This window comes from Erythrolamprus reginae, chromosome 4, assembly GCF_031021105.1.
Source record: "Erythrolamprus reginae isolate rEryReg1 chromosome 4, rEryReg1.hap1, whole genome shotgun sequence".
NCBI classification, from domain to species: domain Eukaryota; kingdom Metazoa; phylum Chordata; class Lepidosauria; order Squamata; family Dipsadidae; genus Erythrolamprus; species Erythrolamprus reginae.
In genome coordinates, this window is record NC_091953.1 from 94,592,439 (window position 1) to 94,880,796 (window position 288,358).

The 288,358-nt window shown below is 39.0% G+C and overlaps 1 protein-coding gene across 2 annotated transcripts; it reads right to left on the reverse strand.

Moving 5' to 3' along the window:
- Nucleotides 1-20,853: 20,853 nt before the first annotated feature.
- GABRG3 (gamma-aminobutyric acid type A receptor subunit gamma3) lies at nucleotides 20,854-216,767 on the reverse strand. 2 transcript variants are annotated; one of them, XM_070750943.1, is made up of 6 exons: nucleotides 216,640-216,767; nucleotides 214,612-214,694; nucleotides 61,587-61,724; nucleotides 33,442-33,594; nucleotides 25,250-25,442; nucleotides 20,854-21,157 (listed from the first exon to the last, which is right to left on the reverse strand). In XM_070750943.1, the coding sequence occupies exons 1-6, from the start codon at nucleotides 216,765-216,767 to the stop codon at nucleotides 20,854-20,856; spliced, it is 999 nt and encodes a 332-aa protein (XP_070607044.1). The 2 variants fall into 2 exon arrangements, with proteins under 2 accessions (XP_070607044.1, XP_070607045.1); XM_070750944.1 differs by having other exon boundaries at nucleotides 20,854-21,132; nucleotides 25,246-25,442.
- Between the last annotated feature and the right edge of the window lie 71,591 nt (nucleotides 216,768-288,358).

Genomic DNA, 288,358 nt, shown 5'->3' on the forward strand with positions numbered 1-288,358 from the left:
TTTGGGCCTATGGGGGTCCATCATGAAGGGGACTGGTCCCCAGACCGGCAGTTTTTGCCCATGCCTCAGGTCATGCCATCCCCCAGCACTTCCTGGGCCAGACCAAGGTCAGCGGGGCCTTCGGGGAGGAGCTCCCAGGGACCATCTGCCACTTTTACCCCCACAGCAGCTGGATGGAGATCGCAGCCTTGGGCGTGGCAGAATTTCCCCCCGGATTTGCAGGACATTATAGCCAATGCGTATTCGCAGAACATGGCTATGGGAGCACAGCAGTATGGCAGGCATCCCCAACAGACAAAGGAATCATGGTCGGCACCGCCCCCCCTCGGGTTTGGGGTCCTTGTTGGAAGAGCCGGATCAGTTAGAAGGCAGTGACCCGGAATATGGCTTCTCAGAGGATGAGACAGCACCAGAACAAACGCCTACGGTGGGTTTATTTAAACCAACGCTTTTTAGGCCCTTATTATGTAAGGCCAAGCATGTGATGAACCTTCCCGGCTCAGCCAAGACAACAGAGGCCACAGAGACTGGCAACACCTCGGCCACCCTTCTTCAGGAGCCTCAACCCGAGTCCGACCACTTCCCTGCCTCGGACATTTTTGTGAAAGGGCTCAAAAGACCCTGGCAGTATCCTGCAGCAGCCCAAGGGCCTACGAACATCGAGAGGAAGTTCTACACCTTCGATGAGGAGGTGGAGAAGCTTTTGGAATTCCCTCCAATCGATCAGCCTGCCGTGACGCTCGTATCAAGCGCCTTGGTGCCTTCAGAGACAGGTGACAGCCTGAGACCTGAAGAGAGGAGGACAGAAACATTACTGCGCAAAACACACCAGATGTCAGGCTGGAGTTTCAGAGCTGCGGCAGCAGCGTCATTCATTAACCGAGCATCACTGCTATGGATACAGGAGATGCAGTCCCGCCTCGGCCCGGAGGATGGACGTCTCCGCCAGGATCTGAGTAAGCTGCGAGCGGCGACGGAATTCTCTGCGGACGCCACCCTACACGCGGCCAAGTTCTCCGCCAGGAGCATGGCAGCCACACTGTCATCTCGCCGCCTCCTGTGGTTGAAGAACTGGCAAGCGGATCTTAAATCTAAATGGCGGCTGGCATCCGGTCCATTCCAAGGATCAACCCTGTTCGGAGACCTGCTAGAAAAAGTCCTCGTGGAGGACAAGGACAAGAGGAAGGTCCTCCTCAGGTCCAACCGACGGCAGGACCATAGATCCACGCCATACTCCAGACGGCAATCCTTTTGTTGGGACGCCTCGGCCAGCTCCACCCAGAACCAGCGACCCTTCTCCCAGGGTCAATACAATCCACAATCCTACAGGAGCGATCGCGGCTCCTTTCAGGACAGGCCACGGGGCTACCATCAGTCCAGGAGGCCATTTCGTGGCAACAACCAACGAGAGTTCAAACGTAACTCGAAGTGACTCAGCCACTTTACAGCCCTTAGGAGGCAGGCTCCAGGGATTCAGCACTGCCTGGCAAGCGACCTCCTCCGACAAATGGGCTGTGGCTACCGTGACACACGGACTCAAGTTGGAGTTTATTCAGTCACCTCCCAGTCGTTTCTTGAACTGCCCAAAGATAAAGGACTTTCAGAAGAAGCTGCAATTACGCAAGGAAATCACGCACCTGTTAGACATCCAAGCCATAGAACAGGTCCCCCGTCAGGAGGAAGGCCAGGGATTCTATTCAATGATATTCATCGTCCCCAAGGCCTCCGGGGGCTGCAGGTTGATACTAAACCTGAAGCAACTGAACCTCTTCATAAGATACCGGAGGTTCAGGATGCATTCCTTGCAGACTATTCTGGCTTCTATCCGAACACTAGATCTCTTAACATCCATCGATCTCAAGGAAGCATACCTGCACGTTCCCATTCATCCAGAACACCGCAGGTTTCTTCGCTTCTGCACGGAAGGAAGGCATTTCCAGTACAGGGCCATGCCATTCGGCCTTTCATCGGCCCCGCGGACCTTCACCAAGCTCCTCGACGTGCTAACAGCCAGCCTACAGGCGCGGTCCATCAAATTGATGGCCTACCTGGACAATATCATCATTTTGTCCAGGTCCCCGGCAGCGGCCAGGAGAGACCTTACCGAGACCATCCACACACTACAACGCCACGGCTTCACCATCAATGTGGAGAAAAGCCAGCTCACGGCCACCACCAGTTTGCTGCACCTTGGAGCGGTCATAGACACCCAGGCGAGCACGGTGGCGCTGTCGGCAGACCGACAGGACAACATACGGTGCTTGGTGTCCAGCACACGACAGGGACCAATCCCCTTATCTCTACTGTCAAAGATATTAGGCACCTTAGTGTCGGCCATTGGCATCGTCCCTTGGGCCAGATACCACATCAGGACATTACAATGGTTCCTGCTTCCAGCTCAGAGGACAAAGGTGAGCCACTCCCACCGGCTAGTACACTTGCCTCAGAAGGTCAAGGAATCCCTGAGATGGTGGACATCGGCCGCAATAGCCATTGGATCTCCATTCCAAATACAGGACCAGATCATCCTGACCACAGACGCCAGTCTTACAGGGTGGGGGGCCCACGTTGGGTCCCAGATGGCTCAAGGCCTGTGGAGGGCGGAGGATCTATCGCCCATCAACATAAACTTCTTGGAGCTAAGAGCAGTCTTCCTCGCTCTACAGACATTTACACCGTTGGTCCAGGGAAGGCACGTGTTAGTGCTCACAGACAATGTCGCGACCAGGGCCCACTTGAATCATCAAGGGGGCACACGGTCACAGCGCCTCACGGAGGAGACGAACAATTTCTTCAACTGGGCCGAACGTCATCTGCAGTCCCTGTCAGCGGAGCACATTGCGGGAGTCAGCAATACGCAGGCAGATTGGCTAAGTCGGTCTACTTTAGACCCGTCAGAATGGAGGCTGGAACCGAGCATCTTCCAACGGATGATCGCCAGATTTGGATCCCCATCAATAGATCTTTTTGCAAGCTCCATGAATGCCCAGTTACCAAGGTTCTACACACGATTTCCAGACCCAAGGGCGGAGAGGGTCAACGCCATGTTGACACCCTGGCCCCCGGGATTACTGTATGCATTTCCACCGACAAACCTGGTACAGAGGGTAGTGGAAAAGATCTTGAGGGAGAAAGCGGAGGTACTGTTGGTAGCTCCACACTGGCCCCGCCGACCGTGGTTCTCCGATTTGGTGGCACTGTCGGTGTCACCCCCATGGAGGATTCCGGATCAGATGATTGCCCTCAGCCAGGGGAACCTACAACATCCAGATCCCCAGTGGCTTCAACTAACCGTCTGGCACTTGAACGGCTCAGACTACGACAGCTGAATATACCTGACAAAGTCATTGATACTATACAGGCCGCGAGGCGCCCTTCCACGTCTCGCATTTACCAAGCAACATGGGCAGCCTTTTGTGTTTTTTGCGAAAAACATCATGCAAACCCTAGGACAGCGTCGGTGATCTCCGTCCTCGAATTTCTACAAGCGGGACTTGAGCGTGGGTTGGCGCCTAATACACTAAAACGACAGGTGGCAGCCCTTTCCACCATGATACAAGTGGAAGGCGTAAGGTCATTGGCTTATCACCCTTTGGTGAAAGACTTTCTACGGGGAGCATCGAACCAACATGCCCCGCCGATTAGGAGGTTTCCTTCGTGGGATCTCACGCTAGTTTTGAAGGCCTTGACAAAGCCACCATTTGAGCCTTTGAGATCCATACCAATTCGATTGCTGTCTATCAAAACAGCCTTTCTAGTCGCGATCACGTCGGCACGGAGGGTGTCAGAACTGGCCGCCTTATCAGTTCGGCCTGATCTCTGCATCTTCTACCCAGACAGGGTGGTACTGAGACTGGACCCTTCCTTTATTCCGAAGGTGAACTCAGAATTTCACAGGAAACAAGAACTGAGTCTTCCTGATTTTTGCACCCACGGTAGCCATCCATCAGAGTTAAGATGGCATAAGGTAGATGTCCTCCATGCGGTCAAGATTTATGTTAGACGGACGAAGTCGTTTCGGCGAACGGAGAGGCTGTTCATTGCATTCTCTCAAGGGAAGAAGGGACTTGGACTTTCATCTACTTCAGCCAGTCGTTGGATCAGAGACTGTATCGCAGAGGCATACAAGGCTCGAGAACAACCTGTACCAACGGGAGTGACTGCTCACTCTACTAGGAGTGCAGCCGCTTCAGCAGCCTGGTCCACACAGGCGTCCATAGATGACATCTGCAGGGCTGCCACGTGGGCAGCTCCTTCAACTTTCATATGGCATTACAAGTTGGACTCCTTCGCTTCGGCTGAGGCAGCATTTGGGAGACGTGTTTTACAACGAGTTTGTGTTTCTCCAACGTCCCTGACAAGACCTTCTCCCTCCCATGGGCCGTAAATCTCTGGTATATTCCATGTTGGACTCTCCTTCCAGATGCAATGGAGAAGAACCATTGTACCTACCTGACCGGTCTTCTCAGTGCACTGGAAGGAGAGTCCAAACCCACCCGGTATGATTAGGGGTGCAGGGACGCCGGAGTGGGCAGTTAAGTCAGTTTTTAGTTGTTGACAATAAAATTTGGTTATCCTCTTTCTATGGTTTCGTTTTTAAAACTGGCTCATGGGGAGAGCAGAGGGGGCGGTGCTCAATTAATATGTAAATTTTAACTCAGTCTCTACCAATAGGATTGGAGTAATACCCATGTTGGACTCTCCTTCCAGTGCACTGAGAAGACCGTTCAGGTAGGTACAACGGTTCTTCTCTTCTTCATTTACAGACACTATTGATTTAATCCTGTAGGCTGTCATGATATACTGAAAATTTTAATTTTATATTATTGTGTTACCATACCAAATGTACCATTGTGATGTTTTCCAATATCAATTCAGATTTGGCACAGGACTGGAAGAAAGGAAATGGAGGTTTCTAAAAGGAAAAATGACGAAGAGAAAAATCATACAAAGAGTATGTGACAATTCAAAGTGTTGGCAATGACCTTTAAAACCCTACATGGCATTGGACCAGAATACCTCCGGAACCGCCTTCTACCGCACAAATCCCAGCGGCCGATAAGGTCCCACAGAGTTGGCCTTCTCTGGGTCCCGTCGACCAAACAATGTCGCTTGGTGGGCCCCAGGGGAAGAGCCTTCTCTGTGGCGGCCCCGGCCCTCTGGAATCAACTCCCTCCGAAGATTAGAATGGCCCCCACCCTCCTTGTCTTTCACAAGTTACTCAAGACACACCTATATCGCCAGGCATGGGGGAACTAAGACATCTCCCCCAGGCTTATTATATTTCATGTTTGGTGTGTATGTGCTGTATGGTTTTTAATTGTTGGGGTTTTTATATATTTTATTATTAGATTTGTCCCATTGTTATACTGTTTTTTATTGCTGTTGTGAGCTGCCCCGAGTCTTCGGAGAGGGGCAGCATACAAATCTAATAAATAATAATAATAATAATAAAATGTCTATGAAGATTCTCAGTTATCCAGCTCATGGTTGTTATGCTCTTTTGGAATAGGAAGAGTATCGAATTGGAATAGGAAGAGTATCGAATTGAAACAGAGGTGTGTACCGTCAACGAAGCAGTGGAAGTGATGTGCCGGTGTCTGGAGGCTGTTGGGGCCTGGATGGGTGTCAACAGACTCAAACTCAACCCGGATAAGACAGAGTGGCTGTGGATTTTGCCTCCCAAGGACAATTCCATCTGTCTGTCCATTACCCTGGGGGGGGGGAATTATTGACCCCCTCGGAGAGGGTCCGCAACTTGGGCGTCCTCCTTGATCCACAGCTTACATTAGAGAACCATCTTTCAGCTGTGGCGAGGGGGGCGTTTGCCCAGGTTTGCCTGGTGCACCAATTGCGGCCCTATCTGGACCGGGACTCATTGCTCACAGTCACTCATGCCCTCATCACCTCGAGGTTCGACTACTGTAATGCTCTCTACATGGGGCTACCTTTGAAAAGTGTTCAGAAACTTCAGATCGTGCAGAATGCAGCTGCGAGAGCAGTCATGGGCTTACCTAGGTATGCCCATGTTTCGCCATCACTCCACAGTCTGCATTGGCTGCCGATAAATTTCCGGTCACAATTCAAAGTGTTGGTTATGACCTTTAAAGCCCTTCATGGCACTGGACCAGAATATCTCCGAGACCGCCTTCTGCCGCACGAATCCCAGTGACCGATTAGGTCCCACAGAGTGGGCCTTCTCCGGATCTCGTCAACTAAACAATGTCGGTTGGCGGGCCCCAGGGGAAGAGCCTTCTCTGTGGCGGCCCCGACTCTCTGGAACCAACTCCCCCCGGAGATTAGAACTGCCCCTACTCTCCCTGACTTCCGTAAACTCCTTAAAACCCACCTTTGCCGTCAGGCATGGGGGAACTGAAACACCTCCCCCGGGCATGTACAATTTATGCATGGTATGTTTGTGTGTGTGTTTGTTAATAAAAGGGATTCTTTTTAAATCTTTTTAAATATTTTAAATTTATTTGGATTTGTCATGATTGCTGTATCTTGTGAGCCGCCCCGAGTCTGCGGAGAGGGGCGGCATACAAATCTAAATAATAAATAAAATAAATAAATAAATTGCCTGAAGCAAATAGAAGACTCTTTTCAATATGAAAAAAAAGCATATTATTTTGGTTTAGGATTTCATTGGAAGAAACCAATAACACCCCTAAACTTGCTTCTGGAAATTACAAATGCTCCTTTATAGTTGAAATGAATTATAATATAATGAATGCTAGAGAAAATAATTAGTGTCTTTTTGTAATAAGTGACAATAAATATTCTGTATATTTTGATTAGTAAAATTGTTCCAATATAAACACCAGCTCTTTCCCCAACTTTATAATTTTTTTAGCAATGTGCCTTTGATAATTTTAGTTTTCAATAACAACATTTAAGCTTGTTTATATACATTGTTTTTAGCTTTGTTGTTTGCATCCAGTCACTTATCTGTGAGATGAGCAGCCATATAAATATGACAAATAAAAAGGAATAGAATATTTCTGTCTTTGGTCATTTCCCCTATAATTTTGACTTTTTGTCAGTTTTCCAGCTGATGTCATGAATGTCCCAAATGTTAAGGGAAAATTTTGCATTTGGAATTATTACAAATGTTGAATTTTTGGCATCTTTCATCGAACTGGAACAACAGCTGTTTACCAGGAACACATATAAGGCTGACAAAATTGGAAACAATTTCTGCAAATACAAAACACAGCAAATAATCAAACACCACAGTGATCACCTTCAAAGTAATTCAGTGGAATTGGTGACAAAATTGCATAAGGTATACAAAGCTTATTGAATAGGCTGAAATTCAAATGAAACCAAAGCTGCCGGGAAGGTGTTATTCTTTGCTAAAGCTTTTCAGCTGGATTTGTCTCCTTAATGATCATAAATAAATTATACATTGAGTGACTCCTCTAGAGAGTTACACATAAGAAAGGCTTTCTCCCTGTTTGTATTATTCTAAAGAGTTACACATAAGAAAGGCTTTCTCCCTGTTTGTATTATTCACAGAATAATAAAATAATATTAATGCATACGCAGATTTTAAAGTTTTTTAACTTTTTAGTGGCAAAGAATTGTAATGTTTGCTTCACTCTCTTATAGAAATCAATGTGCTAGAATGGAAATAGATTAACCATTAAACCAGTGAATTCAACTGCGCAGTAAATAGTTGAAAGTGAAACCAAAATCAATGTGAGTTAAATCATGAGAATTTATTCCAGTTACTTCAGTGAGAATATACTCTGACTTGATTTGATCTAATTAAAGTTAGTTCCAATTGTGTCCAACATTTTAAAATCTTCCTATTGCTGCTCTTTATTAATTATTTTTAATATGATCTTGATTTTATTCTGGACCTTTTTAATGATTTTAACAATTGTTTTTGTTTTTTCTCATTAGCTTATCATATTGTTTTTAACTTCTTTTACCTGCTTCCCCCATACATTACTGTTGACTGTACCCAAAGATCCCTCTTTGTCCTTACTGCTCAATTTAGAACAAAGCTTTATATTTTGCTCAAAGGATGCATGAGTGCCCATACCCATAATTCAATTCTGCCCCCCCAAACAACCAGAGGCCCTCTGGAGGTCTGAAACAGCCAATTTCCAAAAATCTGATGGAGCCGGTAAGCCCATTTTTCACCCTTCCCAGGCTCCAGAGGCAAAAATGCCCTCCCCCATCCTCCCGGAGACTCTCCGTATGCCCCGCCCAGAGCCTCTGGTCAAGCTGAAAATCAGCTGGCCTTCACATACATGCATGTTGGAGCTGAGCTATGGCAATGGCTCGCATGCCAGCAGGCATGGCTCTGTGTGCCACCTGTGGCACCCGTGCCATATGTTTGCCATCACTGGATTAGGAGATAGAGCCATGAATTGTTTTAAAATTATTCAACAATAGAATTTCAGCCTGCTCCAATGCCAATGCTGAAATGTCTTTGGAACTGGACTTTTTCTTTTTAGATTTTCCAACCTTATTTTTAAACAGTTCAATTTATATTGCTTCTACTTTATTTGTAATCTGCCTTGATTAGAAAGCTGGGGTATGAATGCTGAATATAAATAACAACTGGAAGAGCAGACTCTGAGCAGATAAATGTTATCACATGATCTCCTTTACTGAGCTGCTTCTGGGACCTGAATGTACAATTTGCTAGGTAGTGACAAGGGAGACAACATTAATGCCAAGCATTCACCCTGAGCCTTCTCATAAGACAACAGCATCCCTTGAGGTTATCCGATAACACCTAAGCAATATAAAGCAAATTGCATTGCAGTAGATAGAAAGAGATTTCAACTCTTTTTTGAAAATCAATTATGGCTTTATCATTTAACTTCTTGTAGCAAGTTCGGACAGAAATTTAATATGGCTATTTTAAAATGGGAAGGGCATGGTTGCAGCCAGATGAACAATACGGCTTAGAGAAGCTCAGAGAAAATAATGGCAGTTTATTTATTTAACAAATTGGTATAGCTGCTCCCCTCATGAAAGAAAATGGTGAAGTAACAATGATAACAATAACATTAGATCGTAACTACATCTGTCACTATATTTTAATATCCAACTTGATTGACATTGTGTATGTCTGAATTGTTTCTTTACAGTGCCATCTATACCAGATTTTTTTTTGCCAGTAGGAAGGAATAACATTTACTGCCGCAACATTCACACCCTATTCTGCTTCAACAAAAAAGCCATTTGGTGACTCTTTCTTAATCTTTTAATATAAGATGATTTAAGGACATCAATTAATGGATTCCCCTGGCTTCATTTCCTTCTCATCAAGCACCATCTGCTCATTATTAAAAGAAGCATAAATTACGTTCTAATGATGGTGTGATGGCTGGGGCTGATGGAGGAGGCAAGTTTTGATAGATGGTTAGGGTCACTGATTTAGCCATTTCTTAGAAACTAGTCATGAGACAGCTCACCTATATGGTGAATGGGAGTTGATAGGTATTGAGTACAAGTCCTTCATCCCATAAATGAGACTCTTTATCTGCAATTGATCCATGGACTAAAGTATGGCTCTTCTATAAACTAGATATAAGATAGAGGCAATATGAGGACATAGCATGCAAAAATTGTTATAGAGGAACACTGATGTTATACAATGGATAGTTGGATAAGTAGTAAGGATAGTTGTACTGTGGAAATCTGAAGTGAATATGGATTTGAAAAATTTCAATGATATAAAAAATTATTTATTTATTTGTCAAACAAGTATAGTATTATAGTACATATTAACATAACATAACATAAGTAGAACGTAGTAATAGAAAGGAGAATAAGACAATAGGACAGGGACATTAGGCACAAAAATGCACTTATGCACGCCCCTTACAGACCTCTTAGAAAAGGGGAGAAGTCAATTGTTGATAATGTAAGGTTTCTGTATAATTTCTTTTCTGAACTATTTGATTGTAGTATACCGTCCTGGCTTCATCATTAGTTTATATCATCCTATTGCAGTCTTATACTTCTCTGGATATACTGGGGGTACAAGTTCCTGAATTTTCAGCCAATATAGGCAGAGTATGAAATTTTAGATGACTTGGATGGATGTGATATCAAATTGGGAAAGGCCATGCCCATGAATTCCCACCACATAAGAGTTTCAGCATAGGGGATCTATTATTTTAATTTAGTTACAATTTACAAATCAAATTTTCAATCTTCCAGTATGTAATATCAGCTATATAACCCAATAAGACTTACCTTTAAACTCTAAGACGGCAATATCTGACCATAGTAACATTCATTCCATGGTGATTTTTACCTAGGTTAGTACTGCTGGTGTGTGATAAAGAGGTAGGACATGAGAAATAAGATACTAGAATGAATTAATGAGGGTAACATATCAACTCCGACAGCTAATTTTACAGATATAATTAAATGATTTATATGGTCTAAACAATAACCAGCCTACAATATGCCATGTTCTGATAATACGCACTTTTATTTATATTCAGAAATACAAATGTCAGAATCAAAATACAAATATAAATATTAGTCTAAGACGCACAGCCCCACCTTTTAACACAAAATTGGATGTGTATGCATCACCAAGGTGGAGCGTTCTGCTGGCAACGCTAGTGTAAGAAACAAAAGATGCTTGGTTGTGACTGGGAGTGGCTATGGAAAATCCTGTGGCTACTACTAAAATGACTACTTAAGCTAGAATGGCATATTGGCATACTAGTGCTACCTGTATTAATCAAGGCACATTGGGCACAGAATTTAGTTCTCATTTCACTAGAACATCACAAACAGCATTGTTAACAAAGATGAAAAACATAACTTTGAAAGACAATGGGGTAATTTCTCCCCACCCGGCTGTCTCACTGGCAGTCCAAATCAAAACAGTTATAAATAAATCATAAAATAAGCAGCATAATACCGGTCACTGAGATTTGCTTTCTGATTGGATTACTTAACTTAGCACTGTTGCTATACCTTTTGTATTAGGGTAAAGACTTTGCAATGAATATCAAATAAAAAAATGAGGAATTTGATTAATTAATATCAATATGTTCTTCACTCCCTTCATTCTGGTAAAAAATAAAACAGTATTTAAGAGAAAAGTAAGAGAAAAATTTCAATCTGGTTGTAGATGTATCAGATACCATATATTGTGATTCCTATTATCTCCAGTTACAAGGCTGGTTTGAAATGAGGGGAGTTTTAACCCTGCTGTTCTGTTCGAAAAAAGTTCCTAATGTTATGTTCCCGGGTCACCCTGACCCGGACCGAAAACTCTTCATTTGCAGTGCTTATGTTTGGTCTTTTTGAAAGCTTTTTTCACCTGGAAACATGTTTGAACATTTCTGCACACAATGGAATGAAAATTGAACTGAAAAAATTAATCCTTATTGGTTTATTTTGCACATAAATGTGCCTCCCCCCCCGTTTTTGTGAAAGTTTTTTTCAATTTATGGATAGTTTTGCTTGCAAAATGCATTCTATTTTACTAAAGTTGCTATGGGGATTGGTAGCTTGAACATTTCTGCACACAATGATATGAAAATTGAACTGAGAAAATTAATCCTTATTGGTTTATTTTGCTCATAAATGGGCCCCCATGCTTATACTCAAATAGGCTTATACTCGAGTAGGCTTATACTCGAGTATAAAATGATATGGTCTTATATTCAAAAATAAACCAATAAGAATCATTTTTTTTCAGTTCATTTCTATTTTTCTTATGTTTAGGATTGTTCAATTTAGTATATCAAAACTTTTGAGTTTATTGATAATTTTGCCTGCAAAATGCATTCTATTTTACTATTCTATTTTGGTGTGGGATTGGTAGCTTGAACCTTTCTGAACATAATGATATGAAAATTAAACTGAAAAAATGATCCTTATTGGTTTATTTTGCTCATAAATGGGCCCCCATGCTTATACTCAAATAGGCTTATACTCGAGTAGGCTTATACTCGAGTATAAAACAATAAACCAATAAGAGTCATTTTTTTCAGTTCATTTATATTTTTCTTATGTTCAGGATTGTTCAATTTAGTATATCAAACCTTTTAGGGGAAAATTCCTTAGGGATTTGTAGCCTTAAAAAATATAAATTGACACGAAATTCAAAAAGGATGGGGGGAGGGGCTTTTTGATCAAAATAAAAATATAAGTCTCAATTTTTCCAGTTCAATTTTCATATCATTATGTTCATAAATGTTCAAACTAGTTTTCCAGTTGAAAAAGTTTTCAAAAAGATTAAATTCAAGTACCTAAAAAAAATATTTTTGGTCCTGTCATATACGAACAGAAACAGATTTGAAGTTATGATTTTTTTTTGCCCAGAAAACAATTAGCCACCACCCCAAAAATATTTTTTGATGACCAGCATTGTTAAATTGAGTAAATGAATGCCTAAGATTTTAAAGAATATTTCGGATTTGGAGCATAAAAAAATAAAAAGTGAAAATGATTGCAAGCAGCCGAGGGGGGGGGAGGCCTTATTTCTGATGTTAAAAAACCAGTAAGAATCATTTTTTTCAGTTCCTTTATATTTTTCTTATATTCAGAAATGTTCAAGCTACCAATCCCACACCAACTCCAGTAAAATAGAATGCATTTTGCAAGCAAAACTATCCATAAATTGAAAAAAATCACAAAAACGGGGGGGGCGGCACATTTATGTGCAAAATAAACCAATAAGGATTAATTTTTTCATTTCAATTTTCATATCATTGTGTGCAGAAATGTTCAGACTACTTTCCAAGTGAAAAAAGTTTTCAAATTGACCAAACATAAGCACTTCAAATGAAGTGTTTTCGGTCCGGGTCGTATGTGACCCGAACATAACATTAGGAACTTTTTTTGCTCAGCAAAAACTAAGCCCCCCACCCCCCCAAAAAAATTCTCATAGAGAGAACCCCTGAAATGATGAAAAGTCATGAAATTTCAAGTTTCAGATATGCAGGGAAAATTTTTTACAGGGACTCAAACTTGGCTTCGGGTCACATACGACCCGAACAGAACAGCAGGGTTAAGCCAACATATTTGAAAAGTCCTACATTGGTGACATCGACCCATCTTTTTCAGTTAGCCATCTACAGAGAAATTGAACTGTATCACCATTCTACATGCTCAATGATCCAGACTGAAACGTAAAAAGGAGCTGTCTTTCTGGATTTAAGTGAGGTAATATTGAAATAGTTCAATATTTTGCTACAAACAGGTTCCAGTACAAGCTAAAGATTTATGTTTAGATGCACACGATGATAATGGTTATGCCATATTCTATGTTAACAATGCCTCTGAAATGTGGACCTCTCAGAATCCAATCTGGGTCAGTCATTGGGATCAGAAGTTTAGTTTTCTGTGCTTTGGGACTTGTGCTGGAGTCCATCTTCAGGGAACTTCTCTTACATACTTTTGAGAGAGTAGGTCCCTGAGGATGGGCTCTGGCATGAGTCTGAAAGCTTGGAAGACTAATCCTCTTGTCCCGGTGACTGACCCAGATTGGATCCTGCAACATTATCCTAGGACACTTATATTTGCTGTCATTCATGTGGATGTCTCGTTTAATTGTTAGATGTACATAGAAAGATCTTCAAGGATCCCTTGGCTGATTCATCTTTGGTATTATCAAGCTTAGTACTAAAGGTGATGAAGGAGAAAGATTAGTTACATATGGATGTAACTTTATTCATTTGAATATAGTCCTTAACAATTTTAAAAACCTTTCTTCATAGTATCTGGGAGAAGGTAGGTTGATCCAACTCAACTTTCCTAGTCTAGGTACATTCTATGCGTTGGGAATTCAGCTCCCAGATTTCTAGGTAATTGTCTTGACAACTAAAGACTCCGGAATATTGAAATCCACAGTTTCAGCTTGTGCCCTTTGTGAATAATCAGTAAAATCCTCCAGGACTTACAATAATTATTATTATATAGCATAAGATAAACCTTAAAAAATTATAGCTTGATTCTATTGGGCTCTATGGGAAGATAATTTTTGATATGATTAGGTAAAGAAGTCACAGCATGAAAAGTGACATCTTATTAGCACTGAAATCAAACACCAGCACTGTTGGTTGCCTTCAGCTCTTCCTTTGGCACAATGTGCCATGATAAGATCAATTAGGAGGTTACATCAATGCTAGAGTGAAGGCAGAAAGAAAAGCTCCTTCTTTAGTGATGGATGCACAATGCAGAGACTTTGAGACTGTCATAGAAAGGAACTGGGCTTCAGTTCTGCCAAAGAGCATGTTTTAGGTTATAATTTATTTGCATGTAATCTATTTAGTATACTTGTCCAGCCTCATATTTGTTTTAGCAATGAAATTCATTCCATAATAGTAAGTTATTTAATTCACTTTAAAAAATATTTGGAAATTCTTTGGAACTTTTTGCAAAACTTGTGAATTTAAAAGGATTTGGATTTGATAGTTTGCTTTTGGTTTTTTTATTTTGCGTCTCTAAATAGTCTGAAATAAGGACAAAACTCAACTCTTTAACTCAGAAGTAACATGAAGAAAGGCTATGTAAAGTAAGAGCAATGAATTTTAGCTTTCGAGACATGGTTTTAGCACCATTTAATTAGTGTAATTTCCTTGGTAGTTCATTGAAATTAAGGGGGCAGCTGTACTTTACCCTAGAAAGTTATTTCTAAGTTCCAGCCAGACTCCTAAATCTACAAGATATTGTGTAGTGCCATTAGATTTTAATAGTCTGTATGAATTAATCCATTTTTAAAAATTTACTGGGGGGGGGGAATTAGATTAAGACTAAGGTCAGAATAATTGAACAGGTGAATCCTGTGAAGATGTGAGTACTTCTGCAAGCCGGTAAGTGCTAAACAAATGCTTAATTTGTTGACTGTTGACTATAATTTGACTATAGACAGCTTATTTGAAAATTCACAGTGGATCAAACTTGTACATCTACTGGCTAAGTATTCTTTCCTTTTTGTGTTTAACTGTGGAGGACCAGCTTGTTGATTTGGAACATATGGTATATAAACAGAATAAATGAATAAACAAACATTAACAGACAAACAAACAGTGACTACCAATATTACTTGTAAAGCATTAATTGCATATAAAACCAATTTCCTTAATTTCAGTCCAAATGACAGACACAATGCTGGCTGGGGTGACAGGGAATATGCTTCAATTCATTTCAGAGTTATTAAATTGGAGAAGGATGAAGTAACTTAAGTTCATTTATTTACAAGATATTCAACAGCTGTGAATAAGAAAAGGAAAAAAAGAATCTGATAAAAAAAATTAATTGGATCCCTAACTTGCACCGATAATCAACAACTGTGCTATATGAATGCAATATTATGGATTATGTTAATTGGCAAAGAAAATATGAACCCTTCAATGTCAATTTTAATGTGCAGTATTTATTAAATTCATGAGAATAATTACACTAACTGGTTTTTGTTCTGAGGCCATCCACTTTTTCTGACCACCTTTTGGACCATGGTGTTTATTTATTTGGATTTATATGCCGCCCCTATCCAAGGACTCGGTATGCTTTGGTATACCACTCAATGGCAAGAAAGATTCTCTATGCCTTTTTAGTTAGAAAAAGGTATTCTAATCATGGCATCCTCTTCCTCTTTTGGGGAGGGGGAGCAACACCAAGCTTTGAAAGCTTTCAGACTAGCTGAGGATTTGTCAGTGTTACTTACTCTTGCCATGGGGTGTTTATTCCTGCTATCCTTTATTATTACAGTTTAAAACTGCTATCCTTTATTATTACAGCTTAAAACTGTAATAATAATGGATAGCAGGAATACATTTTTATCGATACAAGGTTGAGACTGGTTATTAATGATGAAAATTAGATAATGCATTTTCTAAATAATGATTATGTTTGATTATCTACCATCAACTCAGAATTGATTCCTAGTGACCACGTAGAAAAATTTCTAAATAAATAGCAATAATAATAAAAAGGGATTCTCCACATTATGTGGAGGAAAATGCGAAAATAATGAAATCTAAGGCCATTACAGTATAGGGAGAATTTATAAATTAATTGAAACATTTCGTAATTTGTTTCCATCTGCTCAATTGCGCCTGGTTGTATCCCTGAAGGAAAAGTGTTTTATAAGACAATAAAAATAAACAATACTGGCCTCAATTGCATTTTTGTGAAATAATAGCACTTTGCTCACAGATCACTCTCCTAAAACTTGCCTTGTAGATGCTATAAAAGAATAATTCATGTTGGCTATTGAAGACCACAAAAATGTTCATGGAATAGTGAGTTGTTTCTAAAAATAAATAAAGGGCAGGGAGATAGGTTGAGCATAGTCATTCAAAAGATAAGTAAACAAATCAGTAGCAAATTTATCTTAGAGTCAGTTAGAATATGAATAATTTTAGTTGGAAAGGAACTTTTTTGTAGCAATGATATTATAATTTCCCTACTTATTTTTTTTATTTTAAATGGGAAAACTGAAATAATGGAATGTGTTAATTATACAACAATATGGCTACTAGATCTGGATTGCAATCTCCTGGATGTCCACTGGATGATTGCAGAGTGTTGCAGAAAACCCAAGCTTTTTACTACCACCTGTTGTGGTTGGCTCTGGGCCAGCTCCTGCTTCGAGGACTGTGGGGGTTGGTTTGGGAGAATCCTCACGCTATCAGACAACAGACAACAGCGTGACAACAACAGACAACTACCAATAGTGTGAGGACTCTTGAAGGGGGGTGGCTGTGATGTCTTCACAGCTGCCTTTTGTCTGCTTTGCTTTTATTTTTGCTTTTCACAGCATTACAAGCTCGTGGTTTGTGGGAGAGCACTTTGACTGATTTAAAGTGCATATGTACCATATTTTTCTGTTGATAAACTGATTCTTTGTTTAGCAGTGGAAGTGATGTGCTGGTGCCTGGAGGCTGTTGGGGTCTGGATGGGTGTCAACAGACTCAAACTCAACCCGGATAAGACGGAGTGGCTGTGGGTCCTGCCTCCCAGAGACAATTCCATCTGTCCGTCCATAACCCTAGGGGGGGAATTATTGACCCCCTCAGAGAGGGTCCGCAACTTGGGCGTCCTCCTCGATCCACAGCTCACATTAGAGAAACATCTTTCAGCTGTGGCGAGGGGGGCGTTGCCCAGGTTTGCCTGGTGCACCAGTTGCGGCCCTATCTGGACTCACTGCTCATAGTCACTCATGCCCTCATCACCTCGAGGTTCGACTACTGTAATGCTCTCAATATGGGGCTACCTTTGAAAAGTGTTCGGAAACTTCAGATCGTGCAGAATGCAGCTGCGAGAGCAATCATGGGCTTCCCAAGGTATGCCCATGTTACACCAACACTCCGCAGTCTGCATTGGTTGCCGATCAATTTCCGGTCACAATTCAAAGTGTTGGTTATGACCTATAAAGCCCTTCATGGCATCGGACCAGAATACCTCCGGGACCGCCTTCTGCCGCACGAATCCCAGCGACCGGTTAGGTCCCACAGAGTTGGCCTTCTCCGGGTCCCATCGACTAAACAATGTTGTTTGGCGGGACCCAGGAGAAGAGCCTTCTCTGTGGCGGCCCCGATCCTCTGGAACCAGCTCCCCCCGGAGATTAGAACAGCTCCCACCCTCCTTGCCTTTCGTAAAGTTCTTAAGACTCATCTCTGCCGCCAGGCATGGGGGAACTGAGACATCTCCCCCGGGCCTATACAGTTTATACATGGTATGTTTATGTGTATGTTTGCTTTTAATAATGGGTTTTTTAGCATTTTTTAAATTATTACATTTGTTCTTACATTGTTCTTGTTATTGTTGTGAGCCGCCCCGAGTCTATGGAGAGGGGCAACATACAAATCTAATAAATAATAAAAATAATAACTTTACAACAGTGTGTGTTTGAATTTACACTTTGGACTTAATTGGGGCTTGTAATGTGAAGCCCAGCATAACACCACCTAGCGGTTCATTGGTTTTTTTGTCTCAGACCTCGCAATATTCTAGGAAAGTAAGGACAATAGAGCTTTGATTCTGCTGAAGAAAAAGAGTTGCTTGCTCTTCAAATATAAATCACTTGCAATGCAGCCAATGGGATTGAAATATGTCTGGATTCCATCCATGAGTTAATCAGAAAATGGAGAATGTCAAGTCTGAAAATGAGGAACATTACAGACTGCATACATTTTGATTAGTACTGCTCAACAAATGACAACTGCACTCATACTGCCCCTGAAAGATAATAAAGAGTGAATTTGCTACTCTTCAATACTTCTTGGGAAAAAAAACTATTTTCAAAGTATTTTGAATCCCAAAATGTCTAATTCTCTTTTGAATTATTTGCAACTTGTCTGGAACTGATTTTAGAGATCATGAAAGAAAAATTTTATATCATTCACACTAACCAAGACATATACAAAATAGTTTGGCTAAATTAATATGCCTGCTTTGATTCCAGAGGCTGGGAAGAGGGGTGCTAAGATTGTGAGCACAACTTTATTTTCTACTGGATTGTATCAAATGTCTTGTTTAGATGACATATAATAGAAAGCGAGACAAATATACAAATCCTATCCTATAAAATATGTGTTCTGGTGATAAATGTTATAAATTTACACCAAAAATATGCCGTTTTGTCTACAGTGTGACAATTCTCAGCAATTATTCTACCTCAGTGTCATCTTTCCAGTTAATTTAAACAAATTAGGTTTGCAGTATCCTAAAAAGAAAGTCCAATCTTGATACCAACAAGCAGTAAACTCAATCTAACTTCACTAGCTGAGAGTTTACAGGATCCTCTGCCAGAAAATTACTGTCATAGGCCATCAGTTTAATACTGTAGTTCTTTGTTTTTGTAACAGTGCCTTGTGTGAATTTTACTATATATTCTTTCAATTAAACACACATTTCTGGAAAAAAAAAACCTTTGGCACTTTGGTTCTTGAAGTTTTATAAAAATTGAGAAGAAATGAACTTGGTAAAAAAATCTGATAACCATATTTAAGTTGAAAGACTTCATGGTCTGCTAATAAATTATCTGTTATTTTTTCCCATCTGAAATAAACAAGTATCTATATTTTTAGAAAGCTTTTAGTACATTTTTAATCCAGTAGTCTTATTAAATTGGCACTTACAATTCTAAAGCATTACCTACTCAAACTGGATTTAGAATATATAGTAGACAGTAAAAGCATCTTTATTTTAGATCAAATCATTTGTCTAGCTAACTACCATGTTCGAATAAGAGCAGATCTCTGTGTGGTTTTTTTCAGCTGTATCTGAAAATGCCCAGAATTGAAACATATACTGTACTCTCTTTTTGTAGAAAACACACTTGACTACCAAACAATAATAGTATCCTTTTCCTTTGTTATTAAAATTCATTTCTTTGAACAAATAAGTTCTTAATACTGAGTTCCAAGAGAAAATGAGACAATATAGAACAAAATGAAGTGTGCACGGTTCTTAAATATTTCGAGCAAGTAAAGGGAGTCCTCAGGTTGAAGTGAAAAAAGGCATTTGATGGTATCAGAGTTAAACTTTTAAACATACCGCTGTGTTTAGAGTTTGAAAAGAGGCAGGGAGAGCCAACTTTTTTAACAGTAGATATACTGTTTGCAGTACAAGTACAAATAAATAAACAAACAAATAAATAACTATTGAAACATTTACATTAGCCTTCTAGAATTGGGCTTGTCTATAATGAATATTTTACAACAGAAGAATGTATTATTTTCAGGAATTTAATATCTGAAATGTGTTCCAAAAGTACAAAATACATTTCCAGTTTAAAATCCCCTGATTAAAAAAAAAGTCCTAGTGATTCTGCATCACTATTTTTTAACTGAGCTCCCAATATCTCATTTTCTTCCTAAGAAAATCTTGCCTGCATCCTTAAGGCTCTATAGATCTGGTAAAAACAAAAGCCATTATTGTGCCAATCCAAAGATCACTTACCATGTGAGGATACTGACAACAAACACTTCCGCAGTCATTTAAATGGGAGAATCCAGTTCACAAGTAAAATGGTACAACAATAGGATGTGCAATTTAACCTACACAGAACAGTGATTGAGGCACATGGATTTTAATTAGCGCAGATACAGTCGATCTTATTCAGGCTGGAACTAGAGGGCTTTTTCACCCTGAAAATATAAGTGAAAATGAATAGTAAAATAGGAAATAAATTAACTTATAGCCTGGAATGAATCAAACCTTTCCACTACTATTACAGAGAAAGTCATCTTATACAGTACCAAAAGCAAACTAAGCATTGCAAGAGTGTTATTTAAGAAATTAATTAGGTTCCTGAAGTATTTGCCCAATATGTGGAATATTAAACTCTGTGTTTAAAAAAAGAAAAACAATTCAACAACTTTGTGAAAAACAGATGTAAAGGTTTTTTGAACTCATGCCTTTTCATCTCAGAAGAAGACCAGAGACAACATTCAGAAACCTGTGAAGTGAAGTGAAGTAACATTCCATTGAACTCGAATTCTCTTCAAAGCAAAGTTGTGGAGAACTTGTACAAATACACATTTGCTTCCAGAACAATTTAAAAGACAGAAGTAATGTAAGAATGACTATTCGAAACATCCCCACCTTGCTTATCTGTATGCTACATAGTTAACTGTAACTAAAAGAAAATAGCAATTTCTCCATTATATGAGAACAATTAAGATAAACATTGTTACATGATTATGTCAGGTGTAATTAGCAACAAATCTCAGATATGAAGTGACATTTTTTCCCTTTTAGATAAAACAATAAATAAAAACGCCTTTTTCTTGAATGAGAAAAAGTAAGGTGATCTTTCAGGCTTTCCAATGAAAACATTCAGGATCTGTCTTTCCACATATTCCCTATCCATAAGAAGTAGGAAAAACAAAGTTTTCTTCACTGTTTCTAGAGATAGAGGTATCCAACCCAGTAGACAAGGTTAAAAAGCAGGAACGACGTGGGGAAAAAAACTCTAGAATAAGAGTCGAGTTCTAAGATGTCTATGTGTATCCTTCCTTTCCTCCAGGAACCCGATTTGCATTCTTCATAACAGCAGAAAAAACTCTGACAGTCTTTCCCATCGAGACACTCATAGATACAATTGTCTTCAAATTCTTGCCAGTACATGGCATTGTTCAGTGCGATGACTGTAGGGGGAGGTCTCATCTCTAACACAGAGTAATTCTGCAGGAAAAAAGAGACAAAGAGGCTATACCATGGCAACAGCAGAAGTCTTGAAGTTTCCTGGGTCTAATGCAGGCAAAGAAACCATGTTGTCCAGCTTTCCTTTGACACTTTATATGCCAAGATACTGTATATATAGTGATACCTCTACCTAAGAACGCCTCTACTTATAATCTTTCCCAGATAAGAACCGGGTATTCAAGATTTTTTTGCCTCTTCTCAAGAACCATTTTCCACTTACAAACTGGAGCCTCCGAAACTGTAACTGGAAAAGGCAGGGAGAAGCCTCCGTGGGGGCTCTCTAGGAATCTCCTGGCAGGAAACAGGGCTGGAAAAGGTGCGTAGAAGCCTCTGTGGGGCCTCTCTAGGAATCTCTTGGGAGGAAACAGGGCCGGAAAAGGTGGGGAGAAGCTTCCATGGGGCTTCTCTAGGAATCTCCTGGGAGGAAACAGGGCCTCAACCTTCCCTGTGATTTCCCCATTCGCACACATTATTTGCTTTTACATTTATTCCTATGGGAAAAATTGCTTCTTCTTACAAACCTTTCTACTTAAGAACCTGGTCACGGAACAAATTAAGTTCTTAAGTAGAGGTAGCACTGTACATTTGAATGTCACAAAGCAGTAGTGAGTGGAGGTAGGTGTTGGCATGATGGAGTATCCAACACAATTTTTTTCTGGATGGCACTCAGGTTTAAAGGGGCTTTCTCTATTTGCATACCACTATGAAAGAGACATAAAATTGCATATATTTTCTGCCATGTTCCCATGAGGATTTTTTTTAATGAATCAGGAATTTATAGGTAGCACTTGAACTCAAGAGTGGGGAAAAACCCAAATGTAACTTTGTTGATTTCCCCAATGTGAAATGGTAAGGGGAACATACAGATTTAAGATGCACTATGATGGCATGGTTCTCTAAGACTGAGTAATAATAATAGTCCTTTAATTAAAATTATAATGGGATTTAATATATATTTACAAATAAGATATCCAAGTTTTAAAATATTCATACTCACCATCATATGACCAAAGCTGACATCAGGCAGCTCAAATAAATGAAAAAGTAAAGTATAAGAACACAAGTTATAAAACAAAACAATTTTTTGATATTTTAATTATTAAGGAAATCATAAAAGATTCCATAACAGCACAAATTTATTTGTGTCTACTTTGAATAATTCCATTCATCCAGAAAGTTTACTATTGTGTAAACATGAATAAAGTTGGCTTATCTTATCCCATTTATTTCTGATAAGTGTCCACCTTATACCACAAGATCCAAGACAACATGTACACTTTTACCTTTTCATGGGTATCATAGGGAAATACTTAATTTAAATTGGTATCTTCAACTCAGTGGAACAAGCTATATGATTCACCTCAGGGGTGAAATTCTAAATTTTTCCCTACTGGTTCTGTGGGTGTGGCAGGAGAAGGATACTGCGAAATCTCCATTCTGGGGTCAGCCAGAGGTGGCATTTGCCAGTTCTCCAAACCAGTGTTTTCCAACCTTTTTTTGAGCCGCGGCACATTATTCACATTTACAAAATCCTGGGGAACATTGAGCGGGGGCGGGGGGGCAGGTGTGTGTGTGTAAAAAAAAGTTTGGACAAAAAATATCTCTCTTCCTCCCTTTCGCTCTATTTTTCTCTCTCCCTCTTTCTCTCTCTCTCTCCCTTCCCTCCTCTTTCTTTCCCCTCTCTCTCCATCTCTCTTTGTTTCTCCCTTCCTTCCTCTCTTTTTTGCCCTCCTTCCCTCTCTCTGTCTTTCCCTCACCCTCCTTCCCCCTCTTTCTCTCTCTCTCTTGCTTTCTCTCTCTTGCTGTCTTTCTCTCTTTTTCTCTTCCCCTCTCTCTTTCTCTCTCTTGCTATCTCTCTTTCTCTCTCTCTCTTTTGCTTTCTCTCTTTCTCTCCCCCCTCTCTCTCCCTCTCTCTTGCTATCTCTCTTTCTCTCTCTCTCTTTTGCTTTCTCTCTTTCTGTACCCCCTCTCTCTCCTTCTTTCTCTCCCCCCTCTCTCCCTCTCTCTTTATCTCTCTCCCTCTCTTGCTATCTTTCTCTCTCTCCCCCCTCTCTCCCTCTCTCTCTCTCCCTCTCTTGCTATCTCATTCTCTCTCCCTCTCTCCTTCTCTCTCTCCCTCTCTTGCTATCTCTTTCTCTCTCTTTCTATCCCCCCCTCTCTTCCTCTCTCTACCTCTCTTGCTATCTTTCTCTCTCTTTCTCTCTCCCTCTCTTTCTCTCTCTCCCTCTCTTGCTATATCTTTCTCTCTCTTTCTCTCCCCCCTCTCTTCCTCTCTTTCTCTCTCTCCCTCTCTTGCTTTCTCTTTCTCTCCCCCCTCTCTCCCTCTCTCTTTCTCCCAGTAGCCGTGGGGCGACGGCAGGGTGATCAGCTGTGAAGCGGAGCTCCAGAACGGAGGCACAGATGGCGGTGGCTAGATGCCATACATTTCTGGCGTTGCGCTGGGCATGGACGTGGGGCTGAGCCTCCGTCCTGGTCCAGCCAGCAGGCAAGTGCCAGCCACGCAATTCCAGCATTTCCAGCCGCCGCCGTCGGTGCCTCTGTTCCTCTGTTCCGTAGCTCCACCTCACAGCTGATCACCCTGACGTCGCCCCACGGCTACTGGGAGAAAGAGAGAGGGAGAGGGGGGGAGAGAAAGAGAAAGCAAGAGAGGGGGAGAGAGAGAGGGACCACCCTGCCACCGCCCCACGGCATGGCTCCTGCCCGCTGCCGCTGCCATCACCCTCCCACTGCGCGCAGCCCTCCCGCTGCCGCTGCCCTCCCACCAAGCCCCAAAGCTCACCTGCTGACAGGGAAGCTCCAGCCGGGCGGGGCGCCACAGCTGCTGGAAAACTTGGAAGGCGCAAAGAAGCAAGCTCAGCTTCCGGTCTCACAATTTTTTTCTCTTCGCAAAAAGTTGCGAGACCAGAAGCTGAGCTTATTTCTTCGCGGCACACCTGACCATGTCTCGCGGCACACCAGTGTGCCGCGGCACACCGGTTGGGAAACACTGCTCCAAACTACTCAAAATTTCCTCTACTGGTTCTCCAGAACCTGCCAGAACCTGCTGAATTTCACCTCTTATTCACCTGTAGCTGTAATTACCACAGGGGAAAAGGTGATTTCCACCAATCTTTCTGTAAACCTAACCCCAATATCAGTCCTAATCCTAACCCTTGTGTTGATTTTAAGTAGAAGTGAATTTTTAAATACTGATTTCTTGTCTACAGAACATAAATGAATATATTCTCTGGGATTTAAAACAAAGTAACTATTTTTTTCTTTTTCTTTTTGCAATAACAGGGAAGTGATCAATGGCAGTAAACTCTACTAATTCAAACAAAGAAACAAAAAAGTTTGTTTTATAGGTTCTAGTTAACTGAAAAAACATTACACTTTGCAGCATTGTATTATAGGCTTTAACAGCCTGGTCATTTCTATTTGTATGAACATCAATGCCAATTAACGATCTGCTAAACTTTATTTGGAGTCAGATGTGAGCAATCTCACAATAATGTTTTATAGAGGTGGAAAGGTTGCAGTGAGCAGACAAATAATAGAAATATACATTTATGAGCAAAGTCAGTAATTTGCTCTTTTTCTACTTTTAAAACCTTTTCTTTGTTGTAAAACTATATTAACATTGATTATGCGGCATCAAATCATTGTAGAATTTTAATGTAAGGTTGTCAGTGAACTGAAGAATTACTACCTGTAAGAACAAACCTTTGTCACTTTGATGATCCACTGTCATTATTCTAATTTATGAATTTGTGATAATTAATTCAATAATTTATTAGGCATGGTCATTTTACATTAGATATACAGATCCCTGAATCTGTAGAACATTAAAATAGTAGAGGTATTTTATACTTATACAGCTGCACATCTCATGAATATCATTTTCAGTTGGGATAAAATGAAATAGGATAAAATAAATGTAGTGAAAACATTTCAATGCACTAATTCCGTGCATTTCTATTAAAAATGACTCTTATTCCTTTTATTAGAAAGCATTAGCCAAAGTGTTTATTTAAGGTCTAAATCCAATTAATTACTAATCTCTGTGATAATACAGAAGAATTGTGCTCCATTCTCAATAGGGCTTTATCTTACCGACTTCTTCTTTTTTGTACAGTGGGGCTTCCTGCAACTTGAGTAGTAGTTCAGGGTTGCATACTCCATCAAAGCGGCAAAGACAAATAAGAAGCATACGGTCACAAAAAGGTCCATTGCCGTGACATAGGAAACACGTGGCAAGGAATTTCTTGCAATGGTGCTCAGCGTTGTCATGGTTAGTACTGTGGTGATACCTGGACAACAGAACATAATTTTCTTGTAATATTTCCAGAAATATATCTATCTTCAATTTTTAGAACAAACCCTTACTTATTTGTGGATCACATTCAATTAAAGTGGATCACATTCAATTTGAGAGTATGGATAAAAGGATGAATTTGGTTAATGAAACTGGTTTGCGACCACTGATGGGACAATGGTACAAGGTGAGATGATATATGGCGAGTAGGATCCGAGACCAAGCTACAAGAAACAAATTGGAATCACTTTATAATATGTAAATAGATACTTTGCTCTTGGGTTAAAATGGTTTATGCAAGAAACACCCCTGATTTGGTGGTGGGGTATGAATGTTTGTCTGGTGATGGGCACAATTCACAAACAACTTGTTTTATGTTGTATGTGTGTTTATATTGTAAAAAAATCAATAAATTTTTTTTTTAAAAAAAAGAACAAAACCTTACTTATGAGAACATAAGTTTTATAACCGGAATTCCTTAAGGAATTTGATCTCTTTGAATTTCTGTTCCTGATTGTATTTCCTGGATAAGGAATGTTTTGGCATTATACTGTTTTACATATTTTATATTTTTCAACTACTATGAAGATCTTTAAACGTATCAAATCCCATTACAGCATATTTCATAAGATCATGCTTGTTATAGAAAAATATTCGTAAATCACCATCCAAATTAATTTCTGATTTTCAAGGACATCATTTTAGTTTTAAATTGCTGTACAGCTACATTCAGAAAGGTAACAATATTATTGGGACACTCGCAAGAAGTGACATGCTTCAATAATATAGACAAAAATCAGCCACCTATTTGCATTCCCATCCATGCCAAAGTGTTGGTTGGTTTTATCATTGCAACTTAATCCAAATGGATGGATTCAACAAACCTGCCCCTTTCATTGAACTGATTTTGCAATTTTTAAAAAATGCAATGAATGAAATTAGAGGGAAAAAATCTGGAAAGAAAGAAGTAGACACATAGAATATAGCATGCAGGTAGTCTTCGACTTCTGACCACAAATGAGCCCAAATTTCCATGGCTAAGTGAACTGTGTCTCTTTTTATGATCTTTTTTGCCATACTTGTTAAGGGTTAGGTGAATTATGGAGCTGTTAAGTGAATCTGGCTTCAGCCACTGACTTTACTCATTAGAAGCTAGCTGTGAAAGTCACAAATTGTGACTCTGGGATTCTGTAACTGTTATAAATACATGCCAGTTACCAAGTGCCCAAATTTTATCATGTGACCATGGATATGCTGCAATGGTCATAAGTGTGAAAAACTAAAAGTTACAACTGTGTGTGAAAAACAGTCCTAAAAGTTACAACTGCACTTTTCCCAGTGTAGTTGTAACTTTGAATGATTACTACACAAACGGTTGTAAGCTGAGAACTATCTGTACTTTTCTGTGGCTGAACTCTAATATCTGAAAAACATACCAAGAAGCAAATGCAAGAAAATGTTGTTTTATTGAAAACTGCAGTATACACTTCAATAAATTATTTGACATCTCTGTTCTCTGCTCATTATTTTTTTCCCTGTGCATTCTTTATTACACCATATCCTGTATTGCAAATGAAAAGTTTGCTAAAGCAGATGAAATCTTTAATTCATATAGTTGGAGCACTTCCCCTAAGCCCCAAAGCATTTTTAAAATTAATATCATCAGATGCATTACATTTTACAGCAATGGATCATAACTGAATTAAGGGAGTGACATCCAGAACTTTTTTGGCCCAGTAAATTTCCCTATTCATTCTAATTAAATAACATTAATTAACTTTAACAAATAATTTACTAAGTAACATTAAGGATACATTCAGCAGCAAGCTAAATTGCAGGGAAATATCCCTTGAAATATATTTGGAATCAGGCATTATTTTACTATTTCTGTTGAAATTCCTTCCCCCCTGCAGTTAAGTTGAACAAACAAGGTGAATTCACAACTCTACACAGGAGAGTAAAGGATGGTGTTTTTACTACAAAACTCTTCAATCTATACTTCATTTCATATTGATTAATGCAGTTTGTTTATTTCCTGAAACCTGGACAAAACGTACAATCAGAATCATATTGTGATTTCTTTAAATCATAATATCCATAACCATAACCTATTTTTCCAACGGAATAGTAAAAGTTATGCACTAAAGTAGTTCAGTATGGTCATGTTGCTTCAAAAATCTTTTCTAGAGAAGCCATATCTGCTGGCACGCGAGCCGTTGCCCTAGCTCAGCTCCAACATACATGTGTTTTCTGGCCAGCTGATTTTTGGTTTGCACAGATGCTCTGCAAGGGCGTTTTTGGTTTCCAAAGAGCCTCCGTGTGTGTGTATGTGAGGACATTTTTACCCTCCCCCAGCTGCAGGGAAGCCTTTGGAACCTGGGGAAGGTGAAACATGAGCCTACTGCACCCACCATAAGTTGGGAAACAAGCTGTTTATGGCCTCAAGAGGGCCTCTGAGGGGGGGGGAAGCTGTTTTTGCCCTCTCCAGGCATTGAATTATGGATGTGGGTGCTTGCGCATGTACGACAATGTGCGCATGCACTCTTTCAGCACCTGAGGGAAAAAAGGTTCATCCTCACTGGTATAGACAATAAAAATTAGTGTATAAAGATGGAAGGTATTAATGTATTAACTAATTATGGTATATATTATTTAATAGCAATAACTTATTATTAAGGAGATAGAACTATAATACACTAAAAGTAAGAATGTAATTATGCTAAACGATATGAAAAACTACACAAAAACTGCACTCAGGCTCTCATCACCTCTCATCTTGATTATTGCGATGCGCTCTACATGGGGCTACTCTTGAAAAGTGTTCGGAGACTGTAAATAGTCCAGAATGTAGCCGCAAGAGCTGTTAAGGGTGTACCTCGGTACATCCATATAACACCTTTGCTTCATGAGCTGCACTGGCTTCCTATTAGTCTCCGGGCACAATTCAAGGTGTTGGTTATTAACTATAAAGTCCTAAATGGCTCAGGGCCAGACTATTTACGGGACTGTCTCCTGCCGCATACCTCCCAGAAACCAATAAGAGGTCACAGAGTTGGCCTCCTCCAGGTCCCGTCGACTAAACAATGCAGGTTGGTGAGACTCCAGGGGAGGGTCTTCTCTGTGGCTACCCTGGCTCTATGGAATCAACCCCCCCCCCCCGATGTCTGTACTGCTCCCACCCTACAGGCCTTTCGTAAGGCCACAAAGACCTGGCTTTGCAGGCAGGCCTAGGGGCCATGAATTGTCCATCTTTCATGGCCAAATTTTATTTTATTTATTTATTTATTTATTTATTATTTAGATTTGTATGCCGCCCCTCTCTGCATTTTATGAATGGTGTGCATGCATAAGATTTGATTGGTTTTTATATAAATGGGTTTTACTGGGATTAGTTTTTTATACTTTATATTCAACTTCTTTTTTATTGCTGTATCTTATTCTGTTGTTATTATGTTGTAAGCCACATTGAGTCCTTTGGGATTGGGCGTCATAGAAGTCAGATAAATAAATAAATAAAATATAGAAAGATATAAATAAGAATAAGATAGCTAGGAGAGAATGGGGATTTTTCTCTTGCTTTTAATCATGTTATTTTCTGTATTTTTCATTTTTCATGTTTCGTTTGTTTGTTTGTTTTGTTATGATGTTCATTTTGAATTTATACCCACATTTGTAAATACAATATTTATGTTTGATTTTGATCAAAAATATTTATATGTTTTTAAAAGAAGATTTTGCTCAGCTCTTGGGAACATTGCTTTCACAGAAACATATATCTTATGTTTGTAAGATATTTACCTGAAGTATATAAAATTGTAAGGAATAAATTGTTTTTCCGTAGTTGCATATTTGAAGACTTTTCCATTTCTCTGAGTAGCCAGAGGAGACCCATGTTTAGCTCATATAGAGGATTCTGAATCTGAAACAATGTTTTATTTTCTTATTGGGAATAAGTCAATGACCTCCAATTTAGTTGCAGTCAGTAAAAGCCTTTAAGATTGCAAACAGTAGGTGAGAGCTTTGAAGAGTATTACTGAGTAGGAAGTGCAGGAAGAAGATAGTTTTAAGTAAGTGTTCGGCTGTAAAGCAACATGTGCACATTTGCAGTACACATATCCTTTCTTCACTTTTCTTTTATAAAATGCTTTGCCTTGTGAGATTGTCAAAGGAAGCTTACATATGATGAAAATACATTGGCTCTGGTTCATATTAGTGGGTAAGAAGCTTTGCTTCAGTGGAGAAAAGCTATAAGTAGTAAAATTACAGAAAAGGAGCATTAGCTAGCAGGAAGCAAATATTTGGAACATCAGGTAGCCACTTACTCCAGCTATCACCATCTTGTCATGCAGTGCATGGAAGGTAATGATGCAGATTTGTTTAGCTGCTAATAAATTACAAAACGTCAAGTTCCAGTGAGTGCAACAAATGCATGAGTTAACCCATCCATACAACCCTATCCAACACTGTTACCAATCTGGGACTCGACCAACTAGTAATGAACAATACTAGACTCAACAACTTCCTCGACCTCATATTCTGCAACTGCAAAAGCATAATTTATGGACTACAAATAAAGTAACCCTTTCCCAACAGTGACCACAGCATGATTAACTTCAACCTCAATCTACACCATTGCAAGAATCACCTTAATAATGGGACACCCAAGTACAACTTTAAAAAAACCAACTATGAACTCATAGATGCTGACCTCTCAACGCTTTAATGGCAAACTCTATTTTCTGGGTGTAACACATCCAATGACCTCTATAATATCTTCTTGCTCGAAGTCCAAAGAACTGTCAGACTACACGTACCACTAATAACCACCATAACCAAGAAAAACAAACTACCCATATCAATAAGGAGGCAATAAGGAATATACCCCCCCCCATGTTAAAAAACAAATCTTCAAAAACTGCTACAAAAATATATGCCACCAAATAAAGATGGAATGCTTCAACTATCACAGCAAACAAGAAGAAAACCTTTTGCACACCAAATCCAATTGTGCCTTCTACAACTTTGTAAATAACAAACTCAAGGACTCGAGATGCATTCCACCACTAAAAGGACCCTACAACATAAAATGCTATGATGAAGTTGTCAAAGCTAACCTCTTTAACATATTATTTGACTCAGTCTTTGTAAACAGCAATGGCTCATGCCCAAAATTTCCTAGTCATACCACAAATACAAGTATTTACCACAAATAGACTTCACTGAAGATAATATAGAAAAAGCACTATGCGGCCTAAAACCTTTGGGCCTGATGGGCTATATGCATATTTCCTTTAAAAAACTCTCCACAACCATGGCTGAACCACTGAGTATAATCTTTGAAAAGTCTTTCAGGAATAATTCCCTACTAAACCTATGGTCACTAGCCACGGTCATCCCCATCTTCAAAAAAGGAGATCGCACTCTAGTAGAAAATTACAGACCAATCTCTCTATGCTGCAAATCAATCATAAACCAATCCATTACCCTCCATTACTGAAGCTTTCAACTCAGTAGTTCACAATAAACTACTTCTAAAATTGATATCTTACTGCATCTCTGGACCCCTACATGACTGGTTAACTGTGTTCCTATCAAACAGACAACAAGTGATCAAAATAGGGAGTGCCCTATCTAATTCTATTTCTGTTAACAGCGGTGTATCCCAGGGCAATGTACTAGAACCAACACTCTTCATTCTCTATAAAAATGACCTTTGCAATAACATTACAAGCAAACGAATTATCTTTGCTGATGATGTAAAACTCTTCAACACCAACAACAACACTGCTACCTTCCAAAAAGACCTTGATTTTGTGTCAGAATGACCAAACATCTGGTAACTCCAAATCTCAAACAACAAACTCTCTGTCCTACACATTGGCGAAAAGAATCAGAACACCAAGTACAAGCTGAATAGACAAGACTTTGCAGACAACCCTCACTCTGTAAAAGACCTTGGAATACTCATATCAAATGACCTAAGCATCAAAGCCCACTGCAACAACATCACCAAAAAGGCTTCAAGAGTTGTTAACCTAATCTTACATAGCTTCTTCTCTGGTAATATCACACTACTAACCAGAACATACAAAACTTTCACCAGACCAATCCTTGAATACAGCTCAACTGTCTAGAACTCACACTGCATTTTGGACATAAATACATTAGATAGTGTTCAGAGATACTTTTCTAGAAGATCCTTCCACTCGTCTACTCACAACAGAATATTTTATGTAACCAGACTTGAAATCCTAGGTTTAGAAAGCTTAGAACTATGTTGCCTTTGACAAGACCTAAGCATAGCTCATAAAATCATCTGCTACAATACTCTTCCTGTCAACGACTACTTAACAACAATACATGAGCATACAACAGATACAGCTCAAAGTAAACTGCTCTAAATTTGGCTGTAGAAAATATGACTTCAGCAACCAAGTGGTTAATGCCTGGAACTCACTATGTGACTCTGTAGTTTCGTCACCAAACCCCCAAAACCTTACCCTTAGACTATCCACTATTGACCTCACCGGGGTGGACAGCAGGCAGGACGGGGTGGAATGCAGTTCCACTGGCAGAAATGAAGCTGCATGCACAGCTCCAGCTGACCAGCAGCAGTAACTCCCTGGATTACCAGTCTCAGCTCGGCTCTCCTTTTTCCCCCTGCTACTGCTGCTATGTGCTCCTCGCTTTTTCTTCTTTCCTCCTTCCTAGCCTTGGACAAGCTTCCCTCTCTCCTGTCCAGCTTCCCTCCAGCCTCACGTGGCCACTTGCCAAGGCCAGGAGAGCCGCACTGTGCCGCAGAAGTCTAAGCTGTGGTCTTTTTCCCCTCGCGAAGCCCTCACTCTGCCCACAGCTGAGGTGAAAAGGCATTGTGTGTCAATAACAGTTCACTTGAACGATGATGATCATTCAAGCCACTCCCACCTGGTCACATAGCTGGCAAGCCACTCCTACCCAGTCACATGACCATCAAGCCACACCCACAAAGTAAGCCACACTGATAGTGTGGCAGTAAAAATTTTGGCTGCCCATTACTGGACCTCACCCAATTCCTAAGAAGTCAGTAAGGGGCGTGCATATGTTCACCAGCGTGCCTACCATCCCTGTCCTAAACTTCCCCTCTTATTAGTACCCATCTCATGAATATAAACAGCATTATATCTATGTATTTTACCAATATGTACTTGGCAAAATAAAATAAATAAATAAAAAATAAATAAGCTTGAAGAAGCTGAATTTGTTTCAGAAATACCAAAACTTTTAAAGTTGTATGGTCCCGGAAGAGTTGGGGAAAACACTATATAATGATCATGAAATACTGACTGCTAAAGAAAAGGATTGAGATCAAGATTAGGTTAGAATTCTTAAAAACAAGAAAACAGTAGAAAAGGCTCACTGATTGCCTACTTAAATTATTGATGAACATTGGTGTTCATACCCTTTATAAGAACTTACGTATTTTAACATAATATTATGATTGTACAAATAATATATACTGTATTTAAAAACACTGTTCTCTCCGGCCCCCATAATCTTCCATTCAACATTCAACCTAAAGTAAAGTGTTGATGAACTTTTCATGCCAATACCATGTCTTCAAGGAAAACACAAAGAAAGCCCAGCTTTCCAGACAACCATGGTATGGTTGATTCCATAGAAATTTCATGCCAAATTTGGGGACATGGGGCTAAGGAAGAATTTAGCACATATCACTTTGTACACTGTAGATAAACAACAGTGGAAGGAAAGCGAAGAAGATACAAAACTGAGAGATTAATAATAGAAGACCAGGGCAATGATATGAAAATTAATCTTTCAAATACTTCTTCAACCAGGGGCTGGAACCATTCATAGGGGAATTGTTGCAGAATATAAACATTTGTTAGCATGATTATTTATCAAGTGAAATAAAACAATTATTCATTGGGAATACATTAGAGGGATCCTCAGCAGATTGAGGAATTAATAAAAAATATTATCCCCAGTTATCTTACCTAGGGCTGTTCTTGCTGGTGTAGCATCTTTTTTAATCCAAAATGATACCCAGGATAGGACAACAGTTAATATACAGGGAATGTATGTTTGAATAGTGAAGTATCCCATTCTTCTACTTAACTCGAAGTATATAGTCATAACTATATAATCACCTGCAATAATAAAAAATAGATATAATTAGAAATATAGTTAAATGCAAATAAATAATATTTCCACAACCATCCATAGCATTAACACTGGCCTTAGCATTGCCTGATTACAGAACACCTTTATATCTTTGATGGCAAGATCAATAGGCTTGAGGATCAATTGTTCTTCAAGTTCATAGACATTTTGATATAGTTTTCTTGGGAACAAGGGAGAACTGGTTCATCACTCCCGAGATTTCCTAAACAACCGTTAAATAAGTCTGCCCTGCTTAGCTTTTTAAAGAATTTTCAAATCCATTCTCTTGGTAGAAATAGTTTACTTCTCTATACAGCTGAAAAATAAGAAAAACTTGGCAAGATTCCTCTGTGACATGGTGGTACTGGGAAAATAGCACAAATGGAGAACAGTGGTGTAATTGATATATAGCATTATCACACAACCACTGTTTTTGCATTAAATGTACCTGAGGATATGCTGTTTGTACAGATACTGGATGAATCAATCGGTCAATCAATTCAGGGCTATGAAACCTATAACAGTCTCGATGGGATGTACCACACGTCAACTAAAATGCAAGTTTTGGGTTCATAAAAATAAATATTGGCTCCTGCCCTCTGGAACATCTTATATCCAGAGGTGAGATTGGCTCTCATCCTCCTGATGTTTTGAAAGAGCCTCAAAACCTGACTCTGCCAAATGGCTAATTCCACCTCCTGACACCCTGTATGTCCAGCTTTCACTTTTCCCATCTGGTTTCGATGGTTTGTAATTGTCAATGACTTTATTACTGTTTGCCATTATTTTAATGTCTTTTCTCATTTAGCCCATGAAGAATAAATGAATATGAGATGGGAACCAAATAAAGTAAGTAAGTAAGTAAGTAAGTAAGTAAGTAAGTAAGTAAGTAAGTAAGTAAGTAAGTAAGTAAGTAAGTAAAAGCAAAACTTTAGGTAGAGGATGAGAAGATAGACTATGAGAATTTAAATAGTCTTTTAAATTAAAGATATAAATTTAATAGGTGTAGAAGAATGATCAAAAGGATGGAGTTGAGAATAAATATCAAGGACGAGAAATTTGATATTGCTTTTGACAATTGGTACAGTTACTCCATGTAGTAAATAGTCTCTTGCATTATGAATACAGTATGAATAAAAGTTATAGAGTTATCAATAAATTGCTGTAGAAAATTTGGGCAGAATGAATTTATGTCACACACTATTCCGAGTTGAAGCTCATTGTAGTTGTGCCAGAAAACATCCTACTTGAAAGATATATTAGCTGTGTAGAGAAGTCCATGCTTAGTGTGGTTGTTTGATCCTTGTACATCTTAGATGATATGAGAAAAATTCACTAAGTAATTCCACAGGAGTCCAAATGAACAGAAGTAGGCTTTCATTACTTTGATCAAAGGTCTTTCGTGGGTGAAAAAAACACTCTCCAACCGAAGAAAGCAAAATTACACATTCAAGCATCAAGCTTTTATATGACAAAAACATGTTTTTCTCCAAACACATACAAAGTTACATAAATGTATAAAACTTCATTTAATTATATAACAGAATAATGTATGTCTGCACTTATGTTCCTCTCTTTACAAGAATAAATCATCTATTCTTTACATTTTCTCACAGATGATATCAATGTTAGCAAAGCAGGAAATGTGAAAAAGAAAAAAATGTTTCGCTTATTAACTAGGTAGCTAATTATAAGTCAATTGATAATGGAAGCAGATTTAAATATCAATAATTAAATATCAACTTTCGTTGTGCACCTTTGGCAGGTCAATTTCAGGCATTTACTGGTTTATAAATTTGCTTATATCCTTTTAGTTTTGAATTTAGAACTTGCTGAGTGATAGATCTCTCTGGTGGAATAGTTCCTTCTGTGGTAGCATAAATGAATGTGATCATTCTTTCATCTTTCAAGATGATTTTCTTCAGAATTATCTCTCTGGAGTCTCTAAAAAGTTTTATATAGAAGTGTATAACAGTTAGCTCTTTATATGAAAAAAATCTTGCAACATTTCCTGATGGTGTCGTAGTAGCAGTAGTAGTATTAGTATTAGTAGTAGTAGCAGCAGTAGTAAACAGCAGCAGTAGTAACAGCAGCAGGAGATCTTTTAATATTTACATAAAATATTGAACTTAGTAGTGGATGTTGAGGTTTAAAACTTCAAGTCTTCTCCACTCATATAATTGAGTAAATCACTAATCTTTATGAGTCATCGTGCACATTAAAAATCCAATTAGCTACAGCAGCAGAGTCATAGATCCAATATGGATAGATTTCTGAGTATTGTTTCATCAGCATTAGTTGATTCACCAGTTGTGCTTGTTGGTGGAGGAAAAGTGACTATAGCAATTATCACTATATTTTATCTGGGTGTGTCTCATAAAACAGCCACAAAGCTTGAATTGGTTCTGTTGTGGTTAGTTCTGGCCCAGCTTCTGCCCCAAGGACTGTGGATGTGGGGGAGACATCCACATGCCACAGGCCTGTTTTGCTTCCGGTGGAATCTGCTGATGAAGGCTCCTCTGACCAAAAAGACATGAGTGACAGGGAGGAGGAGAGTGTGGCAGACAGCTCAGAAGGAGATCAATTATCTAGCTCCTCTTTGGATTCGGAACAAGAGTTAATGATACAGTCATGCATGCGGAGAGTGATGAATAGGCAGCAACAACTGAGAGATTATTATCAAAGAAAATGAGGCCACCTCTGGTTGGGTGGGGCTGTGGTAATTAGTGAGGCTGCTATAAATAGCAGCCTGTGGGTTTGGCCATTGTGGAGAATTATCTGATCGTTGTGTTTCGTGCCTGCCTTGCTGACCTCGACCTTTGTGTGCTGATTTTTCCCTGCTTTGAAACTAAACCAGAGCAAAGTGTGTTTCACTTTGTGAAAGAAGAAGGACTGTGAATTGCCTCACAGCTGCAAGCTAAGTATCTCAGAATAAGGGACTTGTACAAATTACCAGTTTGTTTGGAGATGAGTGCTCTTTGCTATACAAAAAGAGTGCTTAGTTTATTTGAATTTTCAGTATAAAGAACATTGTTTTGAATTTTCAAACGTGTGTGTGTCTGAAATTTGTATCTGTGAATTTTCGGGAGGATTCTACCAGAGAGCTCAACAGAACAGGTTCAAAAAAAATTTATCTGCTCATCCCTGCTGACAGTACTATTCTTAGTGAAAAGTATATTTGCTATGAAATATCTACAATTTAATAAGGTTTTTTTTAAAAATTACATTGCATACAGGATTCAAAACCCTAGAGAATATGACTTCTATTTCTGAATTTATGGACCAGAGCTGAGACTTGAATTGAACTCATGATACTACTTAGTTTGGGTAATGAAACATCTGCAAGAAAACAACCAAGCTCTGAGAGTACTAAGGACCAGGGGTGAAATCCAGCAGATTCTGACATATTCTGGAGAACCAGTAGCAGAAATTTTGAGTAGTTCAAAGACCTGGAAAATAGCACCTCTGGTTGCCCCCAGAGTGAGGTGGGAATGGAGATTTAGCAATATTCTTCCCTCAGGGGTGAGGAAGGAATGGGGATTTTGCAGTATCCTTCCCCTGCCATGCCCAAGCCATGCCCACCAAACCACACCACACCGACCAAGCCATGTCCACAGAACTGATAGTAAAAAAAAAATATCTTTCACCACTGCCAATGACCACTCATTTCAACCCTGAAACTTGAATTGTTTGAATTTTAAATTGTAATTATTAATCACGTGAACTGCTGTGAGAATTCTTATGGAGGAATAATGATTTATAACAATAGGAAAAGAAAATGGTAACTGCTATTGACTATTTTGGAATAGAAGCATAATAAAGAATCACACCTTAAGGATATAATTTCATTGCCAGTGAGTAGGTGGATTGATTTGAAGATTAAATCCTGAAGTAGCAATTGCATTCAAGGCTATATTCTTTATCCCTCTCACTTCATGTTACAAGTATATTCTGTTCAGTCTTTATCTACATAAGTGCTTTTTTCAATCTGTTCGTTCAAGGGAATGCAATTTTCATATCCATGTGTTATTGGGACTGTTTCCCATTTAGCTGCAATTCAAACTGACAAAAAACTTTGTTATGGCTCTAGCAACAACCAAGAAAGAAACTAATCAAAGGAAAAAGTCCAGTGGGGATGGGGAGAGGAACCCAACTTCTCTTGCTGAGCCAACATTGTCTCATCATGAACCAACATTGCTGAGAAATATTTCTAAATATAGTTTTACTACATTTGTTTCATTTCTAAAACTGCCAGGTAGTTAAACTTTCTTTTGTGACTGTCTATGTTGTGGAATTTACTCAACAGTATATCATTGAAATACATATTGAAATACAGTGATACCTCATCTTAAGAACCCCTTGTCATACAAACTTTTCGAGATACAAACCCGGGGTTTAAGATTTTTTTGTCTCTTCTTCCGAACTATTTTCACCTTACAAACCCACCACCGCTGTGGGATGCCCTGCCTCCGGACTTCCGTTGCCAGGCGAAGGCTCCCCTCATTGGGAAATCCAACCTCTGGACTTCTGTTGCAGTGAGGCGCTCGTTTTTGCACTGCTGGGATTCCCCTGAGGCTCCCCTCCATGGGAAACCCCACCTCTGGACTTCCGTGTTTTTGCGATGCTGCAGGGAAATCCCAGAAGGAAAATCCCAGCATCACAAAAATGGGCGCTTCACTGGCAACGGAAATCCAGAGGTGGGGTTTCCAGGACTTCAGTGTTTTTGTGATGCTGCAATTTCGCTGAGGCTCCTCTTGCTGGGAAACCCCATCTCTGGACTTCCGGGAGGGGAGCCTCAGGGGAATCCCAGCAGCACAAAAATGGGTACTTCAGCTGGCAAAAGGGGTGAATTTTGGGCTTGCAAGCATTAATCGCTTTTACATTGATTCCTATGGGAAACATTGTTTTGTCTTACAAACTTTTCACCTTACGAACCTCTTCCTGGAACCAATTAAGTTCGTAAGACAAGGTATCACAGTATATGAATTTTTTTAATGCAAAGATAAACAGAATGCAGAACACAATTTGGGAGCACATTTTTGAAATGAAGATCACAAATGAAGAACTTTGTGTTACCTCAATCAATTCAGGCACTTCAAGTAAAATGTCTAGGCTCAACATATTCTCAGAAGTCTTGTTGGTTGATTGTACTTGTTCATTTTATACCGTTGGTTTAAAAAGAAAAATAGAACTAAGTTCTATTTTTTGAAAATGTCTTCTTGTTTATTACATGCATTGTGTTGATTAGGATTCTTAAAGTACATTTACAACAGTTCATTTAGTGACTGTTCCAAGTTAAAATGGTACTGAAAAAAGTGACATGACAATTTTCCACCTTTACAACCAGTGAAGGATTATGAAATTTTTTACTACCACACTGTAGGCATGGCTTATGCAGGACAGCTTGCATTTTCTTTCATCATCTTTCATGAAAATTGGGTTCTCTGGGGTGGAGCTCCATTTTTGCTACCACACTGCATCCCCCCACTCCCGTCCAGGCAGCCCACCCCTGCTTACAACCATTGCAATATTTATTTATTTATTTATTTATTTATTATTTAGATTTGTATGCCGCCCCTCTCCGAGGACTCGGGGCGGCTCACAGCAGAGAAAAACAAATCATAAATAATCTGAATACATTTAAAACATTTAAGATTTAAAAAGAAAACCCCATATAGTACATACACACTCACAAGCATACCATACACAATTTAAACATGCCCCGGGGGAGATGTCTTAATTCCCCCATGCCTGACGGCAAAGGTGGGTTTTAAGGAGTTTACGGAAGGCAGGTAGAGTAGGGGAGTTCTAATCTCCGGAGGGAGTTGGTTCCAGAGAGCCGGTGCCGCCACAGAGAAGGTTCTTCCCCTGGGGCCCGCCAGCCGACACTGTTTAGTTGATGGGACCCGGAGAAGGCCCACTCTGTGGGACCTAATCGGTCGCTGGGATTCGTGCGGCAGGAGGCAGTCTCGGAGGTATTCTGGTCCGATGCCATGAAGGGCTTTAAAGGTCATAACCAACACTTTGAATTGTGACCGGAAATTGATCGGCAGCCAATGCAGACTGCGGAGTGATGGTGAAACATGGGCATACCTAGGTAAGCCCATGACTGCTCTCGCAGCTGCATTCTGCACGATCTGAAGTTTCCGAACACTTTTCAGAGGTAGCCCCATGTAGAGAGCATTACAGTAGTCGAACCTCGAGGTGATGAGGGCATGAGTGACTGTGAGCAATGAGTCCCGGTCCAGATAGGGCCGCAACTGGTGCACCAGGCGGACCTGGGCAAACGCCCCCCTCGCCACAGCTGAGAGATGGTTTTCTAATGTGAGCTGTGGATCGAGGAGGACGCCCAAGTTGCGGACCCTCTCTGAGGGGGGCAATGGACGGACAGATGGGATTGTCCTTGGGAGGCAGAACCCACAGCCACTCCGTCTTATCCTCATGATCATGTGATCAAAACTGGATACTTGGCAACTGGTTCATATTTATGATGATTGCAGTGTCCCAGGGACACAAGATCCTCTTTTGCAAACCTCTGACCAGCAAAGTCAATGGGCAAGTGTGAGATTCATTCATTCTTTAGAGGAGGGTTGGACTAAGCAGCCCTGTTAGGCACATGGAAGTCCCATTTTACCTTTCAATGTGCTTTAGAAAAACCTTACCTCCTTCTTTTTATTCTTACTGACAATCCCAGAATAGGGACCCCAGAGAATGAGTGTATATGTGTGGCAAATGATGAAGTATTCATTGAAGCATCAAAACAACAACTTTCTGTACTTCTGTTTAACATCAAGATGCAAGTAAATTAATGATTGTAAACTGAAGGAAGTATTTATAATGGCTATAAAAAGGCTTGCATTTCTTTACACTCAAAGGGCAGTATTAAGATGTAGACCATAGTTTACATCACAACACTATAGTATGATGTAAAATTTGTTAGTGTGACATCTAGCAAACAACCTGTCCCCCATCCAGTCTCCATTTTCTGTCTTTGACAGTCATTTCAGATTGAGAGTTTTCCCTTTGGTTCAGCAGTGAACTGTTGTCGATTTCCTTTGTAATTGTACAAAGGAACACAATTAGGAACTCTCTCCCCTTTTGAACTCCTTTGATAAAGTAATTCATATAGAAGAAAGCAAAGTTCAGAAAGATTTTGATAAGAAAAATGGGTTATATGTTTTTTTTGAATTTTTTAAATTAATTTTCAAATACAGTAGTACCTCTAGATACGAGCCACTCTACATGCGAGTATTTCAAGATACGAGCTAGGAGGGGAGAGACATTTCTGTTCTACTCCCAAGCTGAAATTCGGGATACGAGCTGAGCGTCCACTAGTTCCAAAATACGAGTTGCCTCGAGATACAAGCTCCCTTATGGAACCAATTATGCTCGTATCTAGGGGTACTACTGTATATTTTAAAACAGACAAATAAATAACAACAAAAGACAAAGGGAAAAAACAACAGCAAAACAGCAACAAAAATTGTGATATCAGCAAACATTCAGTATTTCTGCATTGCTACATCAGGTATGTCATTAAATCCTATTATAATAATATGCATATTAATTAATTACAGTAATATTCATATTATTTCATACAATCACAAAGTCCATATTTGAATCATTCATATTTACATATGTTAGTTATATGTGTTCATTAAAGTTGTTAGTTTAAAAAGGTTTGACCAGAGTCTTGATTTTTTCCGCTAACCATGGTTCTTCTCTTCCAATGGAAAGTCATGTGATCTTACCAAAGGAATCTGACCCACAGTCCTGTCTGATCTTCAAGAAGAATTTAATAGTTAGCCTTATCTACCTGGCTACCTTATCTACCTGACTATCTTCCCCTGTTTCTGACACTCAGCAAGAAAAGAAATACATTTTGCTTTAGCATGTAGCATGTGGTAAAAAGATGAAACTGCATTCTAAATGTGCAGTGAAGTGGCTGTGAGGATCTGACATTTTGCTCTGAACTGTTATCAAATGGTGAATGTTGAATGATGCCAGAAAATACCACCGTTCTTTTCAAACAGGTGGAATTGATCCCTTTTACTCTACTTCAGGTACTGTTTATTTCAATATCCTGAACATACAGGGACAATGAACCTTAAATGAACCTTCCTAATTACTTGTAGAAAGAACTGGTGGGAAGCCAGCAATAAACTGGATTTCTGCTTCTAGAAGAATGAATGAAGAAATGATGATGACCCCTTTTATTTTATTTTTTAAAAATATATTTATTGAGGGTTTTTTCTGTTTTAAAAACAATACATAATCATATTTACAGGTGAACCAGCATCTTATATATACATTTTTATTAACATTGTCTTTTAATTGTTTTTGAACTTCTTGATGTTTTATTTCAGTGTTTAATTTGAGGTTGGGTTTTTTTGTCCATAGATACCATTTTGTCCAGATTGCATAGTAGTCCGAATCTTTTTGATTATTTCATTCGATTGTCAATCTGTCCATCTCTGCACAATCATATATTTTCTTGATCTTGTTGTCTTCAGGCAGTTGTGGGTTTTTCCAATTCTGTGCGAATACCATCCCTTTTATATTTGTAATTGCAAGCTAAAGAAAATACTTGTGGTTTTCATAATAATAACTTCAATTTGTGATTACAGATTAATAAACCACTATAGTATCTCCTCCATAACCTTCATCATGTATTTTACTATGTGTGTATATATATATACCCACTAAAACTCTCATTGTGTATTGGACAAAATAAATAAATAAATAAAATAAATAAATAAAACTGAACTGGATTGACAACAATTTAGGTAAAAGCATTTATGATGATGACTGTAAATTGAAGGAAGTATTTATAATGTGTTGTGGTTGGCTCTGGCCCAGCTCCTGCCCCAAGGAATGTGGAGGTGGATGCAGGAGAAACATCAACATGTCATAGCCTGTTTTATTGCCGACAGAGTCAGGTAGTGCAGTTTCCTCGGACGAAGACAAAGGTGGGGGTGACTTGGAAGAGGGGGGCTTGGCACACAGCCCAGGAAGCCAATCTCCATTATCTTCGGTCGATTCGGATGAGAAAGTGTTAGACCCATGCAGGCGCAGAATTATGCATAGAAGAGACCAATTGAAGAAATATTACAGGAGATAAGAGAGGTCACCTGTGTTTGGTGGGGCTCCAGCAATTAGAGTTGCTGATATAAACAGCAGCGTGCTGGCTTGGCTGTTGTGGAAGATTATCTGATTGTTGTTTCTTCAGGACTGTGCCTTGCTGTTTCCGGACTTTGTTTGTTGATTTTTCAAGACTTTGAAACCAAAGCAGAGCAAAGTGTGTTTGTCTCACTTTGTGGAAGAAGGAGGGCTGTGATGTTTCTTCACAGCTGCTAGCTAAGTACTTAAGGACTGATTAAGGGGATTGTACAGCCTACAAGGTTGTTTTGGGAGTGCTCTTTGCAATATAAAAGGGGTGCTTTGTTTCTTTTGAATTTTGTGATAAAGAACATTGTTTTTGAACTTTCAAGTGTGTGTGTCTGAAATTTTTACACTTGAATTTTCAGGAGACTCATACCATAGAGCCCGGCAGAACATAATGGCTATAAAAAGGCTCGCACTTCTTTACACTCATAGGGCAGTATTAAGATGTTGTCAGTGTTAAAACATTTGAAGTTATTTTTAGAACCATCCCTTGGGTGATAGAGTAGAACAATCTCCCCCCTGACATTTAGAAATGTGGTTTTACTTTCAACTTAACGGTGTTTATATGACATGAGTCAGTATTGAGTAATTTGCATTAAGGCACTCACTCTTCCCGAGGCACTAATCTTTCATTTCTCTTCAGCAGATTGTAACATTTTCACCAGCTCAAGGAAAATGTCAATGTTTTCTTGAATGACATTGTCTAAAGTTTGAAAAGCTGCTGCCTGATATTTAGTACATAATCAATTTCATTTCATCTTTTAAGTTGAAAGGAAATGCTGGCTTAGGAATGTGCACTCTCAAATGTCTTTAAAGGTCCTCCTTGTTCTTTCTCTTTTGTATTTGGACTTCTTGAAATATTTATTCACTAGTAATGAAGACATAGTCTAAAACGAAAACCCCTTCAGATAGTAAAAGTACCATATTGTGAAGTACAGGTGAACAACCTGGCATAGAATTGAAACTTGCATTGAACGTCTATCACAGATCAGAGGTTTTCACTAAGACTTTTTAACCCAGTGACAGGCCCTGGCAATTTTAACTGATCCTAATATATGGGAAAAAGCATTGGACAGAAATGTTAAATGTGAAGTCTTAAAAAGATGGATTGGCCCTGATCTATACATTTTTATGATCAGATGCTACTTCTATGTCCTGGAGAGATCAAAGGACTGCTCACTACTAATAAAGGCCATGAGGAATTGGAGAAATGAAGGCCGTGAAATCTTCCTAGTGATGTAGCAATGATAGCTATTAGTCACTCATCCTAATTCTGCTTCCAATGACCTCTTTATTTCTTTATTAAACAAACTCATATGGTTGCCCAATTTACCTGTTTCATTTATCAGAAGGAACTCTAGATGGTGAACTGTTAAACTACTGAAGTTTGCAGATGATACAACAGTGATTGATCTCATTCAAGACAAAAATGAAACCAACCTCCCATACAGATGGGAGGTTGAATAACTACCCCGGTGATGCGACTGGAACAATCTGGAACTTAACAGACTCAAAACTGTAGAAACACCATCACTCTGCTAAACAAATAATTCCCTCACCTCTGTCAAACTATTAACTAAGACTGCATTACTATTACTATTAATCTTCTCATCATTCCTATCACCCATCTCCTCCCACTTATGACTGTAGGACTTTGTTGCTTTTATCCTTATGATTTATATTAATATTGATAGTTTCCTGATTGCTTATTTGTACCCTATGACAAGTGTTGTTGTACCTCATGATTCTTGACAAATGTATCTTTTATTTTATGTACACTAAGAGCTATGCACCAAAGGCAAATTCCTTGTGTGTCCAATCACACTTGGCCAATACAGAATTCTGTTCTGTTCTATTCTATCTCTAACAAAATTAAAATTATAATCTATGGTCATCTTATAAATAAATGCTTTTAAAGGTTATAATTTTTTAGAGAAGGATTGTCACAGTGAAATTTTATAAGCAACATACTGTATTTTAGGTATTATATCCTACACAACCTGAATTGCATCCTTTTTTATTTTTGCTGTTCAAGTATCCACTCCTAATATAGATTCTACTGAGTGTCAGTAAAGTAATATCAAAAACAAGTCAGGGCACTTACCTTCGTTCGATCACTCTAGAGTGAAAGGAATATAGTAGTACAGATTTATTTATTTATTTAGGGTATGGCAAATAGCATAGAAGTAAATGTAGACAAATAACTATGGACAGAAAATAAGTAATATGTGCAACAAACCGCAGTCAAGTGGTCTGACGCAAACATATAACTAATAGCATTTTCTGTGGTTGTCCATGCAATAAGCTATTGTATATTGGCAAACATTAAATAGCCATTAATCAATGTTCAGAAGAGTCCTATTACCCAAAGTGACATGTTTCAGTTGATTACGCTGGGAGCTATAATCTAACAGATATGGAAGGTCCAAGATTGGAGACATACTGTACAATCCCGTAAGTGTAAAGAGCTTTGGAAAGGCAGTATGGAAGAACTAAATGGATCACCAATAGCAATTTTGATCCATGCTAACTCCGAGACTTTTAGTTCATAGTTTGTGCAAAATCAATGCCCTGAACTCAGCCAAGATTAATATGTACAACATATTAATACATAGCTAAAACTGCTGTGTGTATTTGTGTGTAGTAATACAGATTCTATGATTAAAAACACTTTCAGATTAGATATCTGGTCAACTGGAAATATTGATAGCCAAGAGTGGAAAGATTAATGTATATAATGTACTTAAAGTAAGAGAAGCTGTATATATTACATACACTTCTCATTGAATTGATGTAGTTTTTGTGGTGGTCCCAACATAACAGATGGTCTTAGGGTAGCATCTGAGGACAGAGAACTATGAGCCAAGCTCTGAGAAAATAGATGCTTGTAGGGGAGGGCTTGTCAACCAGTAATGATTAGTTTGCTTACTTTCACTGGGAACTAGCAGTCTGATCTACCATAGATTATAATGTCTTACTATCTTTTGGGTAATAAGTGTTCTTTTATGGTTATAATTCTTTGGACAAGTATAACATAGAAACTCTATAAATAACATATTTTATGCTATATATCCCACAAGAATGAATTGTGCCTTGTTTCTTCTTTTTTGTTGCCTAAATTTATAATTCTAAATATATACTCTATTGAACATTAGCAAAATGTTATACCAGCAATGTCAGTTCTTGCGCACTCAATGGAATGTACTTCTGAGGAATTCCTGAAATATATATTCTAATAGAGATTGTCCTTTTAAATCCTGAAGCAAATACCTCTCTAAGTTTGGTCTTCCTTTATCTCTTAAATGATGGCCAGAGTTTGAAACTGATCTTTAGGAAATGTAGATACATACTGCAGAAACTCATGCAGTGTACACATTATGTACTCCATAGGTCTTTATTATCTAACAATTAATTAAGGAAAAGATAAGGGGAAAAAAGTTGACTAAAAGCTAATTCCTCCTATACAATTCTTTTTAAAAAAACAACCCGGTATTTGACTGGCATGAAAGAAAAATAACACCGTATGTTTGGAAAAAAAGAACCAAAGCTCATATTTTATCATAGGCACCCATTCCTAACTATGATGACCTTGAATTAATAAAATGACAATCCAATGCAAACTTTTTTGGGGGTACATGTATATGAGAAAGATGCAAGTTTGGACTTACATTGTATGATATGTTTTTTAACACACACACACACACACACACACACAGAGCCACCTTGTCCCTGCAGACATCTGTTATTTTACATTTCACTAGTGGACTTTTTGTTTATTTATCTACGGCAGTAACCTTAGAACTATTTTACAAAATTGGCATTTTAAAAGGGAATACACAACTGTTGTCATGCCCCCCAACTGCCCTAGTTAATTAGTTAATTTGCTTGTTTGAAAAAAAAATTAGGGTAAACGCCCAGATTGATTTGTAATACAAATATCCATTAAGCAATGGCTATCTAATGATTGCTATCCACCAATCATGGCCAATTATTTAGGCAAATTGCTTCACAGTTCTTAAACTTTTGTACAATCTTTACTGTTGCTGTTGCTTTTGAAATACAGTGGTACCTATACTTATGAACTTAATTCATTCCGTGACCAGGTTCTTAAGTAGAAAAGTGTGTAAGAAGAAGCAATTTTTACCATAAGAATCAATGTAAAAACAAATAATGCGTGCAATTGTGGAAATCACAGGGAGGGTGGAGGCCCAGTTTCCTCCCAGGAGATTCTTAGACAGGCCCCATGGAGGCTTCTCCCTGCCTTTTCCGGCCCTGTTTCCTCTCAGGAGATTCTTAGAGAAGACGCATGGAGGCTTCTCCCTGCTCTTTCTGGTTATAGTTTTGGAGGCTCGGGTTTGTAAGTGGAAAATGGTTCTTGAGAAGAGGCAAAAAAACCTTGAACACCCGGTTCTTATCTAGAATAGTTCGTAAGTAGAGGCGTTCTTAGGTAGAGGTACCACTGTAGTCTTGAATCTTGGTGACTGCCTGAACAAGCCCCTGAAGTGTGTGGGGTTTTTTGATAAGGTTTTTCAGAAGTGGCTTACTATTACCAGCTAAGTGTGCCTGGTTAGAGTTAGATAAGGGTCAACAACGGGTATTGGCCCTGTGGCTGCAGAGGGATTCTAGGCTGATCCTTCTTTTTACTCTGACCTCCAGTTTTGCCATGTAAGATCTTTATCTTACAGACATAAACACTACTCAGAGTAGAGCTGCTTAAAAGTTCTCTTATTTCAGAGAACTTCAATCCTGCTGAGAGAGAACTAGTTCAGGGGTGTGGCAGGCCTGGGTCACTGCCAGTTCTAGCAACCCAGGCCACCAAGTTACTATAAATTCCATAGAACTGGTCCAAACCAGGAGGAACCCACCTCTGTCTTGTTTATTGTTCTGCCGGGCTCTCTGGTAGGAGCCTCCCAAAAATTCAAGGGTACAAATTTCAGATACACACGTTTGAAAATTCAAAACAATGTTCTTTATCACAAAATTCAAAATAAACTAAGCACTCTTTTTGTATTGCAAAGAGCACTGGTCCCAAAACAACCGGGTTGTCTGTACAATTTCCCTTAAGCAGTCATTAAGTACTTAGTTAGCAGCTGTGAAGAAACTTCACACCCCTTCTTCTTCCAACGAAGTGAGACACAAACACACAAACGTTGCTCTGCTTTGGTTTCAAAGGTGTGAAAAATCAACAAACAAAGTCCAGAAAACAGCAACACACGATTCCTGAAGAACTGCGATCAGATACTCTTCCACAATGGCCAAACCCACATGCTGCTATTTATAGCAGCAGCCCTAATTACTGGAGCCCCACCCAAACACAGGTGGTCTCTCTTATCTCCTGAAATATGTCCTTACTTGGCCTCTTCTACGCATAATTCTGCGCTTGCGTGGGTCCAAGATGTCTTCATCCAAATCAATGAAAGATAATGGAGATTGACTACCTAGGCTGTGTGCCAAGCCCCTCTCTTCCAAGTCACTCCCACCTTCTTCTTCATCCGAGGAAACTAAACTCTGAACTGACTCTGTTGGCAATAACACAGGCCTATGACATGTTGAAGTTTCCCCTGCATCCACCTCCACATTCCCTGGGGCAGGAGCTGGGCCAGAGCCAACCACAAGATTTATATTATAGGGGCCAGAATCAATTTAAGCGGTTTGAGTTATTCTTGGGAGCAAAAAAAAAGCATTTCTCTCTTGTCTTAAATCCATCTGTAACATTAATCTAGAAGTGCAGGAGGAAGGAGTCCCCCTCCTAGAGATCAGGATTGTATTGGGGCCTCCAATTCCTTAAAACAGTCTACATCATGGAACCTACAGGGAATCCTTCAAGCGGAGTTCCTTTTAGCTTGTGTGCAAATTAATTTCATACTGTCTTGCTCTATATCAGCTGTTCCTCTCCCAATGATCCCAAATGAAATATTCTGTTATTGAGGAAAAGTGAGACTGATAAGGACCATGGTAGACAATATTGCTTTCCTCTCTGGTCTGCCTCCCTTGATTGATCTTTTCAATAAAGAGTGGGGAATGTCAAGAAAAAAACCTGTTCCATTAGTTCAACTAAATTGAAAGGGGAAATCAAATAGAACATTGCACAATTACCTTCCTTTTGCTCTTGATTTTACTCCATCAAGATTTCTATGGTATGGTTGATTAATTCACTACATTCTACAAGGAACACCAAGTTTCCAAATAACTTGTCACTAACTTCTGAAATTATTAGGTCACTACAGAATACCCCAAAGTACAATTGAATAGAAACTGCAGTGGCTCAGCTTTTGGAAAGCCTGGATTTATAGAATTCTATGACTGAAGAGTGACATATAATATAAATAACGGCATCAATATCTAGATGTACTCTTTGGTGGAGCAATTTGGGTGGTTGTTAGTTTTCTTCTTCTTTTTATACAAAAATGAGAACAACAATATCGATGCATACCAAATGTAAAAGGAATTATTTTGAACATGATTGTATTATATATTAAAGCATTCATACTTATTTTGATTTAAAATCTGTCATCTCTGTTTGTCAGGAGCAGGTATTTGGTTTTAAATATTCAGGAAGAGGAAATGATCTGGTAATAATCTTGTGGAACCTTTACTATCACTTCCAGCCACTGTTGATTAATACTTGTAAAATATAGAAACACACAAAGTATAAAAATCTTTAGAAAAGAATTTTTTTTAATTGTTTTAAACAGGAAATTCAGCAGTCAATGCAAATGATTAATTAACTGCATTTGTAAACCATACATAGTAATGGCTAATAAATTAATCAAATGTAAACATATAGTGACTAGTTTTACTATTGTTCCTGATACTTGGAATATCTCATTAATGTTTGGCTGTTTATCATGAAGTCGAGAGACTGTCATATTCATAGACATCATTGGAATCTATTTTGTATAACTGCTACATCATTGTGACCCCTGCTTTGATGTATCATTGATTTGCTATAAAGATTTGCACTTCAGCTGGATTCTTATTTCCCCTGCATAATTCTCTGACAGAAATCAGAATTCATGCTTACATCAGTGATAGTAAAGTGTCCAGGTCTCAAAACAACAAAGCTAAACAATAAAGTTTAGCTTGTGCCACCCTGCTGTATTGACAATTGTTTCAAAATTTTTGGAATCAGCAGAATCAAAGCTAAATAATGAAAACAGCATTAAAGGAATCAATACCTGGGCAGTCCGTTATTCAATATACAGTACAAATAGTTGACTGGATCCACATAAAACATGGTAACTTGGATCAGAAAAATAATGAGCATGCACCATTCATTGTATCCAGAAAGTGAACTCGATCAGTTGTATTGCCAAGAGCAAAAGGGAGTAGAGGACTTCAATAGGTAGAAGAAAAGCATGACTTTTGAATGACTACATCAAGAAAAACCAAGTATCCTTGCTGAAGGAAATTAGACAAGAGAAGAAAATGACAAAATCAGCCTAAATATCTGGTGATTCTGTGACCAACTGTAATAAATTTTTACTAAGGTTGGTCTAGCCTAGGGGTGTCAAACCCTATTTCATTGAGCGCTGCATCATGGTTGTGCTTGATCTTGGGGGGAAACGCATGAGACATGGTCAGCTTAATGTCACTCATGTCAGGGGCATCTGTGTTGGTCCAGGTGCTCTGCCACAGAAAACAAGTTTCCAATCTCTATTTTCGGCTGAGGTGGCCCCCTGCAACCCTCTGCCAGCAAAAACGAAACTTGGGAAGGCCTCTCGAACTCTGTTTTCATTGGCAGAGTGTTGCAGGAGGCCATTCGAGATGAAAACAGATATTGGGGGGGTGTTTTTGCTGGCAGATACACTGTGGGCTGGTCCTTTGCTCTTTCTAGAGGCCTCTGCGGGCCAGACTTAAGCACCCCATGGGCCAGAAGTGGCCCACGGTCCTTTAGTTGTCACCCCTGGTCTAGGCGAACATGTTAACCACCCTACAACAAACTAGCTCTCTTGTATTGTCTTGAAACAATTATAGAATTGCAGCATTAATTCAAACATGACTTGGCCTCCTCCCATGTCCTTGCCTCTATGGCTTGGATGACATTTCCTCTGCTTCTGCCTTCCCAGAATAGCCTTGTTGGCTTTCTAGTATAATGCCTATAATTGGATTCTGCACAATGCTATGCAGCCAATTAAATATGGCATGAAATGATCTCACTGATGGCAATTGGGGGATACCAACCACTGAAGGAAATGCAAAGGAAATAATTTCAGTGGCTATTTAGAAAAAGTACTGAAAGAGAAAAATGTTGGCACCATCAACAGTATTGTTCTTCATGGTCAACAATGTTCTTCAAAAGAATTGCTTTGGCTCAGCTTAAAGCAGGCATTCTCAATAGATATTGGCTATAAAAACATTTCACTATGGCCAGGACAAGCATAACAAAAATAATAGCATAAGCAGTTGAAAAGAATTCTGCTTCTCTTGAAAATATAGATGGTATACAAAACATAAATAGCTAGATTACATTAAAAAACAAAAGCAGAGTTCCATAGGACAACATTAGGAAGGGATTGTTCCTCACACAAGCCAAAAATCTTGTAAGGCTACAATTGAGGCTCAGAAACTACTTGACATCTTTACCCCTTTGTGATACTGTGCTCTAATACTATACTATACCTGAAATACCATTTACAGTTTCTCTTAACAGATCATTAGCTTTTAAGCTCACTTGCTAAACAATAGCTGTCTTTTAACCCCATTTCTTTGGATAATTGCATTGCCAAGGTGATATATTTTAAGAAACATTTCACAGAACATGAAAAAAATCACTGCCTTTAAATTCCCATTAAATGTGTGAGACTTAAACAGATACTTTCTGCTAATCAGGGAAGAAACTTTCTGTATTTGGATAAAAGAAATTCCTAAATTCCAATGGGAAGAAACTTTTAAATGATTTAGCAAATTTCTACACTGAAGTCATGTTTGGATTAAAATGCTTCCATTTTTTACATTTTGTAAAAATGATTGTGAACCATTTAAGAGGTCCGACTAGGAAGAGTAGGAAAAGGATCAAGGGACGGACAATGATAGGAATATTAACTGTCTAGCAGATAAACCTCAACAATGGACCACCTTAATTTGATAGCACTGCCTTTTTCATGTCAGAAAAGTGAATTAAATGGAAGATTTCACCAGTGGCTCCTTATTAATATTCATCTGATTCTTCAATATACTGGAATCATCTACTATAATGAATCAACAAATGGTATCACTGGATGATCCAACACATCTACAGAACCTGAAGTCGACGAATATTACAGTTGCATCTCATTTACACACTCAGGTACTCATGTATACTTGTAGAAGCTGCTGTAATCAAATGATTTAGCAAATTTCTACACTGAAGAATGACTTTGGGGGAGCATAGTCATGTTTGTAATGGATTAAAATGCTTCCATATTTACATTTTTATTACACATTCTTCTTACTTAGAACATAACAAGAACACTAGTACATTATATTAAAGATAGCTACATTTTTAATAAGAATGCAAATGAAGGAGAGATTCAGAGATCTGAAAATGTAGCCTACAAGTGCTACACTTAGTATAGCTGCAAACTGACAACATTAAAATTAACAGGGGTACTGAAGCTAATTTACATTTTAATAGCACACTCCTATGCTTATCTATGCAGAAGAGACTGTCACTGAATTCAAAGAGAGTTCAAATGATGCATAGAGCTGAACTGGGACAGGAAGCAATTCAGAGCGTTCAGTGGGTCCATTTTACCAACCATATATTTAAAAGCAGAGAAAGCAATGGAATATATCATTGGAAAAGAAAACAACTAGGCAAGTGAATGGAGAAGCAGGAACTAAGAATCATCTTATTGAGGACATCTCAGATTTGCAGAGACAATTTGTATTGTTTCAGTTAGAATAAAAAAAGACTCAGATCCTGGATCCTACCATATATATCCTGATACGGAATTGCCATTCAACTGTACTTGTTGATTTTCAGTAACAATTAATCAATAATTGCTGCTGTTCTATGTCTGCTGTTATAATTAATTCACTGGGAAGTGGGGTGAGAAAGACCAGGAATTCTTATGGCACTTGAATGTTCTAAAAAATTATACTGAATATAATCCCTGTCCAAATTTATTTTATAAAACCCATAGTAATAAATGAAACAAAAGAAAGAGGTTTTTTAAAAATTTGGATCTGTTATATGAAACACCTACACAATGGATTCCTCCAGATTGATGAGTCTGCAAAAAGCCAGAATTCTTAGCCAATGTGGGATTCTAATCCCAACATATCTGGATGATGCCAGGGGAAGAGGAGGACTCAGATGCATTTAACAAAAGAAGATCAGATGCTAGGGCTGTAATCTCCATGCTATGCCTAATGTAAAGAGTTAATGTAAACCATTAGCAAAGTGACAAGAAAACCCAAGAAAGTGAGAGAGGAACAATATCTTATTTTCAACTTAGTTCCCCAAAGAGAGAAAACCTATGAGTAAATGTCCTAAAGCAGTGATGGTGAACCTTTTTTGCTTCGCCCACACCCATTCCCTCCCCCCCCTCCCACACTGCCCCTGTGCATGCGCAAAATTCCCTGTGCACAGGCATAACTGAATCTGGGACAGTGAAAAAATCGCCAAACCAGAAGTTTGGAAAAACAGAGTTCTGGTTTGCCTGTTGTGCTGTATTTTGCACTCCTGGGCTTCAGGAAGCTTCCCTGAAGCCTCCAGAGTGCAAAAAACAGCACAACAAGGAAACTGGAAGTCTGTTTTCTGAACTTCTGGTTTGCCTGGTGGGAGGCTTTTTTTTCACTCAGGGGCTTCAGGGAAGCTTCCTTGCAATCTATGGAGGGCGAAACAGCCTTCCGCAAAGCCGAAAATTAGCTGGCTAGCGTGCACATGAGCACTGGAGCTAACATAACAATGCTAACATTGCCTACCCTCTGATATGGCTCCACGTGCCAGCTGTGGCACGCATGCCATAGGTTTGCCATCAGAGTTCTAAAGAACCTGGATGACTGAGAATCTCCATAGATACCTATAAGCAAAGGCTTTAATGAAGATAAATGTTTTTTTAAAATCAGATTAATTTCATAGCAAAGTTTTTTGCCACCATTCTATCCAGAATGTTGAAGCCTGAAACAAGATATTTATAGGAATAGAAAAAATATTAACCACAACAAGGCAAAACTGCAAGGTTTTAGAGCCAGACATCCATCTGGCCCTCGGTAATTGATCTTATGTGTTTCCAATAAAGTAGAAGTATGTTGTTTTCTATTGAAATGCCACAACATTCAAAATTTGGCTGCAGATGATGTTTTTTTTAAAAAATAGAATGCCATGCTTTAATATGTGTAAGTTGGAAGTGGGGAATATTACAAATCCCTTAGGAAGGCTAAAAGCTGTTGGCCATTCTAGCTTAATTCTCCACTTTGCATAAAACCAAGTGCAAATCTGGATCCTTTTCTCCACACCTACACCCATCAAATGGCACATGAGGGTTTATTGCAGAACTAAAAAATAAGACTGTGCTCTGGGCCTGGACATATGCTTACAGATCTACTGATGCTTAACAAAATAAAAGGAAGCATGGTATTTGATATGAACATGATGCTACCCTTCATTGCAGAAGGTATTCATCCATATGTATTAAATGTCACTTGTAGTCCTTGACATACAATTATTCTTTTAATGATTACTTAAATTTATGACACTGAAAAAAAGTGACAACTGATCTTTGCACTTATGACCATTGCAGCTTCCCTATTGTCATGTGATTAAAAAGGTGAGTATTTGGCAACCGGTATGTATTTTTTAATTGTTACAGCAGTCTGGGGTTATGTGATCACAAATTGCAACCTTTCCAGTCGGCTTCCAACAAGCAAGGTCAATGGGAGAAGCTGATTCAGTTAACAACCATGTGATTCACTTAACAACATAGAAACGTAGAAAGTACATCAACCCAGAGGAAGAGTGAGGAAATAAGAACAAAATACCTATAAAGAGGAACAAGGAGATATACCTTTTTGGAGTATAAGACGCACCTTAGCTTTTGGGAAGGAAAATAGGGAAAAGTATCTGCTTACCAGATAATCATCTAGCTAGCATCCTTAGTCTGGTCAGCTTTAGCACATTATTTTATCCCCGGGATAGGGCTTAAAAAAACTCCTTATTCAGAGAAAGTAACAATGAAAGAGATTGCAAGCCAGACACAGCTGGGAAAATCATTAGCACCTGGTTAGGACTAGAAAGAAACATTCTGAGCAAGTAGAGTAATGAAAAAAACCTACAAAGACTTAGGGCTTGGAAAACATTCTTTGCAGAGAGTAACAATGAAAGAGCCTGCAAGCTGGTAACAGCTGAGAACATTATTAGCAGCTGCTTAGGGCTGAAAAGAAACACTCGGAACAAGTAGAGCAATAAAAAGAATTACAAAGACAGAGTTTGTAAAACATTCTTGACAGAGAAAACAATGAAAGAGCTTGCAAGTGGGTAAGAGCTGGGAACATCATTAGCACCTGGTTAGGGCTGGAAAAAAACTTATTCGGGGCAAGTTAGAGCAATGAAAAATACCTTGCAAAGATTTCGGGCTTGGAAAACATTCTTCACAAAGAGTAACAATGAAAGAACTTGCAAAGTAAGAGCTGGGAACATCGTTAGCACCTAGATAGGGCTGGAAAAAAAAGCTTTGAAAAAAAGCTACATTCAGAGTATAAGACGCACCTGAATTTTCAGCCTCTTCTAGAGAGGAAAACAGTGTATCTCATACTCCAAAAATATCTCCACTCCTTCTATTTTACAGTTTTATGATATTATTCTATTTTTTTAAATTTTATATTGCAGATTTGGGCCTGACTTATTCTACATGCATAGTGTATGTTTCTGAAATTGTATTCTTGCCTAGAAGGTTAGTTTTGAATTAAAACATGGAAGATTCAAATCTCTGTTTTCCCTTTCTGTGTTGTCTTCTATTTTCAGTTAGCTCCTTAACCTCAATCTGCATCATAAATACATTTGTGCCTTCTTAATTATAAGACTAAAATTATGAAACTATGTAAATAAAAGATTTCAAATTCAATGCTTGTATTACTCAAAATATGTTAGTATTTCTACCATAGCTAACTTACATTTGTGCATGTTCCTGCAATTTACAACACAATTTCTAGGTGTGTTATTTAAAGATTAGTTTGCAAAGCTGAAATGAACGATTCATTATATATGCATGAAAAAATATTCAGGAATTCATTTATACGAGTAAATGTCATTCTTAAGTTAGTACAGTACTGGTAATAAAGATAATTTTCTTTATTTGTTTAATGTCTTACATTGCCATTTGGGTACCATGTGTTAAATAAATGAACAACCATTTTGGTACTTTAGTACTAGCACATTCTAGGATATGGTTCATTAAATGGTTTATCTACGTTTAATTATAACAAAAATATATGATAAATAAACAAATAAGAAAGGCTCTGGTGTAATTAATGCTAGCTATGAATTATTTCTTCCATTATTTTTAATTGTATTTGCATTGAAATTTACAATTCAATAAACTTTATAACCCTGAAGTTAGCTTTCTAAACAAATAAGGGAAGAATTAAGTTGAAGCAAAGTTTATACTGAAGAAAAAAATTCTAATTGCATCTGTGGATACATTCTATCCACAGAAATCAATTCCTGACATTTAAATGTAAGAGAATATACGTAGATCAATGACCAAAAACAGGAGTCATCTACAACATACAGTGTAAGGACTGTAAGACACACCTAGCCATTATGTAGGACAGACAGGCAGAAGACTACCAATTAGAAGTCAGAAGACACAATGAAAATTATTTAATCAATAAAGGAGAATATTTATAGCTCAGGGTTGAAGGATCCCTCAATTCTTTAACCTTGTGATACATAGACAAATTCAACCATTGTTTCAACTGGGAACTGTGAGCATCTTAAACTAAGCTAAATCCATAAAATGCTAGGAATTGCTGGAAATTTGGCATTTAGATAAACCAGCAATCAATAGACACACAGAGATAAATTAGACAATAGACATACAGAGACACACATTCACACAAGCTAAGAAAGAAACAAAAACAACAAAAAACCCAGAATAAATCCTCTTCAGCAGCCAACATTCAGATAAATAGGGATTAAACTCAGAAAAATACTCAACTTAAAAAAAAACCCAATAATCAAGGAACTACCAAGGAGAAAATCAGCCCCCAACATTGGCAAGGCAAGCTACTGTATATAAACAGGGAGCAAATCCCACACTCACTACCACTGATGGAATTTCTTAGTCAAGGAATAAAATATCTACAAACAAACAACCAAGCACAGAGAACTTCAATATTTGTAATATTATTCCCACTGGCATTTGGGGGGTGGATGAAAGGCAAACTTTGTTATGTTACATGTATTGGATTTAAAGGGATTTGAGAATTGGATCTAATAGCCATAATGGTCTGGAAGCAGTTATAAATGGCAGAAAATTTACTGTAAGAAATGAGTTCAAATGTTTCAATTACCATTTTATAGAAATATTAGACTTCAAAAACAGTATAAGGAGAATCCCACATTTCAGAAAACAATGCTGTTCTAATTTAGTAGTCCATAGGACTTGAGGGGAAGAATGAAAAGCCAGCTCTGTTGATCTGGAATCAAATGTTGATAATTATCCTCTTCTATTCCAAAGTTTCAGAAATCTTCTAATAGTCTTCTCCTACAATGTATTGCTCAGTTGACATACTGGTGAGGAGAGTGACCAAACGAAAAAAGTATGATTATTCTTTCCCCTAGGCTTTAACCCTTTGAATTCAAGCCTATATTAAAAGCCTATTTCATACATCTACTCTAATCTTTCTAAGTTAAAGTTGCTGAAAGGGTACATATTACAAGTTCTATTCATTATGGGGATGGATTAGTTACCAATAGGAATTATTCATTGTTGCAATTGCTAAAAAGTGAGTCACCCCTGAGCTATAGTTGTTTGTGGTCTATAACTAAGAGAGAAGGAGAAAGGGAAAGTTACCATTCCTTGTTCCCAAAGTGATAAAATTGGATATGGGCTAATAAAAGTACATAAATTCACATACTGAAAAGTGTTCAATTGATTCTTATTTAAGAATTGGAAACCATCCACAAAATGTTAGTGTTTTGTTTACGCATTTGTAAGTGATCACTGAACGGTATAATCAGAAGATTTAGTGATACATTTATTTCATTTTAGCAAGGTACTATGCTTTATCAATTGAGATGCATTATTGATGTGTTTATAGCACATGTCACTAAGTTGTATATCAGTGTTTTGTTTTAATAGTGTAATCTGTTCCAATATCAGCACGAAAGCACATACCTTGATCTGTATAATTTTAGTTTTCAAGAATTCATCACTTCATATTACAATATCAGACTTTACTGATAGGTCAGGGCTAAAGGACTTGCAATGACATATTGATCTTCTGCCAAATTTCTGAATTATTTATAATGTTTTGATTGTGGTTAGATTTTAAAACTTTATTACAAGTGGCATGCAGAGCCATATCGTTGGGCACTCAAGCTCAGCTGATTTGGGGACAGCTGGGTCCACTGGGAGTCAGGAAACAGCCTGTTTTCAGCCTCTGAAGGGGGTGGGAAAGGCCTGTATTTTTGCTCTGCCCAAGCTCCAGAGCCTTTCTAGGAACCTGGGGAGGGTGAAAAGGTAAACAGAAATTCCTTCCTCCCTGTTCTATCCTATCCTATCCTATCCTACCCTAGAGGAGATTTATTTATTTTTATTTTATTTATTTGTCCAACAATTACAGGGTGATAATTTGTACAAATTAAACATTAGATAAGTAATGATAAAAAGTAACAAAAGAAGACAATAGGACAGGGACGGTAGGCACAATGATGCACTTATGCATGCCCCTTGTAGATAGTCTAAGGTTAAAGGTTTTGGGGTTAGGAGTAGAAACCACAGAATCAGGTAGTGCATTCCAGGCATTGATTACTCTGTTGCTGAAGTCATATTTTTTGCAGTCAAGTTTGGAGCGGCTGACATTTAGTTTAAATCGATTTTGTGCTTGTGTGTTGTTGTGGTTGAAGGTGAAGTAGTTGTTAACAGGTAGGACATTTTGGTATATGATTTTATGAACTATAATTAAGTCGGAATGGAGACGATGGAGTTGTAAGTTGTCTAAACCAAGAATTTCAAGTCTGGTGGAGTAAGGTATTTGTAACTCTATGTAGCAATCAAAAGAAAAGAAAAGTTAAGATTTATGGAACAAGAGTACATCTGTTTTGAGCAGTCAATATGTGGCATTATCTTGTCTTAATGGCTTTCAGAACGGTTTATATAGTCCATCTATCTTTAAATTCTCAAAGCAGAGAAGTATGGATGTAGCATTAGAGCCTATTCCTGTGTTACAAGGTTTGTAGCTATGGGTTGTACAAGGATCCCTGCATAGCAATTTAGAAAAGTATGGCGTTTTCTTTTTTCTTTTTCCTTCTCAACCTGAGTTTATTTACAATATACAAATATTATGTTGGTGTGATAGCATTCACTTCACAAAGTTTAACCATTAGTTAGAATGAAACCCCTTTCCTGAGCAAAATTAAACAAATCCTAATTTCTAGAGTGGTTAATAATCCATAGATCCTCATGCAGACTTCTGCATTTACTATCATGCTGGACAATAGTTTGTGCTAAAGCTAAAATGAATTCCATTAAGTTTAAATTAAAGTCTGTTGATAAGGGCAATGGGGGGAAAAGCATTCATTACCTTGGCAATTTTCCAAGTCTTTAAAATGTTTTGGAGGAGAGGAAAAACACATCCTACCAAACTTGGAGAAAAGATTGAATAATAAGAGAAATATCTTATTTAACTGGTTCAGCTAATACACTCCAGGCTGTTCAACAATAATCAACTACCAGGGATCTTGCTACCTGCAATTCCCTTTGACTACATTTCAATTTTAAAAAATGACATATGAATGAAAAATGACAAAATGACAAAAATGTGAAAAATGACTACAATTAATATTTATTGGGGTATTCATTAAGCAATTAGCTTAAAGAATGGAAGACAAGAGAAAAGACAGATGAACAGAAATAAAAAATCCAATCAACTATTCTTTTCTTTTCTTTTCTAATCTAATCTAATCTAATCTATTCTATGAATATTTTAGCTTTAATCGCAACAATACACAAACACACACTAGATTCAAACTCAATGTAAACCGTTCAAAATTCAACTGCAGAAAATACAATTTCAGCAACAGTGATTAATACCTGAAATGCACAACCTGACTCTGTGGTTTCTTCCCCAAACCCCAAAAACTTTAACCTTACATTTCCTACAGTCAACCTCACCCCATTACTAAGAAGCCTGTAAAGAATGTGCATAAGTACACGGTTGTGCCAACCATTCCTGTCTTATTGTCCAAATTTAGCTGTACCTACTTTGCTTTTGCTTATGTATACCTGCTATCTTATACATGTTTTGACAAATAAAATAAAATAAATAAAAGGTCAGTTGTTTGTCAATTGCCCATTAGTTTATAAAACAGTGAGTTAAGAGTCACTGATAATGAATAATAGTTTGGAGAAATATTTCTACTTTTTATTTATTTAGGTGACACATGTATTCTAAACACATTATTATGAAGGAAATAATAGAGAACTCTCTATTCACTGGTTCACAATAGAGCTGGCAAAATACCTGTGAAAAAATAAAACTCTCTTCTGAACCTGGTGCTTGAAACAGAAGTTTCAGCTTGGGATCTTTCAATGGGCTTCTCTCATTGTCTCCAGATAGATGTACATTATAGGAGAGAGGTTTTCTGGAATTGGCATTTCAAACAGTGGATTCATTTGGGTACTAACATACATTTGCAACAGTAATATATAATGATTTTTATATTACAGTGATTTGGTCATTACCTGCTCAATGTACGAGGTGAGTATTATCTAAACTTGCTTTTCAGGCAATACTTTATTAGCTCTTTATTAGAATCAATAATAAGTATTTCATTTAAAAAAACATAAAAGTTAAGACATAATGAATAAAGTAAAGCAAAATATTATAGAATAAAAACATGTCCATGTCAATTATACAATTAATGGAAGTACGTTTTAGACAATAATACAAAATTTGACCACATTCAAATAATTAATGATACTCGTCAGCTAAAAGCCATTGCACATAAAATAAATGTATATGCTGCTCTATGATTGCAATAAAAATTCATTGGGTGATGTGGAATTTCAGTAAATAAAGAGGTTATAAAATGAACTGTGCATCTTTTAGAATAATAATCAAAGTAATAAAAGTATATAGTAAGTATTCCACCATATGTTCATCACAAATCTTGAAAGATAGGGGATTTTATTTAAGGGAGGGAGATAGATAGATAGATAGATAGATAGATAGATAGATAGATAGATAGATAGATGGATGGATGGATGGATGGATGGATGGATGGATGGATGGACGGACGGACAGACAGATAGATTGATTTCACTTCAACTACAATCTTCACAGTGCACTAAAACAAGATAAGGTTTGGGAACAGCTATCTAAGTTAGATAACTTGTTGGTATGAAATGATGAGAATACTACTCATAAACACATCTGTAGGCATTTCTGAAAAAATATACTTGCATATCTATACATGACACACATTGTTTTAAATTATCTAGCACCTTTTTGTAATCCATTTTCAGTAATTTATCCCATGAGAAGCTATAACTATAATTTTTATATTTCTATGTATACATACTGTAATCACAAGATATTCTAGACAGAAAAATGGGTGCAGTGAATCTTTCAAGTTCCAGGACAGGAAATTCTTATTTATTACCTGCTGATGTTTGCACAATATCAGAAGTATTTCTGAGTCCCATGAAGTCAAACTGATAAAGTCTCCAAGATTTCTGATCTGCAGCTTCTACTGAGTTTTTTCTCCATCTGTAAACCATTTCTTCTTGTGGATAGCCATCTGTAAATTAAAAGTCAGCATCAAATATCAGGTAAATATTTCACAATGTGAACACTATACATTCTTTAACTCCTCCTCTTCCTCCTCTCACATATGTGATAGTAGGCAGCTTACAGCAAAAATTTACACTCATTATAGATAAAGTTAAATGGTGAAAACTTATTAACCAAAAGACATAAAAAATGCAGGAGAGTGTCAACTAACAATTCACAAACAGTACAGCCACCTTGCAGTCTCCCCACTCCCCAGGCCTGATGGCATAGCCTTATATTCAGGAATTTCCTAAAGACCATCAGGATTAGGATCAATATAACCACTGGGAAGAGGATGTTCCAGAAGATGGGTGCCATGGCAGGTCCTGGTTCCTATCAGATAAAACTCTTGCTTGATGGGACCCACAACATATCCCATTTGCCAGGTCTAATGGAATGGATAACTATAACTGGAAAGAGATAATCCTTAAAATAATCCATCTCCACATATTGTAGATTTTTATAAGTCATAACTTTAAATTGATCCTGGAAACAAACTGATAACAAATCAAATTCACAGAACAGATTTAATATGTACTTATTTGGTATGCACATTACTCCTGCACTACTTTTTGCACCTGCTTTAGTTTCCAGGTGTTTTTCAAAGGCAGTTGCTAGAGGATTTCTGCAGGCTCTCTGAAGTCAGAGCTGTTTAAGAACATATGGATCACTTTGCTTATTGTTTTAATGGCCCTCAGTTCAATATATTTTGCATACATGGGTATCTTAATAAATAGATAATTTGCATTAAGCAGTAAATGATTCCCGTAGGTACAGACATTGGCTCTCAGCTAAAAATACCTTAAATTACAAAATTGGGAATGAATCCTGGCTAAGAGTACTGGGCTGCAACAACCCTTGTCTGATTAAGATAAATTTCTGTAGGATTGTTCTGAAGCCCAATCAAATATTACAAACTTTTCTATGAATTTAATGTCTTTGCTTCCTCAGTTTCAGCACGCAATTACATCTAAATAATAATAGTAAATTGTTACAATAATATATGTAGGCTGTAGAAATTCTTCTGGAATTCCCAAGTTTATAGATTATCTCTTATACTCTTTGCTTTAAGTAGCATTATCTTCTTATAGTATATTCCTAATAATTCACATACCATTTTATGAACTCTTGCTATTTTTAATTAATCCATTTTCTCAAGTTGCTCTATAGCATGAGAGATGCCCACAAGACATTAATCTGTTGTCTGTTAAAATAATTTATAAGTGTCTTTGGAGTATGGCATTCATTTATTTTCAATCAATGTTAAAGAGTCACAATTATACTGTAGAGGCTTTTCAATTATGAATCAAAACTACTTATAGTTCATGATGTTGACTGGTAAAAGGGCCAAGAAAACAATTTACTGTATTGCCAAACAGATTATATTAACATATTTAGGGCTAGGAAGTCAGCTTTAAGATTTGTGTTATAGCATTTGTATCTCCCTGAAGAATGAGTACTTTAGGATTCAAATTTGCTCTGTTTTCAATGTATAATCACTGCTGATTACCTGCATTAGCTTTTCTGCATTAATTGGGAGCCCTTAAACATGTTTGTGTATGTATGTGTACATATGTATGTATGTGTATATGCCAGTGTTTCCCAACCAGTGTGCCGCGGCACACTAGTGTGCCGCAGGACATGGTCAGGTGTGCCGCGAGCCCGGCCCAGCTGGAGCTTCCCTGGCGGTGATGGCAAGTGAGCTTTTGGGGCCCGGTGGGAGGGCGCCGGCCACTGTGTGCCCGCACAGCCATTAGGAACCCCCTCCCCCGGCAGAAATTTTTGAAGTGGCGCAAAGCCACGCAGTCCTGAATCGCTCCCTTCTCCGGCCAGCAAAGTCGGCTGCCCAGGAAAGCGCCGCATTTGAAAAGTGCGCATTTAAAAAGCGCGCCGCTTTCCCAGGCAGCCGGCTTGCTGGCCGGAGAAGCGAGCGATCTGTGACTGCCTGGCTTTGCGCCGTGATGACAACAATGGCACCATGGTGGCCTTCAAGCACCACCCTTCGTGGCGCCCAACCACCCGTTCCTCAGGTAGATGTCTGGCGCGCTACTGGGAGGCGAAGGCAGCGGGTGGCCAGGCGCTGAGCTCCATGGACACCTGGGAGAGCGAAGGGGTGAATGTGGCTGCTGCCTCTTAGGCAGAGGCGAAGGCGATGGCGGAGTCTGCGCTGGGGCCCTGCAGGGACACTGATCCAGGGGGCCGCGGACCGGAAAGCCGCCCTCCACTCTCTCTCCGCTCTCCCTCTCTCTTTCTCTCTCTGTTGCCAGCGTGGTGCATGAGAGAGAAAGAGAGAGAGAAAAAGGAGGAGAGAGAGTAAGAGAGAAAGAGAGAGAGAAGGAAAGCAAGAGAGAGAGAGAGAAAGCAAGGGGGGGAGAGAGAGAAAGAGTGTGTGTGTGTGAGAGAGGAAGAGAGAGAGAGAAAGAAAGAGAAAGAATGCAAGAGAGAGAGAGAGAAAGAGAGAAAGAGAGAAGGAAAGTAAGAGAGAGAAAGCAAGAGAGGAAGAAAGCAAGAAAGGAAGAGAGAGAGAGAAAGCAAGAGAGAGAGAAAAGAGAGAAAGAGAGAAGGAAAGTAAGAGAGAGAAAGCAAGAGAGAGAGAAAGAGAGAAAGCAAGAGAGAGAGAGAAAGCAAGGGAGAGATAAAGAAAACAAGAAATAGAGAAAGGGAGGAAGAGAGAGAAAGAGAAAGAAAGCAAGAGAAAAAGAGAGAAGGAAAGAAAGAGAGAGAGAAAGAGAGAGAAAGAAAGAAAGAAAGAAAGCAAGGAAGAGAGAAAGAGAGAGAAAGAAATAGAGAAAGAAAGCAAGAGAGAGAGAGAGAGAAAGAAAGCAAAAGAGAAAAAGAAGGAAAGCAAGAGAGAGAGAGAAAGCAAGAGTGAGAAAGAGAGAATAAAAGAGAGATAGCAAGAGAGACAGAGAAAGAGAGAGAGAGAAAGCAAGAAAGAGGAAAGGAGGGAGAAAGAGCAAAAAAGAGAGGAAGAAAGAAAGAAAGAGGGATGGAGAGAGAAGGGGAAAGAAAGAAAGAGGGAGAGAGAAATAGGGCGAAAGGGAGGAAAAGAGGGGTGTTTTGTCCAAACTTTTTTTAGCCCCCCCCCAACGTTTCCCAGGATTTTGTAAATGTGAATAATGTGCCGCGGCTCAAAAAAGGTTGGGAAACACTGGTATATGCATATGTGTGTGTGTGCGTGTATACACCAATTTGGCTCTTGGAGCACAGGCACCAGGCGGAGGGAGGGGAATTTTAGGCGCTGAAGCGCATAGCTTCTGTGGTATCCACACCAGTCACAGAATAGATCGTCTCTGTCAGTGAGTGACGTTTGTGACGGCAAGCACAGCTGCCTGATCCTGGTGCTGATGACAAGGGCCTGGCCTCACTGCCTCAACAGACAGTAATTGGCACTTCAGAGGGAAAGCAGGCCTTCAGCTGGAGGTACAATCAGGGATTGGGCAAAGGCCCGTCGCTCCCCTCCAACGAATACTATCACTTGGGGAGGCAAACTCATGCAATACGCTGACAGTACTGGATACTCAAAAAAGGTGTAATTCCTTCAAGGATGGGAGGACACTTGTCCTTTATCGCTAAGACTGAGTCGAAAGAGGGGATGCAACAGTAGAGGGGTGCTTTTATACTTCAGACTCGGTCCTGATTGGATAAAGGGCAGTGTCTTCCCATCCTTGGAACCTAGCTCCACACACTATGGAGAATGGGAAATCACCATTTTTTTAAAACAGCATAGGCCACATGCATTGAATCACCAGACCAACATTTCCATAAGATATATAACAAGTCATGAGCCTATACTAATGTGGGTTTTTGGATCAGAGGTTTTAAAACTATTATCTGAATTCGTAATTTAGATTAAATGTAATTGTCAGGTACTTTAGACTTCATCCAGTACAACTTGTTACCATTGCAGAATAACAGACTGTTACAGTGTTTATAATAAATTGCAATACAATGCCTTCTGAAGCTCTTCTGACTTTCTCTGACTGTCAAAACTAATTTTCCATATAGTAATTTCCCCAATGTTTTATTGTCATGTTCTTTCTTTTAGTTTGAAGTTATTATTTTCAATTTTGCTCTCTAAAGCAACAGAGAACTAATCTGTTTTATCACTTACACTTCAGTCTCCTAATATTTGAAAATGATTATAATTATTTTTCTCCTAAACCCTTTTGTAGGTGAAATATATCTGATTCCTTTAATCTTATGTTGTCCATATTTTATCTATATGCTTTATTATATATTGTAATATCATTTTGCAGCAAACAGAACTTTCTATTGTTCTATCAATCTAAACCAAGCCTTTATTTCTATTTTGCTTTTTATAAATTGTTTTACTACAATTTTAGTTATCTAAATGTCATGTTTGTTCCTCTATTGCAGAGATCTTCCAACTGGGCAACTTTAAGACTTGTGGACTTCAGCTCTCAGAATTCTCCAGCCAACTGCAGAATTCCAACTTGCTGGAGAATTCTGGGAGTTGAAGTCCAGAAGTCTGAAAGTTGCCAAATTTGAGGCGGTTGACATTTAGTTTAAATCGATTTCGTGCTCGTGTCTTGTTGCGGTTGAAGGTGAAGTAGTCGTTAACAGGTAGGACATTTTGGTATATGATTTTATGAACTATAATTAAGTCGGAACAGAGACGATGGAGTTGTAAGTTGTCTAAACCAAGAATTTCAAGTCTGGCGGAGTAAGGTATTTTGTTGTGAGAAGAGGAACAAAGGAAATATGTGAAATATTTCTGGACTCTCTCAATTGTGTTGATGTTGGCGCTAATAGAGAGGTGTAGGGACAGAATTAATCACTGATAGAGAACAATTAAGTGGTGGTTAAATCTATCTTCATTCTGTTCAGTATTTCACTTTCCCAATTGTTCTGTATATATAAATTGAGGTAAAGGGGAGATTTACATATAATTGTGTATATAATTATATAGAATAACTTTTCTGCTTTGTGCTATATGCACTTTTAGAACATGAACTTTTTGCAAATTTTGCCCAATATTATGCATTATTTGTGTTAAGGTGCATATTTCTATGCACATTTCTGACTCATAGATTGTCACAAAATTCTAAAAGTATCATTTTAGTGTTCACGTAGGCTTATGAAGTGTGAACGGGGTAAATAAACATAAAAATTAAATAGATTCACTGTTCCCGGAACAAAATGATTAATTATAGTGTTCTTCAATATTCCTGGGCTTTCATGCTTTCATGCATACTTTTCTCCCACAGCCACAGTTCATCTTTTAAGTGGAGTGGAACAATTGAAGAATAAAGATGTAGAAACAATCACTGTTTTCTCTACTGGGCCACCTATGTACACAGTTATTTTATTTGACCAGAAGTGGCCTAGGTACGTATCCCCCGGGTCTATATGGCAGATCAAATAGCTATTTTTTCACACATGTTGGATTCTATCACACTGATACAATAAAAATCTGAGAACGGATGTAGTTCTGAAATCTTGGCATTTTCTCTTTTCTCTTGCTTCATTGCAGCTAATTATTATCATGCATTATGAAAGCCAGCATCCTTCCATAGCCAGCCCTCCCCCCTAATTGGGCATTGTTTGAGCTGTTGGCATAATTAGCTTTGTTGTGCCCACAATGCAGCACCATCCCAGACTGGAATAATTATCACACGTAGGATTGCCAGGTTTAATGGGAATAAGGCTGCTTCCACCAAATTAAAAATGAAACATTCTGTTAAATATTGTTCACATGCTTTAAAGTGTGAAAGAGCTATGTATACATGCTGTGTAAACAGCTTACAGCTAACCAACATTCTTTCCTCAATCATAATCAAAGGCTGTGTGAGTTCCTGCCAACAAGTAAAACTTGCTGGGCCTCTACCTTACTTGTAGATTGTATATTTTCATTCACAATCATTTCTGATTTCCTGCTGACAAATTATAGGAATCTCAACTATTCTTCAGCCAAATTAGGTGGGTAGTCAGTCAAAATGCTACTAGCACAAAATCCTTCTATTATTCTGCTGGCAAGTTACTCTTTATATTTGTTCTGTCCATCAGGACTAATTCAACTATGAAAGCTGTTTAGAAATTTTTTCTTCATGGCAACAGATTGCATGGAGATTATAATGTCTAAGACATTTTGCACTGCAGTTTCTGGGCACAGTTCTCCCCTCCTTTAAACATTTTACTGAAATAGAAATTGTATTCTCCCTGTTCCTTTCTCATTCCTGATCTTTTCCTTTTGTAGCTGTTGTAACAAATTAATTTATAGACAAGATTTAGGCAGCTTTCAACCAGGTATATCATCAGCATAGACTTGCCAGCATACATAATTGCTGTGTCATGCTCAGATCACTTTCTAGTTGCCCTGGAGCTTGTTTATTTATTTGTTTATTTGTTTATTTGTTTATTTGTTTATTTGTTTATTTGTTTATTTGTTTATTTGTTTATTTGTTTATTTGCTTATTTGCTTATTTGCTTATTTGCTTATTTGCTTATTTGCTTATTTGCTTATTTGCTTATTTGCTTATTTGCTTATTTGCTTATTTGCTTATTTGTTTATTTGTTTATTTGTTTATTTGTTTATTTGTTTATTTGTTTATTTATATTGGATTTGTATGCCGCCCCTCTCCGTGGACTCGGGGCGGCTAGTTCCTTAGAACTGTCCTCTACTGCAGGGAAGCTGGACCCATTCAATGAATCCACCCAGATTCCTATTGGTTCCAGAGGGAGTGTGGTGATGATCTTGAAGGTCTGATGCACATGCCTATTAAAGACTTGATCATGACCAGAAATGATAGGGTTGCTTGGGCTTTGGATGAGAGCATGCCTAAGCAGCCTCTTCCTTTGCTAGGATTCTGGGTCTCTTTCCAATATACAGAGGAGCTAAGGGGATGAAATGTGAGAAGAGATATCTAGAGCACTGGTGGAGGACAATGAGGAATTAATTTTATGAAACACAAGCTACAGCCACAATTAGGATGTCAAGTTTCTCCTGCCTCATAGTTGCCATAAACATATTGTGTTAAAGACAGTGAAATACACTCAAAACTGTAGAAATGGTGGTAGACTTTAGGAGAAACCCTTCCATACTTCCACCTTTTACAATAGTAGACAACACAGTATCAGCAGTAGAGACCTTCAAATTTCTAGGTTCTACCATATATCAAGATCTAAAATGGACACCTAATATTAAAAATGTCATAAAAAAAGCACAACAAAGAATGTTTTTTCTGCGCCAACTCAGAAATCTCAAACTACCCAAGGAGCTGCTGATACAGTTCTGCTACAGGAATTATTGAGTCGCCATCTGCACCTCTATAAGTGCCTGATTTGGTTCTACAACCCAACAAGACAGACACAGACTTCAGAGGATAATTAGAATTGCAGAAAAAACAGTTACCACTAACCTGCCTTCCATTGAGGACCTGTATGCTGCATGAGTCAAAAAGAGGGATGTGAAAATATTTACAGATCCCTCACATCCTGGACATCAAATGTTTCAACTGTTATCCTCAAAATGATGCTATAGAATACTGCACACTGGAACCACTAGACGCAAGAAGAGTTTTTTCCCTGAACACCATCACTCTGCTAAATAAATAACACCTCAATACTGTCAAACTATTTATAAAATCTATTTATAAAATCTGCACTACTATTAATCTTCTCATCATTCCTATCTCCCATCTCCAGAGGTGGGTTCCTCCCAATGCGGTGCGGTATGCCCCTCACCTGAGCAACTGACTTGAGTACTTGCCACAGCATGGCACTCCATTGTTCCCATTCCACACCTCAGACAGCTCAGGTTCACCAATTCCCTCTCTTCCCTGCTGAGAGGTGAAGACAGAAAACAGCTACCTCTCCCTCTCTCCTCTCTTTCTCTCTCCGCATGCCTCTTGCAAACATGCATGCTCTTTGCAAAGAAAGGGAGGTGGGAAAGGACAGAAGGGAGAGGACGAAAGAGTTGAGTCCCTTCGTGTCTCATATCATATCGTCTTGAACAGATCGTAGGGTAGGTGAAGCATTTCCCCCTTTGAACTGGGATATTTCTGTTGATTCCTTTTAATAATGCCTTTTGCTGGGCTGGCCATCCCAGCTAGTCACAAGCCACACCCACAAAATAAACCACACCCACAGAATGTGAGTAAAAATTTAGGAAGCTGTCCCTGCCCATTTCCTCTCACTTATGATCAACTGTTTATATCAACTGTTTCCTAACATGATTTGATTGCTTATTTGTACCCTATGACTATCACTAAGTGTTGTATCTTATGATTCTTGACAAGTGTATTTTTCTTTTTATGTACATTGAGAGCATATTTATTTTATTTATTTTATTTATTTGTCAAACAAGTATAGTATTATAGTACATATTAACATAACATAAGTAGAACGTAGTAATAGAAAGGATAATAAGACAGTAGGACAAGGACATTAGGCACAAAAGCGCACTTATGCACGCCCCCCGAACTACAGATCAACCACAGATTTATTTATTTATTTGTTGTATTTAAGAACTGCTCATCTCTTTCATACTCTGGGTGGCATACAATAAAATATTAAAAGCACAAAAATAGTATGTAAAATTTAAAACAGGCAAGGAATGTTAAAATTGATTAAACGATATCTTAAACAATTATACTACTTTAATATCCTAAATTCTTAAGAATTTATCAAGAGATTTGCAATTGTGACATATGCTTATGCCAATCCTCTTTTGTAACTGAAGATGGAAATCATGTTACCATCCAGTGAATGTCACCTCAGAAATAAAGGCATATCACTTAATCCTTCATGGGATGATGAATGAAAAATATTTGGGTTTATTACATAGCAGCCTCTTCTTTCTCTGAGTCTTCACCTCCCTCTGTCACATTCACTTACCACAGCCATAGTCTGGCATGGATAGCAAGACTATCCAATTGAAGAATTAGTGGTATGCAAGTATTACAAGTTGAAAGAGGTAACTAGTCAGTTTTTTCAATGCATTTGCTTACTTTTTTTATACAAACTGATTCTCCCTTGTATAAATTTACTTTAATTTTTTTGTCAAAGAATGGGCAAAAATATACGTACAGGAAATGCTTAGACCGAGGTAGGGAGTTAATAATTTATCTTATATTTTTCTGATGATGCTACAAATCTATGTAATCTGAAGAAATACAATACGACATTAGTTATTGGTTATCTTGAAAATAGAGCAAACAATGATTGTTTGATGAAAATCCTACTTAAAAAGAGACATGGCCAGATCTGCAAATAGTCAAAAACAGTTTTCACCAATCCCAGGCACAGAGGACAGGAGGATAGAAAAAATTGTTGTTTTAAGACCACAAAGCCTGTCTTCATTATCATGTAGTACCACAACTCTGACTTGATGACATTATAAATTCTTAATAGCAATAGCACTTAAACTTCTATATTGCTTCGTGATGCTTTACAGCCCTCTCTAAGTGGTTCACAGAGCCAGCAGATTTTCCCCAATAATCTGGATCCACATTTTAACAACCTCAGAAGGATGGAAGACTGAGTCAACTTTGAGCGGGTCAGGATTGAACTCCTGGCGATCATCAGAATTAGCCTGAAATACTGGAATTTAACCACTGCGCCACCACAGCTCCTCAATATGGAAATGCTTGATATTTTTGGGGGTGGGGGAATGTAGAATCTACTTTTCACCCCTCAATATGAAAGGAAAGTTATGATGTAAAGATGTAACACTGTTGAGAAGAAGGAAATCATCATGGAGATTGGGAACTCTGTATAATCAAGATTCTCTATTACATTAAATATTATAACCCTATCAGTCAGTTGCATTACTCCTTTATTCCTTCCAAATTAACTTGTGGAAATTGGGGGTAGAAGTGAGATGGAAATATGTCACATAGTTTCTCCATACACTAAAGAAAGTCTTTTTTGGGGATATTATGGGGATTATTAATATACCCTTTGTGTAATACACCTCATCAAGTTAAAAAAAATGGTATGTTAATGTTGAATGTTATTTCAAGAGATAGATCAAAAGCTTTTATGAAAAGTTTTAGACAGAGTTTCCTTTCCAGAACTGCTATAGATTATGTGTCAACATAGTGAATTGTCCCCCATCCCAAATGCTGTAGTAATGGAATGTCTACACCATTGTTGATGGATCGTCTTACATTTAATGAGAACATCAAAATTTTCAGGCATTGCTTTCTAGGTTTGAAATATTTTCTCTGCATTTGAGCAAAAAAGAGACCAAAATAATGGGTTTCACTTTTACATGTATTTGTTTTAAACTAGAAGATACAACCGGATTTGATATCACATATAATAAATAACATACCCAGCTCTGGGGGGAAAATACCCCACACATCACAGGATAAAGGAGAATAATCCATGTTAGGAACTGAATTATACAAGCATTTTCGAAGTTGTAATATTTTTATTATGATTCCCATAAGTATTATAATAATTCATTAGGAAATGTCTTTGCCAGAACCTTCATAGAATAAGAAACAGTTCAACGTCTTTCACAAGCTATTTGTATTTGCTTAAGTCATTTTAATGGGGAGAGATAAATGCAAAAAAAAAAATATGTACATTAATCTATTGACCCAATTAACACATGTAAGCTATCAAGTTATTTCATTCTGTCTATTCATTCTTTATGAACTAGAAGAAAGCCCAGCCAAAATTAATATCAGTCCAACAATCAAGAAGCAAACCATACCCCAATCAAAAATTGCCAAATAAGCTAATAGTAGACTGAAGAACCACCAAGATCACTCTCACCAACACTGACAGAGGAAGCCACTTGAATATAAACTGAGGTCAAACTCCACTCTTTATGATGTTTTCTAGTTTGGGTAATGAAACATCTGTAAGTAAACAACCAAGCTCAGAGAACATCAAAAACCACTCAAAGTAGATTGAGCCTGAGGCTGAATGATGCTGGATGGTCCTAGAAGCATGGTCCTAGAACAGTTATGGCGAACCTATGGCTCGGGTGCCAGAGGTGGCACATGGAGCCATATCTGCTGGCATGCGAGCCATTGACCTAACTCAGCTCCAAAGTACATGTGTGTGCAGGCCAGCTGATTTTTGCTCTGGAAGGGCATTTTTGGCTTCCAGAGAGCCTCTGGGAGGATGGGGAATGGTATTTTTACCCTCCCCCGGCTCCAAGGAAGCATTTAGAGCCTGGGAAAAGCAAAACATGAGCCTATTGGGCCCAACAGAAGTTGGTAAACAGGCTGTTTCCCTCCAGAGGGCTTCCAAGACATGGGGGAAACTATTTTTGCCCTCCCCAGGCATTGAATTATGGGTGTAGGCACTCACCCATGCTCTTTTGGCACCTAAGGAAAAAAAGGTTTGCCATCACTGTCCTAGACCAAAGGTCTTCAGTTGCTTTCAAGTGAACAGTTTCAGACTTCCAGCTCTTTGAAGGACCCATCATCTCCCTTCTTGACTCTGTTCATCCGTTCAACAATTCAACTAAATGAGTCTAAAGACAGGATCAAGTGCTCTTCCACTGTTCTGATCTCCACTTTCCACAAAAGTGGAGGCAAACATAATGAGAAAGAATATAGAGCAGGGATGTCAAACTTGTGAGCCATATGTATCACGTACTGGCCACCGCCCACCCCTGGTATATCAAAGAGGAAAAAAGTTGTGATACAGCACATGATGACAACATGTCGGCATGAGATTAACACCTCTAGAAGATGTAGAAAATATACTATAGAATAACAGACAAGTTAGCACTTGCTGTGTTAAATTATATGTCACAGTAATATTGTCATATATCTGTCAGGTCCAATTCACTTATAAGAATATTTTTAGCAACTACTTAGGAAGTAGATGAGATGACTATGGATGCTTTCTTTACTTTCACATCAGAAGAGTCCATAATGCTTTGCTTTCAGGAAGTCTTCTCCAAATAGGGATTTTTGCATATACCACACAAAAGCTGTACCGTCAGAGCTTCTTATACCGAAGCTATGAAGTGGCTAAGCAACTCATGCAGAAGTGTAGGCATCAGGGCAGCTTTTGGATGTTTGCATCATTTTGGTGATTCTCAGTAGACTTCAGAAAGTGTGAGACAATTTCCAGAAATCTTCATCTGCCTAATATTTACAGTAAAAAATCCTTCTTCAGTGCAAGTATTGTTTCTAACCGCAATTACAGGGGTGGACAAGTCCTGGCAGGGAATGGGGCTGGTGCTCAGTTTAGGTAATCTATCAGAAAGAAAATGGTGCTAAATTCTGTCTTATTATTACCAGTAAACCCTTTAACTGTTTGTGTTCTGAAAATACTAAAGTCTTTTTTTCACACAGTTCCTGGTCCAAGATTAGTCAACCAGCTTTGTACCTAAGGTCAGATTAGAACTCACAAGTCTCCAAGTTTCTACCCTGATGCCTTACACCAAACTGGCGCTCAGCATTTGACAATAGCAGCAGTTAATTGTTTCACACAACATTTCTATTTTCCTTGAAATTCTATTCATTTCTATTGTAATTATAAGGTTGGTCCCAACCCTCCTGACTTTGTGCAAGAGCTTAGAGATCTGGCTCTGTTAAGAGGCTTGGGGCTTAAATGGGAGGGGAGGAGTTTCTCATCGAGGTGCTAATAGATTAATAACAAATCCCACCTTCCCTCACTCATCCTATTCCCTCTCTCCTCATCTTTAGTTACAGCCAATAAATTTAATGAATAAACTGTTATTGATTAATGGCAAATTGACTTGAACAAATAATTGTTTCAACACAGAAGACTAAAAATAACTTGGTGAATCAGAATATGCTTCAGTGAAATTGAAATAAAAGAGTATATTTAGCTAATGCTTAGAAAAATATTCCATATTAGGAATATCAATACATGATTCAACAGCACTGGTTTGCACACACACCATAAAGCAGTGATGGTGAACCTATGGCATGGGTGCCACAGGAGGCACGCGGAGTCATATCTGCTGGCACATGAGCTGTTGCCCTAGCTCAGCTCCAATGTACATGAGTGCACTGGCCAGCTGATTTTTGGCTCACACAGAGGCTCTGGGAGGACATTTTTGGCTTCCAGAAAGCCTCTGAGGGGAAGGACATTTTTACCCTCCCTTAGCTCCAGGGATCCCCTTGGAGCCTGGGGAGGGAAAAACGCACGCCTACTGGGCCCACCAGAAGTTAGGAAACAGTCTGTTTCCTGCCTCCAGAGGGTCTCCAGAGGGTGTGGGCAGCTGTTTTTGCCCTCCCTAGGCATTGAATTATGAATATGGGCACTTGCGCATGTGAAATAGCTTACGCCCATGCTCTTTCGGCACCCGAGGAAAAGAAAGGTTCGCCATCATTGCCATAAAGCAATAGGAAATACAAATATATAATGTGTGCTTCTATATCATATCATATTGTATTATGTTAAATTTTATGAATATGGTAGTTTTCAAGGTGGAAGAGAAAAAGAAAAAAAATCCAGGATCATGAGTTTCATTAGATAAAGAAAGTTGCAATATTTAATTCGTTCTTTACTGTTTTTTGATCCAAACTGTAATTTGTAAGAGGTTTTCTAGCTGCAAGGAAAAACATAAATATATCTTTTTTTGTATCTGAAACAGAGAACTGGGGATGAAATTCTGAGTGGAAGGCAATTGAAAGAGAAATAGTTAAGTTACCCTTCAGGCTGCTATATATATTACAAAAATAAAGCCTATAAAACATTTTATTTTCAAGCAGCACTTTATTTAACTGTAGTTTTTTCCTTCTATTACTCACTGGGAATTTTTCATTATTTTCCAACTCTTTATAGAGTTTTTTTCCCTTGATTCATTGATTACAAGCTTGTTTATCTGCTTATGGATTTCTCTAGTCTGCCTTCATGCCTATAGATTATAAAGTGCAGATCAGTGTTTGATGGCTCATGAACTAAATTTCATGCACAGATACTGTTGCTAGTCCTTGCCCTTGTTCAAGAGATGTACAAATCTAAACATTCCTCTTTCTGTGTGCTTTCCTTTAAAATTACTTCTCAATTGATTAAAGGATAAGCAAGTTCAGAGAAGAAGATAACAATAATAATAATTTTTCCTGATACTCAATCAAAATGGTATAGTAGAAAATAATCTGGTTTTGAAGCGGATAATTTTTTTGTCTTTTTATACCCCATACAATAATAAAGACTGGTCTTCCCCCCTCATCTTCCATGTGTTGGTTAGGATTGGGAAAAACAGCTCCCCTTGTCAGACATGGAAGTTTTAAAAATATAAAAAAATCCTAGCGAGCATATATATATTCCCAATAGTGAAATAAACTGGTCTACTGTATCAAAAACAGTGATTGGGTAAATTTGGTATGTTTTGCTGTGGATAAATTGGTGGGCTTAAAGATCCTTGGAAGCATTTCCATTACTTTCCAAGAGTTAACCTCAGGAAAGCAATTAATTCTCTTGGCAGGCTATCAAGACCACTGTTCTCTGCTTTTATCCATTTCAGTAGTGACTCTCAGATCATTACTACTGGTCACTTTTCTTCAGGGCAGAAATGGAAATCTTATCTTTAGTAGAACTTGGGAATTTATTTTCTATAGGCATTATCTGTTTTTTATTCTCTTTCCTCTCTTTCCTTTCCTTAATCAATCTTCCTTGTTAAATTGATGTTTTGCTCTTCCCGTTTGTTAGTTTAGTGAACTTCAGTTTTTTTTCCACCCATGTTCTAGCCTTAAGCTCTGTTTATTCAATACTTGTCTTAGATCGGCAATGGCAGTGCTGGTACAATCCTTCATCATGAAGCTAATGTGATTAGAGTATAATCCCTCACATGGCCATGTATTGACTGAAATAATTTTTCCCTCTCTAGCCATCGGGCCTTTGATTTGGGCTGATAACTTAGAATCAGCTTAATTTACCTGTAGTTGCAGAGTTATGTTTTTTTCCCCCAAGCCATATTAATGTTGAGTTATAAGCAAACTTTAAACATGTTATGGGCTTAAAAAGGCAATTAGATTCGTTGGCCTCTCTATAGATTAGATTTTCTTTGACAGCCAATTTCCTTTGTTTTGTAGAATACATGATATTTAACCCAAATATTCATTCCTAAATTTAGGATGGCACTAACACTAGAAGTTTCAATATCCATCTTAAAAGAAAATTAATAAAAATCTCGTATTTTTTAGAACTCTACCTTTGTGGCAAAAGAAGTATTTTTGCACTGCAGGGCTATGTTTTAAATTCCCCTTTATTAAGCAAATTTCTAGATGATTCAGATTTATTTTATAATCCAGTTTCTTTGTCTGTGGACAAGTTTTCTTTACTGTCTGTAAAATGCACTGTAACTAATTATATTATGTAGTTATTTTTTTTATTTTCTAAGATTTCATTTTTATTCTTTTTAAGTACAATTCTGATGATAATATGGGATGTATTGACTTCCAATTAATGCTGGTAGAAAGGTGGGAGAGATGGATTTGTGAAATAGAGATTACTTTGCGAATAGATGCCAGAAATTAACTTTTATATTAATAAGCTTTTGATGAGCATCCCTACACAATTACAGTGATCAAGGAAGTCTATTTTGAAACTGTACTTGCTGATAAACAGATACACCTCCAAGTGCTTCAACAACCCGCTGAAAGGATGAAGATTATCAGCTGTCCTTCCATCCCCCATTATCCTGTAGAGTTTCTTGAATGAAAAATGAAACATCTTCAAAAGAAAAAAAGAAAATCCAGTTGTCTCCTGAAAAAGCACCTTTGGGACTGTGGTTGCTGATCCTTTTTTTAATCTTAGAGTTTGTTAAAATAATACATGTAGTTAAGACTAAATGTAGGGATGTTAATAAGCATAATAATCCTATGGAGAAGGGTAAAAATGCTTGACGAGTCAAGCGTTTATTTGTTTAAAGCAATCTTGATGTTATTGCCATAAATCCATTTAGAGAGCAGAATTCATTAATGGAGAAGTGCTCTGCAACAAAATTGTATCCAATACACAACATTGTATATTCAAAATAAAGATCAATATCAGTACTTGTGGGGCAAAATATATTTCTAACAAGGATGGTACAAGTTTTAATTTCTTGATTTAGAACTTGGTTTGAACTGTTGAAGGATATGTTAGTAAGAAGTTATTAATTGAACATGGCTTTACTTTTGTAAAAGATCCCTTTTAGCAGTGATTAAACTATCAACATAATGACTCATGTACAATGACATCATTATGTAAATAACAAATTACATACTTGCATCATGGTGTCTGTAGAGAGATGAAAACAACTCATTGCATTCCAGTTTCAACTTTTTTCTACAATTGATAAACCTCGGTAATTAATTATGAAGTTCCTTACTTTTGCTTTAAGGAATGACCTTTTATAGAAGTTTTCAATCCACTTGTATAACTGAAGGGAAACAAAAAAAAAGGGTTGTTCCCAGGGAAATGATGTACAGCATATCTACTGTAAATTATATAATTCATATGTTCATCGAGATGTGTATTCTTTATTAGATTAATTGATAGAACTTTCTCTTCTCTTCTATTGTTTTGTGTAATACTATTCATCACCATCATCAGGATTAGTTTATAAACCTATACAGGGCAAACCTGAGAGGCACTGTATAATATTATTACAACTAATAATAGACTTCTTTTTATATTTCTTCAGGAGGCTTGGAATTGCAATAATGCAACTTATGGGTCCTCAAGGTAGATAAATATGCCCTTTTTCTTTACTATTTCCAGTATTAATTATATCTAATGGCAGGTTTAATTCTAACATAAAATGTTAAAGATTGGGATCTTCAAGTTAGCATAGAAAGGTATTTAGTAAATTTTAAAAGGCCTCCAGAGTTGTATTCTCAAAATAGAAATTTGAAATTTTGGTACTGTACAAAAGATAGCTGGTTTTGATTAGCAGATTTCCTAGACTTTAAAGTAATGATAAAAGGTAATGATAGAAGACAATAGAACAGGGACAGTAGGCACAATGGTGCATTTATGCATGTCCCTTACAGACTTCTTAGAAAGGGGGAGAGGTCAATTATAGATAGTCCAAAGTTAAAGGTTTTGGGGTTAGGAGTAGAAACCACAGAGTTAGGTAGTGCATTCCAGGTGTTGATTAATCTATTGTTGAAGTCATATTTTTTGCAGTCTAGTTTGGAGTGGTTAACATTTAGTTGAAATCTATTTCATGCTTGTGTGTTGTAGCAGTTGAAGGTTTCCAAATTTTCAGCATGAATAATAACTTATTATATTCCTTTACCAAGGCATGGTACAAATAAAGCAAAATCAATAGTTACAAAAGTCCAATAAAACGAGTTCACAATTTAATAACTAAACCAATAAAATAACTTTAACTAAAATAAATGAAATGAACAGATATTTTTTAAAAAATGTCTTGCAATGCTGTAGAGGGAACATTCACTCATAAACAAAATATATATCCACCTGAAAGTTAACAATCCTATTGAAAGTAAGGTGAAATAACTAGGTTATATATTAATTCACCAGTGAAATAAATATATTTCTGTACTCCCTTTAAAGTTACCCTTTGAGACTTTCATGAAAGATAAGGGAGGGACAGGAGGAAAGACTTCAAAATTGTGGGGATAGATCCTTAAAACCTAGAATCTGGAATTCTGACTCTGGAATGTGGACAAAAAGGCCTGAGCAGCCGAAGTGCAAGAATGACCAGGATGGTGGAGAGAAATAAGGGGAATGAAATCTTAGGAGGAATTGAGTGTAGAAGATTCAGAACACAAACAAGAGTAGTTTGAATGAGGTCTTCTTTAATAGGATCCAGAGTTCTTTGATATAATTGCAAGAAAGCAGGACACTTACAAAAATTGCAGATTCCTGCATTGTGAACTTCACCTCCCATCTGAGATTTTAGCCCATTATCAGCATGGCAGAGTTGCCAATAAAGTTGCAACCTTGAAACAGGTATGCGTGGAGAACAGAGGAGAGGTGCATTTTGGAAGCTCTACAGCAGTGATGGAGAATCTTTTTTTGCTTGGGTGCCAAAAGAGTGTGCATGCTCACGATAGTGCACACGTGCATGCCCACACACATAATGGAATGTCCTGCATGCATGCATGCCCACACCCACGTATGCATGTACCCCTCACTGAAGTCTTCAGAGGCTATGGATGGCGAAAAACACAATGGGCCTACTGGAAGTTCATTTCAAAACTTTTGATAGCCCTATTGTGCCATTTTTCACCTTCCCTAGGCTTCAGGAGGCTTTCCTGAAGCCTGGAGAAGTTGAAAATGGCCTCCCCCGCCCTCCACCAGGCTGAAAATCAGCTGACTAGTACAAACATGTGTGCTGGAGCTGACATGGGGCAACACCTCATGTGCAGTGAAGGGTTACCAAATTTTTTACTATTACACTGTGGGAGTGGCTTATGCAGGACGCCCTGCATTTTCTTTAATTTTCTTACTTTCTTTCAGTGCAAATTGGGTGCTCTGGGGTGGAGCTCCATTTTTGCTACCCCACTGCATCCCCCGACCGTCCGGGCATCAACACACCCCTGCTTGCGTGCCCACAGATATGGCTCTGTGTGCCACTTGTGGCATCCGTGCTATAGGTTTGCCCTCATGGCTCTATAGCCACAAGCAAACAGGAAAAGAGCCAAATAAAAGAAGTGTGTTGAATCCTTGCTGGAAGAAGGACTGCACTCTTATGGTGAGTAACGGTTCTTTTATTAACATTGAATAACGGTTACAGAACTTAGCGGATACAAGGCTTAACTGTCCTCTGGACACAACAAAGTGGGTTTTTTTCTCTTCAAAGAAAATGTTAATAATACTGTCTGGAGTATAGTAATAATGAAAAGGTAATAATATTATAACAATTAAAGTGCAGAGCACAGTATAGAGCAGAGATGTCAAAGTCGCATCGCCATCATGTTGTCACATGAAGCAGAGTGACTTTTTTCTCTTTCACTAAACTGAACGTGGGTGTGACCAGCACATCACATATCAGGTCTGCAGGCCACAAGTTTGACACCCCTGATATAGAGGAAATATTATTATGAATTAGTACAGTAGAGTATACTAATTATTATGATAATTGTAATTAGCATAGTTGTATAAAATAATAGTAACAGCAACAGAATACAGGACATAGAATTCACATATAGATTTGAAAGTTTCACATTTCACCTTTATATATTGTTTCTTCAAAATAAAACATCTCCCTGAGATTTATATATAAAAACTACCTGTCTAGGATCCAGTGTTTTTATATCTCTTTTGAGTCTGGGTCAATCTAGATTGACCCAGAAAAATAACCGGTGACATGTTCATCTGTAATGAAACATGAAAATGGTGTATAAGATCTAAAAAGCTTTTTTGGACTAGGGTTGGAGAAGTCAACAAGAAAATCTCCTACCAGTTACTTGAAGTAACCTCAGTGACAATCAACCAAAACCTGCACTAATCCAGAGTAACTTTGGTGGTATTAATAAATCAGATAACAAATAGCAGTTGTACATTATAAAAAGAAGTGGAGAATAGAGGATAAATTTGCTCACATACACACTTGGCAAAATATCACTAAAAGGAGAAAGCTTTTGAAAATGAAAAATCTAAATATACTGCACTGTACGTTTGATATGTAAAACAAAGACAATGATTCGGTTGCAATTGCTTTTTTCTTTGTCTGTCTTTTTTTGTTTTTCAAAAAATCTAATTTAAAAAAAGAAAATGAAAAATCTGTGTAGTTATAATACATGTTCGGTGGGTATTGTATTAGTGTCAAAGATAGAAAAAGAAAAGCAAAGCAAAGCAAGGAGTCCAAGGAACAGTCTAGTAACTTGGGTGAAACAAGTCCAGAGACAGTATAAACCATAGAAAGAAGTACTGTGTCTCCCTGATAGTGTGAATATTAAAGTGAATGACCATTTATTAAAAAACAGAACAAAAATCCTGAGCGTCTAGTGACAAATTTAGATGAATATATTTTCCCCACAAACCAATAATAATAGCATGGTAAAATAAATGTACAGAGCCATGTACAAAATATTTCTAGAAATCATCATGAAAAAAAGTCCAGTTAGGATGATAAATAGGGACTATTTGGAAAGTACTGTGATATTATAAAATTAAATAGTTACCATCTCAAAGGAATAAATGTTTCTCAACCACCTGCTGCTCTACTCATGAGAAAGCAATCATATTAGTTGAAAAAAGTCTGCAAGCCTTCACTTTGTACCTTACTGAGCAATGTAATATTGTTTCGTCTATTTGTTTCACCTACTTACCTACAGTAAAATGATATATATATTTCACACCCATTATGTATTTTTTTAACAATTTGAAACAGACAGTAAAGTTATTTCTTCATAAATAGATGAAATAGGTTCTTTGTGTGTCTCTTTGTGTGGGTTATAACCAGTGAAGGGCTACCACAATTTTTACTACCACACTGTGGGCATGGCTTATGCAGAACACTCTGCATTTTCTTTCAACATCTTTCAGTGCAAATTAGGTGCTCTGGGATAGAGTTCCATTTTTGCTACCTCATTGTGTTCCCCGCTGTCCAGAAAGTAGCCCACCCCTGGTTATAACAAAATGGCAGCGCCGGACTTACCCGGCGGCAGGCTTTGCTGGAGGGACCGGGAGACACGGTCCCTCATGGCGGCCGCCATTTTGGATCCCGGGCGAAGTCTCGCGATGCGAGACTTCGCTCGGGAGGTTTGGGCCTGATTGGCCAGGCTTCTGATTGGTCCGGGCGGGGCCTGCTTGCCCTATATAAGGGCGAGCAGGCCCGGGGCTCTCCCTTTTCGCCCGGACTGCAGAGGCCACGAGCAGACACTTGCGTTTGCTCGCGGCGGCCATTTTAAGTACGGCCTCGTGTGCGGCCGCCATTTTGTGGCCGAGTCGGGCGAGAAGGCTTCGTTTGGATGGCGAGGGGCTTCTTTGGGCTGCAGAGAAGCCCAGAGAGTAGCGGAGCCAGCATCGGCTGGTCTCCGCTCCGGTTTGGAGCCTTAGTCTTCCCGGTGGTCGGGGGTCTTGGGGGGCTTTCCCTTGGGCGGCAGGGGTACCTGGGAGGGTGCGGCCCTGCCTATAAAGGGCCTAGGAGCCAAGCGGTGGGCAGTGAGGCCTTGCTACCACCGCTGGTGGGGGGGGGAGGTTCGCCCCTTGTGGTTGCATTGGTGAGGCCTGCTGCATAGGACAGGCCTTGCCTTGGGGGTGCAGGCCTTGGGGGGTGCCCTCTTCCTGTTGTTTGCTATTTCTTCTAGTTGAAATAGAATATATTAAATAAGCACATGGCCCCTAAAAAGCGGCAAGCCCCGGCCCTCCCGGCCCAACCAGTGGTGCGGCCTAGGAGGGCTGCCAGGCCGTCTGCCCGGGCTCGGGCTGCGGCAGAGGGGCCCCCGGGGTGGTCCCGGTGGGGGGTGGGTGGGTTTTATGCCCACGGTCCCTCAACCCGAGGTTTCCCCTTCTCTTTCTTGGGCCAGGGTCCTGGAGCGGCTCGATGAACTGGAGCGGTGGCGGTCGGGTGCTGGCCCGGAGGGGCTTCCCATGACTGCTGCCGCAGCCTGGGGCGCCGACCCCGAAGAGGAGCCGGCCCAGGAGGGGCAGGTTGCCCACACCACGCAGCTGGCACACACTGTGCAGACGGCCCCGGCGAGGCAGATGGCCCAGTCGGGGCAGTGGTCATCGTTGCAGGGCCCAACAAGGATGGGTCCCCCGTGGATGGCTTCTACCCCTTACGGGGCAGGTGAGGTCGCACCACACGTAGGCACTTCACCGCTCCTTCCCGTGCAGGGTCCCGGGTTCATCCCGCCCGCATTGGGGAGTGGCAACAGCTTCATGGGGGCTGCTGCGGGCACCTGTGGACAGGTCTGGTCCCCACCGGCCCCACCAGTAGGGGCCCCAGGGGTATCTTTCCCACCTGGGGCGGGGGTGGGGGGTTGGATCCCTCCTCAGTCGGCCATTATGCCACCGCCCCCTTTTGTGTATCCACCGGGGCTTGGTGTGCTGGGATCGGGGGCCACCATGGTGTGGGACCCGTTCGCCAGCATCAAGCCTGGGGCCATCCCTTGTGGGTTGCCCGCGACGCCTTTAGGTTACCATCTTCATCCGTCGGTGAAGGAGGCAATATGGCGGGGGGAGTATGTCGACCTTTTCTCCATTTTAAACAGGGAGGTCCCTAAACAGGACAAGGAGGTGGTACCTGGGGAGAAGGTTAAGAAAACAAAGGTCACAAAGTGTTTCAGCTCTTGGCTGTACGCTTTTCTGACCTTTGCATCGGTTGTAATTCAGAGGCAGCCGGGTAGGGCCGCTGCCTTGCTGAAATATATCGACCTCATTGCGAGGGCCCACTTTGAATATGGGGGAACAATATGGAGGCATTACGATAAGGGGTTCAGGATGCGTATTGCCCATGACCCCTACTTGCCCTGGGATATGGTGGTTCCGGACCTTTGGTTCCAGGCCACGCATATGTCGGGGAAGGAGGGCTGCGATAGGACCGACAGCGGTCACTTTATGGAAGAGGAGCCCGTGACGCCCGCACCGGCCAAGGCCGTGGCGGGCGTCGTCGGGAAAGGGGCCTCTTTGGTGTGCCACGAGTTCGCTGCAAAGGGGGCGTGTTTTCGTCCCATTTGCAGGTTTCGTCACGCCTGCGGGAGTTGTGGGGGGAACCATTCCGCAGCAGTGTGCCCCCGCCCCAAGAAGGAGGCTGAAAAGAAGGGCGGGGGTCCCCCAAAGCCTCCCCCACCTGTTGGGGGAAAAGGGGCCCAGCCCAATTAATTTGCGAGTGCTTGAGGGTTGGTTGGGTGACTACCACCCTCGCCCGAGAGCGGACGCTCTCTGGCTAGGCTTCTCAGAGGGGTTTCGGATCCCTTACATGGGTGTTAGGAGGGCCTTCATGTCTGACAACCTTAGGTCGGTTGTGGGTCATGAAGACATTGTTAGGGAGAAGATTCGGAAGGAGGTGGCCGAGGGCAGGGTCCTTGGGCCCTTCCCGGAGCCGCCCTTCCCGAATCTTCGTGTGTCTCCTTTGGGTGTGGTCCCCAAAAAGGCGAGTGGTGAATTTAGGTTGATTCACCATTTGTCTTTTCCCAAGGGGGAATCAGTGAATGATTTCATTCCTGACGAGCTTTGTTCAGTCCGGTATGCATCCTTTGATGCTGCCGTGACTATGGTTAGGAAGTGTGGGGTGGGAGCCCTTATGGGTAAATGCGACATTAAGTCGGCATTCCGGCTCCTCCCCATTCACCCAGATGACTTTGCACTGTTGGGCTTCCATTTCGAGGGGGGCTATTACGTAGACAGGGCCTTGCCTATGGGTTGCTCTGTCTCGTGCTCTCTTTTTGAGAGTTTTAGCACCTTTTTGGAGTGGGCGCTCAGGAGGCAAAGTGGTCGGGGAACTGTCGTTCACTACCTTGATGATTTCTTGTTGGCGGGGCCTGCGCATTCGGAGCAATGCTTCGCTCTAATGCGGGACTTCGAAGCCCTTTGTGCTCAATTAGGGGTGCCTTTAGCCTCTGAGAAGACCGAAGGCCCCGCCACCAGGATTACCTTTCTGGGTATTGAATTGGACTCGATGGCGCAATCTTCTAGATTGCCCCTAGAAAAGTTGCTCAAGATTAAAAGGAAGCTTGATGAGGTGCTGGGCTGCCGGAAGGTTACCCTACGGCAGCTTCAGGAATTGGCAGGCATTCTTAATTTTGCTTGTCGGGTAGTTGTTCCTGGTAGGGCTTTTTCCAGGAGGTTGTATGATGCGATGAAGGGGCTCCGCTTGCCCCATCATCGTACCTGCCTCAGCGCAGGGGTCAGGGCTGACCTTGGCGTGTGGCGGGATTTCTTGGTTAGGTTTAATGGTTTGTCCTTTTGGAGGCACGAGCTTCTTTTGGAAGCTGAGTTGCAGCTCTGCTCTGATGCCGCAGGGACTTGTGGTTTCGGGGTAGTGTTAGGTGACCAGTGGTGCTGGTCGGCATGGCCTCCGGAATGGAGTGCCTCTTTGTTGGTTAAGGACCTGACGTTTTTGGAGCTCTTCCCCTTAATAGTGGCCTTAGAGCTTTGGGGGGAGCAGTTTAGGGACAAGACAGTGCACTTTTGGTGTGACAACCTAGCGGTTGTCCATGTGGTGAATGCCCTGTCCTCCAAGAGTGACAGGGTCATGCGGCTTGTCTGCCATTTTGTGCACAGGTCCTTGTCTCTAAACGCATTGTTTTTGGCTAGGCATGTCCCCGGGTTGGATAACGGGGTCGCTGATGCCTTGTCCCATGGTCAGTTGTCCAGGTTTCGGACCCTGGCCCCATGGGCCCGAGAGTTGCCAGAAGCGTTCCCCAGCCACCTCTGGAGTCTGGGGGGGATCCAGAGTGGTGGAGAGACGAGGCATCCCGGGCAATCTCCTTGTCTGTAGCGCCCGGCACCCTCAGGGCATACCAGCGTGCAGGTAAGGAGTTTGGGGAGTTCAGGCAGGGCAGGGGTTACCAGCTTAGTTGGCCTGTCCCTGTAGAGCATTTGGCCGAGTTTTGCGTCCAGCTTAGGCAGCGTGGCCTGTCAGTTAGGATGATTCGGTCCCAGTTAGCCGGCCTCGCCTTTCTGTCCAAGGCGGGGGGGTTTGCTGATTTTTCGGGTGACTTTCGCATCCGGAAGATGCTGGAAGGCTGGCTAAGGGAGCAAGCGGGGGCCCCTGGTGACACTCGTCAGGCTCTGACAGTGGAGCAGCTGTCTTTAATTAATGGGGTTTTTGGCAGTCTGTGTTCCTCATTGTACGAGGCCCGTCTTTTTAGGGCAGCGACTTGTGTCATGTTTTTTGGGGCCCTTAGGGTCAGCGAGGCCATGGCTTCGTCTCAGGCTGACAATTCGCTCCGAGCCTTCCAGTATGCTGATCTGGCCTTTAGACAAGGGGGGGTGTCCCTTGTAGTAAGGCAGTCTAAGACAGATCAGCTACGCAGAGGGGTTACCATCCAACTTAGTGCGGCCACCGACCAGTCGGTGTGTCCGGTGGCCGCCCTACAGCTTTATTGTGGTCTGCGGGGGTCAGGTCAGGGGTACCTGTTTAGGCATTGGGACGGTACCCCTCTGACCCGTTTCCAATTTTGGGCGTTAGTATCCAGGGCAATGGCCCAGGTGGGCATGGATCCCGACGGTTATGGAACGCATTCGTTCCGTATCGGCGCCGCCACTAGCGCGGCACTTTCTGGTTTCCCGGCCCATCGGATTCGGGAGATCGGCCGCTGGCGGTCAGCGGCATATTTGGGTTATGTTAGGCCCGCTGAGGATCCTAGGCAGGGCTTAGGCTAGGTAACCTCTCTCTGTGTGTGTCCTCTTGCAGGTCCCCAGGCTAACATGAAACCGACGGCGCTGCTGTGTGGCCACAGCATGATTTTTTGGGCCGGCCGCTCAGCAGCCAGGAGCGCCATCGGGACCCAGCTGTCCCTGGGGCAGTGGGTCAGGGTTGCCTGGATGGGCCGGAGAGGTATGCGGTGGGAGGGTCTCCTACCGGCGTTGCTGGGCGGTCAGCATTCTGTGGCTGCGCCCAGCAGCATGGGGGGCGGCTCCTGGAGTCTTGCCCAGGTGGGTTTGGGTGGGCAGCGTCCTGTGGCCGCACCCAGGTGGCTGGTATTGCACTTAGGTGGCAATGACCTGTGCATGCTGGGAGGCCTGGCGCTGATCATCCAGGCACGCGAAGACCTGCGAAGGCTTCGTGAGGTATGGCCCACCACGCAAGTGGTGTGGTCAGAAATATTACCTAGGATTGTGTGGAGGGACGCCTCTTCCCTTAGGGCCATTCACCGGGCTAGACGACGGGTGAATAGGGCTATGGGTAAAACAGTTAGGGAATTAGGGGGGGTTGTAGTGGCCCATCCCCTTATCACAATAGACCGGCCATGGCTTTACCGGGCCGACGGCGTTCACCTGTCAGAACGGGGGAACGCCATTTTCTTACAGGACCTGCAGCGGTCTCTGCGTGAGCTGGCGCAGCTAGAGGGGGGAGTTGGGGGGCCAAGATAGAGATCTGAACCCCGCTCCTGTGGCAGGTTAGGGGCGGAAAACTGGGGTGGTTTAGCAACCGCGCGTTCTCCCTTGGGCATCTTTGGGGATGATTGACAGGTTCTCCGCAAGCTCATGGAGGGAGTTTCTGCCTGAGCAGCTGGGGGGAACCTGTCTTTGGGTCCTGCACCTTTAATTCCCGGATTCGGGTTAGCTGGTGGGACCCCCCTCATGCACAGCATGGCAGGTTCGCAGGTGATGGTCTGGCCCCTCACCTGGACTTGCATCGAGATACGCCCATGAGTTGCCCAGGAATGTTTTTGGCATAACGTCATTTCCGCCCCGGAAGTATTTGTTTGACCCTGCAGGTCCATTTCCGGGTCATAGTTGATTATGCTAATTTATGCAAAGTATTGAATAAATTATGCAAATTTATGTTAATAAAAATGACCCAGTTTAAATCCAGCTCTTGTGTCCGTGTCGTTACTCCGTCTCTCCAGCAATGGCAGCGCCGGACTTACCCGGCGGCAGGCTTTGCTGGAGGGACCGGGAGACACGGTCCCTCATGGCGGCCGCCATTTTGGATCCCGGGCGAAGTCTCGCGATGCGAGACTTCGCTCGGGAGGTTTGGGCCTGATTGGCCAGGCTTCTGATTGGTCCGGGTGGGGCCTGCTTGCCCTATATAAGGGCGAGCAGGCCCGGGGCTCTCCCTTTTCGCCCGGACTGCAGAGGCCACGAGCAGACACCCGCCCGCCCTCCCTATTTTTCAGTGCGCTTAGGGGTCGCCCTTAGGGGGCCGAATGGGAATTTTTGGCAGTTCTGCCTCTTAGCCGAGCTGTTTTTTCGCCCATTCCACACTGATGAGATGGATGTGCGGTTAGGGGGTGTTTGCATTTATTAGGTTAATTGGCTTACCTTTGGTCATTTGGGTAGGCAGGTTAGGGGCGGAAAACTGGGGTGGTTTAGCAACCGCGCGTTCTCCCTTGGGCATCTTTGGGGATGATTGACAGGTTCTCCGCAAGCTCATGGAGGGAGTTTCTGCCTGAGCAGCTGGGGGGAACCTGTCTTTGGGTCCTGCACCTTTAATTCCCGGATTCGGGTTAGCCGGTGGGACCCCCCTCATGCACAGCATGGCAGGGTCGCAGGTGATGGTCTGGTCCCTCACCTGGACTTGCATCGAGATACGCCCATGAGTTGCCCAGGAATGTTTTTGGCATAACGTCATTTCCGCCCCGGAAGTATTTGTTTGACCCTGCAGGTCCATTTACGGGTCATAGTTGATTATGCTAATTTATGCAAAGTATTGAATAAATTATGCAAATTTATGTTAATAAAAATGACCCAGTTTAAATCCAGCTCTTGTGTCCGTGTCGTTACTCCGTCTCTCCAGCAATGATATTTCCACTGTTATAACAGAACCTGTTCATAGATTTTATCTTGCCACTTTCACTTCAAGAAATTCTCGAATACAGCTCATCTGTCTGGAACCCACATCACATCTCAGACATCAACACTCTCGAAAACGTCCAAAGGTATTTCACCAGAAGAGCCCTTCACTCCTCCACTCGAAACAGAATACCTTACGAAAATAGACTAACTATCCTGGACCTTGAAAGCTTAGAACTGCGGCGCCTAAAACACGATTTAAGTATTGCCCACATGATCATATGCTGCAACGTCCTTCCAGTCAACGACTACTTCAGCTTCAACAGCAACAATACAAGAGCACGCAACAGATTCAAACTTAATATTAACCGCTCCAAACTTGACTGTAAAAAATATGACTTTAACAATTGAGTTGTTGAAGCGTGGAACTCATTTCTGGACTCAGTGGTGTCAGCCCCCAGCCCCCAACATTTCTCCCTAAGACTCTCCACGATTGACCTCACCAGGTTCCTAAGAGGCCAGTAAGGGGCGTACATAAGTGCACTGATGTGCCTATCGTCCCCTGTCCAATTGTCTTTCCTTATCTCATATATCATGTATTTTCTCTCCTTTCCTTCTACTTCTCTTCTTTCTTACTTTCTATCTTTATATATATTACTTAATGTCTATTCTCTTTCATATGTATTGTATATTGGACAAAGAATAAATAAATAAAAAATAAAACAATATAATTAATTCTGTTAAATCAGAAAAGTCTTGTGGCCCTAGTGATTGCCTAGCTGATTGATACATGTAGTAAAATTATATTAATCTCCTCTGTTATTGGAAATATATGTCAAATTTTATAGATATTCCCAAACCAGTCCTGGAAATTTCTATGTGTTCTAGTTATAGACCTATTTATTTTATAAATCTATTTTATTTATAAATGTGAGTGGTAATACTTTAACAACTATTTTATTTGTTTTTTAAAATCATTATGGACCCAGTTAAGTCAGGATTTATATGGGTCCATCAAGTTTGATACAATTGTAGTGTTTAATTGATATTCCTGCTTTAATTACCATTTTTTCCAGCGTATAAGATGCACCTTTTTACTCCCTAAAAGAGGCTGAAAATTCAGGTGCATCTTATACTCTGAATGTAGCCTTTTTCTAGGCCCTGTTAATGATCTTCCTAGCTCTAAGTCTTTGCAGGGTTTTTTCATTGCTCTGTTTGCTCTGAATAAGTTTTTTTCTAGCCCTAACCAGGTGCTAACGATGTTCCCAGCTCTTAGCGGCTTGCAAGCTCTTTCATCGTTACTCTCTGCAAAGAATGCTTTCCAAGCCCTAAGCCTGTGCAGGTTTTTTCCCCTCATTGCTGTACTTACTCAGACTGTTTCTTTCTAGCCCTAACCAGTTGCTAATGATGTTCCCAGCTCTTAGCGGCTTGCAAGCTCTTTCATTGTTACTCTCTCTGAATAAGGTTTTTTTTAAAGCCCTAACCAGGGGATAAAATAATGTGCTGAATCTGACCAGACTAAGGATGCTAGCCACATAAATATCTGGTAGGCAGATTGCCCCCCCCCCCCATTTTCCTCCCCCAAAACTAAGGTGCATCTTATACTCTGAAAAATACGGTATATATAGTTTAGCTGCTATTTTTTGACATTAAGAAATATTTGGATATGGAAGCTTGCAGAGTAAGTTTTGACCTAGTTTTGGTTTCTCACACTTTTATACTTTAGATTGATATAGATTATTTAGTTAATAATTATTCATTATTAATTCTTGAATAAACCATTGTGTGTAATCTCTTTGCTCAAACGTATTTGAAATACACATCAAAGATGCCTTCTGTCTTCCTTTTTAATTTGTTCCTATACCTCCCAGCTGTGTAATCAGAAATTATAAAATTATCAAAGAGAACTCAGAATGGGGCAAGACATGAGATTATATTATTATTTCATAGTTACTTACTATAAGCCTGAAATTTCTATTCCTAATCTCATGTCAGTAAAACATTGATTTTAGTACTTAAAAAGTGGTAAGAAACTCAAATAAACTAGATTGGTTACATTAGCTCATAGCAATAATTCTGATATATCAAGATTAGGGTTTGGTCTGTTTCCTATGCCAAATTTATTTTAACGAACTTTAAAAATTGGGGAAAATATTCTATGGAAAGATTGAATGGAAGGGAAGATATTGACTTTGAATCAACTAGTAGGTGATGAACGTGAATTTTTAACATATTGTACACCATATTAAAAAATTGATATCTATCAGATGTAAATCAATGGCAATATTTACAATTACAATATCGGTGTAACAATATTTGGACTAGCAGACCAGCTTCAGAGGCACCTGAATATTGGAAAAATGTATTAAATCTTTTTAAATAAAAAAAGCCCATATCAACAGTTTTTATAATTTTTAATAAATCAATTTCATTTTCAAATATCAAAAAATGAGTGGAATAAAGAATTAGAGGTTCCTATATTGCCTAGACAATGGGACAGTATCTTAACTTCTATAGCAAGAATGTCAATGTCCCACAAACTATGACCTATAGAATAAAACTATAGAACTTATTGGAATTCATTACATTAGAACAGAAAAGGACTGCTCAAACTAGCACTTCGTTAGAGATAAACTTTGGGTAATCATAGGGTTGAGTATCATTATCATCTTTGTGTTTTGTTCTTTTTCTTTTTCTGTTTTTGTTATTAATTAAAAAGGAAAAATGCATTTTAAAAGGTCTGGGTTTTAGCTTATGTTTGAAATAAAGCTTTCTCAACTAGTCAAGTTGAAATCTCTGTTTTGGTACAAATGAAAGATCTAAAATGTTGGTCTAGACTGTAAAAGTTTGGAACATGATAAATATTATTCAGATGGATTAAACTGAAAGATGAAGAATTTTTCAGTCCATTGCATTAAACAGATTTATAGATACTGAATAAATATTTTGGCAGGGCTATACTGTGAGGTTTTCTTTATGCAAATTATAGTTAACTGTTGGGAAAGAAGGTTTTACATTTTTCAACACTTTCAAATTTATCATAAAGCATTTTCAAGCTTTTGTTTCTGACTTGAAATTTAAAAATTCAGAATTTAGCTATCTTTTCTGCTGAAATATTTTTACTCAACCAAAGGCCTAAAAATTTTGGGATCCTTATCTTTGTGTGGATCCTCCCTGAACTTAATGCTGCATGATGTAGAAGCTATTCTGCTGCAGTATCAATGAAAACCTATGTTAAGGGTAATCTTTAATTTTAAGATTAGTAGGTAAATTCATTTTTGGGGGTAAATGAAACCTCTCATTATATCTTGATGTGTTTTGGAGAAACTATTTGCTGTGTTTGCTTAGAAACAGCCGGCCGGTTAGAGCCGTGCGATTGGCGTCCCTATCCAAGGTTCTGATAGGGCGCGTTCCATAGTTACTTTGTAAGCGGGAAAGCTACTGTGTATATGATTGGTCCCTGCCTCAGCCAGGGCTTGCTATATAACTCTGTTTTGTATTGTTGGAACTCTCTAAGCCTGTACCTGCCTGCCTGGCATGCATTCCATATTAAAGTGATCTTTTAAACAGGGCCTCCTCTGTTTTACTGGCGACGAGGATTCTCGCCATTTCTTCAAGAATTCTATGCTTGGACTTTTGACGTAAGTGACAATGTCAGTGCAGCTTACTTTCGCCCCTTTCAATCCCCAAGGGGAGACATTGGACTCCTATGTTGCCCGTTTCGATTGCTTCTTAATCTCCAACGGGTACACGGAAATTTCCGGAGACAGGAAAAGATCTTATTTCCTGGGGTTTTGTGGCCCCGAGATGTTCGAAACGGCCCGAGCATTGTTTGCCCCTACTTCCATCCACGATGTGTCTTGGGATGACTTTTTAAAAACCTTGCAAGATCATTATGCCCCGGCTCCATCTCGGTGTGCGAGGCGCTATAAATTTTACCAGCGGAACCAAGCTGAGGGGGAGTCTATAAATGACTATGTGGCCGCCCTGCGCCGAGCGGCACTTTATTGCGAGTTTGCAGACCTGAATGACTATCTCCTAGACAGGCTTGTAATAGGGGTAAGAGACGGTCGGCTTAAGCGGCGTCTCCTGGCCATTAGGGATTTGACATTTCAAGCGGCGCTAGCGGAGGCTCGTGCGTTTGAGCTGTCAACGCAGTCGCTAGCAGCCATGGACAGCACTGTCAATGTTACCCGAAAGACTACAGTAACCACTGATAAGGCCACCGTTCTCCCAGAAGAGGATGGCAGTCATGAAGCAGAGGAGGTGGAGGTGTGTAAATTGGCAGTGAATAGGAACCGGGACGCTCCTGTTACCCGTCCCAGGCCACCCCAGGCACCTTGTCAGGGCTGTGGGGGCAACCATCTGAGGTCCTCCTGCCCTTCCCGTGATGCCGTGTGTTGGCATTCTGGTGCCAAAGGGTACCTTTCCAGGGTCTGCCGTTCCCGCAGAGTTTCCACAGCCACTGCCCGAGAGCAACGGGAGCCCCAGAGTTTTATTCCCCGATGGCAGAAAAAATTTCCCTCCAACCGGCGTGAGGATTGCAACGCTATCTATAGTCGGCCACGTTTGGCTACCACTTTCGTGAAGGAGATGTCCAGTTCAGCGGAAAAGATCTCGTTGGAGGTCCAGTTGGGCGCTTCGAGGTGCCCTATGCAAGTGGACACTGGATCTGCCCATTCCTTAATTTCGTGGGTGACATTGAAGCGCTGTTTTCCAGCTATCAGCAGAGGTCGCCTGTCTCCATGCTCTGTGCAACTGAAGGACTATCAAGGGTCACCAATACCTATTGTGGGGGAGGGCCGTTTTCCAGTCCGTTACAAAACTTTCGTGGGCAAATTGCCTCTTATTGTGATTAATGGGCCTTTCTCTAATCTTTTAGGTTTGGACTGGTTCAAGGCTTTGGGACTCTCTGTGACTGGGGTAAATGTTGTAAATGACATGGGGAGGTTTGAGATTTTGGTGCGGGAGTTTCCTACCGTATTTGATGGTCAGTTGGGCTGTTATAAGGGAACCCCGATATCATTCGGTTTAAACCCACAAGAACCGGCGGTTCGTTTGAAAGCCCGCCGGGTGCCCATTCCCCTCCGGCCGAAAGTTGATGAGGAACTGGACAGACTGATCGCCCAGGGGGTGCTAGAGCCGGTGGATCAGGCTAAATGGGAAACCCCGGTGGTCATTGCATTTAAGGGGGATGGGGGAATTAGGCTGTGTGGGGACTACAAATGTTCCATTAACAAAGCGTTGGCACACCATTCATATCCGTTGCCAGTGGTGCAACAGCTGCTGCACACTTTGGGAAAGGGTCGGGTGTTCGCGAAGCTGGATTTATCTCAGGCTTATCAGCAGCTTCCCGTTGACCCCCTGGCTGCAGAGGCGCAGTCAATCATCACCCATCGGGGGTTTTTCAAGTGTCACCGTTTACAATTTGGGGTCTCTATTGCCCCAGGACTATTCCAAGGCCTGATGGAGAGGTTGCTATATGGGCTCGATGGCACGGTGCCATACTTCGATGACGTCCTGGTGTCGGGGAGTTCCACTGACGAGTTGATGACACGAGTAAGGAAGGTTTTGTCCAAGTTCAGAGACGCGGGGCTTAAGCTAAAGGAAAAGAAATGTGTTTTCGGTGTCCCAAGGGTGGAATTCCTGGGCTTTATTGTTGATGGGGAGGGAATTCACCCCACCCCTGAAAAGACATGGGCGATTAGGGATGCCCCCAGGCCACGATCCAAGGCTGAGCTACAAGCCTTTTTAGGACTTTTAAATTTTTACGCGGCATTCATCCCTCATAAGGCGTCGGTGGCCGAACCTCTGCACCGGCTTTTGGACAAGCACTCGAACTGGCACTGGGGAGGAAGGGAGGAATCGGCATTTAATGGGGTCAAGGACATACTATTGTCCAACAATGTGCTGGCCCAATACTCTCCAGGTTTACCTTTAATCTTGACCTGTGACGCTTCACAACATGGGGTGGGCGCTGTCCTTAGTCACAGGCTGCCCAATGGAGCCGAAGCCCCTCTGGCATTTTTCTCTCGCACATTGGCACCAGCTGAAAGAAATTACGGTCATATAGACAAGGAGGCGCTGGCACTTATTGCGGGGGTCAAGCGGTTCCACGATTATTTATATGGGAGACAGTTCAAATTGGTCACAGACCACCAACCACTGCTGGGGCTTTTATCAGGAAGCCGGCAAAGTCCAGTAGTCCTATCACCCAGGATGTCACGCTGGATCGTCTTTCTAGCGAACTATAGTTATACGTTGACCTATAAGCCTGGACGCCACATAGCACACGCAGATGCCCTGAGCAGATGTCCGCTGCCTGATGTTCTCGTCGACCCAGCTCCGACGTGCTCCGTGTTTGCTCTATCTGCAAGTACAATTCCCATCTCTGCAACCGAAGTGGCTGGAGTAACTGGCCGAGATGCCATTCTGTCCCAAATAAGGCAATGGGTATTAAGAGGATGGCCAGCCTCAGCCCTTGCTGATGTTTTTGTTCCATTTTTTAGGTGTCAGTCAGAGTTCTCTGTAGAAAAAGGGGTGGTGCTGCGAGGAAGCAGGGTGGTAATTCCGGAAACCTTGCGGGGCCAGGTGCTGGCAATGTTGCACAGAAGTCACCCTGGCATCGTGCGCATGAAGAGCTTAGCTCGGGACTATGTGTGGTGGCCTGGGTTGGATAAGGCGGTGGAGCTAAGGGTCGCGGGATGTGCAGTTTGCCAGGAAAGTCACCCTTTCCCTCCTCGAGCCGAGCCGCTGGCATGGGAGCCGCCTGCTGGTCCCTGGGCTCGCATACACATTGACTTAGCCGGTCCCTTTATGGGACAGACCTTCCTGATCGTCGTGGATGCCCATTCGAAATGGGTAGAGGTTGTCCTGCTCAGATCTACCTGCGCTCAAGCTGTCATAGACGCCCTACTGACTTTATTTGCCACTCATGGGTTCCCCGACCTTCTCGTTTCGGACAACGGTCCCCAGTTCACAGCGGTGCACTTTGAGTCATTCTTGGCATCTGCTGGCATCAGACATGCGTTAAGCTCGCCTTGGCATCCGGCCAGTAATGGCCAGGCGGAACGGGCAGTTAGGTCTGTAAAAGACACCCTTAAAAGGATGCCACAAGGTTCTTGGCAGGAAAGGCTAGCAGATTTGTTGCTGGCGCAACATTCCACCCCCTGTGTGGCTACAGGTAAAACTCCAGCCGAACTTTTGATGGGTCGCAAGCTCCGCATCATTCTTGACAGACTGCACCCATGGTACTCGCAAACGGTGCAGTGGCCAGTAACCCCAACCCGGCAGGTGAAGGTTGGTAACACTGTGTTTGTCAGGGCTTACTCAGGAGGTCAGAATTGGGAAAGGGGAACAGTAAGGAGAGAGCTGGGGCCTCGATCTTTTGAAATTGAACTGGAAGACGGAAGGGTTTGGAAGAGGCATTTAGACCAGATCCGGATTGACAGGGCGAGCGATGTTCAAAGGGAAGGAGATGAGGAGCAGTCTGGATCGTTTCTTAGTCCGTTACAGCTGCCCGTAAGACTGTCAGGGGAAAACGCATCCTCTGAGTCTTTAAGGGGTGAGGATGTTCGGAATTCAGAAGAGGGAATGCAAGAATCAAATTTGGAAAGGATTTCCGAGCAGGCGGGCATACCCCGGCGCTCAGAGAGAGTGCGCTACAAACCGGCATATTTAAAGGACTATGTATGTGTCAATCAAGGGGTTAGGAGTGCTGTGTTTGCTTAGAAACAGCCGGCCGGTTAGAGCCGTGCGATTGGCGTCCCTATCCAAGGTTCTGATAGGGCGCGTTCCATAGTTACTTTGTAAGCGGGAAAGCTACTGTGTATATGATTGGTCCCTGCCTCAGCCAGGGCTTGCTATATAACTCTGTTTTGTATTGTTGGAACTCTCTAAGCCTGTACCTGCCTGCCTGGCATGCATTCCGTATTAAAGTGATCTTTTAAACAGGGCCTCCTCTGTTTTACTATTGATAAAGCATTTGTAGAAATAGGACCGGGGGTGCTAAGATAACAGTGTTTCACTGTCGCAGAGATTGCCATAAAGAAGAGGGAGTCAAGCTATACTCCAAAGCACCTGAAAGCAGGACAAGAAGCATTGAATTGAACCTAATCAAGGAGAAAAGCAACTTAGAACTAAGAAGAAATTTCCTGATAGCTAGAACAATTATCGGTGGAACAATTCTCCTGCAGAAGTTGTGAATGCTCTAACACCTTAAATTTTAAAGAAGAAATTGGACAATCATTTGTCTGAAATGGTGTAGGATAACCTACTTGAACAGTATGTTGGACTAGAAGACCTCCAAGTTCCCTTCCAACTATTCCATTCCATTCAAAAACAAATCTTAGACAATCCATCCGGTATTTCATTGCAGCTTATTGAAGCTGGTACTAATCTCTTCCCTGCTGCCTGAGCTGGGAGCCCCACCCTGATAGAAGGAGAACAGCATTTTGAAGTTAAAGACATTCTTGACTCCCATAAGCACAGAGGAAAAGTCCAATATCTAGCAGGCTGGAAACATTTTTCCCCTTCTTAAACCGAATGGGTGGATGCTCAACAACTGCGTGCTTCCAGACTACTCTCGAGATTCCATAAGCAATATCTGCAAAAACCACGAGGCAGCCTCTAATCATTTTCTCTCTCTCTTTGTCTTTCCAGGATTATAGTAGCATTGCCTATTACTATCATCCTTGCGTAATAGTCGGAGAGTCTATTGTGTTTTCAAGATGAAAATGTCTTTAATGAAATAACCTCACTATTTGGATTTTGTTAGCAAATTAAGAATGTGGATTTTGGGAGACTTCCGGGTGGGAGCCCGATCGCGCCGGAGGAGCGGAGGCTGAGCTCCGGCACCGCTGTCCTCCTTTCCAGTCTACAGGACGCGGTTTCACGTTGTGCCGACTCCGGAGGGGTCGGCACAGGACAGGGGGTCTCCTGGACACCCTGGGACGGATCGCCACGGTCCCGGGGGTAAGGGATAGCCCCGCAGCTGTGGATATGGAGAGCTGCGCCCAGGCGGCTGCCGGGTCGCAGCCATAGCGATCGCCGAAAGCGGAAGGTCAAAAATAAGAAGAAGAAGTCTACAAAAAATAGATCAGCAGATAAAGGAGTCTTACAGCACCACACGAGATTCTCTTGGTATCATCATAAGTTTGGGAAAAAGAAGATTTTTAACCCTAAGGCGAATACAGTAAAAGAAGAAAACTGTAAGTGATATCCATCCGCGGTGGAGAAGATCAGCTGGAACTACTTGCCTTTGTTACAACTGAGTATAACTTTCACCTTTTTTTTGCTACTTTAAGATTACAGTGTGGTGTGTCTACTTTCCCTTTTCTTCTTATATTTTTTTCTTGTTACAATTTTTTCTCTTCTAAAACTAAAGTTTGACTTGGAAATCATGGAGTGAATGAAGTAAAATATATTAATCAATTGAGCATTGTGGAACTAATGAATTGAACTAATTCAATTTACGTTTTTTTTCTTTTCAATGGAATTTTTCTGAAGCTATAAATATTTTAAACGAATTTTGGAGTATACATCTTATTTTTCTATTTTTAAAACTTTTGATATTATTTTTATTCTATTATAAATCTTTCCTTGGACTTGCTGGGACTATTTTTTGTCTGATTTTAGAGGCGTAAGGATATTTTTTGTATTTTTACTTTTTTTACTCTCGTTGTTCTCTCTCTTTTTAAATATATAGTATAGAAACTTGGACTATCTCATTGGTATTTGAATTTAGAAAATACTCTGGACATTAATTATGGACCTATTTTTCTCTTTTTTCCCTTTTTCTCTGGATAATTTTATTAGAGCATAAGTTAGGCCTACTGTTTCTTTTTGGGTTTTTTTTTCTTTTTTGGACTCATTAGAAATTTTTGAATCCTTTTTCCTCTAGAGTTTTTGATATCTCTCTCTTTTTTAACAAAAAGTCTGTTTATTAATTGGATTAATTTTCATTTTATTTTATTTTTGCATTGCTACACATATAAGTATATTTTTTAAATAATTTTAAATATATTTTTCTATATTTTTTTTATATATAGAATATTTATTTCTCCTCTCCCTTTTCTGTCTTCTTAAAAGAAATTCTATCTAGGTATTGATTTTACTTTCTATTTACTCCTCTTTGAAGAAACCCTCTCTATCCTTCTTTCCTTTTACTTTTCTCCTGTTTTCTTCTCCTTTTTTTCTCTTCCCCTTTTTTTCTCTTCTATATTTTTTTCTTTTTTTAATTATTATTAAATAGATATGTGCTAGAATATTGGCTTCTTCCTTTCCCCTACCTGACCCCCACTTAAGGAATCTAGGAACTCACCAAAATATTTTTTTCTTTCTTTACCTTTACCCCTTTATTTTCTTTTTCTTTTTTACTTTCCTCTTAATTAAACTCAACAATAAATTATAGCATTAATTGAATTAAATCAATATATTTAATCTTTCTTTTTTCCTTTTACTGCTTCATTTTTCTATTAAGATACATAAGATCCAGATTAAAATATTTTTTTAACATAAAATAATTAACAGTAAATTTTGGACTATGAAAGGTTCCCACAGGGCACAGAGTGTGACTTCAGTGACTACAATAACAACGCGAAAACAACCAACTACTCCTGCCCCAACTTCAACACCCAGGACTTCTCCAACTTCATCACCGTTACAACAAATGACCATACCCACAATGTTAGCTAAAGAGAAAGAAAAAGACAAGCCTACGATGGACCCTGGTCTTCAGATTATCCAAGAAGCATTAGCTGATATCAAGGCATTACAAACCGAGGCAAAAACTCAAAGCAACACAGACAAAGAGGAAATGAAAACCTACTTACAGGAACTGAGGCAAGAGATGAAGGAGATGAAAGACGAAATTAAAAAAGAAATTGCAGAACTTCGAACTGAATTAACTGAAGTAAAAGGAAATGTTGCCTAAATGGATGGAAATATAAAAGTTATTCAACAAAAATTACAAGACAGCGAAAAGAGAATACAAGTGACAGAAGGGAAAATTCAAGATGTGGGACAGAGAGTAGAAGAATATGAAGACCGTAACTACGCTGCCCGCAGAGACTTTGATATAGCAATAACCAATTTAGAACTTCACTCTGCTCAACATGGACTGAGGTTTCAAAACATCGAAGAAGAAAAAGACGAAGATCTTCCCGCAAAAATGGCAGAAGTTATGGGAGCCATTTTGCAGTTGGACCCAACAGACCTGGTAAAAGAGATCGACGAAGTCTACCGAGTTCAGACTGGATATGTTAGGCGCCACAATTTACCCAGAGAAGTCCACATCAAGTTCACAAGAAGAATTGTCAAAGATACGATATTGAGATACACAAAAAACGAGTCTTTCCAACGTAATGGAAAAGAAATTGCGATTCTGAAACAAGTTCCGAGGAGAGTCCGAGAGGCTAGAAGACAATATTATTTTCTTACAAGTATTTTAATCAGAAAGAGCATTCCTTTCAGATGGCTGATACCAGAAGGTTTGACCCTAACATGGCAATCAACGAGAGTGAAAATAGAAAGTGTAGAACAAGCACGATCTTTCCTTGCACGAAGTGGACTGGACAGTACTGCGCAAATTCAGATCCAATCAGAGCTTGGCGACGAAGTGATGGGGGCCACAGGTGGTGGAGGGGAAGAAGCATTGGTGGTAAGGCAGAAACAACTACAGATCTCACAAGACTTAATTTTAGATACCCGACTTCGAGAACCAAAAGAACCCAAAAGGTACTATAAATAAAGATGACACATGATCTGAAAATATTTTCACTCAATGTAAATGGATTAAATAACCCAAGGAAGAGAAACCAAGTATTAACTAAACTTATGAAACAAAAAGCCCAGATAAGCATCCTACAAGAAGTTCATATCAAAAAATCAAAAAGAAGTCTCCTTAAGAACCCCAAATTGGGAAAATTATACACAAGTTTGGCAAACCAAAAGAAAAGAGGTGTAGCAATGTATATTGATGATTTAATTGAATCTAAAGAAATATATAATGATGGTGATGGAAGGATCTTGATAGTACAATTAGATTTAGAAATAAAACCTTTAACAATTGTCTCAATTTATGCACCAAATGATAATCAAAAACAATTCTATAAAGACCTACATGAAAAAATCAATGAGTTATCAATTGAAAATATGATAATAATAGGAGACTTTAATGCAATATCAGATGACCAAATGGATTATAATGGGAAAAGAAAACAAAAGGAAAAAAAGGTAATATTACCGGCATCATTTTGGAAAATGAGAACAGAATTGGCATTAAAAGACGTATGGCGAGAACAGCATTTAAAAGATAAACAGTATACTTTTTATTCCAATCCACATAAGACTTGGTCTAGAATTGATATGGCATGGGCTCCTACTCAAATAATGGAACAAATAAGTGAAATAGAAATAGAAACAAATACTTGGGCTGATCATAACCCTCTATCCATATATTGGAAAGGTAAAAGGATAATAAAGAATTAGTCAATGAATAGAATTATAATAAAAGATCCTGAATATAAGAAATGGGTAGAGAAGGAGTTAAAGATTTTCTTAAAAATAAATAAAAACGCAGATACTACCCCTCAAAATGTATGGGACACAACCAAAGCATATATACGTGGATTAACAATAGCATTCACAGCAAAAAAGAATAAAGAAAAGAAAGAATACCAAGAAACATTAGTAGAAGAATTAAGAAAATTAGAAATTTTAATGCAAAAAGAGGTTAAGGACGACAAATTAAAAAATCAGAGAGAATTAATAAGACATAAATTGAGATTAATAGAACAAGAATCAATTGCAGAAAAGATAAAAAGAGCAAAACAAGATTATTTTGAATATGCAAATAAACCTGGAAGATGGCTGGCATACAAACTTAGAAAAGAGAGAGAAAATAAAATTATAAAAAATCTGATGGATTCAAAAGGTACTATAAAACATAGAATAGAAGACAAAAAGGAAATAGCTTCGGAATTCTATAAACAATTATATAAGAAAGAAGAGATAAGCGAGGATTTAATTTTTAAATATTTGGAACAAATAAAACTCCCAGTTTTAACGGAAGCCCAACAGCAAAGATTAAATAGACCCGTTACAGATATAGAATTAAAACAATCTATAAAGAATCAAAAAAATAATAAAGCGACCGGTCCAGACGCAATACCAGCTGAATTTTACAAATTAGATTTAGAAATATTCTTTTCCAACATGCTTGAGATATATAATCAAATATTGACAACAGGTAAATTACCAAAAACCTGGTCAGAAACTTTAATAACCTTAATACATAAGGCGGATACCAAGAAAGAAAAAATTGAAAATTATAGACCTATCTCATTGTTGAACGTAGACTATAAAATTTTTATATCAATATTTGCCAATAGACTTAAAAGTATTATAAACAACATGATACACAGTGACCAAAATGGATTTTTACCAGGAAGACAAATTAAAAATAATTTAAGAATAATTGTTAACACTTTGGAATACTACGAACAACACCCTGAAAAGCAAATGGCACTTGTATTTTTAGATGCTCAAAAAGCATTTGACAACGTGGACTGGAATTTTATGAAAATACAATTAAATAAGATGGAAGTAGGAACAAAGTTTTTTAACATAATAGACGCTATATATTCTGAACAAACTGCTAAAATTATAATAAATAGTGAACAAACAGAAAAAGTAGTTATACAAAGAGGAGTAAGACAAGGTTGCCCAATATCACCATTGTTGTTTATTTTGACTTTAGAAGTATTGCTGATAAAAATAAGAGCAGATCAGAAAATAAAAGGATTGAAAATCAGAAAAGAAGTTTATAAAACACAAGCATTTGCAGATGATGTAGTCTTTATTTTAGATGACCCAATAGAATCTATCCTAAATTTAATAAATGTGATTGAAGAATATGGGAAAGTCGCAGGATTGAAAATAAATAAGGAAAAGACACAGATACTAACAAAAAATATGACTGAAATACAGAGAAAACACTTAGGAGACTTATCAAACATGAAGATCACGAAAAAAGTGAAATACTTAGGGATATGGATGACCTCCAAAGCCCTATCTTTAAAAAACGACAATTACTTAAAATTATTAAGTCAGATTAAAAAAGATTTAGAAATATGGAGTAATTTACAATTATCATTCGTAGGAAGAATCTCCACAGTTAAAATGAATATCCTTCCAAAAATACTATTCCTTTTTCAAGTGATTCCGATAAATCCAGGAGCGAAATTCTTTGCCGAATTGAATAAGATAATAAGAAAATTTATTTGGCAAGGTAAAAAATCAAGAATAAAACAAAATTCGTTAGAAGACCCTAAGGAGAGAGGGGGCCTGGGGCTTCCAAATTGGAAACTATATTATCATGCCATGGCTCTGACATGGATAAAAGAATGGCTTACACTAGAAAATCAAAGATTGCTTAACCTAGAAGGCCACGACTTGATGGTCGGGTGGCATGCATTTGTTTGGTATGATAAGTTAAGAACCCACTCATATTTTAAAAATAATGTTATTAGAAAGGCATTGATAGAAGTGTGGAATGAAATAAAGAAAAATCATTTTTTAGTAATGCCAGAATGGGTTTCACCCCTTGAAGCCATAGTACACCCAAATCTTAAAGGAAAAGGTAAGATTTGGAAATATAGTGATTTGTTAAATAATCAATTAAAATTAAGAACAAAACAAGAGTTATACGAGTTAGGTATAGATTTAGATTGGTGGCATTATATGCAGATTAGTTCTAGATATCAAATAGACGTAAAGACTTACATTTTTAAAAAAGAAAATAATGTACTGGGCAAATTATTATTCCAAAATCAAACAAAGACAATTGGAAATGTTTATAAATATTTACTAAATCATAGAACGATAGGTTGGATATTGAAAGATAATATGATCAGTTGGTGCAAAAATTTTGGCAAAGAGATTGATTTAGATACTTGGGAAAAGATATGGACCTATAATTGGAAAATAACAAAATCAATCTCTTTCAAAGAAAATCAAATTAAGATGTTTTATAGATGGCACCTTCCACCATATAGAATCTCTAAAATGTTTCCTTCGGTATCGCCCATTTGTTGGAAATGCAAAAAAGAAGTTGGTACATATTACCATACATGGTGGACCTGTCCGGAGATAAAAATATTTTGGAATAAAGTAGAGAATTGGATAAATGAAATAACAAAGGAGAAGATTAAAAAATCTCCTGAATTTTTTTTATTGGGTATTTCAAATATAAAGTATAAAAAAGATATTTACTATTTAATAATACATATATTGACTGCGGCACGAATAACATTCGCGCAGAAATGGAAAGAAAAGACGATACCGAAAGACTCTGAGGTGTTTAAAAAAATCATAGAGTGTGCAGAACTAGATATGATGACTAAAAGGTTGAACAATCAAACTGAAACAGAATTTTATAAAATTTGGGATAAAGTATATGATTGGTGGAATGTTAAAAATAGTATTAAAAATTAAACATATAAGAATAAATGATTACTTAAAAATTATAAGATAGAATTATATAGTTTATATAGTTCATATTATAACTAACTCAGAAGTGTTTATATTATTATTATTATTATTATTATTTTGCATTACTAATAATTTGTTTATTGTTATTTGATATATATATACATATAAGTATATTATTATTATTTTTTGTTCAAAAAAAATATATATAGAGAGAAACTCAATCAATAATCTTAATTTTAAAAATCTATAATTAAATTTAATGATAAAGTAATTTTCAAGTGTGGTTTTTCTGCTTAGATCTTGTAACAGTTAGAGTTTTTTATATTTTGTATTAGTTAGACTTCTAAGATAAGCGGAGCAATAGTAGCTCCTTAAATGTTTAATGTTGTATGTCTTTGTTCGTTTTACTTTGAAAATAATAAAAAATATTTTATAAAAAAAAGAATGTGGATTTTGGGGCTATGCAGCTTTGCCAAAAGAACTGGACAGAGGTATATTCTTGATGTTCAGAAGTGAACTGAAATTACTGTATTCAACAAAGAGGAAAGAAGGAATTTTGAGCAATCTAACCAATGTTTAATAGAATTTTCCAGACTTTTCATCCATCCATCCATCCATTAGCTTTCATTAAAAACAATCATCCACATTCATCTCATATACTGTACATTCTAATCAGGTGTGGGCTACTGCCCGGACAGGGGGGGATGCAGTGGGGCAGTGAAAATGGAGCTCCACCCAGAACACCCAATTTGCACTGAAAGATGTTGAAAGAAAATGCAGGGTGTCCTGCATAAGCCATGTCCACAATGTGGTAGTAAACATTTTGGTAGCCCTTCACTGATTCTAATCATGTTATTTTATGTTTCATATCTAAGTCAGCCTGATGTTTATACTGGATTGAGCATTTTTAGCCACATTCTGAGTCATTCCCAAGGACTTGGAATAGGCAAATGTTCTTTGTTGGCATTAAAGATATTGTCATAGAACTTAGGCTGTTCCATGTAAAACTGCCTTTTGCAATTGACTGATGGTGATTTTGACAATGCTGATGATATTCAAATGATATTTCAGTTCTTTTGGGATTGTATCTGCTTAAGCAAGGGGTTGGGCTTTGAACTAAAAGAACTCAAAGCTCCCTTCAAACTCTGTTATTTTATTTTTGTATTTTTATTTTTCATCAGGCATGTATTAGACAACAGACATATGAATATATGAAATGGATACGTGTTCTGCCAGCGTGTTTCAACCGCCCATAATTACAGGGTAATTAGTCCAGGAAGACACACATCACACGATAAAAGGAAAACCCAAAAGTTTTTATAAACAGAAAAACAGAAACAGCTCCCTTTTTAAATGTCAAAGGGATTTTCTGGTACACACAAGGCACAGGTTAAATGCAATCCAATTGCTCACCCAATAACTGGGAAATTGAGTCCAATTCTAAAGTCCAGAGAGTCCACACACAATCTTGAACAGCACAAAAACCACGATCTTGACAAAACAATGAATCAGATAAGCTGCCATGAGGCTAAAACACCAGGTTGCACTTTTATCTGTAGCACTAATTACAGCAGCCCCACCCAACCACAGGTGGCCTCATTTTCTCTTGTAATAATCCTTCAGTTGTTGTCTCCTATGCATCACTCTACGCATGTGTGGATGTGTCATTAACACCCTGCTGTTCTGTTCGGGTCGTATGTGACCCGAAGCCAAGTTTGAGTCCCTGTAAAAAATTTTCCCTGCATATCTGAAACTTGAAATTTCATGTAGTTTCATCATTTCAGGGGTTCTCTCTATGAGAATTTTTTTTGGGGGGTGGGGGGCTTAGTTTTTGCTGGGCAAAAAAAGTTACAAATCTTATGTTCCTGGGTCACCCTGACCGAAAACTCTTCATTTGAAGTGCTTATGTTTGGTCTTTTTGAAAGCTTTTTTCACTTGGAAAGTAGTCTGAACATTTCTGCACACAATGATATGAAAATTGAAATGAAAAAAGTAAATCTTATTGGTTTATTTTGCGGATATAATGCAGGCCCCCCCCCGTTTTTGTGAAAAAATTTTCAATTTATGGATAGTTTTGCTTGCAAAATGCATTCTATTTTACTAAAGTTGGTGTGGGATTGGTAGCTTGAACATTTCTGAATATAAGAAAAATATAAAGGAACTGAAAAAAATGATTCTTATTGGTTTTTTAACATCAGAAATAAGGCCTCCCCCCCCTTGGCTGCTTGCAACCATTTTCACTTTTTATTTTTTTATGCTCCAAATCCGAAATATTCTTTAAAATCTTAGGCATTCATTTACTCAATTTAACAATGCTGATCATCAAAAAATATTTTTGGGGTGGTGGCTAATTGTTTTCTGGGCAAAAAAAAATCATAACTTTGAATCTGTTTCTGTTCGTATGTGACCGGACCAAAAATATTTTTTTTAGGTACTTGAATTTGATCTTTTTGAAAACTTTTTCAACTGGAAAACTAGTTTGAACATTTATGAACATAATGATATGAAAATTGAACTGGAAAAATTGAGACTTATATTTTTATTTTGATCAAAAAGCCCCTCCCCCCATCCTTTTTAAATTTCGTGTCAATTTCTATTTTTTAAGGCTACAAATCCCTAAGGAATTTTCCCCCAAAAGGTTTGATATACTAAATTGAACATTTCTGAATATAAGAAAAATATAAATGAACTGAAAAAAATGGTTCTTATTGGTTTATTTTTGCCACAAAAGGGCCACCCCCCCTCGGCCTTGCTGTGTGCCATTATTGTCACTGTTTATACATATTTGTCTAGAAATATTTGGAATATCCTTTTGAAAATCAACCACATTGTAGCCAGAGAACTAATTTTATGAAACAAATCCATTTTACTAAAAAAAAGTATGTAAGTTTGAAATTAACAGCATAATTTTTATATAAATTGAAATAATTGAGGCATACTTTATGTGCAAAATAAACCAATATGCATCAATTTTTCCAGTTCAATTTTCATATCATTATGTTCAGAAATGTTCAAGCTACCAATCCCACACCAACTTTAGTAAAATAGAATGTATTTTGCTAGCAAAACTATCCATAAAGTGAAGACTATTTTAAAAAAACGGGGGGGGGCGTGCATTTCATCAACAAAATAAACCAATATGCATCAATTTTTCCAGTTCAATTTTCATATCATTATGTTCAGAAATGTTCAAGCTACCAATCTCATACCAACTTTAGTAAAATAGAATGCATTTTGCAAGCAAAACTATCCATAAATTGAAAAAAATTTCACAAAAACAGGGGGGGCGGGCATTATATCCGCAAAATAAACCAATAAGATTTACTTTTTTCATTTCAATTTTCATATCATTGTGTGCAGAAATGTTCAGACTACTTTCCAAGTGAAAAAAGCTTTCAAAAAGACCAAACATAAGCACTGCAAATGAAGAGTTTTCGGTCCGGGTCAGGGTGACCCGGGAACATAAGATTTGTTACTTTTCTTAAACAGAACAGCAGGGTTAATTCTTGTTCAGAATCCAAGGAAGATACAGATGATTGATCTCCTCCTGGGCTGTCTGCCAAACTCCCCTCTTCCCTGTCACTCACACTTCCTTGGTCAGAGGAGGCTTTGTCAGCAGATTCCATCGGGAGCAAAACAAGCCTGCGGCATGTGGATGTTTCCCCCACATCCACCTGCACATTCCTTGGGGCAGGAGCTGGGCCAGAGCTAACCACAACACATATGAATAAAAGGGAACATTAGTACAAGGATGGTTGGCACACTGGTGCATTTCTGTATACCCCTTGAAGACCTGTTAGGAATGAGGTGAGGATGACAGTAGACAGTCTAAGGGCAAAGTTTTGGGGTTTTGGGAAGAAACCACAGAGTCAGGTAGTGCATTCCAGGCATTAACAATTCTGTTACTGAAGTCATATTCCCTGCAATCAAATTTAGCATAGTTTACCATAAGTTTGTATCTATTATGTGTTTACCATAAGTTTGTATCTATTATGTGTATCTATTGTGGTTGAAGCTGAAGTAGTCATTGACAGGCAGGAAATAGTAGCAGATAATTTTTTGTACTATGCTTAGGTCAGACCGAAGATGGCAAACTTCTAAGCTGTCTAATCCCAAAATTTCAAGTTTTGTGCATAAGGTATTCTGTTGCAAGCAGAGGAGTGGAAGAAATATCATGAAATATCCCTGGATTCATTCGATTGTATTAATGTCTGATATGCAGTGCGGGTTCCATACAGATGAACTGTATCGAAGGATTGATCCTACAAAGGTTTTGTATGCTCTAGTTTGTAGTTCAATATTACTGGAGAAGAAGCTACAAAGATAATGTTAATAAGTTTTAATGCCTTTGGGGCAATGCCGCTACAGTGAGCTCTATCACTTAGATAATTTGAGACGAGTACTCCAAGGTCCTTGATTTATTGTTTTAATTTAATTTCAAGTTTATTCTGTTAAGAATAAAGAAGGTGGTTCAGATTGACTTATTTATTTGATCCTATAAGTCAATGAAGAGATCTTTGAAAGCAAAGTTATGCTTTGGATTGGGATGTCCCAAGTAGTCTGACTCTTGATTCTTGTCTTGTAAAATATTGCCAGATGCAGTAGTTGCTTTTTATTTCTGATGTAGATATGCATTTCTGTGATATTTGAAATTTACATAAAACAAATGCTGCACTATAGATATGTAATTAAAAGTAACTGTTCTATTCTGATATTTTAGTTCTATTTATAGCTATAAACAAGCATCATCCGTTCTTTGATCTTATATTTCTTATTGCTGGAAAATCCCAGCTCTTCAAAAAGAAAAAGGCAAAGAACATTTGATCTTTCTTATTGAAATTCTGTATGCCAGCTCAAATGCAATCTATTTTCTACACAAATCTCTTTTTTAGGCAGAGGATTGAACCAGTGAATATTTACTACAAGTGTCCTAGATGCGTAAGGGGTTATTTATTTAGAGCGGAGAGGATCCCTCAAATATATATTCATAAGTTAAACCTGATTTTATTAGCCCAAATGAATTGGACGCAGTTATCTTAATTCCGAATCAGGAATGGTCTTGTGGTAATCTCACATACCACGAGAGGGTCAAATCCAGAAACAATGATAAATTTGTTTAGATTCTCAGTTACATTAAAAACACAGATCAAAGTAAACTTATTTATTTATTTATTAGATTTGTATGCCACCCCTCTCCGTTGACCCTGAAACTTTCCTCAACCGTTCTTCACATCAAATGCTATAATGATAAAATAATGTTATAACTTTGATGTGTCTTTTCTAAAGTTTTAGTAATGAACTGTAATTTTCCTGAGATTAATTTTTTTCCTTTTTTTAGTGGCAGAGGACATGGATTTATATATTTATTTATTTGTTGGATTTATATGCCGCCCCTCTCCGAGGACTCCTTGGTCCAATGGAAGGAACCATATTTTCCCTTCCAAGTTTGGCCAGATAAAAAGAAGTCCAGCTGAACTACAGCAGGTGAAATCTCCGTTCCACATTAAAGGGTAGAAGAGAAAGGGGGAAAAAAGAAGTAAAAAGAAATTTTAAAAGGGACAAAACAGTTCCAGAACTTATTATTTGATAATTAGCTATGGAAGGTCACATTATACTTTAATCAACCTACAGAAAAATATTTTTTTCTTCCGTGGGATGATTATATCATAATAATTGTTTATGTAACTTTCTTGGAATTATATTTCTGAACACTGCTTCAAAGAAAAGCCTTGACCTGCCACTTGCCCTATTGTTATATTGCATAAAACCTATTTTGCTGAAGTGGAAGACCCCACATTATTTTATGAAAATAGAACATTGCCTAGAAGGTATTTTTATGGATTAGGTTCTCTGTATTCACTTCCAGTGGATTAGTCATTCTTACAATTGTTCTGCAAAAGCATTATAACTAGGTATACTAGCTTTATCTTTTCATTCCCAATTCATCACCATGATTGAGAGAGAGAATGATGTTCAAAAACAATGAACATACTGATAATCTAATGAAGCATATTTAAATCCTACTGAATTCCACTGGATGAATTTAGTACTTATCATTTTAATCTCTAGGCAAACTGAAATGCAGTTGCACACTGAAATCAGCACTTTTCAGAGTTTTGTAAGATGGAATGGTTCTTTTCTGCACACATAAAAATTGAACTTAGGCGAAATTAACAAGCATATTAAGCAAGAAATGAATTTTTGCAATAATGGTTTTATTGGTTTTTGCTGAATTTTCAAACTGATGTGGAAACTTTGGAGTGAGGGTGAATGCAAAATTATGGCTGAAAAAATTAAAAATGTAAGTGGATAACATATATATGCAATTACAATTAAAAAATAATCACTTGGATAAATATCTTCTAAACTAAAAGGTGATTTGTTTTAGCTCAGTTTCCTATGATTAATACTAATGTAGTATGGGCTACTTGTCAAGATTCCAGGTAGCATCTAAACTAAATCAGAGTCTGAGTCATAGCACTCCTCAAAGTTCTGATTTGTTCCATCCTGGCACCTATACTGGGAAATCTGAATCTGAGTTTCCTACCCAGTTGAAAGCTCACATCCTCGTCACATTGCCCACTCAGATTGTGCCCGCATGGCAAGTCCTTCCTCCACTTCCACCCATGTGAGTGGGCATAAGATGGCCTTGTGGGACCTAACCGGCCTTAAATCCCTGCAGCTGGTTAGGTCTCACAGAGTTGGGCTTCTCCAGGTCCTGTCAACCATGTCATTTGGCAGGGCCTAGGGGAAGAACCTTCTCTGTAGGGGCCCTCTCTGAAGCAGCTCCCCCAAGAGATTTGCACTGCCCCCACCCTCCTCACCTTCCACAAGAGTCTCAAGACTCATCTATGTCGTCAGGCCTGGGACAATTAGACCTTGCCCCTCTGACCAATAAATATGATGTATGGTGTGATTGGATTGGATTGCCTGACTGAGTGTTATATAGGGTTTTTAGTTGTACTTTTTAATATATTAGATTTGCTCTACATGCTTTGTTTTATACTTATTCTGTGAGCCGCCCCAAGTTTTCAGAGAGGGGCGGCATACAAATCTAATAAATTGAATTGAATTGAATTGAACCACTCTAAAAAATACTTTGTGGCTGCATCAACCCCCTCGTGAAAATCACCCCTTCCAAGTTCCCATAAATACCAGGCTTTCTATAGATAATTTATTTATTTTATTTATTTTATTTATTTATTGGATTTGTATGCCACCCCTCTCTCTAAGCCATTAATTTATCATCAACTTCTCCGTAAGCCGTTAATTTATCATCAACTTCTGCACCGGTTTGACACTACTCCTCTGAGGAGCAGTAGGGAGAGCCCCAACCAAAACAACAGCTAGATAAAAGTGCCTCAAAGGTGCTTTTTTCAGGAGGCAACTGGACTTTTTGAAAGTCCAGTTGCCCCTTGAAAAAAGCACCCTTGTGACAACTATGACCTGGATGACTGAGAATCTCAGACAGTTAGATAAAAGACATTTGAAGTTGAGGCTGAAAAGGAATTTGAGAAAATATTGCAGGTTAACCCTCTCCACTTTTATTGAGGAAGGAAGGAGGCATAATCAGATTTCTAAGATTCTATTACTTTATATTAATTAGTATAATTAGCATTCATAATTTTGGTTTCTTCGAGTTCTCAGAGAGGGGCGGCATACAAATCTAATAAATTATTATTAAATTATTATTATTATTATTATTATTAGTCTGATCTCTTGCAAAGAGCTGACAGGTGGCAATGACAGATTAGAAAATAAGTTTTAAGAATTGTAGTGGACAACTCAAAAGGAATGGTTTTTTTTTTTACTTCATGAAACAGGGGGAAAGGAAAATTGAATATTCAGCATAAATCATAGAACTGAAAGAAAGAAGCTAAACACATGGTGAAAGCCTTGCATCGGTTCCTAGGCACTACTTCAATCCTTCCATGATGCCAGCTGTAAGCTGTAGACTGATGGAGCACAAAATAAAATCCTGCCAGCCAGTAAGAGAATTCAGATTTTATATGCAAGGAAGAAACAAATGGCTCTCCTGTGGGGACAATGAACCAGCTGCGACCAAAACAATTTGAGCAATCATTGCAAAATTATTTGTAGAGCAATGGAAAGGATAACCAGGGTGATCCTACTTCCAAAGCTGTTTCCTTTCCCCCTTTCTTTTCTCTCCTTAAAACAATGTGACTCTAAGTAGGAACTGACCAATGACAAGCACAGCTTGGATCTGTAGTGCTTTGGGTATCTTCTTCAAATCCAGTGTAGTTTGGCTAAATTCATGTTAGTAAGATCTTTGTGTTACATAAACCTATCAGGGAGCCATTTTTAGAATACTGTTTTTAGATCTGACTGCTAGATCTTCGAAATAAACAAATTTCTATAAATTTAATTCTTAAATTTCTACCTTGCTTTTGAAGACAAAGAGATTGAATTCTTACATAACACTGAATTGAATGAAATGTTCATCCCACCAAACTTCATACCTTTAGTTATTCTCTGCACAGAGAAGTAGTGGGTCTGCCTTTTGCGTTGTTCCATATGAGATATATGCTTTTTCTTTTTAAAGATAGTAACAATCCAAATGTACAAGATACTAAATCTGTAGTTTATTAAGCTCTGACCTATGAACTTGTGAGTTTCCTATGCCAAATGCCCGACCGGCGGCTTAAACTGCCGGCCGAAATTGCCCCCGGAGCAGGGGTATGTGGCTGGCGGCTCCACAGAGCCCCGAACTTCTGGTTTCCAGCAAAACCGGAAGTTTGGCTTTTGGCAGCGCACCAGGAGGGCGGGCTGCCTTATGGGTGCAAGGGGAGGTCCTTGATCGCACTTCTTAAGGGCGATCTGAACAGAACCTCCTCCTTGCGTTCCTGAAGCGAACACCCGCCCGCCCTCCGCTATTAACAGTGTGTCCTTAGGAGGTCGCTTCGGGGCCGAATAGGAATTTTTTGCAGCCTCCCCTTTAGTGGCGGCCGTTTTTTCACCTATTCCACACTGACGGTACAGACTGGATTGGTTAGGGGGTGCGGCGCACTTAGATGTCAGTATAGGCCTCCCTTTGGTCACTGGGGTTTGGCAGGTTAGGGGTGGAAATGGGCAATTAGAAGCGACTGCGCATGCTCCTTTGGGCATCCTTTTAAAGGGTGATGGACTGCCTCTCTCCAGGAACTAGAGGTTGGAATAACGTCGGGGATTGGAGAGAGGATGTCCATGGGACTCACCGGATCCAATTTCCCACAGGGATTGGAGGGTGAACTCCTCCCACACGACTAAGGGGCGTGGCTTGGATCCAGGTGAAGGTGGCTACCTTCACCTGGTTCAGCAAGGAGTTTTTGCCCAATATTGCCAAGGGAGTTTTGGTAGGAATTTACGCCCCGTTAGTTTTTGGCCTCTGCAGGTCCTTAGTTATGTTGAATTTAAATATTTAAATTTATGTATTTAAAGTTACGTTATTTAAATTTATGTTAATTTAATAAAATGACCCTTATTTAATCCACAATATGTCTCAGCGTCTTTATTCCGCTTCTGGGGCAAACTATATTATACCAAATTTTTAAGGAATCTATATACTAAAAGTCTTATGTCTGTAGCCTTTAACTGGACAAAATGGTGCACCATAAGGAAAACCCTTTACAACGAAAGTACTTCAAATGAGATAATTTACAGAATACATTCATAATCCAGAACCTATGACTCCCATGGACCTGAAAATTTTATAAAACATTTTAGGACAAAAATTATCATAAAGCATTTTATGGTGTAATACAAAATTTCCTATACTCAACATTTGTGCTATATAGTTCAACATGGACTGCTTTCAAGGTAGAACGTTTCCAGAATTGTTTTAAGGCATTGAGCAATCTAGTGAAATATCTCTAATTTGAAGACCAAACAGGTTATGGGGCTATCTAGTAAATAGGTTGTCTATTTATTCATAGTTGTTGTATGGTTTGTCTAAGATTAGTTACACATTTTCTCTGAATCAGTGATGTAAAACAACAGGAAGATAATGAAGCTGTTACAATCTTAAGGGAACTATGTATTGTAATCTCTAAAGACAAGCAATCATGAAATAAACTACACCCCTTGACACAGATATAATGGATTTAATTAGCTTGGTTATATACAAACCAAAATAGCAAAGGAAGTTTTATATACCATAAAACATAAAAGTGCAAAACTAAGATTATACAATAGTGTGAAAACAATTTCTACCCAGTTAAGATGAAATTATTCAGGCCTTTGGCATATTCCTGAATTAAAGTAAAAACTTCCAAACACAACATTATGTTCTCTGGATAGGATGTGGTTGAGGTACAATTTTTGAAGGGGAAGTGTGCCATATGCTGGGGGAACTTTTGGACAAAAAATGCCTCCATCCATCCATCCATCCATCCATCCATCCATCCATCCATCCATCCATCCATCCATCTATCTATCTTATCATATATTTGTGCATATTGCTTAGTGATGGCCTTTTTTTCTTCTCTCTCAAAGCATCTTTCTATGAAGACACATCAAGGATATCTGAACTATAGATATAAATCTATATCTATATCTATATATCTATATCTGCAGCTCCTATTTTCTTAAAGAAACTTTTTAGACTGTGGATTCAAGATGCAGAAAGCTCCCCTTTTGATATTGAACTGTCTGTCTATCAACATATCTATTTATCACCTATCTATTGTACTGTCACATCTTCATGGATGGTAGTAATAAAGTAAATTACGTGAAATATCGACAGTACAGGTAGTCCTTGACTTACAATTGAACCCAAAATTTCTGCTGCGAAATGAGACATTTAACTGAGTTTTGCCCCATTTTACAATCTTTCTTGCCAAAGTTGTTAAGTGAATCACTTTTTAAGCGAATATGGCTCCCCTACTGACATTGCCAGGAGTTCACAAAATGTGATCACATGAACCCGGGACACTGCAATATGAATCAGTTGCCAAGCATTTGAATTTTGATCTTGTGACCGTAGGGATGCTACAATGGTCATGTGAAAAATGATCATAAATTCTTTTTTATTTGTTGTTATAACTTTGAATGAACTAAACTATTGTAAATCAAGGACTACCTGTGCAATATAAGTAAAGCTGTCAAGTAATTAAATCAAATAACAGCACAGCTTTGTTAAAATTCTAAAAACCCCTAGAACATTTAAGGAAGCCAATCTCACACCCAGGTGAAGACCATTCCAGAAGGTTGGGACCATTATGGAAACAATAAACACTGACTGCCTAGAGAACATAAAATAACTAAACTGATTGCCAAATGAAATAATGTTCACCTGAGAATCAGAGAACTTGTGGACTGATTATTCACGGTTAACGATTTGTCCTGAGTCAAATAATCCCAGCATTCCTGCTGATGATACTAAATTGGCCTCTAAAAAGTGAATTTTAAAACTTCTGTAGTTTCTAGATTTGAGTATGTTTCGCCTTCCTCTTCATTGGCTTTCCATAAATGGTTGCCAGTTCCTCTGTCAGATTATGTTCGATTTATTACTTCGTTTCTAATACTTGGTTGGTATTGGCAGCAACATTTTGATCTGTTTTACATCTTGGTCAGTCATAAGACTTCATTATACAGTATTTGAATCATCAGAACCAATTTATAAATAATATGGTATCTATCAGGGACTCAAATTAAAATACACTATAGAACAGAACTTAATTAAGGCCAGTGATAGTGCAAAATTAAGGTAGAACAAAATAATTTCTAATATTTATCAAAGCTAGTGATAATTAGCCCTCTCTGCTACTTAGTGTAGAAATAAATTATATTACAAAATGATTCCAAGCCTTATTCTCATGGAAAGGAATTCAACAAATAAGATCATAATATAATCCATACTTCCACTTCATGGAAGGAGAAATAAATACTCTATAGCTCAATGACTAATCTTGGAAGGGGCATCTATGGAAAGAATTAGTTTTTAGAACCATGGTCCAAATTATCTGGATGGTGGTTTTGGGATGATCCGAGGCAAAAATGTGATTGACTGAAACTTGGTGAACTTGATCAGAAGAGCTTGAATCCTATGAATGTAACAGTTAAAATCCCTGAAGTATATTACAGAAAGATCTGGAAATTCTATAATGGGTTCAAGTGAACCATTTAATGAAAAATCAGAAAGAACATTGGCTTATAAAGGTCATGACCATTGTGCCTCAGAACATAGGAAATAAACAAGATGACTCTTATTACAAGAAGACAAATATAATTTAATGGATATAACTGAGACCTGGTGGATTGACCTCTATAACTTAAATAACTTAAATATAACATTGAAGGAAATAAAAGAAATAGAAACAGTAGAAGAGGGGGGAAAAAGAATTGATACCAAAAATAACCAGGTGAAATTATATTGCAATCAAACTGATTTAACTACTTGATATTGCAGAGAGCATTTGGGTTAAAAGAAGTGTGGGAACCAATGCAACTTCCTACTGTTGCCCAGGCAACTGGTTAGAAGGTTAAGGTGCATTTCTAGAAACAAGTTGCAAATCTTCCAAGGAAACATGAAGCAGCTGTGTGTGGGAGTTTAATTAGACTGAATCTATTGTAAACAAATTTGGTCAAGCAGACTACCACCAGGAAATTCCAATAGGAAATATTCAGCCAAGAAATTTAAAATTCTACAGGAAATGATGACATTTGGATATTGATATTGAAGAAAACTAGCACCGATCCTACTCAGATGTGTATCTGGAAGCGAAATGTATAGGAGAAAGGAGCTCATGTCAGATTTGAGTTTATAGAAAAAAGATACTAAATTACAAACAATTACATGAGAAGAAAAACTGAACTTTAGAAGTAGGATGTCAGGTATTGACTTTTGGAAACGATGTTATATGTTATGCCATAGCTGAACCACTAAGCATAATCTCTGAAAAATCCTACAGGACCGGTTCCCTACCAAACCTATGGTTACTAGCAGTAATGGGCAGCCAAAAATTTTACTGCCACACTATGGGTGTGGCTTATTTTGTGGATGTGGCTTGCTGGCCATGTGACCAGGTGGGAGTGGCTTGAACGATCATCATCGTTCAAGTGAAATGATAAGTCCTTGACTTACAACCTCACCAGTGTTGCTTGCTGGGATGACAATTTGCTTCGCGTTTCCCGTGCTTTCTTTCCTGGGTTGCACCCCCACCTCAGGCTGGATAGCTAGGTGAACGGGTGCTGTCAAAAGCATAAATGCTACCAGCATAAATGCTTCCATCCACAGCTTCTGCTTGCACCTCAGGTGGGAAGTGGTTGCAAGAGGCTGGAGGGGAGCTGGAGGGGAGCCGGGCAGGTGACAGGGAAGTTCGTCCAAGGCCAGGAAGGAGGAAAGAGAAAAAAAGCAAGGAGCGCAGATGGCAGCAATAGCAGCAACAGGGGAAAAAAGGAGAGCTGAGCTGAGACCAGTAATCCAGGATGTGACAGCTGCTGATCAGCTGGAGCTGCGCACGCATCTTCATTTCCGCCAGTGGAACTATGTTCCATCCCATCCTGCCTGCTGCCTTCCCCTGGTTACTAGCCACGATCATCTCCATCTTCAAAAGGGGAGATCCCATCCTAGTAGAAAACTACAGACCAATTTCTCTGTGCTGCATCATACACAAAGTCCTGGAATAAATTATAAACCAATCCATTGGTTTATACCTAGAAATTAACAACCTACTTTCCAACAAGCAATTCACTTTCAGGAAAAAATTATCCTGCAATCTAAAACTACTACACTGCAAAAACATGGACCTCAAAACTTGACCAGGGCAAAGCAATAGAAGCAAATTAATTAGACTTCTGTAAAGCCTTCGACTCAGTGGTTCATGGTAAACTACTTCTGAAACTGAAATCCTATGGTATCACTGGAACCCTACATGACTGGATAAACGTGTTCCTGTCAAAGAGACAACAAGTGATCAAAATAGGGAGTGCTCTATCTAATCCCATTTCTGTTAACAGCAATGTACCCCAAGGCAGCGTACTAGGACCAACACTCTTTATATTCGATATGCATGACCTTTGCAATCACATTAAAAATGATTTGTACAAGAGGCTTTCTTGAACACTTGGGAGAGTGAAAAACAACCCAACAGGTTTACTGGAAGGCTTTAGTGAGGTCTGTGTGCATGTGGTGGGGTGGGGGTGGGCAGCAGGGGGGTTGTGCACATGTGCAGGGCATTTCATTATGGGTGTGGGCACATGTGTGCATGCTATTGTGAATGCACGCACCCTTTTTGCACCCGAGCCAAAAAAGGTTTTCCATTACTGAATTAGGGAAACCAAATGACTCAGAACAATGACAGGGTCTCCCTTACTTGAGTAGTGGGTAGACAGCTATATTTATGGGATGCTTTAATTTGGATTCTAATGTAAGACTTTATTTTGTAACCTAAATGTCCCCTTTCAATTAATTAATTCCATAGATAATAGATTCTGGTGTTAGAGAACCAATGTCCTATTTTAATATATCTTTTAATAGTAGAAATTTCTTCTTTTCACAGGATTCAATCATACATCATCACTCCTTATTCAAAATCCAATTACTTAAATTTTCAGTGGATCAATGAAGTGGACAGCTGATAACGGATCAGTTTAGCTGACAACAAGTTAGTAAATACAACAATGTAAAACCATGCCCTATATTTTCCTACTTTATATGCTAACTTGTCATGGAGAAAGAAATTGTGGACTGAACACAGTTCTGCAAAAGATGGAACTGATGACCATGGTAAAGAACCTAGAGCTGGTGAGTATTAAGGGATGGGCCATTCTTCCTGGCACTACTGGAACAGGCTAGGAGCAGGTGTACATATGTGTGTGCGCCTGGTGCAGGATTTTCAGGTTTTTAAGCTTCTGCACATGTACAGAAGCAAAAAGGCCCATAAATAGGCAGGTGACCATCACCACTTGTCCTGCTGTCCTGCTGCTTGCCACTGTTTCCCCCCGCTGCCCCACTGCTCCCCTGCTGTCTTCACTTACTGTCGCTCCCCCCACTCACCGCTGCTCCCCCCGCTCGCCACTGCTCATCCCACTGCTCATGGCAAGTCTGCTGTGAGCAGCAGCTCCGCCACCCGTTCTGCCACCCTGCCTGAGCTTTACTATGCTCTGACACATGACCTCCTGCAGGAGCAAGGAGAAGATGGGCCATGGAATGGGGATCAGGCCGGGTGGCCCCAAGCTCCAGCTGCCTGGCCTCTCTGTGCTCTCCCGCACTACAGGCATCTCTCTCCTGTGGTGCAGGAGAGCAGAGAGCAGGCCACATGGCCGGAGCTCAGGCAGGCTACTTTTGCTGCTGATCACAGCTGCCGCTCTAGGTGCTGCAGCAAGATTCAGCTGCTGCAGATGTGCAGCGGCCAAAATCTCATACGTGGACATCCTTCAAGCAGCAAAAATTGACAGTTTCTTTGCTTTCACGCATGTGCGGAAGCAAAAAACCTGGTAATTTTTACTGGAATTGCGCTGGTTGGGCATGCACAGCAATGGATTGAACCTACATGCTCCATTGGTGCCACTGGAATGGCCTTCCCACCATTCCGGCGTATAGCCGATCCCTTTGAGTATTCCAGCTCTTTGAACCTCTCCAGAAAAGAGCAAAAGTGGAAGATTATTCTCAAGTGCTCCAGCAATTGATCCCTCTGGGAGATCACAAGACAGCAATTTCTGGAGAGTTTGATCCCTGGAAGATGAGGAAATAGTCATCTTGTTATAACTGCAGTCAGGACCTAAAAATAAATTAAGTTTGCATACTTCCTTTTCAAATCACATTCAGAAATTTCTTGTTAACTATTTTTCAGATATTAGAGACTTTTGGATCGACAAGTCTGGAAACACTGGGTGAGTCTGCTTCCAAACCTCAATAAAAAATTACTGGCTTAAGGGGAAAAAATGAAAAAATAGCAAAAAGCTAATTAAGACTTTGATTTTAGAAAGTTATAAATGGGCTGAGGGTCTAGATAAATTTCAAATAAGATTGTGGAATTAATTATAAAGAATCCTCCCTGTGGGACTTCCAAGGATTTGCCTTGAATTTTTTCTAAGTCATTATAGCAATTTTAAAAATTGTACACTAGAGGGAACTAAATATTTTAATTAAAGAAGAGGAATGAAAAAACTTGATTGAAACTATGGAATGATGCATATTATCATAACATTGGAAATACTGAAGTATCCTTTTGAAAAATGGAATCAGAGGTTAATATCGACAATGATAATAGTAATGTTTGCTTCAAAGGATATTGTTTCCAAAATATGTTATGGAAGAAATGGTTGTTTTATCTGGACACTGAAAGTAGGTCTAGAAGCAACAGGCTACAAGAATTATATGAAAAAAGATGTTTTATTGGACATAGAAAAAAATGGTTGATTAAAATCAAAATTACAAATAAAAATCAGAGTGTACAAATAATAAACCAAGAAACGAATCTGAATAATTCTTTTATGTTGAATTTAAATCATGGCTAAATCTTCTGAAAATGGGAAAAAAGAAAAACCCCAAGTTCTACAATATTACTTTAAGAGCATAATGGTTAAAATTGCTAAAAGTAAAAAGAAGGTATATAAAGTTAATTTATTTGATTAAGCTTCAAATATATATGTTGATATTTCTGGTAACTCTTAACAGACTTTTGATGACACAAGGACTAGAAAGATGATGTTTGATGGATTTGTTTTCTAGACAAAAAAGGAATACAGAACAAAGAAATCAAAACTTGTAAATTAAGAGGAAGTGAAAAGTTACCAGAATCATTTATATTTCTCATGATGAAGATTGGAAGCCACTTTAATATAGTCCCTTTAATTATATCATTACTTTTCTTTTTTCTACAGTTTTATCTTTGTATATTTTACCCTTTGTACTCTTTCTTTTAGTTTGTATTAATGTATACTATTGTATTTATATCATTAATATATTTTTTTAAAAAATGTGTTTATGTGTTACATTGTTACTTATCAGGTTTTAGGATTTACAAAAAGGTAGTTTCCTTAATAATTCATACAGGTGAATTCATATGGGTTCTTTATTGAACATGAAATGAATTCAAAAATGTATAATTATACATTTATGTGTTGGTAGATGGAATGTGATGTAAGTCTAAACTATTATTTTAAGCACATTTTTTAAAAAAACAAATGAATTATAAGTAATATATTAATAATAATATAATATTAATGGAGAAAATCTATCCTAACATTTTTGAGTGTGTGTGTGTGAACTAGATAAGAGACTTCAATTTATTTTTAAGAATGTTTTATGAAGCAACATTTCAAAACTACTTTTAAATAAACTGCCTTGCAATATTGTTAACTCTTTTTGTTAATTGATGAATTAGTAAAATAAGTCTTCAGAACATCTTATTTTGTGGTCTGCCAATGTTAAAATTAAGTCTCTATGAGGTTTTACAATCAACACATTTTCCTCTTCAATGGGCTATTATCACAGGCCACACTGTGGGTACTTAATAAAAGTAAACTACTTGATAAGAAAGTTAACATTCAAAACTATTTCATTTTACACAAAGTGATTATACTGTTGTCTGAAAGCTTTTAAGCACTTTCTGCGTTATCCACACAACCTCCTGTGAATAGTTAATTCATGTGCCTGATCTAAAGAATAATGAATCAAGAACAATGTTCCTTTCAGAAAATAAAATGTATTTATTATATGTGTTTAATAAAAGCTATTCAAATGTTTGCATATTCTTTATTATATTGAGAAAGTCTCCATCTCAGTAGAGGAAGCAGTGATCTATGCCTCCTATTCAGATCATTGCAATTTGGGTGGCATACACAACTGCTTTTAAAGTTCACATCAGAAAGTTATCTTGGGCAAAATATGCCAGCCATGCTGATTGGAATATGGATTATTAATTGCATTGAGCTAAATTTTCTCTGTTTGTTTCTAAGCTCACTTCAAAGTGCTGGTAAATTCAACATGGCTTAGGGACAGAGTAGAGGAAACAGAATCTCCTCCCATATGTTAGTAGAATAGAATAGAATAGAATAGAAGAGTTGGAAGGGACCTTGGAGGTCTTTTAGTCCAATCCCTTGATTAGGCAGGAAACGCTACACCACTTCAGACAAACAGTTATCCAACATTGTTGCCAAAAGCCATGCTAGCTGTAGGATGCTCCCTATTGCTAATATGTGAGTAGCCGGCAGGCAGGAGAATGGAGCCTCTCTATTGGTCTACCTGTCTGGCAACTCCTATATAAAGGAGCTGTCGCTGGCATATGTTGTTGTTGCCATTCTGAGTTGCCTTACATGCCTGTTAGGAGTAAAGGCTGTTTCCTTGGTATAACCTGCCTCAGCTCAGTTATTGTCCAATCTGATTCTCCATACAGAAGATTGGTGATGATGATGGGATATACTGAGGCCACGGCTAGCTGAGGTCACTGACTGAGCTGAGCGCTGCTAATGGTCACTAATCAGGAGACGAGATGTCGCATGGAGGAAATTTCCCTCAAACCTTGTCCTTATAACGATGGTTACCATACCACTGTTCGCACATTTTGAGGTAGTCATGGATACGCAGCATGATTATTTCTCATGGTTCGAGTGTATCCTGCAGGTGAATGATTTCAGCAAGCTGTCCAGTGTTCACAAGAGGGGTTATTTCCTCAGCTCCTGCAGCAGAGAAATGTTCACTGCTGCCCAAACCCTGACTGAACCTCAACCAGCTTCTCTCTCTGCAGCTATTGCCCCTAAACTGAGACAATCTGGACAGAGCCAATGTTGACTGGCGTATTTAGCAGACTATGCATGCTACATCTGGGAGATGAGGGGTGTGTCCTTGTACTTAAGATGACATCAAAAGGCATGCCAACTTCAGGAACTTCCTGATTGGCTAAGACACAAGCAGCTGGCAGGCATGAGAATGAAGCCTCGCTATTGGTCTACCCATCTGACAGCTACCCATCTGACAGCTCCTAGCTGGTACATGTTGTTGTTGCCATTCTGAGTTGCCTTATCTGTTAGTAATAAAGACTGTTTCCTTGGCATAACCTACCTCTCCTCAGTTATTGCCCACTCCGGTTCTCCATATAGAACAAACATCTTCTTAAAAACTTCCAGTGTTGGAGCATTCACAACTTCTTGCACTGATCGATTCTTCTGTTAGCACATTTCTTCTTAGTTCTAAACTCTAATCCTTCTTTCCTTGATTAGTTTCCACCCATTGTTTCTTGTTCTACCCTCAGGTGCTTTGAAGAAGACTCTCTCTTCTTTGTGGCAACCCCTGAGATCAGTGGCGGGCCACCATTCCTGGTGCTACTGGAATGGGATGGGAGCACGGGAGCATGGGAGTGCCTGGCGCGCTTGCATGCCCAGTGTAGGATTCAGCTTGTGTGCATGTGCAGAAACCAAATCTTATGCGAGGACATGCATGCGAGAGATTTCTGTGGTTTTTTGCTTCCATGCATGCATCTGCTTACTTGTCCCACTTCGCTCCGCTGCTCCGCTCATGGTGCCGCCTCCATGAGTGGCCTGCCCGCTCTGCCATGAGTGGCAGCTTCGTCACTCCTGTCTGCTCCTGTCTGCCCCCATCTGCTTGCCTGCCTCTTCTGGAGTATTGATTATTCCTGCCAGCTTGGTGTCATCTGCAATTTTGATGAGTTCCCCATCAATCCCCTCATCCAAGTCATTGATGAAGGTGTTGAAGAGTGTTCCTTTTCATGTTTTGAGATCTCCAAATCCTTGTTTAAATATAAAACCCTACACCAACAGATAGTTAGGTAATGACTTAAGTCCTTTCTACATAAAACTGAATTTTGCTTATATTGACTGCTATCATAAAGATGCAAGTTTTCCTCTCTCAAGACATGCTATGCTTTTCAAAATCCTGCATATCTGCACTTGATCTGTCTTTCTCTTTATCAGTCTGACAGTTCTCAAAGGGAGTTAAGTCCTATCTAAGAGCTATACCTATCTAAGAACCTGTGTGATTTCCAAAAGATAGCAACATCTAATTTCTGATTTCCCAATGAAGTAGCTCATTTTGTGCAGGACATTCCCCCCCCCCAAAACATCCTAATTCTTTATTGAATAGACACTCAAAATGCCAAGACCAAATATATTATTGTTACATGAGAAGAAAGGGAATAATTTTCTTCCAATTTAAAGACTGAGAAAAGAGGAAAAAGGATATTTCATAGCAATATTGGAATACATTTTCATAATATGCCAAATCTTAATGTTCAGATCTTTAGAAACATAGAAACATAGAAACATAGAAGTCTGACGGCAGAAAAAGACCTCATGGTCCATCTAGTCTGCCCTTATACTATTTTCTGTATTTTATCTTAGGATGGATATATGTTTGCTGGAGAGACGGAGTAACGACACGGACACCAGAGCTGGATTTAAAATTGGGTCATTTTTATTAACATAAATTTGCATAATTTATTCAAATACTTTGCATAAATTAGCATAAACAACTATGACCCGGAAATGGACCTGCAGGGTCAAACAAATACTTCCGGGGCGGAAATGACGTTATGCCAGCAAACATTCCTGGGCAACTCATGGGCGTATCTCGATGCAAGGTCCAGGTGAGGGCCAGGCCGTCACCTGTGACCTTTTTCTGCCATGCTGTGCATGAGGGGGGTCCCACCGGCTAACCCGAATCGGGGAATTAAAGGTGCAGGACCCAAAGACAGGTTCCCCCCAGCTGCTCAGGCAGAAACTCCCTCCATGAGCTTGCGGAGAACCTGTCAATCATCCCCAAAGATGCCCAAGGGAGAACGCGCGGTTGCTAAACCACCCAGTTTTCCGCCCCTAACCTGCCACAGGAGCGGGGGTCAGATCTCTATCTTGGCCCCCCGACTCCCCCCTCTAGCTGCGCCAGCTCACGCAGAGACCGCTGCAGGTCCTGTAAGAAAATGGCGTTCCCCTGCTCAGACAGGTGAACGCCATCATCCCTGTAAAGCCATGGCTGGTCTATTGATATAAGGGGATGAGGTACTACCACTCCACCCAATTCTCTAACCGTTTTACCCTTAGCCCTATTCACCCGTCGCCTAGCCCGGTGAATGGCCCTAAGGGAAGAGGCGTCCCTCCACACAAGCCTAGGTAATATTTCTGACCACACCACTTGCGTGGTGGGCCATACCTCACGAAGCCTTCGCAGGTCTTCGCGTGCCTGGATGATCAGCGCCAGGCCTCCCAGTATGCACAGGTCATTGCCGCCTAAGTGCAATACCAGCCACCTGGGTGCGGCCACAGGACGCTGCCCACCCAGACCCCCTTGGGCGCAACTCCAGGAGCCGCCCCCCATATTGCTGGGCGCAGCCACAGAATGCTGACCGCCCAGCAACGCCGGTAGGAGACCCTCCCACCGCATACCTCTCCGGCCCATCCAGGTAACCTTGACCCACTGCCCCAGGGACAGATGGGTCCCGATGGCGCTCCTGGCTGCCGCGCGGCCGGCCCAGAAAATCATGCTGTGGCCACACAGCAGCGCCGTCGGTTTCGTGTTAGCCTGGGGACCTGCAAGAGGACACAGACACAGAGAGGTTACCTAGCCTAAGCCCTGCCTAGGATCCTCAGCGGGCCTAACATAACCCAAATATGCCGCTGACCGCCAGCGGCCGATCTCCCGAATCCGATGGGCCGGGAAACCAGAAAGTGCCGCGCTAGTGGCGGCGCCGATACGGAACGAATGCGTTCCATAACCGGCGGGATCCATGCCCACCTGGGCCATCGCCCTAGATACTAAAGCCCAAAATTGGAAACGGGTCAGAGGGGTACCGTCACAATGCCTAAACAGGTACCCCTGACCTGACCCCCTCATACCACAATAAAGCCGTAGGGCGGCCACCGGACACACCGACTGGTCGGTGGCCGCACTAAGTTGTAAGGTAACCCCTCTGCGTAGCTGATCCGTTTTAGACCTCCTTACTACAAGGGACACCCCCCCTTGTCTAAAGGCCAGATCAGCGAACTGGAAGGCCCGGAGCGAAGTGTCAGCCTGAGACGAAGCCATGGCCTCGCTGACCCGAAGGGCCCCAAAGAACATGACACAAGCCGCTGCCCTAAAAAGACGGGCCTCGTACAATGAGGAACACAGACTGCCAAAAACCACGTTGATTAAGGACAGCTGCTCCACCGTCAGGGGCTGACGAGTGTCACCTGGGGCCCCCGCTTGCTCCCTAAGCCAGCCTTCCAGCATCTTACGGATGCGAAAGTCACCCGAAAGATCAGCAAACCCCCCCGCCTTGGACAGAAAGGCGAGGCCGGCTAACCGTGACCGGATCGTCCTAACTGACAGGCCACGCTGCCTAAGCTGGACGCAAAACTCGGCCAAATGCTCTACAGGGAAAGGCCAACTAAGCTGGTAACCCCTGCCCTGCCTGAACTCCCCAAACTCCTTACCTGCACGCTGGTATGCCCTGAGGGTGCCGGGCGCTACAGACAAGGAGATTGCCCGGGATGCCTCGCCTCTCCACCACTCTGGATCCCTCCCAGACTCCAGAGGTGGCTGGGGAACGCTTCTGGCAACTCTCGGGCCCACGGGGCCAGGGTCCGAAACCTGGACAACTGACCACGGGACAAGGCATCAGCAATCCCGTTCTCCAACCCGGGGACATGCTTAGCCAAAAACAATGTGTTTGGGGACAAGGACCTGTGCACAAAATGGCGGACAAGCCGCATCACCCTGTCGCTCTTAGAGGACAGGGCGTTCACCACATGGACAACCGCTAGGTTGTCACACCAAAAGTGCACGGTCTTGTCCCTAAACTGCTCCCCCCAAAGCTCCAAGGCCACTATTAAGGGGAAGAGCTCCAAGAACGTCAGGTCCTTAACCAACAAAGAGGCACTCCATTCCGGAGGCCATGCCGACCAGCACCACTGGTCACCTAACACCACCCCGAAACCACAAGTCCCCGCGGCGTCAGAGCAGAGCTGCAACTCAGCTTCCAAAAGAAGCTCGTGCCTCCAGAAAGACAACCCATTAAATCTATCCAAAAAATCCCGCCACACGCCGAGGTCAGCCCTGACCCCAGCGCAAAGGCGGGTACGATGATGGGGCAAACGGAGCCCCTTCATCGCATCATACAACCTCCTGGAAAAAGCCCTACCAGGAACAACTACCCGACAGGCAAAATTAAGAATGCCTGCCAATTCCTGAAGCTGCCGTAGGGTCACCTTCCGGCAGCTCAGCACCTCATCAAGCTTCCGCTTAATCTTTACCAACTTCTCTAGGGGCAATCTGGAAGATTGCTCCTCTGAGTCCAATTCAATACCCAGAAAGGTAATCCTGGTGGCGGGGCCTTCGGTCTTCTCTGAGGCTAAAGGCACCCCCAATTGAGCACAAAGGGCTTCGAAGCCCCGCCTCAAAGCAAAACATTGCTCCGAATGCGCAGGCCCCGCCAACAGGAAATCGTCAAGGTAGTGAACGACCGTCCCCAGACCACTTTGTCGCCTGAGCGCCCACTCCAAGAAGGTGCTAAAACTCTCGAACAGAGAGCACGAGACAGAGCACCCCATGGGCAAAGCTCTGTCTACGTAATAACCCCCCTCGAAATGGAAGCCCAACAGCTCAAAGTCGTCTGGGTGTATGGGGAGGAGCCGGAATGCCGACTTAATGTCGCATTTACCCATAAGGGCTCCCACCCCACACTTCCTAACCATAGTCACGGCTGCATCAAAGGACGCATACCGGACTGAACACAGCTCGTCAGGAATGAAATCATTCACTGACTCCCCTTTTGGAAAAGACAAATGGTGAATCAACCGAAATTCACCACTCGCCTTTTTGGGGACCACACCTAAGGGAGACACACGAAGATTCGGAAAGGGCGGCTCCGGGAAGGGCCCGAGGACCCTGCCCTCAGCCACCTCCTTCCGAATCTTCTCCCTAACAATGTCTTCATGCCCAACAACCGACCTAAGGTTGTCAGACATGAAGGCCTTCCTAACACCCTGGTAAGGGATCCGAAACCCCTCTGAGAAACCTAGCCAGAGAGCATCCGCTCTCGGGCGAGGGTGGTAGTCACCCAACCAACCCTCAAGCACACACAAATTAATTGGGCTGGGCCCCTTTTCCCCCAGCAGGAGGGGGAGGCTTTGGGAGACCCGAGCCTTTCTTTTCACTCCCCTTCTTGGGGCGGGGGCACACGGCTGCGGAATGGTTCCCCCCACAACTTCCGCAGGCGTGACGAAACCTGCAAATGGGACGAAAACACGCCCCCTTTGCAGCGAACTCGTGACAGACCAAAGAGGCCCCTTTTCCAACGGCACCCGCCACGGCCTTGGCCGTCGCGGGCGTCGCGGGCTCCTCTTCCATAAAGTGACCGCTATCGGTCCTATCACAGCCCTCCTTCCCTGACATATGTGTGGCCTGGAACCACAGGTCCGGAACCACCATATCCCAAGGCAAGTAGGGGTCATGGGCAATACGCATCCTGAACCCCTTGTCGTAATGCCTCCATATGGTGCCCCCATATTCAAAATGTGCCCTCGCTATAAGGTCGATGTACTTCAGCAAGGCAGCGGCCCTACCCGGCTGCCTCTGAATTACCACCGACGCAAAGGTCAGAAAGGCATACAGCCACGAGCTAAAGCACTTCGTGACCTTTGTTTTCTTAACCTTCTCCCCAGGGACCACCTCCTTGGTTTAGGGACCTCCCTGTTCAAAATGGAGAACAAATCAACATACTCCCCCCGCCAGATTGCTTCCTTAACTGACGGGTGAAGATGGTACCCCAAAGGCGTCGCGGGCAAACCACAAGGGATGGCCCCAGGTTTGATGCTGGCGAACGGGTCCCACACCGTGGTGGCCCCCGAGCCCAGCACCCCAAGCCCCGGCGGGTACATAAACGGGACCGGTGGCATAATGGCCGGTGGAGGAGGGATCCAACCCCCCACCCCCGCCCCGGGTGGGACAGGTACCCCTGACGCTCCTAACGGCGGAGCCGGTGGAGACCAGACCTGTCCACAGGTGCCTGCAGCAGTCCCCATAAAACTGTTGCCCCCCCCCCCCATTGCGGGCGGGATGAACCCAGGACCCTGTACGGGCAGGAGCGGTGATGTGCCGACATGTGGTGCAACCTCACCTGCCCCGTAAGGGGTAGAAGCCATCCACGGTGGGCCCATCCTGGCTGGGCCCTGGAACGATGACCACTGCCCCGACTGAACCGTCTGCCCGTTGTGGGCCGCCTGCCCGGTGTGAGCCGCCTGCCCGGTACCGGCCATCTGCACGCAGTGGGCAACTTGCCCCTCCGGGGTCGACTCCTCTTCGGGGTCTGCACCCCATGCTGCGGTGGCAGTCGAGGAAAGCCCCTCCGGGCCTGCCCCCGACCGCCACCTCTCCAATTCGTCAAGCCGCTCCAAGACCCTGGCCCAGGAGAGAGAAGGGGACATCTCGGGTTGAGGGACTGTGGGCATAAACCCAACCACCACCCCCGCTGGGATCCCCCCCGGGGGCCCCTCTGCCGCCGCCCGAGCCCGGGCAGACGGCCTGGCAGCCCTCCTAGGCCGCACCACTGGTTGGGCCGGGAGGGCCTTAGCTGGCCGCTTTTTAGGGGCCATACCACAAATCAAATCTAATCTTAAACAATAAGGGATAGGGCAGGACCAAGCCCCCCCCCCCAACGGACCCTGCACCGCTTGGGCAAGGCCTGCCTGAAGCAGCAGGCCTCAGCAGTGCAAAACCCTCACCAGGAAGCTAATCCCCCCCTTTCAATGGGCGACAAGGCCCAACCCAGGCCTTTATCCCAGGCCACCAGCCACCCAGCGACCCCCGCGGGCCCGCGAGGCCACCAGAAGGCAGCACCTCCCTCCCTCCACAAAAGGCAGTGAGGCTCCAAACCGGAGCGGAGCCCAGCCGATGCTGGCTCCGCAGATACTGAGGAAAGGCTTTTCGCACGCTACAGGCCACAAAATGGCGCCTCGCACGAGGTCGCCAAACAAAATGGCCGCCGGAGCAGAACGAACGAACATCTGCTCTTGAGCTGCAGTCCGGGCGAAAAGGGGGAGCCCCGGGCCTGCTCGCCCTTATATAGGGCAAGCAGGCCCCGCCCGGACCAATCAAGGACCTGACCAATCAGGTCCCGCTCCCCCGAGCGAAGTCTCGCATCGCGAGACTTCGCCCGGGATCCAAGATGGCGGCTGCCATGAGGGACCGTGTCTCCCGGTACCTCCAGCAAAGCCTGCCAGCCGGGTAAGTCCGGCGCTGCCCTTATCCCAGGCATGTTTAAATTCAGTTACTGTGGATTTATCTACCACGTCTGCTGGAAGTTTGTTCCAAGGGTCTACTACTCTTTCAGTAAAATAATATTTTCTCATGTTGCTTTTGATCTTTCCCCCAACTAACTTCAGATTGTGTCCCCTTGTTCTTGTGTTCACTTTCCTATTAAAAACACTTCCCTCCTGAACCTTATTTAACCCTTTAATATATTTAAATGTTTCGATCATGTCCCCCCTTTTCCTTCTGTCCTCCAGACTATACAGATTGAGTTCATGAAGTCTTTCCTGATACGTTTTATGCTTAAGACCTTCCACCATTCTTGTAGCCCGTCTTTGGACCCGTTCAATTTTGTCAATATCTTTTTGTAGGTGAGGTTCCCAGAACTGAACACAGTATTCCAAATGGGGTGTCACCAGCGCTCTATACAGCGGGATCACAATCTCCCTCTTCCTGCTTGTTATACCTCTAGCTATGCAGCCAAGCATCCTACTTGCTTTCCCTACCGCCTGACTGCACTGCTCACCCATTTTGAGACTGTCAGAAATCACTACCCCTAAATCCTTTTCTTCTGAAGTATTTGCTAACACAGAACTGCCAATACAATACTCAGATTGAGGATTCCTTTTCCCCAAGTGCATATAGCATATAGCAATTGCCACCTTAATCTGAAAAAAACCAAGAACAAAATGGTACTCATTTTAAACGTTAGTTTATTCAAATGCACACACTTTTTCCTTTGCTTAGAGTACTCTCCCATTCCAATTAAATGGTGAATGAGCTTGGAAGAATAGTTTACCCATATTTAAATCCCATATTTACCACAAATCATAGCAAAACACAAAAATAGAACATAGCATATAACAAATTGTTCCATATGTTCCAGTTCTCACTTATTCCAACACTGAGATGTTTTCACAATCTACTGTGGTAATTGTCATCGGTTTCCTGCCTATTCTAGTCACGAAGGAGATGGTTTCACAGCCCGTGATATTAGGAAATTCCTGGAGCTGTAGTGTTCCAATACAGGTATGTTCTTGCAAAGCTCTGTTTAAAACACTACAACTCCTAGAATATTCCATACTTTCATATCCTGCTTGTAGAGACTTTGTTTTTTAAGTTGATACCTGTTTCGGGGAAAAAATGTGGGCAATTATAAAGGGTTAGCAAAATTCTGGTAATACAGAAATGCTCTTTTGAAAATTACATCCCAGAATTCACACATAGAGGAAAAACAGAAAATTCATACAGAAAAGAGTCTTCCTGTCATGTTTTGTGAATTTATAAATACAGTATAGTACAGTATATCAGTATACATATTGATAAATAAGTTGTCAGTGATTGCTTGACACTTTTACTGAAATTAAATGACAGAAATCTGAGTTGCCTGGATGGCATAAGAAAGATATTGCACAGACAAACAGGTTGTGACTGCCTATTATATTCCAGACAAATGAATTGATTAGCAATGAAATCAGATTTTGTATGCAACTGAACATTGACTAATATTTCCAGATTAATCGATGGAAAAAAAATTCCTATTCTAAAAAAATAAAAAAAGAATAATGCTACTAAGCTTATAATTTCCTTTATCATATAAATGATAAAGTTCCAATTTTTATTTCTAAAAAGAGGCAAGTGAAACCAAATTGTTAAATTCAGAAAAAAATGAGATCAATATGTACAAGACCAAAAATTAGCCAAGATTCATCATACAAAAACACAGGAGCAATCACTGTTTTTCAAAACAAAAAACTTATTTCAGTCAGCATTATTTTGCCATTATTAATAAAAGAATTCTCAATAATTCTTAATAATGTGGTAAGAAGTATTATTTGCCAGATGCTAGTTTCATTAGCCAGATTCCAACTTAAAGCCCCCAAGAGGGATGTTTTCACTTTCTCAGGATCTACCAATAACTGTCTTTTGCTTATTATGATAAGAGTAAATGTAAAAGCTTCCTCTGTCCAACCAGATGCAATACTAGGGGGTGGCCCGGGCGGTGCTTATCCAAAGAAGCGAGAGTTGTCTAAAGACATTTCCTGGCCAGCATGACTATAACAAAACTTCATGGAATATTGTTACTTTCCTATTGGAGTGGTACCTATTTATCTGCTTGCATTTGCGTGCTTGCGAACGTCTAGTTTGGCAGAAGCTGGGGCAAGTAATGGGAGCTCACTGTCATGTGGTCCTTCATATCTCGACTGTGAGCTTTCCAGCTGTCAAGCTCAGTGGCTTTAACTGCTGGGTCATTGTGCCCCCATTGTTTCTGAAAAGAAAGGTAAAAATAGCCATTAAATCTGGTAATTTTATCCTTCATTCTTTTGTAGCTATTGAAATCAGTGGTCATCATATCAGCCAACTCTGCTTTTCAAAGAATTTTTTTTTTAACCTGTCATAAATTTTATAATTTTGGGCTGCTTTAAATGAGTTTAATTTCTAATATTTTCTAACATTTTGAGAATGGTATTATAAAAGTATTAAAACAGGAGCCTTGCAAATCCTGACTGTGTCATGAACAACATCCACAATGAGCAACATAGATATCTGTTTAATTTATTTTACTTATAAAAGGGAGATGAGGGGCCACAATCAGACTTGCAAGATTATGTTACTATAACCAATCTCACTAAAAAATCATATTTAGTCTTCCACAAAGTTTATAACAGAATAACAGAATTGGAAAGGAGCTTGGAGGGCTTCTGGTCCAATCCCTTGTTCAGACAGAAAACTTTGTTCTGTTTCAGTCAAACGATTGTCCAATTTTAAAAACCCTTTGGAATACCCACAACTTCTGGAAGAAAGTCACCCCACTGGTTAATTGTTCTGACTTCTTGGTTCTAGATTGCTTCTTACTTTGATTTATTTACAATAATGTTTCTTGTCATGTCTTTTGATGCTATAGAAAATAGGTTGACTCCCTCTACTTTGGGGCAACCCCTCAAGTATTGGAACGTTGCTATCTTATCACCCCAGTCTTTGTTTTCACTAGCCTAGACCAGTGATTTTCAACCTTTTTTGAGCCGCGGCACATTTTTTACATTTACAAAACCATGGGGCACATTGGGGGGGGGGGGCTAAAAAAAGTTTGGACAAAAAATTCTCTCTTCCTTTCACTCTATTTCTCCCTTCCTCTTTTTTTCTCTCTCTCTTCATCCCTCTGTCTTTCTCTCTTCCTTCTTTCCTCTTTTTGCTCTATTTCTCTCTCCCTCCCTCTGTCTTTCTCTCTCCCACCTTCCCTCCCTCTCTTTCTCTCTCTCTCTTGCTTTCTTTCTTGCTCTCTCTTGCTTTCTCTCTTATTCTCTTTCTCTCTCTCTTGCTTTCTCTCTCTCTTGCTTGCTTTCTCTGTCTTTCTTGTTTTCTTTCTCTCTCTCTTGCTTGCTTTCTCTCTCTCTTTCTCTCTCTATCTTTCTTTCTCTCTCTCTTGTTTTCTTTCTCTCTCTGAGCTTCGTGGCACACCTGACCATGTCTCGTGGCACACTAGTGTGCCACGGCACACTGGTTGAAAAACACTGGCCTAGACAAACCCAATTCCTACAGCTGGTCTTCATATGTTTAGCTTCCAGATTCCTAATCATCTTTATTGCTCTTTTCTTCACTCTTTTCAGAGTCTCTTCAACTTTTTTTATAGGATGGTGATCAAAATTGGCTGCAGTATTCCAAGCCTTACTAAGATTTTATAAATTTTGCTAATATTTTATAAAGCAGTACTCATACTTCACGTGATCTTGATTCTATTGATTTATTACTTGGTCTGGTCTGCCTCGTACCGACTGGTGTGTGTGTGTGTGTGTGTGTGTGTGTGTGTGTGTGTGAGAGAGAGAGAAGAGAGAGAGAGAGAGAGATAAAAGCCAGTGTAATATATGTAATCATTAACATAGTTAACAATGCATCTTTCTACTGTAATAAACAGGAAATGAGATGAGTCCATAGTTTTCCAAATGTGGTCAAATCCTTCACTAAAGGATTATATTGGCAATTTTGTTTTTCATTCTTTTCCTGATGATTTCTAGTACTGAATCTACTTATTTTACAGAGCTGTAAACTGCTGCTGTTAATGTATGATGGGGAGAAATTTGAAAAGGAGAAATGGGGGAAGTGTATGGGGAAGTAACAGAGCAACGTTAGGAAGTCATTTTTTAAAACAAAGTGGCTTCTACAATTTGTTATTAGAACACAGTCATCTTTGAAACTCAAAACAAATATACAGAATACAGAATAACAGAATTAGAAGGGAACTTGTAGAAGTTATCATCTTAGACATTTTATCTAAAAGCCTTATCAAGTTCAATGCATTTATAGAGTTTCATAGAATAGCTGCAGATAGAAGTGTTTCTCAACACATTAGTCTGAAATGCATTTAAATTGCAGAGTGTGGGGTGAGAAAGACTTAGCCTGATTTCATTCTGCTCTTGGATCACCATATTTTTTCTAGCTTTTATGTTAGAAAAAGAATTCCTACAATCTTTCTCCAAACCACCCTCTGAGTAGAAATTATTCAAGTTCACTCACAATTTCCACAATTTTGCCTTCTTTTCATATTCAATCCCACATTATGTTACTTTGGTTGGTAGTGATTTATTTATTTATTTATTTATTTTATTATTTAGATTTGTATGCCGCCCCTCTCCGCAGACTCGGATGCCCTAGTGGTATAACTCAAACTTTTAAACCACCAGTTCCTCCACTATTTTCCTGATGTATTTTACCTCATAATTAGTCCTATTCAGTGGAACACAAAGATAAGTGGGAGAGAATGTATGGTATGGAGGAATGATAGTTGAGTGGATAGAAAGATATTTTCTGATTCTGAATTGTGCAGAAAATAAGATACCTTTATCTGATATCTGAGAAAATACATCATAACTGAATTTAATTTAATATCTTTGTCTATTGATTTTCAGTGTGATTCATATATTTGCAGTAGATACAAGTGAAATGGTTCAAGGATCAAATTATTTCCTATTTAAGCCAAATAATGCCAATAAATAAGATGAATGATAAATTACCCATGTTCACATTAAAATCATAGAAGAAGAAGCAAAAGAAGGAATGCAGAAATTAAAACTGAATAATAAATCTCCAGGCTCAGATATTTTTTCTTTCCAATATACCCATCAGTCTTTGAAAGGAATTCTGAAGTAACTGGTAGCTTAAGTAATGTTGAGACTGAACAGCATCTGATACTTCTACCTTCATGGTGACAGACATTTATTTATTTGCGAAAAGGTTGATGATCCAACTTGTCTAAAGTTGTAGAGGCAAATCCGTTTATTACCTGTTGGTTTCTTTGTAGAGAACTAATGAAATGCCTTCAAGAAGATATTCAGTAGCTGCTGCCTAACGAGCAGCTTAGAGCTGAAAGGAAGAAGGCACTGAAAATAAATTTAAGTTTGACGTGTCTTGATTTTCTTTGGTATAGTACTTGATAGTGGGAGAAAGAATCTCTCAGACTTTCAAGCTTCTATTACATTCTGCAACAAATAATCCAGAATATAAGTAGTTCTTACAGTGTCTTTCTTGAGTTGGGCTATTTTAATACCTAATACTTGTAAATAAATTAAATAGACATTTTCATGATTTTCTTTATTCTGATCATAGTGGGGTTGTTGCAAAGATGTATATGAAAGATCATACAAGATATGTATGAAATGCCATTGATGATATGATTTGTTCTTGATGAAGAACAACAATAACAACAACATTTTTACTTTCAAAAAGCTTTTGACAAAGTCTCTCACCAAAGGTTCCTAAAAAAAGCTCTTCAGCCACAGAATTAGAGGACAGGTCTTGTCCTGGATTGGTAACTGGCTAAATTGTAGGGAGCAAAGGGTGGCAATAAATGGACAATTATCTGGATGGAAAAAAGTGAGAAGTGGTGTATCCCAAGGTTCAGTTTTGGGACCTTTACTTTTTAATTTATTCATTAGTGATCTGGATGTAGAAGTAATTAGTGAGGTAGCAAAATTTGCCAACGACACTAAATTGTTCCGGGTAGTGAAAAGTGAAACTGATTGTCGGGAGCTCCAGAAAGATCTCTCAAAATTGAGTGGGTGGGCAACAAAGTGGCAGATGAGATACCCCTGAGCACATATAGTTTATGTATGGTATGAGTGTGTTTTATGGTTTTTAATGATGGTTTTTAAAAATGTTTTGTTTCTTTTCAAATATTGGATTTATATATTGTTGTGTTTGCTGTGAGCCGCTCTGAATCTTCGGAGAGGGGCGGCATACAAATCTAATAAATTATTATTATTATTATTATTATTATTATTATTATTATTATTTATTAATTAATTATACCTGTTTAGATTAAAATACATTTAATTATTTATTTAATTAATTAATTAAATGCATTTTAATCTAAACAAGTACAAAGTTATGCATATCGAGGAAAGAACCCCAATTATACCTACCAACTGATGGGGACCAAGCTTTCTGAGGCAACCCAAGAAAGGGATCCTGGGGTTTTGGTGGACAGCTCAATGAAGATGTCAACCAGTGCTCAGCAGCAGTAAAAAAAGCAAATTCCATGCTTGGCATAATTAGGAAGAGAATAGAAAATAGGTCAGCAAGTGTTGTATTGCCTCTGTACAAATCGATGGTGAGACCACACTGCACCTCAAGAAGGATATAATGGAATTGGAAAAGGTGCAAAAAAAGGCAACAAGAATGATCAAGGAAATGGAGCACTTCCCTTATGAAACCAGGTTGCAATGCTTTGGTCTGTTCAGACTTGAAAGATGGTGTTTAAGGGCTGACTTGATTGAAGTGTATAAAATCATGCATGGGACAGAAAAGGTGGATAGAGAAAACTTCTTTTCTCTATCACACAAAACTAGGACGAGGGTGCACTCCCTAAATCGCATAGGTAAGAAAGTGAGGACAAATAACGGGGAAATATTTCTTCACCCAGAGGGTCGTTGGTTTATGGAATTCACTTCCAGAAGAGGTCATGACAGCTGTCAGCCTGGATAGCTTCAAGGAAGGATTAGACAGATTCATGGATGCCAAGTCTATCAGTGGTTATTGAAATGGATGTCCAAGTGGTGCCTCTATGTTGGTTGAGGCAGGCATGATTCACTTGGGCACCATTCAAGAGAAAAGGAGGGTTTTGCCTTCTCTTTCTGCTCAAGATTCCCATGTACAATTGGTGGGCCACTGTGTGACACACAATGCTGGACATGATGGGTTTGGGCCTGATTCAACAAGGCTCTTCTTATGTTCTTATGTTCTTAACAATAACAAACTGTTAAATCTCTCAGCCTCCATCTAACCAAGTGAATAGATTCCTTCTCAGTCTCTCCATCTACCCCTCTTTCTAATTGATCTGGTGTACTTATGAGGACCAGGAAACCTGGAGGCCTGTCTGGGAGAAGATGCTTTCAAGGGGAAGCTAAGAGTTTATGGCTAAGCAATGCTTTCTCATAGGCTAAACAACTATTTTAGTAAAAATCTAGACTCATTGAATATTGCAGCTTTCATTTTGAAGCCTTTGTTCATAAGTATACTGAAAGATCCTTTGCCTTTATTGAACCTTATATGTTAGATTTGGATAAACAGCACTCTCTGGGAAAGAGACCTCAGACTAATTAAATACTAATAGCAGTGTCAAAGCTGAAGCTTCTAGCACAATAGAGATAAGCACCATTAAAGTCTAAACCGTATTTGCTCCATGCAACTAAATTCACCTGTGTTACACATATTAATGAACAATCTAAATTCAGCTACTGATTCACAAGAATAGCAATTTTCATTTCAATTTTGTTTTACATATATACAAAGTATTTATGATGAACAAGAAGCCAAGACAATGGTAAATTGATTTTTACAAAAATATATTACAACAAAAGAGATAAACAAGGTTACATCTGTCTTTTGCATTGGAATTATTGACATAAACACCATTGGCATGGAAGTGGAGCCAAAATTTGAAGAATTAAACTGGTAAATGAAGAATATAAACTCAAATAACCACAGATAACCATCCAAAAACTTTTTGATTAACAATAGAACATATATAGCAATTTAGTTCAATTTCAGGATATTGGATGAATAAATTATATCAACAACAAATCAATATGTAAACATCCCAGTTCTCCTGCAGTTATCTATATGGTTCTCTTAGTGATACAATTTTATCCAGTTTGGTAGAGTATATATATATATATTCATCAGAGAACCTGTACTAAAAGCTCATATTTTTGGAGGAAATGACTAGATTTATCTTCCTGGAATAATGGCAACAAGCTAGGATAACAAATCATGATTCTAGAAAATACCAAATGGTAACCAGCTGAATAAGAAACAAATATTCTATCCCAATAACAAAGCTACTCTCATCCCCTCCTCCCACAAAAGATTGAATTCTGCCACTCTTAGATAAGAGCTGAAAATCAATGCATGAATGAAGTTCAGGCTATTTTCAATTTAATTTAACATTTAAATTTATTTCTTAACTCCCACTCCCAACTAATTTACTAATAATGGGAAATATTATTTTCATGGAAAAAAGTTGCAATTTCTCACAGTCATATAAACCAAACCTTTTTTTAATCCTGTATTTTTCCTTTCGCAAAATAAATATATATTTTGTTGGGATGAAAATACCAACTGTGTCCTTAACCTTATTTACAAAATTTTATTTTTCCAATTCGCCTGCTCCTGAGAAAAGGAATGCAAGGCTAAAATGGTGTTCTGCTTTTTGAGATGAATAATCAATTCATTTTGTGGACCAACAACTCTTCAATTTGTTGGCCCTGAATGTTGTTCTGCCTCAGACTGGATTGTGATCACATAGGACAGTAAAACAATTCATACCTGGAATTTTTTAAATTCCTCCTCCCAAGTCCCATCATATTTCAACATTAATTAAAATTAACCAAGCAGAATGTTTAATTCATGATTAAATATGTATTAAGTAACTTCTGCATTCTAAACAAATACTTAAATAAAAATTAATTTGAATTTTTAAATTTTTAAAGTATTCTGTTAAAAATTTACTAAGCTCATAATATAATCACAAAATATCATATACAATACAAATGTGTATGTAATGCCTACCATGTATATTTTAAGAGAAATGTACATGGAAATGCATACTAAGAATATACTGATATTAAGAGAGAAAGAAGCTAAGGGAAAAATAAGTGGAACAGGTTTAAGGTTGAAAAAAATGAGGAAATGGGATAATGAAGTAAAATTTAATTACATTTTTGTTCTTAAATGTCACATAACAGTGATTCACTAGTCATAAAAATGTACTGATATTGGGAATATTTTGCTTCACATATAGAACAGAAAGAAGAAAAAAAGAAAGGGATCTAAAAAATTCCAAATGAGATTACAATTAGATTTTTTTCTTCTTAACGAGTTACCTTGAAAATAAACATTTTTATTTTCTTTTAATAGATTTCCACAATTTATTTATTTATTATTTAGATTTGTATGCCGCCCCTCTCCACAGACTCACAGCAAGATACAACAATTCATAACAAATCCAAATATAATTTAAAATATTTAAAAAGAACCCCATTTTACTAAAAAACACACCCACAAACATACCATGCATAAATTGTACATGCCCGGGGGAGGTGTTTCAGTTCCCCCATGCCTAACGACAAAGGTGGGTTTTAAGGAGTTTACGAAAGGCAGGGATAGTAGGGGCAGTTCTAATCTCTGGGGGGAGTTGGTTCCAGAGAGTCGGGGCCGCCACAGAGAAGGCTCTTCCCCTGGGGCCCACCAACTGACATTGTTTAGTTGACGGGACCCAGAGAAGGCCCACTCTGTGGGACCTAATCGGTCGCTGGGATTCGTGCGGCAGAAGGCGGTCTCGGAGATATTCTGGTCCAGTGGCATGAAGGGCTTTAAAGGTCATAACCAACACTTTGAATTGTGACTGGAAATTGATCGGCAGCCAATGCAGACTGCGGAGTGATGGTGAAACATGGGCATACCCATGACCGCTCTCGCAGCTGCATTCTGCACGATCTGAAGTTTCCGAACACTTTTCAAAGGTAGCCCCATGTAGAGAGCATTACAGTAGTCGAACCTCGAGGTGATGAGGGCATGAGTGACTGTGAGCAATGAGTCCCGGTCCAGATAGGGCCGCAACTGGTGCACCAGGCGAACCTGGGCAATCGCCCCCCTCGCCACAGCTGAAAGATGGTTCTCTAATGTGAGCTGTGGATCGAGGAGGACGCCCAAGTTGCGGACCCTCTCCGAGGGGGTCAATGATTCCCCCCCTAGGCTAATGGATGGACAGATGGAATTGTCCTTGGGAGGCAAAACCCACAGCCACTCCGTCTTATCCGGGTACATGGGGTGGAGACGTAAAGCTGGGTATCATCAGCGTACTGATGATACCTCACCCCATGCCCTTGGATGATCTCACCCAGCGGTTTCATGTAGATATTAAATAGCAGGGGGGAGAGGACCGACCCCTGAGGCACCCCACAAGGGAGAGACCTCGGAGTCGACCTCTGACCCCCCACTAACACCGACTGCGACCGACCGGAGAGGTAGGAGCAGAACCACTGGAGAACAGTGCCTCCAGCCGGTGCAGAAGGATACCATGGTCGATGGTATCAAAAGCCGCTGAGAGGTCAAGAAGCACCAGGACAGAGGATAAACCCCTGTCCCGGGCCCGCCAGAGATCATCCATCAACGCGACCAAAGCAGTTTCCGTGCTGTAACTGGGCCTGAAACCCGACTGCTGGGGACCTAGATAATCGGCTTCTTCTAAGGACCGTTGGAGCTGGAGTGCCACCACCTTCTCAACAACCTTCCCCATAAAGGGAAGGTTGGTGACTGGATGATAGTTATTAAGTACGGCTGGGTCCAGAGAAGGCCTCTTGAGGAGGGGGTGCACGAGCGCCTCTTTATAGACTGTTGGAAAAACTCCCCTCCCCAAGGAAGCGTTGGTAATCTCCTGGACCCAGCTCCGTGTCACCTCCCTGCTGGCCAAGACCAGCCAGGAGGGACACAGATCCAGTAAACAGGTGGCAGAACTCACAGCTCCAATGGCCTTGTCCACTTCATCAGGTGTCACCAGATCAAACTCTTCCCAGACAGGTGGACAAGTACGTGCCCCAGTCACCTCGACTGACTCGTTGTCAGTTGACTCTGTTTTCCAATTGGAGTCGAGGTCGGCCCGGATCTGAGCGATTTTATCAGCGAAAAACGTGTTAAAATCCTCGGCACTGCTCTACAATACTACTTGCTTCATCTTCATTCACTCAACCTGTATCTTGTCCTTTTAAGTATAAACTAAAATAAGTGCTTTCTGTCTACTTGAAACATAAGTGTTTAACTTGCCATTTAAAAGTGCTTGTCAACAGTGATGTTAACCTTTTCAGTGTTGGATATCTTTGCATGTCTGGCATGGTTAGTGAAGATGCCAAAAAAGAGAGGATAGTATTTAAAAGCTGAAATTTCATGTTCATACTAACTTGCTGAAGGGAAATTACTTATGTAAACTGTGGTGATGGATTAATTAGACTGATAAACTCAAACCCAGATGAATTTAAGCATTGACGCAAAGCAATAAACAAATTGCCACAAGCTCATGACGCAAAACCCATAACTTATGTACATGATTTTAGAATCAAGTGCAAAAAGATGGGCATAATGTCACCATGTCACTCTAAATATATGCTGTCACACATGCTCATCATTATACAGAAGGTTACAAGGAAGCCCAAAGTTTCCATCACTAAGCAAGGCCGTTGTTAAGTTAGTTTTGTCCATTTCACAACATTTTTGTCACAGTTATTAAAGCAAATTTCTGCAGTTGTTAAGTGAATCATGTGGTTGTTAAGTGATTCTCGTTTTCCCCCTTGACTTTGTCCGAAGCCATCTGGGAAGGCTACCAAAAGTGTTCACATCAGCCTGAGACAATGAACTGTAATTAAATACATGTCACTTGTCAAACAAACAAATCTTGATCATATGACCGTGGGAACACTGCAACAGTTGCCATTGTAACTTTGAAGAGTCACTAAATGAATGATTGTAACTTCAGGACTATCTACGTATTAGATATCTGTTATAGAATCCAGCTATTCAGTTAATACAGCTGAGTGGCTTACAACAAAAGTGAAAATCCCCCAAAATTCAAAAAAATTCAAAAATAAAATAAAAAATAAAAAAGATGGCGGCACCCACAAAATGGCAAACTGCAAGTAAAGGCTCACAGGACTAAACACTACATGCTAAAATTATGTACATACATACATACATACATACATACATACATACATACATACAATGTTCATAGATAGAATATTTAGGATTAGAATAGGATCTAAATGAAGTACAAGGACTTTGTATATATTTTATTACTTGAGAAGAGAAATATAATTCTGCTGTCAAATTGTTATTTCTGAAAACATAAAACAAGTTCCACCAAGAAGAAGAAATGAAACACATAAGCTTATATTGGAATCACTGTACAGTATTTATCTTCTCAATACACATTGTGTTGCACAATTCTGCTATGATAATACTCTGCTAAGTGAAGTGAAGAATATAACATAAATTTCATAGAAAGCTAACAGAAATGAACTTCCAGTTGCGCCATTGGGCCATTTCTTTACCTTCCTCAAGCTTCAGGAAAGCCTAGGGAGGGAGAAAATGGCCTCCCCTGCTTCAGTGAAATCTGACACATTATGGGTGTGGGCACATGTGCACACGCTATTGTACCCACACAGGCCCTTTTTGACACCAGAGCAAAAAAAGGACTGCCATCACTGGGCTAGACTAACTGGGCTACCACTATCTGGCTTTTATGTTCTGTGTTCTTTATGAAACCAGAAATTCAGACATTGCCAAAAAATTGAATGAAACATAAGAAAATCTTGGTCCATAATGGACTAAGTTACTTCTAGCACATTTAGTAATAATAAATTAAATTCTTCCCGATACAAGCACATTTACAATGTGTTACTCTAACTACTTTGGTAATTCATATACACCATTGCAACAGTTGTTAGGTTAAATATTGATTAAGTGATTTTTGCTCTGTTTTAAGACCCTTCTTGCCACAGTTGTTAAGTGAATTACTATAGTTGTTAAGTTAGTGGCACAGTTTTGTTAAGTGAATCTGGCTTTCCCACTGACTTTGCTGTCAGAAGGTTGCAAAAGGTGATCACATGAATCTAGGACACTGCAACTATCATAAGTTCTAAGTGCCTGAATTTTGATCATATGATCTCAGGGATGTTAAATGGTCATAAGTGTGAAAAGCCGTCATAAGTCACTTTTTTCAATGCTATTGTAACTTTGAATGGTCATTAAATGAACTGTTGTAAGTCTAGGACTATCTGTACTTTTCCAGGCTTCTTCGAGCCATTTTGGTGTCTTTTAAGGATGGAGATGGCACTGGAAAATAAATTTCTTCTTGAATCTAAATGTTTTTTTTCAAAGGAGCCCCATATTACACTGCTGAAGGATGCTCATTTTACATCTTAATCCTGGTGGCTCTTGTTTCCAGACATCTTTGAAGGGTATTAAATAGGAGATATTTTATCTCCCAAGATCTCCCATTCTTATTTCCACGTTTATTTCTTATAAACAGAAAATGAACTTGCTCCAGACTGCAGTGTAGGGATGGTAGGAAACCTGCCCACCCAAATCTTAGGAAAAACGTATAAACACAGTAAATAATAGAGAAATAATTTTCTTATATCATGAAGAACCAGCTCGACTTGTATTTTGCTTCTGGAAAAATTAATTGCTGGCTATGACTTATTGACTTATGATCACCTGACTAATAGCAAATTTCAAAGATGACATTATTTGAAATCATTTTAATTTCATAGAGATCTTTGCTGCAGGCATAATAATGACAATTAAAAATATGAAGTGTTGGGAGAATTCCAATCTCTCCAGTCTGATCCCCAGAAACCTCATGTTACATTTTATGTAGGACACAGATAGCATTCCTTTCAAAATGAAAATGGAGTTGCTTCCTTCAATTGCCCTTAATCTTCAAGAAAATTATGGGTTATATTTATTGCTTATCTTCCCATAGCAATATATGCTTTGCTAGCTATATATTGCATTTCCCCCCTCATAAACAAGCAAAATCAGCAATGTAGAATAATATCCTTGACAGGCTGAACAATAGAATATTAGACCCCTGATCAGACCAGAATAGAGTTGCCTGGGGATAATTTTGCAATATATAAAATTAGATGAAGTTGCAGAACTGTCTGCCCTTGTATAGAAAGCATTACATTTCTCTAGTTACTCTATCTACTTACCAGGCTGTCCATATACAAACACACAGCTAATCATCTGTGTGTTTGTGTATGTGTTCAAATAAAGTTTGATACTAACTTTAATTGAACTTGAACACAATTTATGGTGTATAATTCTGCACATTGAGTTCTGCCAAATCAAAAAAATATTTTTCTCTGAACACAAAACCATAAAACATTATACTCTCTTTGGTCACAAAGTCATGTGATTTTAAATTAGCTAGATCAATAACTATTAGTTTGTCTGGTTATTTTTATGGTTATGGTTGATTCTGTTTGTATTGACTCTAAAATGGTTGTTAAAAGCCAAATTGATAAATGATTATATCATTATAATATATTAATAATTAGTAAAATAGAATAACATGTATTTTATTTTTCTTAATATTTTATAAATTCTTATCTTGTTTTTATGAAATTTTGAAATCTGTCTTTGTGGGGGTTTTTATGCCTCTAGTCTAATCCTTATATATATTTTTGTTGCAGTTGTTTTTTGTTTTCATTTTTGTTATTTTTATCTCAGATAATCCTGTACATTTAGCTACATGTTGTTAAAAAACTTTGCTGTTAATGACATTCACCTGAAATATATTTTGTTATACTTTCTATATTATTTTATGGTCTCTCAGGAAATCCACTATCTTCATTTACTATACTCAGTATTTCCTTTTCTCTAGGTTCCATTTTCCACATTTAGATCAATGTGTTGTTTTAAAGTTTGTTACAAAGCAAAAACATCTCTTTCTCATTACAATATATACTTTTTTGATCTGAGAAGTCATCAGGTTCCTTTCAATCACCCAGAGACAATAAGATGGTCTATAAAGTTATTTTAATATCCAAGACACAGAAATAAAAAGTGTTGAAAGAGGATTGGAGGAGATTAATTGCAGTAGCTAAATTTAAGACTCCTGCCTGGTATTGGCACCTGGTTAACTGCTTTCCTATGGTTGGTATTCAGGTTCCAATCTGTCAAATATCTTCAGATATTTGGAAGAACTTTCTGAGACTTTCTACTTAGAACTACCAAATAACCCAGTGGTGGTCCCCCATTGTACCTCCCAAATGGCTACCAGGTTAAGCACCTCATCATACAATTATGAGAATCCCAGCGACCGATTAAGTCCCACAGAGTTGGCCTTCTCCGGGTCCCATCGACTAAACAATGTTGTCTGGTGGGTCCCAGGGGAAGAGCCTTCTCTGTGGCAGCCCCGACTCTCTGGAACCAGCTCCCCCCTGAGATTAGAATTGCCCCCACCCTCCTTGCCTTTCGTAAACTCCTTAAAACCCACCTCTGCCGTCAGGCATGGGGGAACTGAGATAACTTCACCAGGCCTATATTGTTTATGTATGGTGTGTTGTGTGCATGTTTTTAAATTATGGGTTTTTAGTTTAAATTATTAGATTTGTATTACATTGTTTTGTCACTGTTGTTGTGAGCTGCCCCGAGTCTAAGGAGAGGGGCGGCACACAAAATAAATAAATAAATAAATAAATAAATAAATAAATAAATAAATAAATAAATAAATGAATGAATGAATGAATGAATGAATGAATGAATGAATAAATAAATAAATAAATAAATATCTAAGAAAATTGCTGGTATTGATTTCATCTCTCCAGAAATGCTAAGATAAAATAAAGATTGGTGGGTCCCTATTGCTGGCTTCTTTATTTACTTATAAGAGCACAGAGCACAACATGTTTCCCAACTTATTGTAAGTGGGCTATTGTCATCCTTTTCTATAAGACTAAAGGATGTAATCAAGGGTGGGCTACTGCCTGGATGGGGGGGACGGGAACACAGCGGTGTAGCGAAAATGGAGCTCCACCACAGAGCATCCAATTTGCACTGATAGATGTTGAAAGAAAATGTATAAACCACGCCCACAGAGTGGTAGTAAAAATTTTGGTAGACCTTCACTGGATGTAATCCTGTCAAATCTACCAACTTGCTCAATACAATAAGCAAAATATATCCCAAATACCTTTATTTAAAGTTGGATCCACTTGTTGGATAGTGTCCAACATGTTACTGGGGAGCAGGTGAAATTCAGAGGAGAATATTCAGCCTTGGATCATTGACTAGTTCTGCACATTTTAGCTAAACAAATATACCTCATCACCCAATGATTCCTTTTTTACAGCCTTTGTGGATCTCAAATCAGCTTTGAATTGCTTTCCAAGGGGATGCTAGGAAAACACTAAGGGGATCTTCAATAGGTAAAAGATTGTTCTCGCTTATTGAGGGTCCTTATTGTAACATCATATGTTCTCCTATGGGCATTTCTGAAACTGTTACTACAGAAAGAGATAAGGCAAGGCTGTGTAATAGCACTCATATTTTTTAACTTATAGGGTAATTCAATAATTCAAGCTCTTACATCTTCTGCTTATCGTGTTCCAGGATTATTAGATCACATCATTCCAGCTTTTGTTATAGATGATGTAGTAATTTTGTCTGTCTGAGGTGCGACTGAGAAGGGCATTGTTAGTATGGGCTTCTTTTTGCCTAGAAAAGCAGCTTTTGATAAATTATCAAAAAATGAACATGGTAGTTTTTACGCATTACTATAGGATGCACAAATGGCAAATTAACGGTATTCCGATAGAGCAGGTACATACTTATCAGTATCTTGGGGTGCAATTCCAGGCCTCCTTATCTTGAGACACACATTTCTCTTATCGGGATGGTGTTGTTCAACATAGCTATCTTGATATTTTTCCATTCAAAGGGAACACATTTATTCTTGTAGCTTGCAGTTTATTTATTTTTTTGGCTAAAGCTATTTCTCGGCTTCTTTACGGAGTTCAGATTTCTACTTTTACAAACTTAAATATCCTGGAACCTGTCCAGTCCAAGTTTATAAGAGAATCGTTGCAGTTTCAACATACCCCAAATGCTGCTTTTACAGTTAGAGACAGGTTTGATTTCCATGGGTCCCCAGAACGTGGTACTATGTCATTCATTTCCAGTTAAAATAATTATTTTTCCCCAACCATTCTCAGAAAACATTTAAAATCAATTTGGCTAAAAAGAACTAATAGCAGACTCAATTCTATAGGTCTCTATTGGAAAGCTCCCTGCCATTGAGGCTTGAAAACTCTGGGAATTTTGTAACATAGAGTGTTTTGAATATTGACTACAAACCAATCTAAAATCCTGATATCTAGTCTCACAGTCTTGGATTATTATTTTTTTTAAAAATGAGCATAAACTGTAATCTTCCTTTTCTTCACTTCAGACCTTGACCATGACTAGTTTGAATGCACTACCCACTGCAGTTCTTTAGGCACGATAGCCATATGTACATTGGTTATTTGTATAGAGAATCTTGAATGATATTTGTCTACCCCATTCTGAGGAAATACCCTGGCAGAGAGCAGGGAGCTTATTTGTTGTTTCTTTTGTCTAACCAAAACTTTCCTCATGTTGCTCATGTACGTATGTACTAAATCTTTTGCTTCTATAACCTTTAACTAGGCGAAACAGTACAATATAGGGCAGTGTATCCCAACCTTGGCAACTTGAAGATATTTGGACTTCAACTCCCAGAATTCCCCAGCCAGCGAATGCTGGCTGGGGAATTCTGGGAATTGAAGTCCAGATATCTCCAAGCTGCCAAGGTTGGGAAACACTGATATAGGGCAACAATTTCTGAATCAAGCTACCTCGAATGGGCAAATCTAATACCAGCATCTATTATGCAGCAACTTCCTTAGCCAAACTTGTAACAAATTTGTGATTTGTTAAATGGACTTTGCTATACACGCTCCATTACAGCAATCTCCTAGTGTTTTTCAAATTAGGCAGCTTTAAGATCTGTGGCCGTCAATTCCTGGAATTCTCTAGTCATCCTGCTAGTTGAGGATTACTGAGAGCTGAAATCCACAGGCCTTAAAATTGCCAAGATTGAGAAATACCATTATAGAAACACTTTCATAAGACATTGACCACTGGAAAAGCTGCAAACATCTTGACAAGGGCAGTTATTGTCAATGAGCCTTGGAAGGACAAAGGAACCTGCAATTTTTCACCTGAAAAGAACTCCAAAATGTTCTTCAATTAAGAACAGCAATAGGAAAAAGGTGGCATATGAGCCAATTCTAGTGTCCTTCCAGCATCCACTGCAATACTACTTATTTCAATTATGACAAACATCATTATTTGACAACTGCTGCCACTGATTGACACACAGGTTATCAACTCCTTCAGCCCATTTTTAGGACCTATGAGACAACAACTTCAAATGAATGGCTCACATGATTGAAGCAACTCGGACAAGAACAATAATTACCAGGTATAAAAAAGGCTGAAGAGGAAAGGAGTCCTCTGTGAATTAAGAACAAAAACTAATTATACTCTATATTCAGCTTGTCACCACTTTCAAACTTGCTTTATACCAAGGAAATAATATAAATAGCAAAGAAAGGTCAAATCACATTAGCTTATTAAATGTATATGCCATAGAGCTGACTAAGGTGACCCTCAATTTATCCAACTGCCACTATAATTTCAGGGAGAGGGGGGGGAGTAGAGAGAGAGCGCTTGCAAATGTTTATGTCTTTAAAAAACCCCTCAGGTTAAGGTCATGCACAAAAAGCCTGTAGCCTGATCCTTGGAGACCTTAGAAATCAACCTAAAAGAGAAAACCAGCAGATTTAAGAAGAAAATAGCTATACTAGTAGGTCACAGATAAGCATTTTTCAGAAGCAATTTTGCAGACCTTTGACTATTATATTAGATTTTATACTGTTTTAATACTTTCCAGCATTAAAAGTCATTTTACTAATGCTTTACTAATAAGTACTGTATCTTCTGGAAAAGTCTATTTGTAGGAATTTATAAGAAATATTTCCCATTTAATTTTTCATTTTGGTCTCTTTATTAATAAATATTTTAATTTCATTTTCTGTTCTTTTTAATCCCATTTTGTATTTTTCTTACAATATTCATTGTGATTTACTTTAAATTATAGTTAAGTAACAAAAAAATGGAGATGGGAACTAAATGGCTACAGAACCATATAGAAATTTATAACTCTGCTGCTGTCTGGTGTTAGTGCCAGGCTTTGCAGTTCAAATCAAATATTTTGGGGTACCTTAATACATAGGTAACCAAGCAATAGTCCATGGACCACTGGTGGTCCACAAGAAAATTTTGGTGGTCTGCAAAGAAATCTTGGCCCCTGGGCTGGATATGGCACAGAGCAATTAATCAAGCCCACAAAAGATAACACAAGGCTGCACTGGGCAACATCACCCCATCCACATGCCAGCCCCCACTCTAAAAGCTGAATGCAAACCTTGAGTACAGTGTTCCCTCGATTTTAGCGGGTTCAAACTTCACGAAAAGTCTATACCACGGTTTTTCAAAAATATTAATTAAAAAATACTTTTTCCCTATACCACGGTTTTTCCCGCCCGATGACGTCATATGTCATCGCCAAACTTTCATCTGCCTTTAATAAATATATTTTTAAATAAACTTTAATAAATATACCTGGTGAGTAATAATCTAAATGGTTGCTAAGGGAATGGGAAATTGTAATTTAGGGATTTAAAGTGGTAAGGGAAGGCTTGTGATACTGCTCATAGCCAAAAATAGTGTATTTACTTCCGCATCTCAACTTCGCAGAAATTCAACTTTCTTGGGCGGTCTCGGAATGCATCCCCCACGAAACTTGAGGGAACACTGTATAGCAGTATGAGCCACATGAGTTGCAACAGGAACATAAGACCAAGAACTCATCACATGCAGCCGAACCTCTACCTGGGGGAGGGGGGTTTCTGCTGCCTTTCAGATCTACATCTCTTCTTCTGCGAGGCCTTTGGATGAGAGGCCTGAGAGAAAGCACCTGCTAGTATCTCTCCTGCTGCTTCTCTCTGCTGTAGTGTGGCATCAGCATTTGTGCAGCATCAGCATTCCACCTTTTTCTTTTATGTACGCTGAGAGCATATGCACCAAGACAAATTCCTTGTGTGTCCAGTCACACCTGGCCAATAAAATTCTGTTCTGTTCTGTTCTGTTCTGTTCAGTTCCATTCCATTCCATTCCATTCCATTCTATTCTATTCTAAATTTGTGGCAGTTGGTGGTGCAAGGCAGCCCTAATCTCCTGTCGCTTGTGATTCAGGGCGGTAAACGGCATTCGGTTCAGTAAGTAGCCACAGTTTGCTCTCCATTGCGGACACTAGCTTGGTCCCCTGCAAACTCTTGCCTCTTGAGGAGTGCTCGCTGAAGTGGCACAGGAAACTTTGGGTGGGATCATCGAGAGATGAGTGTGAAACAATGTCCACACAGAAAGAAGCAGGAAGGACCTTGCTTGGGGGTGACCAACGATCTTTCTCTATTTAGAATGGTGAAAAAATATCCCATTCATATCACACTTTTCACTGTTTAAATCTACTTCAATTTTTTCCAATATTCTTGGAAGGACAGCATATTAGTCTCTTAGGCAACTTTTTTTCCTGACTCAGCAAGAGCTCTCTTAAACTAATAAATAATGCAATAAGGAAAAAAGACATCCTGAGCTGAAAAATAACTGCATCTAAAACACTATGTGAAGAAGCAATAGGAAATAAATGAGACAGCAAGATTCCTGGTTGAAATAAATTAGACCATAATTCTTATATTATAGGGGGAAATGATAGAAAACAGAAGAAAGGGAAAAGAAGAAAAATCTAAGCAATTTAAGAACCATCAATCTCATATGGCGCAAACATGTAGAAAAGGAAAACAAACCAATAATGTGTTTTAAAAGTTCAAATAGGTTAATGACAAAGGAATATTTTCACACAAAGTGAAATTCTGCAAATTCGTCATTTATAGAATCTAAAAATAGCCTTCCGACCTTATTTTCTTCCATTTTGTTTCTCAGAGTTACTTTCAAGTTGTTTATGGGATGCTCTAAAGCAGGAGATTGGAACAACTGTTTGCTCAACAGGTATTTGAAATAATATTGTCTCAGCCCAGATGGAACACAGAGTCTTCATGGTTGATAGCCCCTGATGAAGTTATTTTCCATGAATTTATCCAAACTTCTTTTAAAGCCATCCAGATCAGTAGGGATCACCAACTCTTGTAATAATGATTTACTCTTCTTATTTTTATTTATTTATTTATTTATTTATTTATTTATTTATCTATTTATTTTGTCAAGCATGTATATGATAACAGACAACGTATAAACATGATTATGAATATATAAGATGTAAAGCATGACTACATGATATTTTATGAAAACATGGAGATATTAGGACAGGGACGGTAGGCATGCTGTGTGTTTATGCACGCCCCTTACAGATCAATTAGGAATGGGGTGAGGTCAACAGTAGACAGTCTAAGGTTAAAGTTCTGGAGATTTGGGGATGAAACTACAGAGTCAGGTAATATATTCCAGGCATTGACTACTCTGTTGCTGAAGCTGAATTTTTTTGCAATCAAGTTTGGAGCGGTTTATGTTAAATTTGTATCTATTGTGAACTTGTGTATTGTTGCAGTTGAAGCTGAAGTAGTCAATGACAAATAAGACATTGTAGCAGATAATTTTGTATGTTACACTTAGGTCAGATCAAAGGCAGCATAGTTACAAATTTTCTAGGCCCACAATTTCAAGTCTGGTGGCATAAGGAATTCTGTTGTGAATATAGGAGTGGAGGACTCTTCTCGTGAAATATTTCTGGACATTCTCAATTGTATTCATGTCCGATATGTAGTGTGGATTCCAGACAGATGAGTATTTGAGAATAGATCTAGCAAATGTTTTATATGCTCTTGCTAAAAGTACAATATTACCAGAAAAGAAACTATACAATATTAGGTTAACCACTGTTAATGCCTTTTTAGCAATCTTATAAACATGGCTGACCAATTAACCTAAATATTCCCTGTTCTACTATTTTCATACAGGAGATATAAATGAAGTAATCAATTATATTTCAATAGCACATTTGGAAAAAAACTAGTTTGGAGTCTGAAAATGCAGATCAAAGTCTCCCTGTGATGTACAATATTACCTATCATTATCACATAATCCTTCTTTGATATGCTTTTTCTTAAGTTAAAAGTTCCCAAATATTCCCATTTTTTTATTTAAAAGGGGGTTTGAGTGCTTCCCCATCATTTTGGTTGTCCTCTAATCTTTTTTCCCCTTCCTGCAATCAAATACTTCTTTTTCAGTTATTGGGAATGAATGCTTTCAAATTTCAAGAGTTCAGATATGTTTACAATTGACCCTTTTCACTGTTATTAGTAGATACTGAATTATATTTCAATTTCATATTTAGAACAACTAGTTTGGAACCTGAAAATACAGACCAAATTCTATGTGTGTAATAAAGGGTTTTATATCCACTTGTTGTGACCTGTCAGCTCCTGGCCTCTCCAGCAGCCGAATCAGAGGAGAAGGCATCCTGGGAGTCAGGGTCAGCTCAAGGCAACCTGAGAGCTATGAGGGGGAAGAGGGAATGGAGCTGGCAGAGTGAATGACAGAGGCAGAGCCTGGGCCATCCATCAACTCTCAGATGGTGAGTGAACAGCCCCCAGGACTGGAGGTGGCTGACGAGGAAGAGGAGGAATAGTTGGGTCCAGTGCCTGATGTGCAGATTTATTTATTTATTTATTTATTTATTCGACTTCTATGCTTCTCTGTGGTGGCCCTGACCCTCTGGAACTAGCTCCCCCCGGAGATTAGGATTGACCCCACCCCAATTGTCTTTCGCAAACTCCTTAAAACCCACCTCTGCCATCAGGCATGGGGGAATTGAGACATCTCCCCCAGGACTATATAGTTTTATGTATGGTATGCTTGTGTTGTATGTTTTTTTAAAATAATGGGTTTTTAGATATTTTTTAAATATTAGATTTGATCTTTGTACATTGTTTTATTATTGTTGTGAGCCACCCCGAGTCTGTGGAGAGGGGCGGCATACAAATCTAATTAATAATAATAATAATAATAATAATAATAATAATAATAATAATAATAATAGTGTTCTGTCTGGGTGCCCCCAGACTTCAACACCAACTGGAAAAAACAGCCAGACACGCTGGTAAAAGCAAAGGCACTTTATAGTTTGAAAAATAAACACAGAGAAATACCTGTTCTTCCCAACAGGCAGGCTATGAGGCTTCACAGCAGAGTCCTGACAGCCAGACAATACAGCAGACTTCTTGCTGGCACACACACCACTGTAGAGAATAAGACCCACACCTTTCCCCCCAAGGTTTCAGCCTTCAAGGCCACAAGCCAGAATCAGAGACACCAAAGATCACAGCCAGGTCCCAGGACTCCCAAAGATAATACTCCACAATACAGGAAGGGTGGGTCTGCCTTTTCAGCCTTTCTGGGGAGAACCACACCCAAACCCAGCTGTTGCCTATTTAGGGCTGGAAATACCTGGCTAATTGTCCCCTTCGTTTTGCTGCTCTTCTCTGCCTGAGATCGATGATGGCTTGTGCATTTTCATCTAAGGACTCCAGGCTGCTTGCTGGGGAGAGCTCCACCCCGGGGGACTCAGGCTGTTCTCCCTCTCCCTCGGCCTGATATTCCTCCTCCCCGTCTGCCTGGGCCTCCTCCTCCTCCTCCTGTTCCTCATCCTCCCACTCTGAGCATGGAGCCGGCAGAGGTTCAGCCGTTCCCTGAGGAGCCTCAGACGGAATCACAACAAATAATAATAATAATAATAATAATAATAATAATAATAATAATAATAATCCCAAAGGACTCAAGGTGGCTTACAAAATAATATAATACAATACAAAAAGATACAAGCAATAAAAAGAAGTCGAACATAATATCGAAAAATTAAACTCTGTAATAAAATCCATTTATAGGAGAAAAAAACCAGTCATAACCATATGCATACACACCACTCATACAGTTTGGCCATAGAAGATGTACAATCCATGGCCCCCAGGCCTGCCAGCAAAGCCAGGTCTTTATGGCCTTGTGGAAGGCCAGTAGGGCGGGAGCAGTACAGGCAATGGGGGGGTAGTTGGTTCCATAGAGCCAGGGCACCCACAGAGAAGGCCCTCCCCCATGGTCCTGCCAACCTGCATTGTTTAGTCAACAAGACCTGAAGGAGGCCAACTCTGTGTGCTCTTATTGGTCTCTGGGAGGTATGCGGCAGGAGACAGTCCCATAGATAGTCTGGCCCTGAGCCATATAGAGTTTTATAGGTAATAACCAACACATTGAATTGTGCCCAGAGACTAATGGGAAGCCATTGCAGCTCGTGGAGCACAGGTGTTATATGGGTATACCGAGGTATACCCATGACATTCTGCATTCTGGACTGTTTGCAGTCTCTGAACACAGAGGACAGAAGACAGAGGAGAGGAGAGAGGTGGAAATTTGTGGGCAGATCCTTGGGAAGGAAAAGCCACTGCTGCTAGCAAAGCCCCGCCCTAGTTCTGGGCATAAAGATCAGGGCATCCAGAGGGGCCTGGCTCATCCTCCTCAGAATCTGACATTACCAGAGGTGGAAAAGGAGCATTCACAATAGTTTGGGGAGCTGGATCAGAACATCACTACCAGACAGGGGTGGGTTCTGGTTTTCTTCACTGCTGGTTCACTCCGTTACCCACCGTGGGGGCATGCTGCATGCATGCATGCGAAGTGTTAAAAAACCAGCTTCTGCACTAGCAGAAGCAAAAAAACAAGATGGCGGCACCTACAGTGCTGCTGAGAAAGCCAGTTCAGGGGTGTGGCAGACCTGGGTCGCTACCAGTTTAGCAACTCAGGCCACCAAGTTACTACCAGTTCCATAGAACTGGTCCAAATTGAGAGGAATGCACCTCTGCTACCAGACCATTGTACGCCCATTTGTGACGATCAAAGTATCCATTGAGACAATGTGAAATGTTATAAGGAAGCTGCACCTACATGTAGAGTGATACTGAAAAAGAAAGTGATAGAAATTAATGGTTGACAAGTGGAAGTACCCTTCCCTGGGTAAAGATGCTCTGGACTGTAACCACTGTTTGAAGCAGAAACTCTTGGTTACACTAGTATGTAACATCTGCAGTTTTTGGTGCATGGAAATATAAAATGAGATTTATGGCAATGCAATTTTACAGAACAAAGCTTTTTATGTTGTTGAGGATTAAGATAATCCTTACCACCTGCCAAGAATCACTGGATACTCTTCAGAAAAATACTTTCATTTATCAATAAAGAAAAAGTCTTATTTGCAAAAGGTCTTACAACTTCCCACTTCAAGTCCGTTCTGCTTGGAGGAACGCTAATCTTACCATTCTCAATTTTAATACTAAAATTTTCTGTGGGAGGAGTGACTTACATCTCTCATTAACTGTATGTAATGCATTATAAGAATATGCACAAGAATTTAAAATAGCAAGAGCTGGAAGATTTTCAACTGAAAAATGTTAGACTCTTAATGCATTTAGTATATTATGTTTAGTATTTTTGTATTGTGTTCCTCTTTGTTTTAATGTAACATTCTTTCTTAAGAAACAGGATTAAAATTTTAAGAATATTATAAAATTACACAGAACAAAATAATTAGGATGTTTTGTCCATAAATAAAAATATAATTATTGTTATAAATTATTAGGGACAATTATAAAGCACTTTCCATCTAATCTGTATACATAAAACCTATTTTCCAAATCTATTTCTATAACCGTTTTTGTTTTATATGCAAAACTATAACTTGCCTTATTTGATATTTAATTTATTTAAAAAAATGAACTTGCTAAGAAGTCACTGTGAAATTACAGATTCTAATTTTTTTTTAGAGAGATCTCACCCTAACTCCCACTGAATAAATATTTTGCTCAAATTGCAAATTGAATCCAGCTTATTCTTTTTATTAGTTGGACATATTTATCAATTACTCAGTAATTATTTCCTGACCTATTCATTTTGATAAAATAAAAATAGTTTAGATGTAATTGCTGTTGCCTAAATGAAAAAAGTAGTTGATCTAGAATGCAAACAAAGAGAAAACATTTACTGAGATATAATTTCACCAACAGTTTTATCAATTTTAGATGATATAAAAGCTAACAATTAAATTCTTAGAACTAAAAGGGATTAAACATCAGAATCTAGAATGTATGTTAATGAGTCATCCATTCAGATGTCTTTTGGTTGGAATATGGGCAGAAGTATGTTAGCTTTGGAGTCTTCGGAGAGAGGCGGCATACAAGTCTAATAAATAATAATAATAATAATAATAATAACAACAACAACAACAACAACAACTATTATTGTTATTATTATTGTTATTATTATTATTATTATTATTATTATTATTATTATTATTATTATTATTATTATTATTATTATCTTGCAAAATCACCTCTAGAATAGAGATCTTAGTTTATAGAGAATAGCATGAGTATACTGATAGTAAAAAGCCCTTATTTGTGACATACTTCCAGGGACAACTTCCGGGAGATGTGAAAAATGAAAAAGCCAGAGTTTATAGGAGTCTTTGAGTCTTAAATCTCACATGTTTCCTCTTTTGAAGCACAATCTTTACTTGGGACAAGCTGAGCAAAATAACCTATAAAGTGACCAATAGTAGTACCTATCATTAGCAGGAAATGCTATATCTGACACAGATGTGATTTTGACTATGATGCAAAGCATTGTGTGAAAGTCTAAATCTATAAAGGTCATCATAGGGTTAGTGATGGCGAACCATTTTCGGCTTTGGTGCCAAAAGGGCATGTGTGCACGATAGCACGCGCATGTGTGCCCACCTCCATAATGCAATGACAACCTTCCATGCTGCCTCCCCATGCATGCGCACAGGACTCACTGAATTTGTGGAGTAATCTCAACAAATGTCATAATAAGAAAACCCAGAAATGGAGAGGAAGGGAGTAGAAAATGGGAATAAAACGTTTATACATTGTACATTGTACATTGTTGTACATTGTTTTATTATTGCTGTGAGCCACCCTGAGTCTACGGAGAGGGGCGGCATACAAATCTAATAAATAATAATTATATGAAACTTGGGGCATATTAATGCCTTGTTCTGCCTTCTGAACTCATCTCTTTCACCTTGGATAGCATTCCTGAATCCTTTGGTTACTGTACCTCCTGAGGCATATCTGAAATAGACTGCCAAAAAACTATGCCTACATATAGACTATGAAGAGTGGGCACCTGTTGTGTCACAGGTTCTGTGGATGGGGACTGATGAGTGAGACCACCTGCTTTTGTAGCTTTCTCCAGATGCGACTGGGGAATTTCAGCCTGTTCATCCTATGTGTTTCTAGAGATTTCTGTTGTTCTCATCCAGATGCCTAGGGGGGCAATTGCGTAGAGCTACATAGCCTCTGGGTCAACAGTGAACTCTACTTACCTTTCCTACCAGTGTGGAAATGCACCACACTTTTACACTTGTGCTCGCGCAGGGGTGGACTGCTGCCCGGACAGACGGACGGGGGGGAACGCAGTGGGGTAGCGAAAATTGAGCTACACCCCCAAGCACCCAATTTGCACTGAAGGATGTTGAAAGAAAATGCTGGGCGACCTGCCTAAGTCACGCCCACAGTGTGGTAGTAAAAAATTTGGTAGCCGTTCATTGCCTATGTGCATGCACAGAACTCTTTGTGCATATGCAGAGGGTTAAAAAAGGAAAATGGAGGCATCCAGGCAGGTGGGCAGAGTCTCCAAACCAGTTCTCCAAACCACTGGTGGGTGCCACTACCGGTATGCCTGCAAACTGGTACCATTTTACCTCTGATCTGGGTGTCAACTTGGCTGGATGGAACCAGAAGATCTTTTCCTAGCCAAGGATTAGATACTTGTAGGGACTTAGATACCCTATGAAAAAAGTTGGCAGAATGTTGGCAGTAACCCATAAGTGGAAGCACAGAGACTGTAACTATTATGGGATAAAAGTATATTCTGAGTAGAATTTGGTAGCATTGAGAAAGTAACAGAGATATTTCGAGTCTACAGAGTCATTGCTGAATCTCTTTGCTGTTTGTTTCTCTTTGAGAATATGTGAAATAGTTCCAGCTGCTTAGCCTTCAGAGGTTTACTGAAAGTTACATACACACACATGCACATTTTATCTGTTTCCATTGCTGACTGTTACAGCTTGCAGGAAGTCTGGCCACAGATTTTCCTGCAACAAATAGAATTTGAGAGGCGGAGGGCTTTGTTTTGATATTAAGAACGACATGCAAGGTTTTATCAGCTCCCTCTCCCCAGTAACTTATAGCATCATATACACCTAGACAAGTGTTAAAAAGCTGTCCTTATCATTATTAGCCTGCCAGAGACATGCTTGGAGAATTCTAGAACAGGGGTGTCAAACTCACGTCATCATGGCAGCATCATGTGACATATAGAGATTTTTTTTCCCCCTTCACTAATCTTGGCATGGGCATGGCCAGTACATGACACATCCAATCAGTGTGCCAGGAGTTTGACAGCCTTATTCTAGAAGATGCTGTTAGTTGCATGGAAGTTATCTAAATATGCCAGCAGGGTCATCAAAACAAGTCTAGATATTTTAAAGGCATGAATAATTAGGTAATTAGTTTTATCCCATGCATAGCTGGATCTGTTTAGGTTAAATCTAACTGAATGGAAGATGTTGATTAGATCCATTAACCCCTTTTTAGCATTACTATAATATGATTAACCTCTCATTAACCTAAGTTTGCATGCTGTCAGAACAAGACTAGTAAGGCAGCTTCCCTTGTGGAATTTCATGTTCCCAAACATCCAGATTCTCCAGCACTTTGCTCAATTCTTGATCATTTTTAAGATGCCTTGTTAAGAAGTGGCATTTTCAAAAAGCTTTCTGTCAGGATATATTTTTTGTATATTAAAACATGTATTATTAATTTATGCACATCTTAAATTTTCTTTTGGAATTTTATATTAGATCATGGGGAGAGGAAATTGGAAATTTTCTTAGCACTTTATATTATTACAAAGAACAAACTAGCCATGTTTATTGTTGTTGTTTATTTAAGTAGCAATCTCTGGGAGACAGATGGAATGCAAAGAGTAGGTAAAAATGTTATAAGGAAATCCAAAGATCCAGCAACCCCAGAAGAAAAAAATAGGAGTCCTCTACAACAGTGTTTTTCAACCAGTGTGCCATGGCACACTAGTGTGCCGCGAGACATGGTCAGGTGTGCCGCGAAGCTCAGAGAGAGAAAGAAAACAAGAGAAAGAAAGAAAGAGCAAGAGAGAAGAAAGAGCAAGAGAGAAAGAACAAGAGAGAAAGAAAACAAGAGAAAGAAAGAAAGAGCAAGAGTGAAAGCAAACAAGAGAGAAAGCAAGCAAGAGAGAGAAAGAAAGCAAGAGAGAAAGAGAACAAGAGAGAAAGAGAACAAGAGAGAAAGAAAACAAAAGAAAGAAAGAGCAAGAGAGAAAGAAAGAGCAAGAGAGAAAGAAAACAAAAGAGAAAGCAAGCAAGAGAGAAAGAGAACAAGAGAGAAAGAAAGCAAGAGAGAGAGCAAGAAAGAAAGAAAGCAAGAGAGAGAGAGAGAAGGTGGGAGAAAGACAGAGGGAGGGAGGGAGAGAGGAAGAGAGCAAAAAAGAGGAAAGAAGGAAGAGAGGAAAAAAGAGGAAGGGAGAGAAAGAGGGAGAGAGAAATAGAGCGAAAGAGAGGAAGAGAGAGAATTTTTTTGTCCAAACTTTTTATAGCACTCCCCCTCCCTCAATGTGCCCCATGGTTTTGTAAATGTAAAAAATGTGCCGCGGCTCAAAAAAGGTTGAAAATCACTGCTCTACAACATACAATGTAAGAACTGTAACAACCACTATGTAGAACAAACAGGCAGAAGACTGGCAGGACACATAAATGAACACCAAGTGTCAGTCAGAAGACCTGATGAAAATTCTTTAATTTCACAACATATAGACAGATTTAACCATAGTTTCAATTGAGGGAAATGTAACAATCCTAGACCAGGCCAAATCTTAAAATGCCGTGTAATCTCTAGAAGCCTAGCAGTGTGACAAATCAGCCATCAATAGACACATAGACATCAGCAATATCTAGCAAAAAGACTCCATAATCTCTCCACCAGTATTCATCCACCACGTCAATACAAAATATCTCCAAGGTTAACTTCAACAAGGCCAACAATCCAATAAATATTATCCCAATCAAGGAACTTCCAAAGAGCCATCAGTAAACAACCCAATCAAAGAAACTGTAAGACCACCCACCCACACAGACAAACAAGTCACCAGAATATAAATTGACAACAAACAGCACTGCCTACTAACACTGATGATGTTATGAACATCGTAACATCATAACATGATGATATGGACTACCCACCTAGATCAAGGAAAATCCATTGATGCAATTTATATTGATTTTTGCAAAGCCCTCGACTCAGTGGTCCACAACAAACTACTCCTAAAACTCAAATCCTATGGCATCTCAAGATCCCTCCACAGCTGGATTACTCCATTGCTGTCAAACAGGCAACAGATACTTCACCAGAAGAGCCCTTCACTCCTCTACTCGAATCAGAATATCCTACGAAAATAGACTAACAATCCTGGGTCTAGAAAGCTTAGAACTACGACACCTAAAACACGATCTAAGTATTGCCCACAAGATCATATGCTGCAACATCCTGCCTGTCAATCACTACTTCAGCTTCAACCAGAACAACACAAGAGCACGCAACAGATTCAAACTTAATATTAATCGCTCCAAACTTGACTGTAAAAAATATGACTTTAGCAATCGAGTTGTTGAAACGTGGAACTCATTACCAGACTCATTAGTGTCAATCCCTAACCCCCAACATTTTTCCCTTAGACTATCCACGATTGACCTCCTAAGAGGTCAGTAAGGGGCGAACATAAGTGCACTAGTGTGCTTTTCTTCCCCTGTCCAGTTGTCTCTCCTTTATCGCTTTTCTTCTTTTCATATATCTTCTCCTCTATTTTTATATCTTTTCTTCTATCCTTTTCCTTATACAGTGGTACCGCAAGATACGAACCCCTCGTCTTACAAACAATTTGAGATACGAACCCGGGGTTCAGAAAAAAATTGCCTCTTCTTATGAACTTTTTTCGTGTTATGAACGGCAAACCCGAACTTCCAGGTTCGGCATTCGGGAGGCTGCTGGGAAGCCCCCCGGCTGTTTTAAAAGGTGACAGCCGGGCGGCGGGGCTTCCCAGCAGCCTCCAAACGCTGAACGCGGAAGTTCGGGTTTGGCGTTCGGCTTTTAAAACAGCCGGGCGGCTTCCCAGCAGCCTCCGAATGCCGAACGCAGAAGTTCGGTTTTGGCATTCGGCTTCGGGAGGCTGCTGGGAAGCCACCCGGCTGTTTTAAAAGGTGACAGCCAGGCTGGGGGGCTTCCCAGCAGCCTCCCGAACCCTGAACTTTTGCCAAACTTCTGGGTTTGGGGTTCGGGAGGCTGCTGGGAAGCTCCCCAGCCCGGCTGTCACCTTTTAAAACAGCCGGGTGGCTTCCCAGCAGCCTCCGAACGCCGAATGCGGAAGTTCTGGTTTGGCGTTCGGCTTCGGGAGGCTGCTGGGAAGCCCCCCGGCTGTTTTAAAAGGTGACAGCCGGGCGGCGGGGCTTCCCAGCAGCCTCCAAACGCTGAACGCGGAAGTTCAGGTTTGGCGTTCGGCTTTTAAAACAGCCGGGCGGCTTCCCAGCAGCCTCCGAACGCCGAACGCAGAAGTTCGGTTTTGGCATTCGGCTTCGGGAGGCTGCTGGGAAGCCACCCGGCTGTTTTAAAAGGTGACAGCCAGGCTGGGGGGCTTCCCAGCAGCCTCCCGAACCCTGAACTTTTGCCAAACTTCTGGGTTTGGGGTTCGGGAGGCTGCTGGGAAGCTCCCCAGCCCGGCTGTCACCTTTTAAAACAGCCGGGTGGCTTCCCAGCAGCCTCCGAACGCCGAATGCGGAAGTTCTGGTTTGGCGTTCGGCTTCGGGAGGCTGCTGGGAAGCCGCCCGGCTGTTTTAAGAGGTGACAGCCGGGCTGGGGGGCTTCCCAGCAGCCTCCCGAACCTCAAACTTTTGCCAAACTTCTGGGTTTGGGGTTCGGGAGACTGCTGGGAAGCCCCCCAGCCCGGCTGTCACCTTTTAAAACAGCCGGGTGGCTTCCCAGCAGCCTCCCGAAGCCGAACGCCAAACCCGAACTTCCGCATTTGGCGTTCGGAGGCTGCTGGGAAGCCCCGCCGCCCAGCTGTCACCTTTTAAAACAGCCTGGGGGCTTCTCGGTGGCCTCCCGAACGCCGAACCCGGAAGTTCGGGTTTGGCGTTCACCATTCGGGAGGTCGCTGAGAAGCCCCCAGGCTGTTTTAAAAGGTGACAGCCGGGCGGCAGCATTTTTTTGCAGGTTTTTTTTTGGTTGCACGGATTAATTGACTTTACATTGTTTCCTATGGGAAACAATGTTTCGTCTTACGAACCTTTCGTCTTACAAACCTCCCCTGGAACCAATTAGGTTCGTAAGACGAGGTATGATTGTATATATTACTACATGTCTATTCTCTTCAATATGTATTGTGTATTGGACAGACAAATAAATAACTAAGTAACTAAGTAACTAAGTAACTTAGTGACTAAGTGACTAAGTGACTAAGTAACTAAGTAACTAAGTAACTAAGTAAATAAGTAAATAAGTAAATAAGTAAATAAATAAAATAAATGTTATCTAGTTTGTATAATGAAACATCTACAAGAAAACAAGCTCAGAGAGCATCAAGGACCCCTAATTTCAACCCTGAGCTACAAATATTCTGCTTTATTGGAAATAGTAGGTAACTTTAACTTCTGTCCTATTATGCTTTTGTCCAAAATGACATCTTTTGAACTATTATAACATTTTAAAGGAAGTTATTATTAGTACTCACATATAAATATAAATACAGCAAACCTTTTTTGGTTCATGTGTCAAAAAGGGGGGATGTGTGTGTGTGGGTGTTGTGCACATGTGTGCCCACACCTATAATTCCATGTCCATCCCTGCACATGCGCTCATGACCCCCCACTCCTGGCACTTGATGGCAGACCAATTTTTTGGTGTCCCTAAGCTCCAGAGCCTTTCAAAGAGCCTGGGGAAAACAGCCTTCCCCACCCTCTCTGGAGGCTGAAAACAGATTGTTTCCCAATTCCTAGTGGGCCCAGAAGGCCTGCAAAATCATCTGGCTAGTGAGCACATGCACGTCAGACCTTAGGTCATGTGCCCACCAATATAGCTCCGCATGCCATAGATTCGCTACCATGGCTATACACCTTCACAGTTTTTAGAAAGTTAAAAAAATTACAGATAGCTTTTGATTTATGAGTATTCATTTAAACAATAGTTAAAAGTTACAACGGCCTCAGAAAAAAATGATTTATGATCTAATCTTAAAGTTACAACTGCTGTACCAGCTGTCAATCGTGTGATCACAATTTGGGTGCTTGGAAACTGGCTCACATTATGACAGTTGCAACATTTCACAGTAACAAGATCGCCGCTTGCAACCTTCCCAGCTGGATTCCAACCAACAAAGTCAATTGGGGAAAGCTGGATTTGCTTAACAATCATATGATACACTTGACCATCATGTGATTTGCTTAATTACTATGGTAAAAAGGATAAAATGAGATCCATTCATAGGATGGCTTGATTAATCACTGCATCACTTAGCAACCAAAATTCCAATCCCAATTATGGTTGTATATTAAAGACTAGCTATTCTTCTAGAAGGAAAACATGGGAAATTTGATTCTACACCCACTCATCATTCAATGACTATCTCAGTGGGTGATCATTTATACAGACAATTGTTTGAAATGGTAAGAAAAAAGTAATTTTGTAATCAATGTGCATATTTATGACCAGACTAGCTGATACCTGTGCTTCGCTACAAAACTATGTGATAGGGCTTGATAAATTGACAGTGAAAGCTTGAAAATTAATAAGTAGTTAAAAAAGGGACCGCATGATTTTGTTAGACATTGTAAACTAAGTTTCTGTTACAGATGAAGACATTTTTTTGCATAGCATAGACTTACAATTTGTCCCTCAGATGAATTGCTCAGGACCTTCCTGTAAACAACAGTCCTGGTTTTGATTTCTGACTGGAGGATGACCAGGCTGTCAGGTGAACTGACCGTGGAGCATGCCACATAGGATTGGCCATGGGAGAAATAGGCAGCTTCCCTTACTTGTGTTTTCCTAATTACATCTGTAAATCTTTTCCTGCATTTTTGGCAACTTTTCCCTTTAACTGGTGTTACAGTAGAAGGAACAGATTCATCTCAGCTGAGGAGGAAAATAAGGGGGGGGGGGGAAATCTGTCTATGCCTACCAGCATCCATTGGTATTCATTTTGACTCTGAAAGAATTAAATTAATTTCCAAAATTGAACACTCTAACAAAAGAATAATTATGGAAGCCATTGAAATAGAGAAACACTCCCACAACATGAATAAATGTGATACCTCCTGCCTACCAGACATCTGGAAACTAGCCCTAATCAACAAATGAATCCCAGTCACAAAAACTGACATTAAACCCAGAACAGCACAAGAAGCCACCATCAATCACCCTCACCAGACCCAAACCCATACCCACCCCACAGACAAATACAACCACCACCCAGAAGCCAAAACATAGCAGCACCTCCAACTGCTGCACCCCCCTCTGACACACACACAAAGCAAACTGACACATAAACTCAGAGTCAAACCAAAACTCAAGATATTATACCACAGACAAAACTACTGACTAGTCTGCAGGCAACAACTGCCACAACTACTCAGTATGTCACCCCTAATCTGCAAATGTCAACTAATCTGCATACATCAACTACATCAATTACTCAATATGTTACCCGACCAACTAATCAGGATGTTTATCAGCTAACCAACCCACTTGCAGCTGCTGAGGCAGCACTCCACACCCACCCAGCAGTATTTATAGAGGGAAGGCAGCTCAGACCATGCTTTATTTGCACGAGAACAAAGCCGAAGACAACAGCCTGAAGATGATGAGTACGACCTTGTCAAAATGTTGCCAGGAGTCTATCAACCTTTCCCCCCCCTTTCTTTCTCTTTTTTTCTTGTACCTTTGTTATGTCTTGTTTTTGTTGTGTTTTTAAAAGTATATACTTAATAAAGATTATTTTTTAAAAAGGAGTCTATCAATCTTACAAGGGAAAAGACCGTATATATATATATATATATATATATATATATATATATATATATATATATATATATATATACACACACACACACATTATTATTTTTTATTATTATTTATTGGATTTGTATGTATGTATGCGTGCATGCATGCATGTATGTATATGTATATATATATCAGGATGGCTTTATTTAGGTAAATATACAGCATATGTAACAATATATAATAACAGATAATCCTTGACCTACTACCAATGACTGTTCGAAGTTATGATGGTGCTGAAAAAAAAGGGAGTTACAACCAGCCCTGGCACTCAGAACAGCTGCCATAAAATTGGCCTCATGATCAGAATTTGACTGCTTTGCAGTTGGCATGTATTTATAAGCATTGCAGTATCCCCTGATCACTATCTGAGAAGTCTTATGGGGCTTCTGATCACCAAAGTCAATAGCGCTATTGAATTTGATTATGAGATTTATTTAATGACCATGAAAAAAAAGATTGTAAAGTCAGGCATGACTCTCTTAATGACTTTATTGCTTAGCAATGGAAGTTCCAATTCCAGTGGTAAATCAATGATAACCTGTAAATCCCAAAAATTGTTTTCCACTTTTTAAAGCACTGAACAGTTTGCAGGTTGAGCTGAAACAATTCAGTTGCAGGCTTTATATTTAACATCCTTAGAATAACTTTTTCCTTCCAACTCATCTCTACTAATTAATATTAATTAAGCAGCTACAATCATAAAAAGCAATTAAGGAGAAATGCTGGCACTTGGGAGTGTTTGTCTACAGTGTGTCATCCTGTTAAATTAGTACACTGTCAACTTTGGAACCAGATTGTGATTTTCAGAATTATGATGAGGTGGGGGGATTAGAAAAGCAATTCATACTCTAAAAAGATAAGGAGCCTCCAACAAAAAAGCAAATATATTTTAAAAGCTTTCAGTATGCAATATAATTAAAAATAGCTCAGTCTTATGCCTTGAGACACACACAAAAACCCAGATACAGTCAAACAATATTGTATCAGCTGCCAATATGATGCATGAATATGCATAATGTAAACAAGTAGAAATTCCAAAATATTCCATCATATTTCAATAAAGTTAATGAGCTTGCAGAATTATCGACTATTTTTAAAAACAATATAATAACATGAAAGCAACTTATTTACATTATTGTCACTGCATTCCTAGCACTGCATTCTCTCTTTCATATACTACAGGTAATTCTTAACTCACAACAGTTCATTTAGTCACTGTTCAAAGTTACAATGGCACTGAAAAAAGGGATTTATGGCCATTTTTCACACTTAAGATCTTTGCAGTGCCGCCATGGTCATGTGATGAAAATTAAGATGCTTGGCAACTGACTCGTATTTGTGACTGTTGCCGAAACCCAGGGTCATGTGATCACCTTGTGACTTTATAACAGCGTTAATACCAGATTCCCTTAAGAACAGTGTTACTAAAACTGCAGTGATTCACTTACAAACTATGGCAAGAAAGGTTGTAAAATTGGGCAAAATTCACTTAACCAATGTAACATAAATTTTAGGCTCCATTATGGTCGTAAGTCAAGGACTATTGTAGCCATCACCATCCAACTCCCTTGTCCTTGAGCACAGGTTCCCTACAGGGCTGTATCTTGAGTCATCTACTATTCGCCTTGATGGCCTACGACGGCTGTGCCAAATCTGCTACGAATCATATAGTGAAGTATGAAGTATAGTGAAGTAAGTATAGTGAAGGATGACACGGCAATGGTGAGTCTTCTCCAGGATGACAATAAAGATGTTTGTTTGTTTGTTTGTTTGTTTGTTTGTTTGTTTGTTTATTTATTTATTTATTTATTTATTTATTTATTTATTTATTTATCTAAGATGTTTATTTATCTAAGATGTTTATTTATTTATTTGTCTGTCTGTCTGTCTGTTTGTTTATTTATTTATTTCCTTCCTTCCTTCCTTCCTTCCTTCCTTCCTTACGTACTTACTTACTTACGTACTTATTTACTTATTTGACTTCTATGCCGCCCAATCTCGAAGGACTCAGGGCAGCTTACAACAATATAAAAATACAAATACAATAAAAAAGAAATCAAATAAGGAAAATCTAAAACTGTAAACCCCAATTTTAAAAACCCCATAACTCAATCAATCCAGGCAACACACATACATACGTACAATAAAATTGGCCATGACAGATGTCAGTTTCATGGCCCCCAGGCCTGTTGGCACTGCCAGGTGGGAAGTTGGTTCCATAGAGCCAGAGCGGCCACAGAGAAGGCCCTCCCTCGCAATCTAGCCAAACTGTATTGCTTAGTTGATGAAACCCGGGGGAGGCCAACTCTGTGTGATCTTATTGGTCTCTGGGAGGTATGCAACAGGAGACAGTCCCATAGATAGCCTGCCCCTAAGTCATGTAGGGCTTTATAGGTGATAACCAACACCTTGAATTATGACCAGAGACTATTTGGTAGCCAGTGCAGCTTGTGGAGTGTAGGTGTTATATGGGGAAGAGGTAAAGGCTTTGGCAGACTGGTGTAATAAAAGCAGCCTAGTTCTAAATGTTAATAAACCAAAGGACGTCATCGTAGATTTTAGAAAGTGCCGGCATGATCATACTTCACTCAGTGTCCCAAATGCAGCTGTAGAGTGGTCAACATTATTAAGTATTTGGGGGCGCAGATATCCAACAATCTGAACTGGTCTCTGCACACATCACCCACCACCCTTAATGAAGCATGCAAACCAACATCTTCATTTCCTGCATCAGCACATCTTTCTCCTTCTGTCCTGGCCAATTTTTACAGAGGCACAATTGACAGAGTTTTAACAAACTGCATCACTGTTTGGTTTGGTGGCAGCAGTGCCTCAAAGAGAAAGTTAGTCCAGAGGTAAGGTCTTTGACAGAGTGAGGGTCGTTTGCAAGGTCTTGTCTATTCAACTTGTATTTGGTGTTCTGATTCTTTTTGCCAATGTGTTGCAGAGTTGCAGTCTGCAAATTATATAAATTCTTTACCTGAATGAATGAATGAATGAATGAATGAAATGAATGAATGAATGAATCAATCAATCAATCAATCAATCAGTAAAGAAACATATCAATCAGGAATGGGCATATCAAGTGGCTTTCAAACAATTGCCTTTCTTAAGAACTATAATAATCAGCAACAACTGGAACTGACTTTAGTATTTTAAACTTTACCTTGATGTTGAGCTTTGATCACATCTGCTATTTCCTTCTGAACCACACATTTCTTATTCCCTAGATGGGTAGGCTATTTCAATTTAGTTTGCTTTTGAAATATTTTTGCCCATTCAAAATCATATTTTATTTGATCTCAGCTTCAATCCGGCCCTGTTATGTTCTGTTTCACTGCTTTTGCCTAGATGAATCTTTGGGTCTCCTATTCTGTTTTTTTTTTCCCTTGTATTTAATTTCCGCAGCATTAACTCACCCATCTGAGTTCTGCTTCAAAACTTTAAAAGATCCCAGCATACCTTCCCAGATTTCAAGCCCTGGTCTTGCTTTTTGTAGCAGGGCACCCATTGCTGTAGGGCATATTCTTAAGGGTCACAACTGAGCTTTAGAGTGGGGAGATCTGTGAAATGTAAGATGGCAGCTGTTCAAACTCCCCTCTTGTTCAAAAGACCTGCCAGAATGTAGCAGAAATGTTACTATAATTGGCAAGGAGAGACATTCCCATTAATCCATTCATTAAAGTCTGGATTCATCCCAATATCTGTATTAATTGAATTAATAGTCTAATTGAATTAGTCTAGCCGCATAAAAAATAAAAGAAAACTCTCAACCAGAGATTATATATTTTAGAGTGTTATTTTAAAAAGTGATTTTAATTAGTCATTTAATAATATGGCATGATGTTTTCGAACTTGGGACTTATTGTATCAATGGTTGGACAACAGGGGTAAAAATTAGGAACTTAAGAAGTATTAATATATAAATGAAAGAAAAACACTAAGCTGTTCATTAAGCACATATTGTATGTAAAGAGAAAACCAATTTTAAAATATGGCATAATTTTATACTAAAAATTGAAAAATGTTGCAATAAAAGTATAATTTTATTTTTAGTCAGGAAAAAACAAAAAGGTTAGTGGTAAAACAGACATTTTGCTGAAGTTCCCCCTAATTTAGTCAGAATAGACATTCTTGATAGGGCTAGCCTTACAGTTAGGCAAAGTGGAGTAGCAGTCAAAAAGAGTGGTCACTGCTTTATCATTATTGTCCATTTTACTGGTAAAAGAGGTTGATCCATACTTTTTCCACTTTAGGTGGCAATTTGACTTTAGTTGTTCTATTCTTGTTTATGTCTATGTGAATGCTGTTTGGTGCTCTGCCTCAGGGAACATAATGACATGGGCTGGTCTTGACTACAGAGGCTTTCCAAGGCAGTATTTTTTCTCCACATGATAGTAGTTCTAACAAATAATATGACTATGGCCCTTCAAAATTTTTAAACCAACTGGCAATTACATTGACTTCTGTGTAAGTGTGTATGTACAGTATTTTGCTGATGTGAAAAGGAAAGGAGACTAGTATAGATTTATTTTGAGCTTATTATGCTCTCACCTTATATATATTATAAGATAATATGCTCTATCTACCTACCTACCTACCTACCTACCTACCTATCTATCTATCTATTCTAGATGCACTTTAATGCTAACAATGAAGATATTTTCTTGAAGTAAAAAGTTGACATTGAAAAGTGGGAGTCATGACTTATATAAAAAGCATTCTGGAGAGAAAATCAACTTTTTGAAGCTGAAATGTTTCTGAAGAACTGGAATGTTCATACTATCCTACTAAAATGTAATACAGTGATCCCTTGATTTTCACGGGGGTTGCGTTCCCAGACTGCCCGCAAAAGTCGAATTTCCGCGAAGTAGAGATGCGCAAGTAAAAATACCATTTTTGGCTATGGACAGCCAAAAACTACCCACCCCCCCGCACACTTTTCAAAGGCCGCGCAAGGAGCCGGGCTTGAAGTTGGGGGTGGGGAGCGACAAAAGTGCGGAGGCCGACAAAGATTATTTTGAATGTCGGCTGCCCCTGCCCCCCCAGCACCTCCAGCCCCCTCGATGCTACCCCCTGCCCGCCCGATCTGCCCCTCTCACCGGCTTTCTTGGGGCACTGGTCCTCCTGCAGCAGCGCTGGCGGCTATGGCTTCTCGTCCTCTTCATTTGGGCGCTAGTCGCTCTGAGCGCTTTGAGAATGTCTGCCCCGCCCCTCTCGCAGTCCCTTAGCTGAGAGCGCTTTCATCCCAGCTGTCAGCGAGGGGGCGGCAGGAGAGGCGGGGCAGGCATTCTCACAGAGAGAGAGAAAGCAACAGACAGAGCGAGATAGAAAGGAGAGAGGGAGAGAGAAAGTGAGAAAGAGAAAGAAAGAGAGCAATAGGGGAGGAGAGTGGAAGGTATAGAGAGAGAGAGAAATGATAGTAAAAAGGGGAGAAAAAAGAGAAATGAGAAAATGATTGAAGCAGAGAATGACAGGAAAGAGAGAGAAAGAGAAAGAGAAGTGACTCTTGGTGATGACGTATGACATCATCGGGAGGGGAAAACCGTGGTATAAAAAAAACGTGGAGTATTTTTTAATTAATATTTTTTGAAAAACCGTGGTATAGCCATTTCGCAAAGTTTGAACCCGCGAAAATCGAGGGATCAATGTAATGCAGAAATGATTCTGTCAAATGTGTGGCAGAATATGGTTATGATCTCACTTGCTTGGCAAAGTTAACAAAGGAAGATATTTACTGATCTATTCTACTCTCAATCATGCTTGCATCAAATAATTACTAATATCAATTAATTTTGGGGGGACATTTTGAGAAATTTCTAATAACATTGTATTAGAAATTTAACATTGTAAATTTGAAGGCAGGGTTTTTTGGTGAAAAGTTGATAATTTTGGCCTGATATCTTCCTTGATAGAAGCAATTTTTTCTGTTGTTTCTGAGTATTGTTTCACATTTGTAGCTAAATAATGTCTCCAAATTTACACAATCTGTCCTCCTAATCACTTGTTATGTTGAATTTAGTGAAAGATGGGCAGAATGAGACAGCCAACATAAATCACCCAATAGCAGCATTCAGTCAATAGCAAACGACAGGTGTTCTCTTCCTTTTCCACCTGTTTATCGATTACTATTGACAATGGTATCCAATCCAACCTAGAATGTACTACATTGTATTATTTTACTATCTTTAGATGTATCCAAAACAGTGACAGTAAAAATATTAAAAGTAGCTTTCCTTAGTTTCATCAATGAGATACCTGGCTCTTGGTTTATTTATTTATTTATTCATTCATTCATTCATTCATTCATTCATTCATTCATTCATTCATTTATTTATTTGTTAATTCATTCATTCATTTATTCATTTATGTCAAGTACTGTATATATAACAGTGATGGCGAACCATTTTTGGGTTGTGTGCCAAAAGTGTGCGTGTGTGTGTCAGCACCCACAATGCAATGCGTGGACCACCTGCACATGCATACATGAACCCTAGTGTTGCCCACACATGCACCCTGCGCATGTATGCACCCCTGAACATGTGTGCATTCCTGCACATCTGCACATCCCTGTACACCTGTGCATCCCCATGTATGCAGTATCTCTATGCATGCACCACCTGCCCATCCCATGGCTCTTTTTGGGCCTGGAAAGTCTCCTGCACCAAACTTTGCCCGCGTGAACAGTCTGCCACTGTTCCTCCTCCTCTTCCTGCCAGCTTCATGTCCCGGGGTGTGTCCAGCATGACCATTGGCACCAGCAAGTGTTGGTGCAACCTTCTTTCACACAAGGGAGCATGACTCCTCCTCCTCCTCCTCCTCCTCCTCCTCCTCCTCTTCCTCCTCCTGTCAGCCTCGTACTCCGGGCAGAGTTCAGCATGGCTTTTCATGCCAGCAAGGATTGGTGCAACCCTCTTCTGCCACAAGGAATCATGACCACTTCCTGGCTGGTGCATCTCTTACTGCTTAGGGAGCTCTCCTCCAGTCCTCCTGGGAGGAGCTCCCCTCTCTACCAACGGCTTCTCCTTCTTGTGGCTGTGAGGGGCAAGAGGGCATGCTGGAAGCCACCAGAGGAAAAGGAGCAGAGCTGCCAGCCATTCTGGGGCTTCCCTGCCAGGCTTGGGACTGCAACAGATGCTTGCTTGGGCAGGGAGGGATAGAAGCCCCAGCCTGCTGTTCCCGCTCCCATCTTTCTAGTCATTTGAAGAGACAAAAAAATTGGAAAAATGGAGTAGGCTGGATTCAACACAGCTTGATTTTGTGCTGTCTCTGCTCAGCCGAATAACTATTCTCAACTGGGGAAAAACGTCTTTCCTTAGCCCTTTCCCAGAGATCAGGGCTTCACCAATGACCAATGACCCCCCCGCATTTCAATCTTGGGTGTTGCATAAGGATGTCTTGTGTAATCAGCAGGTCTTGAGGGCAGATATCCTTTCCATAGGTGGGTTCCTCCCAGTTTGGACTGGTTCGCCTAAACAGGTAACAAAATGCTAGTGATGTCACAGAGCCAGTTCAGTCAGTGCTGGTCTATGAATGCCACTATCTTTTTTTGGAACATTTTTTTGGGGGGGATTTTATTTTTTGGGAATTTTTTCCTTCTGCAGAACCCGGGTTTCTGACATTGTGCATGTACCACCATCTTGTTTTGGTTTTTTTTTGGGGGGGGGATTTTAAGCACTGCACATGCACATATCCATGAGGTGCAGTCATGCACCTTGGCAGTAGGTGAACTGGCAGTAAGGTAAATTAGAACCCACCCCGATCCTTTCTCTGGATCTTTACTTTCCTTCTTCCAGAGCAGAGACACTGTTGGCTCTATTTTCTCCCTTTCTTGGCAGGAAATAAAAATCTATACTTGCATAAATCCATTCTTCAACTTTTCTCTCCAGTCAGTTCCCCCCCCCCTTATCTCGTCTCCTTTTCTCTCTCTCCAATTTTACTTTGATTGGCATCATGCCCTCCCACCCCAGCAACTGAAGAGGTGATGTTTCCTCAAAGCTCTACACTGGTCCAATGGGATTCCTACTCTACATCTGCACACATAGCTCAATCAGTTCATCAAGCTTCATAATGCCATAGATGCCTTTTGAAGCCAGAAGTGAGTTTCTTCTCTGTCTGGCTCTCTCTCCTTATACCAACTCCTGCCAGCTGAACAACATCCATGCCAGGCCATTAAAACTTCATATGCCACAAATACCCTTAAATGCAATTCCCAAATTCACGTGCAGATTTATTTATTATCCTGCTAGCATCCTTTGTAGATCACAGCCAATGCAATTTATTTCTCAGCTCAAACATTATCTCATCATACATTTTAAAATATGTGTTAAGACTTGGGAAAGGAAAAAAGAATAAAAGTACTTAACACTGAGTGAACATTTGCTTAAATGGCATTTATAACTGATTTAAATTGGAACAGAAGTATCAGACTCATGGATGAACAGCTGGAGAAGTGACAAAGTCCATAAATGAGTGCATTTTCCTATGTCAATTCCAGATTCACCTACCCATTTGTGCCAACTACATACAGGGGAAGAGAAAAAAGGAGGGAGGGAGTTCCAATATTTCCTAGATAATTATTTCTCAATATTAAATATTGCTAAAGCATTTAGAAGAATAACTGAAGACCAGGAAACAAGTGGAAGGGTGAAGCAAGATTACTTTTCATAGAGAATTAAATCCCCAACTCATTCTGCAAGGCTTCACTTTTGCAAAAGAGAAAGGAGGTGATATTTATGGCCTGCTTTCCTTTTGTTTTTCTTTTTGCTTAATTCAGGTTACACCATAGATGATCCAAAATAAATTGGAATAGCTGCCAAACTCAGCTAACATAATGGGATCACAAAGGTCCAGAGCATCTTTTGAACTGGGATCATTTGGGGGCAGAAATGCCTTCAACATTCTTGCATTTCCTCTCTTAAGCACAGCTCCCACTCTGGACTTCTGACAGCTGAATGCACATGTCATTTTCACTTTCTCTGAGGTCTTTCCACTGATTCATGAATAAAATTGCATTCCCTCCTACACATACATCTCTTATACATACTATCTAAATAAATAAATACAAATATACTATCCACACAAAATCAATCCATTTTTGCCCATCCTTTTTCCTAGCATGAAAGAAATGAGTCTGCCTACAATGATCAAGCTGAAGGGCCTTTCAAAATGGAGGTGAAAACCCCCAATACAGCCCCAAAATAGCTGAATTTGGGGAAATCCAAATAATGACTTTTAAAAAGTTCCCTTCTTCAACCGCAACAACACAAGAGCACACAACAGATTCAAACTTAATATTAACCGCTCCAAACTTGCCTGTAAAAAATATGACTTTAACAATCGAGTTGTCGAAGCGTGGAACTCATTACCGGACTCAATAGTGTCAACCTCTAACCCCCAACATTTCTCCCTTAGAGTATCCACGATTGACCTCTCCAGGTTCCTAAGAGGTCAGTAAGGGGCGTACCTTTGGGGCTACCTTTGAAAAGTTTTCGGAAACTTCAGATCGTGCAGAACGCAGCCGCGAGGGGCTTCCAAGATTCGCCCACGTTTCTTCAACACTCCGTGGCTTGCATTGGCTGCCGATCAGTTTCTGGTCACAATTCAAAGTGTTGGTCATGACCTTTAAAGCCCTACATGGCATTGGACCAGATTACCTCCGGAACGACCTGCTACCGCACGAATCCCAGCAACCGATAAGGTCCCACAGAGTTGGCCTTCTCTGGGTCCTGTTGATTAAACAATGTTGTTTGGCGGGCCCCAGGGGAAGAGCCTTCTCTGTGGTGGCCCTAGCCCTCTGGAACCAACTCCCCCCAGAGATTAGAACTGCCCCCACCCTCCCTGTCTTTCATAAACTACTCAAGACTCACTTATACTGCCAGGCATGGGGGAGTTGAGATATTCCTTCCCCCTAGGCCATTACAAGTTATGCATGGTATGTTTGTGTGTATGTTTGGTTTTATAATAAGGGTTTTTAGTTGTTTTATTATTGGATTGTTACATGCTGTTTTTATCATTGTTGTTAGCCGCCCCGAGTCTACGGAGAGGGGTGGCATACAAATCTAATAAATAATTAAATAAATAAATAAATAAACAAACAAATAAACAAACAAACAAGTGCACTAGTGTGCCTTTCTTCCCCTGTCCAATTGTCTTTCCTTTATCTCATATATCATATATATTTTCTTCCTTTCATATATTTTCTCCTCTATTTTTACATATTATCTTTATATATATTACTTCATGTCTATTTTCTTCCGTATGTATTGTGTATTGGAGAAATGAATGAATGAATAAATAAATAAATAAAATAAATAGAGGAATGGAACCGCTTTGCTTTTTCCCTGGTAGCAATCTTTTACTTTACACCTTCTTTTAGTCCTTGTTTATAATGAAAGCAAAACGTATCAAATAAGCACATCACTCTTACTTGTTTCCACCAATGGATCTCTTTCAGCTCCTTTTCGCCAAACCTTCTTTGAGGCCATCCAGCCCCATGGATCAGCTATTTCTTTTTCCTTTCTCCAACCAGGAGTGTTCATTATACGTTTATGATGACATATCAGAAATGTTTTTCCATGTGCCACTTGGCTATAATGGTAAATAGGTTTTTATTCACTATAATACAGTATGTTAGAATGGGAAAGTGAAACTGTCCCTCCTGAATGGCCATATGAAGTTATACTGCCCCTCTTGGCAATGGCCATTTTCTTTTGCAACTACAATAAAGTCATGTTTGTAGTTGCAATAAAAGCTAATAAAAATAACTTTTCCTCCTGTCACCTGTTTTCCTTTTTGTAAAAACTATAACAACATTTTGGTATTGTTTGTATTTATTTATTTATTTTGTCAAGTATGTATTGGTAATATTCATAGATATAACATTGTTTGTATTTATAAGATGGGTACTGATAAGAGGGAATATTAGGGCAAGGATGGTAGGCACTCTGGTGCATTTATGCACACCCCTTACTGACCTCTTAGGAATTCGGTGAGGTCAACAGTCAACAGCCTAAGGGTAAAGTTTGGGGGGTTAGTAGTGAAACCACAGAGTCAGGTAGCGAGTTTCAGGCATTAACCACTCTGTTGCTAAAGTTGTATTTCTACAGTCAAGTTTGGAGCGGTTCACTTTGAGTTTGTATTTGTTGTGTTCATGTGTATTATTTTGATTGAAGCTGAAGTTGCTGTTGACAGGAAGGACGTTGTAGCAGATAATTTTATGAGCTATGCTTAGGTTAGCCGAACGCAATGTAGTTCTAATCTTTCTAAGTCCAGGATTTCAAGTCTGGTTGTGGGGGTATTCTGTTGTGAATAGAGGAGTGGAGAGCTCTTCTTGTAGAGTATCTCTGGACACTTTCTGATGTATTTATGTCCAATATGTGGTGTGGGTTCTAGACAGATAAGCTGTGTTCAAGGATTGGTCTGGCAAATGTTTTGTATGCTCTGGTTAGTAATGAGATGTTACCGGAGAAGAAGCTATGTAAGATTAGGTTAACAACTCTTGAAATCTTTTTGGCAATGTTGTTGCAGTGGACTTTGGCACTTAGGTCATTTGATATGAGTATTCCATGGTCTTTGACAGAGCGAGGGTTGTCTGCAAGATCTTGTCTATTCAGCTTGTACAGTAATACCTCATGATACGAACTTAATTGGTGCAAGGAGGAGGTTCGTAAGACGAAAGGTTCGTAAGACGAAACATTGTTTCCCATAGGAAACAATGTAAAGTCAATTAATCCGTGCAACCAACCCCCCCCCACAAAAAAACGGCTTTCGGCGACTGCTGGGAAGCCGCGCGGCTGTTTTAAAAGGTGACAGCTGGCCTGGGGGGCTTCCCAGCACCCCCCCGAACCCGGGTTCGGGGGGTGCTGGGAAGCCCCCCAGGCCGGCTGCGACCTTTTAAAACAGCCGCGCGGCTTCCCAGCTGTCTCCGAACGCCTAACGCGGAAGTTCGGCTTTGGCGTTCGGCTTCGGGAGACAGCTGGGAAGCGGCACGGCTGTTTTAAAAGGTGACAGCCGGGCTGGGGGGCTTCCCAGCAACCTCCCAAATTGAACCCAGGGTTCAGAAAATTTTTGCCTCTTCTTACGAACTTTGTTCGAGTTACAAACCGGCGTTCGGGAGGCTTCTGGGAAGCCCTGCCGCCCGGCTGTCACCTTTTAAAACAGCCGCGCGGCTTCCCAGCAGTCTCCGAACACCGGTTCGTAACTCGAAAAAAGTTCGTAAGAAGAGGCAAAATTTTTCTGAACCCCGGGTTCGTATCACGAGTTGTTCGTAAGACGAGGGGTTCGTATCTTGAGGTACCACTGTATTTGATGTTCTGATTCTTTTTGCCAATGTGTAGGACAAGCATTTGGTTGAGATTTGGAGTTGCCAGATGTTTGACCATTTTGACACAAAGTCAAGGTCTTTTTTGTGACTCAAATATTTGTTTCCCATTTTAAGAACTCCTTTAGGATCCACCCAGTTATGGATTACTCACAACAGTTGTCAGTCTCATTTTGATTTGGCTTTCCCTCTGTTGTGGTTCAGCCTGAGGCTGCTCAGGGACCGGCTGTGACTCTGCTGGCTCCATGCCCGGAGGAGGATGACAGCGAAGAGGAGGGGACTGAGCAGTCGGACGGGGGAGGGGAAAGTCAGGAATGGGATGAAGGAGAACAGCAGGAGAGCCCCGGGGGGGGCCTCTCCCCAGCCAGTAGCTTGCAGTCATTAGGTGATGAAGCACAAGCCGTCATTGACATGTGACAGAGACGTTCAGATCAAAGAAAGGAGCAATTAAAGAAGTATCAGCACTGAATTAGGAACAGCTGGGCTTTGGTATGGTCCTCCTTAGCAGGGTTTAAAAGGCAGGCAAGCCCTTGAAGCTATGTGGAGTGTTATCAGTTGGAGTTATGGTGACCTGCTTTGTTCTCGACGTCTCTGTTCCTGGCTTGTGGCCCAGCAGTTTGGAAGACCCGTGGGAGGTGTAGGTCTGCTATCTACAGCCTCATTTTGGCAGCAAGAATCCTGTATTGCTGCATGGACTTTTGCCTTCGTGGATATATTTGAAGATACAGCGTTTTCCTGTTTGTAAGGACATTTTCTGTTTCCTGTGTTTTTCTTGAATTTGCTTTTCAAACTGCCTTTGCTTTTTACCGGTGTGTCTGGCTTCTCTTTTTGGGTTGGTTTTGGCTTCCGGAGTGACCCAGACAGAACACCCTCCATTCTTATATTATTAAAGTTTATTTGCTTAGCTGTCAGGGAAACAAAATCCAGCACTTCATTAAATAAGAAAGCAGTAATCTAGCTGATCAGGCTCTTGAAGCCTCTGAAAAATGACTGAAAGCAGGAGAAGATGCCATTTGGGCAGACAGGGGAAATGCTCTCCTGTAGCCAGAAGGGTTTCCAAAGTTTATTTGCTGCTCCTGATGACCTCTATGAGCATTTGCCTGTTCCAGTGGGTGACCAGCTGCAGTTTTTTTTAAAAAAGCCTCCAGCTGCACAGGAGAGCCCCTTCCACCCACACAAAAACTGCCCAGAATTGCATCCCTCTCCAATAATTTATTAAGCAATGGCCTGGAAGACTTTTTACGGGTTCTTGTTTTTATTTTCACTAAAGGCACATCATAATGTGGCTACCAGAGTACTCATGCGAGGAAACAATTGTACTAAGCACTTTTTAACACTGTGATGAGCTTTTGCTTTATTATCTTAGCACAGGCAGTTTTTTAAAAAAAGATTAGTTCATTGTTGCTAATTTGAAATTAAAATTAGAGCTGCAAAATACAGCAACCCTGTCCTATCGGGCCCTCCTCCAGGGTGCTTCGCTCCATTCCCATATATTCTCTCTTGGACTTCTGTTTTTTTCATTTTGATAATACAGGCAGTCCTCACTTCATTACTGCCCTTTTAGCAGCTGTTATGACACCTTGGAAGAAGTAATTTTACAGCCAATCCTCATATTTACCGGGTATAATTTTTTAAATTCTCTCCACCATAAAATAAAACAAATATATAGTTACAAACACAACAACAATGCTTAGAATCAATCATATATAAACTTTTCTTTTGTTATTAGTCACTCAAGGGATGCTCTTATCTCTCCTTATCTAAAAATTTCTATTAATTTTATACGTTTTCGATTCTTAAAAGTCTAAATAAAAATTCTTTTTCTCCATCTTACTATAAAAAGTTACATTACATCAATATAAACATTAATAAAATATCTTTTATCTAAATTTTGATATTGTATCATATAGCTAATAAAAATTATCTCTATATATACCTTTAATAAAAGAAACTATTCATAATATATCACATAGTTCACAAAGTAAAATTCTATATATTTAAAGTCTAAACAATGAGTAAATTTTGTGTTATATCATTATATAGTGCTATCACCATTTCTCATCTTCGCTATCTGGCTTCCAAACTCAAATCAAATTCTCATATTTCAGTTTTTCTCAAAATTAACTAATGACTAGTACATACATATCTCTTAGTTTTCTATCCAATCATAAAACTTTCCCCTAATTGTATAATAATCCAAGTCTTGTTTATCTTTAAGTTTCAAAGTCAAACTACTCATCTCTGCACAGTCCATAATTTTTCTCAAGACTTCCCTTTCCATTGGTATCCTATTCAATTTCCAACTTTGTGCATATGCAATCCTAGCTGCTGTAATTATATGTATAATTAAATATGTCTCTTCTTTATCAAAGTTCTCTGGTAAAATACCCAGAAGGTATATATCAAGTTTAAGTTCAATAGTCTTTCTTAAAATCATCTGTAAATGTAAATCCTCACATTTACGATAACAACAACTCACTATCATGTCATCATTATTTACGATCTTCACAGCCTCCTTCTGATAAGCAGTGTCAATGGAGAAGCTGGCAGTGAAATCACAAGTCCCATCTGGCATGAATTGAACAAGATAATGGGGCAAGACGGTTGCTCAGATTCAACCTGCATCTTGACTTTGGGCCCAGAAGCTATACCAGCTGAAGCTTCTGGATACTCATCAATTGAGAATGAGTATTCCACCCCTCATAAAGTGCATTGCAGTCATCTAGATATGAGATAATCAGGGCTTGAGTGATTGAGTGCACTGACTCCTGATCCAGGAAGTTGTGCAAAAGCTCTCCAAGCCACAACCACCACCTGTTCTTTGATAAAGAATTGCAAATCCAGGGGAATTCTGAAATTTCCCTCTGGTATGTCTGGAATAGTACAAATCCTATAGCCAGCCCCAAATAACACCATGATTAATGGCATTAAAACCACTGCATTGTCAAGGAAGGCAAGAATGGATACATTATTCCCACCCCATTCTTGGTGGAGATCATCAATGTTGTGAGTTGTTTACAACTGGGTCAATAAGTCACAGATTCTGAGGAGGATGAACTGGGCCCCTCTTGGTACTCTAGCCAGTGTTATTGACAACTGAGTCAAATAGTGAGAGTGAGAGAGAGTTGGAACCTGAGGAATCTCCATAGACTGTAGAAACCCCAATGATGGTAATGTCCGAGTAAGAGGAGGAGGGGGACAAGGGAGAGGAGCCCCTATTAGATGCCTGGGTCTGAAGGTCATGAAGTAGACAGAAATATCTTTATGGGAAAAAGTTCAGAAAGTGAATCTATGAAAGAAAATCTAGACAGTTATATCTCTAGGAAACAGTTGACCACACCCAGACAGGATATTAAGGACGATTTCTGGGTAATGGTGTTGCAACGTTCATAATGATGGCAGTCCTAGATTTAGGGTTCCAGAAATGCCATGCTGGCAACCCACTATTATTATTCTAAATTCATCGGGCAAAGATGAGCTGTGTGAGCAGAACCTGGAAAATCGTGTGTGTATGTTTAACTGAAGAAACCTTATCTTACTGAGGAATGATAATTAGCTCTTACTCTGGGCAGCTGCCTGGACATTTATGTCTGATTCAATTTAACATGGAAAGCTGCCAAAATGGACTGAAATGTATGAGTTTGCTTGTATAATTCCTGCTTGTTGCATAAAAGTGCGTTATTTGAAATCTCAGTGCATGGATTCTCCCTTTGTTCCTATCCGAATAGGCCAGAGCAGAACAATCAACAAGGTGGACCAATGCTGTTTCTATTCCATTCTATTACAGACCTGAAATCTTACTGAAAGGGGTATAGATAATCTGTTTCATCCATGGTTTCCACGCAACCACATTCTCTACTATCTTATCTAAGAAAATTGAAATTGTCCAGGCAGATGGGACCAAGAGATCCTTTTTTTTTGAGGATGGGTAAACCAGGGTTCCTGAAAGATCCCATCCAGCAGTGAATAATCCAGGTTTTGCTCACACAGCTGCATCTCTGCCTTTATCACTGTCTGAACCACCTGGCTATCACCATCCTGGAGGCTTACACCAACCAGGACGGACAGAGGTCTAATTGACAAGATGATTGCACTGATAACATCAAGGACCTTATCCACTTCATCATCTTCATTGTACTTGAACATTTACAAGAAATATTTTCCTCAGTTTATCCTCATTGTAGAAGTTACTAAGCATATGATCAAAAGAAACCTATGGTTTCTGTGTTATCAGCTGGATAAATCATCAAATATCCTTGCGTACTGAAAGCCTACAATTTATTTTCTACAAAAATAGGGGGTTTTTTACAGTTTGTTCTGTGCACAGCTACCAAGACATAATTTATTAGTTGTTTCCTTGGTTTGACAAGGTTTCAGTCACAAAGAGATTAAGGAATAGATTTACTTTTATTGTTCTTTACTCTCATATATTGGTTTCTTTTATTTTCAAAAATAGATTCAGTTCAAGAAAAACACACTTGCAATGCTTTTGTCCAATATTTACATTTCAGGATATTTACAGTGAATACTGTATTCTCTAGGGTGGTATTACCAACTATACATAACATATTGTTTATATCTCTACAAACTTGAAGGTTGCTTAAAGGTTTTTTTTCCCTGCTTGTTGCACCTGTACGGACCGCAACCAGTATCGTTCCTACCAGTATGGATGATGACGCCACAGCAATAGTAATACTGGAGCTGTGCGCGAAGCTTTGCAACTCTGGCATGCATGCGCACATGTCCGAGTGAGATTTTGCTTTTGTGCAGGAAACAAAATCTTGCAAGGAGATGTGCATGTGTGTGAGATTTCAGCGACATAATTTCGCTCATCCCTAAATGGCCCAATGCTTTCCCCTACTTTCTTCAATTTTAGGAATTTAATTCACATGATCATTAGAATTGTACTTTTCAGATGATCGTACTTTTGATCTATGCTTAAAATGCATTTATCTTTTTTAAAACTTTTTTTACTTCTTTTTTTCTCTTTTTTTACATACTATTGTATGATCTTCTGAGTAATTTTCCAAGATTTGTTTTTGATGAAGGATTTGTTGGCCTTCCTTATAATTTCTATCAGGTGGAAATGTTTGTTTGTTTTTCTCTTCAATTTAATTTCCATTCGTGGAAAGGTTATTTTGTGTAAAGCTATCTTACTTACAGTGTCTTTAGATATACAATATTACATTAAGAAATGAAAGAAAACAACAAACTATCTCCATAAGTGGGAGTTCCAAACAATGCTTTGAGCTTTTGAAAAATGACAAACAGGCTTCTATAGGGGTGGGTTCCTGCCAGTTTGGACCAGAGCCCAAACCAGTAGTGACCTGCTGGTAATGTCACAATGGCGTCACAGATCTGGTGCTGTCAGCACCGGTCCATGCGCATCACCATCTCTTTTTAATTTTTTTCTGATTTTTTTTACTGTTTTGAAGTTTTTTCCTCTTCTGCTGCTTGAAAAATGTCCCTCCTGTCCACCCCGGGTTTATACTTACCTTTATTCCTTTGCCGGAAGCACAGCTGATCAGCACCTCAGCTGTGTTTCGGGCTGATTATAGCGACTGAGCATGCACAGAATCAGAATTATGCACATGTGCACAATCGTATCGAGCACATGCAATGTGAACCGATAGCAAAGGCAATGACTTCTGTCTTTTTTTGACTATATACAGTGCAGTAAGAAATTGATATGAAACACCTGGAGCAATTGCCCAGTATTTCTGGAGATATAAATAAATGCCCCCTCCTTCCATCTGGCCAATGATGTGCTTTGCTATTTTAGAAAGATTTGTAAAAAAACACATTAAGGTATTGAAATGCTTTCTTTTTAATCTGACATTCTTTCAATTATATCATTCTTTCATTATATCTTTTTTAGTCTTTAAATTGCCTTGACAGAGAACATTTGATCCCCTACCAAAAAATTTAAAAAATTTAAAAATGTAGAGGCCAACAAGTTTTTCGGTATTAGCTTGAAACTGAGAAGCACATACAATCATGATGATTATTTAAACTTTTGGCTATTACTGGATCTTAATAGCTCATAGAAATTGCGCTGATTTTACTGATCAGGTTCACATTTTAAATGTTATGGTGAACTGCATTGACCACTTATATAATCAGAAAAGCAGAGTGTGCCTTTAGTAATGAGCAAATAATATTATTCAATAATTCCCGTTTATTTCCAAGGTCATGGATGAACTCCAACTCTCCAGAGCCAATTTTGGAAATGTGCAATAGATAACCAGCTATTTCACTGAAAATAATTGTTGTTTATCAAAAACTCAGTATGGATCTCAAAATGGAAGTTTTGTCAATTGACACTTGGAACACAATGTATAGAAGTGGGAAAGTTTGAATTATAATGTGTTTTGTCATTTGCCATCCCTTGTTTATTGTGGAAAACCACTCTGAATTCTGTGAGGCAGTAGAACAAACCATAATATATTTCCATATTTATATTTATCTCCATTCACACTCAGGTTTCCTACCTGAGCAGTGAGGAAATGTTCCATAGAGCAACATTTCCTAATGAAAGGAATACATTATTCAACTTTCTTTCTAACAGACACACACACACTTAATATATTGTTGTTGAGTAGAAACAACATTCTGTTATTCTTTTCTGCATTCTGATTCAGAAATTACAAATCTGTTTTGTTCGTTTGCAAATGTGGATAAAACAAAATATCCTGTTCTCTTTACAGTCACTTTCACATGCTAAAAATGGTATTGATATTGAAATGGGAATTTTTTTTTTCCAGTTTTGGAAAAAAAAAAGATTTCAGATCATTTCAGATCCATAACTAAGCTACTTGTATTAGTGAAAACACAAATAGATATTTGTTTCTAATGAAACCTTTAAACCTACAAGGGTAAAAACAATAATTAATTCTTGTTTATTGTAATTTATTGTAATTAAGATTTCCCAGCACTTTTCCATTTTTGCAAAGCATGCATGTAAATGAAAACAGTGATGAATTCATAGCATCTATTTTGAAATATTCTTGAGAAAAAGATTATATATTGTGATAAATATAGAACCTGTAACTAAATGAAACTAATAAATATTTCTACTATATTTATTTTACCCAAACAAAGGAGATATAATATCCTTCAGCATGATGTATGCAATTCTACTGTCATCAATTTAATCTATGGATCTGGGTAGGAAACCTAGTACATATAGGAATTTCCAATCTAAGCTCTCCTCTGTTTTTCCTTGATGAAATAAACAAAACAGTCATATTTAGCCATTGAAGCAGACATTTTCAGGAGACTATTATTGACAGCACACAGGCAGGATTTTTGCTTCCTTTAGAGCAAGGAATTATTAATCTTAGTCCAATGTCTGTCTTAGAAATTGCCTTGAAACAAAAATAATGATAGAATAAGTAAGATTCTATAGTCTTAAAAGAGGAATTGTCATAACGTATGGAATTTTCAGATATTCTCAAAGTTTTGGCTGAATTTAGGAAATAGATTTATAATATGGTACACTCATACTATTTATGTTACACCAAAGTTTTGCCAGTATTTGGACTGGGTAGAAAACTTGGACATAAAGTAAAGTGACTAGCAGGTTAGTTCAAGATCTATGTTATAAAATTATGTACACTTCTAACAATAAAAGTGATTCTTTTTAAATTAGTTAGATATACATAGAGATTACCCCCTCCTTCCCATCTTCTCTTTGATCCCAGAGACAAACTCCAGTTACTTCTTGGAGTAACTTTAAGTGGTGATATTCATTCCAGATGATCAGACAACTATAACATGTAATGATAAAGATTTATGCTTATTAAAAGAATATGAACAATTCTCTCATATTTTGTTTCTCTTACAATTTTTATGCTGGAAATATGAGGGATAACAAAGAGAAATAAACTCTTGTTTATTGTTTTAATTGATGTTTTGTTTTAATTTTTATATTGTTTGTGCTTTAAAATTTTGTTTAGGTAACCATCTTGAGTGTTTATCAGGACATAAATTATATAAAATAATAAATTAAATAAATAAAGTCCAGCCCAAAAAACTATTTTATATACTGCTACATACATTTTATGGTGTCTAAACATAAATCATTGGTAACTGAAGATGCACATTTCACATCATGTAATGGCATATAAGTTATTTAGCTAGTGTTGGTATTGAGTTTTTTCCAAGAATCTAGGGTGTCATAATGTATTTGGGTAGTATATGTACAGTTCTAAGCTGTATGGTCTTTTGTAATAGATAGATGATGTTTTCCAAGATTTTCTGCCATGGTATCCAGTGTGCCGATAATCACTGGGACCACCATGGCTGACCACCACCTAATCTTTGAATTTCAATTTTCAGATCTTGTGATTTTCTCCAATTCTTTGTCCTCTATTCATTACACCAGTTATCCACACTTTTTTTAAACACAGTTAAATATGGTGTGTTGTGAGTCAACACTATCAGTTTGTATCACACAGTATTTTAAATTGTTCATTCTCAGGTACTTTTTCAGTTCTATGTTCCCGCCAATTTTTCATTAGTGGCACATGATAACAGATTACAGATGTTCCAGTGAATCATTTTGGAGACTGATGTAATGGAATGGCATGAATAACCTTGAGGGAAGAAAAGATACTGCCTAGGAAGCCATCAGATCTGCAAGATTGATGTTAGCCTTTCCTGATAAAGCAGACAGAAAACAAAACTAGTTGATCGAAATCTACTTTATTGCAAGGCTACATTAACAGAATATTGCAAGTCTGAAAATACAAACTTCCTGCCCACCATTTTTAATTGCTAGCACCAGTAGGGGCCCTTTCTAACTTACTTTCTTCAGCAATAAGCTCCTATCTGTTAAATGATTCCTTGTTTATTTTGGTCTCCCATAGGTTTGAATATCAATTTGCTGTTGGTTTTCTAATTTTAATACTCACTACCGTAGTGTAAGCAAGCTGATTGGTTTGTTTTATGATTATATTTTAATTCTTGCAAGCACCTGATTCATATTCTTCATTATAGGCTTTTTTTAGCACAGTAGTATTTTAAATGCTGTCAGTCTTTGTCTTTCTACTGGTAATTCTGTATGCACCATATTTTTCTCTTTTAATTCTTCTTTTTCGAGGGAGTATCATTTAATAGCTTGTTTCAGTGTTGGTCTGTTCTAGCCACAATTTACCACTTCCTTTAAGTTATCATTTCTGTAAACCATTTAAGCTTTTTCCTTTACATTTGCAAATTGTGGTCATCTCAGTTTCTTCCACTATTCTTCTATTCGGTTTTTTTTGTATGTGTGTGTGCGTGTGTGTGTGTGGGGGTGTTTCTAGTTTTGCAATTTCTTCAAATCTCTTTTAGGTCTGTATCCCTAAACATTTTATTTCTGGCAAGGAATCTCCTTTGATCTTCTATTTGTTGTTCAGTGATGATTGAGTCTGGATAAATTATTTTCCGATGTTCAAACATTCACTTTAAGAATCCCTGCTTTGTTGGTTTTGATTTATAACATCAGGACACAATGTGCAATTTTCAAACACAGTATACTTTTGTCTTGTCTGTAGTTGTTGTTCTTCCCTACAAAGCTAAGCCGTGGTAGTTCCTGGATCAAGGCTAGGCAGTAGCTTTTGAGTTCTGTTGCCCACTTACCAACAGATGCCCACAAACTCTTAACGTTTGACATGGTCTTTGTTGGATTGAGCATTGACTGTTCCGGTATATGATTCTTATTTGTTTGTTGGTTTGTTTGTCATCATATTAAACAGCTTGGTGGACACACATAGTCTGACTCTTCATATCACATCTATTTGGCATGGGTGATCCTGCTGGTAGAATTCACTACTGCCAGCATAGCTCTCAACCTCATCAAGCATCAGAAGCTGCTCCCCCATGACAAGAGGGTGTCCATGGAAAGGATTATTATAACATATTGTACATTCAGCCAGCCATTTAGACTTATACTGCATTTTTGTTCCCCTATTGAATCCTTCTCTAAGACCTGGGATAGGCACGTGTTATTGTTGGATGGTAATAAAGGTATTGTCACTGAATGCAACAGGCAGCTTATTCCTAAGCTGTTTATTGCAATTAATTGATCGTGATTTTGTCAGTGCCAATGGTATTCAAGTGATGCTCTGGCTGTTCTGGGAATAGCATTAAAGTTACAATTGGTGCTATCTTTGCTTTTTTGCCAGAGTTGTTCTATTTCTATTTGCATTTCTTTGTATTTTCTGATTTTTTCCAGGTCTTTCTCTTCTCTTCTGCTGTCTCCAGATAGTGTCACATGCAGTACTCAGATTTTATTACCTTTCTTATAGATAATTGTTCAGTATTATTTGGCAGCTGCAGGTCTGTTTGAATTCAGAAGTCCCAAAGCACTTTATCTTCTTCATTTTCTATGACTTTCTCTATTTTATAGTCCCACCAGTTCTTGTTGCAGGCAAATGGTATTTCTTGCAGATCTTTCAATGTATCATTGTTGCTACTTTGTCATGATGTTGTGATCTTATTCCAACATCTAAGTAAGTGGTCCATTGTTTCTTCAGCTTCCTTACAGAGGCAGCATTGGGATTTGTATTGTATTGTTCATTTTATATATTGTAAGCTGCCCCGAGTCCCCGGAGAGAGGCGGCATATAAATTCAACAAACAAACAAACAAATTAGCTTTCTGTTGTTGTCTATCCACCTCTAGCTTTGCTAGCATTTGTTTTTATGATGTAATCTTGTGTAGCCAGAATTAGCCTCTCTGTGTCTTTCTGCAACTTTCCTGCTCTTAGCCATTTTCAGATCTTGTTGCTGCTGCTTTGGCAAAGACAACAAGAGAAAACCAGCCAGCCAGCCAGCTAGATATAGATACACATGCACACACATACACACTCACTCATTAGTAGACATAAACCTTCATGGTATACTAGCTTCAGTGCTTTTTCTCCACTGTTTTTCAGATATTCTTCCAATACCTAATTATCAGTTCTATCTGTGGACATTCTACAGATAGATACATATTCTAAGACTGCTAAACATACTTAATTATTCAAGTCATAACCATGAACCTAAGAATGATTAAATTAGCATCTAAAAATATAGACAGTTCCAAGCAGAGAGGGTTTTTTTTTTGTTTAAAATAAATTTAGGAAGGCTTCTATGTTTTGCTCTGAGGGATGTAATCATTACAGATATAACAATGGTTTTCCTTTTCCATAAATGTTCAACTTTAATATGCAAATCCCAGGATGTTATATTTTTTCCCAAATGCTTTTCCTCTAGGTCTCTCCCTTGTCTGGTGCCTCAAGGGTCGGTCCTCTCCCCCCTGTTATTCAATATCTACATGAAACCGCTTGGTGAGATCATCCAAGGGCATGGGGTGAGGTATCGTCAATACGCCGATGATATCCAGTTATACATCTCCACCCCATGTCCAGTCAACGAAGCAGTGGAAGTGATGTGCTGGTGCCAGTAGGCTGTTGGGGCCTGGAGGGTGTCAACAAACTCAAACTCAACCCAGACAAGACAGAGTGGCTGTGGGTCTTGCCTCCCAAGGACTATTCCATCTGTCCGTCCATTACCCTGGGGGGTGGGGAAACTACTGACCCCCTCAGAGAGGGTTCGCAACTTGGGCGTCCTCCTTGATCCACAGCTGACATTGGAACATCATCTTTCCGCTGTGGCGAGGAGGGCGTTTGCCCAGGTTCGCCTGGTGCACCAGTTGCGGCCCTATTTGGACAGGGAGTCATTGCTCACAGTCGCTCATGTCCTCATCACCTCGAAGTTCGATTACTGCAACGCTCTCTACATGGGGCTACCTTTGAAAAGTGTTCGGAAACTTCAGATCGTGCAGAACGCAGCCGCGAGAGCCATTGTAGGGCTTCCAAGATTCGCCCACATTTCTACAACACTCTGTGACTTGCATTGGCTGCCGATCAGTTTCCGGTCACAATTCAAAGTGTTGGTTATGACCTTTAAAGCCCTACATGGCATTGGACCAGAGTGCCTCCGGAACTGCCTGCTACCACACGAATGCCAGCGACCGATAAGGTCCCACAGAGTTGGCCTTCTCCGGGTCCCGTTGACTAAACAATGTCGTTTGGCAGGCTCCAGGGGAAGAGCCTTCTCTGTGGCGGCCCTGGCCCTCTGGAATCAACTCCCCCCAGAGATTAGAACTGCCCCCACCCTCCCTGTCTTTTGTAAACTACTCAAGACTGACTTATACCGCTAGGCATGGGGGAGTTGAGATATCTTTTCCCCAGGCTTTTTTATATTTTGTTTTATGTTTGGTATGAATGTGTTGTTTGGTTTTTAAAACATGATAGGGTTTTATATGCTTTTTTAATATTAGATTTGTTCTACTATAATATTGTTTTTATTATTGTTGTGAGCCGCCCCGAGTCTTCGGAGACGGGTGGCATACAAATCTAATAAATTATTATTATTATTATTATTATTATTATTATTATTATTATTATTATTATTATTATTAATTCTAGCATCACCCAGTATTACAGCATCAATGAAGCAAATTTCTCTTTTCAATAACTGCTATATCAGACATGTGAACAAAATGTTTGTGTCCCCTATGATATTGACTGTCATTTTCTAAGGCATTTACAACCTGATGGTCCCAGTAGCTTTTACTAAACTCAAATCCTAACTTCTGGCAAAGTTTTTGGCAATTGGGTGATGAGGCTCCCTGTAGCCAGTTGTGAAATTTTGAAGCAGCCACTGCTTGTTGTTTCAATTCAATCCTATTGTTTTCTGTTGCTGTGAGCCGCCCCGAGTCTGTGGAGAGGGGCGGCATACAAATTTAATAAATGAATAAATAAAATAAATAATAAAATCCATGTATACAATATTTTTTTCTTACTCTTTGTTCTCTTTTTAATCATTCCCTTTACTTTCATAAAATCCAATTGTAACAATCAGAATCCTCTTGGGCTATGTTATAATCTCCATTTGCTTTTTCATTCCTTCCTCTATAATACTCCCGGTTGCCAATTAACTGCTAATTTCTGCTCCAGGGTCTTTTAGAGTCTCATTTTAAAGTTCCTTTTTGTCTGTAACTTGATCGATCACTCACCTGATGTCAGCACCATGTTCACTCACCACTTATGCACAGTTCTTAGATCAAAGCAATCTTCACACCCTGACAAGCCACACTTTTTTCTTCCTGCTTCTTTCGATGTAGCCACCCAAACTTCTTAACTGTTTGCAATGGCCGCTTTCCTCAGCTGCTAGTTTCAGAGAATTCAGGTGACCCTCCAGGGAAATTGCCTTTTTCCTGTTTGCTTCTGCTCACGTCACTTTATCCACTGTCCCTCCAGGACAGTTTAGATCAGTGTTTCCCAACCTTTTTTGAGCCGTGGCACATTATTCATATTTTGAAAATTCTGGGGAACAATGAACGGGGGCGGGGGGCAGGGGGGCTAAAGAAAAGTTTGGACAAAAAAAATATCTCTTCCTCCATTTCACTCTATTTCTCCCTCCCTCTTTCTCTCTCTTCCTTCCTTCCCTTCTTTCTCTCTCCATCCCCTTTCTTTCTTTCTTCCTCTCTTTTTGCTCTCTTTCTCTCTCCCTCCTTCCCTCCCACTATGTCTTTCCCTCTCCCTCCTTCCCCCCTCTCTTTCTCTCTCTTGCTTTCTTTCCCTCTCTTTCTCTTGCTTTCTTTCTCTCTCATTCTCTCTCCCCTCCTTTCTCTCTCTCTCTCTTTCTCTCTCGTTCACCATACCGGCAACAGAGAGAAAAAGAAAGAGAGAGAGAGCCGGAGAGAGAGTGGAGGGCGCCGTTGTCTTCACCTCCGCCCGCCCGCTCTGCAGCTAAGAGGCAGCAACCATCAGCCCCCTCGCCCTCCCAGATGTCCCCAGCGCCCGGCCACGCGCCGCTTCCCGTTAGCCCGGCCGACTTTTCCCTGCTGCCGTTTTCTCTTCATGGCGCAAAGCCACACAGTCCCGGACTCCCGGATCGCTCACTTCTCCGGTCAGCAAGCCGGCTGCCCGGAAAAGCATCGCGCTTTTTCAATGCACGGCGCTTTTCTGGGCAGATGGCTTTGCTGACCGGAGAAGCAAGCGATCCGGGAGTCCGGGACTGTGTGGCTTTGCGCCATCAAGAGAAAACGGCAGCAGGGAAAAGTCGGCCGTTTTCTCTTCATGGCGCAAAGCCACACAGTCTTGAACTTCCGGATTGCTCGGCCCCAAGGCAGAAGGCGGCGGCGGAGGAGAGGGGGCGGATCGCGCCCCAAGGCAGGACGCGGCGGCAGCAGAGAGGGGGCAGATCGCACCCCAAGACAGGAGGCGGCGGCGGCGGAGAGGGGGAAGATCGCGCCCCAAGACAGGAGGCTGAGGCGGAGGAGAGTGGGCGGATCGGGCGGGCAATGGGGCAGGGTAGAGAAGCCAGGGTTGTGTTTGGCCGGAGGCACCGTGGGGAGGTAGGGGCGGCCGCGGCTCCCTTTACTCCTACCGCCGCACCTCCCCGCCTCCTTTTTCCTGCCTTCCTTCTTTGGGGCCCAGCAGGAGAGCGCCGGAAACAGCAGTAGCCGGGGGACAGCTGCGAGTGGGAGCTCCAGGACCGAGGCACTGGCGGTCCGGCACCGACAGCGCCCCGCCCAGCTGGAGCTTCCCTAGGAGCTTCGCGGCACACCTGACCGTGTCTCGTGGCACACTAGTGTGCCACGGCACACCGGTTGGGAAACGCTGGTTTAGATTAATGAAGACCCTGCATCAGCTGGGATTCAACGTTTCTTCAGGAGCCCCCGAAGAGCATGTTGTCTCGCCACGGCGTTGGCCATACCCTACTGGTTCTTGGCTCTACTTAATGTAGTCATTTAGGCAACATTTTTATTCTTCCTGTAAAAATCCTCCATTCCTTTCAGCTCTTGGCAAAAGAGATCAATATCACTTTTTGGATGCAAAGCCTTCTGCCTTATCATTAGTTTTCTTGTTTTCCGATCCAAGCTATCAAGTCAACCATTTCTTTATATGTTGAACAATAAGGACTGACAAGGTATTAATTGCTTTAAAAGAGGGTTTTTAGTTTTGATTTCAAAATTTTCTGATATATTTTATTTGTAATAAACTTGAAATTTTCATAATTTCTAAATATTTGTAGCCTTTTTCTGGTGCTATTGCCTTTAGCAAATCTTCATTCTTTAGCTATATTTCATCATGTTCAACAATTTTGCCTGACCCTATAGCTATGATTATATAACCATGGATACCAAATTGCACTTCAATATCTTTTCTAAAGTTTTTTTTATGCTTTTTAATAAGAAATCTAGTTCAGCCTTGGTTTTTTCAAATGATTTGAATCATCCACATAGAGTAAATATGACATTCTTTCTTGCCAATTCATTTGCACAGTTTGTCTTGTTCAAAAATTGTTGTCAGTGAGGCCATTGATAATATAAAGAATAAAGATAATAATGAGTCACATTGGAAAATTCCACATTCAATTTTGTTTTCTCCTAACTTTTCACCAATAGGCATCGGCTTCCTTCCCAAAATTTCATCATCATTATTAGGAAAACTTTATGGTCCAGAGCCTGGACAGGCCAATTCATTTGCCTCCTGGGGAAGGATGAGAAAATTCATCAAGCATTCCACTTAACTCTGTTACACTTCTAAACACAAGCCCATTACAGATAAATGTCTACCAAAATCCTAGCCTTGGATTGCTTTTCCAGCTTTTACATTTATACTGTGGAATTAATATTCAACTGTACTGTTAAAACAAATTTATATTCTCCCTTTTGTTTTATCTGTTACATTTTGTCTTCTAAACAATATTGCATTCCAAATCTTTAAAAAAATATAATTAACATTAGCAAAATTGTAAGGTATTACAATTGGGTATGGGTCAAAGTGCAATAAAGGAATATAAAATAGCCTTAAAGGCATTGAGAAAACATTCTGGAAATGTCCATCCCAAATGAATTAAAAGTGAATATAAAGTGTCAAACCACTTTTTGTAAAAAAAAAAATACAGCACAGACTATAAAATTGTATCATTTAACCGATTTGTCTCACTAGAGAAACCCACAATTAAACAATATGCTGATGGGAAGAATGGATACTTTAAAAATGTTCTATAGTTCAAATATTAGTTTTCTCTCTTCCCTCCCAAGGTAGGCAAGCAGCTCATGTGCTTTTGTTCTATCTTACATTGTATCCAAAATATTTCAGTAAAATTTAATCAAGCTTTTCAGTCCAGTGGTTTGGATTCTTTTGAAGTGAGACTCATAAAGATTTTAGTATTATCCATTTTTCACAAACAGATGAAAGAAAACTGATAAAGTTTAATCTAATGCTACCCAGGTTATTCTGCAATGAGCAACTGGACTCCATCTGTATCTTTCTGTCATATCGTCATATCATATCATCTGTCAAGCAATGAAATTTGCTTTTGAACTGGTTTACGAATAGCAGAATGTAAGACTACTAGTTTCTGATCAATGGCTCATTCTATTCTAAACTACAATGATATTAATAGTAACCAACTTTTAAAAAACCCTAAAAATAAATAGTTTTGCCTCATCTTACTGAAATGTAGGCACAGCTTTGTCCTAAGTGATCATTTCTCATCCTACTTAATGAAAGAGAAATTTGCTCTCTTTCAAAGCAGAAGAAAATTAGGCTGATATTCTCACAGGTGAAGTGAGCCATTCTTTCCCTTTTTAATTTAAGAGATGATAAGAAGAAAGTCAAGTTTTCCAATTTGACTTAAAGAGTTTCTTCTGCCTCAGAATTTATATGAAAAAGTTTTTATTGTAAATCACAAATATTTAGCAGGTCACTTAAGGAAAATAAAGCAATACCACCACCCTAGTATCCCAACTACAGCAATTTATACCCTAAAGCTGTCTGCAGGTTCCCCAGACCCTTTCTCCACCCCATTTGTGTGAAAGAATGGGGGGGGGGGGTAGCCCATTGTTCACAAAATGAAGCTGTTTTTGCCTTCTAATTACCCCATCTAGCATGCCTGCAAGAGGAATTCTGGGAGTTGAAATCCACTAGTCTTATAGCTGTCAAGTTTGAAGTTTGTAAAAAATGTATATGGTTGTAAAAAGTATCCATGTTTGTAAAATGTGGATATTTTTATATAATAGTAATAATATATTACTACTACTACTACTACTACTACTACTACTACTACTAATAATAATAATAACAACAACAACAACAACAGATTTGGAAGGGACCTTATACTACTTCAGACAAATGTCCACCATCTTCTTAAAAACTTCCAGTGTTGAAGCATTCACAACTTCTAAAGGAAAGCTGTTCCACTGATTAATTGTACTGTCATTTCTTCTTCGTTCTAAGTTGCTTCTCTCTTAATTAGTTCCCATCCATTGTTTCTTGTCCTGCTCTCAGGTGCTGAACAAGAAGTAATGGATGGAAACCAATCAAGGAAAGAATAACCATCAGGTCCTATGAAGGACTGTGTAGGTGACAATTAGCACCACTGAATTGCATCTAAAAGGAAACCAGTAACCAATGCAGGTCTCAGGGCAGCAAGGACATATGGACATAGTGAGGTCGCCTGCTCACACGACCACATTTTCAACGAGGGTTAGCATATTGACTTAAACCAGTTTAATCACTCAGAATTCTAGAAACATGCAGATTAGAAAGGTTCTGCTAATTTAGCCAATTTCAGTCAAAATAGTTTTAGCCTACTTAGTTGTTAGTTCCTTTCTACCTATGCAATGGGGTAGCATCCAATATTTATTTGTTTTCTTTAACTTTAACTTTCTTTAATCAAGTATTTTACTTATTCTAACACTTGCTTTACCTTTTTCACATTCCATTCTTACCGCTTTCATCAACCTACTTTTAATTCAATATTTGTACAATGTAGTTCATAAGTAAAGTCCATTGATTTTATAATATACTTTATCTAGAGACGTAAAATATTCGTAGCCACACATTTCTCTAAGATCCACAAAAAATCAAATATCTGAACCTTTCTTGCCTAGGAGAACACTGTGTCATACTTCTCAAATCCTAATTGTCACCTCTCAAAAACTTTCAATCAGAATTCTGTGAAACATCTTGTCAAACATTCTTCATAAAATTTTCCCCTTATCATTTGCTTTTTCTATTCTTGCCTTCATATGGGGGAAGAATAACAGCACTTATCTGATTAGCAAGCATAGATTCATCCTATACACATATATTAAACAAACACACACAGTTATTCCACAAGTTATCAATATTCATATTTTAAGATTTCTCAGTAATATTGTCTATACCTTCAGTGTTACCATTTTTTGTGATTTTCATTGCATTTGTCACTCTTTTCATAATGTATAGCATGTTTACATTCCATTCTGATATGGTGCTGTAAGCTGTCCAGAGTTGCTTGACAATGAGATATATGGTGCATAAATTTAATAAATAAATACAATATTTCTGTAAAAATTGTGAAAGTATTTCCTCCTGTATTCCCTCTGTTCAGTTCCATTCCAAATTGTTTGATCTCTTTCATTTTGAATTCTATTCAGCCTTCCAAAAGTTCTTTTTAACCATTGTTCCATCCTGTTCAAAAAATCAATTTTATTAAACTTACTATGTACTTTCTCTGCTGATTAAGTAATCTTAACCATTCCTTACTCTTTTTCAGTGTATTATTTGCAACGATCTTATTTTTTCTAGTCACATTATACAGCACCTTTCTTTGATTCTCTTTTTTTTTTGGTGGCAATCACTCTTTTACATGTTTCCATCAACAGGCTCATTCACCTCATCATTCCATCACTTTTCATAAAACTAAAGGTAAGTGTGTCTGACTCTAGGAAGCATTGCTCATCTCGTTTCTTAGCTGAAACAGTTAGCATTACCCAAAGGCTTTTATATGGCCATATGGCCAGCACAAAACCAAAGTGGTACCTATTCATCTACTTGCATTTGTATGCTTTCTGACTACTAGGCGGGCAGGAGCTGGGGCAAATAATGAATTTTACAGCACTTGGGTCTTGAACTCAGGATGTCAGGTTTCCATTTGACAAGCATATTTAACCACTGAGCCATGTCTCCCCTTATTATTCATATTTGTCATTAATATAATTCCACAGAATTATGTGGAACCCTATAAGATTAATCCATCTACCAAGCATTTATTCTTTCAGAGCTTCTATATTTTTTCTCCTGAAGTTATTCTAATTTTATTCACATTTCTCTCACTTGTTCCCTTTCGTTTATCTTCATTCTTTCATTCTCATTCTTTTGCAAGTTTCATTTTAACTCTATGAATAGTATTGGGTGAACCGAACCCACACAATTTGGGTCCATATCGAATTTTGTGGTGTTCGGCATGCCAGACCTGAACTGGGTTTTTTAAAAAATTCGTGCTTTAGTTCAGCGTTCATGCCGAATGCCGCAAAAGCCACCGCCCGGCTGTCATCTGCTGAGAAGAGGAGGAGCCAGGCGCCAGTGGTGGTGGAGGAAGGTGAACACCAGGAAGCTGTCGACCGGTCGGGAGGCTGGGAGGGAGGCACAAAAGGAGCTGGGGAATCCCACAAAGAGATTCCAGGGGCGAAGCTTTGACATCATGTATACAGGCTTTGACATCATGTATACATCATGTATACAGGTTGCTAAGGACGCCAAGGAAGTGATCATTTTGGTGTCCTTAGCAACCTGCCGGTATACGTGACATCAAAGCTCCACCCCTGGAATCTCTTCGTGGGAGGGATTCCCCAGCTCCTTCAAAGGGAGGTCTTTTCATGTAAAATTTGTTTTTATTATTTTTACGAAAAAGAACGCCGCAGCGGTGCTGCAAGCAAAGGGAGGTCTTTTTATGTAAACAGAAAAGTTTTTATTTTCACGTGAAAGGCCCTCCCTTTGCTTGCAGCACTGCTGCGGCGTCCTTTTTTGTAAAAAAAAATAATAATTAATTGGCACACCTTTTTTTTTAAACAAAGTTGCAAAAATCACCCAAAATGTTCCTATCTGCAAAAATCACCTAAAATGTTCCTTCTTCCCACTTTCAAAATTAGCACATTGTTCTAGAAGTTGGGGCACCTGTTTGTTTATCAGGATACCAAAATATAGTGCATATGACAAATATGGAAAAATCTATTTTAAAATGTCAGAATGAAAAGGGTGAAAATTAAAAAGTATTTTAAAATCTTTCCGCCTCATTCATAGTTAAATTGTTTGATGCAAGACCCCACCAGGTACATGGAAAAAGACAAAGAACGGTGAAGGAGGCCATAACTTTATATCCTTGTTCATTTTCTTTTCAACTTTATGCATCAATGCAATTTTCAATCCTAATCTAACGACTTCTGTGGAGCTGTAGCCTGGAGCAAAAAAATCCCAGGAAATTCTATGGCATCTAATGCCAAGGTGCCAAATTCTTGATCTGGAACACATGGCACCAATAGTTGACATTTAAAAAAATTAATACATATACAAAATGTCAAACTAGAAAGAAAGTTTATAATATATATCAGTTGTGTAACAAAATTTCCTGTATAGTTAAAATATTAAACATATTTTATTATATCTGTCCAACTAATGAGACAATTTTTCCTTCAACTGTTATGTTTAAAACTCTTGATACATCAAAAATTCAGTATATCCAAGAACAGAATTTAGTTCCTTAATTTGTCTGTTATTGTATTTATGGATTCCCCCCACCTCTTTTGAAAACTGTTATTTGATAGTCATCTCTTTTGAACACTGATGGACATTGCAGCCCAGGTAATCCTTGATTTATTACCGCAACTGAGACCAGAATTTCTGTTGCTAAGCGGTTAAGTCAGTGACACCAGGTTTTATGACTTTTTGCCATGTTTGTTAAGTGAATCAGTGCAGTTGAGTAAAATTTGTAGTTATTCAGCAAATCTGGTTTTCTTCCTTGCTTGTTGGAAGCTGGCTGGGCGGATCACAAATGGTGATCACATGACCCTGGGATGCTGCAAACTTTTCAAATGCATGCCAGTTGCCGAGCAACTGAATTTTGATAATGATGTGACCTTGGAGATTCTGTGATGACCCTAAGTGTACGGATAGTTGTAAGTCACTTTTTCTCACAACCAAAATCTATTGCAAAATGTAGGCTTAACAAACCTTGGAAAAATGCTTTACACCACTGTCTGTGCAAATAATTTAACTGTATAATAGGCAGCCATAGGCATCATTTACATTTGCTTTCTTTTCCCCATCTCTTTTGATAATTCCTCAAAATATGTTCTACTTTTGCCTGTCCCTTCAGGAGGAATATGCTCTTCTCACACTGATTGTGCTCCAAATACAATAGTACTTTCAGATTAAACTTTTTAAGGATATTTGATAATAAAATGATCAGCATGGAATAAAAGTGGATTTGCTCAATATAATATAAAACCAATCCCTCGGGGAAATGAAACTATCAGATCCATTTGGGCTCAAACTGTGTATGTTATACTAAAAATAAACTTGAAGTTCCTTCTGAATGTTGCTAGAGTACTTGTAACTCCCCCAGCTCATTCAAAAATTAGGATTACACATGGCATGGCTTTAATTCTTCTCTATAAACCTTTAAAGAGTTCTATTGCTTTAGACCAGGGATGATCAATTTCTTTGTCAATCAGTCTTAGCATTTATTATTGCAGTTGTGTGTGTTAGAGTATGGAGGGCAGTGGCAAAACCAATGCAATGATGCAAATTGTGACCATGCAACACACTGATATATTACCTCCTCACTCTCTTGAACTCCTGCAAAGCTGTAGGTTTCATTTGCCTTTTAATACTTTTAACACTGTTGAGAGGCTCCTATTGCATTTTTTGTGTTCATTCTATATTAAAATAGCAAAAGGACCCTCAGATTACCGAATGCTGATGTCTCAAAACATCCTTTTGTAATATCATCAAAGTCCTTTTGGGGTTCACTATTTTGATTCAAGAAATTCATCCAAACTGGAGTAGAAGTACCTAAAGTCTCATAAAATAGTTAAAACAACAATGGAAACCTCCCCCTGTACCTCATTCATGAATTTATTGCAATGTCACCACTCACTATGAAGCAACCTGACTATCTCTGGATCTCTCTAAAGCAGTATGTGTGGACTCCAACCATCAGATGTTTCCTCTCTGTACAAGTGATTATGAACATGAGTCTATGCTCATGTTCATATGAACCTTTAAAGAGTTCTTTTGCTATAGACCAGTGATGATGAACTATGTTCATATGAACATGAACATAGAAATATTTTTTAGTATATGAAATCTATGAACAAGTGGCCCAACAATCTTGTAGTTTTTGCAACATGAAATTGACAGGCAAAAGTAGCCCATCATCTAAAGCAATATTTATCAACCTTGACAATTCAAAGATGTATGGATTTCAACTCACAAAATTTCCAACCAAGATGAGCTGGTCCACACATTTTAAAGTTGAGAAACCACAATTAAAAAATTCGGTATCTACCAGTACTAGTTGGAAATGTGTTTCTGTTCTCCACAAGTACAGTATTTTTAATTGCCTGAAAATTTATTATCAATGAGGATAACAATGTGAAATTAGAATATGTTTAAATGCATGTGAAATGTAATTCTTTTTAAAAAGCAATGTAAACTGCTATTTGAATAAATGCTTAGACTCACTATAAATTGCCCTTTATCTAATTAGATATTTGTTTTACACTTTTCTAACTATGTGTTAAATATATCCATCTGCAACAAGCAAAAGTGCCATCATTCTTTCAAAAACCTTAGTGACTATAATAATATCATTCAAAAAATAACTTTAACCATCTGTTCCCAGACCTCTAAATTCACATAATGACAACAGTTCCAGATTTGAAGATATATAGGAAGAAAACCTGAGAGAATGAAGACAAGAGAAAAAGAATGCTATACCTCATAGTTTCAATGTGGACAATAATCATGCATAAACTGTTATGCAACCTAATAGATAAGAACATAGTGTTCTCATAATGCAAGTGTAAGGACTGTAACAGCCACTATGTCGAACAGAAAGGCAGGAGATTAGCAAAGTGTATCCAGGAATACCATCGGGGAGTCAGAAGACCTCATGAATTATGTGTTGTGAGATTAATAATTAATCTCACAACACATAGACAACAACAGTTTCAAATGAGAAATTGTTAGCACCTTAGACCAGCTAAATCCAAAAAGCTAGGGAATTTTTGGAAGCTTGGCATTCAGACAAAACAGACATTAATAAACACATAAAGATAAACCGTATTCACAACTTTCGAAAGACACAATAAAAAAGCTGAGAAGGACACAAAAGGACCAGACCACATTCTCTCCAACACCCAATACCGAGAAAAGCAAGGATCAACACCAGGCAAACAAGGCAGACAATAAAACCCTAATTAAGGAGAAAACCACAAGCCCATCAGGACTATCAGTATTATATATAAACAGAGAGCAAAAACTACATTCACTAGTACTGATGTTTTTGCTCTAATACACTGTTGTGTTTTGTTTCACTCTGAGGAGGCAACCCACCTTATCATTTTATTTTTTGTTGAATAATTTGTCCCAGAAAGAACTCTAAAAACTGTAATTTTGTAAACACCAAACTTAAAGACTCAAGAACCATCTCACCCCTAAAAGGGCCTATTGGGAAAGATTGTAATGATGAAGCCATTAAGGCCAACTTCTTCAACATGTTCTTCAGTTCAGCCTTTGTAAACAGCAGTGCTCATGCCCCACATTCCCTAGTCGTACCACAACTAATTGCAACAATCTGCTCCATATCAATTTTACCAAAGATAACGAAAGGCACTATGCAACCTAAAACCATCTCTATCTATTGCCCCTGGTGGATTATGTACCTACTTCTTAAAAAAGGTTTCCTCTGACATAGCAGAACCTCTAAGTGTTAGTGCCCCAAATAGCATCTGATAAATAAATCAGATTCCAGTCCAGTCCTGCCACTCAAAGTTCGATTTATTAACAGAGCCGTGTTAGACATGCCAGCTTCATTCCAGTTCTGACGTATTTCCCAGTTCCCACCCAGGTTAAGGTTCATTATTATTATTATTTTATTATTTATTGGATTTGTATGCCACCCCTCTCCGTAGACTCGGGAGAATACCATGAACAAACTGATGGATCAAGTCAGTGTTCTTACTTGATGCAAAAATTTCCAGACTCAAATGATCCTACTTTGGAAAGGAGGAGGGGGGAAGGGAAAGAGGAAGAAGAAGAGGAGGAGGAGGGGTCTCTAATGTTAGAAAAGGTGGTAGAAAAGAGAAGAGGGAATTAAGTGCAAGATGGATTCAGTTATAGCAATAGCACTTAGACCTATATATCACTTTACAGTGTTTTACAGCTTTCCCTAAACATTTACAGAATCAGCATGTTGCCCCCAGAAATCTGGGTCCTTATTTTATCCACCTTGAAGGATGGAAGATTGAGTCAAGTTTGAGTTTAATGAGATTTGAACTGTTAAATTGCAGGCAGCCGGCAGAAGTAACCTGCGGTACTGCATTCTAATCATTGCACCATCATAGCTCATGATAAGTGTAATACGGGGAGACTTAAAAAACGGGTTAAGAAGAGACCAGAGAAAATCTATGAGTTCATTACAGGGTTTTTAAAAAAATAAAATAATGGTATATAATTTTTTTAAATGGCACAAGTTAAGATCCTTTTACACAGAACCTAACAGAGATAAAAAGGAAAGATCTCAATAAAAAATGGAAATCCTTAAAAGGCACATTTATACTTTGAAAGGAAACTAATCTTTATGGGTGTTATAGCTTTTCTTTCATACTAGAATAGATGGAAATTCATGAAATCGATAGTTCTTACCTCTCAGACATTGCATTTACAACCAGAATGGTAAGATTTACTGTGGTTTATGACACCTACTGTAAATCTCTTGACATTGATCAGTCTAAAATCATTTGATTAGGCCTGAAGATTATTAACAATTAATTTGTATGTATTTCTTCTCCATTCTTTATTCTGCTTCTAGGATTCATATTATCAAATGGTCATGAAAATTGACTTTAGAAGATCAAGTAAACAAGAATTCTAAGTTATTTGGATTGAAAAATCTTTAGATTCTACACACAGTTTGATTCCTGCAAGTGGGTTCTTTTGGGAAATGGTACAGACTAGCAATCAACAAGACTTCCTTACATTTCCACAAAGACTTTTATTTTAAGACTTATTACTAAGCCTATACTATTTTATACTATACCATATGCCTATGGGTATACGTCAGTCCTAAACAATACTGTTCTTTTTTGTGGCTTCAGTTTACACCAAAGTCTTTAGCTACCATTTAGCCACCTCCCAGTTGGCTTCTGCTGCTATCAGCTGTTGTTCTAAACTACCGTTTCGACATTGGCTTCAGTTCCTTAGTCTATACTGGGGTGAGAAAAGGAAAGTTTTACTTTTGAAATGATGAAACTTCTGGGCTCTTTTTTAGTTTGTTTGCTGAAGTCCAAACCGGCTTTTCTTTTACTATCAGTTGTCTATTTAGCTGACAGCTGTTCAACACCCTCAGCTGCAAATTCTTCATTTCTTATATGAAAGAAATTCTTCCTTTCTATCTGATAAGTTTATGCTGGTACCTGCAAGGTTTTCCTTCCACAGCTGTAAATGTCTATATTGCCCACATATTGAGCTTGATGATTGAATTACCTGTCTCTTTATTTATCCTCTTTATATTCCAATAGATTGCAAAAATTACCAAGTGGATTAGATTCTTTGATGTTGCTTACTTCTCAAAGTATCATAAGTTTCATAAGTGTACTAAAACTTAGTAAATGAAAAGAGAGTGATGGTCTTTTGGGAATTTTTTTTGTATGGTCTGTAAATCATGTTTTATTTTAATATAAGATAAAAATACAATTTAGGCTTCTGGATGTTTTATTCATCATTCAGTTTGGGTATTTGCATCACTGTGTATATTTTTAGAAAGTGAAAAATCTAGACTCTGCTATTAAAATGGAATCTAACAAAGAACATCACTGTTTCAAACATTTGCTATGGCCAATAGGAGCATCATTATCTGCTGAACAAAATTACTGAATTTAAGAAATGATAGCATGAAGAAGCACCTTAGTTAAACCTCAGTTTTATAATGTAATTGTAGCAAAAATTAGACTGTGATTTGGACAATGTACCAGCTTCTTTTGAAATGGTAATACGTTTGCTGCTGGGTACCAGACAATACATTAAAAATAGAGTGAAAATAAATCCCAGAGCTGTAGAGTCTGTATGTTCTTTAGAAAGTGCACTGATGCTTGTCCTGCTGAGCTTGTGAAATCTGATTTGGCCATTGGACATGTTCCCCTTGCTGCAATTTATGTGAAAGCCCAGTAAAAATAACTGCTGTGTTTTGTTTCTGAATCAAGACCAAAACATGTACAAATCCTCAAATTTCCTGAGTTTCCAAAGCAGATGACACAAGCTAATAATTGTACAATTGAGCAGAGAAGAATAGGAAGGGAAAAAGACAACTCTAGTGAAAGCAGTATTTGTTTTAGGATTTATCTTTATCTTTTCAGATCTTTTTACAACACATCTGCTGTGGTGATCTTTATAATCTGGTGAAGTTTTCTGAGTTCTAAACAATAGTACATATATGCTAACAAGTAATCTTTCACTAGGGTCTTGAGAGGATTACAGTGTTCCCTTGACTTTCGCGGGGGATATGTTCCAAGACCGCCTGCAAATGTCAAATTTCCGCAAAGTGGAAATGCTCCCTTCCTTCCTAATTTCCTGCCTTTGGGGGTGCCTTTGGGAGAGTGCAGTGGTCAGCAAAGCCACTCTGGGCAGCGGAGCAGCTGTCAGCTGCAGAATTCCCGAGCTGAGGCTGTCGCCATGGGAGATGCCGGCAGCGAGTGCAGCAAAGCCCCCAGCTTGCCACCCTGTTGCCCCAGCTTCAATTGGAGTGTACCAATGCTCCGAGAATTAAAGGGGAGGGATTGGGAGGCTGGGGCACTTGTGATCCTCGGGTCATATATGACCCAGACTTTAAAAAGGTTGGTTTTAGCTACTGGAATTGTCTTTTTGAATACTTTTTTCGCTATTATACTAATTTGAACATTTCTGAACACAATGAAATGAAAAGTGGAAAAAATAATGCTTACTTGTTTATTTTGCTCAGAAAAGCCTGCACTCTCCGACTGTGTGTAATTTTTTTCAATTTATAGATGGATTAGCCTGCAAAATCAGAACTTACACAGGTAGTCCACAACAGCTTGGTTACAGTTTAGTCTTACTGTGGTGTGCTCTGGGCCCATAAGCCTGATATAATTTGCAACAATCCAACCAATACACAAGTAAATAATTCAGCAGGATTCATTTATATAAGAAACTTCTTTATATAGAATACCATACAGCAGAAGCCAGAGCCAGAATTCAGAATCCAGAACAGAGATGGTATTTAGCCCTTGGGACTGGTTTGGGTGAAGTAAGAGGGAGAAAGCCAGAAAACAGATACAATGAGAAATATTAAAATGACTTTATTGATATAGACCAGCGATGGCGAACCTTTTTTTCCTCGGGTGCTGAAAGAGCATGTGTGCAGCTATCGTGAATGTGTGAGTGCCCATACCCATAATTCAATGCTTGAGAATGGTGAAAACAGCTTCCCCCACCTCCCAGAGGCCCTCTGGAGGCCACAAACAGCCTGTTTCCCAACTTCTGGTGAACCCAGTGGGCCATGTTTTGCCCTCCCCAGGCTCCAAAGACCTCCCTGGAACTGGGGGAAATGTAAAAATGCTCTCTCCCACTTCCCGGGAAGCACTCTGGAAGCCAAAAACACCCTCCCAGAGCCTCTGTGTGAGCCAAAAATCAGCTGGTTGGCATACACATGCATGTTGGAGCTGAGCTAGTGTAATGGCTCATGTGCCAGAAGATATGGCTCTGGGTGCCACCTGTGGCACCCATGCCATAGGTTCGCCATCACTGTTATAGGCCATATGCTCAAGAGGGAAAGAAAAGGGGCAGAGATGGGTTCCTACTGGTTCGGACCAGTTCTATAGAATTAGTAGTAACTGGACTGCTTGGGTCACTGAAATAGGCAGTGACCCAGGCCTACCATGCCCTGAAACAGTCCTCTAAGCAGCGCCATAAGAGCTGCCATCTTATTTTTTGCTTCTAGGTTTTTTAGTACTGTACTTGTGCAATGCACACAGGACTATATGGCTCATCCCTGAGCAGACCAGCAGTAACAGAATCCGGAACCTACCCCTGAGAAAGGAGGGGGGCAGTTTTAGAATTCAAAGGTCAGCAGCATCTTAAGTCACTATCCTATAACAACATATTCAATCCCCCCCCCTTCTGTGGCTCCCAATTATTATTATTATTCTTTTTTTTCTTTTTTTTTTGCTGTTGGCTTAACTTTGTATTGTGTGCTGAGAGAATTCACGATTGCATTAGTTTACAAGAAACACAATTCAGTTTTCTGGTCCAAGTAGCTTATTTTCAGGATCCCAAATGCTTGATAATTAATTTTTCACCTCCATCATCAACTATCTTCAAAAGAAATATAATGAACTGATAGACTGTGCCAAGATGAATCATATTAGACACTAGATTGGCAGATTTTCTTACTAGTTGATATCCTTACTCATAACTAGCAAATGCCAAGTTTCTAATTCAGTGATGACATAATTTTAGTAATTGATTACGCATGGAAAAGACATCTGTCAATAATTACATATGATGTCATCATTGTGCTTGTTGATTATTTTTGAAAAAGGCTCTACTTCATAAGAATGTTTCAGAAAGTCAAATTTGTTTGGTTTTGGGTATATGGATAAGACCCTATTAAAATTATTTTATAGGCCCAAGAGACTAATTTTCAAAATGCTTTATGCTGCTTATTCTCTTTTTCTGCAAATTCACCAACATGAGTGATCGAGGAACTTATTCATTTCAACAGATAAGACTACAGGGACATTTTGTCTTTTTTTGATCTATAGTTTGAAGCAATTGAGTTCCCCAAGCATATCTTACAGTGCTCAGGGGAAAAGGCTCAGTTGGATGAGGAAAAAAGAGGAATGAAATGCTGATTGAGTAGTTTTTGAATAGGTTTTGGTCCCTACATTGAAGACGATCCCTGGTTAGGGCTGAAAAAAAATCTTCAGAGGGAATGCCAATGAAAACAAGCCTGCAAAGACTTAGGACTGGGGAAAAAAACTTCTTCAGAGCAGCAATGAAAAAATCCTGCAAGCAAACAAGATTGTTAACACCTTGTTGGGGCTGAATATTTTTTTTCAGAGGCAGTAGCCTGCAGCTGTGCAGAGCTGGGAAGATTGTTAGCACCTAGTTAGGCTTAGGGAAAAAAGCTTTGAAAAAGCTACATTTGGAATATAAGATATGTAACATTGCCAAAAAGTCACTAAGAGTTGTTAATCTTGCGTAACTTCTCTGGCAACTGCTAACCAAAGCATACAAAATATTTGCCAGACCAATCTTCAAATACATTTCACCCATCTGGAACCTGCACTGCATATCAGACATTAATAAAATTGAGAGTGTTCAAAAATATTTCACAAGAAGAGTCCTCCACTCTCTTGCTCATAACAGAATACCTTACTCCACAAGACTTGAATTTTGGGCTTAGAAAACTTAGAGCTACTCTGCCTTCGATCTAAATATAGTTCATAAAATCATCTACCACAATGTCCTACCAGTTGATGAATACTTCACCTTCAATCACAACAACATGTGGTCACAAAATAGATTCAAACTCAATGTAAACTGCTCGAAATTTAGCTGCAGAAAACACGACTTCAGCAACAGAGTGATCAATGCATGGAATGCACTACCTGACTGTGTTTTCTTCCCCAAACTCCCAAAACTTTAACATTCGACTGTCCACAGTCAATCTCATCCCATTCCTAAGAGGTCTGTAAGGTGCGTGCATAAGTGCACCGCCATGCCTATCGGCCCTATGCTACTGTCCTATTGTCCAAATTTATCTGTACCTACTTTCTTTTGTTTATGTTTATAACCACACCTATTATCTTACACGTACACTTTTTGAGAAATAAATAAATAAATAAATAAATAAATAAATAAATAAATAAGAGGAAAAGAAAAGCTCTTATTTCTGCTTTTCCCTTAATGAGCTATGATGTAATTCCAGGGGATTGATGTTCTAGAAGGTTTTTTATGACATATATGAAATAGCAAGAGGAAAGGAACTGTAATTTAGTTGGAGCATCTTCTGTCAGTGCTATATGAATAGACCTTAATATATGCACAAACAACTAATAATCCAATTGCTGTTCTAAATTATCAGAAAGATTCTAAAGGAAAGTGTAATTAATTAGCACATTCTCTTTTCCTACTATTACTATATGGTGTAAAGGTTATGATTAGATAACAGAGCAATATAATGAAAAAATAAATGAGTAGATTTTTGGACTTCTTTTTTTTTTATATAGTTTATTTATACATTTTCAGTTTACATACATATGTGCTTTGTGAACTGTTGTGGTTAGCTCTGGCCCAGCTCCCGCCCCAAGGACTGTGGATGTGGGGGAGACATCCACATGCTGCAGGCCTGTTTTGCCCCCAGTGGAATCTGATGATGAAGGCTCCTCTGACCAAGAACACATGAGTGACAGGGAGGAGGAGAGTGTGGCAGACAGCTCAGAAGGAGATCAATTATCTAGCTCCTCCTTGGATTCAGAACAAGAGTTAATGATACAGCCACGCATGTGGAGAATGATGCATAGGCAACAAAAACTGAGAGATTACTATCAAAGAAAATGAGGCCACCTGTGGTTGGGTGGGGCTGTGGTAATTAGTTTGGCCATTGTGGAGGATTATCTGATCGTTGTGTTTCATGACTGCTTTACTGACTTTGACCTTTTGTGTTCTGATTTTTCCCCGCTTGGAAACTAAACCAGAGCAAAGTGTGTTTCACTTTGTGAAAGAAGAAGGACTGTGAATTGCCTCACAGCTGCAAGCTAAGTATCACAGAACTGATAAGGGACTTGTACAAATTACCAGTTTGTTTGGAGACAAGTGCTCTTTGCTATACCAAAAGAGGGCTTAGTTTAAGTGAATTTTCATTATAAAGAACATTGTTTTGAATTTTCAAATGTGTGTGTGTGTCTGAAATTTGTACCTGTGAATTTTTGGGAGGAGTGTACCAGAGAGCTGGACAGAACATGAACAAGGTAATGTCTGGGTCAATTGCTTAAATAATTATGTAACATATAATAACAATAATATTGATGATGATGAAATATTGATGATGATGATGACAACAACAATGATAGTGATAAAATAACAGCAACAACAACAATAATAACCAGGTGACAGTCGAATTGATGAGAAACAACAAGAAAAACTTAGCTGATATCAGGATCTTTAAATCAAACTACTACGACTCTGGCATAAACCAGTACAGGTCGCAGTAGTAATCGGCACACTGGGTGCTATGCCAAATACTGCAGTTGGCATTTGAAAACAATAAACATTGACAAAATCATGATCTGTCAGTTGCAAAAGACCACTGTACTTGGATATGTGCGCATCATACAAAAATATCACCATATAGATTAAAGAAGTACTATTTAGGGAGGAGATGGAGTTAGAGAAAATAATAAGAGAAAAAAGTGAGGATACCAAGGCGCAAGCAAGTAATATATATAAGATGTTAGTGCAGTCAGAATGTTTGTCTGGTGGTGGGCACAATTCACAAAACACTTGTTTTATGTTGTGTGAATCTTATATTGTAATTAAAACTAATAAAAAAATTAATAATAAAAATATCAGGATGTAACTGGTGATAGGCGAAGTTGGGACCCTGGGCTCAGGCTGTTGCTGCTCAATGCCAGGTCCGTTGTGAATAAAGCTCACTTTGTCCCTGACTTACTCTTGGATGAGGAGGTCAACCTGGTATGTGTGACTGAGACCTGGCTGGGCCATGAAGGGGGTGTTCCCCTCTCGGAGATGGGTTTCAGGTGCTGCACTGACTGCAAACCCAGGGAAGGGGTGGATAAGTGACAGTCATAGTCTGGAAGACCCTCAGCCTGTGCAGGCTCCCTGCACTTGAGATAGCGGGATGTGAGTCCCTCCTTTTGAGATTGGACCTAGGAGTTCAGGTGAGCTTGTTGCTTATATACCTGCTTCCCAGCTGCATTGCATCGAGGAGGTCTAATGTTTGGTAATGCTATTCCAAAGGCCAGGTGCCTTGATGGAACAGGCATTCTTCATCTGGCTGCCATCCACAGCTAACTATGAAGTTCTGGGGAAGGTTCAGCTTCTTTATAGAACTGTAGACTGGACCTACATTTGCAACTATGTGTGCCCACAAATGCTGTCTTACAACTGAAGCAAAGCATTGCACAGTCATACTAAACAGGTTGGATACTAGATAGCTCAGAATAAGAAGTTTTGCAATAGTGAATAAACAAAGGAAATTCCTCCCACCCAATTCTTTAAGATGTTGTGGTCTGATAACAAAGGTCGTTCTAATGTAAAGAAAAATGATTTATTATTAAATACAATACTTGTCCTCACTGTTCGTTTTCTCCCACTCTCATTTGGGTACAACAAGGACTTTATTACAATGAGCCAAACAAGAACAAATCAGGACTGGATTTTCAAAGGGACATAGTTTATGTACTTTGTCCAAGATAAGAAATATCTCTTCTGAGTTTTCCACTTAGCCTCTGAATCTGATCTTCAGCCAAATCAATTGCACATTCAGAAACAATTGAGAGGGTCAAGCATTACTATTTTTTTTTAAAACATAAGAGAAAGTTCCTTTGTACTTGAGAAAATCAGAGATGAAGTATTTATAAACTATCATCTTCTTTCAAATGATGGTAAATTATGTATTGGAGATTGAAGCCCCATGCTAAGTTTCTCTACAGGTTTGAAGATCTGACTAGAAAATGTTCTTTGAAAAACTCACCGCATGTCCCTTGTATTGTGGTATTTTACAATAGGATGTTTTCTTTCATAACCATTCAATGTGTTTTCACCAAAAACATGCTGTCTTTCAATTTTTTTGACCCCCTCCAGCCATTCCCACTTTGCCTGTGGGATAAGTTGAGGTCAATATAGTTTCAACACGCTTTTGAAGTAAAGCTGTGGTCAGATGCTGGTTATTACAATTTAAAATATAAAATGAACTATCATCTCTCTAGTATCTCTCAAGTCACTAAATAGATTTCCACTTACAAATAATTCTTGGCATGTCTCAATAATTCCCCCCACCCAATTCAATAATTTCATAGTAGCACAAGTTATTTTCATTCTTTTTGACAGACAGATCACCAGTACGTTACAGAAGCAATTGCATTCGCAAAAACAATTTCACGCTACTGTCCAGTCTGTTTCTTCTTGCCCCAAGACATTTTTTACTATTAAACATGAGAAAAGCTGAAAAGCAGCACTTCTATTTAGGTCTGTTCAACACATTTTCATCCTATGTTCATAGCACTTCAGAGAAAATCTAAAACTACAGTATAGAACTAAATGCTTGTTAAGACTTTCTGTGGACATTCACAGTTCATATCTTCTCAATGTATAAAAATGGAGAAGAATCCTAGGAAAGCTTTCTGTTTTTTGCAAGATTTATTGAAATTAATGGGAGCCTGATATCTTTCCAATGAATGGTACTCATTCTTTGTAACTGGGAATTATAACAGCATACTAGAAGCACAATGTGAATTGATTCAAACACCCAAGAGAATGAATGCATTAGCAAATCAAACGTTTTCTAGTAGAAACTCAGCTATATAACTTGTAAAACCCAATATGTATCCACAGACATCCATGTGACTTTTGTCTAACCCAGTAATTCACAGAAGGATAGAATCTGACATTTTCAAATTCATTTTATTTACATTTTGATGATTTCCTGAAAGTTTTAAGAGAGAAGATCAATTTTTAAGCATTTTATTCAAACTGTAAGAGTTGGTTCCCATATTGAGAAGGTTCTGAAAGACTGCTGTGTAAATCATCAGATACAAACAGCCCATTATCAGTAAAGAATGCTACATATTTTCCAGTTCATTAGAAATTCATTAGAACATGAATCAGAGGTTTTCACCTTAATGTATATGAAGGAATACTGGTTCTAAGCTGAAAATAACTTAGTTTCAGGAGTTCTTATAATTCTATCAATTGCAATAGGGGACTAGTGTTTGGAAAAGAGTAACTTTGGGTTTAGGTCAAAGAATAAGACTAATAGAGGGAGACAGGGACAGAGAGAAAGGGGCAGAGAGGACGAGGGAGACAAACACAGAGAGTAAAACAGAAAGAGAGAGAGAGAGACAGACAGACAGACAGACAGACACACACACACACACACACACACAGTATAGTTTTTCTCATGTGGGATGGGCATGTTATTTCAGATCCAGGGTGTCTAACTCAAGGGTCCATCCTGGAAAATGTAAGAAGCTGGCCTGCGTCACTTCGACCTGGTCTGCTCAATGCAAAGAGGAAAAATCGGGCCAGTATGGAAGTTTGGCCCAGTTTACTCACATCGCTTCAGCCTGGTCTACCCAATGCAAAGAGAAAACATTGGGCCAGTGTGACTTCGACCTGGTCTACCCAATGCAAAAAGGAGACAAGGCAGCAGTTTGGGGAATGGTGTCAAGCTGGCCACACCTACCCAGATAGCCACACCTACCCAGTCAGCCACTCCCAGTGAATGGCATCAAGCTGGCCACACCTGCCCAGTCAGCCTGGCCACACCTGCCCAGTCAGCCTAGCCTGCCTGGTCTCTTGAGGTTAACCATAGCCCTGATGTGGTCCTCATTGAAATTGAGTTTGACACCCCTGTTTTAGATGGTAAGTTTTGGCACTTCCATATATTTTTAGAAGTACATATTTGGCAACTAACACCCACTAAGTTGCAAATCAAAAACAGCTATTCAGCCAACTTTATCTTCTGGATTTCCTTTTCTATTTGTTCTATGTTCTACCTGTTCTGTGTTAAGTACCACGTCGTGTTAGCCTGCCCTGAAAAATGTGTAACAAGTGTTTAAAAGAAGTGAAAATTATATATATACTATATTTATATAAACATTTTATATACATAAAACAATAAATTTATATATAAAACAATTTATATTTATATATAGTATAAATTGTTGTAGTATCTTGGGTGTTTCAGAAGCTGACAATGCTGCTAGTTCAAACATTGTTGTCAACAGATGTTGTAGCTGTAAATATTGCCATTGAGTTGCATCAGATGCTATTTTTCTCTGACCATACAGTAAAATTAAAAATTAATCTTCATCCTCTATCAATTCATCCAAAATCAATATCGCTGCTGTTATCCAATTTTTCTATTCTATCATCATTTTCCCAATTTTTAAGTTTGTTTTTCTGATAAAGTCATTTTAGAATAGGAAAAAAGATCAAATCTTTTAAAATATTCATTACATTCCATAGCTTTGTAACTGACATAATTGTTTCCAGAGTTCTGTTATATTTAGATCCTAATATTGTCCCTCCAACTATGTATATTTCAAAGTGCTCAAAAGAAAAATGAATCTTCCCACATTAATCAATGATTGAATTTTCTGTAAAAATTATTCTTAGAATCAAAGACCATCATAGCAAATGTCTGTGTAAAACCACATATGTACACCAAGGCATCATGGCAAATACTCTTAACCATATTTTGATGCTGTTGGTGTTTGCAACTTAAGGCAAGAACTAATAAATTTCATCCTTTTGTATAAGAGATTCTGACTGGCAGCAGGGTTACCAACAAGGATGGCAGGTTTGCTCAACAATGTATTGTATTAGCATATGGGCATACAACCACATATAACAATTACCCAATTAGAGCTGGCAAGCTTATGAAATAAGAAAAGGAAAACACCATTTGTCCAACGCTAACAAATAGGTTGGAGCTGCTTTTAAGCTATTTGTTATGTACCTTTAACACATTTCAAGATAAATGGGTCTCTATTTGTAACACCTGCCACATTCTGGACTATGGATTCATGTTTTTCTTTATGCTTGTTGCATCCTGAGCACCATTTTTCAGCCTACTCATAATTGAGACCACAAATTAATAGTTCTTGTCATTTGTGATAATGCTGCAGGGTGAAAAACGTCCTGCTGTAAGTGCAGATGGAGAAAGTCACATGCCTAGCAAATATGAAAATGAGCACCTTAATCTAATGCCACTGTAAGAGCCACCTGTCAAATTGAGACGCAAATGCAGGTCTTTATGCAAAGTTTTAGCAGATAGTAGATATGCACCATGGCTATTACTTACAGCTGGAGAATATCAGCGGGCATGAATGTTTATCCATGGGGAAATTATGTAGCTGCAGCTGGCATTCGGCATTGATGGTGAGCCTAGAAAAAAACCAGGTATCTATTACTGTCTTGGTATGACAGCAGTCTATAAAAAAATTCAGCAATTCGGTCATTTCAAAGGCTTAATTGGAATATTATGAGAAAGTGCTTCTTTAGGATTCTCTTTGATGCAACTACTAGGCAGAAACCATCATGGAAGAAGGCAATGGCAATCGCTTTCATGTTATTACTAAGAAAGCCACAGTCATATGGGAATTGAGTGTGTGTGTGGATAACTACCATTTTATAACTATTATACATGAATTATGATATTTACAGAGTGAGGATCATGCTACCGATGTCATAAGGAGATGCTCTCAATCCCAGAGAAGATGCAGCCTCTTCATGGACTTCTATATAGGACTGATTAAAAGTTACAGCAAGGATCAAGCACCTTTTTTTGCTTGGAATCTAGACCCAGAGATTTTAATATTTCAATGGATGACTGCCAGAGCCATACAGCTAAATTTGACACTATCTTTACCTATATTCTGGGAAAAATACATTAACATGTGTTTACAGTTGTGGGTATATAGTATATTGATTATTGACCAACATGTGGGGCTGTCATGGAATAAGCTTTGCTGCAAACTCAAAGTCTAGCGAGCATCAGTGCTAACTACCCTGATGTATGCCAGTGAGACTTCGACTGTATACAGAAGAAATGCTAGGGAATTGACCCACTTACACAGGACCTGCCTTTGTAAAATTCTGAGGATCCATTGACAGGATAAGGTGCTAGACACAGAAGTCCTGCCATCAATTCCCATCCTCCTGATGAAAACCCAGAGATGGCCTAACAGGCCATATTGCTAGGTTGCTAGACCATCACATCCCTAAACAGCTCCTCTATGGTGAGCTGCCTAAAGGAAAGCGATCACACAGAGGACAAAGGAAGTGATACAAAGACAGATTGAAAACCTCCCTCAAGTTCCTCAATATTGACACCACCTCCTGCAAAACCTTGGCACAAGATCGATCAACATGGCGCATGCTGATCCACCAAGGCTGCCAGACATCTGAGGACAGAAGAACAATCATAACAGAAGAGAAGAAAGCACTCTGCAAAGCCAGAGTTGCAAATGCTGCAACAATGGTGCCTACACATGTCTGCCCAACATGTGGCAGAACATTTCGTGCCCATATAGGGCTTATCAGCCACTTGCGGAAACATCATGGACAACCTACAACCTGTTAGATGTCAAGGTCCTCTTCGAACACAATGGATAAACATCATCATATAGTACAGGCAATCCTGGACTTAAAATCTTTAAATTTTAGTGATTTAGTGACTCTCTGGAGTTACAACAGCAGTGAAAAAGTGACTTGTTATTGTTGTTTTACAGTTGCAACTGTTGCAGCATCCCCATGATCATGTAATAAAAATTTGAATGCTTGGCAACTGGCATGACCATGTACCGCTGATGGTTGCAATGCCCTGAAATCATGTGATCACTTTTTGGGACTTTCAGACAAGCAAGGCCAATAGTGAAGCCAGATTCATTTAACAATCATGTTACTGAGTTAACAACTGCAGTGAAACACTTCACAACTGTGGCAAGGAAGGTTGTAAAATGGGCAAATCTCACTTGCTTAGCAATAGTAATTTTGGACTCAATTATGGTCATGGTTTGAGGACTCCTCGTAGTTCTGGCTAAGAAAATACCTTGCATTTTTGTCTTATTTGACAGTTTTAAGGAATAACAGGAATAACTCAACACAATCCATCCTCCAGGCCAATGAAATACATCAGAAATAAGGGAACAAGTTCCCTGAACAGTCCAATTTAATGCCAAGCTGATTATGTGACTTATCTTTGGGGCAAGGCCCTCTGCCAGCTAAGATTTTTCCATTTCTGTTATAAAATTGAAATTACATTAATCTCTATAAAAGAGTGAGCGATTATTTAAACTAGCCCTTATTGAAAGACACAAATGCTTCTTACCTTAAAGTATACAAGATTTTCCCATCATTCCATATTCTTAGGAGCTGATTGGGTGTAGTAATCCAGTGAGCTTCTGCAGTTTTAGAATTCCTAAAAATAGTGTCTGGGATCCAAATTAGCCCAACCATATTGCTGTTGAGAGTGATACTTCTTTTCATGGTGCTGTTGAAACGAAGACGGCTGTCAGTCCATGTCTGAGCAAAAAAAATATCAATTTGGTATTCCTGCAAAGGAGATTAGACATATGTATTAGAATAAATTTAGGAGGGCCAGATCATCTATTTATTAAAACCTTCACATTTCTCTTAAAATGTTAGCTTTCTTTTTAAACTCATACTAAAAAATCAAGAAGCAAGTCATGTGTTGCATTAACCATTTGAATTGGATTAGTCACTATCCTACTTCCAAATAATAGATGAAGTTTTCAACTATGATAATAATACGTTGCATGGCAGCCCTTCCTACATTTCTGATTCAAAGCAAAACTGATTCTGATCTGCATCTCATCATACATTTTTAATGTTGAATGAGGCATTACTAAGTGTCTAACTACCTAAAAAGTTAAAGAATCTCCAACATTGGGCATTTGATAATTGTCAGTGACACATCAAAGCAACTTGGATGTTTTTGACTTTCTAGTCTTCCAAGGAAATACAGGTTATCCTAAACTATTTGGCACTGGAAAAGTGACCTATGATCATTTTTCACATGATCATTGCAGCATCCTCATGATCACATGATCTACATTCAGACACTTGTCAATTGACTCATATTTTTGATGACTGCAGTGCCCTGGGGTTGTGTGATCAACTTTTGAGACTTTCTGATAAACAAAACTAATAGAGAAGCCAGATTCACTTAACCACTGCAGTGATTCACTTAACAACCTTGACAAGAAAGGACATAAAATAGGGGCAAAATTCACTTAGCAAATTTTTCACTTAACAGCATACCTTTTGGGTTCAATTATGGCCATAAGTCAAGGACTACCTATACTAACCAAGTAGAGCCCTAGTCAGCTTTCAAAATCAGCTAGCTTTTGTTGTTGTTGCTGACCAGAGAAGACTCAATTAATTATCCCCATAGCAATATCATTCAGTGCATTTATCCATATCTCTTTCTACAAACATGGATACAATACACTGAACTGTAGCCCTTCCATTTATTCCTTTATCATCAGTTGCCCAGAGGGAGGAAACCAGAGATGCAATGGCTAAGAAGAGACAGAGCTAGCTAAGCTACTTTTCTCCATCACTGATCACCAAATGCCTATGAGGGAAAAACAAAAACAAGGAAGAAAAGACGTATTTGGTAGAGGATAATACAAGTAAAATTAACTGACTCTGAAGATTACAAAGACCCTCAATAATTATCCATCCACTCAGGAAATCCTCTACAGCATTCATAGTAAATGGTAACCCTCTTTTTGTTTTAAAACGTTTAATGCAAGAAAATTCATTACACTACACTACACTACAAAATACACTACAAGGCTATTTTGCAGTCAAAACCTGGCTTTCTATATTCTGAGACTACTGATTCTTTGGAAAAACAGATAACGAGTACTGTAATTTATATAGTAGCCCTTCAAACATTTCAAAAATATCACAATATCAACACGTCAGTATCTCTTCTCGGGGAGATGATAGATAGATAGATAGATAGATAGATAGATAGATAGATAGATAGATAGATAGAAAGAAAGAAAGAAAGAAAGAAAGAAAGAAAAGAACCTTGGAATTTACTCAGAAGACAATGAAGATTGCTATGCTCATTTATCTTTTATAGCCCTTATAACAAATATATTAATCATTATATCTTTAGGTATTCATATGGGTCATAAGTAATAGTTCCTCTAACACAAACTGTGCATTGTTACTTCCCCTTTCTTCACATAAAGCATTGTTACTTCCCCTTTTTACACCTTACTAACCTTGAACAGACTTATTTGCTTACTATAACACACAGTGTCACAAGATGGAGAATTCCCGGTTGTATAAGATACGTTTCTGCCTGCCTGTTTGAACCTATGAGTTCCTGTTTATGTGATTTATACCTGCTAGGATTTACACTTATGAACTTCTCCTGTCTCTGTATATTATGTATCCTCTGAAATTGGTAGTTAAGATGACATGCCTTGGTCAGCCTGGATAAAAAGTATAAAAGTACATATATAGCCCAAGCCATTGGTCAGACATTGGCTTCCTATCTTCTGAACCTGCACGCATGCATTCAATAAAGCCTGATTTACTCAATCTCCTTGTGGTCTCCATTCAATGAACTGGTAAACCGATTCAGTAGCTACATTGTGTAGTAATCGGTAACTGATCAGGAGATGCCTAATAAATTATGTGTGTGTGTGTTCAGTTTTTAAAAAATCTGACTAAAGCAGAGTAGGGAACTGCCATTGTGTTAGGCATTGTATTTGTGGAGTTGCATTATAATAATATTTGCCTTCATTAATCCCTGTGGCTTATTTTATTGATAGAACCCATCTTTACTTTATTAGTATAATGACAACTAATATCAACTCCATTAAGAAAATAAACCTCACATTTCAATACTCTAATAATATTGGCAAGCATTTTAGGAGATCTATTAAAACACAGCATTCTGTCAGTCTATCTAAAATCTAAACATTTAGCTTCCTTTCCACTGGTTTGGAATTGTCAATATATTTCAGTACCGCTCTTAATCTTGATAAGATGTAGATTATGTCAGAACCATTCACCTTTTATTTTGTTTTCCTTATACTATTTTTTTAATCTGAAAACTAAAGTAATAAATCAGAAACACTTCAAGATTCACCAGTAAAAGCCTGGAGTTCTGGGGATATTTAAAACAAAAACAAAAACAAAACTGACATTTACTGACAATGTGAATTATGGTCCAGCTTGATAAAGCGGAACGGTTTTAAATAAGAAATTAAATTATGATTGCTGTGATTTTACTATACTGTATATCCTCAGGTATTTTAAGCACTCTGAAAGCAAAAGGAAATAGCTTTAGGTTAAATTAAATGAGGTCAAATGCTGGTTCAGAGTTCTCTATCAGCCATTTACTGATGACACCCAATTGTAAATAATGTAATTTTGACCCCAGGCAACCAAGTGATGCTATTGATGCCCAATGCCAACATCTGTGGGCTTTGCCAGTCTCAGGCTAATAAGACCAAGGCTCTATTGATAATTGAGCCCACTTGCCTGGGGGATTTTCACTTGTAGTATTAGATAGGATAGAACATCCCTAATTAAGGTTGGTCCTCAATCTGAGGGAGGTTGGAGGATTTTTCCTCACAATTCTTGTTTGAAGAGCAGATGGTGGCTGTGGCCAAGACAGCTTTTGTACACATTTATGTAGCATGCCAGACACACTCATTATTGGATTGGGAGGCCTTCCAGATGGTCTTTCACGCTCTAACTACTTCACAAATGAATGACTGCAATGTATTGAAGTTCGGGCTGCCATTGTAGGCCACTCACAAACTACAGCTGGTCCAGAATACATACTATTGTATGTCCACATAGTATCACTCAACCCAAGCTGCATTGGTTACCTGTTGGCTTTCAAGTACAGTTCAAGATGCTGGCTATAACCTACAGGGCCGGGGTGGCACAGCAGGTAGAGTGCTGTACTGCAGGCCACTGAAGCTGACTGTAGATCTGTAGGTCAGGGGTTCAAATCTCATCACCGGTTGACTCAGCCTTCCATCCTTCTGAGGTGGTTAAACTGAGGATCGAGATTGAGGGGGCAATATGCTGTCTCTGTTAAAAAGTGCTATTGCTAACATGTTGAAGCCGCCCTGAGTCTAAGGAGAAGGGCAGCATAAACATTGAATGAATGAACGAATGGACGAATGAACGAATGAACGAATGAAGGAAAGAACGAAGGAACGAAGGAACGAAGGAACGAAGGAACGAAGGAACGAAGGAACGAAGGAACGAAGGAACGAAGGAACGAAGGAACGAAGGAACGAAGGAACGAAGGAACGAAGGAACGAAGGAACGAAGGAACGAAGGAACGAAGGAACGAAGGAACGAAGGAACGAAGGAACGAAGGAACGAAGGAACGAAGGAACGAAGGAATGAACAAACAAACAAACAAACAAACACACACCTCCCTGGAAAGGGGCAAGGTTATGTATACAACTGTCTTTCTTTGATTGTTTCTGCCTCTTCAGTAAAATTGGGTAGAATTAGTATGCTTCAGGGTTTTTGAGTTAAACAATATCATCTAGAGGGACTCAGGAAGCTACAAATCTTCTCTGTTGCAGTACCTGATTTCTCAGAGAAATTTGTATACAGTGATCCCTCTATTATCGCGAGGGTTCCGTTCCAAGACCCATCGCGATAATCGATTTTTCGCGATGTAGGGAAGTAAAAACACCATCTGCGCATGCGCGCCCTTTTTTCTATGGCCGCGCATGCGTAGATGGTGGAGTTTGCGTTCCCCGCCGCCCACGCAAAGGGGAAACCCCGATTCGGCTCCTCGCTGCTGCTGCGCTATCGAGCAGATCAGCTGCTGGGCGGCCGAAGGAACCTTCCCTGGGTCTTCCCCATCTTGCTGGCGGCCGGGCGAACGGCGGGCATCAGCGAGGAGCCGGGGTTTCCCCTTTGCGTGGGCGGCCGGGAAGACCCAGGTTGGGGGTTCGGGGGGGGCTGGGAAGCCCCCCAGGCCAGCTGCGACCTTTTAAAACAGCTGCGCCGCTTCCCAGCTGACTCCCGAAGCCAAACCCGGAAGTGGTTTTTTTAAAAATTAATATTTTTTTAAAAATCGCGATATAGCGTTTCGCGAAGATCGAGATCGCGAAACTCGAGGGATCACTGTATGTCCTAAAAAGGCCTTGGATTAGGATGGGGCTCAAGCTCTTGTTGTATTTTTAATATAAGAAAATAGTATTTTCTTATGAGCTATCTATTTCTAGGTGGCTATGATCTTTGCTAATTAATGCTGTACTTGCTTTTAAATTTGTTAGCCCCTGAGTTTGACAGTTGGGCAGTCTGTAATTGGAAAATTAAATTAAAATTATACCAAGGAAGTTAAAGAGAACAATTCATCCATATATTAGTTATGAAATTACCAGTTATTGCTTGATTTTGATTTTAGGACTGTTTCCTTTAGTACTGAATATTACAGTTTACTAGTCCAGTTGATATGTTTTAATTTTTCTCTGGTGAATTGAGGATTGGTTTTGTTTTGTTTTGGTTTTGGTTTTACTTTTGTTTTTGGTGCACACTTCTGCAGTCCTAAAAATTAGAAGTGAGCAATTTTATACCTCATGCATTATTTCAAATTATTATTTTAATGAGTCTAGTTTGGCCACACTATGTATTTTAATGTTTACCTTTCAACATTTGAGAAATTGGTATAAGACCTGCACAAAATTAATTCAGATTTTATCCATATTGGGGAGTCAAGATTCAAGGACACCTTGACTCAACTCAACTTTGTGATTTGAGATTCTATGGCACTCTTATTTGATTGAATGTGTTTCAAGTTTGATTGAAGGAAAGATTTGTCAATAGACAATAATGAGCAAACTTCAAAATGCCAGGAACATGAAACAGCAGGAATGATAGACCTTTTAGAGAACTTTGTCTGAAAGGTTTTACCACAGTGTAATTTTGAAATATTTTTTCAATACTTTTTTTAGGAGAAAAAGAGTTCAGATAAAGAAAGGACAGTGTGACAGCATGCCTACAGTCCCTGTCCAATTGTTCCCTCTTATCAGTACCCATCTTGTGTATATAAACAATATTATATCTATGTATATTACAAATATGTACTTGACAAATAAAATAAATAAACAAACAGCCTTCAAATTGTTCTGCCAGGCTGTCTGATAGGATACAAATTTCAGACACACACACGTTTGAAAATTCAAAACAACGTTCTTTATCACAAAATGCAAAATAAACAAAGCACTCTTTTTGTATGGCAAAGAGCACTCATCCAAAAAAACCGGGTAGTTTGAACTATTACTCTTAAGCAGTCATTAAGTACTTAGCTAGCAGCTGTGAAGAAACTTCACACGAAGTGAGATACACACACACCTTGCTCTGCTTTGTTTTCCAATGCGTGAAAAAGCAACAAAGTCCAGAAGACACAGGATTCCTGACGAACTTCGATCCGATATTCTTCCACAATGGCCAAACCCACATGCTGCTATTTATAGCAGCAGCCCTAATTACTGGAGCCCCACCCAAACACAGGTGGCCTCCCTTATTTCCTGTAATATGTTCTTACTTGGTCTCTTCTACGTATAATTCTGCGCTTGCGTGGGTCCAAAACATCATCATCTGAATCAATGGAAGATAAGGGAGATTGACTGCCTGGGCTGTGTGCCAAGCCCTCCTCTGCCGAGTCACTCCCACCTTCTTCTTCGTCCGAGGAAACTGAACTCTGAATTGATTCTGTCGGCAATAACACAGGCCTGTGACATGTTGAATTTTCCCCTGCATCCACCTCCCCATTCCCTGGAGCAGGAGCTGGGCCAGAGCCAACCACAACACAAATTATCTAGTCAAATCTTTAGAAGTTGACTAAATCAATGCAGTAATATTCAAGTAGATTTTAAGAATACAAATGTCCAAGGATTCTATTAACCTCTTACATCAACTTTTCTAAGATGTAAAGATTCCCCTCTACTGGGCAGAACTCAAAAGAATAAAATGTATCAATCCTATTTTTGCTTCTGAACTTTAGGTTTTGTTGGATGCCAGAAGGCTTGTCAAAGGAGTCTCTTATTATTTATTGGGACATGAAAGTGGACCTTGTAATCTTGCTGTCTTATCCACCCCATTTAGATATAGGGAAATAAAAACTTGAATGATGCCTATAGGTAAGAACTTGAGTCCATATATTCTTTGTGAAGGAATGTCATCTGATGTCAGTCATTCATGGCAGCTTTGATTTCATATTCAAAATATTGAAAGAGAGTTTTGCTCCCAGTTGTGCTCACAGGACCAGCACAGAAATGTGAATATCATTAGTTGGCCACATTAAGAGAAAGCAAAGTTAAAATGTAACATAGCTGGCCACATTAAATACTTTGAAAAAAATGAGGAAAGCTGAAAGTAATATTAGCTTTTCCACCCCCCCAAAATTTCTGATCTGTAAATTATTTAATGAGGTGAATTTATGTGTCTGTTTTAATCGGTGGGTTTACTGAAACTTTATTGACCCACATTATCTATTCAAGTTTTGCACTTTCCTATTTTAAATGTCAACCTTTTAAAATTATTTAACGGATCATATTTTTAAACCTGTAAGATAGAGGTACTGACATAATAATAAGGAAATTTAACTGCAAAGAGTATCACCAAAGATTCCACAGTACACTTCACCATGATTTTACTTTATATGAATTTTAAAGAGTTATAGAAAGAAGAAAAACATATTTTTAGATCACAGAAACTGATAAGATTTGGTTGCTGAAAGAAAAAGATAAGATTCCATCTCTGTTTTCTATTAATAGACTTACTTCTATTAATTCTAGAAGGAGGGAGAAATCTGTCAGCAACGTTTCCTAAAATCTACTGTAGACCTTTGGGACAAAGCACATGGATTACATTTATGAGATGTTGAGGAGAAAAGGTAGAATATTTCATAGAATTATTCTTAAAGTAGGAGTTCTGTGAATGGCATTGAATTCTGTGTAAAGTTGTTGTTGTGATAACATGGACATTTAGAATTCTTGTAATGCTATACCAAAACCTCCTTTCTCTATACTTACTTACATTTTCTATAAAGATAACTATAAACGCTGGAAGCTCTTATTTATTTGTTTGTTTGTTTGTTTGTTTGTTTGTTGACTTACTTACTTACTTACTTACTTACTTACTTACTTACTTACTTACTTACTTACTTACTTATTTGCCATAGAAATATAGTATTGTATTGTAGTATGTTTAACATAATATAATAAAGTAGAGATATAAAAGATGAAAAGACCTTAGGACAGGAATGGTAGGCACAAAGGTGCACTTATGCACGCCCCTTACAGACCTTTTAGAAAAGAGGAAAGATCTATTGTAGATAATGTAAGGTTGAAGATTTTGGGATTGGGGGAAGAAACAACAGAATCCAGTAGTGAATTCCAGGCATTGACCACTCTATTGCTGAAATTGTATTTTCTGCAGTCTAGTTTGGAGTGATCTACATTTAGTTTGTATCAATTGCGTGCTCTTGTGTTGTTGTTGTTGTTGTTAAAGATTAAGTAGTCGCTAACAGGGAGTACATTGTGATGTATGATTTTATGAACAACAGTTAAATCAGTTCGGAGGCGGCGTAGCTGTAAATTTTCTAAACATAGTAATTGAAGTCTGGAGGAGTAAGGTAATTTGTTGCGTGAGGAGTAGTGGAGGACTCTTCTTGTGAAGTATTTCTGGACTCCTTCAATTGTATTAATGTCTGTTATGCAGTGTGGATTCCATACAGGTGAGCTGTATTCAAGAATTGGTCTGACAGATGTTTTGTATGTTAGTTAGATAGGTGTTTCTAGAGAAGAAGCTGCGTAGAATTAAGTTTGCGACTCAGTGCTTTTTTGGCAATGCTGTTGCAGTGGGCTCTGGCACTTAGGTCAAACCATATTTTAATGATAAAGTACGTGTACACACACACACACACACACACACATTAAAAAAAACCACCAACCACTATTTAAGCGCACAATTACAACACCACCCTGCACAGATCAATTCTGTAGCATTCATAGCATTCATCTCCAGAACCAAATGCCTAGCCAACAAAGACCACCTGGAAACTGAATTACACATGAGGCATGTCCCAGCCTCCCAGCGCTCTCCCTAACCCGAACTTTTGCTGAACTTCTGGGTCAACGTTCTGGAGACTGCCGAGAAGGTGACAGCTGGGCGGCAGCACTTCTCAGAACAGCCGGGGAGCTGTCGGCTGGTCAGGAGGCGCAAAAGGAGGTGGGGAATCCCATGAGGGGATTCCAGGGGCAGAGCTTTGACATCACTGAGACGTCTTTCCTGGAGTCCCCATTTCAGCCGGCCAGGAAGGATGTCTCAGTGACATCAAATCTCCACCCCTGGAATCTCCTCGTGGGATTCCCCGCCTCCTTTTTTGCCTCCCGACTGGCCAACAACTCCCCAGCTGTTTCGGAAGGTGACAGCTGGGCGAAGGCGCTTCCTGGCGCTTTCCCGAACCCGAACTTTTCCCGAACTTTTGTAAAAATTCGGGTTCGGGTTCAGGATACCGAACCGTACAAAGTTCAGTACGAACCCAAACTTTGCAGGTTTGGTTCACCCAACACTAAATATTACCATTCTGCCTTCTTTTAGAAAAGAGTTAACATGACAAGGCTTACAGGAAAGGTTTTTCAAAATTAGTCTGCCCTTGTAAGGTTGATGTTATGTATTTTTATTTTTCAGTTTGAATATTACTTTAAATTATGTTAAGGATAAAGATGCAGATAATGTTGGGTTTTTTATTGCAGCAGTTTTATTTAAGGTCTAAAACAACCTTTTAGAGTGCTTTGGGTTTAGGATTGGGAGGGCAGAGGACAACTTCTTCATAGAATGAGTTGAAATAGACTTCGTTCCACTATTTAAATATCCCTCTCAGCTGGAAATGAGAGGCCTTCTGCAACAGAATTAAGACATCTTCTTGAGAATTAGTACCCCAAATAGTTTTACCTTTCATAAATTTGTCTAATCTGCTTTTGAAGTCATTTTTGTGGCATGTTTCACTACATTCTGAAGTTTAAGGTGTGTATTTCAAATGAAAATAAACCATATAATTCTTATGAAACAAGATGGGAAATATCCATTATGAAAATGCTATCATTATCATAGGGAATGGATAAATCTGGTCTTTTTTTTTTTCCAGTGTCAATTTTGTATCTATGAATTCATAATTCCATTCTCACAAAACTTTGCATTTACATGTGTTTCTTCATCTGAATACTTTAATATCAAATGCAAGCCCCATCCAGACTATGATTTAGGAAAATATATACCGATAGTTCCGTATCTAATTTCTTTGTTTCTAAACTTTGGATTTGCATGTGTTTCTTCAACTGAATACTTTAATATCAAATGCAAGCCCCATCCAGACTATGATTTAGGAAAATATATACCGATAGTTCCGTACCTAATTTCTTTGTTTCTAAAAATATAGTTAGCAATAAAGCACATCTGGCAACTTTTGCACTATAGACATGCTCTTGTTTTGTACTAATTACCTGGTTGACATTAGAGGTAATAGCAATGTTCTTTCCTACTTCCTCAAATTACAAAAGTTGCCTTCTGTTGCCATAGTAACCTTCTGCTATCACAGTAACGGTTTTCCCAGTTGTTATAGTAACATCACAACAGGTTCCTCTCTAGAATTCACCTATGTTCCATCTCTGTACTAGAGATTTGCTTTTCACTAATGAAAATTACCTATAGACAGCATGGAGTCGCGTAGAAATACACATGGATTGCTTGATCAGCATGTAATTCTTCGGTCTCTGGTACTTTGATTAACTAAATCTTCTAAAAATGAAGACAGATCCCCCTCCCCCATTTTGTTTTAATCAGTAGATTTTGTTTGGCCAAATTATGTCCTGCCTTCATTTGGCAGGAAGCCTTTCAATCATATTTTAATCTGAATTATGCCAATACCACAGGAGAGATATTTTCCTTCCCCGCCTTTCTTCCTTTTCTTTTCCTGTCTTTTCTTTTTTCTTTTTATACCTTCAACTCAGTATTGACTTCTGGTAACTGCCTGAACAAGTTCCTGGAGTTTTCTTGACTAGATTTTCAGAAGTGACTTGTAAGTAGCTCCTTCTTCCTAAAGTTGAAATAGGAGAACTGGCCCAACGTCACTTAAAGCTGGACTATAAAACATGATCTCTCCATTTCTAGCTGGCTTTGTGCCTAAAGCAGGACTATAAAGCACGGTATCTCCATTTCTAGCCCAGTACCTTAACTAATACCATGTTTCCCTGAAAATAAGCCCTCACCCAAAATAAGCCCTTTTCTGAAAATACCATTTCTTCTGGTTAAGGTTAGGGAGACGGAACTGGAAATAAGGCAAAACAGCAAAAGCAGCTCTGTCTTGCTCCAAGCGCCCCAAAATAATAAGACCTCCCCAAAAATAAGGCCAAGTGCTTGTTTTGGTGTTCAAAAAATATAAGACAGGGTTTTATTTTTGGGGAAACCTGGTACCGTACTTCAAACTTCTCTCTATATAACAAACTGGCACTTTGCTTTTTAGCTATCTGTCAAATATTACTCTGCAATGCCAAAAAAATAATAATATCAGGTGTGTAGTACACGGAGATGATAATATCCCTGAGTGGTGTCAAAAAAATAATCTTTATAATTTGCTGAGTGCTACAACTAAGGAATTTAAAACAGTAAAAGCAGCATTTTGTGAGTGAGAAAACTTAAATTTCCATAAGGTGGAATATTTTTGTCCCTTTCATGGCTCTTTAATCTGTGAAACTATTGATCACAAATAAATCCTCAAGGCAGAATACATTTAAAAAGGCATCTGCTTATTTTATTCCCTCCTTCATTTTCACTAGTTTAAGGACAATTTATGTTTGTTATGTAATCATAGGATTCTGGGTTTTCGTTCTCTCAAATAATTGGCTGCTGACTTGCACAACACTTTGATAACAAGGCAAATTACCTTTGGGATTACTGATCTATTAGATTTCCTGAGTGTTAAAATTCAGAAACTTGATTTATTATAACAAGAGAGCGCTTTTGCAATTTTCTTTAATTCCCATAACACCAATATATTTGGCTAACATACTTCCTCAAAAGTTAACTATTTAATCAAAATATTCTTTCTGTAAAAGTGGTTCAAGTTGTATGAAAATGCATATTCGGGTTTTATGTTTTGCTAAACTCACTTTATTACTTTCAGACTATACTCACGACAGGGATAGACTTAGTCAAATCTTTTTAGCTCATAGGCTGAATATCTGCAGAATCCTGAACCTAGAAAGCATCTGCATTATCTTTTACTGTTTCTTGACTTTAGAAACTTTATGATGGGTTAAAGTTTCTGAAGTCAAGAAAAACTGCTTTATCCTACACAGAATATCTTACCATGGTGGTCTTTCTAATTGTCAAAATAAGGACAGATATCATGATGGGATTTTTTTCAAGTTTCTTCAATAACTTTCACAACTAAGCATTTGAGAAATGTGGCTTCATGAGAAAAACACTACTAGTGCCTTCTAGATCTTTTAGACAACTATACGGAGAGGGGCGGCATGCAAATTTGATTAATAAATAAATAAATATAATCTTTTGCTATCCTGGGGCTGATAGAAGCTTACATCCAAATCATCTGGACAACATCTTCAATACTGATGATGAAAGACAAAGATTATGACTAAATCTAGAATGGAATGATGTAGTGTGTTGTATAATTTCTCAGTGTTTTTCTCTTTAGATAAATATAGATTGCAGAAAACATTTTATATTTCTCCTATACATTCAAAAAGGATTAATTCAGAATGCACGTTCAATAAAAAATTCTTACTACTTCAATGCAGAAATAAATGTTTATTTTTCAATATACTTACTTTGGAGTAAATCAATGAGATTTTTATCCAAGTGAAAATGGTAAGGATCAAGAATATGTAATCAAGTGGCCATATGATTAGTGGAAATAGTTTAGGTGATTTATGATTAAAAACTAAATTCTGTTGGTTTTCAAACTATTCTATATAACAGACATGTTAATAATAACTGGACCTTATCTGAATGTAGAAAGTGATTAATTATAAATGTCTATCTTTTCGTTTACTTGACTATATACTTATAACTGTCTACCTCCTAGAACTGACCTTAGAAATAATACAAATTGTACAATCAAAATTAATAGTACAGTTTTCCTGATGCACTTATTTGTATAGTTCAATTATTTCCATTTTACTCTGTTCTTCTTTTAAATTTCCAGCTATCTATAATCTAACAAAAATATCAGTTTGAATTTAATCAGTATCTAGGAATTGTTATTCTATCTGCTATTTAACCTTGAAAAATCTTGCAATGTTTTGTTTTCATACATTTTTGTTTCCTTATAATTCAGTAGCTGTTCCTTTATCCATTCAAGATTCTTTTACAGCAGCTACCATCTCCCTTTTTTTTACTATAATTTCAAACTGGGTTCTTTTAGATGATTCAAATACTATTGATTAGAATGTTAATTTTTTAGAATTGTGGTTTAACTGATTTGTTTGAGTTCCTCAATTAAATGCTCCAGCAATACATTTTTGTTTTAATGTTTCATTTTATTGTTGATATATTGTTTTTATTTTGGGGGTTGGGAGCTGCCAGAGTTTGGGTTAAGAGGGGTGGGCATAAAAATACTACAGACAAACAAACAAACAAACAAACAAACAAACAAACAAACAAACAAAGAACTGTCAAATCCTGAACCATACAACTATGAACCCTAGATTAATTGTGCCATTATCTAGCCTTAAAAAAAGCACATGATTTCTGATAAAGGGGTGGGGGCAAGGAGAAAGATTATTAGTAGTTTCAAAGTGAAATAGAAATTATTTGAAGGTTCTTTCTTGCCAACTTTTTTTTTAATCAAAGAATTTGGTCTTGTAAAAATTGGGATCTTTCCATTTTTACTATTATTATTGTGTTATATTACTGATTGAGGTGATTGATAAATCTTTTAAAAACTAACAAGATTACATAATCAATTCCTGATTTAGCACTAGCAGTCAGGAAATCCAAGGGTAACATTGAAAGACATCTCACAATCCAATTTATACAAAAACGTTGTATGTTTGTGGGAAAGAGAGGGGATGAGGCAGTTATTTGTCTTCCATTTTGGAACTTAATGATTTTATTTCTCAATAAGCAGAATGTTGCCTGATATTTGCATCAAAGGCAAAGTCCTCACTTTTTAAAAAAAATCATGCATTTCTTTCCAGTTTTTCTGATCGATTAAAATAAAAGTTAATTACAGGTAACAGGTTGTTCAATAGTTTGGACAGGTATGCAACAATAATTGGCAGGAATAATGTCAGGAATCCAAGTTTGGCTGTGATCTCATATGGTCTGCCAAATATTTAAAAGAAAAAAGAAAGTTAACATGAACATTTTAATTCATCCCCTTCCTTCTTAGTCATTTCCTCTCTGTACTAAACATTTTAAATATTGTTGCCTTTTATTTTTGTTTTATTTATTTGTTTTGTTGTTTCGGATTTATACATCTACATCTGAGCATCCCCTTTTAAAAAGTGGGCGGCAGTTCAGGGCCTTATCATGTGTGTTAATATGTGGAAAAGGTCAGGCGGTAGGGAAAGCAAGTAGGATGCTTGGCTGCATAGCTAGAGGTATAACAAGCAGGAAGAGGGAGATTATGATCCCGCTATATAGAGTGCTGGTGAGACCACATTTGGAATACTGTGTTCAGTTCTGGAGACCTCACCTACAAAAAGATATTGACAAAATTGAACGGGTCCAAAAACGGGCTACAAGAATGGTGGAAGGTCTTAAGCATAAAATGTATCAGGAAAGACTTCATGAACTCAATCTGTAAAGTCTGGAGGACAGAAGGAAAAGGGGGGACATGATCGAAACATTTAAATATGTTAAAGGGTTAAATAAGTTTCAGGAAGGAAGTGTTTTTAATAGGAAAGTGAACACAAGAACAAGGGGACACAATCTGAAGTTAGTTGGGGAAAAGATCAAAAGCAACATGAGAAAATATTATTTTACTGAAAGAGTAGTAGATCCTTGGAACAAACTTCCAGCAGACGTGGTTGGTAAATCCACAGTAACTGAATTTAAACATGCCTGGGATAAACATATATCCATCCTAAGATAAAATACAGAAAATAGTATAAGGGCAGACTAGATGGACCATGAGGTCTTTTTCTGCTGTCAGTCTTCTATGTTTCTATGTTTCTATGTTGTGCCTGTGACTGCACAATCAGGGCCTGTTTAGGTACACTGCCATGTTGACTGTTGGTTTGGCTTTTTTGTTGTTGTTTCTTTTTGCCTTCCTCAGGATGCCCCAAATGATGTCCCAAAGATATGCCAATTAAATCATTCCAGAAGAGGCAAATATCAACATATGTTTTTTAAAATATATGTTTTAGGTAAGAACACATAAAGATTTGGGTACAAAATGCCAGAAATAACCGAGTGTTTATTTTTCCTCTGAGAAAATTAGAAGAGAAACAACCATCTATATCCCTCTTGTTTCTCTCATGTGATAGTCCAAACCATTCATTTGTATGCATAGAGAGACAGTATTCCTTCACTTTTTTAAAAAAATCCATTCTCTATTGCCTTCACAGTGACATTATTGATAATCCATTTCATGAGGTACATTTCATACACAGGTATGTCTGAAACTATTCATGGTAAGAATTTATATTATATCATCTTATTTTCCCTATGAATTCTTTGGAGATTTTCCACATAACATTGCACACCAATGTTTTTGTACAAACTGAATCATTCAAAATCTTATCATCTGATATTTCATAAATGAAAAAAGAGGGACATGTGTGAAGGAATTATTATAAAACTATTTATATTCTACTATTTCCCTAAGTTTGTTGAAGAGCATATGTTTCTCTTCCTCTGTGTTCAGCATGTTGACATAATCTCTTAATTCAGGTTAAAAAGCATTAATTGACTGAAGGCCAAACAATAAGGTTCATGGCTGAATGGGGATTTGATTGCTTGTCACCCAGGAATTTATTCACCTTTATGGCAGTTCAACTAAAAAACCAAAAGGCAATGTACAAAGCTGTACAGGGTCATGGTAGACAATAGGATGGTTTCTAAAGACATTACAATTTGAAGATTCAGTGTAAACATTGTTACTTATATTTTCTTTTTCTTATCTCATGCTTTAAATGTCTCATTATTTCTTACGGCACTCTTATTAATGTTGCATGTACCAAAATGCAATTATGCAATGAGTACAGGTAATCCTTTATTTACATCAGTTTGGTTAGTGACTGTTCAGTTACAAAAACACTGAAAAAAGTGACTTGTGACAATTTTTCACAGGTCCCACCTTTACAGCATCAACATGGTCATGTGATTAAAATTCAAGCGCTTGGCACCTTAAGGCCAGATTCACTTAACAACTGGGTTACTAACTTATCAACTGCAGTGATTCACTTAACAAGTAAGAAAGGTTGTAAAATGGGGCAACATTCACTTAACAAAGGTCTCACTTAACAACATTAAATCACCATTGAAGGCATTTTCCCCAGTTTCCTCCCTCCCCCCCTCATCACTACTTCTCTCTCTCCCAGGCACACACCTTGCATTCTCCAAGGTCATCTGTTTAGTCCATGATCTTGTAACAGTTGTGTGTAGTTCCTCACACACACCCTGTGCATCCCATTCTGATGCAGCTCTGCCAGGCTCTCCTGCACTTGGTCCAGGTTTCCATGCCTTCATTGGGCCAATCTCTATGCCTAAAGAGGGGAGGGTGCTCTCAATCTTCATTCCTTGATAGTGATGGGTCTCTGCTAAATTCTTCCTGGTGTCTTAATGCCTGGTAAGTCGGTGGTAAGTCAGTGTGTCTATTGATAGAGTGGTTAGAGAACCAGGCTTCTTTCAAGAGACATCCTTTTGTTGCATCATAGGCAATAACCTCAGTCTTCTGGAAGTTGAACTCATAACTGTGTTCCTCCAAGTGCATCCAGAACTATGAGCACTGTTTCTTGAGTTGGACTACCAGCTTGTGTTCATGCACCCTAATTCAAAGTCATTTGGCTGTTTCTCCTACATAGTGGCCTACCCAGTTCAGCTTTCGACCCCAATCCAAGGTTCATGCAGCCAGTTGCTGTCATGAAATTGGATTGGGGTTGAAAGGCGAAAGGAAGCAGTATGTTCCCTCCCATATTTGGGCATACCAGGTGATTTGACAAAAAGAAACATATAATCCCTCCCCTAGTTTAGCTGATGCAGGGACGAGAACTTGTGGCTTAGAGGTTAGAACAATTGCCTGACAAGGCAAGCAGCCCAAGTCTGAATCCCAGAAGGATATGGCTAGCTAATGAGAGCTAAATAGCTTGAAATAGATCTGTACTATAAGACGCACCTCCCCCCCCCCAAAAAAAGAGGGTGGAAATGAAGATGCATCTTATACATCGAATACAGCCATTTTTGGCCTCCCGAAGCCCTTATTCCACCTCCATTTTTTGAAAACATGGACATTTTTGCCATCCTCCAGCACCCAGGATCACTCTTCAGGTTTCCCAGACCCTAACGGCCCAGTTTTTGAAAAAAAATGAGGTATTTTGCCTTCTAATTACCCCGCCTAGTATGACTAGGGTAGGAATTCTGGGAGCTGAAGTCCACAAGTTTTAAAGCTGTCAAGTTTGAAGTTTGTAAAAAGTATACATAGCAGTAAAAAGCATATATGGTTGTAAAAAGTATTTTGCTACACTGGTATTTTATTAAATAATATATTACTACACCATTTGCTTCAGAAAACTTTTTTCCTTGTTTTCTTCCTCCAAAATCTATGTGCATCTTATATTCCTGTGATTTTTATACTCCGAAAAATACAGTACATTGCAATTACATTAATAACATTGCACACTGACTTTGTTTATTCTAAAGATTAGCATTAATGTTATGCTTCCAAATTTGTCCTCCCCTTATATATTAATGAATGCCATGTTAATAGTAATTTGAAATGATAGTGACAAAGGAATTTCTTCTAACTACAATACAGGTTGAAGTGTGCAAGTTTCATTGAACCATGCTATTGGGGAGCAGTAAGAGTCTCTTTTATTCATTTGATCCTGCTGCCATTTATTTCTCGCAGAACTGATGTTCTACATTACAAAAATAAGAACCTGCATGCAACAGAATCACCATCATATCTTACTTTAATTAAAAACCAAACACATACTAGATGAATTTTTATTTTTATGTTATTTTTAATGCTATATAAAACTTTTCATATTATTGTGACTCCTGGCACACAGAATTATGAAGATAAAGGAATAGATCCCTAATTTTTTAACCTAAAAAAACAAGAAAAAATACTTACGTTTTAAAAATGGGCTCCCATCCATCTGATCCTCCATAAGAGCCTTAAGACTTGGTTATGCCACATGAATATGGGCCCCAATTTGTGGGGGGGTGGGGTGTTCAAAAGGGACCTGACTGATTAAGAGCTAATCCCCCTCACCCCTCCTGTGTACTTGGCTGCTCCCTTCTTTATCTTGTGTCAATGATTTTATTCTGCCTGCATGTTTGATAATTTTATATATATTTTTATGTTGTAAACTACCCAGACTCACTTTGAAACAAGATGGGTGGCAAATAAATTTAATAAATAATAATAATAAAACCAGCATTTGGTAAGCCAAAGCACATTTCAAAATTCCGGACTTGTATTTTACAACTTTTTACCTTTGTAAAAATGTTGCTTTTAACAGTTTAGTTTACAACTTTAACAGTTCTAAGGTAGCCATAGTTTTCTTCCACCACTACTCTTGCTACCACCAATTACCCTAGACCAGGAAAAAGAAAACAAAAACATTTTTTCAGGCTCTTACATTATATTTTCTGAAATAAAACGCAAAAGTATCAATATTCCCAATGTCTATACAGTGGGGAATAAACTATTATCATTCTTTTATTGAGCATCCTAATATTGAGCAGTGATGATGATTATTTTTTTCCATTTTCCATATGTTGACCATAACGTTGAAAAAATCGCTATGATTACTTGTATAATAAGTATACTTTGAAATATCATTTATATACTTAGATCTCAAGAGAAAGAGTAGCTGACAGTATTTGAATCTTTAAGTGACCCACAGTTGGTGGCATTTACATAAATTGTCATTTGAGAGGAATTAATAGTAATAGAACCTGATAATCTAAATAGATCCCATCTATTTAGATTATAGATATACATCTTCAGTTGTACAAATCAAGCATGCTTATTTTCTAAATAATTATGGAGTAATAAGCTTAAAATCTAGATAAAATGGACAAATTTATCCACACTACTTTTTTGGAAATAATATTTAGTTACATAAAGAAAGGCTGTATAAAATATTGCACTACATATTTAATGCACTGAATGCATTAAAAGAAAAATTGCAATTCAGTGTGGCTTTTATTTTGGCATGTATTAGGAGTCATTATATTTAGTCTTGCAACAGGTTTTATCTCCGGAATTACAAAGAGCCAGACTCTTGCTTTCAAAATGCAATTTAATCTTTCTACCATTCCCTTAATTGTTTTTCTATCTAATATTTAATTGCATTTATGTGTAAGTATTCATTTTATGATAACATTTTAATCAGTTTGGCAGCAACATTTCCATCACAAGAACAATTACCATTTCTATCTATCTGAATTGTGTTGGTTGTTCATGTCTTTTATTCAAATAACTGTAGGTTCAATTTGCATGCTGTGATATTTTTTGCCCTTTGTGGGTGTTGTTGTCGGGGTTATCAGATTCAGTATCTAATTTGCTTGGAGGTGGGGGTAATCATTCTTCCATCCCAAAATTTTCCTTGCAAAGAATAAGATTTGAGGTTTGTACTGCAGTGTATTATTAAAGACTGCATTAAAGCAATGTAGCAAAAAATATTGTGAACTGCACATGTATCTTTCTTGGTTATATTATCTGATACATTGTTTGAGAATTAGTAATTGAGTATTAACAATACTGCAGTATATATACACACACAGTATCAGAGTTAATGGTGTGGGTCCAGCCTTAACTTTGTCATTTTCTTATTTGATTGCTTATTCATGCACCCTTCACATTCCATTTGTGTGCTTGCTTGACTACATAACACACAAATGTAGAAAATAAGGATGCTGGCTGATGAAGATTTTATCTGCTTTCTGAAGTACAGACATGGATGACTATATTGCATTCACAATAACACACTATAAATATTCAAAAGTGGGAGGGTGCCAATTTTTGCCCTACCACTGAAGTCATCCAAACTTATAGAAGTATTTGCAATTTCTTAGAAATTAATAAAAGAATCTAAGCATCATTATGTCAATGACACTGAGAGTATCTACGTTTGTCCATTTTGATGAGCTGTTTCATTAAATGAATCAATAAAACAGTTTGAGCAGGGACCATGTCAAATCTGAGCATTTAATTTTTCCTTGTAGTTTAACCTTCAGGGTTGTTTGGTAATCAGACAACCAATAACAACTTGAAAACATTTGAGTTCATTCCGTCAAGAACATTGTCTGTGCAAAATTCTATTAGCAAGCATGAATTAGTGCAGATGTATGTTTCAATTAGATTTTTCCATTACCATGACTTGAAATACCTGAGCTTTATGTAGCTCTTCTCAGAAGTCAGAAACTTATCTGTCCTTTTTAGGTACTTTTCAACTATGAGGATTTTCATAGAGACATAATTCCACACTCCGTTTTCACAGATGAAAACTTTTGAGAAATTATAAAACAAATATTTACTCAGAATTTGTTGAAGCAAAACTAAGATACTGTACAAGTTTCACCTTTAAAAAAGTGAGCTATCCCAGGGTTCTGTCTTTGGTCCAATACTTGTCAATTTCTTCACCAATGATTTAGATGAGAAATTAGATGGAGAAGTCATCAATTTTTCCAGATGAATAGCCAACACTCCAGAAGATCTTGACAGATTTGAACATTGGCCCTTATCTAACAAAATGAAATTCAATGGTGAAAAAAGTAAGGTTCTACATTTAGGCAAGAAAAGTCAAATGCTTAGGTATAGTATAAATGGTACATTTATACTATAGTAGTAATTGAGTCATTCCATGTCAAGTGGACCAATTTTAAAGATCATCCCCACATTACCATCTCAGATTTTGATGAAATTTGGCACATAGTTTCTTTATGATATAAAACTATGCTGTGCAAATTTTTAGTTCAAAATACTAAAAATTGATTTTCACAAGTTCCAGCAAATGTGGAAGCTTTATTGAATCTTTTCACTTGCGCATATTATGAAGATTCAATTTCATCATTGGAAACAAAAATGAACTTGATTTTATTTATTTTTTGTTTGCAAAATTCAAACAAGCCATGTGCTGTGAGAATTTTGCTTTTTTTTAGGTCATTGCAAACTAGCCTGAGATGCTAGTCGCCTTGTTGTACCACCTATGGCATCACATGGAGACTTGCCATGGCTTGTGCCAAAGAAATTCCACTGTGCTCTTATTCCAAAATCTTTTTGATGATAGCACAAGTTGGCAAAGTTTTTGAAGTTCTTGTATTGTGCAGCTGAGCCATCACTAAAGTATGTTACATAATTTATTTCACCAATTGCGTTTTTCAAGAACATGACCAATTTTTCCAAGAATGCAGCACTGATGTTTTACTATGGCTTGGGAACCATTAAGATACCTCCTTTAGGCTTAGGCTTGGGAACTTAGGCAAAGACACCCAAAAGAGGCTTGGGAACCTCGTGTAAGATGCCCACCTTCAGGCTTGGGAACCTGTGCCAAGTGCGCCACCTGGGGCTGGACATGCCTGGCTATCGAACATGAACTCTTGGTGATGCGGCTGCCATTTCCTAAAATGAAATGGTAGTGAAATAGCCACCGTGGACAACACATGTTTAAAGCACTAATTGACTTATACAGCCATTAGAAACATCAATGGTCCCGTTTCCTCTATCATGCAACAATGCTGACAAAAGGAAAACACCTTTTGGACCCTTATATGAAGAGAAACAAAAATTAGAACAACATATTCTTAATGAAGAGAACCTGCGCTTTCTAATGGTGCTAAGTTGAAGAGTATTGAACCTATCCCACAGGATGAAAAAGGGCATCAAAGATAGACAAAGTTTGGCAAAAACCCATTAATACCAACTTTGAACTCTTATATTGTTCAACAACTTGAAGGAAAGTGTTGCAAATTGGAAGTCCTCATCATTGCAGCTGTGTACTTAGTACACCTGCCAAAAGTCAACCTTAAAGGCCAAGTAGTTTTGAAACCACAGCAGCCTGAAGATTGCTGTAAATTCATTTTTGAGGGGGTTTTTTTTTGCAAAGTTTCAGTCTGAACCATGTAAAAAGTAAGAGGATTGGGTACATGGGTTTTTGCCAGTTTATAAAGCCTTACAAAGTGTGCAGGTTCTCCAGATATCTCCAACTTTCTAATGAAACTGTCGTGTTTACAGCTTCCGGAAGTTGGCCCAAAGTGTCATTTTTACTGACTTAGCATTTTGCAACCCTTTACTTGAGGTCTCCTAGAACTCCCAATTTTTAGTATTTTGAACTAAAATTTCGCATGGCATAGTTTTATATCATAAAGAAACTATGTGCTACATTTCATCAAAATCTGAGATGGTAAGGTGGGGACCACTCATTTACTTGACAAGGAATGACTCAATTGTGAGAGGGATCTTGGGGTCCTAGGTGAAAATTACTTAAAAGTGAGCCAGCATTAACAGAGGGATAGAATCAAGATCACATGAAGTGTTTTTAATGCCTTGATAAGGGCACACTTGGAATATTGCATCCAGTTTTACTTGCCATCACCCAGACATGGGTTGCTGCTGGTTCACACCGGTTCCTTAGAATCGGTAGCTTTGACTTCAAGCTGAGAGCGAACCAGTTCTCCCTATTGGTGAAAGCCTGCCTGCCTCTGGGTTATACTGATTTTTATCTCTGCTTCCAAAACCCAGCTAATTAGGAGAGGCATATTTAGTTGCCGCTCAAGCAGCTGTTTTCTGTGCTCCTTGTCTAGTTTGCAACGTGAAAGGTGGGATTTTTTTTAAAGCACTGAGCATGTCCAGATAATCACTTCCTGGAAGGGATGCACACATGTGCAAGCAAAGTGAGCATACACATGCAAAATGTTGCAATATGAAGCGGTGGGAAAGGTAAGTAGAATCCACCCTTGCCATCACTACAGTGTAAAAAAATGTTGAGACTCTACTATAGAAAAAGTGCAGAGAAGATCAACAAAGATGATTATGAAACTGAAGGCTAAAATATATAAAGAACGGTTGCTGGAATTGGGTTTGTCGAATTCAATGAAAAGAAGGACTAAGGGGGTAACATGACAGCAGTGTTCCAATAACTAAGGGGTTATTGCAAAGAAGACAGAGTCAACCTAATCTCCATTGCACCTAAAGGCAAAACAATAAGCAATGTATGGAAAGTAATCAAGGAGAGAAGCTTAGAAATAAGGGAAAATTTCCTGACAGAACAATTAATCAGTGGAATAACTTGCCTCCATAAGTTGTGAATGCTCCAACACAAAGTTTTTAAGAAGAGATTCAATAACTATTTGTCTGAAACGGTATAGGGATTCTTGTCTGAGTAGGACTAGAAAACCTTCAAAATCCCTTCCAACTCTGTTAGTTTATTAAAGTACTTCAAATATTATTATTTTATATATACTATTCAAAAAAATAACGGGAACACTCAAATAACACATCCTAGAACTGAATGAATGAAATATTTTCACTGAATACTTTATTCTGTACAAAGTTGAATGTGCACAACAGCATGTGAAATTGATTGTCAATCAGTGTTGCTTCCTAAGTGGACAGTTTGATTTCACAGAAGTTTGATTTACTTGGAGTTATATTGTGTTGTTTAAATGTTCCCTTTATTTTTTTCTGAGCAGTGTATTTCTTTTCAATAGAAAATATAATAGTCTAAAATATTTTTTTCTGTCTTGTTTTTACTTGAATTGGACTCAAAGTTTGCATATATCCCTTCTACAAGAAAAGAATTAAGATTCAGAATATTTTTGTCCTGATTTTTGAATTAACATGTTTTGGGCTCTCTGAGAAATAGGATGACAGAAATAAGTGAATGGGAATCAAACTATTATTTTGTTGTTATTGGTTTTTTTTTAAACTAACTGCTACAAAATGGCAGTGGCTATGTTCTTTCTAGAAACTACAGCAGTATAAATGGAAACTATGATTTTTTATTTGTTAAAAATGTTTTTTACTTGCAGCAAAAGTCCTTGAATATAGGGCATATTTTTTTTAAAAAAAATAGCTGTCTGAAACTTGTATACCTTGGGGAAATTGTGATAGTTGCCTCATCACCAGCTTTTGGCCTAGGCAAGCATATTTTTTTCTTTTCCTTTCTCATCACTGTCCTCATAGCAACTACACTTTAAATTTTACAATTTTATTGATCAATTGAATACCAATAAAACTATCAATAAAATCACAAATACAAACCTATAATAGTTCTTTCTTACAACAATTTCTGAACCTCTTCTTTCTTTCTTTCTTTCTTTCTTTCTTTCTTTCTTTCTTTCATATTTTATTGAATTTTTATGGGTAGGTTTCCTTTTTTCAAGCTATTCCACAAAACATTGAAGCAATCATCAACTTGAAGAAGTAACATCTTGTTTGTACAAGAATTAACCATCTACAGTACCTCTTTGATTGCAATTTAGCTAATGCTTAATCAAGGATCAACATACAGATATCAAGGGCCCACCATTTTCTAAAAAGCATTCTGAATAATAAAATTTAAAATCAACACAAAATGATCTCTTGTGCAAATTCAGTTTTCTGCATAACATATTTTATAATGTTCGAGTCCTATGGAAAAAGGTCTATAACTGTTTTCAAATACAATTGCACTTCTGATGCTGTAGAAGCAGAGCATATTTCACATTTGAGGAACACTAGAGCAGGAATAGGCAGAATTTTGGGCACCAAGGGCCACACTGCATATTTAGAAAAACTATATGTTGCAAGCAGTAGGCGACATAAAATTATGTATGTCATTTTAGATTTTTTCATGGACTTTTGGAGGGTTAATTTCATTTTAATTTTGACATATAGTGTGTGTATGGGTTATACTATCATTGCTATATTAAAAAGATAGAAAATAATGGCATTGGACCAGAGTACCTCCGGAACCACCTGCTACCGCACAAATCCCAGCGACCGATAAGGTCCCACACAGTTGGCCTTCTCCGGCTCCCGTCGACTAAACAATGTTATCTGGCGGGCCCCAGGGGAAGAGCCTTCTCTGTGGCGGCCCCGGCCCTCTGGAATCAACTCCCCCTGGAGATTAGAACTGCTCCCACCCTCCTTGTCTTCTGTAAACTACTCAAGACCCACCTATGCCGCCAGGCATGGGGGATTTGAGACATCTTTCCCCCAGGCTCCTTATAATTTATGTTTGGTATGTATGTGCTGTTTGGTTTTTTAATTATGATAGGGTTTTTAGTTATTTGTAATATTAGATTTGTGCCATTATAATATTGTTTTTATCGTTGTTGTGAGCCGCCCTGCGTCTTTGGAGAGGGGCGGCATACAAATCTAATAAATTGAATTGAATTGAATTGAATAATGCTAATACAGTAGAACCCCGACTTACGAGACTAATTGGTTCCGGAAGGAGGCTCGTAAGTCGGAACGCTCGTATGACGAAACATTGTTTCCCATAGGAAACAATGTAAAGTCAATTAATCCGTGCAACAAAAAAAAAACCCGCTGCCGCCGAACGCGGAAGTTAGCGTTCGGCTTCAGGAGACAGCTGCGAAGCGGCGTGGGTGTTTTAAAATGTGGCAGCCAGCCTGGGGGGTTCGGGGGCTTCCCCCCGAGCCCCCCAGGCCGGCTGCCACATTTTAAAACACACGCGCCGCTTCGCAGCTGTCTCCTGAAGCCGAACGCTAAGTTCCGCGTTCGGCTTCAGGAGACAGCTGCGAAGCGGCGCGCGTGTTTTAAAACGTGGCAGCCGGCCTGGGGGGCTCGGGGGCAAGCCCCCGAGCCCCCCAGACCGGCTGCGACTTTTTAAAACACCTGCGCCGCTTCGCAGCTGTCTCCTGAAGCCGAACGCAGAACTTAGCGTTCGGCTTCAGGAGACAGCTGCGAAGCGGCGCGCGTGTTTTAAAAGGTTGCAGCCAGCCTGGGGGGCTTGCCAGCACCCCCCGAGCCCCCCAGGCCGGCTGCAACCTTTTAAAACACGTGGGATATGAGCGCCAAGAAGCTGTCTCCTGAAGCCGAACGCGGAAGTTAGCGTTCGGCTTCAGGAGACAGCTCCTTGGCGCTCGTATCCCGAATGTGAGCTCGGGAGGCGAACAAAAATGTCGCTCCCCTCCCAGCTCTTATCTCGAGTAGCTCGTAAGTAGAGCTGCTCGTATGTCGAGGTTCCACTGTACAATGATTCCTCACCACTTCGCGGTTCACGTTTCGTGGACTCGGTGCATCGTGGGTTGCTGCTGGGGTTTAACCTGGTGCAGAGCGGAGCCTCTGGGAGCCCCTTGTGAGGATTCCCCACATGCAGCTGCGGGGACCCAGGCAGGGCATCCCCTCACGCATCTTGGGAGTCCCAGTAGGAGCGGCTTAAAACGGAGCTGCGGGGGCAGAGCCTGGCCAGAGAGAATCGGAGTGTAAGCGCAGGAAAGGAGTCGTTCTTGCTCAGCTGGCTGTAAAGTCAAGAAGCCATGCAGTTTTGCGTGAGGATAAACTCAGGAGAAGTGGGGTAGGCTGTTGGTGGTCCCCAGAGAGATAGAGATGGAGGCAGAAAGACGAGAGGTAAAGAGATAGGGAGGGAAAGTGAGGGACAATGTGTGTGGGACACACACACACAGAGAGAGAGAGACAGAGACAGAGAGAGAGAGATTTATTGTCCCTACTTCATGGATTTTTGTTTATCGCGGGTGGTCCTGGAACATAACACCCGCGATAAACGAGGGATCACTGTAGTCTTCCATTTCAGTATTCAGGGGTCCTTCTTCTTATACATACTCATTTATTCTACAATAGCAACACTATGGCATTTTAAATTGAATTGACCCCAAAATTTAACATACATTTTATGGATGTTTTATATGTGAAATATTCTACTTTTAGCTAACATGCCATAAGACAGTTGTCACCAGACTTAATGTCCTTTAGGTATGCGATTTTCAACTCACTATATTTCCATTAAAATCACTCTGGAGGGTATCAAAAGCAATGATACCAAAGCCATGATACATTTATATGGTATTCAAGTAGCAACATTAATTATGGATGTAGATGAAGTTGTTTATCAGAGTATTTATAGCAATGAGACTTATCAATTAAATATCTAGAAGAGAAATACCGTCATCATGTTAGCATGAAACAAATGAATAGTATTATTATTAGCTTTAGAAAGCCATGCATTTTTTATAACTGTTCTTATTAATAAATCAGCTTTCCTATAATATTTGTGCCTTCAATAGAACCTCTTTTGTTAAAGCATTTTATTTATTATCAGGGATTAAAAAGGAAAAAAAAAGATTTAATGTAGTATATAATTTAGTCCCTTATTTTGAAGTGTATAATTTATTTTACATAGGGATGGAAGATAAAGTTGAAGTCCATTGCAACAAGATAATCTTGTCAGCTCCTGTCTCTATGGAAACTATACTAACAGAGGTTTTTTGTTCTTTCTCTTACAGCAGTTAGAAAGATAGTGCAGTGCTGAAGTCCTATAGAAGGCAGTAGGAGGTATTTTTAAATAAGCATGGCCAAAATTGCAGCAGACCTTGCTTCTTTAGAATGTTTTTTCCCCCACATTAAAGTTCTTGAATAGCAATATACATTTACTTAAGATATGTTTCCCATCATCATGACATATGGGCACTGAAACATGGCCAGAAAGGTGATTAAGTAGCACCCCACACAACTCATATTCATGTATAGAATGTCAACTAGGGCAATTGTGCTTCAAGACCAGCCACTTTGTCCATATTGTGATTTTTTTTGTTTTGAATGAAAAATTATATTTGACTACTTATAGTTCAACTTTAAGAAGGACTACAAATATTCCCCACACTGCATTTTGTTTTCAAGAGAAATCAAAAAGAGAAAAGTCATTTAGAGAAAAATATTCTGGGAAAGTCTTTGTATTTTATATTTCAGCAATCATATGCAGTTCATGAACTGAATTTCTGATGCACAATAATGTCGAAATGCTATGCCCTTACCTTTCTTTCAATATATATGCTTGTGTTTATGTGTGCTTAATTTTTCAGTCTGGTCTACAGCAATTGATTTTGCTGATAATCTCCCATATACTATTAACCAGATCCAATTTTACTTCATTTACTACTGAGATTAGGCTGGTTCATTAATAAACCATATAGTGCCACCCCAAAAATTATTGACATTAATTCAAAATAAATGCAGGGAAGAGATTACTAGTGCTATACTCAGATTTACAATAAACTATTAGCAGCTTCATAAATATTTAGGCAATATTTACATAATGCTGAATTATTTTAATGAAAAAAACATATAACCAAACAGACTAGAATTACATTGGTAATATGCAACTTTCACATACTGTTGCATTGTATCTTCCAGGGCTCATGAGCCATAGTGATGTTAGGCAAAGATTAGGTTCAATACTGGAAGGCCATATGTTGCAAATATCTGTCATAATGTGTTTTTCAGAACACTTTATTTCTTTAGTCTCTTATTTTATTATCACTATATCAGTGTCATAAAGAAAGCTGTTTTCTTCCTAACAACAGAGAACTACCAGTAGCAGTGAACTACAGTCAGGCCTCTACGCTTAATAGCCAGGCTTAATCAGATATATTTTTACCTGAAATTCCATTTCAACATGAGTTATTTAAACATGATACAAAACCTCTAAACCATTATCACTCTAAACACCTTTATTTCAGATTAAACAATAACAACTAAATATTTCTTCCTCAAGCCAGATCAAAAACTACAGAAGCACCTCAGTAATAAGGCTGTAATAAATGGCTTATTGGCCAATGGAAATTGCATAACTGAATGAGTTTTTCCTCTTCATAAACTTTTGTGAAGGTTTTGTGCTGAAATCATAACAATTAGAGCTACTTTTCAGAAAATTTCTGGGTAGGCAGCGCAGGTACTGTTTCAGTCTTACCAATCACTGAAACTACCTCATAAGCAAACAAAAGAAACATGGTGCCACTAAATGCAGAGGTGACTTTAAAAAGAACCTCTAATGTGCAAAATTCATTTTGCTCTTTATCCTTTGACTTCTGCCTTCTGCTGATTTGTCCCCTTCCTTAATAATCCTGATAATACTATATATATTACAGTAACCTGGGGGTGTAGATTTGATGGAGTCAATCTCTTCCTGTACAGTCACAAGGAGATTTAGAGGATTAGCAAATTTATATAGCCATCCATCTCATACATGTGACTCTGGGCAGGATATACCATCTTCATAAGGAAATCCTTCTGCTGTAATATTGGGTACAAGTACTTAGTGTTGAGCCAAGGAAACAACAGCAGTTTCTGATAATTTGTTTACCCTTTTTCACAGTGAATGATCTTAGAGGTGATTTTGGGGAGTTACAGACTGATGATTCCAGCCTCCATGCTGAGATATTTATAATGGGGTAACCATGTGACTCCTCGGCCACTGTGACCATGACAACGATGTACAGTATATTAAAAAAATGCAAAAAAGCATTTAATATCTTCAGTGACAAACATAATCTATACTTAAATTCATAACTGCATAAATTGATTTAAGGAATAATTTTTCTTCATGTTTTACCTGCTTTTGTTTAATACTTGCACCTTCCTTATATAGATAATTTTCATGAAAAATGTAGATATTTTAATCACAAATGATAAATTGTTTTTTTAAAAATGCAGTTCAGCTCAGAACCCTCTATGGTAAATAGTTGGGTTACACATCGCTGGTTTTCAGTGTTTAAAGAGTCCATCCATTGTGATATGGGGTTCTTAACAACTAAAGGATAAAAATAAATACTATAAAATTATTACACTACAGGTAGTACTGTTGACTTCTCCCCTTTTCTAAGAGGTCCGTAAGGGGAGTGCCTACCCTCCCTGTCCTGCTGTCCTATTGTCCTCTTTTATCGTTACTTCTTACTTATGTTATATTTATACAAACCACTATCCTATACAGGTTTGACTAATAAATAAAAATTAAAACTAAAATACATTTTGGTTATGAGTTGTTGGAATTTTAAGTTGTGTCATCATATGACCAGATTCAATTTTACAATCATTTTTATAATAGTCCTTAAAAAAAGCTAATGTAGTCATTAAGCAGATCATATGATTATAAGTCCAAATCCAGCTTATCCAATAGCAAAATCCAGCAAAAAAACATCACAAAACACTATGTGAACATAGCATATCACAGTCAAAGTTTACAAAGTTCTCAACATGTGACCATGTGACCAAAGGAGTGATACAACCATCGTAATTTCAAATACCAGGCCATAAATAAAATATTTCAAGTCTGACATCACTTGAAATGGTTGTTAAGTGAAGACTATCTGCATACCTTTAGAGTTCATTTTCTTCTTTGAAGCTTACTAACCTGATTCTTGCCTTTGGAAAATACCAAAGATTTTGTCAATTCATTCATCAGCTAGGTTTAGGCGTTTTTAAATTATATATATATATATATATTTTTATATATATATATATATATATATATATGTATGTATGTATGTATGTATGTATGGATGGATGGATGGATGGATGGATGGATGGATGGATGGATGGATGGATGGATGGATGGATGGAAGGATGGATGGATGGATGGATGGATGGATGGATGGATAGATAGATAGATAGATAGATAGATAGATAGATAGATAGATAGATAGATAGATAGATAGATAGATAGATAGATAGATAGATTAGACAGATAGACAGACAGAGAGAAAAACAGAAAGAGCCTCCCCCAGGAATATCTGCTAGACCAGTGATGGCGAACCTTTTTTTTTTGCTCAGGTACCAAAAGGGTGCACATGCCCATGATAGTGTGCACGTACATGCCTGCACTGATAATGCAATGCCCTCCCCGCATGTATGCATGCACAACCATTCCCCATGATGCATGCACTGGAGGCACTGAAGCCTCCAGAAGCTATGGATGGCAAAAAACAAGCCAAAAAGATTGGTTCTAGCTACTGGAATGATTTTTTAAAATACTTTTTTCACTAGTATACTAATTTGAACATTTCTGAACACAATGTAATGAAAATTGAAGTGAAAAAATTAATGGTTATTTGTGTATTTTGCTCATTCCAACCTTTTTTACTCCAAGTCACATATGACCCGGAGGACTACAAGTGTTCAAAACATTTATTTTTGTTTCATTATGTTCAGAAATATTTAAATTAGTATGCCAATGCCAAAGATGGTCAAAAAATTCTGATTTGGCAGGCTATTCTATCTATAAATTGAAAAAAGTGCACACAGACGTGGGGGGAGACCCTTCTCTGAGCAAAATAAACAAATAAGCATCAATCTTTTCATTTCAATTTTCATATCATTTTGTTCAGAAATGTTCAAATTAGTATTTCAATGCCACAGATGGTCAAAAATGTAAGATTTTGCAGCCTAATCTAGATGAAAATGAACAAAATTTCATAAAAATGGCGTGCTTCTCTGAGCAAAATAAACAAATAAGCATTAATTTTTTTCATTTCAATTTTCATATTGTGTTCAGAAATGTTCAAATTAGTATACTAGTGAAAAAAGTATTCAAAAAGACCATTCCAGTAGCTAGAACCAACCCTTTTATACTCCAGGTCTAGCTACCATTCCAGTAGCTAAAACCAACCCTTTTATACTCCGGAGGGTGTTGTGGTTGGCTCTGGCCCAGCTCCTGCCCCAAGGAATGTGGAGGTGGATATGGGGGAAACATCCACATGCCACTGGCCTGTTTTGCTCCCGATAGAATCTCCCGACGAAGGCTCCTCTGACGAAGGAAGCATGAGTAGCAGGGAAGAGGGGAGTTTGGCAGACAGCCCAGGAGGAGATCAATCATCCTTATCATCCCTGGATTCTGAACAAGAATGTATGACAGACCCACGCATGAGTAGAGTGATGCATAGGAGAGAACAACTGAAGGATTATTACAGGAGATAAGTGAGGCCACCTGTGGTTGGGCGGGGCTGCTGTAATTAGTGCTACAGATAAAAAGAGCAGCGTGCTGATTTAGCCTTGTGGAAGTTTATATGATTCATAGTTTCATCAAGATCGTGGTTTTGCTGTTTCCCTGCTCAAGATTGTGTGTGGACTTTATGGACTTTGGAATTGGACTCAATTTCCCAGTTACTGGGTGAGAAATTGGATTGCATTTAACCTGTGTCTTGTGTGTACCAGAAAATCCCTTTGACGTTTAAAAAGAGAGTTTTTTCTGCTTTTCTGTTGATAAAGACCTTTGGTTTTCCTTCTATCGTGTGGTGTGTGTCTTTTTGGACCAATTACCTTGTAATTACGGGCGGTTGGGACATGGCGGCTGAACAGAGGATAACATTGGTAACTTTTTTTGCCCAGCAAAAACTATACAACCCCCCCCCAAAAAAACCCACCACCCTTAGAAAGAACCCCACAAATAAGAAAAAGCAATGGAATTTCAAGTTTCAGAAATGCTGGGAAAATTTTTCACAGGGTCTCAAACTTTATTTCGGGTCCTTTTAGACCCGAGGAGATTACCAGGGTTAAAGTGGGAACTCTAAGCCTGCTCAGAAGAAATAAGGAGAGGTTTACAAATGATGTAATAGCACAAGGAATCTAGATTCCACTGAAATCCAGTTCTCAACACTGTGTAACAACATAATTTTGACCACAATTAAAGTGTCAATAAAACCAGACTAAATCAGTGCTGCAGTTCTATAGAAGTACAGTACATTGATCTTTTATTAGTTTGACCGTACCATTGTATAACCATATAACATCACTGTTCTATAAATTTGATTAGCTCCCAGTATGTTTGGGGTATAGTTCAAGGTATTAGATAGCATCTATAACGCTCTTCATGGCACAAGGCCAGGTTACTTGCAGAACCAAATATCTCCATCTGACTTTTCCTATCATTACTAGATTAACAAGATATCTTCCATATAATATTTTTCTGATGGGCATCTTTTCTCAGTTCTGGCATTTCCATTTGAAACAGCTGACCTGATAATGTTGGCCTACTGCCACAAGCCTTGAAGACCTAACTTTTCCCCTGAGCTTTAGGTCAGAATGGTAGATGAACCTGTCATGTGAATGTAGCTCATATGAAATTACTGTGACCTAGTCTCAATTGGATTGTGCTTTTTTTAGTTGGTATTTAATGTTGGCTTTAATTTTATGTGGATAACTCATAGTTGCAGTTTACAAATTGGGCAGCTATATAAATTGATTAAATAAATAAACAAGCAAGCTATCCAGTTTCAGGATGGATGATCTTTTACTCTTAGTTTATTTAATATTGTTTGTGATCCCCAATATTTTTCTCTATTTTAAAACATTTGATTATATGCATGGCTTGCTCCATTTTTGCAAAAACAAGGGTGATAGGAATAATAATAATAATCCACTGTGTATGAAATTATAGTTCCAAATTACATTTTCCATATGAATCCTTGTGTGGCGGGATAGGAAAAAGGGCATAATAATAAACGGATGTGTCTCATACTTGTTAAATGAGCAAGGAGTTGAATTCACTCAGAAAACAGCATGTTAGAAATGCTAGAGATATCATTTCGAATATTCCAATCTGCTTATCACTTCTGCCTCCATATAATACGGCTTCCTGCAGAACCCTATTAAGCAAATCAGTATGAATCTTGAAATGACTCTGCACGGAAAAGGGCAAATAAAAGCGGATTGAGCAAATTCTTAGCAAGGTTCCTAAATTAACCCAAGAAAGATCCTTGAGGTTGGAGGATATTATTCAGACTAGGTATGGTTCATTCTTTTAAATAAATCTAAAGCCCTGGTTATTTGCTGCCTTGGGAGGCATTCATCCCCACATGATGGAGAATACCCTTCAACTATTATTATGTCTATGGTATATCATAGAAGCTTGGTGATATATGGTAAGCTACCACTCTTCCAACATGATAGCCTTGAAGAAATGAGTAGGGGAAGACAATATCTGCCACTTCACACAAACAATTGTTCATCATATGTTATTAACTGCTCCAAGCTTGACTGTAAAAAAATATGACTTCAGTAACTGAGTTGTCGAAGCGTGGAACTCATTACCAGACTCCATAGTGTCATCTCCAAACCCCCAACACTTTACCCTTAGATTATCTATGGTTGACCTATCCAGATTCCTAAGAGGTCAGTAAGGGGCGAGTACAAGTGCACTAGAGTACCTTCCGTCCCCTGTCCTATTGCTCTCATATATCTCCTATACCTTTCTTCTATTCCTCTATCCCTTCTTCTATTCTTTCATTGATATGTTCTATTACTATATCTTCTTTTCTATTATTTCTTAGATATATTTTTCTATGAGTATCTCCTCTATAACCTTCATCATGTATTTTACTTTGTCTATATAGATATATACCCACTAAAACCCTCATTGTGTATTGGAGAAAATAAATAAATAAATAAAATAAATAAAATGTTTCTGCAATGAACAAGTTACCCAACCAAAATTAAAACTAAAGTTAAGAACAACATAGAGTTATTTTTAAAATATGAACAAAAAAAAATATGTCTGCAAGATACCTGGCAGCTTGAATAGGTGGTTCTTCAGGATAAACTCTGAGACAGCAAGGCAGCCTGCACTTATTCCTTCATAATAATTTATTTTATTTTTTATTTTATTATTATTTGGATTTGTATGCCGCCCCTCTCCGAAAACTCGGGGCGGCTCACAACAAGTGAAAAAACAATCAAATACATAATCCAATTAATTTAAATATTATAAATTTAAGAAAAACCCCTATACTAACACACACACACACACACACACACAAGCATACCATATATAAATTCAACGTGCCCAGGGGAAGATGTTTAGTTTCCCCATGCCTGACGGCAAAGGTGGGTTTTGAGGAGTTTACGGAAGGCAGGAAGAGTAGGGGCAGTTCTGATCTCCGGGGGGAGTTGGTTCCAGAGAGTCGGTGCCGCCACAGAGAAGGCTCTCCCCCTGGGGCCCGCCAACCGACATTGTTTAGTTGACGGGACCCGGAGGAGGCCCACTCTGTGGGACCTAATCGGTCGCTGGGATTCGTGCGACAGAAGGCGGTCTCGGAGATATTCTGGTCCAGTGCCATGAAGGGCTTTAAAGGTCATAACCAACACTTTGAATTGTGACCGGAAACTGATCGGCAGCCAATGCAGACTGCGGAGTGATGGTGAAACATGGGCATACCTGGGTAGGCCCATGACTGCTCTCGCAGCTGCATTCTGCACGATCTGAAGTTTCCGAACACTTTTCAAAGGTAGCCCCATGTAGAGAGCATTACAGTAGTCGAACCTCGAGGTGATGAGGGCATGAGTGACTATGAGCAATGAGTCCCGGTCCAGATAGTGCACCAACTGGTGCACCAGGCGGACCTGGGCACACGCCCCCCTCGCCACAGCTGAAAGATGGTTCTCTAATGTGAGCTGTGGATTGAGGAGGACGCCCAAGTTGCGGACCCTCTCTGAGGGGGTCAGTAATTCCCCCCCCCAGGGTAATGGACGGACAGATGGGATTGTCCTTGGGAGGCAAAACCCACAGCCACTCCGTCTTATCCGGGTTGAGCTTGAGTCTGTTGACACCCATCCAGGCCCCAACAGCCTCCAGGCACCGGCACATCACTTCCACCGCTTCGTTGACTGGGCATGGGGTGGAGATGTAAAGCTGGGTATCATCGGCATATTGATGATACCTCACCCCATGTCCTTGGATAATGTGTCTTAATTATGTTTCCAGAACTGGCAACAGGCTACTGAATCATGAATATTGAATGCACATATACAGTATATGCAGAAGAATATACAGTAATTAGGATGAATTATTTAAATTCATGGCATCAGACCAGAATATCTCTGGGACCGTCTTCTGCTGCACAAATCCCAGCGATCAGTTAGGTCCCACAGAGTTGGCCTTCTCCGGGTCCCGTCGACTAAACAATGTCGTTTGGCGGGACCCAGGGAAAGAGCTTTCTCTGTGGCAGCCCCGACCCTCTGGAACCAACTCCCCCCAGAGATCAGAGTTGCCCCCATAAGCTCCTTAAAACCTACCTCTGTCGTCAGGCATGGGGGAATTGAGATATTCCCTTCCCCATAGGCTTATAAAATTTATGCATGGTTGTATGTCTGATTGGTTTCTTAAACTGGGTTTTTTTGTTACATTACTTTTAGTATTAGATTTGTTCATATTGTCTTTTTGCTGTTGTTAGCCACCCCGAGTCTACGGAGAGGGGCGGCATACAAATCTAATTAATAATAATAATAATAATAATAATAATAATAATAATAATAATAAATAATTCATATTCTAGCTATACATTTGATACAATTTCTCATCTTTGTAAGAAGGCAGAACTCTCGCCCCCCTCTTTTTTGTTCTCTCTCTCTCTCCACCTATATCTCAGTTTTAACATCTTTTTTCATTTTTTAAAATGCACATTTCTCTAATCTTCTTTTTAATGTACATTTTCTATATACCTTGTTACCTTGTTACATTTTTACATCATGTTCACTAATAGTAGAAAATGTGATGTTGCTCTTTGCTTTTTCATCTGGCAGAACACGTTATGCTATTTCTTTATTTCTTAAACTTATCACACTGTCAACTACCAAAGTTATCAGTGATTTACAATGTTTTAAAGTGATTAAAAATAACACAATAATAATAAAATTGGAACATTGTGAGCTTTTATTTTGCCTCTTCTGCCTTCCAATTACTATGGTCAAATAGATTGACAGTTCCCCTGCAAAATCATATCTAAACTTTCTGAAAGAAGACCAGGAAGGTATTTGAGAGACATTTGGCACTTAATACAGAAATCAGCTGGTGAAGAACAAATAAGAGAAACATTTCTATTTCAGAACACTGTTGTTTGCCTAGCTATTCCTGCTGATAGGAAATAGGAAATTATTTATGGACACTTTGCTACAAACAAGATTATTGAGATGTCAGGTATATGATTGAGTGACTGATATATGTCAAGTCATTTTTGATTGCTAGTTCCAATCTTTTTACATACATGACTACATGCTCACTGTGTCTATTTTTCCCTCTAAAATTATTTAAGTAGTTACATGAATTAGACCTATCAATGTTATACCTAACTTTGGATAGATTAAAACAATTTATATCTTGATAACCAGTGGTTCGGATCGGTTCTCCAGTACTGTTGGCAGCCACATCCCTGAACCAATTGTCCAGTCACTGCTTCATGAAATTGGCTTGCAAAGAACCCTCTGCGCATGCAAAATGCACACTTCCAATGCAATGCAAACCAGTAGGAAAGGTAAGTAGAACCCACCCTGTTGATAACCTCATTTTCTTAAAACCTGAAAGCTAAAGTACTAGTAGCATTCGAAGATTATATTACTCTTGTCTAAAAAAAGCATTTATTTAAATTTTTTAAAATTATTTTATTATTGTTTCTTATCTTCAAGCAATATGCTGTGGGTTTTGTTTTTTTTTAAATTCCCTCTTATATCCACCATATCTTCATCTTCAAAACCACTCTTTGTGCTTTTAAGCATTGCTTTTTGTGTGTTTTTAATTGCATCGGATGCGGAAAAAGCACATGGACCACAGAGCTGTGTTTTATGGGCCACTTTATTTATTTAAAACTGGACCTGCAGAGGAAGCCAATGGGGTGGAACTTCCATTCCAAACATACTTGGGCAACTTAAGGGTGAAAGCTCCTTGCTAAACAAGGTCCTTGACCTTGACCTTCCCTTGCCCTCTACCACACCCAAGGCATGTGGGAAGGCTCACCCCCATTTGTGGGAGAATGACAAGTGAGCCCCAAGGGCACCCCCTCCCCAACACTCAGGCAGATTCTGCCCGGAGCGTCTGGTGAGGGGGAGCCCATGACCTTCCAAAAGGTGCTCTAAAGGAGACCACACAGTTGCTACTAGCCCCTTTTTCCACCCCATACCGCCATCCCAGTAACCAAGAGAATTCAAGCCAATTAACCCTTTCCTGCAAGGAACTATTGTTAAGCAACCCCTAACCTCTCACATCCCCAGACCCAGTGTGGAGTAGGCAAAAAAACGGCCATAATATAAACAGCGGTATGGCCGCCAAAAATTCCTATTCGTCCCCTGAAGATGACCAGTAATCACACTGATACCTTGGGGAAGATGGGCGGGTGCCTGCAAAGGGGGCCAATGAGTCCAAAATGAAAAGGGCAGAAAGGGGCTCTCTGCCTGACCCCGAGAATGCCTAGCATTGCATGCAAGGCCTTCTGGGTGATCACATGCATTATCGCGCAACCGCCCCTTACAAGCTTCCGGCGGTGGTCCCTAGTGCATCCCGCCTCCGCTGCAAATGCAAGCCAGCCAAGAGCGGATGGCTTTTTTCTTCTTGTCTATTACCCAGAGTTGCTGGTAAATGAGCAGGCCTAGAACTTTAAATTATAAATGATAATAATACTTTAAAATTATTTTAAAAACTATTAAAATATCTGAACATTTTACTTTTGGGTATAATCAGTATGGACAAGTTGAAGTGCTAAAGACAAAATTGAATGACAGAAATGCTACCAACCCCATCAGTATCTTTGCTATACCTTTGATTCAATACACTGCTGGAATTATAAAATGGACAGTGTTGTGGTTAGCTCTGGCTCAGCTCCTGCCCCAAGGAATGTGCAGATGGATGTGGGGGGAACATCTACATGCCGCAGGCCTGTTTTGCTTCTGATGGAATCGGCCGACGAAGCCTCCTCTGACCAAGGAAGCATGAGTGACAGGGAAGAGGGGAGTTTGGCAGACAGCCCAGGAGAAGATCAGTCATCTGTATCATCCCTGGATTCTGAACAAGAATTAATGACACATCCACGCATGTGTAGATTGATGCATAGGAGACAACAACTGAAGGATTATTACAAGAGAAAATGAGGCCACCTGTGGTTGGGTGGGGCTGCTGTAATTAGTGCTACAGATAAAAGTGCAGCCTGGTGTTTTAGCCTCATGGCAGTTTATCTGATTCATTGTTTCATCAAGATCGTGGTTTTTGTGCTTTTCAGGACTGTGTGTGGACTCTCTGGACTTTAGAATTGGACTCAATTTCCCAGTTATTGGGTGAGCAATTAGATTGCATTTAACCTGTGCCTTGTGTGTACCAGAAAATCCCTTTTTACATTTAAAAAGGGAGCTGTTTCTGTTTTTCTGTTTACAAAAACTTTTGGGTTTTCCTTTTATCGTGTGGTGTGTGTCTTCCTGGACTAACTTCCCTGTAATTACGGGCGGTTGAAACATGCCGGCAGAACAGACAGAAGCTGAATCTGACTGAAAAACAAGAAAACTAATGAATATTATACCTTCATAATGATATTGATAGATTATACCTGGCCCAAAGAAATGGAAGCTGAGGTTTACTTCAAGTCAATCAAACTATCAAAAAAAAAAAAAGAGAGAGAAAAGCATGCATAAGCAGATTACACAGAAGACAGCCAAGAATAAGCACTGATGCAAGTTAAAAATGGAAGCTACTGAATGTCCAGAAAAAAAAACATGAATAGCAAAATAATGTAACAAACACAAGAACAGGATGCTGGCATGTAAAAGCAAGTCTACAAAAGATTAAGAGAAAAGTGGATAAAAATAAAACCTGATAATGGCTAAATTTAAAAAAGAAACTGAAGAGTTGATTTTGGCTGCTCAAAAGCAAACCTTTTGAATTAGGCAATCAAGGTGAGAATTGAAAAAAATGTCAAATGATTCAAAAGGAAGATAGTGCAAGGAATCAAAACAAACAGTAGACCGTATATTGATCACAATCAAAAAGATCACACAAATTGATTATAAACAATGATACCACACAACATGACAAAATGATTTACTAGAATGTCTGTAAATTATCATGTGTCAGTAATGAAAAATTGGTGAAACAAAATTGAAAATGTAGTAAAAAATGAACACATTAAATTACTGTGGGATTTCTGAATACAAATTGATAAAGTCTTAGCCCATTAAACATCATATTTAAAAGAAGAAAGTATGGATAATTAATGTACCAAGGAGATAATGGAACAGAAGACAAAGAGTTGGAGAAGATCACATATTCAATCAAAATTGAAAGATTATGACATAAACCAGCCATGGTGGTCCCAGGGATTATTGGCATTCTGCCTACCATACACTGACAAAATTTTCATCTTTTACGAAAGACCACCCTGCTTGGATCCACACATTATAATTCTAGATTTTTGAGAAGTACTCAATATGAATGAAAGCCAATCCATGGTAAAAAAGGGGCACCTGACGTTTCACATTTTTGTATATTTATATCTGTAATTTGTATCCCTGAGTGCAGCAGTTTATAAGTTATGAGTAAAACCCAGTTTTCAATAAAATAAGTAAAGTGACAAATGCCATGCTTCTATTAGTTATTTCTGTTACAGAAAGCAGTGTACAGTGGTGTCTCTACCTAAGAACGCCTCTACTTCTGAACTTTTCTACATAAGAACCGTATGTTCAAGATTTTTTTTCCTCTTCTCAAGAACCATTTTCTACTTAAAAACCCGAGCCTCCGAAACTGTAACCGGAAAAGGCAGGGAGAAGCCTCTGTGGGGCCTCTCTAGGAATCTCCTGGGAGGAAACAGGGCCTCCACTCTCCCTGTGGTTTCCCCAATCGCACACATTATTTGCTTTTACATTGATTCCTATGGGAAAAATTGCTTCTTCTTACAAATCTTTCTACTTAAGAACCTGGTCACGGAATGGATTAAGTTCGTAAGTAGATGTACCACTGTATATAATCAAAAAGCGCTCTCTTTCCAAATAACATTGCATTCAGTATGTGATATGAAACTTCCTGCTTTGAGAATGCAGACTTAAAAGCAAACAAAGCCATCTCTAAATATAGTGCTCATCTGGGACCTTTCTTTTACTTTTGTTCTTAAAAAAGAAGATCCTTTGAATAGTTCTTGAGATGTTTGCCTCTTGACCTCACCAACCACTTGTCTTGACTTCTGATAATAGGTACCGGTAATTGGAAAATATAATTATAGAATACATGTATTCAGAACAAAAGCCATTGTGCTTCCTGAAATGAAGAATTTAATAGATTTTCTCAACAGTTATTTTCCTCCTCTTCTATTTAAAGCAGGCTTTATTTATTTATTTGTAGCTTAGATTAATACAATCAATTTCAGACTCATTGAAATTAATAGGTTAGCCATGCCTCATTTAAGTCCCATTAATTCCAGTTACTTTAATATGACAGACATATTGAAGTTCTGCTGAGTCTCCAAACTCTTACAGTATAAAGTTACATTGGAATATTTGTTTTCAAATTCCCATTGGCTTTTAAAGGATTGCAAATAATTTTAATTGTTCTCAGCTGGGTATCCTTTATGCAGGCATTGCAATCATGTGTCTTGAAAAACTTGGTCCCTCCAACTTTTTTTTTAACGTTCTGTGTTGGCATTTAGACCTGTTGGTTAGCCAATTTTGAATTGTAGCACCTGCTTTCACCTGAGAGAAGGTAACTTCGGTCACATATAGCTTGTTCCTGATTCTAACAACTTCTATTGACTTCTTTAAATTTGGGATTCCCCTAAATCTAAAATTAACTCAAATTTTTTATACTCTTCACTAAACTGACACCAATAAACCAACAATTTATAGCCAAATCCAATGCTGTTTTTCTTCACAAAGTTATTTCCACTCTTTTTCTGTACCTTGTGTCCAACTACAAAGTACAAATCAACATAAAGATAGTCCTTGATTTATGACCATAATGGAACCTGCTTGTTACAGTTGCATGTTGTGTCAGCTATTAAATGAGGTGCCAATGTGATTGTCTCACTTAATGACTTCTGTCTGTCTGTCTGTCTGTCTGTCTGTATTTATTTATTTATTTATTTATTTATTTATTTATTTATTTATTTATTAGTTTTGTATGCCGCCCCTCTCCGTAGACTCGGGGCGGCTCACAACAACAAATCCATGTTATCCATGACAGGGTTGTTAAGTGAACATACGGGTGATTAATGAGAGTATGGGGTGCCTCAGGGATTGGGAAGGGCATGGGAGGCTTAGCAAAGGCTGATGTCTGCATTTCAGTACTGACCAGCTCACACATGGCATGCACCAGGCCTCCCATCTGCAGCACCTTGTGTTCCACTTCCCATTCCACCTCTTGGAAATTCCCATGGGCCTTCATCCTCTCAATTGCAGCTCCTCCCAAAATGGAACTCACTTCCAGGATGGCAGGTCTTGTGGGCCTAAGGAGGATGAATTATGATGGGCCTGCTCTCCCGTCCCAATGATTTTTCCAGAGCAATGAAGGGCTGCAAAATTTTTTACTACCACACTGTGGGCATGGCTTATTTTATGGGTGTGGCTTATATTGTGGGTGTGGCTTGCCAGTCATCTGTCCAGGTGGGAGTGGCTTGACGATCATGAGACTGGGGATGGCTTAAAGGTCAAGGTACTGGCTTGAAGGTGGCTAACTTTACGTCACTTGCATCAAGGGATTGGGCTAGGGTTAGGGTGCCTGGCCTCTTCTCGCCTCAAAGAGATACAATTTCCTTATCTATTTACTATTAATGAACATCCAAAATATACTATTTAATTCTATGTATATATGCCATATGTATGAAAAATTATTGGAGGATGAACCATGGGAAGTAAGATGGAAAAAGGGTGATGAGGATCGGTTGGAAGAATTAAAAAAAGCATTAACACAAGCACAGGTGCTAAGTTTGCCCAATTTAGAGAAACCATTTTATTTGTTTATAGCAGTTGAGGATGTGCTGGCTAAAGGGGTGTTGGCACAGGTATTTGCTGGAAAGAAGAAGCTCATTGCATTTTTATCAGTGGGTCAGTGGCTAAGACGCTGAGCTTGTAGATCAGAAAAGTCAGAAGTTTGATGAATCCCTAGCAGGCGTAATGGAGTGAGCTCTCATTATTTGCTCCAGCTTTTGCCAACCTAGCAGTTTGAAAGCATGTAAAATTGCAAGTAGGAAAATAGGGACCACTTTGGACTATCTATGGTGTAATGCAGTGTTTCCCAACCTTGGCAATTTGAAGATATCTGGACTTCAACTCTCAGAATTCCCCAGCCAGCGAATGCTGGCTGGGGAATTCTGGGAGTTGAAGTCCAGATATCTCCAAGTTGCCAAGGTTGGGAAACACTGGTGTAATGAATATGTATGTTTATATAAACATATGTGTGCAAACATATATAAAACCTCTCCAGAGGAAGGAAAATAATTGACTACCTCTTTCCAGAAATAGAAAGGTAACAGGGTACCGCCGCTGGGAACTTATCCAGTAGAAAAATGTGGTATCTTAAGATACAGGCTGAACTGAACATTCTTTAAATTGTTACAAGAATTGTTGCAAAATAGGCAATATAGGCAATATACAGTCTTGATTCATAACCTTTTTCCGGTCCAGATGTCAGAAAATCCAAAAACAAAACACCCAAAATAACATGTCCCATTTTAAAGCTGTTAAAATCAATGGACTTGATGGTCTCTCTTTTTATGTATAACAGTCTTGCTCTTTAATACACTATGATTGTTGACCCTTATTCCAAATATCGTCACTACTTCAAATAGCCTACTTTGTAAAACCAACAAAAATAAATTATTCCAATTGTTCTCTGAGATTGGCATTTTTTTATTTATTTCTTAATTTTTAAAATTCCCTCCATTTTTTAAAATACCTCATGACAAATCTTGTTCAGAACCTTATCAGTGTTTTTGGATAAATTTCGTTGCATATCTTTTCCTGTAACATTTCTTCTGGAAACAGACTGTACAAAATGGAGCACAGCCTCAGTGATCTCATATCCTGCCTTTGTCCAGAGATACTTGGAGAAGCTGATCTAATCATTGACTCCTTAGACACAAGCATTGGTTCCATTTTTGGCAGAACAATATTCAGTCTACCACTTTTCCCCAGAAGCAATGTAAAGTAATTATCTTGGGAAAATTTATTCTAGGTTCACAAGTTGTCTCATTAATTGGCAAAATGCAAGTACAAATGTTTCCAGTTTGATCCAATTTGCACAAGATGTTAGCAGAGAGGTGGAATAAATATTTCACAAAAGGAGAAGGTGTAAATATATTTAAACATTAACACATTGCTTGACATTAAACTATAAAGCACACTGCATTTAGATTCAATACAAGCACAGTCCTATGCTGAACTCCTGAAGCTGAATTAATTAGAGATTCCATAATTTTGTCTTGAGGATTTGTACTTTACCTATAAATGTTCTGCATTTAGATTATATCATGTGATAAAGATTATATTGTGATCAGTGATGATGTCACATGACTTTGCTACAATAAAGACGTCATATTTTCAGTTACTACTTTCTTATAACTTATTATTTTACCTCCTTGTCCCATTTTTGTCAGACATTATCAGCCTCCATTATTAACCTCTTCTCCAGGCTGTTTACACTTTTGATGGAATGAAATGAAGGAATAAAACAATTCATGTATATGAACAGCTAGCTTGTTTTTTTGGTTGCATAAGGATGTCCTAAGGTTCAATGTCACTGCTTGACCCTCTGGTAATTATATTCTTGTATTATGAATAATTTCAATTTACTATAATTACAGGCAAATTTGTGCTAAAGTGTTCACAACTCTGTCACTAACATCCTTAAAAATGATTTGTACTGCACCCTTTAAAATAATGATTACTTGCTTGATATCTTCTCTTTACAAATAGCAATACCAGAGTGAACTAAATATAATGTCCTTCTTTCTTCTTTCTATAGCTCGCCAATATAACATTGAAATTCTTCTCAGTAAGTTAATGGGCAGCTAAATAGCAGAAAGAAGTTGAAGGCAATTCTTATTTCAGAACCAAATCTACTCCCAACTGGTTAACAATTAGGATGGAAATTATTTCCTAGCCCTTTCCACTTAAGATCATGCAATTACTTGATAGGCAGGTGTCAAGCAGATGCTGGTTATCACTGATTCAAGTAATTGCATGATCTTAGTGGAAAGGGCTAGGAAATCATTTCCATCTTTAGTGTTAACCAGTGTCGCAAACTTTTGTGTAGGGTGCCGATCACTCCCATCCCTAGGCTGTAGTGGAATCTTTTGATATATACTTGTATAAGACAGTAAGCAGGCACTTGGGCATTCCAAAGAGAAGGGAGTTCCTAGAAAGTAAATAGAAGCCAACGGTGTGAAACTAAATACTCTTATTTCTTTCCAGGTAGAAACCATAGTCCTTTCACATGATTTCCCATTTAAAAACTGCTTTGGTTAACAGCAGAGTTTCTGGTCCCAATTATAATTTGTTAAGTATATGCCAATGATGTAGCTATATCATAGAATCCATCATGTAAAACATGCACTATAATCTCTAGCCAAATTCTGTGAAGATAAAATGTTACTGATAAACCATTCTAAAACTAAAGTTTTAGTTTTCTCCAAATAGCTTCAGATCCAAAGAGATAAGATAATGAACAAGTTAAAACATTCAAATATTTAGGAGCCACCCTCCAGGCTTCTGGGAGCTGCATCACTCACTCAGATGTCATTGCACAAAACATATTAAAATCTGCAATGCTATTCTATTGAACTGATGGTGCTTTTTTAAGCCTGAAAATCCATAAAAATCTACTTGACTAAAGCAATTCCCCAATTACAATATGGTACCTTGGTATGCTTGTCCTTTAATTGTTCCCCTTTAAAGACAGATCAATCTAAATTATTCAGCATAAAATATTGAAGGTCCCTCAAGTGTAATGAGTGTATGATGGAGAAGAGAAACAAAGTAATGGAAAATAAAGATAATTCCCATCTCAGTCTGTCCGATTTTGATATAAACAAAATGTTTTATCCAGTTGGCTTGATTCCACATACACTAGGTGATAGCTTCATCATATACTGGAGAGTAATGATGTAAAACAAAATTCATTAGGATTATGGGATGCCTGGAGGGTGAATCCTAGATATTTAAATGTTTTAATTTGTTCACTAAGCAAACAAGATTAACCTAAGATACAGAATAACAGGAAAAAAATGTCTTTAAAAAATGCAATAAAGTTTTATCAAAATTGCTGCAAGAAAATAGGTTGAGAAAAGTATCTGCACTTCAGATACCTTGTTATTAGGTCATTGATATATATTACAATTAAGGTATTGAACTATTTTTCTTAAAAACTCAATTTTTAAAAAATGTTCTAATAAACAATAATTCTGTACTGTGTAAGTTCATATTCTATGCAAATGATTGTTAGTCAAACCACATGCTAATTTCACTTAACAAAAGAGAATACGACTTAAGCAACAGAGTGTCAATGCCTGGAATGCTCTATCTGACTCTGTTGTTACATCCTCTAACCCCCACAGCTTCAACCTTAAACTGTCTACTGTGGACCTCATCCAATTCCTAAGAGGTCCATAAAGGGGGCGTGCATAAACTCACCAGTGTGCCTACCATCCCTGTCCTACTGCCCCCATTTATTTGTACTCATTCTTTGTTCATGTCCATATTTATACTTATACCTGTTATTTAATACATGATCAGCAAACTAAATAAAATATCATAAAATAATAATAATAAAAATATAAATTCCCTAAAGTCTCAATCTTGCTTTCTATCACAGATAATTCCTAATCCTTAAATGAAAAATGCAGTTTAATGTTTCCAAATGTAAAATAATGCACTTGGGGAAAAGGAATCCTCAATCTGAGTATTGTATTGGCAGTTCTGTGTTAGCAAAAACTTCAGAAGAGAAGGATTTAGGAATAGCGATTTCTGACAGTCTCAAAATGGGTGAGCAGTGTGGTCGGGCGGTAGGAAAAGCAAGTAGGATGCTTGGCTGCATAGCTAGATGTATAACAAGCAGGAAGAGGGAGATTGTGATCCCGCTATATAGAGCGCTGGTGAGACCACATTTGGAATACTGTGTTCAGTTCTGGAGACCTCACCTACAAAAAGATATTGACAAAATTGAACGGGTCCAAAGATGGGCTACAAGAATGGTGGAAGGTCTTAAGCATAAAACATATCAGGAAAGACTTAATGAACTCAATCTGTATAGTCTGGACTGGAGGACAGAAGGAAAAGGGGGACATGATTGAAACATTTAAATATATTAAAGGGTTAAATAAGGTTCAGGAGGGAAGTGTTTTTAACAGGAAAGTGAACACAAGAACAAGGGGACACAATCTGAAGTTAGTTGGGGAAAAGATCAAAAGCAACATGAGAAAATATTATTTTACTGAAAGTGTAGTAGGTCCTTGGAACAAACTTCCAGCAGACGTGGTTGGTAAATCCACAGTAACTGAATTTAAACATGCCTGGGATAAACATATATCCATCCTAAGATAAAATACAAAAAATAGTATAAGGGCAGACTAGATGGATCATGAGGTCTTTTTCTGTCATCAGTCTTATGTTTCTATGTTTCTATGTTAAAGTGTTTCAATAGGGCATTCTGTTCTAATGTCTCACTAGATGAATATTTATCTTAGCTTTCATACTTGATCCATTTGTTAAAACTCTTTATATATGTAATTACATTTGCTCTTATAAGAAACAAAGTTGCTAATAGGAATCTGTAAGAAAAATGAGAAGACCCTATGCCCTATTTGCCTCACATAATCCTCTCACAACCATGTCCCTGTAAAAAGAAGGGAAGATTTGTCCTTGTGCAAATATGGTTACACAGAATACCAAGAAATGTGCAAGTGACCTTTAGAAAGAAAAAAACCAAGAAGAATGGAAATATTAGAACCAATAAAGGCATGAACCTCAATGATTAATAAATTTTGGAAAGTCCCCAAGTGTTGTCTCTATGTTGGTTGAGACCGGTAGGATTCCCTTGGGTACCGTTTGTTGGGGGGTCAAGGGAAAGGGAGGGTCTTGCCTTCTGTTTCTGCTTAAGATCCCCATGGACAATTGGTGGGCCACTGTGTGACACAGAATGCTGGACGTGATGTGCTTTGGCCCGATTCAGCATGGCTCTTCTTATGTTCTTATACCCAAAAAAGGAGATGTACAATGGCCAATGAAAGTGCTGAATCACCACCCTAATATGGGAGGAATATGGGAGTGAAATAAGGGTGTGGAATAAGAGTGAAGAATGTATAAAAATACTGTATTATGTACTGATTAGTTGCCCTAGAGACCCTAGGGACACATGGACACATTTTTCTGTGGCCTCTCTGGTCTCAATATGCATATTGAGGGAAGAAAGGTGTGAAGATTAGGGATAAAACTCAACTACTGAAAAAAGGGTAGGTAAATAGATAGATAGATAGATAGATGATGGATGGATGGATGGATGGAGGAATGGATGGATGGAGGGATGGAGGGAGGGAGGGATGGATGAATGGATAGATGGAAGGATGGATGGATGGATGGATGGATGGAAGGATAGATGGATGAAAGGATGGATGGATGGATGGATGGATGGATGGATGGATGGATGGACGGATGGACAATACATACATACATACATACATACATACATACATACATAGGTGGGTTGCTCCCGGTTTGGCCCAGTTCTAAGAACCAGTCATGATGGCGGCAGGAGGCTCCACTCACACACCCAGAATGCTTCTGCGCATGCACAGAAATTTGCATGTGAACACAAGCACAAACCAGCAGTAAAGGGTTTTAGAATTCACTACTGATACATATGTATGCACATCTGATATATGTGCATGTATGTACCATGGGTGGGTTCTACTTTACCTCGCTGCTGGTTCGCTTCCTCTGTTCATGCTCAGAAGGCTTTGCATCCCTCTAATAGCAATGCCTATGTTCCTACCCCAGCCTGACAACTGGTTCAACATACAACACTTTGTAAGACACAGCTCTAAGACAGTACCCCCTTCCCTCAGTGTACAGTCAGATTTCAGGAATTAAGGCTAGATCTTGTCTATGATTAGATTGTGGATGAAGAAGTTTATTATACTGTAGTTAATTGTACATTCAGTAGCAACAACCAGAAACCAGGCCTCTGGTGTCCTGATTAAAAGATTGTGAGAGAGCACAGAGGACTAGAAGACAAAATCAGTACAGTACTAAACACTCTATTTTGGGAAATTGCCTTTCCTGAAAGCAACTTGCTCTCATATTGTCACGAGATGGAGCAAGCCATATTGTCATCTACCCATTTTCCCATTTCCCCTAAAACATCCTAAACTTGCTTGGTCATCATCTGTTTTCCCTTCTGAAATAAGGACCTATCATTCTTTGAGGTTAACCAGAAAAGAAGCATAAATCATGGGAACAAACACTAGCTTTATTAAGACAATTTTGCAAGTCTCAAATTATTTCTCCTTTTGTTTACTTTTCTCAAAAACTAGGGAAAGTCCATTTTGAGTCTCTTCCTATGTTCCTTTTGCTTTTGTGGGCTGAGATACATACACAAATACCTTCTTTGGGAGACAATAGTTGGCATTCAGCCATCCAAACCTCCAATTATACCATCCATCAACTTATACTAGCTTTACGAATGCTTCTGACACCTCAGGACTATCAGCTATCCATATGTTTTGTCAATATTTTTGCCTCTCTGTCTCTTCATATCATACAAAGGTATGTTATATTTACCCTAAGGAAACAGAGCATTAGGTGTATTCCATGTCAATTCTAAATCTATTAAACTCATATCTCTAGCTATTTCACAAATGTAATTTGGGGCATTGATAATATAGTAAGAGGGTTTTCCTTCTTTTTCTGTTTTGTGTAGTCTACCACTTACTTAATTCTTAATAAGTAATAAGTAATAAATCATGTTTTATTATTGATCTGGATTTTTTTGGTCCCGAAAAACAAACAAAATCAGATACATGGGAGGGTGTTTTTTTGGTGGCTATACACCAATGGATGATAGATGATAGAAAAATCAGGTTTGCCTTCTTTACTGGAAGTAAAAAAAAATTACCTGGTGAGAATATCTTGTATCCTCTCAATTAGTTTACCCTTTCAGTATCACTTTGGGAGAGAGCTCCGATGATTAATTAGTTTGTAGGCGAACAGGAAAAAGTAATAGCAATGTTGTTTCTAAGAACAAGTATCCCACTCAAGATAAATGTGCACACTTAAGCGATCTTCTGAGAGCGAACCTAGTATCAGCAAATAAAATGAGAGCCAGTACTGCTTTGAAATGCTGGTTGCTTCATTTGGTCATGACTGTTCTGAATATCAAAACATTTTAGCAATTTTTTTTTAAAAAAACAAATTTTAAAAATATATTTTATTAGATGTTGGTGTCCACCCAATGGAAAGGATGAAGTTGAGCCCATTTACACCAGTTACCTATGCATGGATTAGGATGGACATGGGAAGGCAAGGCAAAAAGGAGACTCCTATAGAGTAACAGTTTGTAAGGAAAACATCTATATTTAGAAGATTGACTAAGCCATTCATGATGTGAGATAAATGTCTAAAAGATTACATACCACAAATCAAGGCAGTTTGGCAATGAACCTATATTTTTAGCATCTATGTTATGTGGCTTGATGTTCCATTTTTCAATCTCTGATATTAAGAACTAAATGACACACTCCTTTTCTCAAATTCTGAGAACTGAGAGTTGCAGTGTAACATCCAAGTTAATTTCATAAAACAAACAAGGAAAGAAGGCAGATTCTTTTTATATAGAACTACAAAACCATGAATTATAGATCAGATTAAACAGATTTGGAATTGAGAAATATGCTATATTGTAAAACATCTTGTTTTTTAAAGTAAATTACTATTATGCTAGCTGTACATTAATTCCAAAAACAAACTTTCCCCATCATTAGGCAAAAGCATCCTGCAAACGTAGCATAGGTAAATAATCCAAAACATATTTATAGAATAGAACAGAATCAAATCCTTTATTGGCCAAGGGTGATTGGACACACAAAGAATTTGTCTTTGGTGCATATGGTCTCAGTGTACATAAAAGAAAATATACATTTGTCAAGAATCATGAGTTACAACACAAAGATTGTTATAGTGGTCAAATAAGGAATCAGGAAACAATCAATTTTAATAAAAATCTTAAGGATACAAGCAACAAGTTACAGTCATACAGCCATAAGTGGGAGGAGATGGGTGATAGGAATGATGAGAAAAAACTAGTAGTAATAGTAGTGCAGACTTAGTAAACAGTTTGACAGTGTTGAGGGAAATATTTGTTTAGCACAGAGATGGAGTTCGGGGAAAAATGGTCTTGTGTCTAATTGTCTTAGTGTGCAGTGTTCTATAGTGATATTTTGAGGGTAGGAGTTGAAACAGGTTATGTCCAGGATGCAAGGGGTCAGTAAATATTTTCACAGCCCTCTTTTTGATTCATTCACTACAGAAGGCAGGTTGGCAGCAATTGTTTTTCTGCAGTTCTGATTATCCTCTGAAGTCTGTGTCAGTCTTGTTGTGTTGCAGAACCAAACCAGACAGTTATAGAGGTGCAGATGATGATTCCTCTGCAGAACTGTATCAGCAGCTCCTTAGACAGTTGGAGCTTCCTGAGTTAGCACAGAAAGAACATTCTTTGTTGTGATTTTTGGATGACATTTTTTGATATTAGGTGACCCTTTTAGGTCACCAGTTATGACCAAATAATGTTTTGCAATTCCTAAATTATACATACAAAAATTCAGTATAATGTAGAAAATAATGCCAGGGAATATTAAGTTCTTCTGGGATATAGAAAAGAAGAGATATGATTTTGCCTAGCTTCACCTGATGCTTTCTGTCTGTTAGGAAGCTTTTGATCCACTTACAAGTGTTTTCAGGTACTGCTAGCTGATTTAGTTTAGTTAGAAGAATGTCCAGTACGATTGTGTGATTAGTACATCTGCATATCTACCTATGAAGTTAGGAGCAAATTATGCCTAAAGATTGAGCACTATGCATATTAAAATTAACCCCTCCCTTGCCTCACATATCTATTTTAGATCATGAAAGCAATTTATCTACATGGATAATGTCTTTATCATCAGTGATTTATGACATACTCTAAAACCATCCAATCATAATTATACCAACATAAGAACAATGAGATGAGACTTTATATCACTTCAGTGATTGTTCAGTTATGTTATGAAAATGTTATAAATCATTAATAAGGAAATTAACTTTAACTTATTTTCACTTAGATTGTATCCCCATTTCCCTGCCTTGCTCCATTAACTATGATTTTCTTTTTTTCTTTTTTTCTTTTAAATAACTATGATTTTCAATCCACATGGAAACAGGCAGTGGCAACTAAAATCTGATTCTTGGGCTTCTCTCCAGGTCTCCAACTCTGCATGGGACAGGATCATGGCAAAGATTAAACAGCATGTAGCAGACACAGAATGCTGATTGGATCTAGGCAGGACCCCAGCTTTTATTGCCAGTGAATACAACAGGTATTTTGCCTCCCCTATTGCATCTCTAACCAACTGGACGTGTCTAAACAAAAGGGTCTTTACTCTGGCCCAATATAACATCCTCATCTTAATTCTCTTTGAAGGCTGATACTGGAAGATTCCTTACCCATGATTCTGGACACAAATAAATGCGCTTCTCCAATGCTTGTCCTACAGAGACATTTGTATTAAGCTCATGTCACCATATACACTTAGGACACACATGGCAATTTTATATCACCCAGTTGTTTCCAAATAGGCAACCCTATTACAAGCTACAATGTTGCCAAGTTCTTGCAGCATTTGTCATTGGATGATAAACACACACACCCATGCTATATGCTAGTTTTATAAAGTATCTAATTTGCCATATCAAAGTGCTAAATAACTATGCACAATCTTCCACATTCAAATATTTTGTTTTTCTATCCCAATCTTCCGATTTTCTCTTTTTATACATACTTTTTATTTCTTATATTTTGTATATCTTCTGGTTTTTCATACCTTCTTTAGATTTAGTTTTTTATTTTTACTCTTAATGTACAGTATTCTTTAATGACTGTATCTCACTTTTCTCATGCTGATCTATGACAGTAATAAACATTTGATTTGACTTATTTTCACAATGGACATATTCATTATGGGAATAGTAAACACAGACAAATAATTGAAGTAATAGTAAACACAGACAAATAATAATCACTTCTCTAAGAATAATAAGCTTGTTTTTCCAACACTTTATATTTGAAGTAAGCGCATGGAATGTTGGAAATATAGGAATGGTATTCTAAGTCTGCTCACAGTGAACTTTGTAAATAATTATGAATTGTTTGATGGCTCTTATTCATTAAAGTCCTTGATGTAACAGTTTCAAAATATTAGTGCTGGATGATTTGCATTTAACATTTACTGTACAACCAAATAACTATTATTATATTAAAGGCATGGTGATTTATCACAACATAATTAGTAGAAAAGTCATGCATATAAATTAGCCCTATTTCCAGATGCCAAGAGTATCTCGACTCCTGCTGTGTTAAGAAATGTGAATTCTTTTGCAAGATAATTTCACAAGTAATAATAAAAACGGTATAATCTACTTAGAAGATAACAGTAATAAAAACAATATTTCTAAAGGTTCAGTCCTTATCACATTCCACACCCATCTTGGAGATGGATAAGAAATTATGAAACAACATTTTACAAGCCATTATATGATGTCATATCATGAAGTTATGAAATAATAACTCAAGCATTCCTTTGCTATCGGTAAGTAGAAATCTCTTAGGTCATTGTTTGCAGACTTTTACTTATCGGAGTCCCCAGTGCCTTCAACAATGGCAGAGTTTTTAGTGTACTGGTATTTGAAAAGTTTTTGACAAATTTCAATTCCATGAGAGTAGTACATCCTGAATTTTGGATACATTCTGTAAGTTATACTTTGGTTCAAAATTGTTTTCTGATGCCCATTTTCACCCAGTTAAAGGTTATGAGATCAACTGTTTTAATATAGCATATAGATGAAATAAATGTATAGTAAAGTGTTATTAATGTTTGGCAATAGCATAGAAGCATAGTGCATGTAATGACTGCATCTCTTTTTTGTATGTTTTAAGCATATTTACATATTACAGTGTATATACTGTAAATGTCGAGTGCAATATAATCCTAAATAATAAACTATGGGAATAAAGTATACATTCTTGGGCTAGTTAAGTATGTTTACAAAATACAAAATAAGTCCTGAATTTTACATGGCTGTAACAAATAAAAGGTAGAAATATCAGTTTTCCTATATGTTTCCATGCTTAAAACATGATAAGAATCTACAATCTGATCCCATAATTAACGTATTTTGAGAATATACAATTTTATTTTTAAATTAAATTATTCTTTGTTCATTTCAAATAAGTACTGTTCATTAGCAGGACTCCTGTGATTAATGTGTCAGAATATTTAACTAAAACCAATTTGCAGCAGCAGTCAAAACTGGTTGGATGATGACCTGTGTTATAAACACAGGTCATTGAGTTTATTGAGAACCTATTTTGCTATATCAGAATGCTTTGTAACTTGATAGTTTTCCACAAACTAACATTTTATATTCCCTAATCCATCTGATCCTACCTCCTTTAGATTCTTGTATTGCTTTTACAATAAAAAGGTGCCTCTCAATTAATTGGGCAGGATCTTTCCCCCGCCCCCCTCCCAAAACAACAGTGGCTAAAGATATCACACAAACTAGGCATAGCAGATATCCTCCTGTCCTAATTTTTTTTATGAATGTCTTAGTATAATGTTTCTCTGACAACACATCTAATAAAGCCCATGAAGATTGTTCTTTGCTTCCCCGACTAGAAGCTATTAATAGATGTACAGAAATATACACTAAGCAGCTGATTTTAAAAATGTGATAACTTGCAATTAATACTGTTTTCTTTAAAGATATATTTTTGAGGTTTCTCAGTAATTGTTATTATCTTTTGCCCATCTAGAAAAAATTGGAAAAAGCAATTCTTTCCACAAATGATAAGCTCTGTCCTCAGTACTGCAACCAGCTATCTATAAAATATTTAATAGTAATCATAAAAGTGGAACGTTATAAACATGTAAATAACCTTCAGCTATTTTAATTACATAATCTGACTTTGCCAGATTATAGTATAGCTACAATGCACTTTAGATATAATGGACATGAACTATTTGCTATTTGATGTATGCATAACATTTTCTTTGATCTAATAGAAATTAAAGTCTGACACCCCTTCTTCCCAATTAATGCAGTAAATGAACTGTTTACTTGTATTAATAATCTTTCAATTATGAAAGACGCATAACTTACGCTTTGTGATGTATCCCAATGGCCAATTTACCCAATTTTTAATTGTAAGATTTAGACACACTCAAAGAGAAAACATATTTGCAACTCATCATGACATCTATCTTAATGAATTTGAAGTTTATTTGGAAAATTGAACAAAATATTATTGAAATGATTGTCATTTTAGTTTAGAAACTGTTTCTAGTCACAACATTTGTACAGATATTTGTCATTTGCCTCAGGGCATAACATGTACGACATTGTCATAATTCCTGCCAAAAGTCCTGAATATCTTGGTAATATTTGAGTTCCGTATATGCAAGTTAGTTTTCATCACGCTGCAGTTTCAAATGCAATATTCTCACATGTTAAATTATGTCCTCCACCTTTTGCTATGAATAAAGCTTGATATTTTTAATGATGGTGAACATTTTGAATGTACAATAAAATAGCCTTAGTCCACATATTGTGTTAATCTATAGTAGTTTAACCTTGACTTGCTTAATGAAGCTTGGCATGACGGCTCACACAAATGAAGCCATAAACCATGCTTTGCAAATGATAATGACTGAATTCACCTACTGAACTAGGTCAAACAAAGAAAACTACATTACATGGGACGGAACAGAGGTAGGCTAGACTAAGTGGCTATGGATACTTTGGCCTCCCAGTTTTGGACTGGTTTCATCTTGGTTATGTATGGCCTCTTCAAAAATGCCTCTATATTTGCCTCTTCAGGACTTCTGCACAACTTTAGGTGCTGTGAACTTTCAACTCTTACATGAGTGGCAGCTGTAACTAAGAAGGCCTTTGCACAAGTTTATTTAGTTATTTGGTTTAATCACTTCATGACTTTCTTGAAGATTACTTAAAAGCTAAAGTAGTCCAGAAGGTGGGGCAATAGCCGTTATAGGTATGCTTTAGCAGACCCATGCGATACCTGTTCCATCAGACTTCCAGTACAATTCAACATATCAGCATAAATTCAGCATAAAGCCTGGTTATCTGAGGGACTCCCTGTTTCTCATCCTTTCTTCTCATCTCATATGATCTGACAGAGTTGGCATGCTCTGAGCCTCATAAAATAAACAATATCAACTCTTGTGACCCAGGAAGCAGGTCTTCTGTACTTTTGAGGAGAGTAAGGATGATGAACTTGATGGAGATATGCTGTTGGATCTGTTGCCTAGAGCTGAAACATGTTTAAGTTCAACATGAAAGATACTTTCCTTTGGCAGATACCTTCCTAATTCATTGAAATATAAGAGGGAGAAGGAGATTTATGGTAATTCATCAGCAAACCCATTAGCCTAATTGCCTCAGCCACAGGTGTTCTTGTTTATTTATTTATTTATTTATTTGTTTGTTTGTTTATTTGTTTATTTATTTAATGGGATTTATATGCCGCCCCTCTCCGAGGACTTGGGGCAGCTCTTATCTCCGATGATACCTGCACAGTTGGTCCCTTCTAGCCATGAGCCTGCGCATTCTGGCATCTATCCACCGATCCTCCTCCTCCAAGTCTGATGACCCACTAACGGGGTCATTAACTAATGGGCTGGCTGCATCCATCTCTCTATCTGATTATTCTTCTCCCCCACCGTCTGACCTTGGCAATGAATCCTCACTGTCAGAAACTGATGGCAGTAAGACAAGTCTCTGAGAACCTGAGGACTCTCCTAAGCCAACATCCAAATTCCTCATTGCAGGAGCTGGTCCAGAGCCAACCACAACAAAATGTAGGCATTTCACACAGATTCTTTAAACATGCTGGTAATATACTTATATGGTTTTAATTTATTTTTACTGGTTATGGTTAGGGTTAGGGTTAGGATGACAAAACAGAATGTGTGAAATCCTTTCATTACTGATTATATAGTTCAGAGATTCTTAACTTTTTATGACGTCTACATGTAGAAGAAGCCCTCACACCCGCTCTTGTCTTAATGCTGCCCTTTATTCTCCGTCCAAACTTTTAAAGTTTTTTCAGTATGATTGTTTCAAACATAATGCTGGGATCTTACAGAGCTTTCAACAACAATATGTTTGAAACAATCATACTGAACAAAACAAGTTCGGAATCTGTTTACAACTATTATTTGCTGCTCTTCTTTCCACTGGGAAACTTTTAAGTGACAAAGTGTATATTTTTCTTTTCCCTCGAATAAATAGCAAATAAAACTCAAGAAAATGACAGGAGAAGATAAACAGCACAGAGGAATACTTTCTTCAGTTTTATTTTTTGTTTTTTTGCTTATAAAAATACATATCTTTAGATCTGTGAGAAGACAGTGTGAGATAAGCAGAGAATAATATTCAGACTTGATTTTTGTCTTCAGCTATATTTTTTAACTAAACCAATGCCTTCGTTTCTTTCTTCTTTCATTGATAAAGTTTATCCTGACTGGATAATCTCAGAAAACATTTTTTTTAAAAAATGTAATAAAGCTACTTCAACTTTTGCTCCTTAGCTTTTTTCTATTGTGTATTTGTTCAAAATGGAAATACATTCTTAAAAATAAACTACACCGTATATGTATGACCTGTGTTTGTAGTAATAGTTGTATCTTCATTTTCCATCCTGTAAGACCAGAGGGATTGGAAATAAAAACAAATCAGTGCACAGAGTTAGGTTCATTGAGCCAAGCAGCAGAAAACCTGTAGCAGAAAAGCATTAGCAACACAGCTCAGAAAGAATTAAGATTTGATTTGGGCATCTACATACAAAGTTCATTTACCAAAAATAAGTACCCCACTTTGGCAAAATAGTGTTTTAGATGAAAGTCTGGAATTCTTGCAATGTTTTTTCTTGACTCATCATCAGTGTCACTTTCTGCTTTTCCGAAGTTTGATCTGAAGTGTGAATTGTTTTCATAGTCAGCAATGTCTGTTTTGCAACCTGTTATATGAGTAGGTGGATCATGAATGAGCACGGCAACCTACTGACTCTTACAAAAATCATTATATCAAGAACAGGTAATGCTGTTAGGAAGTAGACTACAAGGTTGTCAAACTGGTGGCCTGCGGGCCAGATGCATCATGTACTGGCCTCACCCACCCCAGTTCCATGAAGGGGGGGAAGTCGCAAAACATCACATGATGGCAACATGACCCAGTAAGTTTCATGTCCATGAAGTAGAGGGACAATATTTTTTTTTATTTTTTTTATTTATTTTGTCAAACAAATATAGGATTGTAGTTTGTATAAGCATAACGTAAATAGTAAGTAATTATAAAAGAAAAGGACAGTGGGACAGGGACGGTAGGCAAAATGGTGCTCTTATGCATGTTTACGTTAAGTTTGAATCCATTATGTGCTCATGTGTTGTTGCGGTTGAAGATGAAGTAGTCAACAGACTCAAACTCAACCCTGATAAGACGGAGTGGCTGTGGGTTTTGTCTCCCAAGGACAACTTCATCTGTCCATCCATTACCCTGGGAGGGGGGGTAATTAGAGAAACATCTTTCAGCTGTGGCGAGGGCGGCGTTTGCCCAGGTTCACCTGGTGAACCAGTTGCGGCCCTATTTGGACCGGGAGTCACTGCTCACAGTCACTCATGCCCTCATCACCTCGAGGCTCAACTACTGTAATGCTCTCTACATGGGGCTACCTTTGAAGAGTGTTCGGAAACTTCAGATCATGCAGAATGCAGCTGCGAGAGCAATCATGGGCTTCCCTAAGTATGCCCATGTTACTCCAACACTCCGCAGTCTGCATTGGCTGCCGATCAGTTTCCGGTCACAATTCAAAGTGTTGGTTATGACCTATAAAGCCCTTCATGGCATCTGACCAGGATATCTGCGAGACCACCTTTTACCGCATGAATCCCAGCGACCGGTTAGGTCCCACAGAGTTGGCCTTCTCTGGGCCCCGTTGACTAAACAATGTCGTCTGGCGGGACCCAGGGAAAGAGCCTTCTCTGTGGTGGCTCCAACCCTCTGGAATCAGCTCCCCCCAGAGATCAGGATTGCCCCCACCCTCCTTGCCTTTCGTAAACTTCTTAAAACCCACCTCTGCTGTCAGGGAATCAATCAATCAATATCAACTTTATTTGATTAGTCAATCGACCATATCAAAGCGAGGAAAAGGAACACATCGGTCGTCAGGCATAGGGGAATTGAAACATCTCCCCCTTGCCCATGTAGTTTTTGTGTATGATTCAATTGTGTGGTGTTTTTTTAAAATATTTTTTTCTTTTTTGGACTTTTTAATCTAAAACTGTAATTTAGATTTTTAAATATTTGATTTGTTATTATGCACTGTTCTTCACCATTGTTGTGAGCCGCCCTGAGTCTGTGGAGAGGGGCTGTATATAAATCCAATAAATCTAAACTAATCTAATCTAACAAGAAGGACATTTTGGTATATGATTTTATGAACTACTGTTAGATTATTATTATTTATTAGACTTGCATGCTGCCCCTCTCCGGGGACCCGGGGTGGCTCACAAAATGCAATGCAAAAACAATACAAATGCAAATCTAATAGTTAAAAAATATAAGCTAAAATCCCATTAATTTAAAATCAGATCAGATTGGAGGCAACGTAGTTGTAAATTGTCTAGCCACAGTATTTCAATTTTGGTGGAGTAAGGTGTTTTGTGGCGAGAGGAGAGTGAAGGACTCTTCTTGTGAAATATTTCTGGACTCTCTTGATTGTATTTGTCTGATAAGCAATGTGGGTTCCATATAGGTGAACTGTATTCTAGAATTGGTCTGACAAAAAATTTGTAAGCTCTGGTTAGCAGTTCAATGTTTTTGGAGAAGAAGTTATATAAGATTAGATTAACAACTCTTAATGCTTTTTTGGCAATGTTGTCACAGTGGGCTCTGGCACTTAGGTCATTGGATATGAGTCCTCTAAGGTCTTTGACCGTCATCTTCTGATCATCTGTTAATCTTGGTCCAAGCAGTTATACCTCTTTTATTTTTATCTTTCAGAGTATCAAAATCATTTTTACCCTTTCATGAAACATGTGCCGATTCAGAATCCTGACTATTTTTCCCTGTTTTGGGTTTTGAGTAGGTGGGTTGCTGTCAAATACATCTCTTCCCAATCTACAGCTATATTTCTAAGCCTGGAGCTGCAGTTGAGTTCTATTTAGTACCCTACTTTGCATATAATGTACTCCCTAAAAGCCTATATTGGGGAATAAAACTGATAATAAAACCTCTTCTTCTTTTCCAGAATGAAAAGAGAAAAAACGCAGAGTAGTTGCTGAGCAAACACTCCCTCTACAGGCCTGTTCTGAGAGCCCTTTTAGACAGATTTCAACAGTACAAAACTGTAGTAGAAATGAAAAATTGCATTGTTTTGTAATCAGAGAACAGATAAAAATGCCAGGAGAAAAATTCCCTGCTTTAGTTATCATCAAGAACATCTATATTTCTCTATTCTTACTAAAACATCTTAAAGTACTATACATGTAACACAACAAATGCTACAGTTATTAAAATATAGTAAAACAAAAACATATTAACCAGGGGTGGGTTCCACTTACCTTTGCCATTGGTTCGCATGGCGATGCTTTGCATGAAAGTGCAAGTGAAAGAAGCATGCATGTACACGTCCCCACATGAAATTCTGCTTCTTTGCATGCTCAGTAGCTATAATCAACCCAAAACACAGCTCAGAAGCTGATCAGCTGTGCTTTGGACGAAGGAATACAGGTAAGGATAAATGTGGGGGGAGGTGGAGAGGGCCCTTTTTCAAGCAGCAGCAGAGGAAAAAACTTCCAAACAGTAAAATTTTTAGAAAAAAGAAAGAGATGGCAGCAGTCACAGACTGGCACCAAGCAAATCTCCTTCTGAGGAACCACTCCTGCTTTTGGCAGCTCTGTGTGCCTGCGCATTAAGAATAGGCCCCTCCTCACTGTCACGCTATATATTGACAGCGCCTCAGAGACATTTAGTAATGAAACAGTTAACTAATGTGTGCCTTATTAGATCCTCCTATTATGATGCAATATCCTGTCAATCTCACTCAACTTCCTCCTTCTTCTTCACTCCTCCATTCTCTTCTCCTCCATGAATCTCCATGATGTAAGACGTATATGTTATGTTGTCTCTCGAGACAATCTTTTATTTGTTTATTTCTGTTTTTGAAATAAATATCTTGTTTGAACAAATGATTAAGGCTTTTATCCATTGACCTCCGTGCGGTTAAGGTCCTAACAGACTTTAACTAATTTTCTACAAACCGCGACACTCACTGCCCGACTTGGGTACCAGCTGCGCAGGCCGCTGGCGAATCACCATATCAGCCTCTTCTCTGGCGGGATCTTCTACCAGCTGCTTGGGCTGCTGGTGGGCCCCAACACCCACTTGGGATCCCCTGCATAGTTCTGTGCAAATATTAGCTTATCCACTACTAGTGTCCTGGTCAGTTTGCTTGACTCCAGGGGAGTTTCAGGGTGATAGTTGGGGTAGTTGTGGGTTCAATCCGTCCAGTTGGGACCTTAACCTCTGCCCCATCAGCATGTCGGCCAGGCTTCAGTTGGTGGCTGTGCATGGTGTAATGTGTTGGGTCAACAGCACCAGTCAATCCGTTTTTGCCACTTACTTAGGTTCATTCTGGTTACAGTTTCTTTTGTCATTCTCACCCTTCTTTCCCCCAGGCCTTTGCTAGCAGGGCTGAACAGTGAGACAAGCACATCTTATTCCCAGGTCAGCCGGGAAAGACCGAATCTCCTTTGCTGTCAGCTGGGTCTGCTGCCCAATAAGAGGACGTCTGGTAGGCCATGGGTTGTGAAGATTCTCCTCAGAGCTCTTATGGTGGCTTCTGTAGTCACAGTATGCATATGGACAATGGTGTGCTGCTGCCAGAACATTTAATTGTGTGCAGCTCTGCGGCTCTGGAACATGAGTGCAAGATTGAGTGCAATTATGCTTCCTGTACCTATGCAGGTAGCAAAATTGCACACATGTGCAGACACATTTCTGCAAGTATGGGGAAGCAACAAAACTCACCAAAACGTGTGCAATTTTACTATCTGCACAGGTGCAGGAAGCATAATTGCGCTCAATCCTGCACTCACATTCCAGAGCTGTGGAGCTGTGTGCAATTAGACGTTCCAGCAGCAGACCATGTGGACTACCTCCAGCCATTTAGATTAGGCATCCACAATGATTAAAAATGTTCGTTTCTCCATAGACCCAGCAAAGGCTATGGGACATGGGTAGTGATGGGCAAAACTATTCGGGTCTGTACCGAATTTTGCTATGTTCGGTATCCCGGACCCGAACTCGAAATTTTTTTAAAGTTCGTGCCGAAATTTGGGTTCGGTTCGGGCAGCGTGGCAGAGCGGCAGAACAGCAAAGCAGACCAATGGACAGTCTTCTTCTTACATGACGCCATGTGGTCTCCAGACATCAAGGTAAATGAAAGGCTGGGATTGGCCATCTGCCCATTGGCCAGCAGTATGCATGGCTTGCATTGGTCCCCAAGGACACCTGACCTGCCTCTATGAAAGGCAGCACCTTGCTCTCCAGCCCCAGCAGGCAATAGCGGATTACCAGTTTCATAACCCACGTTCAAGTCGAAGTGCAGACCTACAGCACTTTACCCCCAATGAGTTCCGTCCTGAATGTATTCCAGTATGTGACTAATACGGTCAGTGCTGACAATTCCGTCGTCAGTGCTACCATCCCCATGGTTTGCCTGCTGGAAAAAACCCTTCAGGCCATGCAGGTTGTGCGAGAGGAGGAAACAGAGCGGCAGGCAGAACAGGAGGAGGAGGCGGAGGAAGGCCCATTTTCACAGAAAATCCATGTCTCACAGGGTGGGGGGCTGTGCCGACAGCAGCCAGGTACTCTGCTGTCCAACCAGCATAGAGTTTGGGGGCAGGAAAAGGAGGACAACTTGCAGCAAGGCAGCTCACAGGTACCAATGGAGCATGGCTGGAGGGGGGAGCAGGAGGAAGAGGAGGAGGAGAGACCTATTGATGAATTGACTCCAGGCAGTCTGGCTCACATGAGCCACTACAAGCTCCAGTGCCTGCGGAATGACCCCAGGGTAGCCCGCATCCTCGACTCGGCCAGTTACTGGGTGGCCACCATGCTGGATCCCCGTTATAAGGACCACATCACCTCCTTCATGCCAGCGGCCAAGTGGGAGCATAGAATAGGCAAGTACAAGTGTGCGCCATGGACGCACTATTGGAAGAGTTCCCAGAGCAACTGGAGTGCCCACTGGTGGCACGCAGAGTAGGAGCAGAAGTAGGGCGCAGTCGGCAACGCAGTGGGGACACTGACAGCAACACAGGGGGGTGGTCATTGGAAGACGTTGCAAATATGCATGACGTCATATTCAACATCCACACAGATGCACTACTCTCAGATGTGATGCCCCATAGCAGAAGGCATCAAGTGACCCACATGGTGAACGAATACCTGTCCACGCTCATGAAGGTTCTTAGCGATGCCTCCACCAACTTCAATTTTGGGGTAGGAAAATTGAACACATGGCCAGAGCTTGCCCTCTATGCCCTGGAAGTGCTGTCCTGTCCTGCGGCAAGCATCCTGTCAGAGCGTGTGTTCAGCACCACAGGAAGGGTCATCACTGACAGAAGGATCCGCTTATCCACAGTCAACGTGGATATACTGACATTTCTAAAAATGAACCACTCGTGGATCACAGAGGATGTTGCTGTGCCACCAGTGGAGTGAGTGGTTAGAGTGTTTGCTACCACCACCACCACCACCACCACCACCACCACCCTCACAGACAGTTGTAAAATTCATCATGTTATGTATGTATATAGTCAGTTATATTTTTATGGTGAAAGTTTGGGTATAGTTTGTGTTTGATTAAAGTTTGTGTTCAATAAACCTACTTTTTGCACAGATTTGTTCTGAGAATCTGTAATGTACATTTGGGTCAACCACAGGGACACCTTCTTTCTCTGCCTTTCCTTTTCCTATGCAAGACAAAGCCACTAGCGCTCTCTCTAAATGTAATTTTGGGTCAACTGCAGGACCACCTTCTTTCTCTGCCTTTCCTTTTCCTATGCAAGACAAAGCCACTAGCGCTCTCTCTAAATGTAATTTTGGGCCAACCACAGGGACACCTTCTTTCTCTGCCTTTCCTTTTCCTATGAAAAAAATGAAAAAAAGGCTGCCTATAGGAGGTATAAAGAGTCTGGAAGTATAGCTGATAGAGAGGTGTATAAAATGAGACAGAAGGAGGCGAAACAGATAATATATGCTGCTAAAGCCTCAAAAGAGGAAGAAATAGCAAAATCTGTAAAGAAGGGGGATAAAACCTTCTTCAGATATATTAGTGATAGGAAGAAGAAAAACTGCAGCATCACAAAGCTTAGTACCGGGAATAATACATGCATTGATGGGAATAAGGAGATCGCTGACCATTTCAATAGCTACTTCTGTTCAGTTTTCTCAAAAGACACCTTACAAAATAATACTATAGAGGGATATAGCATTGCTTCCAGCTGTACGGATTCAGTTCCAGTGATCTTAGAAGCCGATGTCTTAGAAGAACTTGAAAGATTAAAGATAAATAAGGCAATGGGTCCAGATGGCATCCATCCCAGAGTTCTTAAAGAACTCAGATCTGTCATTGCTACCCCCCTGACTGATTTGTTTAACCAATCCCTGTTAACAGGAGATGTTCCTGAGGATTGGAGAATGGCCAGTGTTGTGCCTATCCACAAGAAGGGCAGTAGAGAAGAAGCTGGAAACTACAGGCCAGTTAGCTTGACATCAGTTGTAGTTAAAATGATGGAGACTCTACTCAAAAAGAGGATAAATCAGCATCTAAAAAACAATAACTTATTGGACCCAAATCAGCATGGCTTTACTGAAGGCAAATCATGTCAGACTAATCTCATTGAGTTCTTTGACTATGTCACAAAGGTGTTGGATCAAGGTGGTGCCGTGGATATTGCCTATCTGGACTTCAGCAAAGCCTTTGATACGGTTCCACATAAAGAGCTGATAGATAAATTAGTGAAGATTGGACTTAATCCCTGGATAGTTCAGTGGATTTCAAGCTGGCTGAAGCATAGACATCAGAGAGTTATTGTTAATGGCGAGTATTCTGAGCAGAGACAGGTTACAAGCGGTGTGCCACAAGGGTCTGTTCTGGGTCCTATTCTTTTTAATATGTTTGTGAGTGACATAGGGGAAGGTTTGGTAGGGAAGGTTTGCCTATTTGCCGATGACTCTAAAGTGTGCAATAGGGTTGATATTCCTGGAGGGGTCTGTAATATGGTAAATGATTTAGCGTTACTAGATAAATGGTCAAAGCAATGGAAACTACAGTTTAATGTTTCCAAATGTAAAATAATGCACTTGGGGAAAAGGAATCCTAAATCTGAGTATTGCATTGGCAGTTCTGTGTTAGCAAAAACTTCAGAAGAGAAGGATTTAGGGGTAGTGATTTCTGACAGTCTCAAAATGGGTGAGCAGTGTGGTCGGGCGGTAGGAAAGGCAAGTAGGATGCTTGGCTGCATAGCTAGAGGTATAACAAGCAGGAAGAGGGAGATTGTGATCCCCTTATATAGAGCGCTGGTGAGACCACATTTGGAGTACTGTGTTCAGTTCTGGAGACCTCACCTACAAAAAGATATTGACAAAATTGAACGGGTCCAAAGACGGGCTACAAGAATGGTGGAAGGTCTGAAGTATAAAACGTATCAGGAAAGACTTAATGAACTCAATCTGTATAGTCTGGAAGACAGAAGGAAAAGGGGGGACATGATCGAAACATTTAAATATGTTAAAGGGTTAAATAGGGTTCAGGAGGGAAGTGTTTTTAACAGGAAAGTGAACACAAGAACAAGGGGACACAATCTGAAGTTAGTTGGGGGAAAGATCAAAGGCAACATGAGAAAGTATTATTTTACTGAAAGAGTAGTAGATCCTTGGAACAAACTTCCAGCAGACGTGGTTGGTAAATCCACAGTAATCGAATTTAAACATGCCTGGGATAAACATATATCCATTGTAAGATAAAATACAGGAAATAGTAAAAGGGCAGACTAGATGGACCATGGGGTCTTTTTCTGCCGTCAGTCTTCTATGTTTCTATGTTTCTATGTTTCTATGCAAGACAAAGCCACTAGCGCTCTCTCTAAATGTAATTTTGGGTCAACTGTAGGACCACCTTCTTTCTCTGCCTTTCCTTTTCCTATGCAAGACAAAGCCACTAGCGCTCTCTCTAAATGTAATTTTGGGCCAACCACAGGGACACCTTCTTTCTCCGCCTTTCTTTTTTCTGTGTAAGCTGAAGCCTCAAGCTTTTACTACTGGTCACAGCGGTCAGAGACTGATGGCTCCACAGAGCGCATGGCCTTCCATCACACAGGATTACTGTGAAAAAGGTGATGCCTGCGGCATATCGGATTGCTGGGTAAAATCTGGCAGGTGGCTGTTGTTGCCTCCTCCTGCTACTCTGCGTCCCCATTCACCCTCCTGCAAATTTAATTTGTGTGGGCAAGCACAGGGCTGCGCTGCCTTCCTATTTTTTAAAGTTCGGGGTTCGGTTCGGGTTCGGGTTCGTTGTTCTTTGACGTCACCCAAATTTTTTGAAAAGTTCGCCCAAATCCACCAAACCCGAACTTCGTTGGGTTCACCCATCACTAGACATGGGGCATTTTCCCTTCTAACAGTGTGGAATTCTCCCTTAATGAACTCATTAATAAAAGATGGGTGGAGATTCCTATTGCAGTTTTCCTGATTCTATTCTTTCCCTCTCATTCTTTCCTGAAAACTTCCAATGAGATTTTTGCTTCTTTGAATATGTACAGGGCTTGATAGCTTAGCCTGCTTTCTTTTCAACATTTAAATCAATCCTATAGCCAGAACTTTACAAAAATCAAGTTTCACTTACCAAGCATTGCAAATAAATCTGGATCAATCCTTCTCAATACTATTATTTAACTATCTTATATAACACAGAGATTTCAAGAAAAGACTCATTATCACTTATTGCCAAACGAAAGTAATGGCCTTTACTAAATGGCTTGCAAGCCATAGATATTGCTGTAAGAATAATGGTATCTGCATAGAGTAAAACAAAGTCTTTAAACAATTGGCAGCTTCCTTTCAATCTTCTGCTGTTAAGGAGAACAAATAAAAGATTTATTAATTGGGACTTCAAGAGCAGTATCTTTTCAGCAGAGAAAATGATAATTATGTTCTTACTACTTATAAATAGGGTTGGATGCTGCTTCTTATTCCTGTGCTTATTCCTATTGTGTTCCCATTTGCTGTTGGCCTTCTGGTCCCAAGTTTCGATGCGTTACAACCAAACATTCGCCCTCTAGCTTTGTCATCAGCATTCAGCTTGAATAGGGAGAATTGCATACAATAGAAATATAGCCTACATGTGCTGAAAAGGTACTTGAGAAAAGAAAGGCTCAACATGAATTTTAAAATCTTTTTTTCAATAGTCTGGCTACTATTAAAATGAATTAATCTTTCACAAGAGGATCAAGTCTGCATGTCTGATATTTTGATCAGCTGGAATATCTTTGCCTCTTTCGCTTTTGATTGGAAACAAACAAGAACCTGCTTGGTGGCTTATAATAGGCTTAAGCTACATACGAAGCTGCTTATTAGAATTAAAAGTTTGATTTAATATTGACATTTACTTAAGTATTCCCAAAACTTCAGAAAAAGCACAGTGGAAATATCAAAGGAAATTTTCATACGTGAAAGCTGACTTGTAATAAGCAAGCATTATTATTATGTGAGTTAACATTTACCACCACCACCACCACCCTTAACTTACAATCCCTACCTTTGTGAGAATTAATGTATACATAATTCTTTTTAAATGAATGTGTAAATGCCCCCTATTTAAATTATCTCCTTATTTAAATAATGAGGACCCAAATTGTTAGGGGCAATATGCTGACTCTGTAAACCACTTAGAGTAAAGCACTGTAAACCACTGTAAAGTGGTAGGTCATCTAGTCCATCCCCCGCTCAAGTAGAAGTCCCTACACCATTTCCGACAAATGGCAGTCCAATTTCTTCTGGAAAGACTCAATTGTTGGAGCTCTCGCTGAAGGCAAGCTGTTCCACTGGTTGATCGCTCTCACTGTCAGAAATTTTCTCCTTATTTCTAGTCTGAATCTCTCCTTGGTCAGTTTCCATCCATTATTCCTTGCCTGACTTTTTGATGCCTTGGAAAATAGCCTGAACCCCTCCTCTCTGTGGCAGCCCCTCAAGAATTAGAACACTGCTATCATGTCTTCCCTGGTCCTTCTGTTCACCAGACTGGCCATGCCCAGTTTCTGTAACTATTCTTCACATGTCTAAATCTCCAGTCCCCTAATCATCTTGGTTGTGCAATCTATTGACACAAGGAAATAGATCAGGAAGTATAAAAATCCTAAACGGTTTAACACATGTTTAAATGATTTATCATCTTGTTATGTCTGGAATTCACAAACATTTCAACACAGAAATTCGACTTGCTGTAATCACACGCCATCATCCTTGCTATTCTTCCAAAAAGGTAGTCCTCTGTTTATGACCACAATTGACTCCAATGTTTCTATTCTTAGCAAAACAATAATTAAGTGAGTTTTGCCCCATTTTTTGTCATAGTTGTTAAGTGAATCACTTCCTATCATTAGGGTAGTAACAAGGTTGTAAAATGGCTTCTCCCCTGACTTTACTTATCAGAAGCTCGCAAAAGCTGATTGCGTGACACCCCAGGACACTGAAACCAGAATAAATATATGCCAGTTGCCAAGCATCTGAATTTTGATCACATGGCCAAGGGAGTGCTGTAATAGTTGTGAGCAGTGATGGGCTGCTAAAAAATTCACTGCCATACTGTGGGCATACCTTGTTTTGTGGGTGTGGCTTTATGGTCATGTGACCCGGTTGGAGTGGCTTGACAAACATGTGACTGGAGGTGGCTTAAAAGTCATGTGACTGGGTGGGAGTGGCTTACTACCCAAGATAACTTTTCAAATAGGTGCTTGGACTCATTTTCAGTTGATTAAGTCACATTACTTGAATAGCCACAAAAAGGACAAATAATAGACAGCATTATTTGTTGAGGAGCACAGTAACATTTTAAATTTTGTACTGAACCCACAATGTTCAGAATGATAACAGATTAGGCAAGTAGCTCAATTTTCTTTAATTGCTATAAAAGTTCAGTTCGAGAAATGATTAAAGCGTTTATGAGTAAAAACATACTACAGTGATACCTCTAGATACGAGCTGCTCCACATGCGAGTATTCCAAGTTACAAGCCGTGACGCAAGCGAAATTTCTGTTTGACACCCGAGCTCAAATTCGGGATACGAGCTGAGCTTCAGCTAGGTGGCACAAGAATCTCCTTGCTTCCAATTGTCTCGGCGCGAAAAACAAAGTCTAAAGGCATTCGTTCAAGATGCGACTTGATCGACTTATGAGCTCGGGTCTGGAACGATTTAAACTCGTATGTCGAGGTACCACTGTATTTAATTATTTCCTATTTTAAAAGTAATTAAGGGTCATACTAAAGTACTAGTATGATTCTTAATTACTAGTACTAATATCTCCCCCCCGTTGGGCCAACAGCCCATTCCTCATTGTAAGTATGAAAAATGGGCATAAGTCACTTTTTCGGTGCCATTGCGAGTTTGAATGGTCACTAAATTAATGGTTGTAAATCAAGAACTGCCTGCACAGAAGACATATAATCATATGAAGGGATCACAAAGAGACATGAGACTGTCTGCTTTTTAGAAATATTGTTAGGAATGTGGTATTGCATGGCTCACATGCATTCCTTAGGGCTCATTTCTGTGGGGCTGAGCATCAGCCAGTCATGGTTGCACTGGCACATTTATTTATGCGCCTTTGCCAAACTTAGAGCATGGTTTCCCTCCTTCAAATGTCACTTGTACTTTAAATGTACTTGTTTGACCTTTAAACCAAGTCAATCTTCCTCCAAAACAAAATCATTAACTGAAAAAAATCACACTTATGCAATAATTATTCTTTAATGTTCTGGATATTACATTTTTAACATATAGATTTTTTTCCCCCTTTCTCTTCTTTTCTACATCCACAGAAGAACTGAATTGATAAAGTATTCCCTGGCATTATTTTCTACATTATACTGAATTTTTATATGTATAATTTAGGAATTGCAAAACATTATTTGGTCATAACTGGTGACCTAAAATGGTCACCTGATATTAAAAACGTCATTAAAAATGCACAACAAAGAATGTTCTTTCTGCACCAACTCAGAAAGCAAAAACTTCCCAAGGAGCTGCTGATACAGTTCTACAGGGGAATTATTGAGTCTGTCATCTGTACCTCTATAATTGTCTGGTTTGGTTCTGCAATCCAACAAGACAGACACATATTTCAGTGGATAATTAGAACTGCAGAAAAAAACAATTACTGCCAATCTGCCTTCCATTGAGGACCTACATACTGCATGAGTCAAAAGGGAGGCCGTGAAAATATTTACTGACCCCTCGCATCCTGGACATAAATTGTTTCAACTCCTACCCTCAAAACATTGCTATAGAGCACTGCACGCCAAGACAACTAGATACAAGAACAGTTTTTTCCCCAAATGCTATCACTCTGCTAAACAAATAAGTCCCTCACCACTGTCAAACTATTCACTAAGGCTGCATTACTAATACTGTTAGCCTTTGCATCATTCCTATAACCATTTTCTCCCACTTATGACTATATGACTGAACCTTATTGCTTGTATCCTTATGATTTCTATTAATATTGATTGTTTCCTGATTGCTTGTGTGTATCCTATGGCAATATTAAGTGTTGTGCCTCACGAATCTTGACAAATGTATCTTTTCTTTTATGTACACTGAGACCATATGCACGAAAGACAAATCCCTTGTGTGTCCAATCACACTTGATTAATAAAGAATTATATTTTATTCTGCTTTGTTCTGTTCTAGTTTCTTCAATTTCTTCTGGGACTAATTGAATATCTTCAATATGCCGTATTTTTCGCTCTATAAGACGCACCTGCTGATAAGACGCACCTAGATTTTAGAGGAGGAAAATAGAAAAAAAAATATTTTGAGCCAAAAAGGGGAGAGGAAGAGAGGAAGGAGTGAAAGAAGGGAGTGAGGGAGGAAAGAAGGGAGGAAGGAAAAGGAAAGCAAGAAATGGAGGGAGGAAAGGAAGGAAGGAAAGAAAGAAAGAAAGAAAGAAAGAAAGGGGGAAGGAACAGGAACAGAGGAAGGAAGCAAGGAAACTTATGAAAGGGGAGAGTAAGAGAGGAAGGACTGAAGGGAGGGAGGGAGGGAAGAAGGTAGGAAGGAGAAAGAAAAGAAGAAATAGAGGAAGGGAAGGTAAAAGAGAGAAAGAAAAAGAGCAAGAAAGAAAGAAAGAAAGAGAGAAAGAAAATGAAAGAGAAATAAAAATAGAGAGGGGGAATGAAAGAAATGGAAGGAGGGAAGGAAGGAGAGAAAGCAAGAGAAAGAAAGAAAGAGAAAGAAAAAAGAATGAAAGAGCAAGAGAGCAAGAGAGAAAAAGAAAGAAAGAAAGAAAGAAAGGCAACTTCAAAGAAAGGCTCACTGAGCATCTCTCTCTCTCTCTCTCTCTCTTTCTATCCCTCTTTCTTTCTTTCTCTTCCTTTCTCTCTCTCCTCTTCCTTTATCTCCTCTCTCTCCCTCCCTCTCTTTCTCTCCCCCTTTCCCTCTCTCTTTCTCTC

What these genes read in the sequence shown, in the direction of transcription:
- GABRG3 (XM_070750943.1), bottom strand. Translation starts at nt 216,767, where the DNA reads ATGGTTGGGCTAATTTGGATCCCAGACACTATTTTTAGGAATTCTAAA. An exon ending in AAAATCTTGTATACTTTAAG is followed by an intron (nt 214,695 to 216,639) that starts GTAAGAAGCATT and finishes GTTTTTTTCTAG; the next exon opens with GCTCACCATCAATGCCGAAT. An exon ending in CCCGCTGATATTCTCCAGCT is followed by an intron (nt 61,725 to 214,611) that starts GTAAGTAATAGC and finishes TTTAATTTACAG; the next exon opens with ATGGCTATCCACAAGAAGAA.